The sequence below is a fragment of the Barbus barbus genome (genome assembly GCF_936440315.1).
Source record: "Barbus barbus genome assembly, chromosome: 38".
NCBI classification, from domain to species: domain Eukaryota; kingdom Metazoa; phylum Chordata; class Actinopteri; order Cypriniformes; family Cyprinidae; genus Barbus; species Barbus barbus.
This window is the reverse complement of record NC_136716.1, coordinates 10,978,261-11,218,566: the sequence shown is the minus strand read 5'-3', so window position 1 is coordinate 11,218,566 and position 240,306 is coordinate 10,978,261. Positions and strand designations below refer to the sequence as shown.

Genomic DNA, 240,306 nt, shown 5'->3' with positions numbered 1-240,306 from the left:
ACAAATCAAGGCTGTTCAGTCGTTGAAAGCGATGAGACGCATGGCTGGCAGGTTTCGAGAAAGTGTGGCATCGCACCTCCTTCCGTCGACAAATGTGATCTTTGGAGAAAGTTTCAGCGTTTCTTGCTGAACATCCAGCTCATGTGAAGGTGATGCTTGCCCGTTGACAGGCGCTTGAGGAAATACCTCTGTCGGATGTTCAGGGTGGGTGTGTTAAATATCATGATGCTGAAGCCCCTCGCACATAGAGGATTGGCTGAGCTTGAAAACAGCAGGACAGACAGCCCAGGCTCGCTTCTTCATGTAGCGTCAAATTGTGCAAGAAGAGGGCGTCTGAACACACACTGCTAACCATTATTGTCTGAAATTACTTTTTAAGATGTACTTAACACGCACGCCTTAGCGCTCTCCACCACCTATTTTGGTGGAAAATTTCTGGACTCTTTCTCCATGTCACATGTCATGGAGAAGTTAAGGTGAGGTAAAAATGTTATAGCCTATTAAAGTGTCAACGAGGTCATCTTTGTGTATGTTATACTAACATAGGTTAAGAAAAAGATCTAGGCCTAAGGCTAAAAAAAAGATCACTCATTGATGGGATAGTTCACCTAAAAATAAAAATTGTCTTATCATTATTTACACTTCTGTCAATCCAAACTCTATGACTGCTGTGAAACACAAAAGAGAAGGATGACTAATTTGTGAGCAAATCATTCAGACGGGGGCTTTGTGAAATGAATCACCTAATTTTTATTTTTTTTTAATCCAAAGCGATTGCATAACTTTAGAAGACTTGGAATATATTGCATTTATGATACTTTTACAGTTTTTTGTGTCCTATTTTTTTTTTTTTTTTTGGTGGGTGACATGGGTCTATCACTTTAAGACATCCCTGTGAGTTATAAAAAGATGACCTGACATTAACTAATTTGATCTACATATAAATCAGTGGTTCTCAACATTTTTGACTCCAAGGTCAACCCACTGTCAAAAATGATATTCAGTGGCTCTGAAAGATATATCTGGTACTTGTGCTGTAATAACAAAGCATTTAACACAAATTTCATTTACAGTATATTAAACGAACTAACTAAAATAATTATAAAAAATATATATATTTTAAATTAATAATGGCTTCTCTAGTCTTTTAGTCTATAAGTCTTTTGTGATTTTATATATACATATACATGTATGTGTGTGTGTGTGTTTTCTCATGATTTCCCAGGTATAAAAATTATACTTTTGCAATTCAAATTCCCTCATATAATGAGGCCCCCTTTGAGGATTGGGGGCACCTTGTGGGCCCTAAAACCCTGGTTGTGAACCACTGTTCATCTTTAGTCCAAATGACAAAAAAAACAGAGTGAATTCCAAATTTCCAAGTTGTGTAAGGCAGACACACACCTAGGCATAATAATGGAACAATACAGAACAGAACAATCAAGGTAATGAAATAAAATATGCTGTTAAATTTCACTTTGATCTGATCATGAAATGAAGATGTGTATCCTAATACAAAGGGCAGGTTCAGTATGTCACATGAAATGTAGACAGCACTAATTACATAATTATAATTTATTAGGTCAAATGTCACATTTCAGACAAGAGAACTGTCAAAGACAGCAATGAAAGGCTGATTGTCTGTGGAAGGAGTTTTCCTTACATTCCTGGCGGTATTTGGTGACAATACTCCAAAAGCAGAGCATTGTCTGTTGGTTGGATGCTTGCCTGAAGGAACAGCTAATTAATGATCACTGATTTCAAACAAGGTTCGATTTCGCTGCAAGAGAGCCTCTTTCTTCTAGTCACATCACTGCATTTTCTATGATTCGAACCTGAGCTCTAACTTCTGTCTTTCTGGGAAAAATAACAGTTAACCGCCTGCGGGATCTGGCTATAACTCTCCCTATAACAATAACTCTGTGTCATTCGCCTGTCTCGTATCTAAAGCAAGGGTGTCAAAAATGACCACAATACAAGCCATTTAAACCAGAATGCACAACTATAGTGTCAACATTGTGTCCAACTCCGTCACATCTCTCACTATCGAGGAGGCCAGCAGAATGGCACTGGCTAGAGAGCTCTACAGATGGCAAAGGCAACTCTGAGGATTTGTTCCTTTCAAAGCGCTGACTACAGCAGAGGCTGTAAATAAGCCTGAATAGATTTATGACCACTCCTGGATGTCTCTGCAAGGTATCAGGGTGGACCATTAGATACAGTTCTGTGGACAGAGATAGGGGATTACGCTGAAGATAGAGATACAGATACAGATAGGGCTTAGGCGTGAAAGCATTGGCTGCCATGCATGTCTATTCATTATTTAGTCAGAGATTTATGCTACAATTTGCTCGGATGGCGATAGAGAGTGAGAGCGTGGGTTTGATGGAAGTTGAAATTAATTTAGAGTAGTCAATATGCTTTAAGTGACACCTATGTGATCAGAAGAGAACAGTGTGGAGGTGTAATGGGATTGATTTCATTTTTACATTAGCATTAAATAAGACACATTTCAGTGCTCATTTTTCCACGTGACCTCACATAATTGTTTCTACAGCATTCGTTTATTATTCATATTACGAGGCTTACTGTATTACATCCAAAAGGCATACTTAAATGTATAAAAGCGCAACTTGTACTTTTTAAGTAATGCTACCACTTTTACTTTTTGTTGAAGACACACATAGAATTGTCTCTGTATAATTTATGGATATAACTTAAGCACATTGCCACATTTTGTCTGTTTTTATAGGACTGGATCCATGAAACTGAGGTAAGAACTGAACTGATGCAGAAAATACATCAGGTAAAAACACATTGAAAGTCAGTTTTAATAAAAAATTCTGATACCATATTCAGGGCCGTCCTGTGGATGCACCGGGCCCCTCACTTGACCGGAACAACCCTGTCCATATTAATGGTAGAAAAATTATTTTGATTAAAGTCAACTTGTTTCAAAGAGGCTGCACTGGTTAAGAAAAAAGTAAATAAAATAATATATAAAAAAATGTATAACAACAAATTAAAACAATAAATCAAGTAAAATAAAATAGAATGTTCTGGGATTCCTTCCAGAAGGGGAAACAAGCAGTTCCTATATGTTAATGACCAAGGTTGTGACTAAGACAGATTTGAGGTGTGAATTAAAACTTGTCTTTAAAGAAATAAACACAATACATGTGTAAATTAAACACCTTGGAATGTGCAGACTATGAATTCCTGTGCAAATTTAGACTGTGTTTTTTATTAATTTAAATAAATTACAAGAACTATATTGCTAAACATTGTTAAGTATATTATTTTAGATTTCAGATTGATTTACTGAAATAAAATTCCAGTTAAACAAAAAAAAAAAATCATTTTTGTTTACCTTCATATGCACAGTCATCTACAGTAAACAAACAGTGTCTTATGATAGCTAGAAATACGGTGATTTTTATAATAGCAGAAGATGTAAATAGTGTCCTCATGAAGAGATTGTACTCCGGTGCCAGCAGATATGTGGTAAAGACTAAAATATTCCAGAGCAGTAACATTATGAAAGATCTGCCTGTCCCTGCACTCTCAGATCACCCCCCACTCTGTTTCTCTTCCATCTTCACCTTTTTTATTTATAGCAACATTTTGCAACTACACCTCTTTGGTCTATATGTTTGTTTAAGCGAGCATCGAGAAAAGAGAGGTCACACAACCGAGGCATGCAGAGAAATAAGTTACGCACTACAGGCCCCATATAACACTATAATTAGCTCTGCGTGGATGGTTTTAATGAGTGTGAGGTTTGACAGTGAAGCTTTCTAACTCAAATGATTTCGTTAGGCTTGTGTTTATTCCTGTGTGTGGGTTTTAATGTGTGTCCCTAAGGATGGCTGGTCAGCACTGATTATAGTAACAACCCCCTTGCCCTGTCCAAATAACAGTCATCTGCGCCACACTGTTTGTTATTTTGCTCAAGTACTATATATATATTCAAGCTGCAAATGACAGCCAAAGATTCTTGGTCTGTTGTCATAGACCAGCATCGCTAAACGAAGGAACTCAGCTGGATGATTTGAATAAATGTAAGACTTATTCACTCATGAATCCAACTGTACAGACGCGATTAAGAATATTACCGATGCATCTGAGAATTAATTTGCATATCTCATGGTAATTTGAAGGAGGGTTGTTGTCATTAGCACATAAATTAGCAAATCCTACTTGTGTGAACATGATCACACACGTCTGCTTAAGTTGAACTGGTAAGATCTACCTTACCTTCAGCTAATCATTCTGTTGAAGATTCATATGTATTATTCAATGGAATTATTTGATGTGCTGGTGCAGATGATTAGAGTGCAGAGCTTCCTGTCTGAATGCGGCTGCAGCGTGTGGGCCATTCACCTTTTTATCCGCCACCACCTGCTATTTTAACCTTGTGATGAGTCAGTAATCTACAACCAGCACTTTCTGAGAATAGGGTACAAAACAGGGCCTGAAACTGAAGAAATTACAGTAACGTAATTACAGTAACATGGTTACAAACTTATAGCCTTAATTAGACTGTCACTCAATAGATATTGCTAGTTTGGGACCAAATGTTGGTTTGTAGTTATGAATAAACTTAGAATATTTGTATGATCATTTGGTCTATTTTCGCATTTATTTTTTTTAGATCACAAAATGTGAGACACAGATAAAAATATTTTTTAAATTATATTTTATTTTGAAACTGAATGAACATTAATTTAATTAAAACATAAAAAATATTGGTCACACTTTATTTTAAGGTCCAATTCTCGCTATTAACAAACCATTAACTACAACGTTTTCCTCAATAAACTCCTAATATGCTGCTTATTAATAGTTAGTAAAGTAGTTGTTAAATTTAGGTATTGGGTAGGATTAGGGATGTAGAATATGGCCGTGCAGAATATGTGCTTTATAATTACTAATAAACAGCCAATATGCTAATAATAAGCATGCTAATAAGCAACTAGTTTTGAGAATTGGCTTCTACTAAAGTGTTACCAAAATATTTTTTATTATAGTTATCTGAATGTCAAATTAAGACTTTGTCAGAATTTTGATGGATAATTGTTGGAAATAGTTGAGAATGTCAAGACCTATGAAAAAGGATCAAGCCAAAAGTCATAATTGTTAAGGCAGGGATACAGAGATTTGTTATTGTTAACTAAAACTTTAACTAATTATTAGTTATTAGTAACTATTAGTTTTCATTAATTGAAAAAAAAAACTTGCAAAAAATACATTAGATGAAAAACAAAGCCCAAAGAACTCACATTAAAAATCTGGCATTTTGTCTTGGTAACTAACTGAAATAAAAAATGTTTAACTTTAACTGAATTTTAAATGAAGTGAAAATAAAGTTAAATACAAATATTTGGAAAAACAAAAACTAATAAAAATGACAAAAGCACATAGCAATATTATTAAACCTTAAACTAAAATTAATTTATATCAAATAAATTTGAAACATTAATAAATACTGTACTCATACATAAATAATACTAAAATAACACAAACCATATAATATGAATTCTTCTGTCATCTCCTCACTTCTAGAAGTCAAAGCTATTGAGAAATAATTCATTTAAAATGTGTGGTGTATAATATTCTTCACAACAATTTCAAACCCTCAACTTGCATGTCTGACTCCCCTCATTATTATTTGGGTAGGCTTTGAATGTACAGCTGTATTGATGTTTAGCCATTATAATTAGCTGTATGAACTCAAAGTTTTTCCCAAACTTTCCAAAAGGCGAACTTTCTCTCTGCTGTCTTGACTGTTTCCTTTTCTCCACAATCGTACCACTCACAGCTCCCCTACATGGCAATTATGTGAGTGCTGACTCGGCAGGTTATCTTCTAGCAGTTATAAGTTAGTAGACACTTGGCTGTGGCAGGTAGCAGTGCTTGCTAAGACCTTTATTACCAGGGCTGTCTCCCTGCAAAATGTCACCATAGTGTATTGTTAGGAGGCAAGATTCAAACACCTGCATAAACATGAGGTTAAGAGCATTGGCAGAGCTGTTCTGCCTGAGCTAGGCCAAGGAAGCTGTCAGGTCATGGCGACTTAACTCATAGTTCAGTTATTTAGTACATCACTACATGAATTACATCACTGTGTGGCAGACACAGCAACAGAAAACCAGTGAAATACTCACACCCTCGACGTGCAGCTGCTGTATGCTAAAACAGCTGTGCTCGGCAGATCTTGATTACCTTTTTCCTTGCTTTAGCATTATTTTTTAACATATTTCACAGCACATACTTCATCTTTTCAGAAAAAAAGATTCTGCTAAATGAGAGCCGTGTATTTATTTAGCTCTCTATATACAGCGAGTCTGTTATTAGCATTGTTTAAATGGGTGTGAAATGTCTTGCTTGAGAGAAGCTAGGCGTTTTGAGGTTCTAAAGGGGATCCTAATAGTCTCACACGTATTTAAGTGGTTTTATGCGTTTGCCAATTACCAGCTTAAAAATAGTTTCTTGTAGAAGTCTGAAGACAAAATGCTAATTCTGGCACTGTGAAAGCTGGAAGTCTAACGTGAGTGCCGTGTCTTTTATCAGTCTCACAAAGAGACAGTGTGTGTCAAGGGCCTAAAAATCTAAGCATGTTGAAAGCACAATGAAAGTATGTAAATGCGTGCTAGTTATATGTATGCTTTACTGTAATGGGCAGGTCCAGTCTGTCATGACATAGAGGACAGAGCTAGATTTTGTGAAGGTTGAGCTTTCCTTCAGTGTAACGTAGACTGACCTCTCTGGTGGAGTGTGAGGGACTTTCCCTGAGGGTAAACACGAGCATTGAGAACAAAAGCTTTATTGAAGAGCGATTGTGTTTCTGTGTCCTCACGTTGCCTTATCAAGTGTCTCGAGAAACCCAATGTCATGTTTTGTCCTTTTGCTTTGCCGCTGCTGATATAAGGATTTAAAAGGCATTTGTATTAGAAGAAAGTTCTGTATTTTAAATATGATTATAATATAAATATATTACATAAATATGAAATCTTACATTATGTAAATATAAAATATAAATAAAAATGACTAGCACCATCCTACAAATGTGTCCTTTTGTGTTCCACAGAAAAAGGAAAGTCATATATGTAAACTATTCCTTTAAAATTGGCAGGATTCTCATGAACAAAGCATGATAACTTTGCTGTTTGGAAGATACTATCCAGATTGACTAAACATTCAGGATTTGTTAGAATATTATGCACAGCTGGCATAATCAATTCCTTTAAGCATTGATTTTTCTAAACACTCATTAACACAGAGGGTGATTCGTCTAGTATTTAGCGGAGCAGGAAGAATTCATATTTTATTTATCATCTGAAATACCTGGACCTTCAATTCTGAATACTTTGAATACTCTTAATAATTTTCTTTAAATACAACAAAAGACTCAAATTGATGCATATGTACTTTGTGTAACACTTAAAGGGATAGTTCACCCAAAAATTTAAATTCTGTCATTAATTACTCATCCTCATGTCTTTCCGATGACCTTCGTTCATCTTCGGAACACAAATGTTGCTGGGCAACCAGGTGAGACACTGGGCCAACAACTGATCTAAAGTATCCAGATAGAATTTTTTACAAAATTTTTACAAGATAGGAAAGTTCCCAAGCAACACTGCTCAAAAAAGTTGCCCCTTGTATCATCACCTTAAGCAGCAGTGATTCGCTCCTGAATGATTCAGTGTTCTGATCAAATCGACTGAGTGAATAATTCAATGACTCAAAAGATATAACCTGCAGAAAAGTCACTGAAAAATCCCCACAAGTAATACTACATTAACAGTTTGTCTGCGTTTTTGAACCAAAAAAATTTGAGGTTTGGAATTAAGTGTATAATTACAATTATTATTCATATCGGATATTAGTATTATTTTACTAAGAAAACTGTTATTTAGTTCATGAAATGAAGTATTGCCTTTTTGTGACAACGCACTCTTTTTGTACAAGAGCAGTAGTCTGCCTAAGCAGCAAACACGAAAAAAACAAAACACAATGCCCTCCATTCTTTATTTCAACTCATACATCTAATGAAACCTAATATTCTCCAGCTTCCGTAGAGCACATGGAACAAAGGAAAGGAGCAATTTACCTAATGCTTGTGTATGTGAATTAAGCCCCTTCCCTTGTCAATGAAAGGACAATGCTAATTGTTTAGAGCAAAAAGGTCACACTGTCCGGGGCAGCAATCTGAGAACGGAATTTTCCAGGAGAAATCCAATTAGAACATTACCTCATGTGGCAGCTGGAAAAAAACTGTCCAACATCTCCACCTTTGTTCAACAAGACCTTTAACTTTAGTCTAGCATGTTGCTGCAGCACCTCCTGTGCTCTTCACCTGCAGAGGTGTGCTTTGTCAGGGGGTCAGGGTATATCAAACATCCAATTAGAGCGTTGTAACAGAGACCCATACGCACATTGGTCTCTTCTCATTACACGTGGGAGCTGAATCTCTGTCTGTTAGTGCTGGCCCTGCAGGCTCACTTTCCCCTTACAATATTAGATCAGCCATCAGAGAATGCAGCATGGGCCCTTCAACACGTTCACAGGCAAATGCCATGGAGCTCATTTCAGAGAAATATGTGTAAGATGAAAACACAGAATAATGGCTTTCAGCAAACATTTTCGTTTTCCACACCTCCATAAAATGCATTTTTTGTGAATGTACTTGTAAAAGCTAATAAACATATTCAAGGTTGCATTTTAGGGTTAGTTTTGAGTAATGACATCATTAAATGTTTCCACTTACTAATAAACTACTAAAATTAAAATTAGACGCAAGATATTCATTAAAATCGTGTCCAAAGCATTTCTTTTTAATCTAACAGAATAATGTTTTATTTTTGTTCTATGAAAATCACATTAAAATTGACTTATTTTACTGATCAAATGCTTTTTATGCATCTAATTTTTAAATCTTAAAATATGAAGCTCTATCAATTTTGTTTAAAATATATTGTTTAAATGGTTTTGTCCCGGTTCATGGGCTCACGGTCTCATCCTCGCTCTGTTTGTGTGTGTGTGTGTGTGTGTGTGTGTGTGTGTGTTTGTGTGTGTGCGTGTGGCTGATTGAGGCTGATTCGCTCCAGCTGCGGATCATTTACAGCGCTATATTAGACCCTATCACGCTGTCCTTTGTTGTCAGATCCTTGGATTGTCTGCCGTGTCCTGGTCAGTGGGTTCCGTCCGTTCCTGCTTCTTCGTCTCCTGATCGCCGTCACCGGAGACTTGGCTGCCCATTGCATCCCTAGTGCACGACCTACTTCCCTGGCTTTTGTTATCTAGACGTGTTTTCAATAAACCGCTCTTGTTTCCGCACCTTGAATCCTCCAGTCTGTATTTATGACAGGTTTAAATTAAAATGTTTCAATTATAAATCGTAGGATCTATAAAACCTAAATCGGTATAGGAGTGAAATAAACATATCATTTCAATATTTTTTGTGTCAAAATGCTTTATTTTAATTTATTTGAAATATGATTTTCCCTCAGTTATGGCATTTTCACCACAAAATGTTGCTTCATAAAGCCTTTTTCATATGATTTACCAACAACACAGCAGTGTCAGTGAAGAGCTTAAAATGAATCATAAAATATTGTGAAATATGAAAATTAAAAAAATATCACTTTTGAACAGAACATTTTACTCTGTCGTTTCCATTTGCATTTGTCAAAAAATGCAAATAAATAAATAATAAAAAAGAAACATTTAATTATACATTTAATATCAATAAAATGCAAGCTGAATTTAGCCTTTGCAAGGAAAAAGAACATTGGCCTTTTTTTTCTTTTTTTTCTTTAATTTCTTTTTTATTTTTTGGTAAAAAAGTAATTTCTACTGATTCATACAATGTAATCTTAATCACTTATGACATGGTAACATTACTTTGGAGGGGATTTGTATTACTTAAAATAATAAATAAGCTAGTGAGAGTAAGAAAATAGTGTTTTAAGAGAGTTTACACACAAGTGCGCAGAGCCAAAAATGTCCATAACTGAAAAAACGCCCAAGCATTGTTTAAACACACACTGCCATTCCTGTTAAAAACATGGCTGTGTACTGTTACACATAATTGTAAAGGATGTGTATAGGCCTTGGAGATATCTCTGTTGAGCATCCATCAGATATTACATACATTTATCTTTCCCCTCCTGGTCCCAGGTTGCTTTGAGTCACAAAGACGCTCCCCAGCCCTTCTTCACCTGAGTAGCTCCCAAACAGTAATTGTCTACATCAATAAAGCTTTCATATTGCATCCAATTCTCCCCTTTACACTGTATCACTGGGTGGAGGACATCATAATTTCATTGAAAGGAAAATGGGGCAGAGGCTGAAATAATATCTATATTACTCTCAGAGACGAGGGGGGAAGGCACAGAGCTGTCCGGTTTGCGAGAGCCAATGATTTTTCTTTCTTTCTTTCTTTATGATCTGGCCTCCCAATTACCTGGCAGTGATCTTGTGTAGAGAGAGGAAATGGATCTATAACTCATTTACACTACTGTCAATGAGGCCACAGCGGGCCTTGGTTTCTTAGTAGCCAAGGAAAAGGGGATAGATTAAGATGTCATCTGTCAAAGATGATGCCCTCGTAATAGGAAATGTCCTTCGTTTGTTTTGATATCATCTTTTGGGTCCCTAGATATAACTAATGAAGTCATTTCTATGCTTAGTTTGGTCATAAAGGACCCATGATTGAGATGAGATATACAATATGAACGTGAAAACAATAAATGTATAAACAAGTAATCCAAAAGTTCTTGATCAAGAAAGGAGAGACAAATCACAAAACAACCAATTATTGCAACCAAAATATCCATCACTTATCCTGAGAGGTTATTAAAAATCACTGTCAGTAATGGCAACATTCATTCTCATCTTAATATTAAACAACAGGTTGCTTTTATGAGATTTGAAAGCCTGGGGTATGTTATTTTGACTGACCTTTGAGGGGATCAGAAGAGACTTGAACATTAACTGCCGGCCACTGATTCCAGCTTTCTCAAACCACTGATGTGCCTTATAAAGCACAGCTTTGATTAAGACTGCAAGATTTAGACATGAAATTCAAATTGAGATGAGCTTCAAAAGAAGCCACATCAGCAACTGAATTTCAATCTAACAGACTGAGCAGAGGACAGAAAGTTGAGTGGGAAGCTCATCATGATAAGAAGTCTCATTTGAAGGATGTCCAACACGGCTAAATATTCTTATCTGACATATTTCACAACGACTCCTTTCAAACTCCAAGATCTGTGACATGCCTGTAATGTTGTACTGGGAGTTTCATAATGTTTCAGCCAACATTAATCACCGTTGATAGGCTTCAGTTTGTAATAAAGGTAACACTTTATTTTGATAGTTTAGTCATTCTACTAAATTTACGTAACTTTGCAAGAACATGTCAAATTGTTCTTCTAACCATAACTTAACAGTCTTGTCTCTAATGAGAGTTAGTTGACATGTTATTAACAAAGTTATTTACAATATAGTTTGTGGAATGTCTAAAGTGGAAATAAAATAAAGAAATAAAGTGTTACCTCAGTGAACATTTCCTTTAAGTCTAAATCAGATAAATCAGCTGGCAGCATTATCTAAATCCCAAAGTGATTTTAATTTTATTTCCAGAACAATATGACCTTTTGACTAAATTGTATTGTATAAACATACAATAAATGTATAAAAAGTAAACTTAAAATCAGACCTACCATGCGACCTGAAAAGATGTTTAGATGATCTTACATTCTGTAATCACACATGAAGTTAAGTCGTTTTGACGTGCAACATTGTGCACAATTCCTGGTGAAATATTACCAAGGAGGTCTATAATATCTGGAGAAAACGTAATCATATCTGTAAGCATTGTCATTCATCTCAATGGAAGTAAGTTGGGACAGGGTTCTCTTGAACTGTCGAGGCTGCCATGTTTCCTTATGGGCACTGCATTACAGGAATATTTCCTGTATGATCACATGACAAATGGCATTAGACAGGGAAATATGTAAGCCCATTTTACGCTTCTACAAGCCCTCCAAAAATGTAAAACTTATAGCCAAAATGATATACTTGCAATTTGTATGTTAGTTGGAATTGTAATTGTTTACATATTTATTTACGTGTAAAAATGCACAGTGTTTTGCTGTTTTAATAGTGTAGTTACAGGATCTACGAGCAGGGGCTATCGGGGCTCACCAGCCCACCAGTCTTCATGTGGCACAAACATAGAGCAGGGCTCAACAACTCATCCACTTTCCTGCAAAGTTTAGCTCCAACCCTGATTAATCTCATCTGAACAAGCAAATCAAGGTCTACTAGAAAGCTATAGGCCAATGAGCTGGAGGACTAAACTCAACAGGACAGTGGATTTTAGGGACAGAGCTGTCCCTATCTCTCAATGACCAGATTTGCCCAGTCTAGCACTGCAGCATAGTTTTACATACTGTAGTATGTAAACTGATACATGCATAAGATTTGAGTTGCTTTGGATAAATTGGCATTCTAATGCATTAATTCAATTAATTCCTTAGCAAAATAAGTTGGCCTGTTTCGATGTCGAACACAATAAAAAAAATTATTTGAAGCATAAATGAAGAATGCAAAAAGATACTTAATGAGAAAATTAACTATACTGAAGACAAGAAAACATCACGAAAAAAATAGAGAGTAAAAACAGAACCATTTCTTATTCATTCATCCTATACATAATGTCTATTAACAATACTTTAAATTTTTCAAGAAACTCAAGGCCTGCCTGCAAAACATGCTCAAGCAATAGCAATAACATTAACTATTAAAGTCGTGGCCTAATGGTTAGAGAGTCGGACTCGTAATCCAAAGGTTGCGGGTTCGAGTCTCGGGCCGGCAGGGATTGTAGGTGGGTGAGTGAATGTCCAGCGCTCTCTCCACCCTCAATACCACGACTGAGGTGCCCTTGAGGAAGGCACCGAACCCCCAACTGCTCCCCGGGCACCGCAGCATAAATGGCTGCCCACTGCTCCGGGTGTATGTTCACTGCTGTGTGTGTGTGTGTGTGTGTTCACTACTGTGTGTGTACACGTTCAATGGGTTAAATGCAGAGCACGAATTCCGAGTATGGGTCACCATACTTGGCCATATGTCACTTCACTTATTACAATTTGGGCAATGCTCATATAATAATAAAATCAAGTTTTTTTTTCTTTTCTTATACGTATTGTATTTGTATACTGTTGACAATAGTTTTTATTGTATTGTCATAGCTGATTATCACATTACATCACCTTCGCTTTCGACTGGCCCAAGTGATGCACGGGCCACTGGGAATTGTCTTGACTTTCCCGATTAGCCACTTTGGTGTTGCACTGTGAAAAGTCTGTGGTAATGGTATAGAGCTGCAAAGCCAAATAGAATGAGCTAAGAAACAGTATAGATATTTGTGTTTCAAAAGCAACATCTCATTTGATATACTACAGACATATGGTTGAAGCAGATGGTGGAGAGCTTCCTCAAGACCTTTGAGAGTTTTGTGTTATTGTTCCCCCGCATTACTCTTCACATCCCAGAGTAATCATATCTGCTCTCAGAGAACCGCACATTGGATTCAGGCAAACGCTTTTTGTTTGAAACATACTGCGGGGATAAAGAGATCTCCTAAAAATGGAAATGCATTTAAGAGAGCAAGAGAGAGGTGTTTTTTTATGTTTTTTTTTTTTAATAGCTTGTTTATGTGTTTATTGAGATAAAAAAAAAAAAAAAAAATATATATATATATATATATATATATATATATATATATATATACACACACTACTGTTAAAAATGTTTGGGGTTGTTAAGATTTTGTAGTGTTTCTTCAAGTCTTTTATGTTCACCAAGGCTGCATTTATTTGATAAAAAAAACAGTAAAACCAAAAGATTGTAAAATATTAGTACAATTGTTTTTATTTTTATATATTTAAAAAATGTAATTTATTCCTGTGAATGCAAAGGTTATTGCTGCGGTCTTCAGTGTCACATGATCCTTCAGAAATCAAACTAATATGCTGATTTGGTGCTCAATAAACATTTCTTATTATTATTATTAATGCTGAAAACAGTTCGACACATCTTTCTGACCACAAACCTTTGAACGGAAGCATATAATCTGCAACTCAACTCTTTTCCTTTTGAAAACAGATGCTGATGACGTTTAAGAACACTCCAAACAGAATGTTGTGCCATGTGGGAAAAAAAGAAAAAGAAAATCACATCATGAGCATCTTCCTGCAGCAGGGTTCCCAGGTCCGACTCCTCAACTTCCACACAGCGTGTGCATTTCATGAACAGAGGGGAGTCTTGTGTCTAACTTACAGTCAATGGCTCGATTATTATATTAATTAGCCTGAAATCTGCCATGTAAAGAAACCCTGTGGGATACATGAAAGACAGAATCCTGTTCTCTCTGGCCAACACATGTTCTCTGCAGTCAGCTCCAACCGCAGTCAGTCAGGCCTTATCTTGCGCTCATAGAGAGGAGCTAATGGTCAAGGCTGGAGGATGAGGTTTTTTTAAAATGGACGGCGCAATTAACGCCTGCCAGTACTCATTATCCTCCATGTCAGTGGGTAGAGGCTGGAGGCCAGGAGGTGGATTAGAGAGAAAATGAAAGGAGAATTAAAGACACTTAATGGATGCTGCTTTAGATTTCTCTGCAAGTTCTATTAACCCTAATTTAAATCAATTTTCTCCTTTCTGCAATTTTGTACTAATAAAGCTATCTGTCTGACAGTGACTTTGTGTGTCCCAGACGGGTACGTTTGAGATACATTAGCCTGGGCTCATTTTTCTAAGGGTCCCCAAAGCACACAATGCTGTTAGCAAGCGTAGACCTGGTTGCTCGTACCACTGTCCTCTTTGCCCTTTGCTTTGATACAGGTGCAACAATATTTGGTGCTTTGGCACGTCAGTCGCACGTCAAATATATCCGTAAATTGTTGCCTTTTTACAGTACAGGAAATCCCTGTCAACACCAAGCTGCTTAAAAAGTACATTAGCATCAGTCAACAGCTTTATCTCTCCAGCAGACAGATGATTATGCGCTGAGTTATGTCATCCGGGTTGATTATGTAGAGTCTGAAGTACAATATTATATATTATTGGGTCTGATAGGGACCTAATTAGGAGCATAATGATATGGTAACCTATCAGTCAAGGCTAATTACTGTGGCTTTCATGCAAGAGTAATTGGGTTTTTAGTTCAGGGGCTGAGGTTTGGGACACTGGTATGAAGCAACAATTACTGACGACAGAGATCAGAAGATTTATGGGTTGAAATTCAAGACGGAAAATGATGACATGTGATTCATCAAATCTCTTTAGCAGCCCCCACCTCCACCACATACTCACATCAGAGCGTTCAGAGATTTGGCTTGTCTGAGAACCCACCGAGCACTGATGCTGTTCAACCGTGCTATTCCTATGTTCATAGCTGATTAACTTGCCTGAGTGGAAATTCTTATGATGGAGTATAATTTTTTTTTTATAAAAATACATTGTGAAACAGATAGCTCCAGCTATATATGGTGGAATACAGCAATGCGGAATTTTTTGGTAACATGAGAGTAGTTCAGCTAGTAGTTTAGTTCAACTTTTCCAGTAACAAGCTACTTTATTCAATGATTAGCGGTAGAACGACCCAACTCTAAATTATGTTTTTATTGAACTCTAAATGGTCCTCCCTCTGTCTCTTATAGGATTAGAAGGTCCGATTTCATTGGAAAGTCTAATCATAATGAATTGGTTCTTTCCAACAGACTCTCATGGCAATTTGTAACTATTTTATATATATAACGAATTGGTGGCAAATTCATATAATCTCCCTTGTATGTTTTTTTGTATAATATACTTATGCCCCACTGAGGGTTAGATTTAGGGGTGGACCCTTATGCTTTTCTTTTTTTTTTTCTCAAACAATTGCATGTTTTCATTCAAATCATACAAATTTATTTGAATTTGCCACAAATTTGCCAAAAAAATGGGTCCCACTTTATATTAGGTACCCTTAACTATTATTTATTATAGTACTAAATAAGTACAATGTACTTCTTGTGTTCATATTGTATCACAAAACACTTTTGCTGCTATTGAGGTGAGATACAGATCTTACCTCAATAGTACGAGCAACCAGATACAGATAAGATTAGAGACAGGTTTGGTAGTATGGGTAGGTTTAAGGGTGGGTTAAGGTATAAGAATAGGTCAACAATGTAATTATAAATGTAATTACAGAAATTAATTATAGATGTAATTACATGTAGCCATTTTGCCATATTGTGTACATGTATGTACACAATAGTGCATTTTATCAAATTCTTAATTTAAATGTAAGTACATAAGGCCACATAATATAAAGTGGGACCATTCTGTTTTCTCATGAGATGTATGGTTTGTTTAGACGGTTCATGGAAATAAACAGATTCATAAAAATGCTTCACTGATTCAACTTGGTTATGTATTTTTTTTAAATGTAGTATAAATTACATTTAAATTTCATACCTGTTCAAATGTGATAATTTGATATTGTCAGAGTTGATCAGAGTGACTGCATATTGCAAAAATATATTCACAGTGTAACCTCTTTACTGTAAATGCCACCTCAACAACACCCTAGGAAAGGGTGATCAAAATATTGTTCTGTTTTTTACATTCACAATTGAAAGCAGTTCTAAATAGCAAGACAATAAAATATAATAATATTTTCAGCTTCAGTTGTTTACGGTATGCTATCTCTTCATCATTCTCTCTATTTCTTTTTGAACTTGATGGATGGAATGAGAATTCAGACCTCCGGGTCATGAATGGATGGCTGAACCTGACGTGTCATTTTTTCTACTTGTTAGACAATAGCGTGCATGTGTCCTCGGGATGTCTTTTTTAAATGATTATTTTATTATCCAAATCTTATTTTAGATGTTGTAAGAATGCATTCTATGCCAGAATGGCTTCTGATAATTAGCCCAGCTGAGAAAACCTCTTCTGCTGGATTTCATAAGCGTGGTGAAGGACAGTCTACTACCTCTGTGGAGTTGCAGAATTTCTTTTCTTTGTTTTATACCGCAGGGATTCGGTACATCAAACAATGTCTATATTAAACTCAAACCACACTCTATTTCTTTCTATCTCTTCATGTTTCTGATTGATACACCCATTCCTCACAAAGATTTCACGCCCCAAAGAGTCTAAATGGGTCTGCTCCCATGGCAAACAAATCAATTGTTATAGACTTTAAAGTTGCTGGTCTTGAAAATAGTTTGAATACCTTTGAAGAACCAGAGAAAGATTCTCTAATCCAGCCCTTTTTGGCACGTTGGATTGGTATCGATGAGCAGACCCCACAATACTTCAAAAGATGTGACACATTTATCTTACAGCTCCATAAACTGAAAATCTCTATATACTGGACTGAACCGTATGTTTCTAATGATACATGAAACATGGTCCTTCCTTTAAATTTTGCTTTGCTTCAACAAAATTGATACACTTGGTTTAGGTATTATCAGGCTTTTCTGTTTTCATGTGTTTTGCTTGATTCATATGAGGAATATATCACTCAGTGGAATTTCTCATGCGGTTGTAATGAAGCTTCATGATTAATTAGTCACCTGCTGTGGTTTTGTTTTAATGGTGCATCCTCCAGCATTTTAAACAAAGGAAATGAATCTGAGCTTTAAAACACCTTACGTTTGCACATTATAATTCCTTAATTAAATCATTAGATTGTGGAGTGTAACAAGCTTCTTCAACAGACTAAATTCGGTTGTATTATTTCCCCAGACATACAACCATGAGAGATTCATCATCAAGCTGAAATTTCATCACCAGACCCCTCTTTGATATATTACTGGATCTATCCAATTGCGTGTTTGTGTGTTCAAGCAGAGAGATAATTATTTGAAGGTAAATATGTTTATTATAACTGTCTGTCATGAGGATTCAGTGCAATTCAATATGAGTGTTGCATGACATTAGTATGCTGGATATTTGTAATTTGCCGTCTAATGCTCTCATAGCACCAGAAAAAAAAGTCACTTTTCTCTAACAGCCACTCGAGTGTATCACGACTTCATGAGTAACAAGTCACTCTTCTTTCAGGCTAATCGTGACGCATGTGTCTTCATCTGCATGTGTCACACAAATGCGTGTCAACTGAGCAGTCCAAAACATTGGAAAGGTGATCATGCAAGAAAACATGTTTTTCCACTCTACAATTATTAAATGCAATATGCAATCAGACGGAAAATATGATAAGTCATTATTTTCATCCAAGATAATAATATAGTTTAGTCCAGTCATACCAGCCATACCATCTGATCTTTAATAAGATTTTAAATTATTAGATTATTGCCAAATTAGGTAATTATTTAGATTTTGTTTGATTAAAATGTCAATACACTCGATAACTGTAATGGTGTTTTGCTTTTGTATAAAACTACAGAGACGGCTCATTTAGGATGCTGGACATTTCGCCTGAAAATAGACAAGAGAGTAGACAGCTGTAGTCAGTGGAGGAATGAAAAAAGAACAGTCACTCAAGACGGACAGTTCATTTCTCATAAAGGAACAGCTACTGTACCTATGAGATCCAAAGCAGATATCGCATGATTCACCCTTGTGTGCTTTTATTGCTAATACATTTTACATAATTTAAATTAGGTGGCTTTTATATGAAAATAAATATGATGAACAAGGCACCTGGTTATTTCATTTAATTTCCCCCCATAGATGTGTTTTCCATAAATTTTTTTGTTTAATAAAGACATGTGATTTAGATTTTTTTTTTTTTTTACGGTACAAAAGCTGCCAATGGGGCTGTCACATTTATACCTAAAAAGTGCATATTAGTACCTTAAAGTTATTTTGTACCTTTTTTTTCTAAGAAAACATCAGTGTTCACATATAATCACAAATAATTTACACACATAATTGCATGATATCAGAGTTAAAAATCAAACATTGGAGAAGAGAACAAAACATCATGGTTGTTTAAACCGGGCAATTCCAACATTTTCTGTCAGGTTTTTAATCTCAATTATTTACTCAAAAGTAGGCGACCTATTTCTATTATCTGATGTTGGTTAATGGTCACATGACATGTAGGTAAACATACAAAAAAAAAATTGTTTTTATTTTACATTTATTATTATTTATATTTTGTTTTATGATTTCATTAATTATTAGCTTTTCATCAACTCAAAAACCCAGGGGTTCATGAACCCATTTGGTAAAACCTGGTTTAAACTAATCACCATCTGGCTCAGCCATCGTAAGAGTTTCTTGGCATGACATCAGAGCAAGTCAGAGCACAAATATCTAACCAGCGTGCATCTTGCGTATATCATCCGTGATCAGTTCTGTGCAAATTGTACTTATCTCAAACAAGCCTGATGTCATGCTCTAGGGCTTGTGTTTTTAATAAGGAATACAACATGAATAACATTCAAAATACGAAGTAAGCCATCTAGGCTACTCCACTTCCCTGCAACACCACACACCTGCAGGTTTAAAGTTGGTGTTATTTGTACTGCAAGAGGTCAGTCTTGTCTATTAGTCATACGTCTTCACATCATGCAAATTTGCAGGTCAGAGTTCAGGTAACTTGAACTATCGAGCGCAGAAAAATGCAAATTTCAGTGCATGCACAGACTTCTGTGTTTGTATACATATGAATGGTAGTCAATGACTGTTTCATACAGAATTGCTATGGATGAAGGTAAATATTAGGACATATCAGACTGCTGACAGCCACGACTGACCAGTTAGAAGCAATTATCCTGGGTAATATATAATATGTAATTGTTACGGAAGTATACCCAGGACAAAGGGAGGACGGTTAAATGGTTTATTGAACAACACAGCAGAATGAGCAGGGGATCAGGTGAGTATTCAGAGCAATACAACTTCGGAAATCTTGATGAGGTAGGTGATGGTAGGCTTGTCTTACAGGACCAGGAGATCGTGGCTGGATGGGATTAAGAGAGACCACACCAGTATCTTGACCAGAGGCACGGAGGACAAGAACATGATGGAGGACGAAGACGAGGAGAACACGCTGGAGAGAACACAGGAGGCAAGTACAGGAATTCACACTTGAAGGAATCTACTTGGAACTCCGTCTTGCGTAGAGAAGGCGTCCAATGCGTGTAAACGAGAACGGACGTTGGAGTGAGGTGATGAGTTTGCTTATAAAGCCAGCTTGATGAGTGTGCTGATGGGTGACAGGTGCATGTGATTAGAATTCAGTTGAGGGAGTACGCTGGGATTGGCTGGTGTGGATCTCTGGCTGTTCTGTGTCAGTAATATAATAATATATTATAAATTATATAATGTAGTTTAGATATAGCCTTGCAACCCCTCTGAAAGCTGAATCGTCACTGGTGGAGTATCTTTAATAAGTTACTTATTAGATTTTTGTTTGATTAAAGTGTGAGGATCACTTTAAGACTTTAATAATAATAGTTTACTAATTTGATAAGCATTTGTATTTCAGTCTAGTCAATGTTAAAATCACTTCACTATTACAGTTGAACACAGAAGGCACTACTTATGCTGTTTTATTTTAACTCATGAAACATAGATATGACTCAAGGGTAATTAAAAATATTGATATTATGTAAATGATATGGGAATTTTTTTTTAATTACTTCTGGGAATTATTTCCCTATTTACAAGACAATTGCTCACCAGACAAACGCGTGCCTCCATTATTGCTGGTCCAAAGAAGAGGGCCAGCAGCCTTTAATAACAAGAGCTTATTATGGTCCCTTATGAGCTTGACACTCGAGAGCGTAACATCTCTATAAAATGAGGGAATCTCTACAGTCAATATATCCTACAGAGCAAGGACAGTAGCTCATAAAAGCTGAGATCACACATGAAAGAACACCTCAGTCCTTTGTTGAAGACTGAAAGAATAATGCAGTCAGTGGATTTGTTTCATATGTAAAGAAGCTGATCAGTCAGCCACTTTTTTTCCCCCTAGGTGTTTGATGTTTCCAACGAGGCTGATGGGAGTTCAAGGGCGAAATGTGGCAGGGAAGCGCAGGCCTTTGTGTCCGGTCTTCAGACGTTTACCTGTATCTGCTAGAGCTCTGCAGAGAAATGACTGTTTGATTCTATTACACTTTCATTACAGCTGTAGTTAATGGTTGTGTCACAGTCTATTAGCCGCATTCATCTTTCCTGTGATACACAGCGAGACACAAGCGCACAGAACAAAGACAAATGACTCTGACTCACGGGAACAGCATTACAATTCAAACATTATTTTCTATGCAGCTAGCTACAGCCGACCTAGCCATGGCATGCACTAGCCTTCCAGGCAGTCATGTCAGTAATGGCGTGGAGAAATGCTTTTTCTAATCTAAACAACTCAATTATCTGTAGCCCCACCATCCTTGATCAAAAACATTACCATAACCATATTCAATTTAAAAACACAATATTGCAACCGAAGGGGACAGGAAATAAATCCTGACTGCTCCAGCGTTGCTCTGCCTGTAGTCTCTCAGTGTGACTCTGGGGTTTGCAGTAAGCCCTCACTCATTTTAAAGTTCTCCCCCGCTTTAGCACCTTCCCACTTGCCAACAGTAATCGATTTAAAAATGCTTTTAACAACTTCATCATTGCGATATTCTTTCACAATTTATGAACGCCTAATCAATAAACAATGGAGCATCCTCACAGCCAATGGTAATCAGAAAACCGCTGGGAACTGACATCAAAAGAAGAATGCTGAGCCGTTCCTATGAAACGGATACCGCTTGTGAAACAGATGAAATAGATAGCACTCATGTGACTGCTGGAGCTCATTTCGAAATATAAAATTCATAAGAGCTATGAAAGCTGATATTTGGCGCTATACTGCTGGGCCATTAGTCTGTAGTAACACCATTTTGAGTACACAAACAGATTAGCCGACGACATGCGGCCCCTTTCTGATCCTCAAAATACCCTAAAATGCGTAGTTGCCAAAAGTTTAATGAAGGCAAGAGCTAGAGCGCTTTATGCGCTTTTTGTGATTTAATTAACATTTATTTCCTGTCAGCCCTCATTACAAACTTTATTAAATTGTATCCTTTAATGAAGTGCTGCACATGGGACAGCTGTAAACATATGGCAAACTACACGTGTTCAACAGCAGTACTAACTAGTACAGTATATTTTGATTTAATACACAAGATTATAATTTTGTCTGCTAATTATGCTTCAGAAGTATCATGTGTACACATGACCATATGTCTCATCACTCTTTAACTGTGTTTTAATTTTCTCTTTGAGATGATGTCTTATTAGATTCACATTGTAGCCCCTCTCTCCAACACAAGTATAGCTAAATATAAAGATTTTGAAGTAGGAAATGAGCTGTGAACATGGCCGCATAAAACAAATTAAAAACACAAAATGAATAACACTCCCAACAAAAGGCATCAGTGTTTGTTATTTCGGACAATTAGACTGTCTCGGTTTCTTAGTTGATAGTGAAAGTCACTTTCATGTCATTGTTTCTATACAGCCTAAAGCCAAACTGCAACTGAATCACTTTGTAAATATAAACCATATATCACGCCCAGTAGCCTGTTTAGTATTTTTGACAGCTCACTTCAACATAATTGAACATTTCTTAAGCTAACGTTTTATTAAACCTCTCTGCATAAGCTTTCATCTCTTTGTCTTGCTTTTTGAATTATTGCTAATAGCTCAATGTTTTAATTAGCGCCCCAGGCTTTGGGACCGGTGCAGTGAAGTGTTGTTATAAAATCAAGCTCATTACAATATTAGGCACTTTTACAGGGCACTGAGGCAAAGCTAATTCATTTGAAAATATCTCAAAAATCTATCAACATGCATATTGAAGTATTAAATAACCATGGTCAGCGTGTCAAAGCACTGTACTTTTTACACGGCTAAAACTTTTCAATGCCCTCACCATGCCTCCATTTCTATGACATTTTTTACAAAAACAACTAGAAAGGAACTAAAAAATCATTGATTATTAATTGCGTTATCATCGATTATCAAATTATTAATTTAAAATAAAGCATTATTGTTAATACTATAAGAAACCACAATTGATAAGTTGTTTTTTAGAACACCATTAGCATTAGCGCTAGCACAATAGAATCACCTTCAAGTAACCAAACTATTTTTATGTTTGATCTTGTTTTATCACCTTCTCTTTAATTAGCATCTTCTACATCTTTAGACTTTTAGAAGTTTGTTATTGTGGTGTTATGCATTCTTGGCTCTGCTTAAATCTTCAGAGAATAGCATTGATTGGCTGGCTTCGATTTGAAAGAACATTGTTAAAGACAATATAAATCTAATAGTAGCTTAAATAATATAATATAATATAATATATATATATATATATATATATATATATATATATATATATATATATGCATAATGACTTCCTGTAAGAAAAAGTTAAAGACAGTAGTAAATCCTGGTTTCTATAATTATATAATTTACAGTGCTGTGAAAAGGTTTTTGCCCCCTTCCTGTTTTTTGTTTGTTTGTTTTTTTGCATATTTGTCACACTTAAAAGATTCAGATCATCAACCTAATTTTAATATTACACAAAGATAGCTAATGCAAGTAAATACAAAATGCAGTTTTTAAATGAGGATTTCATTTATTAAGTGAAAAAAGCTGTCCAAACCTACCTGGCCCTATGTGTATTGCCCCCTCCTGTTAAATCATGAAAGAACTGTGATTAACCTTTTTAATTAAATTTTTGAAAGCTGAGTTAAATTACATTACATAATAATTTTATCAGCTTTTATTGAATTTGGTCCTCCAATGTCACTGTTTTAAAACATTAAGCCACATTAAGCGTAGAATGTCCTAAAACCGTGCCTTGAACTAAGCACTGACGTTGCCTATTTCTTTATTTGAGTCCAAGTTCAAAATAAAACTCTATGAACTGCTCCATTGTGAACATAAGGAGCTGTATGAACCACTGCAAGCTATAAAGTAAACAGGAAGAATTTGACCGAACTCAACTGGTTTTGCGAGACAACGCAAAGATATTTGCGAGGGAATACAAAAGTTTTGCGAGGGAATGCAAAGATATTTGCGAGAGAACGCAAAACTTTTGCGAGGGAATGCAAAGTTTCTTGAGGGAACGCAAAACATTTGAAAAAAATTTTTTTCTCCCACCCCAAATTTTTTCCACTCACCCAAAATTTTTCCCACCACCATGTCCCATATAGGGCTCCATAGATTACTGCCAGACCAGTTCAATCAAGAAATTACAATAGAATCTTTCTGACAAAGTGAAGCATGCTTAAAGAGCAACACATCATGTCGCGATCTAAAGAAATTCAAGAACAGATAAGAAACAAAATAGTTAACATGTATCAGTCTGGAAAGGGTTCTAAAGCCATTTCTAAGGCTTTGGGACTCCAGCGAACCACGGTCAGAGCCATTATTCACAAATGGAGAAAACTTGGAACAGAGGTGAACCTTCCCAGGAGTGGCCGGCCTACCAAAATTACTCCAAGAGCGCAATGACGACTCATCCAGGAGGTCATAAAAGAACCCAGAACAACATCTAAAGAACTGCAGGCCTCACTTGCCTCAATTAAGGTCAGTGTTCATGATTCAACAATAAGAAAGAGACTGGGCATAAAAAGCATCCATGGGAGAGTTCCAAGGCAAAAGCCACTGCTGACCAAAAAGAACACAAAGGCTTGTCTCATATTTGCCAAAAAAAATATCTTGATTATCCACAAGAATTTTGGGCAAATATTCTGTGGACTGATGAGACAAAAGTTTAACTTTTTGGAAGGTGTGTGCCCCATTACATCTGGCATAAAACCAACACAGGATTTCATAAAAAGAACATCATACCAACAGTCAAACATGGAGGTGGTAGTGTGATGGTCTGAGAACTGGATGACTTGCCATAATTGATGGAACCATGAATTCTGCACTCCATCAGAAAATACTGAAGGAGAATGTCCAGCCATAAGTTTGTGATCTCAAGCGCTCTTGGGTTATGCAGCAGGACAATGATCCGAAACTCACCAGCAAGTCCACCTCTGAATGGCTCAAGAAAAACTAAATTAATGTTTTAAAGTGGCCATGTCCAAAAAAGTCAATGTCCAGGCTTTAATCCAATTGAGATGCTGATCTTTAACAGTCCATTAATGCTCAAAAACCCTCTAATGTGGCTGAATTAAAACAATTCTGCAAAGTAGAGTGGGCCAAAATTCCTCCACAGAGATGTGAAAGACTCATTGCCAGTTATTTCAATCACTTGATTTCAGTTGTTGCTGCAAAGGATGGCACAATCAGTTATAAGATTTAGGGGGCAATTACTTTTTCATGTAGGGCCAGGAAGGTTTGGACAGCTTTTTTCCATTAATAAATGAAATCATTATTTCAAAACTATATTTTGTATTTACTCGGGTTATCTTTGTGTAATTTTAAAATTAGTTTGATTGAAACTTTATTTGGAGTACTACTTGTGCCCAATGCACACCTTATTATGTAATATTAGACCTAAAATGTGTTTGTATGTCACTATTAAAGGGTTAGTTCACCCAAAAATGAAAATTAGCCTGTGTTTAACTCACCCGCAAAGCATCCTATGTGTATATGACTTTCTTCTTTCGGATAAATCGGAGCTATATTAAAAATTGTCCTGCCCCCTTCAAGCCTTACAATGGGGATAAGCAGGTGCTTTTTGTCAACAGTCCTGAAGACTTGAAATAATCAAAGTAAGTAATCAAATGTGCCTCACAAGGCTCCGGGAGGTGAATAAAGGCCTCCTGTAGTGAATCCATGCGTTTTTGTAAGATAAATATCCATATTTCAAATGTAATAAAAACTTTTTTCTTACTTCCGCTGACTGTCGTACGAGGAAGCCGTTCTGGCTATCTAGTTTGAGTGACGAATGGAGCTCAAGCGTAGTTCAGGCAGACCACGCCGGCATGCCTGCAGCATCAGCTGATGCTCAGCTGATCGTAACTCCTCCCACTACAATTAATAATATATATAAGTTAATCCGTACTCACACTTGCCATAGTCTGTCGCACAGACATGCGCTTACCCTCCTCCATCCCCAACTCCTCCTTATGCAGATACATGATCACTTAACTGCTTGCCACAGAGATATATCATCTGTCCAGCTCATTGCTAAATTGTCCAAATTTATTCACTGCACTGCATTACTCTACTTGGAATATACAACTGTTGCATATAAAATATCTGGCAATTGCTTAGACTTTGGGGGGTTGGGGGGTTCAAACCTCAGCAAGGTTTGCCTGTGGATAGCTCAGAACCGAACCTTTCAGAGTGAAGCCGGCCACCAAATATAGAGTTCAGGGCCTCTACAATATTCTTACTCAAACAGAGTGGTCCTGACTGAACTATATATATAGATGGTATGCGGTCAGGCTTAGGCCCGACTCAGGGAGAAGGACGCCCCTGCCATGCAGAACCCATTAGGGATATAGAGGGTATGGCATGGAGGGGGGTGTACCTGGGACGCTGGGTACACCGTTGAGCCTTCTGGAGACGTTGTGGGCTTCAATCAATGAAACGTCAATGAAGCAGGGTGCCCACCTGATGACCCCAATGACATACCTTACCCTTTAACCACTCTACACCGACTGCTACTATCAAGAGATTCCTACTAAAGGGATTGAAACATCTAGTTCTATTAGCTTTACTACTACAGTATAATTTTAGTTGGACTTCAGCACTACTTCCGCAAAATTAAAGTGCATTAAGTACAAAATTATTGGTTCCAATTTAGCAGTACCAGTTTAGTATACTAAAAATACAATTGCAGGGTATTTTTATTAAGTACATAAATATTTAAATGTATTTGTAGTATACCTGTACTTATCATGAAATACATTTATTTCAAATATATTTTTGAAATAAATTTGAAATAAAAAAAAATAAAAAATAACAATTTTCAAGATGGCGCCGCTGTTTTCGGACGCCGTCCAGGTCGCTCCGCTAAGATTGTGTTTTTATTTACTTTTTTACTTACTTTTACTTTGTCTTTTTACACATCTCATGCCGGCACTGATCACCTATAACAAAGAAACACTTTTGGACATTGGGAACCACTACACTAACCTGTTCCAGAACCCTTTAGCCACGAATCCAGCATGGCCTCTGGAGATTCTTCGGAACGCGGAGATGAACAATAACCCCCTGAGGCGAAGGATCAAGAAACACTGCGGGAAACGCGCTGGGATTCGAGATAGACTCAGGAAAAGGGCTCACAGTCCTCCTCTTCCGAGCATTCTGCTCGCAAATGTCCAATCCTTGGATAATAAGATGGACGATCTTAGAGCCAGGATTAGTTTCCAACGGGACATTAGGGACTGTAACATCCTTTGTTTGCCTTTATCATCGCGGGAGACTTTAACAAAGCCAACCTCAGGCAGGTCATGCCGAACTTTCACCAACATGTATCCTGTCCAACTAGAGGACCAAACACACTGGATCATTGCTACACTCAATTCAAGAATGCCTACAAAGCCCGCTCACTACCGGCTTTTGGCAAATCGGACCATGCCGCCATTTTCCTCACACCGGAATATAAGCAAAGGCTCGTTCAGGATCCTCTGGTGCAGAGAGTAGTGACGCACTGGTCCTCCCACTCAGAAGCTATGCTACAGGCAGCTCTTGATGACGTCGACTGGGACATGTTCCGGGCGAGTTCTTCTGACGTCAGCGAGTTCACGGATGTAGCATTAAGCTTTGTAAATATGCTAGCCGAGCAAGCTACAGAAACAATAACGATAAGGACATTCTCCAATCAGAAACCGTGGGTGGACAGAACAATCCGTGCTGCGGTTAACACACGCACTGCCGCTTACAATGAGGCTCTTCTGACCGGGAATATGAGCGAGTGCAAAGCATCGTGCTATGCTCTCCGACGCGTAGTAAGAGCCTCCAAACACAGATACAGAGAGAGAATTGAGTCTCATTTCCAACTCAATGACTCTCGACGGATGTGGCAGGGACTGAGGACCATCTGTGCCTTCGGAAACAAATCCTCCGCGGAGGTGAGAGCAGATCCATTGCTGGCCGACGAGTTAAACACCTTCTACGGCCGTTTTGATTGCAATGGCGGCGGCGCGACTCTGCCATCCAGCACGTCAGGAAGCAGCAGGCAGAGCAGCGATAATCCTGTAATCACCGTGTCAGAGGATGAGGTTCGAAGGGCACTAAAGAAAGTGAACGTCAGGAAAGCAGCCGGACCTGATGGGATAACCGGCCGTGTTCTGAGGTCCTGCGCTGATCAGCTCGCTGGTTTGTTCACTTCTATCTTTAATGAGTCCCTTGCTACCTCCGTGGTTCCCACCTCATTCAAAAAATCCGTCATTATCCCTGTGCCTAAGAACAATAAACCCTCTTGCCTGAATGACTATCGCCCAATTGCTCACTTCTATAGTCATGAAGGTTTTTGAGAGACTTGTAAAGAGTCACATTTGCTCCTCCATACCTGATACTTTGGACCCTCTTCAGTTTGCCTATCGCCCAAACAGATCTACGGACAATGCCATCTCTCACGTCCTCCACTCTTCCCTCACACACTTGGACAGCAACAATGGGAATTATGTAAGGCTGCTATTCATTGACTTTAGCTCAGCTTTCAACACTATAGTCCCCATCAAGCTGGCATCTAAACTCACAGACCTCGGCCTAAACTCCTCACTCTGTGACTGGATTCAAGACTTCCTCATCGGCAGACCAAAAGTGGTGAAAGTTGGCCAGTTCACCTCAAACTCCATCACTCTGAACGTAGGAGCCCCACAGGGCTGTGTCCTGAGTCCCCTGCTCTACTCTCTCTACACGCATGACTGCGTGTCCTCTCACAGCTCCACATCTATTATCAAATTTGCTGATGATACTGTGGTTCTGGGCCTCATCTCCAACAATGATGAGTCCGCATACTTGGATGAGGTAGAGAGACTCACATCATGGTGCCAGGACAACTGTCTCTCTCTGAACGTGAGCAAAACTAAAGAGCTGATCATGGACTTTAGGAAGAGACAGCAGCAGCCCTACAATCCTCTTATGATCAGTGGGACCCCTGTGGAGAGGGTTAATAGCTTCAACCTCGGTGTGAACATCTCCGAGATCCTGACTTGGACTACACACATCCAAACACAGGTTAAGAAAGCCAGGCAAAGACTGTACCATCTGCGACAGCTGAGGAAATTCAGGGTCTCACCAGCAATCCTGAAAACTTTCTATTCAGGGACCATAGAAAGTGTATTGACTCAGTGCATCTCAGTGTGGTATGGAAACAGCTCCAATCAGGACTGCAAAGCACTACAGAGAGTTGTGCGCTTAGCTGAGCGCATCTCAGGGTTTGCTCTCTCCTCTCTGCAGGACATCTACCTCAAACGCTGCAAAAATAGAGCTGTCAAAATCATCAAGGACTCAAATCACCCTGGTAACCGACTATTCACTCTGCATCCATCTGGTAAGCGCTTCTGTAGCCTGATGGCAAAAACTGAGAGACTTAGGAGGAGCTTCTTCCCCCAGGCCATCAGGCTCCTAAACTCTAACTCTGTGTCATAACATCACTTGACCCCATGTAAATATCAATATATCTATAAGATATTCATAATTTTTTCTACCTCATATTGCTGCTATTTAAATACCCTGTACAACTTTTTTGCACATTCTTTGCACATTCCTGTTATATTACTATTTATGTCACAACATACTGACCTGCACATTTATATATATTTTTTTTTTATCTTTTATTTTATTTTATTCTTTTTTTTTCTACTTTTCTTTTCTTAATATTTGTATTCTATACTATTGCACTGTACTTAGAGCGGACCTGACTTACATTTCACTGCTGGTTATACTCTGTATAATTGTGTATGTGACAAATAAAAAAAATCTTGAATCTTGAATTTTACTATATTTATTTTTCACTAGGGAACAGATGAATGAATATATGAATGAATGAACAATAAACAAACAAATAAATAAAATCAAAAAGGTTTGCATTGTTTCCTATTAATTTGACTGGAGTAGCTGTAATTTATGCAAATTTATGCTAAATAAATAAAACCTCTTCTTGAGTTTCTTCCCCTCCATAATGTATCCACACTGAATACCATTAACACATTAAAATGATTTCTTAAATGAAAAAACAGTTTCCTTAACATCAATTAATGCAGTACAGACTCATTAATGTGAGCTAGGTGTAGTCAGGGCTCATCCGTCAGGCATCCCGTTTCCCTGACGGTGTGCTCCTTTTCTTGCTGACACTGATGTAGACTGAGAGCCCATGACACTTGCTTGGCGTGATAGAGATGCTGTCTCTCAGCAAAACCTCATCACTCTTCCTGTTTAACACTAACCTGATAGCCTGCAACTTTATGTCTGGGGCCAAGACAGCATGAGCAAACAGAGCGCCTCTGCTCAGCACCTTTCCAGCTGAGGTTTCTGACTGTAATGAAGCTGTGTGATAAAATAGGATAAAGATAATGAGCAAGCCATATAATAAAGATATAATAAGCAGACAATATAAAACACTGTAAAGAAGTCATTTCCACACACAGCAGACAATCGCGTATATTTTTTCTTGCCAATGATGTTATGAAAGCCGCTCTCATTTTTAATCTATGAAACATGACTCATGTGAACAATTGAAGTGGGAGTCGAGTGTCCCAATCCCAATGATTGATTCTGCCGTTTAATGGCGCACCACACCTCCAAAGCTCTAATTCCAATTACCTGGCATGCTTCCAGCTCCGATGAGACAAGGCGTATTCGCAAATAGCTGATTGAAAACAATCTGGGATTTAATCTACAGGGCTATCACTGCCATGATCAGTAATTACTACTGGCTGTCAATTTACCACCCACTTGCGGAAGACCTGGGCAGAACAGTACTGAAACTCTCTCCATCTGTACTCGTGCATTTCACAAACACACTTGCATACTTTCGACGTTCGCCCTGTTCATTTGTCTCAATTGCCCGGGTGTGTCAAGAATGCTCATTTAAATGAGACACTGCAACAGCAGAAGCAGATGGAAAATTTATGGCTTACCTCGACAATTTCAAGCATCCAAAAATGATGCTAACATAATTTTTTTGCCAAATTTGCAGGGAGGAGAGTTTCAGATATTATCTCTGTTTTTGCTCTAAATGAGATTATACAGCAAACAGACCAGCCTCTATGAATGCTAAACTTTTGCGGTATAGTAAATTGAGCACAAAAAGCAACAGTACGAGAGTTTTTAGCCACAAACATCAAGGCTAAACTAAGGTCAGCCAAAACATGTGCTGGCATGACCGAAAACAGGATATTTAGTAATTACAAAAGTTTTTCCAGCTATTTTAGCTCAGGTTATGTTAAGGGCAGATCTACTATGAGGACTGCATGAAAAGATATGTTTACTACCAAAAGTCAGGGACAAGGCCATTCCTCTTGTTTCCCGCAGAGAGGGAGAATTGATTTACTGACATTGACAACTGTATTACTGCTTTTAATTATAGCTACAGTAGAGAGTCCAGGTACGATCTACCAATCACAGACACGGCGAATGAGGTTATTTGTTCTACCATAACCTGACACCTTGATTAATTTGACAATTGTTCCCAATGTCTAGTGTAACTACAGTTCGAGGTAGATAAGAATGTTATTCCGGGTGATTATATGGCTCTGACCCTTTGAGGCAAGAGCATACTGTACATATTAAGAGCTTCAATCTCTCTTCTTCTCTTAATCTTCACTCCTTGTCACAATAAGACATACGGAGCTCCTGACCTTTGTGAAGTACGTGAAGAGCACATCCTGTAGGATATATGAGCAGGTAGGATCACAGTGTGATGTAAAACATCTAGAACATTAGAGAAATATGCTTCGTTATCTTTCTTGATGAATGTGTTTTGCCAAATATTTTGTATCTTGCCTCTTGCCTAATAGATTTACACAGCCATTAAGGCCCGTTCAAATCAAGAAAAATTTATATGACAATAAATGTAACGATAAATATGTAAGCATCCACACAAGTTCACAATAATATTCTGTTTATTATGAGCGTACGCTGTGATTACGTCATCTGCAGCTTTATATCATCAAGCTCTTTGAAGTCAGAGCTTGACGGTCCTTTAAAGATGATAATTATTCAATTTTTCTCTGTTGGCCATTTAGAAAGTGGTGTCAGTTTCACAAATAAATAACTTTGAATCGATTGATTTCCACCAGTCTGAATCAGTGAAGTCGTACCCTGCATTTGTATATATAGTAGGTAACAAACAGTATGTGAAAAGATTATTCGGTAACACTTTATTTTAAGGTCTCTTAACTAGTTGCTTATTAGCATGCATATTATTAGAATATTATCCATTTATTAGTACTAATTAAGCACATATTAAGGCCTTCTACATACCCTTATTCTACATTCATAATCTTATCCAATACCTAAACTTAACAACTAGCTTATTAACTATTGTTACGGGGTTGACAAGACGTGAGACGTGCGGATCCATTTGCAAGGCTTTATTGCAAAATGTGGTCAAGACAGGCAGGGTCAATAAACAGCAGACAGGTATGGCAGAGGCAAGACACAAGAGCAATCCTAGAGCAAGCGTGGGTCGACGATCGGCAAACAGTATCCAAAACAGGGCAAGGCAGAGAGAATAATCCGGGAACACGGGCAGGAATCAAAACACAGGAAATCTAACTCGGGATACAAGGAACGCTTGGTAAGGTAGCAAGGCTAACAGTACTCGGCAGTGAGCAAGAGCAAGTCCCAGGCTTAAATAGTGTGTGTGTGGGTGATGGTGATTGCGAGATGGTTCTCAGGTGTGGGCGTGATCATTGCGAACAGCTGTCAGTGCAGTGGGTGATGGGAAATGTAGTTCAATGGGTGTATGAGTTCCTGTGGTGAGCGAGTGACCTCTGGTGGTGAGTGAGTGGAAGTGTATGGCCAGGATTCGTGACATAGCCCCCCCCCCCCAAGGAGCGGCTTCCAGACGCTCCTAAACAATCAAGGAGGGCGGTGGAGCAGAGGCGGAACAGGGGGAGGGATGGAGGGCCAGGACCCCGCGGAAGTGGAGTGGCCGGGGATCGAGGCAGAGCTGGCAGGGCAGGAAACCAGGGCGGAGCGAGAGGCCAGGTCCGGGCCGACAGAGCAGAGACCCACCAGGGCAGAGCGGGCGAGACCAGAGCCCACCAGGGCGGAGCGGGCGAGACCAGAGCCCACCAGGGCGGAGCGGGCGAGACCGGAGCCGAAGGCCACCACGGCGGAGCAGGCGAGACCGGAGCCGAAGGCCACCACGACGGAGCAGGCGAGACCGGAGCCCACCAGGGCGGAGCCCTCCGGACTTGAGCAGTAGACCGCCACAGGGAAGCAGCAGACCACCAGACCAAAGCGGAAGGCCACCGCAGGGAGGCAGACAGGGCAGGAAACCATGACAGAGTCTGGGATCTGGGGAGAACAAAGGACAGACAACACAGGGAGAGCAGAGACAGACACCACAGGGAGAGCATCCATGGTCTCAAGAGCCTTGGCAGGGCAGGACGGGACCAGAGCCCACCTGGGTGGAGCAGGAGACCCCCAGAGCCAGACAGCTGACCAGCACGGCGGAGCAAGATACCAGCTGTACGTGCAGACACCATCGGTGCATCCTCAGGCTGGAGATCAGACAGGGAACTCGAAGGACTGACCTTAAATCTCTGGGTGTGACAGACTCTGTCTGGAGAGCTGTGACATGGTATGACTCTGGCTGGAGCGCTGACACATGGCGTGGCTCTGGCTGGAGCGCTGACACTGGCTGGAGCGCTGACACTGGCTGGAGCGCTGAGACGTGGCGTGGCTCTGGCTGGGGCGCTGAGACGTGGCGTGGCTCTGGCTGGGGCGCTGAGACGTGGCGTGGCTCTGGCTGGGGCGCTGAGACGTGGCGTGGCTCTGGCTGGAGCACTGAGACGTGGCGTGACTCGTGACGATCAACTGTGACTGGGCTTGCCTGGTGACGATCAACTGTGGCTTGGCTTGACTCGTGACGATCAACTGTGGCTTGGCTTGGCTCGTGACGATCAACTGTGGCTTGGCTTGGCTCGTGACGATCAACTGTGGCTTGGCTTGACTCGTGACGATCAACTGTGGCTTGGCTTGACTCGTGACGATCAACTGTGGCTTGGCTTGACTCGTGACGATCAACTGTGGCTTGGCTTGACTCGTGACGATCAACTGTGGCTTGGCTTGGCTCTTTAGCATTGGCTGTGACTGGACATGGCTCTTTAACATTGGCTGTGACTGGACATGGCTCTTTAGCATTGGCTGTGACTGGACATGGCTCTTTAACATTGGCTGTGACTGGACATGGCTCTTTAACATTGGCTGTGACTGGACATGGCTCTTTAACAACGGCTGGGACTTGACTTGGCTCTTGTCTGGCGGCAATGACGCTACAGGGTGGTGTTGTGGCCACTATTTTGTGAGCGTGCTCTAGCGCGGTTGATAGAACACTATTGGGTGTGATATCTCGTTCCTCCGCGACCCCCACAGTGAACGTTGAGCCAACAATCAATAAAGCATATTCCATGAACTGACTAAGAGATGAACGGGGACCCTCGCGGATTAACTGTGACTTGAGCGGCTGATTAATGCCCTCACAAAAGAAGTCTATGAGTGCGTAGTCCAGCAGATCAGAAAAATAGGCGAGGTCTAAGTACTCTTGTACATAAACTTCGAGCGGTCGCGAACCCTGCTCGAGGGTTAAAAGCATCCATGCAATGTCCATACCTGGCCAATATCCACAAGAAAAGCCGCTGGATCTTTTGTGGGCCGAGTATTCTGTTACGGGGTTGACAAGACGTGAGACGTGCGGATCAATTTGCAAGGCTTTATTGCAAAACGTGGTCAAGACAGGCAGGGTCACTAAACAGCAGACAGGTATGGCAGAGGCAAGACACAAGAGCAATCCTAGAGCAAGCGTGGGTCGACGATCGGCAAACAGTATCCAAAACAGGGCAAGGCAGAGAGAATAATCCGGGAACACGGGCAGGAATCAAAACACAGGAAATCTAACTCGGGATACAAGGAACGCTTGGTAAGGTAGCAAGGCTAACAGTACTCGGCAGCGAGCAAGAGCAAGTCCCAGGCTTAAATAGTGTGTGTGTGGGTGATGGTGATTGCGAGATGGTTCTCAGGTGTGGGCGTGATCATTGCGAACAGCTGTCAGTGCAGTGGGTGATGGGAAATGTAGTTCAATGTGATGTGCCAGTGGTGGTGTGGTGTATGAGTCCCTGTGGTGAGCGAGTGACCTCTGGTGGTGAGTGAGTGGAAGTGTATGGCCAGGATTCGTGACAACTATTAATAAGTGGCAAATTAGAAATTTATTGAGGGAAAAGTCGTAGTTAATAGTGAATAAGTGTTCCCTATTCTAAAGTGTTACCGATTATTTATAGTATTATATAGTATTTATAAAACAGTAGGGACACTTTACTGTCCCATTTTGTTTATATATTTCTGAGATTTTTTTATTTATTTTGCTTACTATATTACTATATATTTATGTATACTACTAAAAGCTTATTTATTTTAATATATCACAGTTGAAAAAAAATGAAGTGTAAATGTACTAAGATACTGTACCTTTTCCATGTAGGCTGTAGTGTAACTAGGTTAGCTTTTATTTCATGTTTAACAATTTTTTTTTTCTATAGAAGAGTTTATGGTTTCTATATATTGCAGCTCTTATTTCATTATATGCTCAAATTGTGGTGCCTGAGAAGGAGCATATCTGGATCATAATGAATATAATGGCTTATGCTCAAATAAGCATCAGATCCTTCACGCACTTTTGTTTAAATTTACAATTGGGATCCAGCATTATTCATCACTTTGCCTCTGATTTTCCTGTGCTGTATGGTCCGGCCCCGTGTGCTTTCCAATCAATGTGTAAATTATAGGATGTTGTCACAGGACTTGTGAGGGTGCAGTAGCCACAGTGAAGGATACAGTAAAGGCATTTAGTCCGTTAATCATGACGCTGCAGACATTTACATTCTGTTGGCCGTCTATGAAAAAAAATCCACACTTAAGGAAGCATTGACAAGTGTCCTTAGACGAGAATTACTTTCTGTGCCTGGTAACAATTGGCGAGTTTTTCCTTTCATTCCTATGACAAAACAATACAGAACACCATTACTTGCTTGTTGATGAAAACGGAATGGCAAATTTCAGGCATAATCTTTTGTTTGCTCAGACTAAGACAAATCAGTCAGAACACAACTGAGGTTGGGGTAATCACAGCTGAAGAACTGAAAAGCAATTATACCAGCTAATTAGCATTAGAACAGCACACTTAAAGGAATGAAGTTTCAGAACAACCCATGTGAAAGAACACTTGATGGGGCTTCTTTATCTCTCTTAAGCATTTAGCTCTACCATTCTTCAAAGTGTCTGCCTCAGCATCGAAGAGCAGTGTGGGACTGAGCTTGGTTTTATTGCTGATGTTAAAGGGATAGTTCAACCAAAAATCTAATTTCTGTCATAATTTATTCACAGACAAAGTTGTTCCAAACCTGTATGATTTCATTTCTTCCATGGAAATGATGGGATAAGAAGGGGAGAATTATATCAAATAAAAGGATATTTTCCACCATTGTATTCATTAATTCGCCTCCATACTACTACTAATACTACTAATAATATATATATATATATATATATATATATATATATATATATATATATTGTAAGATATCAGAGACTGAATCAGACAAAGTTAAGATTCCATCAGAACATCGAAACATGAGAAGCTGAGATTCCACAAAGAGAGGCTCCAAGAAACAGGATGTCATAAATCTTTCCAGATCCTAGCACCAGCTAGTTTGAAGAAAGCCTAACCAGCAAGGCTCTTTCCCAAAACAGCTTGCAACATTGAGACAAAAGAACACTTATTGATAATTCCAATTCAGGAAAAGACTGTCAAATTTGTTGCAAGTAATCAAGACTGATGGTCACACATGTAAACCTGTGATAGAAAATCACGAGCTACAGACTCTCTTGGGTGGGTCTCCACACACAGAAGACAAAGAACCAGACTGAAAGTCCTTCGTTCATAGAGACAATCTGTTCACATGTACTAAAAATCATCTTAAAAGGACATACAAGTTATTTCTCTGCATAGAAATAACCTATATTATGTTTGTAAACTACACATTAGATTATCATGCTTTAATCAAATATTTTGTATGGTTTTTTAATCACTATTGAATAGCTGAAGGATTCAGATGCGTGTTTGGTATGTATGAGTGTGAAAAATCATGCTTTAAATGTTTCTTCCAATCAATTCTTTGTCAAATGCATCATAGTCTTGTTATAGAAATCATGTTCAAAAGTATACTTTGCAAGAGCCTGTAAAGTTCGGACCTCTGACTGAACAGATAACGTTGATTTATTGACCTGGTGGAGGAACAAAGCAATACCCCAAGATGGGACGGTCTGAATGCTTGTGCTCATATGTTAGATTATGAATGAATGAATGATGCATTTATATAGCGCTTTATTGTGTATTGCTGTACACCCAAAGCGCTTTACAATCATGTGGGGGGGGGTCTCTCCTCAACCACCACCAATGTGCAGCATCCACTTGGATGATGCGACGGCAGCCACAGTACAACGGCGCCAGTGCGCTCACCACACACCAGCTACAGGTGGAGGAGAGAGAGTGATAGAGCCAATCAAGTGTATAGGGATTATTAGGAGGCCATGATAGACAAGGGCCAGTAGAGGGAATTTGGCCAGGACACCGGGGTTACACCCCTACTCTTTACGAGAAGTGCCATGGGATTTTTAATGACCACAGAGAGTCAGGACCTCGGTTTAACGTCTCATCCGAAAGACGGTGCTTTTTGACAGTATAGTGTCCCCGTCACTATACCGGGGCGTTAGGACCCACACAGACCGCAGGGTGAGCACCCCCTGCTGGCCTCACTAACACCTCTTCCAACAGCAACCTAGTTTTCACCGGAGGTCTCCCATATTAGTTTATGTCTTAGGTTTATATAAATAAAATCTGATGTATATTGAAAAGAGAAGTATCTTGTGTTTTGTGCTCACAAGTTAATGTCTTAATCTGCCGATTTTGTTACTGTGCTGTTTAATAGTGCTTTCACTATATTTTGGATTTTAATATCCAGTACAGAGTTTGTTATACGGCTCGTTCAGTGAATCGCCGTAACACTGATTCTGTTCAAATCCCTATAAAATCATAAATGATTCCCTTTGAGCTAAATTAAACTATTGCTTTAAATTACATATTAATATTACTTTTATTACGTTACAATATATATATAAAACACTTACGTTTAGGGACCAATTCTCACTCTTAACTAGTTGCATATTATTAACTAGTAACTAACTAGTAACTACTAACTAGCAGCATATTGGCTCATAAAGTACTCATAAAGCCCATATTAATGGCTTATTCTGCATGACCATACAGTATTTTATCCTACCCCATACCTAACCTTAACAACTATCTTCCTAACAGAAAATTATGAGTTTATTGAGGCAAAAGTTTTTGTTAATAGTTCTCAAACTAAAGTCTTTTCTTTTTGCCTTTTTCTTCTCGTTGTTATTATTTTGGCTGAAAATAATAATAATAATAAAAAAAGAAGAATGAATTAAAAACAAATGAAAAACAGCGTAAATGTGTATGTCTGTAATTAAATGTTTCCAAAGCTCTGCCAATGAAAAGCTTTTTTTAAGCAATAAAGACACTAAAAGGGTCATTGTAAGTCTCTAAAATTTCATTGTTGCATGAACTGTATGGCTCAAGGTGTTGGAACATGTGCAGTAATCACTTGGCCAAAGAGATAATTCAGGATTATGATCAGTCAGAATCCTATTACATTTGGAATTTGTCATTGGGATGCATCCGCCTTCTTGTTAATACATGTCATGCTGTTGTAATGAACAACAAAGTTAAATGGTGTTGTTTGACTTTTCTCCAGGCGATTGGGTGGACAGACAGAATAGAGAAATAGTGTGAATGAAAGGCCTCCTTTTCTCATAGCAGTGCGACGGCTGAGCCCTGTTTGAAATGAGGGCCGCAGTTTGATGGCTATCAGTGAGATGGAAAAGCACCGCTGAGCTAGCTTCCCTCTGAGAGTATTAAGAAATAAATTGTGTCTGTCATGTCAATGGGGATAATATTAGTCATGACATTACATTAGCCTGCTGATGAAAATAGAAGCAGACGTACTTTCCAATTCAAACGGAGCACAGGAACGAGATTCACCTAATTTTTTATGCATTCATGAATACTCCATTGTCCCCTCTGCGCTATTGAACAAAATAATCATATGCGCTAATCAATTACAAGGCAAATGGTTATAAAAATAATACAGAATCTGATATTACATTGTGTTCTGTAACAACAGAGGACTTTTTATTATCAATTTCACAGTTTAAGAATGTATAAACGTTATTTTAAAATGCCTACATTATTAGCCCTTTAAAGCCTTACATATGAAATAATAATCAGAAATTTTTTTTTTTTTGTCTTTTTTTTTTTTTAAATGGAACAGTTTCAGTGAACACTTATGCAAAATATATTACAAGAAACTAAATCTGTTTTATGGCATTTATCATATTTGGCATATAATATGATAAAGTGAAAATCTGGAGCTCAAATCGAAATATGCAGTTTGGTGCAAATGTTGTAATTTGTATTGACTAAGATTATATTCTGGTAGATTGTAATGTAAATCAATGAGATTTTTATTACAGTACAGCAGACTACTTACAAAAAATGTTTGTAAATATCAGTTGTCACTCTACTGTATGTCTCCCTAAAATGTGTCTTAATAAGAAGATATGTAAATTAGTTTTATGATCAAAGCTCCGTAGATGTTATTGTGGGCAGTGCTAGGTAGATTACCAACAAATTGTGTTCCGTTAAATTACATTACACATTTAAGGTAAGATAATCAGACTACTTTTTTATTATTTTTATATAACATTTCACCTACAGTAACTTGATTATCACATTGACTTAAAAAGGATAATCTTGTACCATAATTAAATAAAAATTCAAAAACAAAGAAAATGTATTCCATTCATTGTTATTAACAACATAGAGTGCATTAAACAAGTGCATCTCAAACTGGGGTTTCATGAAGGAACAAGTAACACTTACTAAAAAAGATTAAATATTTTGTTTCCCTGCACATCATGTGACCATTAATTAACATCAGAGAAACGTTAACATGCAAATGTGTTACTTAATATTAATTTATTACCTCAAAATCACAGGGAGTAAAAAAAAAACCTCAAGTAAAAACACTAGGTGAAAAAGGAAAACTTAAAAGATGAAAAAGAAGAATTAGGGAGAATCAATAAATTATTAATTATTGCTATTGTGTGAATACTATGTAATCAGGTAATCAGTCAAATAAAAATAACTGTAATCTGATTACAACTATTTTAAAATGTAATATAATCTAATAAGTATGTAATTTAAGGAATCTGATTATGTAATCCAGACTACATGTAATCAGTTACTACCCAGCACTGATTGTGCACAGTACACAGTATAATACAAAACATTCACAGTAAAATACAACGATGATTGAGTTGTGATCATGTAGGTAATTTAGAGGCCTTAGAAATTCATGCATCAAATATCAAACAGTAAGCTTTAGGTTGAAGTTAAACTATATAACACTATTAAATAGTATTTTTAAATGTAAGACCCTCTAAGACACATCGGAGACAGCTGAACTCATGGTCCCATTACATACAAATGTTGGTAGTCTAGAACCGTGTCTGCTAGTTTGTAAAACGCAGCCGGTCTATGTGAAGAGGAGGATTTGCTTTGTAAACTAGATTTAGTTGATTTTCCCGTTGTTTGTATTTCTCTCTGGGGAGAGATGCTTTGCTCATTAGCTTGAACACATTGCTTGTAATGGAAGCTAATGGTTTATGCATATGGAGAAATCAACAAGTGCTGCTATGATGTAGTGTGATGTTTGTTTTATGGAAATCAAATAATAGGATAAATCGAAGTCTTCATGCATAGACACCAACATTCAACCAGAGCACACAATACAGCTGTGCATTGTTCTATCATTTGAATCATTTCTCTGCTAAACAAAATTGTTTATCCAGATAAAACTAGCAAGACCTTTAAAATATTTTACTTAATTAAATACATAGAAAAATAAATACCCAATCTAAGCACTGAAGGTAACCATCCACACTGACCCCATACATCTCTGGAATACTATAAATAACCTCACCAGAGCATTTGTACAAACACCCAAAGAAAAACAAATCAACATGAATAGTCCTCAGTGCACTGAAGTATGAAATCTGTAATTAAATATTTAATCAGGGATTCCCAATGTGGAAATATCAGGTATTTTGATGAAGCTTGGCTAAAGCATTGGCTACATCATTAGCTTTTATTGTGCTTTCCTGATAGCGCCACGGCCCTGTTTAATAATCATTATAGGCCATAAAGAGAAATGGTGCAGGGAATGTTTCATTAAGACTATAATCCCAGGATACAGAAGCGTCAGTCGGTCGGGTGACGACACGCTGCTGTGCTGCTGATACAGCAGGATGTCAGAAAAGAGCCATTTGGCCCCATCCAGAGCTGCTCCAGTGTTTAGCATAAAACATTAAGAGAGAATAGACCAGGATTTCATCTTAGCTTAATCAAATTAAATTACTTGTTTGGAAACAACATACAACAGATCAGCCATTCTGAACAATATAAGAATTGAAGATGAACATCAAACTAAATTCATATAGCAAAAATTTAAAGCAGGCCAAGATGGCTTTTTTCACCACAGGTTTGGGGGGTTTGCATGAATAATAATAATAAAAAAAAAAAAAGTAAAATGTGTTAAATGAAGCTGAGAATACTACACTTGGTAGCTAAAAACAAATTTGACAGAAAAAATCCCATTAATGTTTACTCTACAATATAAATTGACAGTAATAAAGGGATGTGGACATGAATAATGTCTTTAATAATGTGCATTCCGATTATAGAAATGAATAAAGACTGGTCACAAAATAGCTAGTTATGATTTTATCTTGAATAAAATAATTATAAATATAATGTAAAAGACTGAATAAATGTAATAAAGACAGCCAAATATTGAACAACCATTAGCTATATTCTCTGAAAACCATTAAAAAAATAAAGCAAGTCTCCAAACTGAGTCCCCAAAAGGATCATGTCTATCTGCAGAGCGCTGTGATTGGCTGAGATCAGCTATCTTCCCTGAGGGCTACACCTCATACACACACCTTAAGGAGCCGTCTCCCTTCACTGGAGGTGGAAATGAGCCGGACTTAAGATGCTCCTGGTGTCGGTCTCTCAGGACAACTAGGCAGAGCGTCTGGGAATAATGTCTGCAGTACTGCTGCACAAAAGAACATGGTAGTGCACGGTTTAATGTACTTAAACTAATTAAGCCACCATCTGGATATTATCATTTTATTCAGTCATTTCACAGTTTCACTTCCATTGCATACTGTAAATACGGCAATAGTATAACACAAACAAATTGTGAACTAATTCTTGTTACCATACCAGTGCTCTGTGTTGCTTTGTCCTTGTGTTATATATGCTTTATGTGCTAGTGTACTCCTAAACATTGTCTTTATCCTCCTTGAAAACGAGCCAAGAATATTGATGACTCATCCTGCACTACACAGATTTTCATCCAATCAAATGCTCTCTAGAATGAGAATATCACTTCCCTAATACCATGACTAGCAAGTAGAAAATCATGATTCATAGCTGTGATTTAACTGAAGCCTATTAGCTATTTAAAAAATAAAAAGACAAGCCCCTCAATATATCCTGCCCAAACTTCCTTTTTGAATATATATAAACACAAAAAAGAAAGCTGCACTCATCAAGCCATTTAACGAGGTGTTTTAAAGGTGAAGTGCATCATTTGTGCTTCTTGTGACACCTTACAAAATTTAAAAGACAATGAATATTTTCAATAACAAGTTGCTGAATACTCCCATTTGCTATTGGTCAATCTAACTGATAGCCCCGTCCCACAATCACAGCATTGGTTGTGTCAGTGTTGCTCGGCTGGTCAGGAGGCTCAAACAAACAGCTATGTTTTGAAAGCGCCACTGTTTACACTTTCTGGGCAAATAAAACTTCCAACGAATCATTTATTATTATTATTATTATTAAATTTTAAGTTGGGACAGGAGAAAGTATTTAAATAAAAAAAATACACACATTAACTTTAAATACTCATCATTCTGAAAATTCCCACAAGAATCCATTAACGTCAGTCAAAGTTACATGATGTAACTTTGCCTGACTTCCCAAACTTCCCAAAGTTACATGGGAAGTCGTGGCCTAATGGTTAGAGAGTCGGACTCGTAATCGAAAGGTTGCGAGTTCGAGCCCCCGGCCGGCAGGGATTGTAGGTGGTATCCACCCTCAATACCACGACTGAGGTGCCCTTGAGCAAGGCACCGAACCCCCAATTGCTCCCCGGGCGCTGCAGCATGGCTGCCCACTGCTCCGGGTGTGTGTTCACGGTGTGTGTGTGTGTGTGCATTTGTTCACTACTCACTGCTGTGTGTGTGCACTTGGATGGTTTAAACGCAGAGCACCAATTTCGAGTATGGGTCACCATACTTGACAACACGTCACGACTTTACTTTACTTATGATCTATGATGAAGCTTAAAGGACCTGACGGGCTGGAATCAACTCAAGTAATGTTCACTGACATTTGGACAGAGTAAGTTGATTATCTTCTTGAACTGTAGTGTCAGCATTCCTCCATCTAAACATATTTATGGAGGAGAAAGTGAGATAAGTAAAACACAGAAGATTACTTCACCAATGGACAGATGGACAAGAAGAAGGGTATAGTAACTATACAATGGACAATTTGGGAGAAGTTCACTGCTCAACCACCAAAATGATCTAGAGATTTACAAAGTGTCTTTATTTTCCTTCCTACATAAGTTTACTGCTTCATGATGTTAACTCATGAATCCTTACAATGGAGGCTGAATGATTGGTGTGTGGTCCTTTCAGATACCTCTGCAGGCAATCCCCAGTCCACTCAGCCAGCTGTCAAGGTGAGACAATTTTACATGTTGAAGCTCCAATGCCCTTGTCCAATTTCACTTTGCAGTGAATCTGGGCTGAACACGCCAATCCTCATATTACCAAACAAATTAAATCAGCGAACTGGGAGGAGAAGCGGGGCGAGATCCTGTCAGACGCACAACAGCCTCTCCAGCCTGCCAGGAGATCAGGGCACCCGGAGAAGAGCTTGGTTAATTGGTTTAGGACGTGAAGTGTTTCTGACAAGCACACGAAGACAGAGGAACTGCAGAGAATGATCTCAAGAGGAGCGCTGGGAAAGTTCAGGTAATGAAGCTAATACTTCAGCAGAGGTTCATTTCAGAGCTTTGCAGTGCATCGTTTAGCCTCACCAAAACAAAATGATGCCTTATGTACCTCTCCAACCAGTTGGTCAGTGAAACCAAATTGTGGTTCTTGGTTCAATAAGAATGAATGTTACTGCAATGGACTTGAATCTCAAATACTAACAACTTAACTCTACATAACCTCTAAAGACAAATTACAGACGAATACTAATGGGGCATAATGCCCAGGGACTCTGATATCTAGAAACAAGCTATTTGAGAGGTAAAATTGAATATATAAGAAATTGCCTGAGTTCTTGTCCACTGTATATCAAGGTTCTCCAATCCTGCTCCTGGAAGGCTGCCTTGCTGAAGAGTTTAGTTCGAACGCCAATTAAACACATCTAAAACCAACTAATCTAGGTCTTAATGGTTAAGGATTAAAGCTGAACTCTGCAAGAAAGTGGCTCTCAAGGAGCAGGATTGGACACCCCTACTACAGACAGAGCTGAGTTTCTCATGAATCTCCTTGTATTTACAACTTTTTTTTCTTGGATATCTTTCAAGAGGGGTCCTCCAAATGGGTTGGTGCCCAAGGGCATCACAGGACTGTATCCCATTCTCGATCAGCTCAACTGTGCCTGGTACTAGCACGTGGCGCTCCTTCAAATGACTTTTACCTGGCAATGCGTCACAGAGCATCACCTTGAAAACTTTTGCCATTAATTTGCAACAGCAGAATATAGCGGTTGCTCAACTGTATGAGAATTCTGCTATTCAGCAAAAACAATCCCAATTCAAATCCCGTGTAGAGGCGTTAAATGACATTTTCTTCGGTTCAAGGCACACTCGTTTAGATCGAGGATAAGACTCACACAGGATGCTGTAATTTGTCTAGGGTGTGAAAAACAGAGGTGATGTTTGTGGTTTATAGGTGACACATCCTCCGGACACATTTTCTCATGTCAGCTTAGTGTTTAGTATCCATATATTTTATCATAAACCTGCAGCTGTCAGCTCATAATAGGAAGCAAGGTCACAATCTCTAAGACCCTTCAAAATTCATTTATTTGGATATTGTGATTTCACACCAATGACTGAAAGGGATCTGTAACTGTCTGGTTGAATTTAAAAATAATTGGACTTGCCAAGTAACCTTGAGTAAAACCAACTCCAACTGGTTTTTCCTGGAATTATATATGACACCCTATGGCATGAATGATTAAATAGTCATAAAAATCACGGACATACTTCCACATTCTAAAGTTTGGCCAAATCAGTCCCCCAATATATTATCAAATTAGTTTAATACATCACAGAATTTTTTATTTTATTTTTTAAATAATTTATTCATTAATCATTATTTTTTTAAAATAATTTAAATAATATAAATAACAAGCAAAGTCTGAAAACGCCACAGTTTACGTTAAAATCATCTTCTGAGTGAGTTACTTATAGTAACTGCAAATTAAACTTAAAAACAACTACATCTAAACACTTCAGCTGTAAGGTTAATAATTGAAAAATTAAATCAAATAATATTACTCTATTAATTTTTGACTCATGAACATCACCCAAAATTTCAGCAGATAGATGAGGTCATCAAGGAAGATTTTCTTCTCTCCATCGATGTGAAGGCAGAAGAAATGGTGGTTTGTTTGTCCTCCATGCGTCTGCCAATCACAGCTCTCCCCGAGGGTTTCCATCAATCAGTTTGTCCACATTCTCCTGCTATCAGTCTAGACATCACCGGGAAATGCGGCAGGGGGCGGGGGCTTCCGAGCCACAGCAAGAACCTGACACATCTCTCACATTCAGAGTTAAATATCACAGCTCTTTCATGTCCAGACAGTGCAGTTGTACATCAACCCCCAGGACTGTTTGGTGGCAAAGGACCTCAAAAGGAGGACAAAGATGGGAGCATACGGTCCCTGACTGATTTTAGAAAGGGGCTGGAGAGAGATCAGAGAAAGGAGGATAAGCACCTGCGCTGAAGCAATGGTTTATGGGATTGAAGCCAGCGCTGACAGCATGTGTAACTCAGAGAAGACGGCGCTCGGTGAGATATACTGACAGGGTGTAATAAAGAAGGAAAAGGAGACTGAGATCTGACCCGCCCAAACAGCTCCACAGCATGCTCTCACTCAGGTCCTCTCTTGTACTTCAGACAATCAGCAAGAGACAAGGTTAGAGTTCTTCAATCAACCACCCACAAAGAGGCACGTCACATTTTACCATGCAGGGCTACCATTCTTATGAAAACACAACACCACTTTTTTCTTGAAAAAGAGCATTTTATTCAAACAAAATGCATATTTACATTGAAGAGGTAACAATCCATAGGTTGGCACAATATTCTGTACCTTTACAAAAGAGGGGAATGTATACAAAAATGCTTTTAGTTGTATCAGTGAGATACAAATGCTTTGGGACACTCCTATAAAGGCAAAGTTGAAAAACTGAGCTGTAACAACTGTATGTGCTATGATTAACTAAAAATGAGCTAAATATATAACTACCCCTGTTTTAAGGCTCACAGGTCTTTGCCTTTCCAGAGTATTTTGCAAAAAACAAATCTATGGTTGACAGTAACACATGACTGCTTTAAATTGCACAAACCTGTAGAAAAGTACACATCAATTGAGGGATGCAATGCCATTTTTACATGATGTACAAGGGTAAAAAAAAAATTAAAATGCCCACATATAACTTTAAATTATGACATACTGACATGTAACAACATGCTGAACATTGGTGAGTGTTGATTCATGTAAATTAGATTACTAAATTTAAAAGGCTGCCGTCAGTCAGAGAGAATGGCGGAGGCGTAAAAGGAGAGATTGATGGCAGTTGCATAAAATCTGCTGGGATAGCTGCTGCGCCCTCTTCCAGTGTGGAGCCAGAAAAGGCTGTGGAAACAGTATTTTCTTAAAGGCTGTCTTGTACAGTCACACTTTAGCAAACACAACAGTCTCAACAAAAGCACCTTACTAAGCTCATCAGTTTAACAATAGTCCCTATCCAACCAAACAAAGCTGCATGTATCTCTTACCTGTGAATAACAGTGAATACTAAAGATCTTACATATTATCCGGTTCTTTTTTAAATTACAGTTTGTGCATTATTATGTATCCCCTTCCAATTGTTAACTCAACACATGATGTTTTTTAAACTCATGGGACAAATTCATCAACTCTGACATTCACTTTCACAGTTTGGCATTTCTCAGTGATCTGCCAAAGTTTGTTTCTTTACATGCCTGTCTACAACCAAGGGTGCCAGGCAGGGTCCATGCGGCACAGGTTGTCCAAGCTGTTGGCAGCTGCCACTAGCGTGTTTACTTTACTCTCACCACCCTCGAACTGAGCCAAGTTGTGGAGGCGGGTCATGATGGCGGTCACAGCTTTCTGGACCAGAGACACCAGCTGTTGGCTGTCCATGTTCTCAGGTTGTCCAGCTGGGGACAGAGGCATGGACGTGTCCTCTTGCGTCTTCTTATGCCAAGCGATGATCTCATCCCTAAGAACTGCTTTCAAGATGCCATCGACCTGATTAAGAGGAGACACAGATTTAGAGTGGATCAAGAGCCCTGGAGACTGAAAGTGCAGTCTCATTTGTCATTATTCTTGTTCCTCATAAAGCGTACCTTGAAGTTAGGCTGAGCAAAGCAGCGTGCTACCGCTATCATGGAAGCCGTGAGGGGTCCGGATACGCCGATTGTGGTCAGGAACTCTGAGATGTTGGGCGTCAGCCTGAATGGGACGGGCCGGTTGGCATCCAAATCACCAGTGGCATCATTAATATCAAAGCGGAAGTACGATACATTGAGTTTTCCAGTGTCCTGTTGGGGGAAAAGCACATCAGGATGGTGTTAACTAATTCAACTTTGAAAATCTGACCTTGTCATCCAGAAACTACAGTATGCAGACATATCAAACTTAGAGAGAGGGAGTATCATGTGGCGCCAAGTTGTTAGTTTCCATTCAGAGAAACAAAGCAAAATCAAATTTGGGAAAGGAGCCTGTTTGCTCATGTGGGACTCAAGTGGGACCAACATCAGACAACAGCTAATCTATAGCACTCTGGGAAAAACTGGATAGCGTTGTAGACATCCGACCACAAAAATGTGAGAATGTATTGATCCTACACCCACTGTGGTCCTGTGTCAGCATTTCAGCATATGAACAAATATAATCCTCCATTTGCCTTCTGATACCCTTGATGTAGAGTCGTCTTTTTACCAATGAAATATTTTCAATAACAATAATACATTCAAGATTACCATTTTCAGTAGGGGTGTAACGGTACACAAACATGATGATTCTGTAAGTACCTTGGTTTTGACTTCACGGTTCAGTATGGTTTCGGTACAGCATGAGGAAAAACTTTTTTCATTTTTTTATTAAATAGTCATTTTCTGAACAAATTACTCTCTTGAAATAAATTTTATAATAATTCAAATTTTCTTAGGAATTAAAAAAAAAAATCTACCTCAGTTTATGCTCTAAACTATATTTCCCTTTTACATTGGTATAGGATACTATTAACAACAGAGCCTGAACTTAAATTTAATTACTATTTACTTTTAAACATAATAATCAACACTGAACTTTAAAATAAATTAATTTGTATGCAAACATGTAAATTTCACATAATGCAGTTTTTAAATTAATTTCCAAATTATAAAATTTATATTTGTTGTTGAAATGTGTGACACTGGACCACAAACCAGTCATAACGGTCAATTTATCGAAATTCAGATTTCTACATCATCTGAAAGCTGAATTAATACGCTTTCCATTGATGTATGGTTTGTTAGGACAATATTTGGCTGAGATACAACTATTTGAAAATCTGGAATCTGAGGGTGCAAAAAAATCTAAATACTGGAGAAAATTGCCTTTAAAGCTGTCCAAATGAAGTTCTTAGCAATGCATATTACTGATCAGAAATGAAGTTTTGATATATTTACGGTAAGAAATTTACAAAATATCTTCATGGAACATGATCTTTAATTAATATCCTTGTGATTTTTGGCATAAAAGAAAAATCTATTATTTTGACCCACACAATGTATTTTTTGCTATTGCTACAAATATACCCCAGCGACTTGAGACTGGTTTTGTGGTCCAGGGTCACATATATTAATTTACACAGTGGCTGTCATAACAGTTTTTTTTAAACACACATTAAATAACTAAGACATCACTAACAGGTTAAGTAAAATATAATAAGTACATAGTCTAATATTTCTAAATAATACTTCATTTCTCTAGTGAACACTGATGGCCTGAGGTAAATGAAATGCTACATGACATTTTTTGACGTCTCTCCACGGTTGAAACACAGATTGAGGAATTACATTAGGCATGAGATGTTCATGTATGTTTATTTCGCATTAAAACTAGTAGTAAAGAAGAAGAATTGATTGCTCTGAGGTGTCATTTGAGGCGTTTAAACAGTGATCTGTCACACCACATCAAAGAGCGTCAAAACTGCATTTTTAGTTTGAATTTCCTGAAAAAATGTAGTTTTAAAGATGAGACTTTGTTTCTTACCAAAAGGAACAATATATAAAACTGGAAGTTTCCAAAGTTTCAGTTGTGCAGTGGTTAAAACAATGCTGTATTTGTTCTTACATACGTACCAACCCGAAAGACCCGTACTGAAAATGTTTGGTACAAATACGTGTACATTTACACCCCTAATTTGTAGTGTTATGGGTGAGAGCAGGGATTCTGTAGTTGTCTACAAGATTTTTATTAGTTTAATAACGATGAAATGTCACTCAAATATTGTTAAGCTCCACCAAGCACAATAACAGTGTTAAAACATGATTCAAGCTCAATATTTAGAGCCTGCACAGGACCAAACTCAATATCTGAAGTCAAACGGACTGGAAGTGATACACCAGGGAAATGCATGATGGTTTGTGAGTGCGTTATTGAGAGAGAGAGACAAAGACAGCACATATCTGCTTGTCTGCTCTGCTTGCTGTGGTAATCTCCTAGTGCCTAATGAGATCTGTATAGTGGAACCGGCAGCAAGGGGGCTTACTATACCCACTTAGTCGCCCATTCCTCTGCCTGTCAGAAAACTGCAGATTAGAATCACAGGACAGGAGTTACTTGTTTGACAATCAATTCTAATAAAAGACTCTATGGACCTGCACTCACCCGATACTGTACCAGAGGACAAAGAATCATAAAGACAGCTGGAGAGTGGCCATCAAAAACTGAAACGGGTAATAACTTGGATACATGTATATTTGATGAAAGAGGGCTAGCATCAGGTATGACATCAGTTCCATGATGTCAAGTCATTCAGGTACCTGTGCGATCTGCAGCATCTCTGGGTTGAGACGGTTCAGGTGCAGCATAAACTCAGCGAGGCCGATTAGAGCAAGCTGGATGGTGAACATTTTGCAGAAGGTCCAGTAGTCTGTGGCGTTGGGGAAGGTGTGCAGCGCCCACTCCTTCAACATGCTACGAGGGACCATGTTGCCCTGGACCTCCTTCAGAATGTCTCGCAGGACCTTAAAACATGGACAAAAATATATATTATAGTTGAAATGAAAAAGAAAAAACATTTTTGGCCATTTCATGAGATTCAATAAAATTTACATTTTCATTGATATGCTTTCTCATATTATTTCCAGCATACCTGATGGCTGGCTTGGGTTCCTCTAGCCTGAACAGTCGCCAGTCGGTCATAATAGCGGGAAATAGGGTTGTCATGCTCAATGCCCTTCTTAGCACAACGCTGCTTGTAGATTTCCACCAGAGACAGAGACGATGGATTGTCCTCCACTAACCGCATTTGAGGAGACACCGCCACCACCCTTGGGACTGAGAAGAGAACAGATTGAAAAGAGGAGGTACTCTACTGGTATATAAAGCAATTCAAATCCCACTGGCTATTTCAGCTGATATTCTGATAATTCTCTTTGAAAAACATCTTATATATTCTATTTGGCTTTGATAAAGGGCTGTTAACCTGAAATATGACCTCATCTCCTAAAATACTTTAAACATTTTTATCCTTTTTTATACAATCATTTTATTTACAGAGTTGTTTTTAAACAAGACACATTAACAGCTGAGAGAGGCCCCAAAAACACTTGTGAGGGAGTAAAAAGAAAAGCATGTCACATGACCACCGGGAGCCTCTCATACACATCTAATAAATAACTTCAGTGAAAGGCATTAATGAATGATAAATATAGAATACGCACACAAACATCCCTAATGTTACTTAATGATTATTAATTGCACTGCAGCATAAAATCAACCTCTTTTCTTTGTAATAAAAAAAACAAAAACAGGCAAAATGTTTCAGCGAAAGCTAAAACGTAGCACCCATGACCTCTGAACTGAGAGGGTTTCATCTTTAATGCGTCTATCACAAGAAAGACAATTTAGATCTTCCAGCCTCAGTCTCCATAGGGAGAAGAGCAACCTCATTTTTATTAATTCTGCTCCAGTCCCCTCTCTTTCTTCTTCTGTTACCACTACACAGCTTTTCTGGGACTTTTCACCTCAATCTTGCCTCTTTTTCTTCTCCTCTATTCTCTTCATCTCTCCCAATCTGTCTGAGAGCAACTAAGCCATTGAATCCAGCACTCAGAGCAAATGGACAGCATTCAAATGGGGCAGCTCGGAACACATGCATGCCACAATTCAAAATAGACTTAACTAGAGAAGGGAAAGACTTTATTTTAAATTTCATTTTTTTATATATAATGTATTTATATTTTATTGTTTATAATGTTTTACAAATAATTTAATATGATTTTACTTTTTTAGGTCTTGTCCAAAAGACTGACAAAAATAGATGTAGTCAGTGCTATTTCAGGGGGACGTGAATGTTTCTGTGTGATCTGGGGTTGCTGCAGTACCTGTGAAAAAGAGATGTCTCTTGGTGGTCTCTTTCCTCTTCTCCAGGCAGGGGTTGAGTAGCCGCAAGAGTTGCAACACGCGCTCCTCTCTGCGGGACTCTGTCAGACATGCGTCATTCATCACCAAGTACGGATAGATCTTGCCGTTGTGCCCGCGGATGTAGAGGCGTCGAGCAGCTGTGTTGTGCTTTTGAACAATCTCCACCCTGGGCATGAACCTTAGGAGGTAGAATAAGAAGGGGTGAGAGAGAGAATGATGGGTAAGTGATGAAGTAATCACTGAAAATTATGGTCTCAGCTGGAGTCTAGCTTAGAACTCCAAGGGGAGAATAAAAAAAAAAACTAAAGTCAAAAACGACCTGTGTGTTCAAGTGTATGTGTTAGGGACATGAAGCTACATATTTTAAGATTGAGCTGTGGGTTGTCTGAATGAGTAATCAAGTAATTTGTTTTAAGGAAATCCTCAATAATAAAATTTGTTTTGGTTTTGCCTGATAAAATGAATGAATGAATTAATAAAAATACACATATATATATATATAAAATATAATCCAGTAATTTGTCACACAACTAGATGATTAGTGGGGCTGACTATAATTTTTTTAAATGTTTGCTATATTGTGGCAAAATGTGTCAGGTAAAACTGATAAAATTAAACTAATTATTCATGACTTCCTTAAGACTGAGCAACTAGTCAGTTGTCGAATGACTAGATGATTACTAAGGATGACTAATTTTACTGACTTCATTTTTTACTTTAAGTTTCAGTTTTGATATTTTAGCAGCAAAATGTGTAAAGTATAACCGAAACTTAATTATTCATGACTTCCGTAAGACAGATCGACTAGTCAGTTAACTAGATGATCAGTTCGACCAGAGCAACTCCTTCCCTAGTGTGTATTGATTGTTACCTGGCAATCTTGATGTAATAGTGTGTGGGCTTAGGCATGAGGAATTCTCCCGGGATCTCAACTTCAGCAGTCTGGGCCGAGAAGTTGCTAAGGAAACGGCATTTCTCCTCAATCAGGAAGAACTTCGGCAGTTGCTTCGTCTTGGCTTCCAGAATCTTGATCCACTTCTTCAGCTTTGAAATGAGATTGTGCAGCTTCATGGAGCCGGGAACGCTGAAGTCAAAATCTGCGAACAGAAAGAGTGACAGGGCAAGGTAAACCAGAGGAACAAATAAGTAGCTGAGAAAAAAAAATAAACTGCAAAAAAACAGGTGGAAAAGACTCCAGATGTGTGAAAGAGGTCGACGTGGCGTAAAACTGGCAGAGACAGTGTGAAAAAGACTGAGAGAGGAGACGTTATCTTTGGATCAGGGAAACAGAAGTGGTGCATTTCCTCCCAGGTCTCCCTTGCGACGTGAAGGTGCTGATAACATCAAGGTTCGTAAGAAGGGAAAAAAGGATTAACTGCTCAATACAACTTCTAAATGACATTGCGCATTAAGTTAGAGAGCAGACACCAAAGGTATGGTCGGAATGCAAGCCACGTTCCCAATTTTAGAGACAACCTCCGGGCCAGAAAGTCTTTATCAAATAGGCTAAAAGCTGCTCCACTTTCATTCTTCTGTTGTGCTACATTAATAATACCACATGCCGCAGATACAGAAACGGCTTGGCATTTAATTTTATACATTTAAGAGGAAAACCACCCCCGAGAAAAAAATCTCTTCGTATAATTAAGGCTTTAATTCAAAAGCATCTTGCAATGAGCTGCCACTCATGTCAAAGTCAGTGAGATGTGGCCGCCACACATAAGGAAAGGCCATTTAAGGAACTCTCGCTGCTTGCATGACACTCTCAATATCGTCAATGTCCCATATGACATTTTGATTAGCAGTGAACTGCCATGAGCAACGCAGCTCCCACCCATTTCCACGCCCCGAACTAGACGATGTCTTCTGAAATCAGACACGCTCTGTAATCTCAGCCAATCCGACTCTTTCTGAAAGACTTAAGTCTGTTTAGGTGTTTAATGACCAGTGAGCATTAAAAAAAGAGATTTGACTTGAAAAGCACAGCTACGCACAGCGGTCGACTTGGTGTAATCAATTTAGAAAAAAATTAACAGACAATCCCCTGTAGCGGCAGTGCCCCGAAGCGAGGGGTTTATCAGATAACGGTGCCTCCCGGGCAACACGGTTCTTCTCTGATAAATGTAACACCTTTGTCGGTTCGAATACGGATGGGTAGTACAGTGCGCTCAGTTTCAGCTGTCTCACTGACCCAGGATCAGCTCAACTCTAGAGGGATTTGAGCTCCCCGCTGCTGTGGAAAACAAAGTCTCTGCTCTCTGACCTGTGAATGAGATACACCGAAGGCGGAAGTTTTCTGCACCTAATAATGCTTGGGCGGTGGAGGTGGCCAAGCACTAAAAATACACCCCTCATCGGCTGTCTGCCCGCGCCGCTCGCTGTGCAGCAGTCTCCGGTGAATTCTCTACTTTAAATTCCATCACTGAAATGCCTGAGTGAACACAGTGTACAGCACAACAGGAGCCCTGAAACAGCCTCGGCCCCGCAGACACGCTCCCCGCTTTAGATCAATGCAGACAGCAATGCTTGAGAACAGCATAACCCTGCAACGCTAAAACACACGTTTCAGAAATATCAACACCACTAGTACTATCTCGCAGTACTATTACTAGTATAATTTCCCAGTACTATATTCCAAACAAACAAATGTAGACAATTTAAGCAAATTAGAAATGGCATTATTACTTCAGTGATTTGAATCAAAAATGGCAAAGACTCTCATATGAAGAGTTTTACTTATATTATGTTTTACTTATATTATAAAGTCTCAGCTTTCACAGTCGCATCACGTTGCGCCGCAACAGCTGAATGCGTACATCCATTTGTACTGTTGTTGGAAGTAGCGCAAACATGTGGAGTACATCGGAAATAGAATAAGGTATCAGGTCAATGTTGGTGTCCCATATCGGCACCAATAGCCCTGTGGGCAGTACGCTGGCATGTAGCACTGCGGGCATCCCGAGTTCGAATCCCATCTCTTGTTGAGCTTATGAATGCAATGGCCAATCCGAGGCGTTCAAATGAGTTTTTTGTTCACTGCACGCACTTGCTGACTGAATTCAGCTCTCACGGATTCTCTCATTATAAATAAAGTGCAGATGTACATATGATGTAAGAGATTCATTCATTAAACCGTGCATAGACAGCTTTACTGATTATAAGGGGAGCTTTTTGAGAGAGCTTAAAACTCGCGTTAGACTGAAGTCAGTTATAACATTCTTTGACGATGTAAATGTTCTTTGCTTGCTTTCTCTGTATAATTTATTCACTGTTTGAATAACTGTGAAAGGTACAGGTAATAAAAAATGTATTCATTTCCTCATCTGTGAACATCCTCCTTTGTTACCATTTTGAAAAACCTCTAGCGGTGAAAACTTACGTATTGTGCTTTTAAATGAATCTTAATGTGGTCAAATAATCTTTAGAGAGCATTAAAAAATGTATTTGGGCAGGTCACATTTGATAAACAAGAACATTTGCTCGTGGCTTGATTGTGATTGGATTAAAGGATTCTTGACAAATGGTGCTGGAGTATGTGTTTGTTTGGACATGTGCGTTGGAACGGAGAGCTTGGGAGGAGCAACCACTAAGGAAGGGAAAAGAAGGGTACAGGGAACGAAGCAGGCTTTGCTGGTTCCCTTCCAAAACTCATTCCCAGTAGCACAGTATGTCAGACGGGCAGAGAAGGCTCAGGGCGCGATGACCACGCCTCACTGCACAGAGACAGCTGGCACCACAACATCTGTTTTACACCCTTACAACCTTAACAGTCCTCTAAGGCATGAACACACACACAAGCCTCTGGATAGAGGTTCATATGAAGCAAACGAGAGCACTAGCTCCAGGATTCAAAGTTTACTGAGGTGTAGAGACTGTAGGTGGACAGGGAAGGGAAGTATAAACATATTCTGCTCTCCTGAGCAGAGGACATGTTGAGGGGGAGTTTGTTTTAACATACGCCTCGACTCACACATGCTCTGCGTTCTTAGAGCCAGGTCTACAACGGGGGTACTGGAAGGTTATTGTAGGGCAATGTGTACAAAACTGGCCTCAGGAAAGAGCCGTGCCAAGTTCTCCCCGACTCCCCGAGATTTAAACAAACATCTAGGGGGGTGAAGGACATTTGGGATTTAAAGGTAAAGTCACAGGAAAAAAAAAAAATGCAGCATGCAGTTCCCTTCTTTAAAAACAAAAAACAGATGACTATGATTTAAAGGTACATACATAAAAACGTGCCAAACAACTCAGAAACACTGGAAAAATAGTTTGGAATGCAGGAAGATAGGTGGAGCATTTGGGCACAAATATGTTTGCAATTTCGCCTGGTACCAGAAGTAACGGAAATTATACACTTCCCCCTTTACCTGATTAAACTAATAATAATAAGAATAAGAATAATAAAAAGAAAAAATTAAATACAAAACATTTGGAAAAATTACCAAAACATTTTGCCTAATTTTTCTTTAAAACCAATCTATACATAATAGGAATGTGCAGTATTTTTTGGTAAACATGTTTACCTAAAGCTGTGTAATTTCTTTAGTCAACAGCACCTTGATATACGCACACATGGTTCTGCCCATAGTCATCTTCCCATTAAATCTAATCACATGGTTCACAGAGCCAATTATTCTCCAAGTCGGTCTGGTGGAGAGGCCTGTGGTTAACTCTGAGCAGAAGTGGTTATGCAGAACATAGACGAGAGCGAGAGCATGTGTAATTGTGCACAGGGGATGTGATCCTTTAAGTGCGCTGCCTGCACGTTAGACTTCTGTCAACACTTCTGAGAGAAGTCCACATGTGACAGCCCATTCTCAGTTCACTTAAATTATTTTATCAGTGCTTTTGTTTTAAATAAAATTAAACTACATTTGAATAGAAAAAAAACAGGAAAGAGCATTCGCAATTAACTAAACTTTTATAATGTGACATTTTAGAGTAAAACAAGAAATGTAGGGTTTGATTTTGAGATTTGATTGGATCATGAAAATCCAGCTTTGATGAGGATTCCCATAATTTAACCACTTTCAATTATTTTTCATAGGATGATTTAAAAAAAATAATTTCATAAAGATCAGAATCACAAGACAAATTCATATTGACTAATGTTATTAAACTAAAACTAATATAAAAAACATTCTGCTATATTCTGCTAAAAAAGAAATTATGAAAAACGTGTTGCCATGACAAAGAACTGAAATAAGTTAATTTGCTAAAAACAAAAATGAAATATTTAAATTAAAATTACAAGCACAAACCTAAGCTAAAATAAAATGGAAACAAAGCATAAACACTACTTCAAAAAAGAATTCTATAGTAATATTTTAATAAATGATTTATATTTTCCACTTTTTTAATTCTATAAAATATATTCTATTTTTCTGTTCCGTTCCATGACATTTCCAGGCTTGAAAATCACAATTTCCCTGATATTTCTAGGTTTTGTGTAACTGTAGGAACACGTTAGCTTATTATGTTAGCTTCAGATGTGGAAAAAGCTGCATTTCAATAAACAACAGGTGTAAAAATATCACTTAACTGAAAGACATTTTTCCATGTAGAACAATGTACACAGGAATTGTGAATGTTCTGACCTGTGGTGAACTGGCCCTTCATCTTCTGGAACACAGGATCTTGAGCGGTGGCTTGAGCTCGCCGGGCCAGGGACTCTGAGGCAGCGCTTGAGAACATAGTGGACACATTAGAGACATTCTCCAGCCCCACACCGAATGTGCTGACCAGCTTTTTTACAAAGTTGAGCGTATGCGGAGTGATTTTAGCATCGGACACAGCTCCGCTCTTTTCAAATGCCACCGAGTAGCATTTAGCCAGCCCTTGCTGGAGCTGCCGCAGAACCTGTGGAAGGAAAAGAGGGAAAAATGAGAAACCAAGAGACGAGGATGAATGGTTAACGAGTCTTTATCAATTTACCATGAAGGATAACACCATTCCCACATATTCAATCCAATTTGCCATTTTGATAATACTAAAAATCCTTCAGAGGCGAAGATATTCACCAGAGAGATCTGTAAAAGCCCGCCTCTACCGGTCTCTGCTGCAGAGATTAAGCTTAGACTTCAAGAGAAGAAGATCGCCATTAACAGACTAATTTAGACTGGGACTACACTTCATCAATGTCTTGAAAATGAAACCCACGTTTTACTTCACTGAGCTTTCTCAATGCCAATTTCTTTCATCCTCCAGTTCTCCTTGCTAAACTTTCTTTCCTCGCCCTTTCCCGTCCTCCTCTTCTGCTGTTTCTCGCCGAGTGTCCCACAGGAACGGGGCTCTTGCGTCCCTGTCCAGTCTCGACGCATCACCGTATCAGCCCTGTCACAGCAATCCAATCTCTCCACGTTCGTTCTACACTCCCCTCACCCATCAATCACAGCGAGCCCCTCGCCAAAGCCCGATTAGCGCTGGAGCGCCAATGTCCACCTGCGCTGCAAAACCACTTTTCAGCCTCACTGAGCCCCAATCGTTCCCCTCTGTCAGCTTTCATCTGCTCAGCCGGCCCTCTGAAACCAGCTACGTGTACGAGAGCATGCGGCGTTAGACTAAAGAACGCAAGCAAACCGGACAGAAAACGCATTCATGTCATGTTTAACTTGCGCTAAGGGCTGATGTGCTTTAAGAGGTAGCCACTCGCTTCTGGAACACAAAAACACTAGTTTTAACACATAAAACCGCTCACCTCCTCGTGCCAGTTTTCTCTGAACCAGACCATCTGGTCCACGATGCCCTCCAGAGAGGAGAGCAGGGTGGGGTGGAGCTCACGCTGCATGTGCATGATCCGACTGCAGCGCCACATGGGAGCAGTCGCACGGATGGGACCCGGGTCGGACGCTGAGTGGGTCTGGGTAGCCGCCGAACTGGGCTGCTGCTGGCCAGAATCTGGGGAAAACAGAAATGATAGCACATGAAGGAAAAAGTTGACTGTTGTAGGACTTTGAGTGAATGTTCTGAAAAAACTCATACCGCTCTTGTAGCGCTCCCTCTGCTCGATTTTCAGCGTCAGGTACAGGGTTCGGATCGGAAAGTACACTGCTTGAGGGTAGACACGTCCCACCTAAGAGAAACAGTCGCAGATTACATTTCAGATCGTCCCTGTGGGTTCGGGTCAGAGCGAGAGAGAGAAACGTAGAGCTGACATGTTTTGAAACTTCTCTATGATAGTGCAGGCTTTTGAAAATGAAACCGTAGGGCAATGAGACGGACAAACATCACGGGCAGATTAAAACCATGGCTCAATATGACACTTGCTAAAAGCTTGTCAAGCCCGAGTGTACACTTTCTCCCTTTCAGAGATCTGCTGTGTCCTTGAACAGCATCACAAAGAGATGGTTCAGGCTGTTTAATGATTTAGCCCATAAACTCGTGTATTTATCAAAACGGCACAGATACGTTGGCAGTAGGGTAAGGTTGTATGATTACAAGTAACCGCACAATAACAGTATATCAATATATGACACATTTTTGCCAGAATACAAAACCCAAAATGTTTTGCGTTACATAAGCATGAAGAAAATGTCTATTTTTGATAATGCAGTAACTTAATTTCTTAAAATTCATTTAATTTGTATGCCAATTGGATGCAATTGAGGGAACCTAATAAATAGCAAATTCTGTAAATTTGAACTGTTAATGTATAACATTTTTTAGTAATATTTATTAATTATTATTATTAATAATATTTCATATTCATATATTAAAATTTAGGGATGTAGTGGTATTATCAATATTGTGGTATCGCGATAGCAAACCTGTCTCAATATCATCATGGCCACATGACGGTATGAAATGATAGGTCTTCCGGGCAAAAAGTGTAGTTTTTAAAGGTCTTAAAATTTCAAAGCAGCACACGCTTCGTTCAGACAATCAGCTCGTGATCCGGTGTTTTCCGCGCCTCAGAATGGCTCAGTTCACAGTGAATACAGTGAACTCATTTATTGCATGTGCTGCGAGTTTAGCGCACGTTTGAAAACGCAAAGGCCACCAGTTATGCTTTATGTTCGTGGCAGATGGTTACAGCATTTCACTAGATTTGTAGTAAGATGCGTTTTTATAAGCCTGTTTTCATTGAAGCTGGAGTTTTCATCAAAATAATAGCTCTAGTGCCTTATCCTTCAAAATAAAATCTTAAAAGTGCAGTATGAATTGCTGACAGCTAGCGGTTTAAATGGGTAACGTTCCTGCAGTCCAAACTCAAAATATCTCTTTCAAGTGTAGAAATTAGGAAACAAGTATCGTCATTTCCCTATGTAGTGTAAAGCAAATATAATATACCTATGAAATATTTGTATTTATTTTACAGTGCAACTGTTTTGCAAAATATGCCTATTACTGTAATAATTATAAAAATTTTATATTATTGTTATTCCTATATTATATTATAATTTGTTTGGCTTCCTAAAACAACCAGTGTGAATGTAATTTATGAGACAGCATACCAACTAAAAAGAGGGTTTTTTCCTCTTTTCAACTCAAGTTTTCTTAGTTAAGAACATGGGTTGGAGCTCTTAATTTTGAACTCTCAAAGTGCATTAGGTAGAAGAATTTAACTTTAAAATGTGCAAAATAAAAAAAATTCCAAGTCTTCATTTGTCTTCTTTTTTTTCAATATCGCAATAAGTATCGTACCGTGGATTCATTTTGAGGTGTTATCGTACCGTGAGACTTTGATATTGTTACATCAATAAAAAATTTATATATAAGGGCTGCACGATAATCAATAATTTTGCTCAAAAAATATAATTACGATTATTACTCACACATTACATATCACCCGCAGATATTTCCACGCCCATCGGTGCTGTTTTGGAATTGCGCTTTCGCAAACATCGCAAACGACTAAGCGAAAGAAAACAGACGGAAGAAAACTGGATTTAAATTCTGGAAATTCGGTTGCAACCATGAAAGCTTCTAGGGGCTTCTTACCAATCCAATATAACGTAAATGCCAAATGAAAATAAAAATAAAAATTTCAGGATAAATAACCAGCGGGAAAATATTGCAAACAATTATGCTTAATAAATCATGAGAATCAGAAATCGTGATCACAATTCAAATATGATTAAGCATGCAGCTCTATAATATATACATTTGATTTAAAACTATTATTTATTTAATAAATCCTCATCCTCCATAGACAGTCTATAGTCTGACAGTCAACTACCACTTTGATGCATCAAAAAGTTCATAAAGAGATCAAAACTAATCCATAGCCGTTTACTCCAAATTTTCTGAAGACATTTGATCACTTTATATGAACAGGTGAGTGTGTGACATGAGAGTGAGTAAATGATGACAGAAGTTTCATTTTTGGGAGAACTATTCCTTTAACCAATGGCATGAATTTTGGGTAGTACTATGTGTGTTTGAACTAGCTGATAACCTGTTTAAAAACAGCACTTATTTTTGCTATTAAATTTAATTTGCTACAGTTTTGCACACCACTGATTTAAGCTGCAGTCAAAGAACCAAGTTGTGAGGCCTATTTCACATCTTTTGAAGAAAAATGCTCCTAGTCTTTATAGTTTAAATCTAACCGACAGCGAAGTCTGACTCATAACCAAATCTTTGGATCCTCTTATTGTTATGTAATAGTCCCAAAAACATGCTTATCAACTTGTTCCTCTCCTCTTTCTCCCCTGGCACTGCAATATCCATGAGGGGTGTGAATGCTGTCCACAACAGTGCGTGTGGGGGGGGTGAAGACAAATATGGAGGCGGCAGACAGCTCCTTCTCAAACCGCCCGCAGCCCCTCTCAGGTCTCACAGCACCCAGCTCAAGCAGCCCATTAGAGTGGAAACACGATCTTCGTCAAATAGACGGCAGAAAGCAGGCTGGCCTTTAGGTGTAAAGAGACACCTCGGAGTCCAGATGGGCTTTTACATGAAAAGCAGCCATGGCCAAGACCTTCTGTTAAGAGCTTGTTAAGTATCGCATTAAAAATGAACGAGGCAACGGGGGACAGATCATCCCTAAAATTGGAGAGAAGTCTCATCATATTTTAGGGTGTGTGCGAGTGTGCATGTGATGGGTGTCTGTGTGCATAAAGGTGTTTTTCTCGCCTCGGTTTCATCTCAAGGCACCCCACAGCTCACCTTCATCAATATTTCACCAAACGTTTTTTAAAACATCCCGCCAACTGGAGCACAGCTAAATAATTCAGAGCCTGAGATAAAGGTGCTTCATCCGCTGGAGATTTCACTTGAAAATCAAGAGTTTTACAAAACGTCTACCTTTCACTCATCATCGCTGCCTTATATCAGACCCAAAAGATCCTTCAACAAGGAGACTAGTCATCCCTAAAACAGCCTTCACAACTCCATTAATTGAGATTATGTGTGCAAACATATCTATTTCATTGGGTGCTTATCAGGAACTCAAGTGTACTTAATTTCAAAGTGAAGTATGTCCACTGTACGGGTGCATCAGTGCTGAAATGGAGAGATTAGAAGTCGCTTGTCTGGCATGTATACGTGAGAAAAGAGGTGGTCGAGCTGCATGCAAAAGCTGTTTGGAACAAGTCAGTGAATAAGAGGGTCTTTTGAATTTGCTGTCTTTTTACGTGGGTTAAGTACACAGAACTCTCTCTCCGTCTCCTTTATTCTGCCTCTCTCTTTGGGCCCCTGGAGCAGCTGTTTCCTCTTTGAAGTTCAGGAGCTTTTTAAATGGCTTGGAAATAGTACTCCATGAAGGAGGGCAAATTAGTCTCTTGTTTAATTGGCGGTTCTGTTCCCACAGTTGGAGATTTTTTTATATTAACCCAATAAAAATGCTTTGCATAAATAAATAAAAGGGAAAAATCGGTAAAGCAATGAATTTGACAAAGAGGGTCTTGACTGCAGACTGTCTCTCGCAAATGAAATTAAATCTGGATTAGATGGGATATATGAAGCATGAATGTGCTACTATAAAAAGGTAATGTAGTGAGCAATCATACCTGGCTGATGAGGTTGAGGAGCGGTTTCCCCTCTGAGCCAACTAGACACGTGAGAAGCTGAGGGATCCAGGCCAGCCATTGGATGGGCGGCACTCCAATGCAGTATTTGTCCACAGCCTCGGCCAATGTGTTCTTATCATCAAAACTCAAAAGCCACAGCACCTGAAGAAGAGCAGAGACGGCCTTTTTTTTGGCAACAGTTCTGATTTTATAAACCCTGCTGCAGGACAAAATTTAATCTACAAATTTTCTGTAAAATAGCCAGAACTTGTGTAAAATAAAGAAATATGACATTGACATTTTATTTAAAGCAAAAATTATTTTATATTTAATGCAATGGACATTTAAAATGTAAAATAAATAAAATTGTTGAGACTTTAAAATAGTTATTATACACATCAGCCAAGTCTGCAAAGGGATCCTTTATATATTTAATAAACGGCTTACTTCCTGCAAATGCTGAATTTATCTTCCTTTTTCCTTGCGTTATTATGCATAATATCTCTTCATGCACATGTACAGTTGTTCACAAATCTCTTAATTTGTAATGTCAAGTTTTCATCAAGTCAACATTCATAAATAGTCAGTTTGGATAAAATGTTCCTCAACCTATGTGAATGACCAGGTAATGGTTTCATTTTAAACTAAATCTATGTGTCAGCGACTGAAGATGAGGCCATCAGCTCCATGAAATAGCTACTCCAGGGCTTAGTGGCTTGTAAAATCATCTTGCCCACCTTACTCCCACCAGTCAGCAGCGGTCTTCTTTTGCTATTGTTGGTGGGGCTATGGTGGCTGGTGGGATGGTAAAAGATGAACCTTCATCTCTGCTGAGGCCTGATGGAGACATTAAGCACTGGACAGCCTGGGCTACACGGCTTACGGATAATTACTGATAATCAGCAAGCAGCTACTCTCATTAATCACGTGTAAACTACGCCACCGTCTCTAAAGCTTCAGTGGCCAGCAGCAGTCCAGACACAATCTAAAGTGCTCCTCACAGTCAAACCCACGCTGGAAAAAAGAAAAAAAGCCAAATGGAGCTGTTTGATCTAGCGTACAGTACTCGACAGAGCAGACTGCCTTGTATATAGTATCCATACAAAACCCATCATCAGGTCTAATAATATAATTACATCCATCATTGGCGGTTCATCAGTCTGAATGCAGTGCATCCCCCCTGCCGCAGCTGCATTAATTCAGAAATGGCACACGGTGACAGATATGCCCCCATTTAACAAAGCCATCAGCGCAGAATGGGTTTCCTGGACCACAAATGAGCACGGAGTTTGCATGTGTGTTATGGTAAATGGGTTTAATGGTAAAACTAATTACCGGCCTGTCAAAAAAGATGCTATCCCATTATGACATGCTCTGTGCATCCCTGCCAACCATTTTTTGCCTGTTATTGACAAGAAAAACTCTACATGTTGCCCTCTAGATTACACAGTACAACTGATCAGTAGTTCTTGCTTCCCTACTTTCACTAATCACAACCAATGGAAAAGATCACTGAACGTTTTAGCAGCCTTTAAGCAATGTTACAAAGGTCAGGCTATAAGTGTTATCATTAACAAACAAAACAAAAAAACTTTTTTAAATTATCTGAAATATACTATTAACCTAATAGTATAAAATAAGTAAATAACAGAAAATAAGTGTAGAAAATGAATAATATTGTACGTGTTATATTCATTTGAAGGCTTTTTTTTTTTTTACATCATAAATGCATAAAGTATTCAATAAAAAAAAATGCCACTAGATTTACGCACATTTTTAAACTACACCATTTGGCTCATTCACTCAGAAGAGGTCATACCTTGGCAAGGTATTTACGTGACTTGCTCTCGTTCTGATGGCGGCAGGCATGTAAGTAACAGGTAATGGCGGATACACCAAGGTGGGGCTGGCGGTCTTTGACAAAAATGTTCTCCAAGTAGTCGCCCCACATTGCCCAGGCTTTCACCAGAACATCATGCATCTGCACTGCAGCAGAGAATGCCTTATTTGCCTCCTCTGACCTGGAAGAGACAATTCAAATGAGAAGGGAATTTGTCACTTCGGACCATTACAATCTAGAAATCTCAAAAATGCAAAGAATATGAGCAATTTGGAGCATTAAGCTTGAGTCAGTAAAATTTCTGGCAGTGGTGCACTGGTAAACAGGAGGCATTTAAACTTTATCATAATTAAAAATCCGCTTCTTATTGGCATTTCACTATAAATATCAGGAGCATCTGACAGAAAAAACTTGATGGGAAACACTATTACTTCTAAAAGCTATCCAGTATTTCAGCACCTAACAGAAATTAGCTGACCGGGTCCAATATTTTGTTTCATCAGCCGTTTTAGAGCTTTGAGAATTTGTCCCCTGAGAGTATCTTTTCTAGGGCCCTTTATAGAAGAAGCAGTTTAAGAATAGATGTTGAGAAAGGCTCATAAAGGGCTTTATAAGGGACTGAAAGCACTGGATGGGACTCATAATCTGTGCTTGAAGCCTCTGCCCTTACCATTACCATCTCTAAATGCTACTCCATGACGCACCTACTAAACCAATCACATATAATGGAAACTTGTAATGAGTATGTGGCAAGCAACAAAATTACACTTGATTGCAATGAGACTCTGGGGAGCCCAAATCCACTGAAGCGTCAAGTCAGTCGTGGACATGTATAATATGTTTCTGCTTGTGGCCTTTGCCGAGAGTCGGGTAAAGTCCCCACGCCCAGTCAAGTGTCAAACATCTTCCTCCGACAGCTCTACTGCTTCATCAAATCCCTACGTTAATATTCATAGAGAGTGAAAATGTAATGATTACATTAGGCCCTGCTGAGGCTGGGGGAAACTTCTGCTGATCAGAGAGATTTCACAAATTGCTATTGAGTTAATTATTCAGCATGTGTATTTAATAAGCTATTCCAATCCAGCGCCGGGCTCTGGGCTCGCCATCAATTCACCCATGATGAGGAAAAGAGGAAGGCCTATATAGAGCTATGGGGTTGCAAAAGGGGGTAGTTATCTGTTTATTTTTGAATGACATGGTGCTCTGTTTTGGTGTGGATGTATTAATATATTAATAAAATGCAATTCATACTGACAATCACTTGAATTAACCTCTATCCTTTCAATTTGTGAATTAAACTTCACTTTGATATCCAATTCTTTCTATCCAATTTCAAAACAAGCAGTTTTGTCATAATAATTTTGCAATAATAGCTTGGCAGCTCCTTATAGTCAGTGACCCTTATCTGTTTGTTAAATATCTCGTAGGCGGTTAAAACACCTGGCCCGATTGCACTACAAATTAATCTACAGTATTCTGAGATGTTTACCAATTACATGACAGATTCTCACCAGGAAATGCTGATTGACTTGTGAAAATGCCAGTCAATAGAAGTATGACAGAAGATAATCACTCATCATGAGTTCAGTGTCATTATCTTCTACTGCAGTCATGCTATATAAGGTTAATTACTCATCATACTCTCATATTGACTGTTAACGTCTGTTCTGACCTCATTATTGGCCTAAAGTTTTAGAAGTGATGATTAGTGGCACAAACAGACACACACAGATGTTTATCTTTCCAATCCATAATGACCCTTTGTTGAAATTGTTCATTTTAAAAAGTGAGCTCTTAATGATCTCGGTTTCTGATTCTTTATTGTCAGCGTGAAGACTCGTGCACAAAATAAAAGATAACGAGAGCGGCGTCAATTACAGACAAAGAGAGAGCGAACGAGGACGATAAGGAGAAGACTCAAAGTGACAGGTAGAAAAGGAGAGAAGATGAACAAAGCCAGAGATCAACTCTTACTTATTGATCTGGGCTAAGAACATGCCCTTGAGAGCGTAGAACTCAGCGGTCATCTCCTTGGTGAAGTACTTCAGGTTAGTGGACTCAATCACCTCCAGACCCTGACAACACAATAACAATGATTGCATTTGAAATTCTAAGTATTAAGTATATTTCATGAGTTTTTCATTTTCTCATGAAGAATGATTCTACATCCCTCAAAATGGATGAGCCAGACTCAGCCAATGTGTAGTTTTCTGACCTAGAATTCCTATACATCAAAAGTCAACACCACTGACAACAGAGTATATCTGCTGTAGACATCTCTGTAGCTCAATCTAAGACTCCCAGGTGAGAGCCAGTGGCTTAGAGTGTGCCTGAGAAATGATAAAGGGAACAGAACACGTCCAAGTGATAGCTGAGAGAGAGAGAGAGACTTATTAAATCCAATGGTACTTTAATGACTTGAGCTCAGTTGAGGCAGCTCCATTAATCAGGCTTAAGCGAATGCTGCAGCTAGCAGCCCATTCCTTACACGGTTTGGAATGCATTCTTTACTGTGACAGCACCGCAGTCATTCTCACCGTAATGAGAGCAGCGTTATTTGGATTAAGAGAGTCCGGCTAACAGCAAAATCAGCAGGTGTGTCGGCAAAGCAAACTAGATTTGGTATAGATGAAGTTAGTTTGACAGAAGCAATGATAAATAATTATATTCAGTTAGATGTAAAAACATAAATAAAAAGGATAAGAGAAAAATAAAGGTAATAAACAAATGTACAAATGTATTCTGGTGTTAAAAAAATTATAACAATAATAATAATTCAATAACCACACAGGTGTATTAAAAAAGGACGACTAGTCATCCACCTTTAGTTTTTTTTTCTTTCAAGTTGCATCTTTGGATGGACATCTTTGGCTTTTGAGTACTGACTTGTTCATGTTCATACTGTTAAAGCCACCATAAAATCACATCGACAATATTTATTTTTTATAGAATGTTGCAATATTTACTATATTTATTCATGCAGTTTTTTTAAATTCATGTGCAGATTGTGCACTTGATAATTATTAAAATTAACTTCCCTCCCCCTCACAGCATCATCTCTTATCCGATGACATGCACAAACTGCACACGTGTAGCAATTAACAAGCAAAAATTAGTCCTGTCCTACATTTTTTTCCTCATATGACAATGAATTTCACCCATGCAAACCCTCTATACAGCTGCATTAGAATACAGAATGCTCTAAGAGATGCATCAGATCTGGGTCAGGTGACCCCAAAACCACGATGAGATGACTAGACATTCAAGAAGCCTAATGACTAATTGATTTTGAAATGATGCAGTCATGCTATAGTTCACTCACCTGCATGCATTCATTCTTGCCCATTACTCCAGCCAACTGCAGGTAGCATTTAACCTGCTGACGGATCTTCTGGAAGCAGTCTACAATAGGCACGGTGGGGATGGTGTGGATGCGACTCAGGATGTCCAAAGCTACGTTGACCAGACCTTGCTTCCGGGCGATCTTCCCATACTGAATAATGGCTGATGCGGAGGCGTGCACTCCAAGCATGGCATTGTTAGTGTTTGGATCATGTTGCGTGTTGGTTTCATAAGCGGTCACAATGGCTGCAAGAATTGTATTTTTTTTAATTGGATCAAAATGCTGAAATAATCATTATTTTGTCACTGGAATTTATCTCCATATACTGGCATACCCTGATAGTGGTGCTGCCGCCACATAAAGATGCTGCTCCAATGGGAGAGGTCATCAGAGACGATCGGCAGCCTGTTTCTCCAGGTCTTCACCACGGTCTTCATGTCGTGGAGGCTGGTGTTGCGGCCCAGGTTGGCGGGCTGGAGGCCTGCATTAATCTGAGCAGCTTCTTGTAGCTCAATAATCTGTTGTGCTGCCTGAATAAGAATAATCCATGAATAAACAGATGAGAATCTCAATGTAGTTAGTAAACATCCAACAGGAAGATGCAACATCCACAAGCTCTCTTTAAAGCGCCTGCTCAGTTTAATTCTGAAGGCTACAGTCATCCAAGAATCCACATATCACACACACAGAGCACTCCGAAATCCATTACTGAGGCTGTATTACAGGCTTATGATTCCTATTGAGAAAGAAAAAGAAATAGAGAAACGAAGTCTCGAGGTGGCTGAACGAATGGATGGATCAAAGTATCTTAAAAGCCATTTACTCAGAGAACGGGCAGAGAGAGGGAAGCGCACATTGGAAGCGTCTATTCCCTTAATGCCTAATCACGCTCTCAGGCGACACTTAGACCACACCAGCAGAGGACACTGGCCACGGTGACCCAAAAAATGCTACCCATTCCTCACAAACTACCGATGCATGACCTTAACATATCAGCCAGTAAACACACACCACACTCTTACCGAAATTCCACATGGATCTTTAATCTCCTGTGGGAATTGGAAAAGAAAGACGTGAGGGAGGGAGTCTGGCACTTACAAGGTGATTTACAACATGAGGGTTTACCATGAGTAGCTTGAGCGTGATAATGAATTATGCCCACGAACACACATATACACGCATCCAAAAACAATCCATTCAATAGTAATGCCTGCTTTACAAGATAAATGCCTCAAATCAATCTATGGACTTGCCAAATCAAATCCCCCCAAAACAAAATAAATTAAGCAATACAATATTTTTCACAATTATCTGTTAATATCAGCTGATGGCACATTATAACCTTCATTCTGAGTGCCCATTCATCATGTAAATTAAATTTTCTTGCAGGTATTTAATCAAACACTATCTGATGGGGAAAAGTAATTACGAGCCATTTTAAACTTGGTGGCGTTCTCACTCTCTCTGTCTCACGGCTCCTGTCTGCCTCTCACTTCCCTTCCAATCACTCTTATTGGACTTGGTTTTTCTGTATGGTTGCATTAAGGAGTGCAAGTGTACACAGACTCAATTATCAGCAAATTCAATTATGAAGTCAATGGCTTTGGGGCAAGGACTGTATTTCTGGAGGCACGGCTAAAACAGCCAAAAAGAGGAGGTGGTTCTTTACCTACACTATTTATTATACTTAAACTCTGACTGCTTAAACATACAGACTTAATTCACTTTTTTGTTATTTATAACTTAGTAAACTCTGCAATTTTGAATGACCAAAACATAACTGTCAGTGATGACATTACATTTGGATACTGAATTGTGATTGGTATTCTATCGTACTTTGTCCATTTTGAATCATATTTACCATATCACAAGCGGAGAAAAAAAGAGAAAAAAAAAAACGTGAAGCATATACTCATTTCTTTTTTTTTAACATCTTTTGTATATTTTTGCATTGAAATGTAGATTAACTAATTTACAAGTAAAAAATGTAAATTGTAACATAATATTGCTGGATATACAGCAAGATTATCTCTTAGCACATAGCTAACAATCAAGTTTGATTTCTGGCTAATTGTAGTAAACAGTTTGCACACTTCTCATTTGGAGCTTTTTTTTTTGTTCGTTTCATACACTGATATTTCCTTCAGAAATTATAATTATTATAGAATTATTTTCCAGTGTATGATTGTGTCAGTATGTTCTGTTTGTTTCTTCATTTTAGAAAGCAGTCCACAGAGAAAAAGAAAAATTAGTGAACCAATAAACAAACTAGACGTCGACCGATATTGGATTTTACCGATACCGATAGTTAGGTTGGACCATACTGGCTGATACCGATTAATCAACCGATAGATTTTAAAATGGATACTGAACGAAAACTAAAATAGAGCTTTACTATTTTTTAAAAAAAAGTAGTAACAGTACTGAACTATACTTTGTAATGAATACAAATTTAGTGTTAAGATTAATTATTATATTGATCAATAAAGTTACATAGTTTACTAATGTTAAAAGAAACTTTAAAATTTTAAAATGAAGCCTATTAGTATTAGTAAATGTTCACATTAACCTTTATTACAAATGTACAAATGGACATTTATTGTTATGTATTACCATTTAATTTCAACAGTCATGCTTAAAGATGGCTGTCTTGAAATACCTACACAAGGCCATATTAAAATTACATGCACATGTTATTGACATTGTATGTATACTCTGACATTTTTTGCTGCTATTTTAGAACACTGCATGATTATCTATTCAAAATATATAAAACAAAATATGCAAGAGACACTGTGCAAAAGCGCAGCATCTTGGAGAAGTCACAGGTATCACATACAACAGACGTGTCACGTTCAATTCAAGCAGCAGTCTAAAACTGTTTAATCACCAAACGGACATAAGTTTGCTTCAAGAGTGAACTATGTGGCATAAATGAGTTTGAAGTTCGGTATTTTAAAAAAAACAGCAAACGGAAAGAGAAAGCGCGATCTGAATTGCAGCTCTCAATATGAAGCATACAGACTGTATTAGAGCCACAGAAAGACAAACGTCTTGCTGAAAAATGCACAATACATAATTTATAGCCTAGGGTGAAGTCATTACGTACATTAACAATTATTTGGGACATATATGATGTTATTTAAAGTCGGCATGAAATCAAAATTGACTATTCTTATTTTTTGATGGAATACTGTAGTGTTTATTATAAATACATTTTCCGTGCACTTAATTTTTTTTTTTAAATCATGTGCCCTCGTAATCTTTAATCAAAAACGTTAACCTCCCCTCCCCATCAAAACAACTCCTCTACTCTTCCGGTCACGAGTAATGGCGCAAGGGCAGAGCTAGTGATGTGAGGGGTAAATGACAGGGGGAAAGCTGAAGCTGATGCATCACTTTATAGCACTGACACCAGTCATGAGGGAGTATGTTATTCCTAAACACTGAAAAGATATTAGGATATTACGACAACATTACTCTTAGGACATCGCAAATGAATTTGTTTCATGAATATGACTTAACCTGATGGAGGACGTGCTTCTGTTTAAGCATGTTTTGGGCTGTTGATCGTGATCGCCATACCTAATAAATAAAACATTTATTCATGCTTGGGTGTCAGCAGTGAATCCAGTGGCAAGAAATCCCCCACCACTATCTGCAAACTGGCATTTCAGATCTGCCTACATTTTGTTAGTAACGCCCCAACTTCCAACGATCCAATCAATTCCCGAAGGACGAAATCGTCCGAAATCAAGTCCTGCCCTCTCATTTCAGATGCCGTTTCACTTGGATATACGTCACAGTAGAGAAGAAAAAAACAGTCGCAACTTCCGTTTCATGCCGACTTTAATGGAAAACTATGTGAATGGCGCTCTGTTCTGTGGCAGGATTTTCTGTCGGCTGCATTTAAATACGTGTTTGAAGTTTCCCGCTCTGTGCAACGCGCAGTGTCACATGCCAAAACAAACAACACGTGCTGTCAGTGACTTCCGCCTCTAGAGGCCGCTCTTGTACTGTATAATGACAGCAGACCATTCTCAGCGACTCCAGCAACAGACGCAACATGGAAAACTATCGGCATGGATTTTTGCCGATAACCGATAGTTTTGCAAATCAATTATCGGTGCTGATTAATCAGCAACACAAAAAATAAAACAAACAAAAAATTGCATTAACAATATTAATAATTCAAGTTTAAAGATTTTTTATAATAAAATGCTAAGAATAAGAGAAATTATGACATTTTCTATATACTAATAGTATAAAGCATAGGTCACTAACAGGCGGACCGCGGTCCTGATCCGGACCCAAAAGCCGTCCCATACGGACCCGTCTACAGCCAAAACAGAAGGTTAAGATTTAAACCTGACGAGGCGCTTCTATTTCATCCGGCGCAGCTTTTGAAGTCTTTACGGTAGTTCGCCAACTGGCAGACTCCGGTCCGAATTCGTGAAGGCTTTTGACATAATGAAATGAATAAATAAATACCAAACGCGAATTTAATAAATAAAATTTATATTAAGCACATCAAGGTCAGCTCTAGAGCCATTTGGGTGCAGTCGTGCGTGCAGTGATGAGAGCAAAGAGTGCGCAGACAGATGAAACTCTCAGTGAGTGAAAAATTATGGCATTTTCAAAAATTAGGAAAGTTGACGGGTACTTAAAAAGTCTTAAATGGTACAAGAAAGCCTTAATTATGATTTCAGAAGGTCTTAAATGTGGGGACTGAGAGACAAGTTAAGTTTAAACTTAAAACTTAAAAAGGCTATTCATTCAATAAATATGAGCGCTGCACGTTTCAGATTCAGCTGCTGCGCTGCTTTGTGTAGTCTGTCTCTTGGGCTTGTGTACTGCCGTTCCGCTGGAAGAGGATGATTTTCCATTTTCAATCAGCCTGTACGTCTGCTGTTGTCAAAGACCAATGTGAAAACAGCGCATGATTTTAAGCAGCAAACATGTAGAGTTGTAAATGTGAACTGGTGGATCAACAAGAAGATAATGTGTTGTAAAATGTAAACAATTAAGGCAGTAAAATATATTTATATATGTTATTTAATTAATATAATACTTGATGTTTTTTGTGAAAGCCTGCATCTGAACTGTAAATCATGCTTTTTACAGTAATTTTATTTAATTTATTTATTTATTTAATTTTTGTGCAGGTCTTAAAAAAGGTCTTTAAATGTCTTGAAATTAAGCTTAAATATCTTGCATATACCCTGGCCTGGCAAAAACCATCAATTGTTTTTTAAAATTGTCCGGACCTCGGCTGGTGAGGAGGGTTCATTACTGGACCTCAAGCCATTTTAGTTGAAGACCCCTGGTATAAAGCATTAAAAATCCCTTGTATTCAAGATTCAATCATGCAGGCATCAGAACCAAAAGCCATTCCCCATAACACACTGTGTGGTGTAATCACAATCTCCAACAACAACGCCTCATTTCCTCAATTTGGCTGTCATATTTGCCATCACACCACAGCCGAGCTCAAGAGAGTCTCTAACAGTCCCCAGAGGACGTGGTGCGTGGACAGCTCACACACATTAGCCTAATCTACAGGCACACATCACCTCCGCTCCGTCCCATTGTGTGCTCTGTCTGATTATGCGTGTGGCAGTCAGGAGGCTGTTCTTTCCGCTGAATATTAATACAAGCTGCCTATTGAGCACCACAATGGTGCAGTCAACACTATCTCTGCCATTTTACAAAGGGCCAAAAAAGAGGGGGGTCTGATAAAGAAAGAAGTGATATTGAGCAAAAATGCAGAGCGAAAAAGGCAATTATAAGCAAAGTGTCAGCTTTAACCACTGTCTCTGCTAGAAGGGTTTGTATAAAGGTCACACACTCGCAAATTAAATGAGATTGCCCGAGTCTCATACTTGTCAGCCTAGGTATCTGACCAGATGTTCTGCTTTTGGGATATCATTTTTAAAATTGAAAATCAATTTAGATTAGATCACTAGTGGTGCTCTGATTGAGTTGTCCTGCTTGAAAAAGTGAAAAACACCATCAAGAACATTAAATTACAGCTGGAGAACGTCTGGTTATAGGGTGTTTGTCAGCTCACATGCTGACGGTCCTTACCTGCAGCAGAGGTGTGTGCACGTGAGAGACGATGTGTGGCAGTCTCCTCCATTCTCTGATGGCCAGACTGCTGGCCATCTCCACTAGCCGCTCAATGAAGTTGAGCTGCTGCTCCTCAGGGTGACAGATGGCCAGGTAACCGCGATGCATATTCACCTTCCAGGCCATCTCCTTTGGACAGCTCAGCTCCACCTGATGCACACAGAAACGCAGATGTATCAGCAGCATACACTACACTCACTGGATTTGATCATAAACAGAAATACTGAGAAATAATTTTATAATTTAAAACAACTGTTTGCTATTTTAATATATTTTAAAATCTCATTTATTTTTGTGATGGCAAAGCAGAACTTTCAACAGACACAATCATTCCGAAATTCATTCTAATATGCTGATATAGCACTCAAGAAACATTTCTTCTTATCAACACAGACAACATTTGTGCTGCTTGATATTTTTGTGGAAACTAGGGGTGGGTGATATACCAGTAAAAATTTGTCATCCGGTAGAGATTTTGAGCAATCGTCTCTATAACGGTTATTGTTTCTAAGCGCTGTCAGAGAGGAACGTAAACGTGAAGGCGGTACTCATAGAGCACGGGAGTACTGATCTGAGTTTTTGCCACTTTATAGGCCTTGAAGGGTTACACACATACACATCTTTTCAAGTATTTTTGTAAACACAGTAATTTAGGTCTTAAATGCAAGCAAACAGCTGAGAAGGAAAACACACATGTAACAGTATATTGGGTCTGGGCAGTTCTTAAAGTGATAGCAGTCTGTCATTCATGTTAAAAAAACAACAGGAGAGAAAATCTCTCACTGCTCTTGACTAAATCCCTTTTGTAACTTTAACAAGCAGAAATATATATTTAATTTACTATATAATTTACTAGTGAAGAATATACAGTGTTATATAACATTTGATTACTTTATACAATGCATATAGCACATTTTATATAGCATATAGCATGTGCTGCAAATGCTCACAACACAAACAAATAATTTTATTTGCAACGCGTTTCTTTGTTTGGTTGTGTTGTGAGTATTTGCAACCCGTTTCTTTATTTGGTTGTGTTGTGAGCATTTGCAGCACCTGCTGTCAAATTGATGAAGATGGTTTCTTGATTTGCTGGTGCTTTTTCTATTTACATGTGTTTTGTGAAGTTGCAGCGCGTTGAGCTCTCTCGGCCACAATAGTACAGGTTGCTGGCATTGTGCAGTATGATGATGTGAAGGGATTTACTCTCTTTGGTCAGTGCACGCTTATCATGACCGACATTTGATAAATAACCCTGCGTCAGGGTTGGCCTTATCCACCCACCTTTAATCGAAAGAGGGGACATTTAAACTTCCTGAGAGCAACTGCTGCTGCCAAGCAGCCTCCCCTGGAACGGAGAAAACAAATCACTTCCCAGCAGATGTTTGAGCAATTATTCAAGCAAGTATCCGTAAATATTAGATGCAAAGCGAATGGAGAGGGAAGAGGGGGAAGAGGAGGAGGAGTGGGAGGGCCGCTGGGCTGGACAATTTAATTAGGTGTCACCTTAGGACAGAAACCTGAATGGATTCGTTCCAAGTCTCCTTGAACAAGAGCCAAGAGTATTTATAATGTGTCCAACCCCTATCACACACTTTTTCTGCTTTGTTTTAGAAGTGAAGCCCATAAATAATAATGAAGAGTCATAAACAATTCGGCAAGCACAGTTAGGCTGTGACTTTCTGCATAATAAAAGTGGTGTGCTTTCACATTCTGCAAAATGGTGAAACTCCAATAATAATTTGAGGTGTTACAGTGAAGTCATAACTATAGTTTTAGGTTAACTGACTGGGCTGGAAATATGTGTGCAAATTTTACTCAAATAAAAAGTTTTTTATTATTATTATTATGAATATGTTTATGAATAAATTAGAATGTTACAAAAATCTGTTTTAATTAAATGCTGTTCTTTTGAACTTTCCATTTAAAGAATTCTGAGAAAGAAAATATGAGTTTCCACAAAACTATTTTTGAACGTTTTCACATTTTTCTTTAAAATTGATAAGGAAAGCTTCTTGAGCAAATCAACATATTAGAATGATTTTTGAATGATTATGTGATACTGAAGAGTAATGGCTGCTGAAAATTCAGCTTTGCATCACAGAAATAAAATTGCATTTTAAAATATATACAAATAGAAAACAGTTTTATAAATTGTAATAATGCTTCACATTATTAATGTTTCAACGTACTTTCACTCTATTTTCAATCTATTAATTGCCTTAGTGCACACTGGAGACTTCTTTAAACAATCTTATTGCCTCCAAACTTTTTAATGGTAGTGCATAAGTCTATAGACTGATTGAGAACTTCACAAGTATTCAGATCAAGTACACATTTCCTATAATAAAATAAAACGTGTATAATTAATCATGAGCTTTAAATCCCTTTCTGTGTTGACAGGAGTGTGGTACTGAGTTTACCTGCACTAGAGCCTCTTTCATTGCAGCCCAGTTGGACACTCTCCAGGCACACTCCAGCACCAGGTATGGGTTGTTATGGCCTTTAGATTGCCCATACTCTGTCAGAGGCTCCCACTGGTTCAGCTCTTTAGAACAACTGGAAATCAACAGAACATTTCATTAAATATGTGTGGGGTGGGGGTAGGGACAGCTGACCTCTTCCATGTGTGACAATTAATTAACTTGCACTACATTTTTTGCCCCAAGCAAACCTTTGAGTGAGTAATTTTGGTCAACCTCTATTAGTCATTTGGTTCTATTTGCACAATAAAGTCTTGGTTAATCCACACAGCTGTATCCTAAAAATAATGGCAGTGATTTTGTTGCCCTGGTGTAGTACTGCTTGGCAAACTTACTTATAAGTGTACGTCTGAAGTGTTGAATCAGAGCTGTGGTCATTCAACTTACCGTATCCAGTGATCCTCCCACAGCTGGTACTCTGGAAACATGGCGGGTGAGACATTGTGCTCTTTGCGAGCTTTCTCCATTGCCTTCTCGTAGGTTTCTTGAGCCTAATGATGATGGACTCAGCATTATTATTATACACAGGGCCCTGAGAAATGTTTGATTTCTTCCCAAATTCTGTGCTTTCCAAATGAATTCTGCATTTTCTATATTATTTTTGCATTCTGTTTTAATGGCTTGATTACATTTACTAATGTATAATGTCTAAAGAAGAATTTAATAATGTAATCAGAATGTCTAGTCAAGTGAATTTATAACACTAAATATAATAATGTATTAAAATCTTAACAAGAGTGTCTTATGAACTGTTTTGTTTGTTCACAAATCCTGTTGTGTGTTTTAATTTTCCTAGATTCAGTTTCATTTCTTTAAATTCTATTAAATCAAAAAGAATGTCTAATCAATTTAATAATTTAATGTTTTTGAAATTTTTTGTTTTCTGAATCTGTTTTAGGATTTAATACATATTTATTATCAAAAAAGGTTAAAAAAAAAATGAATGCATAAAACTTTAACAATTAATTTTTATAAAGTGTAATCACATGAAATTTGAACAGCCTTTTTGCAGTTTGATATTTACAGATACTAGTCCATATCATGATTTGATTGAGTGTGCAGGCCTTCTTTTTGATTTATCCATTCAAATTTTGCCAATCACATGCATTGCGATACAATCTTTTCAGTCTCTCACCTGTTCAAAGAAGCCATGCTGCTCGTATGCAATGGCTGTGCTCGTCTCGGGGAACTTGCATCTCTTCTGCCAAAGCCCCGCCCACATGTCCTCTTCCTGCAGTAGGGAATAAAGCTCCGCCAGCGAGTCGAGGATCTCCTGAGGGAATACAAGAACACATCTTCAAAGAATATAGGGGACAAACACATCCATATTCAGAGGTGTCCCAATGAGATGACTGCTTAGCATAAGCAGCTTGAATGCTGGGATACTTCAAACTGAACTCACTGACAGGTCAAAACAAAGCCAATTGGAAATTCAGCACACAAGTTCATTTTGAGTGACACCGGGGAACCTTCAGAACACAAAACTTCCTCTGCCAGGAATATCAATGGCAACAAAGACAATAGAAGGGCTCATGCATCACTGTACCTGCTGTGGAGGAGTGATGCTTTCCTGCTCATAGAACTCTGTGCTCTGTTTGGGTTTGATGTGCAAGTTAAGGCCTTTCTCAAAAGCTTGCTGCTCCAGCATCAGAGTGGAGCGTAACCACAGATTGTGGGTCTTTCCTAAGTACTTCAGCACGCAGGGCCTGATGGGTATGGGCGGCATGCACTGAGACATGGCCTCCACAAAGCAATTTAGAGCACTGGGCTGGCAATCTCTCTGAGCTTGATGACTACCACTACACAGGAACGGACCCATCTCGCCTGAGAGTGCCTGCAAAAAGGGATACATAAGACCAAAATTAGAGATGCATGATATATTGGTACAATATTAGTCATCGGCTGATATTAGAAAACTTTTTAATGATTGTCAGTATCGGACTGTTAATAATTCATGTTGATTTCCATTATTTTTATATTTTAGTATACATTTGCCATCACCTAGTCACATATAAAAAGCAATAATGCCATTACATGTAATCTTCATCAAACCTCAAAACGAATATTCATACCATAAATTTGTTAAAATAAAAATAATCTGAAAATCTAGTTTAAGATTTAAAAAAGATTAAGAAATTATTTAATTTTTTTAAATGATTTATTAATTAATTGATTGATTGACTGACAGACAAAACAGTTTAATGGCATCAGCCTGAATATTGGTCAACTTCAATTAAAAATAAATGATTAATAATAATAATAAAAACAGGGTGACTTTGATGAGAACTTCACAATAATGTTTAAAATAAAATGTACAAAAGTAGCTTCTCACCAAATATCAATAGAAATTTGCTATAAATATTCAACAGGAATGTCAATGCTAAAGAAAACAGCCCATTTTGCACAAAGACCTTTGCATTATTACAGAAAAAGACCGATGCAGTAAATACGTCCTAGTATTTAAAAAAAAAAGGATTTCTATTTTGAAAGCGTGTTGTAGTCTATAACCTCAGTCACTCCAAATTAAAGCCCTTTAATGAGAATTCTAATACTTAAGACATCTGGTCCATTAAACCCAGATATTTGCATAAAAGGTTTAATTTCTGCTCATTAGCAAGTGCTGCCTCTTTAAGTTCATCGGCAGGGGCAGAAAGGTCAGAAAGGCCCCCACCCATGTAAAGGTCTCCAAGATGAGCGTATAGGCACAACCTCCAACACCATTAACACACATTTTGCATGCTGATTCTGCAGTGATATGCATTATTAGTAGTAAAACAGGCAGCCTACACTTAAACCACAACAAAGGTCAAGTTAAAACGAGCAGCGGTCATACGCAGTCGTTCTACATGGAAACTGTTTCGAGGAAAATGACCAACTGTTAGCTCAGCTCTTTGGAGAACTGAGGTACTCACATGTTGCTGGCGGTCCGACAGAATCTTCCACAGGCGGGGGAAGAGCTGGACCCAGGTCTTCTCAGCCAATGGGGTGGAGATGTGGCACAACTGAACCAGTGCATTCAGCAGTGCTCCCGTCTGATTACACACACAAGAGACTCATTTAGAGATAGGCAATATATCGTCCATTAATCAACCGACATTTAGCCACTTGAGATTATCGCATTGGCTGATAATGTCAGCTCAGCCGATTAGCAGAAGTGCGCCTTGTCTCAGTTCCAAAGTCTGCCAGGAAACACTTGTTAATAAAGGTCTATTCGATTTTGTTCTTAAATATGTATATATACTTTGTTTTAGTTTGTTATTTTAGTACATAAAGCTAACCTAAATGGAAATTAGATATAAAATATAATATGCTTTGTATATATAATCTATACAATTTAACATTTATTTCAAGTAACAAAATGCTATGGTTTTGGTTTCAGTTATTTATAAAACCCTGCTTAATACACACTATTCTTTATACTTGCTTCCTACATGTATCATGTCACGTTTGCAGCAAAAAAAGATATAATCTTCACTCATGTCACCAGACACTCAAGGACAAAAGAGACTATTCCATTTTATGACTTTCATAAAGGATCACTGTACGTTAATATGCATGACTGGTCATCACCTCCTGCCACTGAATAACTCTTAGGGCATAACTCCACGTAAAGGTTTGGACCTCTGACCACAAGAGGAATGAAAATGTTAGCATAAGCCAGAACTCAAATGTGTGCTGTGGTTCCTGACAGCAGCTCCGGTGGGCAACGCAGGCAGGTCAGGGCTTTGAACTCCTCACTTCATCATTTATCTAAAGCCAGCTTGAGAGGTGCATATAAAGAAGCACCGTGTCTAGGATTAAATAGAAATCAATGATGCTGTGACCTCAAAGTGCTCGGAGACAGAATCCCATGTTGCCCTGATCAAACTCTCTTTAACAGAGACACTTATGAGGGAGCAGCCAAATGAGGAAGAGCAGGTTAGAGATGAAAGAAGCCAGAACCAAAAGCGCATATTAAACTACACAGTTCAGAAGACTGTATGACTTCTGCATGTGACTCGTTCCTAACATATGTCCTTTATGTAACCAGTGTCTTTTTTAAGATTTGCTTTATTTTTTCTAATGCTTGAGGTTGCACTCGTGAGGGCGGCATATGTTGAGGTGGTGGCTCACCTTGACCTCTCTCAGGGAGTCCAGGAACTTGTCATGGCGGTTGGTGAGCATGTGCAGCTGGTTGCCTGCGTCTCGCTCTGCTTGCTCCTTGGTCTTAGGGAGGCTGGTCTGGTCTCCAGGTGCCAGTTCAATGTCTATCTCCACATCCTACAGATGAAAAAGGTCACAAAAACACGAAATATGGGGAAAAAAATTGTTATCTTGCTACACTTGCAGCAGGCCTCTATGAACATATTTGAAAGCACCTTTGAATTCCTGAATTTGAATTGAGGGCAGATGAAAAAGATTTAAAATGTAAATATGAATTTAAGGAGGTAGAGTTTAAATAGAAATTCAACTACTATGTGTTAATGTTTTTAATAATACATTTCAAGTAAGACTTGCTGAAATGTTGACATGAGATTATAAACATGTTAACAAACTTGGAGCATTTTTAGAAATATTAAATTACATGAATATACATTTCTATGTGTTTGACATTTCATATGATTATTAGAGTTTATATTTTATATGTACTATATATTTAATTTTCATGTTACTATTTTACTTTTACATTTTTAGAAAACATTTTAAATCAAATATGCAATATATAAAAGGTCTTCGTTAAACACATTCATACACACACATAAATATATACATATACACATATATACATACACACATATACATACATATATATATATACATATATATATACATATATATATATACACACACACACACACATATACATACATATATATACACATATATATATATATATATATACACATACACACATATATACATATACACATATATATATATACACATACACACATATATACATATATATATATATATATATACACACACACACATATACATACATATATATACACATATATATATATATATACACATACACACATATATACATGTATATATATATATATATATATATATATATATATATATACACATATATACACTAGAGTCAGCTAAATTAGGCAATAAAGGCACAAACAAGCTTTTTGTACAGATGTTTGTATACACTGTATGGCACAGCTGACCTCCTCCTTAGTCTCGCTGTTTTCTCTCTCACGAGGTTCCTGTTTGATATGCGTTGCCATGGCGAAGGCTGCGCGGTCATGGCTGTCAGCCAGGTTGATGACGTTGGTGATGGAGGGGAGCATGGAGCCCTGGCAGCTGGTGCCAATGGTGGTGTTCCTCTCACAGACCGCCAGCAGCAGCTGTGAGGCAGAGACGACAGAATCAAACTCTGAACTGCCACGATTCCGAAAACACGCAAGCAAACAGCTGCTCCTTCTGTGAAAATCACAACACTTGGAAGAAAGTAGCTAACATTCACGCATAAATGACACCTGCATGAGCCAGCATTATTTAACAGCTGCCATTTTTAACCACTTGCGAATATATGTCTAACTGCTTGACACTGGCTGCAGAGCTCCAACAGTGAATATTCTTCTAGTCTATCATGGCAGGCTGATTTGCGCACACAGCCACCCCATGTGTAGGACAGCATTAATAATTCAAGAGCCAGAGTAGCATTGATTGTGGCTGAGATGGATGGATTGTGACCTGACTTGAGCAGCCAAATACCAGAGCTGTTACATCATGGTGAATGCATCAATACAAAAGAATAATTACCTAAAATGCAGCTGAAGTTTTGATAAAATCATGAAGAGGAAAACTGTGACGTTAAAATGATACAGTATGCATACAACTGCTTTGCAAGGTGCAATTAGCTTCTATGTAATTTAAGCATGTGCATAATTATGAAGTATTATCCACTCTGCACAGAGCTTACAACACGACTGATGATGTACAATACATCGGGATTTATTTTTTGTAATTATAAAAAAAATTCTGTAGACATATCCTGTGGTGTGACATGCAATGTTATATCATAGAAATGATAAATGAAACCATTGCTTTAAATATTAACACAGGGCCTAGCGACCAATGGGAGTAAAAATCGGCAAGTTTATGTAACTGTGTCAGTCGCCAATTGGCGGGTAAAACTTTTACGAAATATAACAATGCAATGTAGTGAGAACAACAGACAGTTTTTAAAGAGATTCGCTGTTTCTGACGTAAGCAAATAAAATAATATTTTCTGAAGAGAAGATCATCATGATGCCGTTCTGTCATAAGCGACAAGAGTGAATCGAATAATAGGATACAAATGAGCTGATAAGGACAGAGCAGTGTGATGGCCAGCTTATCCCTAGACATGGTTCGACTAACTTTTACCTGAGAAGATATTGCTGCTTCATTTCGGAAGATTAACTTTTCCCTTCTTTATTCTTCATAACCCGAGAATGTGGCGACACATACCTGGGGTTACGCTGCCTAAACGGTGCAGGCTACGTTCGGCTGTAAGCTGAGCTGAGCCGCTTCAGACAGCGCACCAGCAGTGCTTCAACGGACGAAAACACATGGGTTTGGCAAGTTACCTCGTAAACTTAGTCTTAAATGAGTTATAATGTCTTAAAAGAGTTTGGAGAAAATAGGATGCGTGTCAGATTCGTGTCATGTGCATCAGGTTTTAAAGAGGCAGCGCTGCTTTTAAAGTGAAACCTGTTGAAGTCTGGCATTGATGTAAATCAAAGAATCAAAGAAAAAGAGAAATCACTCGACTGCTCTAGTCGATGATTAACTTTTGTAGTTTAAACAAAGATTAATCTGTCTAGTTTATGGATATACATTTAATAGCTTATGTGAAGATTGTTTTAAAATCACTTAATATTTCAGAGCCTATTAAATGTAAAAAATAATGGCTTAATTATGCTGTAATGTTGAATGGCTATAATTAATAGGTAAAACTGAGGGAAAATGCCTTTAATAGAGAAACCAGCAGCAGTATTGGTATCAATACTTCATTAATAATAGGCTACTTAGCAAAAAGAATCCATTAAAAAATTTTTTTTAAAACTATCTTTGTTGTTTCTACATTAAGTTGGAGGTTCAATGTGAAATTATGACAATATAAATATGCGATTATGATTAATTACAGAAAAATGTGTCATTAATAAAAAAAATGTAATCGATTGACAGAAAGCACTAATGTTAACCTTTTATAGATTTTAGATTTCAATTTATTTTCTAATTTTATAGGTCCCCCCAGAAAGAGATCGGGACGGCCCCCACCCCCTTGGCCCCCTTAAAATTTTCAGTTCGATAATCCAGCCCTCAAATGAAGCTAATTGAACAGCCCTCCTCTAATCTGTTAACATGAGTGCAGAAAAAACAATACCACCACATACACACTGCAAAAAAAAAAAAAAAGAAGAAAAATTAAAAATCGGTTTGTTGTTTTTTTCTTGTAAAATGAAAAATGTAAATATGTTAAGTCTTTGTAGTAGTAATGACTGCCTGTTTTTGCAAAAAGAGTTTCATGGCCGGTAAAAAAAAAATTTTGGCCATTAAATTTTATCACGTCACCGGCCATTGGCAGGTGTGGCAAAAAGTTAGTTTTAGGCCCTGTGTGTATGTATACATGTATATGTGTTTATACAGTGCCCTCCATAAGTATTGGAACAGTAAAGACAAAATTGCTCTGTTGGCTGTGGAGTCAAGACATTTGCAAATATGATTAAAAGATGAATATGAGACAAAACTACAGAATGTCACATTTTATTATTAGCCATTTCAACACATACATGTTCTACCAAATAAAAAGAACACCACTTTTAGAGTTCACCCCACTCATTGATGTGAGCATAAGTATTGGGACAGTTGAACATAAGGCAGATATAAAAGATTAAAAGCTATTATTTAGTTGCAGATTCCTTGCGCACAATCACAGCAGTGAGTCTGTGACCCATAGACATCACCAGACTCTTGGTCTCATCCTTTGAAATGCTTTTCCCAGCCTTTAATGCAGCCAATTCCAATTGTTGCTTGTTTTGGGGAGTTTCTGCCTTTACTCTCCTCTCCAGCTGGTGAAATTCATGTTCAGTCGGATTTAAACCTGGAGATTGACTTGGGCAATCTAAGACTTTCCATTTCTTTGCCCTTATAAATTCCTTGACTGAACTGGCAGGGTGTTTTGGGTCATTGTCCTGATGCAATATGAAGCACTTCCCAATGAATCTGGTGGCATTTTCTTGAATATTGGTAGGCAAGATGGTTTTGTACCCTTCCAAATTCATTCTGCTACTGTCATCATACATTAAGTAATCAGTAAAGTTGAGAGGGCCTGTTCCTGAGGCAGCCATACATGCCCATGCCACGACTCCACCTCCACCATGCTTTACAGATGAGACTGTATGCTTGGGATCATTGCAGTTCCCTTTTTTTCTCCACATTTTTGCTTTCCCATCACTTAGATAAAGGTTCATCTTTGTCTCATCGGTCCATAAACAGTTCCAAAACACTTCTGGCTCACATTTGTGCTTTTTTGCAAACTCTAATATTGCCTTTCTATTTTTGGTGCTGGTCAGAGGTTTGCATCTTGCTGTGTAGCATCTGTAATTCTGTGTCAAAGTCTCCTGAGGACAGTAGATTGTCAGAGCATCACCCAGCTTTCTGGAAGTTGTTGGTGATTTTACAGACACGTCTTTTAGGATTAATTTTCACAGCTTTTATGATTTGTCTGTCATCAGCTACTGTTGTTTTCTCAGCCGATCAGATCGTTGTTGGTGTCGCTGGTGGTTTCCAAACTCTTGATTTCTCCATGCCCTTTGTTTTTGCAAGAGCTCTAACTGACTTCCTCTTTTCTTTTAGCATCCAAATTGCTTGCTTTTCTCTCAAAGTCAGCTCCCTCATCTTTATCCTGGTTTGTGTGTGTCATCATCGAATGCAAGATTCAGAATACAGAAGTAATGGCTATAACTGATACGACACATTCCCTGCTTTTAATATCTGAAGAATGAATGCAACAGGACACAGCTGATCACTTAGAAAGACCTGTGAGGCAACTGTTCCAATACTTATGCTCACATCAGATAGAGGGATGAAACTCTAAAAGTGCTGAACTTCTTAGCTGGTAAAACATCTGTGTTGAATCACCCAATAATAAAATGTGACATTCTGTAGTTTTGTCTCATATTCATCTTTTAATCATGTTTGTAAATGTCTTGACTCCACAGCCAACAGAGCAATTTTGTCTTTACTGTTCCAATACTTTTGGAGGGCACTGTATATATATATATATATATATTTAATATTATTCATATATTATTTATTGTACAATACATTCAAATTTAAATATTATACATTTATTTGCTTACTATTTCTTTATTTTACTATTTATTTTATTTAAAATTATATTTTCTTTTTATTTTCTTTTTAAGTCTATTAACATACATTGCATTTCTCCAAAAATGTCTCTATTAGTGCATCCCTAGCCATGACATCACATTCATTTTTCATGCGTTTTTCCTCATATTTTTTTCAATAAAATATGTATCTGTACCTCAGTGCACTGTTTGATCCAGAAGTGGCTGCCCATGGCTTCCCAGTTCTGCGAGCAGCAAATATAAAGAAGCCTCTCATAGACTCGTCGCTTCATTGATGCATCAAACACCTCGAAAAACTTTGCTCTGATCAGCGGCTGGGTGCAGCGTAGCCCTGACAAGAATGCTGGCTCCAGCTTGGATGTGATGTCACTTCCTGAGAGGTTCTCATCTCTAAAAAAAAAAAAAAAACAAGTACCAAAGTGCTTTAGACAAACGCTGCGAGACCGCTGTTGCGTTTACCTTCTGATTCAGCGTGAAATGCAGCGTGACAATAAACAACATGGTGGGTCTTTAGCAAACAACAGCGATTAAGGACTGCATGTGTTCCAGCGTAGATACAATTAGAGCTGTTGATTTAAGCCTATGGGTTCTCACCAGGATGAATTGCTCCTGATACTGGAGAAATGCTCTCTTGCCCAGGGTGACGGTAACCCACAATACCTCCTGCCCCTCAGCCGCCAAACACCACCAGCCCCAACTTTAGCAATCAAAATGGGGCCTACCCCCCACCAGCCACAGTCTTGTTGCTAATGGCAATAGATGGAAGGCCAGCATGGACAGCGGACCCTGTGATTAATCGGCGTAATTACCTGTAGACGTAATTAACGAGGTCCAGGAACTGGGCATTCAATTCAAGGTCGTCAGGAAAGCGCTTCTCAATGTAGGTCATCATTTTCACCAGCAGAATGGACTTCTCTCTTGGATTAGGCACCTAGGAAAGAGAAACGAAGACAAAGAGAGCATAAGACAGTAGAAAAGAAGGAGAAGGAGAGCTGAGGAGGAGAAGGGGGTAACGGATTGATACAGTCCATTTATCTTTCATCTACCAGGAGAGCAGCACCTTTGCTCAGCTCCTTTTTCTCCCTGTCTGCTCTCTCGCCTTGGGCTAACAGAACAGACACCTGGGTTCAGCTGTCCGGGCCACAGTGCACTGAATACACAATGCCTCATTTACAGCAGGATAAGCTTTGAGCGCAAATGTTTAACATTGTGGTATTCAGAGTCAACAAAAGGTTGGTTTGCTATTGTGTTTAGCAAGTACACAGAAATGGAAAGCAATTACGTCATGTTCAAACAAGAATGCATGAAATATGAATCAGGTCAAGCCATTTATAGTCGATTTACCTAAGAACTCTAAGCACTACAGTGCTATTAAATCATAGTCATGCTTGTTTTAGAAATCCCAACCAACAACACTGGCTCGCAGTGGCACAAGTTTGGGGTGGGATCATTGATCAGACAAAAGAAAACCTGTTAAAAACAACTCAGAACTCTGTTTGGAGGTACAGAATTAACACACTTAAACATTTATGTTTTTTTTCCGTCTTAAATTTTATTTCTGTCTTAAATTGACTAAATGAAATGTAAATAAAAATAATTAAAACGACTAAACGAAAAAAAATGAATAAATGCTCTTTTTAAGATGTCTTGTCATACATTTTTTATTATTGAATGCAGTTCGCTGAGGTCCAGTTATAATGGTCACTTTCCTCTCTCTCTCTGACCATGCTGTCGACTTATTTTTAACTGCCCTATCATTCAATAGTCTCTTTGCAAAGTTTGCATTACTTTGTGAATGGATCACAAAATAATCTATGCCAAAATGTACGACAAGGACTATGAAGATCAGAGTAAAATGATTAGACATCTTGTTAAAAATAAACTTGCTGCCAGGAACAGCACACGGTTTGAACCATTTCAACCAGAGGGTCAGGCACAAGGAGAAGCAAAATTTTGGTGGATCCCAATAAGTCTTTATTTAAATTTAGTTGTTATCTTAATAATCTTAATTCAAATTCTAAAAACACTAAAGATAAAGATGTAAAACATTAAACTGAACTTGTACTCTTGATTTAGTTTGTTTTTTATTTTACAATTTATTGTTTTCTAATCACCCACAAGTCATTGACATGTAAATGTCATCTTTGCTTACTTAATGTTCCAAAAAGTATGTTAAAACCAAAGAATATTCCTCATAATATGACACCAGGTGATGATAATTTTTATTTTGAGGCAGCAGCCTGTGAGATTCTACCTGGTTGGTAGCCATGGTGTTGCCAGAGTTCTTGACCCATTCCTCCACAATCTTCACCACGGCTCGAAGAATCTTTGGGTCAGGAGATTTCTCGATGAGGGAGGTGAGGATAACCTGGATGAAGTTCTTCCTCATTTCCATGTTCATGACTGACAGCCTCTCCTTTACCAGATCCAAACTAAGCATGACCAACTCGCTCGTAACTACAGTCAACATAGAAGAACATGATTACATGACAGCAATACTATTTTCCCTTTTGATGAGGTTCACAGGCCTACTATGATTTTCCAAACCTAACAAAGAGGAAAAACTACACAGGCTCACACACACAGCAAAATATTGCATATATCTCAAAGCCTACTATCAAACATACATCACAAATTGTAAAAGACAGCTGAGGATATGAACCATAAAATACGAAATTCTGCCTGCTGAAAACGGAGGAAAGGTGATTGAGTTTTAGCATGGAGAGCTGTAGCAGAAAGGAGACGGGTTATGAGTTTAGTCTGGCCTCTGAATGTATTTTCTGCTTGATTTGCTCAAGGTAAAATGTGATTGTTCTGATGAGTCGAACCCTTGGGGGAGAATATGTTAGAGGCTGATTTCCAGTTCGCCACTGACTCACGCTGTGAGGGGGTCTTGGGCAACGCTGTCAGGGTGACATTGCAGCATGAGGCCTTCAGACAGCACAGGACAGGCAGGGCCGAAAGTGTGCGAATGTGTGTGCGTGTGTCTGTTCAATCCCATCTCCATTTACCATTTAAAAACCATAATAACATCTAGAAGGCACTGAGCAGATGGGATTGTCTGGATTTTATATTCCTGTGGACACAGTGGGAGCTTTTTGACTTCAATCACAGAAGATGTTTCTCAGTATGGATGGATTTGTGGGCCAGTCTCCGAACATTTGATTGGCCCTCCTGCAGCACCCAGTGGTCAAATATGGACAGCACACTCTGAAGTCTAACAGTTCTCTCTCACACTCTGCTCCAAGGTGACAACGTGTCTTTTTGTCTTTCTGCCCACTTTTTAAACTCCTCCAGATGACTGCAGACAAGAGGATTAAAGCTGTCCCAGTAAGAGCGTATATTTTTCCATCATACTGTCAAGAGCCTAAATTTAAGACAGACTGTCAGTTCTGGGCCAAGAGGAAGAGGACCCGTTCTATAAGACAAAGCAATAGATCTTAACCTACCTCAGCTGGCTTCCATATACCATCCTAAATAAAGACAAGCTTGAAATCTTTAAAGGCTTGAATACGACCTCCTCGAAGGAAGGAAGTGATGCTAACCAAGTGCAGATGGGATAATGACAGAAAGAGGCCAATGCTAAAGCACAAGATTGTTTAAATTGAGTATTGCATACTGTATTGCATTAACTTAACATGGTTGCTCCTAGACAGCAACCCATTAGGATCGATTCAGATGATTTAGTGATCCATCGAGTGCCATCAACAGAAGAACTGATCTGACCAGTGTGCTGCCTGTTCTGTTTAAATTTACTTGGGTGTCAATGCCATAAGAGCGTGCATGATAAAAGAAAAATGCCATAAGAGCGTGCACGATAAAAGAAAAATCTTCTCTTTTTTTAATCGAATTTAAAATGCATGCAAAGTTTCTAGAAATGTGTTCTTTGTCTTCATTTTGGTTTTGTATAGTAATGAAAAACCTTTTGTACCATTTGCAAGAAAACTTTAAATTTCAAAGGCTGTGGTGCAACCATCAAGTAATATTATTTGCCTTAAGTTGAATATACAAAATAACTTTTAAATATATTTTTCAAGATAAAAAGTATTTTCTTTTACAAATATCATAAGTTTTTAGGAAGTCACACTACATGACATTTTCCAATCTGACTAATGACTACAAATCTGACTACAAACCTTGACTGATAAATCAAAGTCAAATTATCTAATATTTTAGGACTTATTGACCTTAACCCACAGGGTCTGCAGGGGTCATCTCTGATACAATGATACAATATCTTGTTTTTCTTTTCTGCATGTTGGTAGTATAATTACTTTGTTTCAAACATTAATTATAATTTTAATTAAAAATATTAATAAAAAATAAATTATACTAATAATAAATTTAGCTTCAAGCAATCAAGGGGCCAAGTACATTGGAACAAAATAAGGAGCTAAAAGCAAGACAAAAATTAGTAAAGACATTTGAAGACAATTTTAAGCAAAATGTTTGAAAACCCATGAATACAATCACTTGTAATGTGACAATTGCGTATTACTTTTGATCAATAGTTTTTGTTTGGTGTCAGCACAAATCTTGTATGGTCAATGTTGGGTGACAACGCGACGCAACGCAAAGTTCGGAATCAATATTTTAAAGCTTTGCAGAGATACAGCCTCAGATGCAGTCTGGCATCATGCCATTAAATCCATTGATGTGGAAAATGAAAATGGTTTTGTCTATCGACAAGAAATCCATAACTTCTAACAGTCATGGTTGCTGCAAAACACCAAGTTCTCAATGTGTTAAGGTGTTGTGGAGATATAGCCTCACATCCATTTTGGCATGATCATCAAATTTGTTTGCACGTAATTCGAAAAGTGTAATCAGCTTGAATTCCTTAATTTTTTGTCGGCATAGTCTAAAGATGATCAATACAATTTTCATGAAAATTTGAGCAAAGTTGAGCAAAATCTTCATGACGGAAAATTATGTCAGGGTTTCAATCGAATCATACAGTTTGAGAATCCAAATTTGTTATGTATTACTGTTCAGACTATCCTATATCTGTGTGCCAAATTTCACAACTTTCCTGCAAGCAGTTCTATGGGCTGCCGTAGACACAAGAGCAAAACAAGAATAAGATTAATGATGCTTCCCCCCTAATAATAATAGACCATTCAAATGACTTAAGGTGAAATAATTTTAAATGTATCTTTGGTGGGAAAACGTCCTTGACCCAAGAGTCTAAAGAATGGTCACCTGTGCTGGTTTCAGCAGCTCCGGGGTTGAGTTGCGGGCTCAGGTGCTCTCTCACCATCTTCTGCAGGGAGCGCATAAAGACGGAAATGAGGCGGTCGATGTAGCTGGAGTTGTTGCTGCAGGCCGACTTTAGGATCATCAGCGTTCCTGGAAGCAAAGAGGAGAGAGAAGCTGGTAACATGACGCCCCGCTGCCCTAGCGACACTGTCAGGGACAGCAAGTGACATGCGCCTGCTAATGACTTTGGGTGCAGCTCCTTTGTCCCTGTAGTTGTATTACAAGGACGTTTCTGGAGAAATCTAACCGAGTTACCGGGTAAGGAAGATGGAGACAAAAAAAAAAAAAAAGCATGCGTAATGCATTTCTTAGATCACAGCTCTGGGGAGGAAAGATAAATGTAAAAAGTCACACTCGATGGAGACACATACAGTACATCAGTGGTAAATGTAACTCTAGAGCACTGCCAGAGCGGAATCAGGAGGCATTTATTGACCAATGGTGCCACTTTGGGCTGAAATGAAACACTGGTAACTTTAGAATGTTATCCAATAGAGTTTCATCACTTTTTGTTTCCAATTATGAAATATAATTAAAGATGAACACTAAATTGTAAAATAACTAAGCGTTCCATTATAAAAAAAAATTCTTACCTGAAACGGATCCACACTACCATTCAAAAGTTTTGGGTTGGTAAGATTTTTTTTTTTTTTTACATATGTTTTAGAAATATGCTCACCAAGACTGCATTTATTTGATCAAAAATACAGTAAAAACAGTAATCTTGTGAAATACAATGCATGCTTGCTGCACAAGAGTGGTAAGTATATAAATACACGATTTACATTTTGTAAGTATATATCTGAAAAAAAGACCTTTTTGAAAAACTTTACATCTGTGTTGTGTGGCGGAAGATTTTTCAGAATAACTCCCTTTGGTTATGTAGTAGAGCTATTACATTTTCTCACCGAACAATTGAGTTGGGTTAGCACTGGTGGCTTTCTCGTAGTTTGTGAGGCCTTCATAAATGACCTTCCCTACTGCAGCGTACAAACTCTCCAACTCCTCATATTTGGAAGCCACCGAGGATGTGCCTAAGGAAAAACCAAAATATTAGAAAAAAATGTTTTAACGTACCACAGTTTGAATGAAAAACTAGCACAACCTGGACAATCTTATTAAGAGATTACCGATTACAGAAATAGGGCTGTAATACTGTTGTCGATAATCACTAGTGTGTCTAAAGTTATTATTTCGCAATCTCTGTGGAGATTCAAAGAATTTGTGTGTTTGTTAACAGCTGCTGACCATAATACCATGGCCTTTAGACTGCATCTTACACTGGAGCAAATTAAATGATGCAATTATTGTTCACCGTACATATAAGCAGCTTTGCCCAAATGAGGTCTCTAGGTGAAGATATCAATAACAGCATGATCTACTCACTAGGTTCTGTGGGGAAGGTGCTCATGAGTCTGGATAGGAGGGAGTGGACTGCCCTCAACACTTTGGTGTTTCCACAGGTCATGCAAGCTGCAATGCCACGCTGCAGAGACTTGAAGTGCGCGAGGATGGCTGGAGGCTGCAGCACTGACAGAAGGAAGCTGAGAATCTCCAGCCCTGTGCAGATGTTGGAGAAGTTTGCCTGGTTTGGCTGCTCCTGAAAAACAGAGAAGGATATGCTGAATCATGAGGTACAGAGGAACCAACACTAGTTCAAAGATTTGAGGTTGGTAAGATGTATTACTGTTTTGGAGAAAAGTCTCTCCAAGAATACATTTGATCAAAAGTATAGTAAAATAGCAATATAATGTTGTGACAACATTTGTACAATTTAGAATGACTGTTTTCCAATCTAATATATTTTTAAGTACAATTCATTCCTGTAATGGCAAAACTGAATTTCCAGCAGCCATTACTCCAGTCTTAAATGTCACATGGTCCATCAGAATCTAAAATAATGTTGATTTGATGCTAAAGAATCATTTCTATTATTACTGTTAAAAACAGTTATGTTGCTTAATATTTTTTTGAAAACCATGATTCTTTGGTTCTTTGAAATAGAATGTTCTTAAGAACTGCATTGACTGAAATAGAAATCATTACTGTCGTCGGTGCCAATAGCCTTGTGGGCAGCGCACTGACATACAGCGCCGTTGCGCTACAGGCGTCCTAAGTTCAAATCCCAACTCGAAGACCTTTCCCGATCCCGCCCCTGATCTCTCTCCTACTTCGCTTCCTGTCAGTTCCGATCTGTCCTTTCCTAATAAAGGCAAAAATGCCAAAAAAATTTATCTTTAAAGGGGACCTATTATACAGAAATCACTTTTAAAAGGTGTTTCAACACAGTTGTGTAGCCACAGTGTGTGAAAACAACTAGCCTAAAATGGTAAAAATACAACCACTCATTTTTTTTTTATAATCCCAATAAATCATAAACGGTCTCTCAGAACAAGCGATTCCAGAATCACCCTACGTACACGTCATTCACCCTAGTCCCGCCCATTTGTGACGCTCTCTGCCCTATTAGCGTAAACACAGCCCTGAGTGAGAAGCAGCAGTGCACCATTACTGTTTTCTTGCTGTAGCTGCTTGTCAGTTCCAAAGCAGCATTAGAAGTGTTGGGTTTTGGAATGCACAAATGAACATATGAGTCTCCATAGACTCCCTCCATCTGAGCTGCTGAAAAACAATGTCCCAGGAAAAAAAAAAAAATCAGTAAAGTCCAATATGATTGTGCCAATCATTTTAAGCCGGACTGCCTCACAAACGATGGTCATTTCAATGCTGGATTTTCACAAAAGTTGATTCTAAAAGACTAATGTTTCTAAAGCTACCATTGTCTCTGCCTGTTTTCACTGATGCTTCCTTCACATGATACCAGAATGATCGTAAATAGGAACGTGGTAGTTAAAAATTGCATATTAAAAGCACTGTCTAGTCAACCGCTTGAGTGTTTCTGACATTTTCAGTGCATGAGATTTGTTTGTTGTGTGTGTTATTGAAAGTGTTATTAATCACTCTTCTGAAAAGGGGGCCGGGAGCACCAGCTCATTTGCATTTAAAGGGACAAAAGAAAAAACGGCGCATTTTGGCTCATACCCTAAAAGTGGCAACTTTAACAAGCTATAAAAGAAATTCTGTGGGGTATATTGAGCTAAAACTTCACATTTAGACTTATCTTACATCTTGTAAAAAGGGGCACAATTGGTCACCTTTAAAAAAAAAAAATCGTTACTGTCACTTTTGATCAATTTGATGCATTCATCCTAAATAAAAGCATTAATTAAAAACATCCTGACCCCAAACTTTTGATGGTAGTGTTTTTTTTTTTGCCATTTAACTTGAGTACCTCAAATCACTGTATACTTCATTTGTATGTTTAACTTATTGTTTTTGATTAACCAACTGTTTACTTGATTCATTACCTGAAGCAATGCTTACATAATTTTACTAAACACTTTTAAATGAAGCAGAATGTCAGATGGCATACTGGCACGTTTATGCTGTGGTATCGAGAATCTTGACATTTTACTGAACTACTGAAACTTCTTGTGCTACACAAAGTGCTAAAATTAAGTGAAAAAAAATCCCTTCATTCTCTCATTTAAGTCAAGTAACGCACAGGCTTGGCACAATGAGTAAAAACCAGTGCTTATTAGGTTTCAGGTGCCACTGAATATTGACAACTAAGGTCTGGCCCCTGAGGACTCAGACACTGGCAGACAGATTTGCACAATGTTAAGCTTGTCCCTGCAGCCTGTCCTTTAATCACTGACAAGCCGACACAATGAGATGATAAAACCCCATTGGATTTGCAACACTGGCCATTAGTTTGTATAAGAGAGCTGAAAAGAGCACCTCACTTCCTCAACAGGGCTTTTGGGCTAGGACGATGAGTGACCTGTTTGTCAAACCCACTCTGAAAATAAAGACGGAAGATATGGTAGAGTGGTAATTGTCAGCTTTTCTGGCTATTTGAAAAGAGGGCACAAGAGAGACTGCATGTGTCATGTGTGTAAGACCTGGTCGAAACCAGAATACACACACACACCTAATTTCAACACATTCCTGAAGCAGGAATCAAAGCTCCCACTCCAGCCCATCGCTCGCCCCGAACCTCCTTATCTCCTGGGACCATAAAAACCAGGATATATTGGAGAAGAACATCTGGATGTCTTTAGAGAAGAGCAACTTTAAGTGCTTGGCTGGATTTATCATAAATAAAGTCGAACAAGGGAAAAGACCTTGTCATTTGGAGAAACTCCACACAAACCCTCCCTAATCTCTTTCCATTAACGCAGTAAATTCAAGGATGGTATCGTTGAAGATGACGTTTTTACGATCAACGTCCAACTAAGAAAATCTCCAGATCTTCCCCCCAAAAAAATGACATTATGACCTCGCGTTATCAGCACATCCCAGGAACGCGCCTTGTTGCTCCCTAACAGACAAAGAGACGCCGCACTTTGCTCAAGTATCTAAAAAAGGACAAAATTATACTAGTTTCTGCTATTGAAGCAATATACTAAGAAAAACACTATATACAATATATTTACAACATATATTAAGGTTGTTTTCGTGTCATTTAAAAGGCTTGTGGAACGTATGATATTGTTGTAATCTTGTGATGCATAACTTTACCTGATGACTAGTGTTCAGTTCACATGCTCGATGTGTTCATTTAGAATCGTTTAATCGATGCATTAACTGCGTAATGAATACAAAGGATATATGTATTTTTGTGCATGTCAAATACATGGTGTTTGGTTTCAGATGAAAGCTGATTTCATTAATAGTAAAGCTGGTGTGGACGAAATTTGTTTGTTCTCATCAATGCATGATTACAATACGAATAGAAATCTGCCGTCAATAAGTTTTTCATGTGATAAATAACTGAACAGATAAGGTATGCGCACGGAAAGAAGCTGTGCAGGGCGGGGCTCCGCCCCACAGGAAGAATCCGATTGGGTCAGTCGCCCGGGGGGCAGATCCCAAATCGGCCCGTTAAAAACAGATACCCAACTGTCTCTGGGGGTTGTTATTGTAAAAAATTAAAAAGAAAAGCTTAAGCTCAGCTCGCTCCTTGCTGGACGCTCTCAGTCATTTAACATCATGATTGAACAGTACACTGAGATCAAGACTCAAGATTCCAAAGAACTTTAACATCTAAAAGCCTCAGAAACTGAAGCCAACTTCCTGGGAGCGTCATCAAGTCAGAACGAGGCCAACCAACCACTGAAGTGTATTCTCGTGACAACAACCTACCAAGCCGCCCATCAGCGCACGATCTTTTCTGAGCCGGGAAGGAAGAAACTCAACTGAAAGCAACGAAAGTTGAAGTAGAGCCTCCTTGAACCGGGAAAAGACTGAACTCGACCGAAAGCAAAGACAGTAAGACAAAATCTCCTGAATCTGCTGACCTGGTTGTATTTATCTTTTAAGAGTAAAGATAGAAGAGTTCCATGCATGTGTGATTTCCCTCAGGTTGAAAACGAGCATTAGAACCTAAAACTCTCTTCAGATCAAAACAATTCATTGCAACGAATGTGTGTGTTTGTTTACGTCTTTTGTTTCGTGTTGTTTAGTTTAATAAACTTTGATTCTATTAAGAAATCTCATGTCTGTTGCTATGTGATTTTCCAAGTCTGAAATTACTTGCCAAAAGATCGCGTTACCTGCGCTCATGAGCTTGATAACTAACTATTTGGTTTGTTTTATCGTTGGCCGCGAATAAGATAAACAAAATTGTTAAGAGATAACGTGCTGATTTTAATGCTTGCTGCTGGACAAGTTGTTAATAAGGTATCGTTAACCAGGTATAAGTTGGACATTCTGATTAATCTCAATTAATCATATAAATATCGAATCTTAAGAGTGATTCCCTAAAAGCTAAAATTAGAACAATGATTCTAAAGATTACTTACATGTGGGAGTCATCATATGTGCAGAACATTAATTTTCCCAAAGCATTAATTGTTCTGAATACTTCCTAAGATGACAAGAGAGCATGATCTAATCTTTGGATGGGCAAAGGACAAATTAAAAGCCTGTACAAGGTAGAGACAGCCTCCTCTCTGCCATATCAGAGCATTTCAATCACAGGGATACATGAGTAGAGGGAGCTGCATAACTGTCAGGCCCTGAAAAGAATCGATAGAGTGGTGTGTCCGAACGACAGGAAGCCCATTGCCTGATAACAGGTGGAATGAGAGAGGAAGTGAGAGAGGGATGGGAGGTTGCAGTATAATAGTGCAGGTGGTGGACGCTCACTAACTGAGAGCTGTTCTCTCAGATGACAGCTGAGTTAGTCACACCAGTGAACTCCAAAGAAAGAAAAATCATTCATAAGAGTCAGGATATCGATTTGGCTGGCATAAAAACTGGTTGGAAAGGCTCTGGAAATAATGACGAGGGAAGTGAGATGAACAGGATATGGCGATCTTCTCAAAGATCTTCAAGGTCTGTACACAAAGACAAATATTCAGTACAAAAAAATACATTTTAATCTGAATGAACGGCTGTTAATGTGTCTGTTGAGACTGTTCGTCAAATGGCCAGAGCCACTGCTGTTACATAAAATAACGACTTGGTAGCGCTCACAAAGTAGTTTATTTAGATTGAGTGAATAGCAGAGGAAGAATCCCAGAACTGGCTCTCTTGTTTCTGCACACTTTTATTTGATGTTATTAGATTAACACCAAACGAACACAAAAATCTAAACAGCTGTTTGAAAACATGCAAACACTGTTTGACTTCCTTTCTTCTCTGTGACAAATGGGTGTCAAAAACAGAAATTTATTTAACACTTTGTGTCACATAGTAACCAGGGTATTTCTGCTTTTCTAAAAGCGCCACCTACTGTCAGAGAGTGAATTTGTATTGTCATGCATCCCATCTGCTGTTTTTTTTTACACATTAGTATTTTAGGAGAATAAAAGAAAACAGGCCAAAACTCAAAACCATTCAGACTTACCACAGTCATAAGGAGCTTGTCAAACCACTGCAATTTAAGTTCGGCACGGGGCCACATGTCCGGTCTGAGGGCAGTCTTCACAAGGGTCACACAGCGACGGGACAGCAGTTCACCGGGGGAGCCTGCCACATTAGTGCTATCATTTACCTGCAGACACAGAGCAGGATTTAGATTGTGTAAGTATTAGTGGACACTCCAGTAAGATTCACAAAACGGGTATGAGACTGTTTGTTTGCTTGTTTGTGCTTAACGCCATGCCAGCTTCTGTGGCTATTTTTATGGATAACTACCTGGCAGGCAATGCGGATGAGGAAGTTGACCACAGTATCCGTGTGCTGTTTCTCCACAGGTTTGGTAAGTAGAGCCTCTGTGCCGGGCATCGACTGACTGCGGCCAAAGACCTGCGCATACAAACAGAAAACAGCCAATGTACTCAAACATGGCACAGTACATCAGGGTACAGAGCATGAGAGACTGATTACAGTGGTCACACTCAGGCTGCGGAGAGTGGTTTAAGGTTTCCTCACCGTGCCGACAGCACCAGCTGCAGTGCGAAATCTCTTTACATCTTGTACGGAGTCAGCGGACATTCCTCTCTTCATAGCACCAGAGACTCCACTCGTACCCTCGCCCACACTTCCTGGATCAGCTTCCGAATCAGGCTGAGAAAAGAAAAAAAATCATACACAATTAATTGCCGGGAATGTACAATAAATTTTAATTGCATGAAATTAATCACAGAAGATCGAAAACTGATTTTGCCATCTTATTTCCTGCCAACAAACCTGTTGGTCTTTGATTCTCTGGAGCTCCCATTTAATGACCACCTCAGCTAAGTCCACTGCCAACTTCCTCTGCTCGATAGTCACACTTGGGGTGAAGCCCAATCTCTGCATTGCACTGATCATGTGCTGAACCAGATGATGTCTTACTGGATAATATACCTGTAGGCAGAGAAACATACACTGAAGCAAACTCTAAAATGTTATATGACCTTCCAAACAAACTAATACCTAAGGCTGTACAATAAAAAATAGAATTATGTGAATACTGGATAATTATCCAGTAAAATTATCTTCAGTATAACTAGTGAGAGTTAGGCGACTTTACATACTCTGAAGTGCTGAACAATGAGGTGAAGTATGTGGACGAGCTGAGGAACTGTGTGGCCCTCCTCCACAATAATCTTGCGGGTCCAGTGAGTGAGCATCTGATGACCATCCTCCATCCGAGCAGGTACTGCAGGTGTGAGAATTGCCATGGCTTGCCGAACAATGGCACGTGCTTCCATGGTATGAGCCTTTAGCAAACTGTGGAAAACCTGCAGAGAACCGATAGAGACTTTTAACAGCATTTCACAGAAGGAAGAAGTTGACTACTGAAGTGAGTTCCCCAAAGACTAAACTTTGAGTAGCAAAAGCTCAGTGGTACTATTCTATTCTTTAAAATGTTGAGGTTAGTGAAGTATTTGAGTTTGAGAAATTGTATCTGCCAAAGGCCTGAAATCATATTTATTATATACATGTCATGTTATTTCCTTAATTAAAAAGAAATAGCCCTAAAGATTTGGTCTGTTGAACACATTTTAATTCCATCATGGCCCAAGCCAAAAAATTCTAGATAAACTGGCAGAAAATGAATCCCCTAATTTTAGTCTTTTTTTAATCTCAGCAATATATAGGCTCTAACGATTTTTAAATGGCTTACATAAAATTAGAAAACAGAAAAAAATTGCATTACCTTACCAGTGTAAAACTGACTTGCACTACAATTGAAAAGTTTTTTTAAAGAAATTAATACTTTTATTTAGAAAGGATGTATTCAATTTCTCAAACTGATATATGTAAAGACATTTAATTTCTAGATATATGAATTTAATGTATGAAGATTTCTATAAAAAAATAAATGCTGTTCTTTTGAATTGAATGAACTTGCTGTTCAAAGAATTCTGAAAAAAAGTATAAAGGTTTCCACAAAAATATTATGCAGCTAAACCTTTTTCAACATTAGTAATAATAAGAACCATTATTAATTGAGCATCAATTATAATTAACAATAGCTGAGAACTAAATCAGCACATTACAATGATTCCTTTGTAATAATGGGACACTGAAGACGAAAGAAATGGCTGCTGAAAATGCTGCCATTACAGGAATAAATATTTAAATTGTTGTTCAAACAAAATCTGAAAAAAAAAAGTCATAGTACTTTTGGCATCTGAAATTTTGGTGCATGCTTACCTGTAACACAATCTTTTTGTGAATGGCGAACTTGGCGATAATGTGAGCCAGCAAAAGGTGGCCGCTGTACTTGCAGGCTGGATCCACGCAGGTTTTGGGGAGCAGGCAAGGCCAAGCGAAGGTCATGAGACGCCTCAGCTTGCTGTTCCTGCTCTTGTTGTTGTCATGGATGTGATGAGGAGCATGCTCTACCAGCAGGGTTGAGAACTGAAGCAAGTAAATCCTCAATGAGTCGGCCAGATCTGCCTGCTTCTCAGGGTCAAGAACCTACAATAATGAGAAAAATGCGTTACAGGACACTAAACAATAGGGCTGTGAGGTACAGTGTCCTCCATAAGTATTGGAACAGTAAAGACAAAATTGCTCTGTTGGCTGTGAAGTCAAGACATTTGCAAATATGATTAAAAGATGAATATGAGACAAAACTACAGAATGTCACATTTTATTATTAGACGTTTCAACACATGTTTTACCAAATAAAAAGAACAGCACTTTTAGAGTTCATCCCACTCATTGATGTGAGCATAAGTATTGGGACAGTTGAACATAAGGCAGATATAAAAGATTAAAAGCTATTATTTAGTTGCAGATTCCTTGCGCACAATCACAGCAGTGAGTCTGTGACCCATCGACATCACCAGACTCTTGGTCTCATCCTTTGAAATGCTTTTCCCAGCCTTTAATGCAGCCAATTCCAATTGTTGCTTGTTTTGGGGAGTTTCTGCCTTTACTCTCCTCTCCAGCTGGTGAAATTCATGTTCAATCGCATTAAAATCTGGAGATTGACTTGGGGAATATAAGACTTTCCATTTCTTTGCCCTTATAAATTCCTTGACTGAACTGGCAGGGTGTTTTGGGTCATTATCCTGATGCAATATGAAGCACTTCCCAATGAATCTGGTGGCATTTTCTTGAATATTGGTAGGCAAGATGGTTTTGTACCCTTCCAAATTCATTCTGCTACTGTCATCATACATTAAGTCATCAGTAAAGTTGAGAGGGCCTGTTCCTGAGACAGCCATACATGCCCATGCCACGACACCACCTCCACCATGCTTTACAGATGAGGCTGTATGCTTGGGATTATTGCAGTTCCCTTTTTTTCTCAACATTTTTGCTTTCCCATCACTTAGATAAAGGTTCATCTTTGTCTCATCGGACCATAAACACAGTTCCAAAACTCTTCTGGCTCACATTTGTGCTTTTTTGCAAACTCTAATCTTGCCTTTCTATTTTTGGTGCTGGTCAGAGGTTTGCATCTTGCTGTGTAGCATCTGTAATTCTGTGTCAAAGTCTCCTGGGGACAGTAGATTGTCAGAGCATCACCCAGCTTTCTGGAAGTTGTTGGTGATTTTACAGACACGTCTTTTAGGGTTTATTTTCACAGCTTTTATGATTTGTCTGTCATCAACTACTGTTGTTTTCTCAGCCGATCAGGTCGTTGTTGGTGTCGCTGGTGGTTTCCAAACTCTTGATTTCTCCATGCCCTTTGTTTTTGCAAGAGCTCTAACGGACTTCCTCTTTTCTTTTAGCATCCAAATTGCTTGCTTTTCTCTCAAAGTCAGCTCCCTCATCTTCATCCTGGTTTGTGTGTGTCATCATCGAATGCAAGATTCAGAATGCAGAAGTAATGGATATATCATTACAATGAGCAGATAAAAGGTCCAGAGTTAATTTCAAGTGTGCTATTTGCATTTGGAATCTGTTGCTGTCAACGGTCAAGATGAGATCCAAAGAGCTGTCACTATCAGTGAAGCCAGCCATCATTAGGCTGAAAAAACAAAACAAACCCATCAGAGAGATAGCAAAAACATTAGGCGTGGCCAAAACAACTGTTTGGAACATTCTTAAAAAGAAGGTACGCACCGGTGAGCTCAGCAACACCAAAAGACCCGGAAGACCACGGAAAACAACTATGGTGGATGACCGAAGAATTCTTTCCCTGGTGAAGAAAACACCCTTCACAACAGTTGGCCAGATCAAGAACACTCTCCAGGAGGTAGGTGTATGTGTGTCAAAGTCAACAATCAAGAGAAGACTTCACCAGAGTGAATACAGAGGGTTCACCACAAGATGTAAAGATGTAAAGCCTCAAAAACAGGAAGGCCAGATTAGAGTTTGCCAAACGACATCTAAAAAAGCCTTCACAGTTCTGGAACAACATCCTATGGACAGATGAGACCAAGATCAACTTGTACCAGAGTGATGGGAAGAGAAGAGTATGGAGAAGGAAAGGAACTGCTCATGATCCTAAGCATACCACCTCATCAGTGAAGCATGGTGGTGGTAGTGTCATGGCGTGGGCATGTATGGCTGCCAGTGGAACTGGTTCTCTTGTATTTATTGATGAGGTGACTGCTGACAAAAGCAGCAGGATGAATTCTGAAGTGTTTCAGGCAATATTATCTGCTCATATTCAGCCAAATGCTTCAGAACTCACTGGACGGCGCTTCACAGTCCAGATGGACAATGACCCAAAGCATACTGCAAAAGCAACCAAAGAGTTTTTGAAGGGAAAGAAGTGGACTGTTATGCAATGGCCAAGTCAATCACCTGACCTGAATCCGATTGAGCATGCATTTCACTTGCTGAAGACAAAACTGAAGGGAAAATGCCCCAAGAACAAGCAGGAACTGCAGACTGTTGCAGTAGAGGCCTGACAGAGCATCACCAGGGATGAAACCCAGCGTCTGGTGATGTCTATGCGTTCCAGACTTCAGGCTGTAATTGACTGCAAAGGATTTGCAACCAAGTATTAAAAAGTGAAAGTTTGATTTATGATTATTATTCTGTCCCATTACTTTTGGTGCCTTATCAAGTGGGAGGCACATATGCAAACTGTTGTAATTCCTACACCGTTCACCTGATTTGGATGTAAATACCCTCAACTTAAATCTGACAGTATGCAGTTAAAGCACATCTTGTTCGTTTCATTTGAAATCCATTGTGGTGGTGTATAGAGCCAAACATTTTAGAATTGTGTCGATGTCCCAATATTTATGGACCTGACTGTAACTGATATGACATATTCCCTGCTTTTAATATCTGAAGAATTAATGCAACAGGACACAGCTGATTCCAATACTTATGCTCACAGCAGATAGAGGGATGAAACTCTAAAAGTGCTGAACTTCTTAGCTGGTAAAACATCTGTGTTGAATCACCCAATAATAAAATGTGACATTCTGTAGTTTTGTCTCATATTCATCTTTTAATTATATTTGTAAATATCTTGATTCCACAGCCAACAGAGAAATTTTGTCTTTACTGTTCCAATACTTTTGCAGGGCACTGTATATAAAAGACTTAAACTTGAACAGCCTCCTTTCCTGCTGGAGGTGTTGAAAACAAACCCGGGGAAAAAACGGGCTGTTTGGTTTGCTCTTTGCTATGATTAGCAGCAGGGGAGAGACAATCAATTTAAGTGTGAAATAAATGAAGGCTATTAACCTTCATTGCTCGGAAAACAAACACTATGACCTTTATTGTGGCCTTGACATTTCTGCCGGTGAAATAACAGCCAGAAGTCATCCTAGATGAACTGGTGACTCGATAAAAGACTGCTTATGGTGCTACTGGAGAGGGTTACCTTGGTGATGAAGACACTAGTGATGCTCTCAGGGTTGTCACCCTCTGGATTGGGCGGCCCCAACAGCTGCTCGCCTTCTCCTTTCTCAAAGCTGTATAGGAAGGCTGGGTTCAGGATGTGCTGCAACACCTGAAAAGTGGACACAAATATCATGCAAGTTACATTTATGTATTTACATTGAGAATATCAAAGAACTGGGAAGGTGTCTGTTTATCAAATTAACAGCATTGCGATTGTATGAGAAAAAATTATTTTGTTGCCTGTTATTCATCCCATAGGCCTTGGACTCCAAACTGACACCATTGCATAGATATATGATGTCGTTATAGCCAATATAAATAAATTGTATAAATATAAATGACACAAATATTATTATTATCATCATCATCATCATCACCACTAATAATTCTTATAATAGAAAGACATCTCAGAATAGCTTCCCCCTATGATGGGTAACCTGCTTCATGTATAACAAGAACTAAGGGCCACTGGAGTCTTCATTTGTGTGTATATTTAATCATATGCCAACATTTCTACTTATTGCTTTGTGTTAACTTTAATGAAAAAGGTTTACGGTGAGTGAATCTTTATAGTTTTTAAGCATGTTGTAATTTACTGAATTGACTGAATTTGCTTAAATGATCAAAACCATGGCTGCTTTGGCATAGATAAAGCCATTAAAAAGTGTGATGACAGAAGAGAGAGAAAAAAGGCACAACGTAGCACCTCAGATTTGGTTCATTTGTAAGTTAACTGATGTTAATCACCCTGATGATCATTATATTACTGTCACCGGCGAGTTGTGACCATGTTGTTAGATGCTCAAAATTCCTTCATACGTTAACTCTTATGTGTTGCATAATTAGCATCTTTGAACACTAATGGCTTTGTTTCTGCTCTACATTATTAATTTGAAAGAAAAATCAGAGATTAATAAGCATGTCAACTATGTACCACTTGGTAATTTAAGCTATTGAATAATACTAGCTTTGTATAAGACAATAGTTTGCCTAGTCAGACACAATGGTTGTGTTGTTTGCTAGCTGAAGTGTGCATCAGCATGTGGATTTATTCAAACATGGGGGCCGTGGAGCTGCAGGTGTTCCTTCATTATCCCTCGTCCTAATGAGCCCCTCTACCGTTCGCATAAGTGATGGATCACAACAAATCCTTTTCTACACGATCCATCATAGCTCAAACCGCTGCGGCTCCAGCTGCCTGAAAACATCACCTTAAACGTGTATTCTGTTAAGAGTGTGCAGCTGCTGAGCTCTCCTGGGGAATGTTTGGGATGCAACGTCTGTTTGGCTGTGAGGGGTGATTTTGCAGAGCAAGAGCAGCCTCAGCCATCAAAGCTGTGAAGACTATCTGCTGATACTCGGCTACCGTTTCTCAATGTCATCGTAGAGGGTGGCAATTTGAGGAGAACCTCCAGTTCATTTTAATAAACTGGCATTTGATCTCTTACTCAAACTTGATGGAATTCTTTCACATGAATAAGAATGAAGCGGGAATAAGAAACACAGCCTTGAATATCCAGATTGACCCGTTTACCGGTGGGTCCGTGCACTCCAGGTAGTGCTTGCCCACTAAAAACACCCCTCCACAGGTGTATGATCTATGTGATATGCTGCCATTTAAAACAACTGCACAATTTTTTTTTTCGTTTTGCCTCAGTGACAGTCAAAATGTCATCCAAAAAAGTTATCTAAACTACTGACGCACCTGAGCTAGCAGAAAAAGTTATTTGTGTTGAGTCCTGCTCCATCCTCTACTACGTTACCCATCTTCTCAAGGGCTGATTAAAGGCAAGCCCTCAGAATATGAGCAATGGCTATTAGAGTAATCTGCAGATAAATATTCATTAGTGTTCTTCAAAGACTTCGGTTGACTGTGAAGACATGCCTTTGAGAACCGAATGCGTCATGCACGACCAGTCCCTGTCGTCCTCCCCTCCTGGGCATACATATTCAGCAGGGGCTGGTTGTTAGCCGCATTAGATGGTCAACGTTAAGAGAGCGTGATGCTGTGCCACTCTTATAATGCTGACCATGGAGGTCTGTGTCATTGCATCAGTCACACTCTTGGTAGCTCTTAATCAAAAATGAGAGGTCACCACAAAGGCAAAATCCATGGGAGTTTCTTCTTAACATGTTAATATTCATAAACAGATGTACAAATGGTATAACCTCACCTTTGCCTTGAGCTCATCATTGAAGTGTGGGTCATTGAACTCCACGAAGCGGAAGAAGAGTGCTCGTTTGTGTGTGATGCTGTAGTTCTTTGGGATCTCCTCCTCCATGTATTCCTTCAGGAAGGTCATGTTGCACAGGAAGCGACCAGTGAAGGCTCTCAGAAGCTGAAAGAGTAGCTCAATCTCAGAGTAGTTGCGTCTGAAAGAAAAATTACAACTTCAGTATAAAAACTTAGAGTAGAGCCCTGTTCACACCAAGAACGATAACTATAAAGATAACGTCTGTTTGTTCTAAGCACACGCTCATTTGCCACTTTAAATTATCGAGATCATTATAGCAGGATTGATTCAATGGGTGTCAATGTGATTGGGTGTCAATGTTTATAGTTCATCAGCTGGAAAAAATCCTTCTGAAAGCGATTCCAACGATATCATTCCTCTGTACCTTTATCGTTATAGTTGTGGTGTGGAGTCTGCTATTCTTTAATATTGAGAGCGATTTTTATAACTATATCTTTATATAGCTTGGTTTGGTTTATAGCTTGGTTTGAACAGGGCTTAAAAATTCATTTTCCAAGCTATTAACAACATTTAAATTAGTGAAGTGTGTAATTTCTGCACCACCAAACAGAAAACACTTACTTGCAGTAGCTAAGCAGACAATATGCTAGTAGTTTGGGCTCTTTCCAGTTGGTAGCAGCCATGTTGTCTTTGCGATGGCGTTCCTGGAAGGCCTCGCTGACCCACACGCGCCTGAGCTGACTCACTAAAGAATGCTGACCCGCCAACCAGCCTTCATCATTTTTCACAATGATGCTTATGATCTGAGGGAGTTTATTATTGCTCATTAATATTCAACTCCACAAACAAGCACATTACATCAAATCTAACAGTAAACGGTTCAGTTAAGAGAGTGTTTGGCCCACCTTGATGGCCTGGAATTGCAGGTCAAGGCGGGCAGTGCTGGTGGAAGGAGACCCAGGTCTCACAGTTGTTGCAGGCCCAGCTGGAACCAGCAGAGGGACAAATCGATTTGGGTTAGAAGCCAAGACATCTCGAAGTGGCTTGGCATCTTTGTGCTTCAGGAAACTCTGCAAATGAGAAAAATTGAAAAAGGTTGAAGAAAAAGCAACATTCATGTATGATAACATAACATTCAAGATATAATGGCAAGGAATTTTTAAACAAAGACACATATAGTATGAGGTATGGAAAAAAACAAAAAACAAACCATGAACATGCGGCTCCACTGTGGGTCATTGAGAGTGGCCTCCATCATGAAAAGCTCCACTGTTTGAGATGGATGACGCGTTAGGAACTTGATCAATGGCTCTCTAAAGGGACTGCCGGCCTGTGGAGTAACAACATGCAAATTGTATAAAACCACAATATTCGTATTGTATAAAATATCCTTCAAATTAGTTGAAAATACTTTTAATACTTTTTTAAAATGTAACTGATTCTTGTGCAAAGTCAAATTTTTAGCAGCCATTACTCACGTCTTCATTGTCACATAATCCTTCAAAAATCATTCTTATTTGCTGATTTAGTTCTCAAGAAACAATTTGTATTATTGTCAAAGTTGAAAACACTTGCTCAGCTTAATATTTTTGTGGAAATGGTGATTTTTTTTTTTTTTGGGATGAACATTTTTTCAAACAAACGTATTTTTGATCATTTAATGCATCCTTGCTGAAAAGTATGAATTTCTTTAAATAAAAAAATATATATTGATCCCAAACTTTTTAACAGTAGTTTATGTGTCTATATAATGTGTATATGTTTGTGTTTATATAAAGTATAATAAACAATGTTTGACGCTTTAAAATTGATCATTCATATATATATATATATATATATATATATATATATATATATGTGTGTGTGTGTGTGTGTGTGTGTGTAACGTCTACTCAGTGATTTACAAATCTGCCACATTAGTCTAATTTCAATGCAGGCTGAGAAAAATACTAATAGGTATTTATATTAAATTTCATTTGACACCACTTGTCAATCTTGTACCTCTATGAGCATCGCCCTTTCCGTTTTCATGACCACTTCCAGCAGAGGTTTCACCAATGTCTGTGGAGCAGCTGGTATCAGGTGGAAGAGGTTTATAATGGCCGAACAGATCCTCATTTCCTGCAGAAGTGCATGAAGGAATGTATAACAGTGACTGTTAGTGATAACCAGCAATGGAAAACCAATTGTACTTCCTGTAATATATAATCAACAGTGACAAGTTGAGGAACATCTGTGGGAAAGTCAGAGTGGCAGGCTGGTTCCTGAAAACATCATAGATCCACGAGATATCATACGGTAGCAGGATTGAGAGGGACCACTTCAGAAATGTGAAACGTAAAGGTCAAACACAACACCACAGACACAGAGATACGGTTACAAAGACTCCATTAGCACAGAGTAACCACGAGCACAATGAGAGCGGAGCCAGTGAAGACCCCACAGCAGGCCGCCATCTCACCTCTACACCCTCCATGGCAGGCTGCGCCAGAACAGGAGACAACAAACAATCAGCAAAGCAGTGTGGGTAATGAGTGCTGTATGGATTGAGGAGATGGGTTCATGTGAATGGCGGTGTGTGTGATTCTGTGCAAAGCAATCCTTCTTCTAGGTTGCACACTTGTTGCAAAGGCCAAAAAAAAGAAGCCTTTTCTGAATTGAAACGGGCAGCATTTCAGCTGGACTCCATCCACAGATCCAATGATTTTCAGCATATAAACTGAAGGTGAGAGAAATCGTGTGTGGGAATACACAGTACTGATTAATTAGCATGGAGGGCATACACAAATATGAGTGTTAGGACCATAAGTGATGCATAACTGCAAAATCGATGATTGTTACTAAACATTTAAATGCAATATTTTAATAATGATCTTGACAAACAAGTAATGCACACAATGCTTTGTATTGTATAAAAAATATTTTGCATAAAAAAAACCTAATCACTATTAGGATCAAATTTTTTGCATTGAGATTTTCAGGATAATTCAGCAGATTTTACTTGTGTTTTAGGTATCAGAGCATTTTAATGAGAATGAGTACAGTATTGGGCCCAATAATGATGCCAGTATTAATAACGGTGCATCCCTAACAATATCAAAACTTGCATTTATTTTAAGTTAAATGAACATTATGTCATACATATCACAAATCCAATATTTTAGTCATCCTAAAAGCATATTTTTTAATGATTTTTTTTCCAGGGGTAAAACATGACTCATTTTTGTGATAAAAAATTCTGTTTGTACAGAATGGCACAGAGAACAAGGCACAGTCTGCATTATCCCTGACTGCATCTTCGCACTATATTTGGAACACTGTTAAGATATTTTTACACTGAGAAAATATTGAAATACAAGCACCGAAGAACAAACCTAATACAGAAGCAGCATCCCACCATGGGTTTATCTGAGTATATGCTCTCATGAAGGATAAATCTGTACGCTCTCCCTGAACTGACCTTCTTTTTCTCTGTATGACTAAACTAATCTTCTGGAACTAGCATTCTGAATGCCCCCCACCCTTCCAACCCTGAACCCGACTGACCCCGCCTCATTGTCATGTATGGCTGGTCATTCTGTCATTGTTGTAAGAATATTAAGAACCGCAGGAACAGAGGGCCAATTTGCATGTAATTATAATACATTTTAGAGAAAAGCAGGGCATGAACAAGACAGAAAGAATGGCAGCTCGTTTTGAAGCATGGAAACAGAAAGGCTTTCTCCCCTTCTCACCTTTTCTTACTCTACAAGGTTATCTGTCCAACAAGATAACGAGGATCCAGAACTCTGTGGCTCGTTACTTAGGCCTGGGGGTGGATGGCGCCTAATTAATCATTGATTGTAATATGGCCACTCACAGAGTCTGAGTGGGGCGATCTGGGCTGGAGGAGGGAGTCCAGTCCAGAGCGCTCATCTCAGCTCTATGTATCTACAGACCCCTTCTGCTCATTGACACATAACGAGGCTGCCGCCCTTGTGAAGTACAACAAATAATTCAACAGATATTAAAACAAGCTTATACTCACACTGCCATCACTACGCTGGCCTCCTTTATGCGTGATCACCACCACTTCCATCCATTTACGCAGATGTTGCTACAAGAGCAGAAGAAACACTTGTGTCTGTGCTCTTGGTCACAGAATTTATATACTGTCTAATATATATAAATATTCGGTTCGGCTCGATACGATACGACACACTGGTGTCACGGTCCGGTACCTTTTCTATATGAGGGGGGCGGGGTAATAGGTTCCGTCGCAATGTTGGAAATATTTCAGTTTTAAACCATGAAGGCAAGCCAATGGATATCACACAAGCAACGTGCAAACTTTGCGCAAGAGTTATGCCGGTGAACATCTTGATCTCAGTCAATTCACTACGCAGAAAGTGAAAGTAAAAACGGAATGAAGTAAAGACGGAGCTTCGGCATCTGACGCCACATATTCTCTCAGAGACAACAAGAGACTAATCTACTTCAACATATGCTGAAATATATAGCAAACTGTTTTAATTTATTGCCTTAAATATTTCTCTTGTGGCCCGTAGGCTACATAGTGAAAAATTGTATGTTATTTTGTGTTTTATTCGTATTTTGTGTTCAAACATGTTTTTGAAAGTCAGTGCTTGAAACAGGCTTTTTATTTCATTGATTTTTATTGATGACTGCAGTGTTAATAGCCCATTTTAATTATAGGCCTATAATTCATTATATAATCGACTTGTTTAAAAAACAATAATAATAATTTGAGGAGTCTAAATAGCCTAATCTTTTGTTACTCTTGCAGCGCTTCAGTTATGTGGTAATTATTGCAGGGCAAATTAATTGTAATTTAAATGTAATAATAAAAGTAACTTCATATTAATAATAATAATAATAATAATAATATGCCTAATAAAAATAAGAATGTAACAGGCCTACGTTAAATGAAAATGCCAAATCCTCTTAATATTGCCAATAATCAATGTTTTTGACAGTATCTCTGGTTATGGTCGATAAAAGATTATCGACTTTCGACGCAAGGGGAGGACATCACGAGGCAGACAGCACGTTGCCTGTTACGTCATTTGGGCTGCCTTGTTGAGCGCAGTGGCACTGAGAAAATTATATTTCACACACTTCACACAGCTCTTTTATTTTCCAAATGTAATCTGATTAGTCCAATGAATCGTTCAGTTTGTAATGCGTACCGAATGAATGAGACCGAACCGAAAGCCTCGTACCTAAAATAAATAAATATATAAATAAATATATATATATATATATATATATATATATATATATATATATATATATATATATATATATATATATATATATATAAGCAAGGATGCTTTAAATTGATCAAAAGTGATTATAAAGATATTTACGTTACAAAAGATTTCTATTTCAGATATATGCTGTTCTTCTGAACTTTCTATTCATAAAAAAAAAACTGAAAATTCTACTGAGCTGTTTTTATCATAATAAAAATAAAAGTTTTTGAGCAGAATAGCAAATCATAATATTAGAATGATTTCTGAAAGATCATATGACTGGAGTAATGATGCTAAAAATTAAGCTTTGAAATTACAGGAATAAATTACATTTTAAAATATATTCATATACAAAACAGTTATTTTAAATAGTACAAATATTTCACTTTTTTTTTTGCTGTACTTTGGATCGAATAAATGCAGACTTGGTGAGCAGAAGAGCCTTCTTTAAAAAAAAAAAAACATTAAAAATCGTAATGTTCAAAAACATTTGACTGGTAGAATATACATAAAATAAAATAATTATTTTAGAATAATTTTTTTGATATTTCTTGTTATATTTAAATATATTAAAACATAAAAACATAATCTTCAGTGTTTACGTCATCCTTCAGAAATCATTCTAATAATCTGAGTTGGTGTTTAAGAAAAAGATTCTTAACATCATCAATGGTGATTTGTCCTTACCATCATTTGGTCACAGAATTTGTCATTGAAGGAGTTGGGGAAGAGACGAGTGACAGATGTCAGTCTGTTGACCACATTGAGCGTCAGACTGCGATAGTCTCCGAGCATCATCAGTAGGGGCCGCATGTGTGTATGGATCTGATCCACCTCGATAGTAGCCCCCTCTAAGAACTGAGAAACACATTTGAACATGAATACATTCTCAGACTTCAAAGCATATATATAGCCATTAAACAGCCCATGAGAGCTTAATAGAGACAGCTGCTTTTACATGCCCTACAAGGAAGACTACAAGATAATAGCATCTTAAAACCCTGTTTTTCACTACTGTCCTGTCAATTCACAGGAGCAGAAAAACTCTAAACCTAGCGCAAAAAGAAAGGCCACGCCAGCCTTTCGCAATGAGACGATGCATCACGGCCAAATTCATTTTCCTCTCAGCCGGTTTCACTCCATCCTGTATTGATCTTTTCAGGCAGGACTCATTAGAGGCAGCAGGACAGAGGAAGAGTGTGCGGAAGAGACTGTGAGATAGGAGAAAGGAAATGAGGCTTGTGGAGGAAGAGGGCTGACCTTTCTCATGCAGGCCTCTCCGGCCTCCTGGAGCTCACTGTTAGTGGAGTTGAGAGCCTTGAAGAGGGCAGCAATGATCTTCTCTCGGGATTGGGGAAGGTAGTTACAGGCCGCCAAGGCATCTGAACAGACACAAACGGAAGGGTTAAACAGAAAAATTATAAAGACGTAAACTCAGGCACTAATATTCAGTACACATTTTTTTATTTTCTTCCAGTCATGCGGCAGACACCAAAAACATTTACATTTATCAGTTTGTGACAGTGTCAAACAACAGGTCGCTGTTCTAAAACCTAGTGAGCAGCCTATGTAGGCAGCATGATAAGGAATCCCAAACACTTCAAACAGAAAAATCAGCCAGGCAGCTCACTAGGTTTTAGAAGAGAGCCTATATGTGACCCTGGACCACAAAACCGGTTCTTAAGTCGCTGGGGTATATTTGTAGAAATAGCCAAAAATACACTGCAAAATACACTGGGTCAAAATTATCGATTTTTCTTTTATGCCAAAAATCATTAGGACATAAAGTAAAGATCATGTTCCATGAAGATATTTAGTAAATTTATTACCGTAAATATATCAAAACTTAATTTTTGATAAGTAATATGCATTGCTAATAACTTCATTTGGACAACTTTAAAGGCGATTTTCTCAATATTTAGATTTTTTTGCACCCTCAGATTCTAGATATTCAAATAGTTGTATCTCGGCCAAATATTGTCTAATCCTAACAAACCATACATCAATGGAAAGCTTATTTATTCAACTTGCATATGGTGTATAAATCACAATTTAGAAAAATTTACACTTAAGACTGGTTTTGTGGTCCATGGTCACATATATAGTTTCTTGTATATGTATGAATAAAAAGTAGCACATACTGAGAGCAGCAATGCGCAGCGGCACCAGTGAAGGAAGGCTTTTATAACAGGGCAGCTTCATCAAAGCAGCATCCTCAGCTTCACACAGGTTCAGCAACTGTGTCAAATCAGAGATACTGGAGCTCAGAGAAGAAGCACACAGTGTATCAACACATTGGTGATTTCATATTACCCACTTAAAAGCAGAAAGTTTCAGACTGACCTCTGTGTAAAAGACTTTGTGCTCCACGACATTGAGGTCCATGGTGAAGAGGCGGGGCTGTAGTGTGGTGCAGAAGGTGTTGCCCTCCATAAGGCCGATCTGAGCGTTGGCGGGCTGATGTCGCAGAAGGTGTTTCTTTGGAGGAACCATGTCCTGCAGCACCTGGAGAAAATAAGGAGAGTTTTAAACTTTCCCTGAACAGAGGAAGGAAGCTGACTGACCTAATGTTCCTTCCTTGCAAGAGTTAACAAAAATAATTGTTTGATAGCCCTGGGCTTGTGTTGATAGAGTTGATGGAATGGTCACTTGGCCAGTGTAGCATTATCTAAATAAAATATAAGTGTGTTTTAAAGTAAACAATTGTTTTTCTGTGAAATATTGTGGCCATGAATTGTTCTGATTTAAGTCAAAATAATATTGAGCAGGCTAACAGATTATGTTAAACAAAAAAATGCTTGTCAAATTGAAGTTAAATTGGAATGGTATATTTATTCTTGCAAAACCTAGTTATTTAAATATAAAAATGTAAAACAATTGTAAAATGTAAATAAATGTAAAACAAATTAAAACACTGATATTTAATTTGAATTCAATAGAAAAAAAAAAAGTTGTGAATAGTTTTATTTTAGCAAAGAAAATTTTTAAATAAATATAAATGTAATATTAATTTTAAATAATTTTTATTAGAAAAGAAAACAAATGAAATATACATGAATGAAAACTTCATAAATAAATAAAAAATAAAAACAATTCTAGCAATATGTTTTTAAAAATATAAATGTATCATTTTAAATAGTGAGGCCAGGTAAAATGTTGGCAGGGCAAGTAAAAATCTGACCGGGTCAGCAAAGAAAGCTGCCACATTTCTTATCGCATCAAAAAAAATACCACACTCACTTCTTTATGAGGCTCCATGATGATGGTTACGCTCTTGCCTGTGACTTGAGCCAGCACCTGCAGGGAGTGCATGGCCTGCTTGCGGACAGTGGAATTGGGGGAGGTGACTTCCCGTACCAGGTCATGAGTCACCAAATGAAAAGATTTATCCTGGGCAGACAGCAGCTCCTCAGTCTTCTCCTCATCCTTTAGAGGAGTGGCACAGCGTATCAACAACTGTTCCAGCGTGGTCTTTGCCATTGCAACTGCGCCATTAGACACCTGTGAGAGCCATCATGGGATACAGAAGTTCATGTAGTTAACCCCAACATCAATGATTTCTAATAACATTAGAAAGTGTTTGTACCTCTCCTGTGAGGTCCATCATGACAAAGAGCAGAGCTTTGAGGAAGGTCAGCTGGTTCTGCAACACCCAGATCAGAGGAAGCCTCTCCATCAGGAACTTAATGGACACCACTCCACCCAGCTTAGCATACCAGGCCTGCTCATAGCAGCACGCACACAGCCGCTCCACAATGTAGGAGAACAACGGCAGCTGACACGCCTGAAGAAAGAACAAGATTGAGTTTCAAAAAACCTTTCACGTGGAATCTATCTATTAAAGAAAAAAAGTTTATGGGAAGACAAATTTCAAGAGAAGTCCTCACCCTTTCCTTGGAGCCCAGGATAATGCTGGCAACATCAAAGATGACAGCAAGTGCCACTTCCCCAATCTTGCAAAGCTCCTTCTCCTCATAGGCCATGCAGATGGCGATTGCATCGATCAGCACGAGAGGGTCCATTCCTTTGGAGCCGTTCTCTTCACTGTGAAACATAGCCGTGCTGGGCTGGCTGCCAGACTGGTAGCATGGCAGCAAGAAGGGACCTAGGGCAGAAAATTGAGTTATGTGATGATCTGAGTGCATTACATCGTTGCTGCTAAGCAAAAACTCATGAAATATTTTAAATAGGATGTGCTAAGAGCCAAGAAATGGCTCTTCTTTTCTATGTCTCTGCTGCCAATAGAAAGTTACTCTTTGAGGGTGTTGGGACACTTAAGTATATTTCACTAGCTAAAATAATAATATTTTTTATGGTACAATAGTAATATTACTAGAGTAAAAAATTTTACTTTTTTATTTTATTTAATTTTTTTCAAAGAATTTTGCATCCTTATGCAGACTCAAATGTAGAGGAAAGATTTCCTGAGTCATAGGTCAAGGAACAGACAACTATAGTCAATCCTCACATCCATTATTTTCCGTACAGTTGAGGTCATAAATTCTATTCATTATATTCAATCAAGAAAATGAGTGGAAAAATAACAGTAGTGCATTGGCTCTAGATAACTTACTAATATTAAATAACTACCAATCTCAGCACAGTTAAAGGGTTAGTTCACTCACATTGTGGTACTCTCATGAATGTGCAAAGACAGACACGGAGTGTGTTTTCGTAGCTTCATAAAACTGCGGTTGAACCACTGATTTCACATGGACTATTTTATTGATGTCCTTACTACCTGTCTGGGCCTTGAACGTGGTAGTTCCATTTCGGATTATACAGGGTCAAAAAGCGCTCGGATTTCATCAAAAATATCTTAATTTGTGTTCCGAAGATGGATGAAGGTCTTGCGGGTTTGGAACGAAATGAGGCTGAGCAATTAGTAACAGAATTTTAATTTTTGGGTGAACTATCCCTTTAACCTAAATCTCTGTTTACAGTAAACATTGCGTGGGTGAACACTTCAAGTCAAGAACTTCAATATAGATGACATTAGCAAAGAGGCAGAAAGATTCCTCACCGCACTGCTGAGCCACTGCCACCATAGTGTAATGGCGGATCAAACTGGCGACGAAAGGCAGAGCGCTGGGCCTGAGATCCTTGATGACCGCAGACATGAACGCCCCCGTCAGGGCCTGCTCGAACGTCCTGCGTGCCGGGGTGTCCTGGGCTTTGTACCGGTGGGAGATGATCACGTTAGGGATCCACTTCTCTCTGAAGCTGTTGAAAACCAGCAAAGGGATTTAGCTCATAATTCGGATCGCATCCATGAACTCGCTCCATTACATGCGCCTCAGGTTGAATAACCCAATCAGGTGATTTTATTTGATTACAGAGTATAAAAGGCTTTTTGTGTTTGGACAGCTGAGCCCCATGAGAGTCTGGCTTTGTGTCTGGCTGACATTTTGTCTCATGTTTGGTTATTTATCCCAGCTGATAGCAGCACAGTGATGGAGTGAGAGTTTTATCCTTCCTCAAGCCTGTGTTCTATAATGCCAAAGCCGGTCGCAGTGGTGATGGATCGCTCCATTTCATTATCGCTATTTAAAAGGCTTGGCTTAGGGAAAGGACTGAGCCAAAGAGAGCGGTCAGATTAATTCAAATTCATAACGCTGCCACTTGAATGGAACTCAATTATCCGGCCTGGCATTTGCGATATTAAGAGGGCATTCCGCCTTCTGAAAAAGACCCCTTTCATGATGACCAGCGCAGTGTGCCACACTGAAAGAGGGAGAGAGGATGTCATGAATTTGTCTTGACATCTGACAGCGGCAGCAGCTCTGCTCCCATATAACTGACACTCGGTTATTTCGGAAGGGGCCCGTATGACTGGCTTTTGGGGTAAACCGATAAAGTACAGTCAATTAGCCTCGGTGTGGAGATCAATTACTCTGTTATGTGGCCCTCCTGCCCAGCCAGTAGAAACGGATCTGAGTAATTAGCCCTTTGAACACTGTAGACAGTGGCGGCCAGGCTGGATGAGGCCCAGAGGAGCTGCAAACATAGCAAAAACAGTGAAAAATTCAGAGGCAGGTTTCAGCCTCACAACCCACAGGAAAAGGGCTGCAACTAATAGTTATTTGAAAAACTAATGACCTGTCAATTATTCCCCCGATTAATAAGGTTCTTAAAAAGCCAAATGTATTTTCTGTATTTTTAACATATATAAATGAAGGTCTTTTAAAATACCCTGTGGATGCATCTATGTAGGCTATGCTGCACTATATATTAAGTGCAAAAAAGTAAATCTAAACTGCCTTAAAATTTAAAAATAAAATCACTAAATAGGAAAACTAAGCAGTTTTCAACTCCACATTAATTTTATAAATAAAACATTTTCCCGTTTTAGATAACTTTCAAGCACTTTTCCAACAGCAGCTCAGGCTATGTCCTGTATTTCAGACTGGCGGATGTTTTCTGTGTACAATGCGCATATAATGCGACTGATTGATAATCAGATTTGTTTTAGATTTCAGGTCATTTATAGATTTTACGAATATGTAAGTAGTTGTCACATCCCTACTCAAGAACTTGAGCTGTCAGTGTCATGCCTTTCACACCAAATGTAAAAAATAGTTTTTTTAATATGAAAAATATGGTTTCATATTGAGCTATTTACACAAGTGCCAGTGCATGACACCTTAAGTGGATGTCTTACTTAGGATGGGCGAGGAGCTGATAAAGGGCGTGCTTGTTGTCCTCCAGGCTGGTCATGGCAACCAGGAAGCATTTGATCACCTCCCAGGCCTGCCGTCTGTAATAGGGCTCAGTATTGGCACTCTTCAGGCAATCCAGTGCAGTCTCTATGGCCTAGATGCATAACGAGAACAATGTTAAAAGTTACTTAAAAAATAAAATTAAACCGCTTAATGCCTCACATTAACAACCCAAAAATGAGTTAAAGTGATAAAAACCTCATCAAAAAATTGGATATGATTGCATGCCTCACACATCATTTTTATTCAAGTTATGTTGCACACTTATACGACACTAATCTTCCCCTCTTGAGTGAAATTTTCTGTGATGACACTTAAAGACCCATCATACATTAAAACATTCTGCAGTGATTAGATGCCTCTTAAACTCTTAAATTATAAAGAGACAAGCTAAAGTGGCAAGACACGTCGAGGGAGAAGATGAGCTAATTAGTAAGATTCAAGGATAGAGAAGGCAGCTCACCACAGAAAGGGCTGTCTGAATGAATTATCGCCGAAGACAGCGTGACCACTGACAGCCACACAGGTCATTTCAAGACAGAAAACCCCAAACTGGCTCTTAATACTTATGTGCTCTTGGAAAAGGTGAAATAAATGGCACACGGGCTGAGAAAAAGAGGGTCGTACCTGGCAGTACAGCACTGTTTTACAATTCCTCAGGGTCCTGAGCTGTTCCTGCCTTGTTGAAACATTATTATAAATGGCACATAACCTTATACACATGTTCTATTCCCAAGAGGTCCCTCCACACGTCATTTTTCAAAAGCTCAAGGCCTCTACAGCGGAGGCCTGGCCCCTAAAAATGTGTGTGTGTTCCATATACAGTGAGGTCAATAAGTATTTGATCACCCTGTGATTTTGCAAGTTCTCTTACTTAGAAATCATGGAGGGGTCTACAATTTTCAGCATAGGTGCATTTCCACTGTGAGAGACAGAATCTAAAAATAAAAATCCGGAAATCACATTGTATGATTTTTTAACAATTTATTTGTGAATTACTGTGTCAAATAAGTATTTGATCACTTGCTTATCCGCCAGATTTCTGACCCTCAAAGACCTGTTATTTTGCTTTTAAATAGTCCAGCTACACTCTGCTCATGATTCTAAATTAGTAGCAACTGTTTGAGGTCGTTAGCGGTCATAAAGACACCTGTGCACCCCACAATCAGCCAAAGTCTAAGGCTGTGTCCAAATTCAGGGTCTGCATCCTTCGGAGTACTCATTTGAAGGATGTTACGTCACAGCGCCGCGACGAAGGCTGTCCAAATTCGTAGGATCCTTCAAATGCGGCCCACAAATACGTCCTCATTTTCCCCGAATTGGAAGGATGGGTGTGGTGGATCCTTTCCCGTCCTACCTATCCCATAATTCTTTTCGGCAGAGCGTAATGGCGGACGAAGCGAGCGGTAGCGGAGTGGGAGAGGAGTTTCTCTGACAAAACAAGCTAAAGTTTATGCTTCGGCTCAATGAATTTGTAGGAGAAATTAGTAGAATACTTAAAAACAAATAAAAATAGGCTATAATGGCTTACCTGGATGTGACTGTCTTGTAGTCTGATATAAAAAAACTCTCCGACAACGAGCAAAGAAAGTATTTAATTTATTTAATTGCTTTATTTCTTCCAAAAGAATTAAAATGAGGAGAATAACTCTTTGTTTGTCCATTTTCCCGCTTCTTGCTTGGCGCTGTCACGGTTGCTAGGCGACAGGATATGAGCAACGGGTAAGGGAGGGAACTGAAAGAAGGGTAGGCTGTCCAAATTCACAAACACCGACTTCCGGGTTTTGCGGACGTCGGAGGATCCCTCCTCCTTCAACCGGGTAGGAAGGATCCTAAGGAGGATGCAGACCCTGAATTTGGACACAGCCTATGTAGCAACATGGGCAAAACCAAAGAGCTGTCAAAAGACACAAGAGACAAAATTGTAGACCTTCACAAAGCTGGAAAGGGCTACGGGGCAATTGCCAAGCAGCTTGGTGAAAAAAGAACAACTGTTGGAGCAATTGTCAGAAAATGGAAGAGGCTAATGATGACTGTCAATGTCCCTCGGACTGGGGCCCCACGGAAGATCTCTCCTCGTGGGGTATCAATGATGCTAAGAATGGTGAAGAATCAGCCCAGAACTACACGGGAGGAGCTGGTCAATGCCGTGAAGAGAGCTGGGACCATCATTTCCAAGGCTACTATCTGTAATACACTAAGACGTCATGGTTTAAAATCTTGCATCGCACGGAAGGTTCCCCTGCTTAAGTCAGCCCATGTCCAGGCCCGTCTGAAGTTTGCCAGGGACCATCTGGATGATCCAGAGGAGTTATGGGAGAAAGTCCTGTGGTCAGATGAGACCAAAGTAGAACTTTTTGGTCTTAACTCCATTCGCCGTGTTTGGAGGAAGAAGAATGATGAGTATCATCCCAATAATACCATACCTACAGTGAAGCATGGGGCTGGAAGCATCATGCTCTGGGGGTGTTTTTCTGCACAGGGGACAGGACGACTGCACTGTATTAAGGAGAGGATGAACGGGGCCATGTATTGTGACATATTGGGCAAAAACCTCCTTCCCTCAGTCAGAGCATTAAAGATGGGTCATGGCTGGGTCTTCCAACATGACAATGACCCAAAGCACACAGCCAGGAAAACCAAGGAGTGGCTCCATAAGAAGCATATCAAGGTTCTAGAGTGGCCTAGCCAGTCTCCAGACCTAAATCCAATAGAAAATCTTTGGAGGGAGCTGAAACTCCCTGTTGCTCATCAACAGCCCCGAAACCTGACAGATCTAGAGAAGATCCGTATGGAGGAGTGGGCCAAAATCCCTCCTGCAGTGTGTGCAAACCTGGTGAAGAACTACAGGAACCGTTTGACCTCTGTAATTGTTAACAAAGGCTTCTGTACCAAATATTAAAAAATTTTGACTCAAGTGATCAAATACTTATTTGACACAGTAATTCACAAATAAATTGTTAAAAAAAATAATACAATGTGATTTCCGGATTTTTATTTTTAGATTCTGTCTCTCACAGTGGAAATGCACCTATGCTGAAAATTGTAGACCCCTCCATGATTTCTAAGTAAGAGAACTTGCAAAATCACAGGGTGATCAAATACTTATTGACCTCACTGTATATGAGTTTTTCTTTAAAACTCTTTGGGAATTTTTCCCTTATGTTAAATTGTTGCTCCTCCTCAGCAGGGTTGAGAAAATGAATCTAGGAACCCCTGGTGATGAACTCTGACACCATGTCTGAATGTTTCAACTTCGTTTAAAACCATGATGCTTGTAAATCAGACAAATATGGGCAAAATTAATCAAGCAAGAGAGACCATCAACTCTGACAGCAGCGCAATCGGTCTCTGACTGGAGAAGATTCACAGAGAACTTTCTTGAACTACGCTGCATTAGCTCTCATTTACAACCATCTGGGTTCCTGTAGAGAAGGAACGAAGAACTGCTTCATATTAAACAAGACGACAGTTCAGTTTGGCTGGTGTCCAAATCAAACTTTGCTTGGAAATTTCTACACATATTGAAACAAGTGTGCATGCTTTGAGAGTGAAGGCCGCTCCTATGGGGGACAGAATGAGTTGTTGTCTGTCTCGATCCAAACACATTACTGGGCTCCGGGCGGCTGCAAACAGCAGCTGCCGCCTGCGGCAACCACAGGGCTCATGCAAATGAAATTAAGCAGCAACGGCACAATGGAGGTAGCATCCATCTTTGTGGAGTGAACACAATTACAGAAATGACAGTTTGCGTTTTCCCAAGAGCAGCGACGAGCAGCAGGAAGGGCCATTAGCTGGAGTAAATAATCCCGTCTGCAGAGCAGGGAGAGATTGATTGGGGGGGGGAAGAGATGAGCACATCTTACAGCCTGATGATCTATTTAATTACCTGGGGAAGACGATATCTTTCTGCACACACTACGCTTTGACAGGGATTCATTACATGACAAGAATCCCTCTTCTAACCCCTCAACCTCCCCACCGCCTTTCACACACACATATTGAGGGCAAATTGACATATGAAAGGAAGTGGATTCATTACGGTTTATTGAGATTGTTCTCAAGCAAGCCAGAAAGTGGTTTCCATATGCCACGGTGGTAGTGTTTTTAAAAACATGACATAACCTCTTATGGCTCTCTGAGAGTCTTTAAAGACAACCAACATTCATCTTAAACTCAACCTTAATCTTTTAACAGCACTCAAAAGACACTATTAAATATAAATAGAGTTAGCAATTTCCTATTAAAGAAATAATTGAAACAAATGAAAATTTGAAGCCCAAAGGACAAAATGTTGAAGAATGTACCAACCACGGTTTTCCTTAAAATGAAGTAAAACTGGTGACAAGTCTTCTGAAGCCAAATGTTTTGGAATACTACTCATATGGAACTTTTTCCGGTGCTTTTTTCGACACATCAAAACTTGACAATGCTTTAACTTTCATTATTTTGGAGGAAAAAAAGACCAGCACATTCGTTTTTGTGTTTCACAGAAGAAAAAAATTCTTATGGGTTTGGAACAACATGAAGATGAGTATATGACAACTACTACTAAAGCTGACAAGGTATATAGCAATATGAAATATATACAGGAATTTGTTTTGTTGAGGTGATTTTGCATCTGCAGAGAACATTGAAATTATTTTTAAATAGACTGAAAAATTACCTTTAATTCTAAAGACTTAACTTTTTTTTTTTTTTTTTTTTTATATAACAAACATCTTTGACCCATTCAATGAAATGGCAATGCTAAAATAAGAATGTCATAAAGCTATTATAAACTATACTGTCAAATAATTTTACTTCATAGTACAACTTTAAAAGTACAAAACTAATATTTACATTTTAATTTCTTCATTTTCAAATGTTAAACTACCAAGCTTTTTATTTCCGCATTTTTTATCAAATAAATGCTGGTCTCAAGAGTGAAATATGGCACTTGTGTTCACTTCTGTGTTCATACATACAGCCAAACCAAAATGTATTCAGACCCTTTCAACATTTCTCACATTATCACAGTTTATTCTCTACAGTTTTGAAAATGGTAATAAAATGACCATATTCTAAACTGTGTTAAACTGTGTCAGAACAAATTAATCTTGATAATGTCAGATAACTTTGATAGAAAGTTATGTAATGAATTAGGCTGAATAGCTAATTAAATTAAATACACAATTAGATAATACCAATTTAGGTCAACCAATTACCAACCAATGCTTAATTTTGTTCAGTCTGTGGTGTAAAAAGGTCGCAATTAAAGAAAAAACTATTAAGCAAAACATGGTAAGGTCAAAGTGTCTGAATAATTTTTGGTCCCAAATTTTTATCAGTTTTACTGGTAGTCCACTGTATGAAGAATTTTTCGGGTATAATATGTCACAGTTTACTTAATGTTTTTGCTATGCTCACTTACATAAGTGACCTATAGTGTATAGCAGGGGTCGGCAAATAAGTTTGGCATCGGCCAAAAAAAATTTCGGGCCAGAACATAGTCAAAGGATAATTTAAAATATTAATTAAAGTCAGAATTGCGAGTTAAAGTCCAGTTTTGAGGGTGAAAAAGACTGATATGTTCTCAGAATTCTGAGTTTATATATTACAATTCTGAGAAAAAAGTCACAATTGCGAGTTTATATTTCAGTTCTGACTTTATTTCTCAGAATTGCCTTTTTAACTCGCCATTGCGAGTTTATATCACGCAAGAAAAAAAAAGTCAGCTGTCAGCTGAAAATATTCATAAGGAACAAATAAATTCCTTGAGAACTATAACTTCCCGCTCAGGTCCACTGCAGTCATCATAGCCTTCACATTCTTTCTGATTTGAGTGATCCTTTTCTATCTAGCTAGCTAAATATGTTTAACGTAACGTGAATTCTTGCTAAATATGCAGATACATTACGGGCTGTTGGCATGAATTGTACTCGATGGAGTGGTGGTGCAGTGCTCTTGGAGCGAGTGAAAACCACGACGCTCCGACTTTTAAAAAATCCGCTCCTTGCTCCATTCAAAATCACACCGCTCCACTCCGCTCACATACTCTGATTGTGAGTAACTGTTGCTGTCATGTCAGATCTATTTCAGAACCAGCCGCTATAAAAAATAATCTGGCTGTGGGCAAAGGCCAGATATTATTGCTGGTGGGCCAGTTTTGGCCGGCAGGCCGCCTGTTGCCGACCACTGGTGTATAGTATACTGCACCCACTAGTAAAAAAATATATATCAAAAATTAGACCTGGTGTCTGAATAATTTTTGGTTTGACTGTACAAATGTAATGAATGCAGTGCCACCATTCATTCTGAAACCTGCAGAGAATATATTTAATTATACTGCAGTATTGGTTGTATTCCAATATATTGTGCAGTCCTAGAAGGTGCTGCGTATATCATGCATTGACAACATTGCTGCTTTTATGAGGACGATCTAAGCATCACCTTTTCCATGGGAAGCTGAATGGAGGCTTTGCAGTCTGTGAACTCTGCCTTGATGCAGGGGCCTTGAACCTCGGTCACCACATACTGCAGCTTCTGCGACTCCTTCAACATTTTCCGGTTACTTCCTCCAAACTTGCCCAGTACCCGGTAAGCAACATGGGAGATGGTCTCCGCAGGGTTACGAAGCGTTCGCCACAACGCCTGTTTATAAATGCATTAAGAAAACATTTGAATCATCCATCAGACCTCGGTCAGATCTAAGGTGAAAGGTCAGAGGTTTTACCTGCATCAGTTCAGCTCGGACTGGCTGGATGTGGTCATATAGGAAGTCAGGCTGTAGGTTGTCCACACAGAGCTCCAGTGTGCGCAGGCCCTGGCTGACCAAAGTCTGGGAACCGTTGAGTGCAGACACCAGTGGGTCCATGAGCATGGGCAGGTAGGGCAAAAGAGAGCTCAGCCGCACCGGGACAGTGAGACACAGCTCCACAAACAGATCCTTCATATGCTGCTTATGGAGGCCGCTCTGCAGCATATTCAAACCTAAGAGATGACACAAAGGATCAATACTCAGAGGTGTTTTCATGGTGATAAACATCTCAGTTCTTTATTTTTAAATTGCTTTTGGTTTGGTATTAACAACAGAAAATATGAGAAGAGTTCATACTCATTTATTGTGGTTACCCCCACAATGTAAGATTAGCTGTACCTACTTTGTTCTTACACTTAGCTACGCAGTGACCCTTTCGGAAATTACCTAAAAGCCACTTTGGGTTGTGACTCACCAGTTAAGAACCACTGTTCTACGGTTAGTGATCTCACTCACCTTGCAGCAAATTAGGCAGCAAAGGCAGAAACTCCTGGTACAAGAGGTCATGGCTGCCTCCCCCTATTGAGCGGAACAGGGCTCTCAGCAGCAGGAAGTAGTTATAGGGCTCCTTAGCAGACTGAGCTAGCTCCATGGAACTGTTCACTATTTTATGAAGGTGAGGCTAAAAGAAAAAGAGAGATTCAATAGATCCTTGAGAATAAAAATATAAACTTTTTTTCCACTGTAAAGTAAGAAAAACTGAATAAGTGAGCTAAAGCCACATTCTGATATATTAGCCAGGCTGCTTGATGGCATATATTCAGACATTGAGAATTTTATAAGAAATATATTTATTAGTTTACATAGATATAAAGACACTTACACTACCATGCGAAAGTTTGGAGCTATTTTTAAAAATGTTTTTGAAAGAAGTCTCTTATGCTAACCAAGGCTACATTTATTTGATCGAAAACACAGTAAAAACACATCAGAAACCAGTGTGATGGGATCCTTTAGAAAGCATTCTAATTAGTGATCGACCGATATTGATTTTTTATAACCGATACCGATACCAATTATTTGCATGTCTATGTGCCCGATAACCGATATGCAGAACCGATATTTATTTACTGTTATAAAGTAAATAAATGACTGCGTGAAGTAAGTCCATACTTCACTTTGGTTTTTCCTCCTTTCAGTCATCTTAACAAAAAATGTTTTGAGAATTAGCAGTCTTTCACGCAGGGCTCTAGACTCATTCTTCCCACTGATCTCACTTTTGCGCACGAGCACATAATTTGGTTGCAATTTGTTTTTTGTTTTTGCTACAACATTTGATTAATCAATGCATGCTGATGAACTTTTATCATAGTTTATAGTTATATGGTAACGAAAGTTTTCAACATTCAACTCGTTCTTTTTCATCTGTATTATTTGTGATTTAAATTTTGTGAACAGGAATTCCTTTTTTCGTGCGCTTTTTACTTTCAAATTTGCGATCTTGGTGTCACATTTTACAAGAAAAGATCATTGTCTGTTTTGCTTATATCTATACACCTTTAACTTAAGACTAAAACAAAAGATGGATTCATTGTTATTCTTAATTAAAAAGCGCAACAACAATAAAACAGTACGTTGACAATGACAAACTCTTACATAACATTTATCAACAAAAACGAATAAGACGAGGCATGGCATAGGACACACCACATGCTGTACTATATACCTAGTATATTACAGAATGTTTAGCAAACTCTGAGGAAGCAAATAAATATTAATATATTTTTTTTTTTAATTAAGGAAAGCCTCCATAGCATAACCTGAGGTAAACAGCAAAGATAACAAGCTTCTCAAAACGAAAACAAAAAGAAAAGTAAAACTAAACTGGCTGTAGCTGACAGGAGTTTTTTCTACAAGAATACCACCACGTTCACCTTCTCTGGTTTAAGAAGCGGTCTTTTACTTTAGTTTGAAAACAAATCCATCCGTTGCGCTCCATCCGCGACGCGCACCTTCACGCTCGTGCTGACGCGGCGAGTATAAACCAGGCTCTACCCACTAAGCGCTCGGCTGAAAGCACCTCTCTTCACGTGATCAGTGAAATCTGACTCCTGCTATAATGTGCTGCGGCTGGCAGCGCGCGCTGTATGAAGCAGACGCTTTGGAGCAGCGCAGACCTGGCACTCGTACAAATGCGACCACGTCAAATTTTAACTCGCAAACAATTACCATTTTGGTCGCAGTCTAGAGCCCTGTCATGTTCAATTTAATCTTCGTATTACAACAATAAAAAACATTTTATTTATAAAAAGCTTTAGCAGCAACACTAATATTAGCAGTAAGCAAAATGAACATAGAAAGTCTAATGTTTTCAAATGGAGAAAATAAAGGAAAGGAGTCATATCAACTTAATTTTTAACTACAGTTTTAGTAGGTTTATAAGCTGTTTAATAGGATAAAGAGTGAAGAATAATTCACTGGATAATGTTAATTCACGGAATAATATTCTCTGGAATATTGGAATATAACGTATTTTATTGCATTTCTCAACTGGCATGCTCTAAATTATGCTGCTGACAGAGCGGTTTATCTATGCCTTTACACAGAACTATAGGCTACTCAAACTGCGATCGATCGCGGAGATAATAATTAATTTCCATAGAGTTGTATTAATTTAGATGTTTTTAAACAAAATAATGGTTATATAGTGAGTGTTAATACAATTTAGGGTGCTTCAAAAAAGTGAATCTTGTTAAAAGTTACATGCGGTGGCCGTGCTGAGCATTTCTTGAGCATCAACCCGCTGAGTGAACTGCAATATGAAAGCGGCTTCACGAGACTAATGATGAGCATATAGACAACAGAGAGAGAATTACATTCAATGCTTTTCTTTCCAACATGCAATCATTCATGGCTGTATTATTTAATTCATGCAAAGTTACGTCTTTATTGGGAGAGGACTCGACGGATTATCTATGTGACTCCGACTTCACGAGACTAATAGACCACAGAGAGAATTAAATTCAGCGCTTTTATTTCCACCATGTGCTAATTCATGGCTGTGTTATTTCAGGCAAAGTTATAGCCTATCTTTATAGGGACAGGGCTTGACAGAGTATCTTATTTATCATATTTCATTAGCCAAGTTGCATTTAAACTATATATCAGGCATTTATGTAATACATCTAATTTGTGCATTAATGCCTGTAATATTAAATAGTTTACTAACTACAGCAAAACAAAGTACCTGCACGCCATTGCTGTCTCGTCTCCCCTCAGATGCGCTGCAATTGCGATCCTGCGCGCAATTCTGAAAACGTCCACAAGATGGCGGTGTTTATCGGGGAATCCGATATTACAAAACCGATATTCGATTATGGAAAAATGCTTAAATATCGGGAAAAATATCGGTAAATCGATATATCGGTCGATCTCTAATTCTAATGTGCTGATTTGGTGTTCAAGAAATATTTTTTGTGCAGCTTAATTTTTTGTGGATACCATGATAAAAATGTCTTTCAGGATTCTTTGATGAATACACTATTCAAAAGAACAGCATTTACTCAAAATAGAAATCCTTTATATAAAATGTAAAAGTATTTAACTGTCACTTTTGATAAATTGAATGCATCCTTTTAATTTAATGCAAAATGAATACTGAAAAGTATTCATTTTAAACTTCTGAATAGTATTGTATGTGTGTGTGAAACTATACAGTGAAAAAAAAAAAAGACTTTCAAAACAGAAACACAAACACAATATAAGATGATAATTTCAGCGGGCAACAGGATCGATGGGAAGTGAGATACAGAAACCTCTTCCTCCCCACCATCTCAATAGTGACCTTCACTTTGGTCTTTCCTGTCAATCTGAGGCACAAGTGTCATTTATCATCAGAGGAGCTGACAGAACGCATTAAAATTAATGCAGCATGGTTACTGGAGCTGAGGCGTTAGACAGCACAATGTCATCAGAGCTCGGAGGGAGTGAGCGATCCCACTGCTCAATCGCTCTAAAAAAATTGTGAATTACCTACTCAATACTCTAAATAAGCACCTTAGCCAACTAAAAGACAAAAAAGGCCACAATTTGCTTCATAAACCTGCATGTGCATAAGCTACAACACTCACCTTTAGCATCTGCTCATTTTCAGCAGCAAAGAGAGACACTGAGCCAAAGACCAGTTTGAAGAGTTTGAGATACAGGTTTGACAACTCTACATTGGAGCCCATTTCAGGTAGACGCTCCAAAAGATACTCCACCAAAATGGTGGCGAACAGTGCAGAGGTGGTCAGGTTGGCCAGGAAGGAATTTGCCACAATCTGTTGAAGGATTGAACAGTCATGTCATATCAACAGTCAATAATTTTGTAGAAAAAAAATTCAATGTCGTCAAGTCAATCCTGCAGTGAACAAAACCTGCCAGTACCTGTAGGGCATAGTTTTTGGATATGCGTTCCACCATGTATGGAACAGTGGTCTGGAAGATCTCTTTAAAAGTGAGAGGGTTCATCATGGTGAAGACTCCCGCGAAGTGCTCTAAAACCTCCTTCTCCTCCTTCATCCGCACCGTCTGACAGTTAGCCACACGAATGTACGTCTGCCCATTGCCGGCAATCTGTACCTAGCCAAAAGGGGGTTGGCTCTGTGATAAGCTGTAAACTTCAGCTCTCGGTAACTAGTGCGCTCGAATAAACCAACTTTATTATGTTCTCAACATAATGTGACTTTCAGATTTAAACACCTCAGATATTCTACCAGAAAGTTTAAGTTAGTTTGTGTAAGAATTTTGGTGTGGCAATCTGCACTAATCAGTGGACGGTCGTACCTGGTAGATGTCCAAGGCCTGCATGGCATATTTGACCAGCTTAATGTAGATCTGTGTTTCTTTGGGCTGGAGTTGCTTGTTGGGAATGAACTGTGCCTCTGTAATAGAACAATACCAATGTGAGAATATTCAAATGGGAATGCTGAGCAGAACTAGCCCTTCAATGATTTTGAGATGCTCCACAAACTTCAACAGTCCAGACAAAAAGAAAATGTTAAACAGAACTAATATTTAATGACATGGCACAATCTAAAGCCAAGTAAAAGTCATCTTAAAATAAAGTTTATAAAGCCATCTCACCTCCAGGAGCTTTACAAGAAGTGATGCCCCATGTGATAGTTTTCACTCCACATACAAGGGTCTTCACCAGACTACGACAGTCGGACACCTGGAAGGTCTGTTTGTCCTCCTTGTCCCCAGGTCGATCAAAAGGTGTGGCCGGAGGTGGTGCGGGTGTGACGGGTGTTGGGGGTGCAGGTGGAGGTAGGGCGGGTGTAGTTACAGTAGGGGTGGCTGGGACTCCTGGTAACGCCCCTGGGTCCACCACACCCATCTCTGATTGGGGCTTGCACTTCTTAAAGATAGATACCAGCTGGTACCGTGCAATGGTGTGGAACTTCAACACAAAAACCTGAGAACAGAGAAGTCATAATGTCAGATCCATATTTTTGTGCTTTACAAATGCACTTACATGTGGCCAGTCTTGTATCCTATTGTAATTACAATCACAGCGTAGTTTTCCACAGGCTAATGTGCCAGTCTATCTCACCTCCAGCATTCTCATGAGAATGTCTCTGCCATTTCCATTCTCCTGTTCGCTCTTTGATCGAATGCAGTCTACGAGGTTTAGCAACAGCTTACAGGACATGGTTTGGATACTGCTGGGTAGGGACTCGTCGTCAATGTTCTTAGCAAACAGTTGCACAGCCAGAGAGAGGTCCGTCAATGGGAGGTTCTGTCTAACATGGTGCACCAGGTCTGCTAGCGTGCTGTATGCCAAAGGCCTGAAACATCAAGAGACTCAGTGTTAGACAGAAGAATCTAAGCTTTCTAGAGGATTTCTGTTAGGGTTGTGGCAAAACTAAAACTTTTCAGTAGCAATTTCGATACCATGGTAATGTTCACTACAGGCCTGTTTGTGTACATGAGACACAAGTGACTGTTTATTCCTTTACCATGTTTAACTGCATTTGCTCATGCACAAATGTACACCGCCATTCAAAAGATTTAAGGAAGATTTAAGATAATTTCATATCACAGATGAAAATTCTTTCAGGATTATTTATGAACAAAGTGGTAACACTATTTTAAGGTGTCCTTGTTACACATTACATATACTTACTATTATAATAACAATTAATTATGCATAATTACATGCAAGTAACCCTAAGCCAAAATCCTAACCCTATAGTAAGTACATGTAGTTAATTAATATTACACAGTACTTAAATGTATAACTACACTGTAACAAAGACACCTTAAAATAAAGCTTAACCAACAAAGTTCAAAAGAACATTTATTTGAAACAGAAATCTTCTATAACAATATAAATGTCTTTACTGACACTTTTGACCAATTTAATGCATCCTAGCTGAATAAAAGTTTTTTTTTTTTTAAACTTACTGACCCCAAACTTTTAAACAGTAGTGTAGCTACATTTTATTTTAATTTTATAGTGCTATTGACTTGTTACAGATATCCATACTCTTGTGGTACGGAACCTCCAGCCTGAAATTGATCAAAACCAACCCTTAAAGAACAAATAGCTCTCAACCCTAGCTAATAATAATATTTTGGGTCGATACTTGAGGGATTTCAGGCAAAGATTCAGAATAAACGACACTAATGGCTTTGACAGATTTTGAGTCCTGCCAAATTTGCCTGCTGAAGGCTGATGGAAGCCGTGGATGAAAGAGGGGTGGTGTTGGCAGGCATATGACATCTGGGGCAGGGAGACAGAAAGTGGGCAATGCCAGGACAGCCTGGCACATGAAGATGGGCACCTGGATCTCTTCTGCCCAGTGGGGCAACTCAGCTCAGTCATGCACCATTAACAATCTATTCTGATATGTTGCACTTGATGAAATCTAACTTTTCTCTTTTCCCCAAAGAAACTTGCGAGGAAAAGGATTGTGGCCTCTAGCCACACTGAAGAAATGACAATAAAATGAGCATTTATTATTATTATGGCTCCAATTCAAAATCTAGTCAGCTACCTTGCTGTCTACATAGTCAACTGCCTTCTAAGAAAGCAATCAAACACAAACACAACCTTATAAGTGACTGACCTAATATTACAATTCATACATTTCATCAATAAATAAATGTTTATTTATAATCATATCGCCTTGCCATTCTTCAATGGAACCTCTTCAAAATGTCTGGACTCTATATCTTGATAATCTAATTGTAATACTTTGAGGGATGGTATATCATAATGCTCCAGTCTTATAAGTTTGGTTTTATAAATTTATTATTTCTTCTTTCTTTTCTCAATGCATGTAAGTGGTTTAAATGTAAATTAAAAAGAGAAAAAAAAAAAATTGGCCAACATCCTTTTTTTTTTTTACTTAATTTAGTCAAAATGCATTCTGAGAACTGCCTTCTCTGCAAAGCACAGCATGTATCCCACTTTAGAATTTAGCCAAAACGAGTCATGACTGAGCTGCGTACTTTTTAAAAAGACGCTTCAAGTGGCTCTGTAAGGCTTTGCAGCGCTGCCTAACTAGGCTTTGGAGGTTAAATGTGTGCCCTGTGAATTGCAGACTGCTTATACATGAAAAATATAATACAGGTTTCGAGGGGGTTAATCTGTATTCTTACCTTAGCGTCTCTCTCGCAGTGTATCCTGAGCCAATGAGTATTGACTCATCGAAAAGCTTGTCCATGCATGGAATGAATTCTGCAACACAAACAGACTTTATCAGATGCCATTGCAAGCTCTGAAGCCCACAGAAACAGCTCAGGGGCCCATGAACCATGAGATACATCAATGCCAGACCTCAACAGTCAGAGTTTCTCATCGATTCATTTAACCTTCTCTACAGGATTAATGATTTAGAAGAGTGTATCAGATTCCTCTTTCAAATGCTATTGATTGAGAGGTGAAGCTCAGAGAACGCAGCCGTTACATATCAAAGCGGTAGCCCATGAAGCTCAGCAGTGTAATTAACACCAGATGCGAGCACTCCTACAATAGCGAACGCTTTGCATATCTTATTTGGGAATATCTGCCAACAATCTGCAAAGTGTTTAGCGGTGGATGACTCACGGCTGCGTAGATCTGTGGTGAGGATGTGCTTGGCAGCGATCAGCAGCTCTTTCCGCAGGTGAGCCGTCTCAGGGGGGCAGTTAGACAGCAGCTGCAACATCCCCTTCACCATCTGCTGGGAGTACTTCCCAACCAAGTCCTGACACACACACACACGTTTCACATCGCCACATTAGTCAATGCTTGAGTATTAAAACAAGTTTAGAAAAGTTTAATAAACAGGTGGTTGGGCTACATTTCTACCTGGTAGATCCGGATAATGTAAGCCAGGAATGACAGGGTCTTGATCTGTGCGGCAATAAAATCTGCATAAAGCTCCTTGTTGAACAGCTTGTGTTGCCTGTCACAGACAGAAACCAGGAAAAGCTTGAAATGTCATGTGTTAAACTGCACCTATGAAATCCATATCTGAGCATTAGCGGTGATGTAACACCACACGCTCAACAAGATGCGAGAGGTCACTGACCGAGCCTGCGGGGACACCTGAAGCATGATGGTGTTCATGATAAGAGGAACAAACTCTGACACCACGTTGTGAATGTTCAGTTTGTACAGCTAGGAAAAGCACAGAAAAGCAATTAGTGCACCAAATAACAGCAGGGCGATAGACCGAAAGTAGACTAGACCTGAGCTTGCAACATTGTTGTGTAAAATTTTACACCATTTATAAGATTCATGCATTCAAAACTAAAATTTAGAGTCTGACTCAAGGTATATTCCACCAAATTCCATTAAAGCATTTTAAAAACAAATCCTAAAACCTGAAGATTGAAGACACTGAAAACTTCCATGGCATATTTCTAAAAGCAGTATCTGTGATATTTGTCGGTGCTGCATTTTAAGCAGAAAATAGAAGTACACCTGCTGGTCAAATGTATAATGATAACATGCAGAGAAGGTGAAATAAAAGCTGTGTTTTGATTGATCGCAGCTTCCTAACAGCTGTGGACTGTCATTTTCTGTCTTAAAACATCAAAACTGATTTCCTTTACAATTAAAGCTCACAACAACAAAAGGCAAAAACATCTAATCACAGCAATCATTTTGGTAAGGGTGGCAGGTTTGAGAAAACAATGGCATTAGCTTTAAAGTATGGGTTTCAGATGATTGACGGCACCTTTTATAAAAGAGCCAAATGTCTAAATGAGGGACGTGTTCTTTTAAAAAGAGGATGGCATAAAGTCAATACTGAATGAGTGTTTTTATGGGCTCTCACCTGATACATGAGGACGACGATGATGGGCAGTTCTGCCAACACTTTGAGTGACAGCGATCCCCGAGGGATTATGGTATGCTGGAGGACAAAGAGGAGATGGATGAGGCCACTGAGAGACTGAACCAATTGTCACCATAAAACATATTTTTTTAGCACTCATGGATTTGCTTTTTGTGTTTTTACAAAAACCAACTGCATTTCAGCACCTCTTAAGTAGAAAAAGAATAAGCAGGAATTTGGTGCCCTCTAGTGTCTACATATAGTAAATATTATTTGCATTGGAATACTCTGGGAAAGTAAACAGTCCACAAAGACCCTGTTTACACATTTGTGTCAGCTGATCTGATCAGAAGCGGTCAGCACGATATACATGTGTAACCAGGTTTCAAAACATTTTGTGACTGAATGCATATATTGTGGAGGTCACAAATGCATGAGATAGAATTTTTTGTTGTTGTGTTAACTCTAACCATCTCAATGCATCCTAGACAGCAGTGAAAAACCATTTACTTGCCTGTCAATCATTGCACAAAAATAGTGTTTTGCCAATTATGGGCATGTTTAAAAAGAAAATAACCATCCAATTGAATAAATTGGGAAATAAATGTAATTTTCTGCTTCATGGCAATATACATTTACACACTGATGTGTTACCACAAGGTGTAAATCAGCTGATCAACTGTGATCAGATCACGCAATACAGGTGTTACTACATAGATGTGTTAACAAGATCAAAAAATTATACTATAATAACATTAGGTTACTACTACTTGAATACTGTCAGATTTTGTTCATTAAGACAAGCACAGATCAGCATTTGAACACTCAGATCTTATCAGTTTTACTTTCAGCGTCCAGGCTTATTGGTACTTTACATTTCACACACACAAACACACATGCAGACACACAATCTTACACACAGTACCATTCTCTGGACTAAAGCACATCGCTCTCATCATTGTGTTTCTGCTGATCGTGTTTGTAAAAACTATTCAGCTAATGACGATTTTGTACAGGTCTGCTGAATTTGTACTGACCGTCCGGGTCTCGCTGTCCTCGCGCTCCGGTGCGGTCTTCACCAATACTGAGGTGATCATGCCCACCATTTCTGGAGAAGGCACTGTGTTTTCTGCAATAACCTGAGGATTCTCAAAGTACCTCGTCTGACAGACAGAGACACAAGTTAAGAAAACACATACTTAACACAAACATATACTTAAAACCATTTTTGTTATTAAAAGACCTTACCACTACTTTTGGCAGTTCTTTGTAAATTTGCTTCACAAAGTCCAAGAAATGATGAATCTGTAAGAGTTGGCAGGAAGATGTTATTAATATCATTTACTGAAACACAAGAAATGCAAATGCTAGTCAACATCACAGAGTGCCAGAAAGCTGCATCTTACCTCTTGGGAGATCAGCGGGCGAAACTGTTTGTGCAATTCAATGATGATGCGTAAACAAATGAGCACATTCTCCTCACTCTCAATCTAAATGATGAAACACAGAGACAAGAACCAATCAGAGCAATTTTTTATATAAAACACACACATGCACGCATAGACAAGATGATGCATTATGTAAAATAAATTATATTTAATATTCCTTTGTAAGAGATTTAAAAAAAAAACTGTTTGATATTACTGTTTTTGTTTGTTTGTTTGTTTAAAACAATCAAGTCAGAATTCACGCAGATCAGCATTTGGACACTCAGATCTTATCAGTCTTGCTTTCAGCGCCCAGGCTCATTGGTACTTCACAGTTCTCACACACACACACACACAATCATTTACACAGTACCATTCTCTGGACTTAAGTACATCGCTCTCATCATTGCGTCTCTGCTGTCCCTCTTGCATGTAGTTACATATACAAATATTTGTCCAAAAATATTCTATTAAAATGAGAATTCTACAGCTATTTTATAGGCTCTTTAAATCAGAATAAGCTTGGCATTCAGGTAAAGAAAGCTGACCTCAAGGAAGCGGAACATGACAGAAAGGATGTTCTTGGCATGAGGCCGCAAATGTTCATTAGTTGGGATTCGGTGGATGATCTCCAAGACAAGTTTCCTTAATTGCTATAACAAGAGTCAAACAAACCTCATGTTTACTTAAATATCAGGAGTGAGGCCTCAATAAAGACAATATGCAATATGATTTTCACTAAAAAGCACACCTGCGTTGGTTTCTCTTGAAGGAACTGCACTTCTCCATCCTGCAGAAACGTTAGGAAACGAGGGATGATGTGCTCCAAGAAAGTAGAATACTGTGGCGAGGATGTGACATTCTGTGGACGAGGATTAACATGAATTAATATGGGGAAGCGTCTTTTATTTCTAGCTTTTTATGAGCAAAATATAAGGGCTCACCTCAAAATTCTCACTGACTTCCTGCATCATTTTCAGTTTGGTCTCATCCGCTGATGTTTAAATGAAAGAGAAACACAACAGTAAGCAAAGACAATGCTTTCAACTTACATTGGAACTTTTTAGGTGAATAGAATACACTCACGTGTGTTGTTGTCAGTGAGCGCTGCCACAAACTGCAGGTATTTCTTCATAAGGGTGGTCTGATCCACCACAGTGGGGCTCGGGGTGGGCACAAAAGACATGGTGGCGGCCGGGACAGACAGGATTACGCTGAATAAGGGCAGACTAATGTCTGCGCTCGTCTCAGTAGAAATTCATGTCATCTGTAGGAGAACAACCATTAGGAGAACGTCAATATTAGTGTCAGCCTTGCACAAATAGGTACAGTATCATGTCAGATGGTACTATCAAGGTATTTCTTAATAATCATTACTATATTCACATAACATGGTATTTACGTGATATTAAAGGTCCAAATGCATGGTAGTACCATCTAAACACACACACACAAAGATACATTACTGCCATTTGACTTTGCAAGTAAACAACTTGTCTACATAACAAATGACTGACTGAAAACTATAAACATATATATAGAAATTAGAGGGGGATAATAATGACAATATATTGTCTGCTTTATAACTGAACTTGGAAATAGAACTGAATATGTTTATAATTCATGAATTGTGAATATGTTTATATGATTCAATGTTCATTACTGTAAGGCTGATTTTAAAGCGATCTGTTTTGCATTTATATAACAATTGCCCACAACAAAAATAATGACAAATGAATCCAAATCTCATCCAGCACAATTACTTACAACGTGTTTTATGCAGACTAGTTTCTAAGTTGACCTCTAGTTTAGGGAAGCGGTGGGCGCGCCAAACGGCAACAACACGCCTACTGCAGTCACGCTCACATGATATGATGCGCTCGAGCTAAAGTGCTATTATTACAACCTAAATAAGCCACAAAACTGCCATTAACACAGAGACTTTCGCTTCTCGGAAAGAATTTACATGTGTTTATAATAGTATTGAGTAAGCTAGCAGCACACCAGGCCAATCACAGAAGAAAGAGAATACTGTCGCTAACTGACTAGCCGGCTGCTAACCCACAGCATGCCATTATTCACATGTAGAACTCAGGCTTTGCACTTTTTACCTCAATTAGTGCAAATATCTTAGGCGTTTGTCTTTCACACAAAAGCTAACAAGGAACTTCTGCACTCATTATGCATATAAATAACAAAATCACTCCCAAAAAACAGCAATAACTTACCAGCAAGGAGACCGGAAGGAGTTATAAATGAACTTCCGCTACACCGTATGAAATTTAGTGGAAGGGCTGAAATCAATCCGCCGTTGTTTTGTTTGTGAATTGTTATACAGTGTAAACTGTAACATGCGGATTTTATGCGTTCATACTAGTCTTTCTCAAGTGTAATTGTGTGCCCCAGCTGTGTCCTAAGCAGTGATTTTAAAATGTAGACACCAATATAGTTCCGCGCGGAAGGATACCAAGAGAACGCAGGCGTGCGAAGACCATCGAAAACGATGGTCTTCCAAGTTTTCATTTAAATTGCTATATAAAGCGTTTAATGTAACTTTATCACACCCCAGTATACAACATATTATTTTAATAATCGATTCAGCGCGATTTATAAGTACTAAATTTGTTTATAAAAATGTGTTATCGACACATTTGTGTTGAATCAGGTTATGGAACACTACTCTATAAAACGACATTAAAAAGCTTCATCAGCTGCACTAATGTGCGCTTTTTTATTGGATCCAATAATGATTGTGATAATAATAATAATAAGGATGCTGAGTAAATATATCTAAATGACAAATAACATGCAAGTACATATATGACCACTTGGGGGAGTTTTAGTAGAAGTATAGGTAATAAAAGCCTGGATTCTCATCGAAACAAGGTGTATTGATCCTAAAAGGACAACACATGAAAACATCAGAATTTCGAGGAGGAGATAACGAAATATCAAACAAATGTGGCATCTGCAAACACATGATGGATGCTACATTTCAGAGCTGTCTTCATTTCACTTCACTTCATCTTAATTTGCTATGTTTGTGATTGTTTGGATTTGAACATCTGTTCTTAAGAAAATTTTAGTGGATGTATGAAATCAGTTTTCGCCAAGTTCACACAAATGCCCTATGCAGGTGTAATATATCACATTAACTATGGACATGTTCCTGTAACGTTTTGTTTTTATAAACAATATTTTGTATGAAAAGTGTGCTGTCATGCTTTCATTTTGATAAATGCCACTTGGTTTAATATTTTCTCATGTAATGACAGTCATATATTTGAGTGTTTACTTTATAGGCTAAAACAAGACAATCTACAGACATGATTTGAGATGATTAATTGTTTTTTTAAGCTTTGTGTCATCTTGTAAGCTATTTCCATTCATACAAATTAAGTACAATCACAGCAGTGGTTCCAGATGTAATCCTGGTGGAGCTTCAACAGCCCAGATGGTGAAAGGTTACATTATCATTTCAATAGGCCCTCTGCTGGGCTGGGAGCATAAAGGGAGGAACAGATTCCTGTCTCCCACTGAACATGCCAACTGACTAACGTGATAGTTTTACATGAATTGAAAAAAAAAAGTTGTAATGTAATGCAATAAAGTAATGCAAATGAACTCTTTTTACATTTCAGGGGTTCTCGGGGTTGGTCATAAAAAAGAAATGTCAAATTTGTTGTCACTCCCTCAGCTGTTGTATAAGAAACACTCAGCGTTAACCAGTTTTCTGTAATTTAATGCCAAGTTAGTAAAACACAAAGTAAAGTGTAATAAAGTGACATTTAATTAAAAAAAAAATTAAAATGTAAAAAAATGTATAAAAATGTCATCATATTTTGTGAATAGGGTCCATTTCCATTCTTACACACTGATTAGAAAAAATGGAACCTACACTGAAAAAAATGATTTATTGAATTTACTAAAAAAAAAAATTAAGGTAAGTGGTTGCAATCGATTTATTTTACCTACATTTAAATAAACAAATTTAGATTCTAACTTTCAACATTTTTTTATTTAAATGTAGCTAAAATAAATTGTTTGCAACCACTTACCTTAAAAAATTCAGTGTATTTTTTTCAGCGTAGGACTGATTGTTTTGTACACCAGCCTAAATATTAAAGTCATGATAAAACAGAAGTAGTGATAGATCTTTTTTGACATACATCTGAGTGAAACAGCTTTTTGATTAAAACATTGAGTCATTTTGATGAGGTCAAGACAAATATTTTAAAAATGAAACATGCATTAATTAATCACTCACTCTTAACTTGCATTTAGAAAAAAGATTTTTATTTTACTTTAAAAATTAATATGCATCATTATGGTAAGTTCCTGATGTAAAGAAATATATTCAAACTAGAAAAAAATTGAAATCTAAAGAATATTCTCTGAGGCTGTGAGGGCACAGAGATGTTCACTGAACACCTGGTGACTCACATTCTGTTGTAAAGAGGGTCACAGGTTCACAGCACAAATGTGTTTCTGCTGTAAACAGAGCTCTCATCTTTTCAGTTTAATGAGCGTAGTAGGGTATCAGGCTCATAGTGTAATATCTGGATAACATTTTCTCTGCAGTGTGCATCAGCTCATTTAGATATGTTTTATGAAGGCCTTGTTTATTCACTGGCTTTTACATCTGTCATAAACACGCTTGTATGAGATGTTATTAGTCATGTAAGTGCTCTATTCATGGGCAAGGACTAATGTGTCACTTCTTTGAAATTGTATTGATTATACTTCAGTTGTATTTTTGTACAGTGTATCCATGTGATATCAGGCTACTTTTTAATAAATCATCTAGAGCCCTCAGCACTGCATATTTTGGATGTGTACCTTATTTGAAAAGTCTGGTTTAGTTCATGCGTACTCTGCTAATGACCTGATGAATTCAAATGTAGAAGACATCCCAAAGATGTCATTGATGAATCACCTAGAGAGGTAAAAACAATCTTGGGACCCACCAAAAACTTTTAAGAGTAAAATATAAAAAAAAAAAGAAAAGAAAATGCATTTGTTCTTTTTTAGTTATGAAATAACCTTAAACAAAGACATGACTGTGAATAGACCTCTAGGCCAATTGTTATTTACAAATAAAGACTAAATATATTCTTGGTGGCACATTATGCAGCCTATTGGATATATTAAAGAAATTATGCTAATGTAACTTGCAGTAAACCATTGATTGATTTAGTATCCGCTCTGATGCATTCTGCGAGTTCATTCAGTGAATAAAACAGGTTCAATTCTTCTTCAGGGAACCGGAATGGTTGTGACGCAAAGTGCTGCAGTAAACACTGCTGTGATCTGCACCACACTTTGTCGAGCATCATGTCAGAAAAGACACGCCCTATGAACATGCAAACCACATATTTTCTTCTTTTTTTTTTTTTATCAGTTGCCCAAAGCTCAGAAGCCCAAAGAAGGCTATAGTTTATATTCTGTGTGTAATGGTATGTTCACAGTATGTTTGACATCAATTTGGTCATCAGCATTTTTTCTTAGGCATCCCACAGTATTGTAGAGGATCCAGGACCAGGATTGTTGTCCAGGTAACTTTAAGTCATTTTGTGTTGTAAATCGAACAAAATTAAGTTCAAGAGATAAAATAATAAGGATATTTTACATGTATTCTACATTGTATCAGCTCATGAATTCCCAGGAATAGAAATATAGTGTTATGCTCGAAAGGCTTGACCATGCCTAATGGCCCATTATCACCATAAGAATATGCACAATGATCTCAACATTAATAACTAAATTCTCTTTTTGTACTGGCTTTTATTTTATTTCCATAATATGCCACTTAAGACGGTCTCTACAATTTTAACTGTAAAAGACTAAAATGCTACAGTGAAAAAACGTTAACTGTTAGCTATAAATAAAGTACTTTTAGTACACTTTTTGGATTTGAAAAAGAACAAGTGATTTACAGTTAATAAAATAAATAACATTTTGCATTTGATGGTTTTTCATTGAAACAGCTTTGTTTCTTAGGCTTTTGTTATCAGTTAAATACAGTACATTCAGGCTTTATGCTATTTAACTAATATTGACCTAACTATGAGCAATACATTTGACATTTTTTGTTAACGTTACTTAATAAAAATACAAATATTCACTGTTAGTTCATGTCAGCTCAGTTCCATTACTATCAGCAGACACAACTTTTTAATAGATTTTAATAATGCATTACTTTGTTTGCATTACTTAGTTTTTGGTGGTTGTCAGGTTAAAAACAGATTTTAGTATTTTAGTCTTTTGTATATATAGTCATTAATGCTTTTTTTTGTTCACTGAATCTATCATTTCAATCCTTAAAAGCAAACTTATTTTTATTTTTACTGTAAATTTCTGGCATCCATAACTGCTAAATGTCACCTTTTTTAACAGTGTGATTGTCAAGTAATGAACATTTGTATCCATTTAAACTGGACACATTCTAGTTTTAATTGTGCATTGTCCCTTTGACAGTATGTTCTTACCAACAGCAGGGAGGTGTTAAAGTTCTGCCAGGCTCAGCAATACGCTTATGCTGCTCCCAGCATCAGTTTTCTCTGCAGTGGCTCTGGTGAATAGCCACATTCTGTTCATGAACCTCTGCTCTGCAATCCAAAGGCACACCACATTGAGTTACGTCAATCAGCATTGATATTTTTCCTCCTATTCAGGAAATTAATATTCATTCCATCCATTTTATTCATTGGGACTATTTGTTTTTAAAAATTTGAAACTATAAGACATTTTAAATCATTTCAATTTGACATGACCGTTGATAAACCTGGCTAAAATGATCTATATTGTCATATTGAATATCGTCGACTAAGCTTACTAAGCCTAAACTGCAGCACTGGCTGTTTTGATTTCCATTTTACTGCAGAGGACACATGACCTCTCGCAGTGACCAGTAAAACTAATCTAAATCTCATACCCTCATCTTGACCACATACGTAGTAACAGAACAGACGTAAGCTATAGAGTACACCAATCATTTTAACCATTTAGAAGTGGGCAGGGGTGCATTCATGACCTACACCACCGTCCTGACCAGACAGTAGAAGCTGCATCTGTAAAAAAAAAAAATTAAAATTAAGATTAATAATAATTATAAATAATTTAGTTAAAAAAAATTTTGAGGTAAGAAAGTAACATTTTATTTGCATCACAGAACCAGTACCATCAGAAATACGTTTTCTTTGTAATTTGCTAAATAATTTTTATTTAGCCTAATATCCACAAAAGTTTTTCATCTAAATGTTTAAGGAAACTAGATATATCATGTTTAAGCATATGTGGATCAGTGGTGTAGTGGGTATACTCCCAGCCTCATGCTCATCGTCCCAAAGCGACACCCCATAAGCACCACCACACTCACTATAATTCATACAATATGCATAACTGAGAGCATTCTGAAAGACTGCTTATTTGATATCAACATGTCAATTTATTATAAGCAACAGAAGACTTTAACAGCCAATGACATTTACAGCTGGGGAGACTGAACTGATTTTCTGCTGTTTAGTGTTAATCATTTAACTCGGTTACATTTAGCCTATCTTAAGAATATGGTGCCTGGAGAACAGGTTTTATCAGCTGTCAATTTTCTATGCACATTTAAGAGTGCCTGTTTTTAAATTCCCTAGCCTGACTTTCAGTCCACAAGGCTGGTCAGGAGTTCTCATCTCTCTCTGAAACAAGGAGATAACCATTGTATTTGGTTTAACTGCTGTACACAGACACAGTATCTGTGTTATCTCTCCCCTTCTCCCGCATTCACTGATTCACCACCACAATAACAGAACTCAAGTTATTAGCTATATGTTGGCTTGAGAAAGCCAACATACTGTTATACAATTTAAACTTCTTATTCTTCTGGGACCAAGAACTTCCAACTGTACACATTTGTTGAATATAACTTCTGATCAAATTTGACTTTTTTGGTAAATTTTATATATTGTATAAAAATATACAAAAACACTATTATACAATAATTGGACAATTAGTTAACAGTTAAGTTCTTTAAAAACTATTCTGGCATGGCAGTTCACAAATAAACCACAACATTAACACTGATATTATAACATTCAACAGATGCATGTGTGTGAAAGAATGTGAGCATGTGTATGAACGACAGCGTGTAAACTCCACTTCTACTAAACAACACATTTAACATTTTGTTTTTACTAATTTTACGCTTACAGTTTGTTTCATATGCCATGAATACTGATCATGTATCACTTTCAATTTTCATGATCTCTTTAGCATAATTGATGTAGCCATCAGCACAGCATGTGACATCTTTTACAACATCCAGGGCAGCGTCCTCCTTTAAAACCACTGTTGCATCAGTTTGGGGGAAATGTCATTCTCCTCTCTGACCAGCATTCATCCCAGTCACCGCCTGTTCTTCATCAGTGGCTTAAAAAGAGAAAAACATTTGAAAAAAGAAAACATTTAATTATTAAACTATCCATTTTCAGATAGAGGTGCATCCACATCAGTAAGGATAGGTAAATAGTCTGTTTTATAATTTCATCCACTTTGTGTGGTTGTTTAATGTCTGTCTACCACAGCGCTCTAGAATGCTATAATGGCAGCACTAGTGTGAGGAGGACATGTAATATTGTTTAAATAAATATATTGTTTTCAGAAAGCTACTTCTTTACTGAAACATTAAAACAGACAAGACATTCTCATACCTCACAAATTTCCATGTACGAGGAGGGCTGCTCTTTAAAGGGTTAGTTCACCAAAAAATGAAAATGGTCATAATTTACTCTCACCCATGTTGTTCCAGACCCATACAAACTCTGCTAATTTTTGGAACACAAATAAATATATTTAATTTTCTCTTAATTTTTGTCCTCCATTGCAAGTCTGGGAGACCAATATTTTCTTCTGAACAGACATGTTCGCTATCATATAATTTAAGATTTATTCATATATAAATACCGATTATCTAGACTCTCAATGGATTAACAAAAATTATGAGAGAAAATTAAAAATATATTCATTTGTGTTTTAAAGACAGGCAAAAGTCTTACAGGTTTGGAATGACATGAGGGCAAGTAAATTATTTTTTGCGTGAACTATTCCTTTAAGAAAGGAAGACCAAGAATGATGACTCCAAATCAGACGAAAGTTGGTTTGAGTTCAGCAATGAAAAACACAGACATCAATGTTTTACATAAATTATGAACACGTAATCACACTGTTGTTGCATCAAAATGTGAAGTAAACAGGCAGGAGACAACAGAAACATTTATTTTCTAAAAATAACTACCAATCTCAAAAGAATTAAGTTCTCTTATGTCTCTGGCTTTTTACATATACAAAAACAAACATTCTTTTAGTCTTAGTGAAAGAAAAAAAACGATAACATGATGGAATTATGAAGTTTACTTGCCTTAAACCATCTTTCCCTCTCTTCTGAAGAAGCTGAGAAAATCGCGTCCTCACACAAGCAGGCTTCTGGAGTAGCCCCAGAGTGCACCCTGGACGACACGTGTCGTTCCGCCCACCCCCAATTTCATTGGTTTATAAAACAGCAGAGCTTATTGGTGTAAACGTTTGCACATGAGCTTTCTTTTATATACGTTTTTATGAATAAAATAAATATTAAGTGCTAACAACAGCAATTTCAGTTAGAATTAATTAGCAAATGTGTGTTTTTTTGTTTTTTTTATGACGAATTAAGATTAAGTTCCTATCAAACACTTGGTGGCGGCATCTTCGAGTACTTCTGATAAAATGAGCTGATAAAATGTAAAAACTGTAACTTGAATGCATTGTAAGTCGCTTTGGATAAAAGCGTCTGCTAAATGCATAAATGTAAATGTACTTCGGGCAGAACAGAGCTGTGTAATATGAGCGGCTCACGAATTAAGTCTGCGGAACAAATTCTTAATTCGTGGGCATTATATAGTCCTACCTATGCTATAGCACGTTAAATGAAGTCAGATATTATTGCACTTTTCACAGTAGGCTACACGAAGTAGTCATTGAGCAGTTTTAGCTGGGAGATGTTGATAAAAATGATCCACTATTTGAGATTTAGCTGTTTTGTAATCAGAATCAGAATCAGAATGAGATTAATTGCCAGGTATGTTTATACATACGAGGAATTTGTTTTAGTGACAGAATATTGTCTATATTATATATTGTGTTTTTTTTTGCTATTTTGTACATTGTCTATTTTGTATAGGCCTATTTGTATATTATTCTTTGTCCATATTCATTATTTTAGGATCGATGGATAAGCACAAACTTAGGAAATTATGATAATTCACTGTAGTTCAGTAAAAGGACAATCCCGCAAATGGTTTTATTTTAAACAACAACTGCGGTAACAAATAAGACAATACCAAATAGCCCATCAGCGTGAACTGGAGTTTTATGTGCGGATAATAGGAATAAAAACCTTCATATTTAAACCTTAAAATTAACAATATTTTATTATTATTTTGCATATAGGCCTATTTTTTGTTTACTAAAACAGCTGCTATTAAATCTGACCAATCAAATCGAATCAAATATTATTAATGTGTTTTAATGCGTGTTTAAGCAATAAACGTTCATATATTTTCTCTGTAACATTTTTATTTATACTTATAGCTATATATAGGCTATGCACAAATTAAATTACTGGTTTTGTGGCTCAATCCTTTAAAAATAACAAGGAATTACTGTAGGCTATACTATATAGGCCTACTGATTTTAGATTTTTAGTAGGCAAGTTATTATAGTTGTTATATCTTTAATAAATAAAAAAATATTAATCACAGAGACGGTCTCTTTTACTCATTAAAAGTGCTCACGTAGGCTATATTGCACAGATTTACAGCTCTGAGTGATTTAATATTCGATAGTTATGCAGGTCTATATGGCTACAATGATCTAAATTCATCCCGTACACAGATTAGAACAGGCACACAATGAGGGTGTGGATACAGAAATAATTGAACACAAACAATGAATTATGACTTTACATTTTTAATCTTTACTTACCATAACGTCTTTCACTCGGCTTCTCGCGCTGGTGTCGTCCGATGTTGACGTGACGTGCGTCACGTTTCGGGTACGGCGTATACCTGCGTATCACATTATAGACACCACTGCAATGTAAGTAGCTACATCTAAAAAAATGAGAATATCGTGAAAAAGTTCATTTTTTCTTGTAATTTATTTCAAAAAGTTAAACTTTCATATATTTTAGATTCATTAGATGTAAAGTAAAACATTTCAAAAGTGTTTTGTTTTGTTTTAATTTTGATGATTAGAGCTTACAGCTCATGAAAGTAAAAAATCTGTATCTCAAAATATTAGAATATTTACATTTGAGTTTCAATTAATGACAATCCCTGCAGTATAAATACCAGGTATCTCTTGTTCTTTGAAACCACAATAATGGGGTAGACTGCTGACTTGGCAATTATCCAGAAGACAATCATTGACCTCCTCCACAAAGAGGGTAAGTCACAGAAGGTCATTACTGAAAGGTGTGGCTGTTTACAGAGTGCTGTTTCAAAGCATATTCAATGCAAAGTTGACTGGAAGGAAAAAATAGGGTAGAAAAAGGTGCACAAGCAACAGGGATGACCGCAAGCTTGAGAATACTGTCAAGCAAAGCTGATTCAAACACTTGGGAGAGCTTCACACGGAGTGGACTGAAGCTGGAGTCAGTGCATCAAGAGTCACCACACTCAGACGTCTTCAGGAAAAGGGCTACCAAGCCACTTCTGAAACAGAGACAACGTCAGAAGCGGCTTACCTGGGCTGTGGAGAAAAAGAACTGGACTGTTGCTCAGTGGTCCAAAGTCCTCTTTTCAGATGAAAGTAAATTTTGCATTTCATTTGGAAATCAAGGTCCCAGAGTCTGGAGGAAGACTGGAGAGGCACAGAATCCATGTTGCTTGAAGTCCAGTGTGAAGTTTCCACAGTCAGTGATGATTTGGGCTGCCATGTCATCAGCTGGTGTTGGTCCACTGTGTTTCCTGAAGTCCACAGTCAATGCAGCCATCTACCAGGAAATTTTAGAGCACTTCATGCTTCCTTCTGCTGACAAGCTCTATGGAGATGCTGATTTCATTTTCCAGCAGGACTTGGCACCTGCCCACACTGCCAAAGGTACCAAAAGCTGGTTCAATGACCATGGTGTTACTGTGCTTGATTGGCCAGCAAACTCGCCTGACCTGAACCCCATAGAGAATGAGGTATTGTCAAGAGGAAGATGAGAGACACCAGACTCAACAATGCAGATGACCTGAAGGCCGCTATCAAAGCAACCTGGGCTTCCATTACACCTGAGCAGTGCCACAGGCTGACTGTCTCCATGCCACGCCGCATTGATGCAGTAATTCATGCAAAAGGAGGCCCAACCAAGTATTGAGTGCATAGAAATGAACATATTTTCAGACGCCTGACATTTCTGTTTAAAATATCCTTTTTTTATTGATCTTATGTAATATTCTAATTTTCTGAGACACTGAATTTTGGGTTTTCATTATCTGTAAGCCATAATCATCAAAATTTCGAGATATAAAGGCTTGAAATATTTCATTCTATGTGTAATGAATCTATATAATATATGGGTTTCATTTTCTGAAATGAGTGATGAAAAATATTGACCTTTTTAGATGTACCTGTACTTCTACTGTGGCAGTCTGTGACTATGTAATGTACTTCAAATGTGAAAATGACTAACACACACACCACTTACACTCTCTGTTATTTAGTTTAAAGCCTACGTTTTATGTATTGCTTTTAGTTTCCAGTGGGAGTGGTGATGGAGGATAGTAATCATTAACAATTTTATTAGCCTACTAAAGATAATTCACACACAAAATTTTGGAAAGTCCATTTTTACTAGTGTTTGTATTTAATTTAAAAATATATACAGTTTAAGAATAAGTTTTAAAATGCAACTATAACAAATTAATAGGCTATGAACATGTTATATCAATGTACAGCCATTGAAACAAAATGTGTCACCTGCTATAAATAAAATCCCAGAATAACAGACCCAAAGCACTAGGTGTTAAAAAACTCTCTCGCTAACGTGTTGGATTAAAGCGGCTTGGTTTTTTTTAGGAACTTTATTTTATAGCTACTCTGGGCCAGTGACGTTAATAGCTACCACATCCAATCAGATCCATCCAATCACTGAAGTTCATTTGTTGACTGTGTCGCTCTTCTTGTAAGCAGCACTAGCGCGAGGAGCGCAGCGTCAGGTGTTAAAGGGCAGGGCATCATAAGTAGCCTAATATCCACGGATGAAAATGTTTTACTCGGTATGTGTAGTTTAAGATCACTTTTGCGATTCAACTCAGTATTACTTTGGCATACATATTATTGAACCTCTCCGCGCGCCTTTATTACATCGCTCCAAAATGCTTCATCTGCTCGCCGGACTCATATGCATCTATGCACTGACGTGTGTAAGAGTTGTCTATGGACAAAATGAAAAAGGTGAGCGCTTTCTATGTACTGCAGTCCCCATTGACAAGGATACCAGTTGCCCCATGCAGTCTCTGCCTGTTCAAAGCGCGTCGGTCGAGGAGGAGGAACTGAGAAACACCGTCATGCAACTTCGCGAGACCATCTTACAACAGAAGGAGACAATTGTCAATCAGTTGGGAACGATTAAAGAGCTGACGTCTAAACTGTCACGGTGTGAGTCTGACTCCGAAACATTTCGGAAAATGAATAAGGACACAATGGATGATGTGCCTAAAGATCCAAATGACTCCATTGACGTTCTTGGAAAAACCATGCAGAGTCTAAAAGATCGACTGGAAAATCTAGAGGTAAGAGGTTTTATTTTACCTATATAAATTTGACGCTTTGTCATGTTCTACATAAATAAATAAGCAGAATAAATGACTAAAATCACATTTGTGCCGGAAGTTTCTCTGCCACCACCACTATTTTGGTAATTATGTGGAGGCGTTGAAGATTTACAGGGATTATCTCATTAGTTAGTAGCGTCTCTATCCCTTAACCACAAATGCCAAAGTTACTTACGATGCCCCAAGCGACAAAATGGCTGGAATGTGTCAGTGCCACTTAAATGTCAGGTGTTAATCTGAATGTGTGAAATGATGGAGTGAACGGTAACCCTAATAGCCTTCAATATTTTTTTTTTCACAGAAGTGGTCTTGCCATATGGTAGGCAAATTTTTTGGAAACAAAAAATTGCTGCTTTTTTTAACCGTATTTATTTGTTTGTTTGTTTGTGTATTCCATTTACATTAATTATCAACAATTGAATTTCTTAAAAATATTTGTATTTGCTTACCTGTGTCATTAAAAAAAATTTAACATATGGAGACCTAGCAATTTATTTTGCCCCTAGCAGAACTGTATTTACTTTTTTATTATTATTATTTTTTTATTATTTATACTCCATGGTGTAGTATAAATTGTAGTTTTAAATAAAATAATTAGAAACATGCATGCAAAATAAACTAACTGGATTATATGTACAAAGGAACTTCATTGTATAGTGTTCTTAGAACGGAATAGGTCCTGTAAGGCAAAGAAAATCATTTATACAGTCCTGTCAGCTAAATATAGGAATCTTTGAAAAGTAACCTTTTCATTTTTTTTCTTTTTTGTTTAACTTTTCAAAGCAACAGCAAATGCGAGCCAATATCTCTGGTGCCTCCTTTCCTAATGAGCTGAGAAATCTACTGCAGCGTAGACTGGAGGACTTGGAAAATCAACTGCTCAAGAAGGTCAATGAGCTTGAGGAAGAGAAGTCCCAACTATATAATGAGACAGTCGCTCATCGCCAGCGCACTGACAGTACTCTTAACTCTCTCATGAACAGGATCTCTGAACTGGAGAAAGGTCTGCACAAAACACTCTTTTGTTCTCTAGTCATTCTTCTTTCCCAAGTACAGGAGACAAGGCAGTGTTGTAACACATTTGATTTCAATGTTTGTAACTATTTAGCAGCACTGTGCTTCAAAATTTGATAAAAATATTCCCATATTTTTCTGTTCACGTCTTGGTTTCCTCTACTCTTGATCATGGCTGTTCACATTATTTTTCTTAATGTTTGATTTAAAAGAGTTAGGGACTTCATTACTCTCCAATGCTAAGGGGGTACTCAGGTTGTTTTGTGGTCCTTCAGTTTATTTCTACATCCTTCCAGAGATGACGCAATAATAAATCTTTAAAACCACTTTTTGACTTTAGGAGGAGCTGGATTTAAATCACCAGAGAATTTCAAGATCTCTCTTCCTCTTCGCACAAATTACCTTTTTGGACAAGTAAAGAAAAGCCTGCCAGAAATGTACGCCTTCACTATCTGCATGTGGCTCAAGTCAGGTTCGAGCCCCGGCATTGGAACCCCGTTTTCCTATGGAGTGCCTGGACAGGCAAATGAGATTGTACTGATCGAATGGGGCCATAACCCTATAGAACTACTCATTAATGACAAGGTAAAGAACCAGCGTAGTAAGAAATTAAAATTTGGCATTGAATGTTGAGGACACTGATGATTATTATTACTATTATTACACTGCAGATTAATAATCATCATTTATAGCTTATACCTTCTGCATTGACATAGATAATACTAAAATGAATGTATAAGAGAACTAATGTTTTCTTATGTTTATTAACAATAGAAGTTACTTGCATACTTTTTTTTTTTTTTTCAATAAATAGTTGTAAAAATAGTAAAAAAAAAAAAAATGTAATGGATGGTGATTTATCCTGATAAACTCCAAAAAAGGAAAAGCAGCATAGAAGTATCAGAGTTGTTTATACCGTCTAGAAACATTGCGTGAGGATTGACGTCATTGACGCCTAACACCACTGGGTTCACGTGACCTGGAAATGGAACATGGAAAGTTTAAAAAACACGACTGCAAATGAGATTTGAGGGCGTAAATGAAGATTATCAGTGTACAATGAGTTAAAAGGGTAGTTCAACTAAAAAATACAGTTGTCATCATTTACTCACCCTCATGACTTTCTTAATTGTTTTTTTTTCTGCACAATAGAAGCCAATGGTAACCAAAACAGATTGGTTACCATCATTCTTCAGAATTTCTTCTTTTGTGTTTCTGCAGAGGAAAAAAAGTTTTACATGTTTGGTATGACATGAGGATGAATAAATGGATGAATAAACATTTTTTGGGTGAAGTATAGCTTTAATTCCACAACAACTCCATATGGATACTTGCATGGTGCTTTTTTGTTATTTAACATTTGGTAGTACAATTCTGTGTATAAAAAGGAAACCTAAGATCTCACTTTGTGCTTCACGAAATACTAAAAAAATGTAATATTGTAATGCCTACTGTTGTCAAATAGGCGGCACAACTACCTCTATCACTGAGCGATGGGAGGTGGCACCATATCTGCATCACTTGGACTACCAGGGATGGGCTTTGGGAAGCCTACCAGGATGGCCAAAGATTGGGATCAGGAGAAAATCTGGCCCCCTGGCACCCTATCAAACAGGGAGGAGTCCTCATCCTGGGCCAAGAGCAGGTGAGAACATAAGCAGAGCTGATACAGACGTTTTTGCTGCATTCCCATTCCAGTCACACTGTATCTGTAATTTTATGCCATCCCTGCACAACATTGTACTGACTCATGAAATTTACACTGTAAATAAAACTTGACCTCAGGCAGTAAACAATGTCATAGAGTCAGCTTGCACATCCTCTTAAGAGAGAATAAAAGGGGTTATTGTTGTTGTTTTAACGAGGCCTGTCGTTTATGGCCTCAACAGGATGCAGTAGGGGGACGCTTTGATGCCACCCAGGCCTTTGTGGGGGAACTGAGCCACTTTAACATCTGGGATCGGATCCTGCGCTCCACGGATATCATTGCCATGTCAAACTGCTCATCCTACATACCTGGGAATGTGGTGGCCTGGACTGATAGTAACATCGAGGTGTTTGGTGGAGCATCAAAGTGGCCGCTGGAGCTATGCGAAGATCGGCTATTTGACAATTAAAGGTGTTTGCAGATATTAGTGAACAATATTAAAGGGATAGTTCACCCGAAAATTAAAATTACCCAATGATTAACTCACCCTCAATCCATAGGTGGATATGAAGTTCTTTCAGAATACAATATGTACACCTAGGATGGCTTGAGGATGAGTAAATCATGGGGTAAATTTCATTTTTGGGTGAACTATCCTTTTAAATCCTTTTTATCCTCAAAAAAGATTCATCACTTAAACAAAAAGTAGCAAATTAGTTTAGAAAAATCTACTTAAATCAACTATATCAATTATATATTTCAATATTCTTGGATAGATTACAAAAAGCAGGTAAATGTAACATTTCAGTTGATATATTCAGTCGACATATTTGTGGCTAAAGGACATTGCCATTACAAAACGTATTGTATCAGATGGTACTACCATGGTACTCTGATAAATACCATATCACAGTGTGTACAGTGTATTTACATTATACTCCATGGTACATTGCCATGTCACCTTTTTGGTGCACAAAAAAATCACACATGCGTATGCTTATCCTGTTAGAATAACCGCTTTCGTGGTTTCGTGGCATGTTGGAATTACCAGAATTATGAGATTTGTAAAAAACGTTCATGTCCTCGTAGAGCTCATAACTGCAACTTGTAAACGGATTTTTTTTAACTCGTCATATGGAAACACTAAAAATGGCAGCAGCTTCAGCAGTAAAATGTAGTTAAACAGTTATTTCATCATATTTCATCTTAATAATGTATCCGACAACTGTTCCGAATAATCGGTAAATAAAAATAAACAAAAGCATACTATACATTTTAATGTAGCTAGCACAGAGTTAGCGCAGAATAACTTTCAAATGTCCCACTGAATAAACTATAAGATTATTAATAAGGCATTCGTTACCTTTTTTATTGTGGTTTCATCTATTGATTACTCAAATTACGCGATTAATTTTGGTGTTAAGTGTTGCTAGAGAAACTCATAATTCCAATTCTGAGGACATGAACAGCTCTAAGTAGGACATCCTGGCTTGTCATCTAGAAATCATCGCGTGAACGCAGCAAAAGGTTTTAGATTTTAAAAAAAAGGAGTACTCATGGCTTTCTGTGTCCTCTTTGAGTGTGTATTGTTGCCCTGAGGTCTTAGAGATCCTAATGTAACATGATTTCATTACAAAGCTGTTTTTATTTAAGAACAAGGTCATATAGTATATTAGAGGAACACTTTTGTATCTTGTGTTGTAAAACAGTCTAAAATTTAGACTTTGGTATAGGAAATCACATTAATAAGCTCATAATGTGGTTAAAGCACCATAAATCTTTCTTTTTAAAATCTGTCATAGATTCTTATAAATAGATATTTAACAATATTGAGAATCAACTCTTTTTAGCGTCTAAAGCCCGTGTTTACACTGACTGAATTACCCATTGAAGATTATGAATGCTTTAACACTGTCAGATATTTTGAAGACAATTAATGAACTGTGAATTATGTTGCAAGGTCTGTTTCTTGAAATATATTATCATATTTTTATACCCAGTTTTAAAAATGAAGCATTTTTCAGATATGTAATCTGGAGTTGTTTTGTTTGTTATGGAATGTCAGGATACCCATATGTTGTTTAAAAGCCTTTTTTTGTTTACCGTGCCAATTATTCAGGGATTGCTTGACACTGCTAACCTGTGTTTGCCAATAAAAAAAATAAGTTTGCGTAGAAGTCTTTTTTATTACTCTGTCTCCATTTTTTCCACTGCTATTTTTTCCTTTGTGGTTTAGTGTGGTTTTTTAGCACCAATAAATAAATTAACAAAAAAAATTGAATAGCAATTTTCTTTACAGCAGACATTGTTCGTTGACCTTGTTTGCGGCAGTGGGGATTTTCTGTCTAAATCTACCAAAATATACTGCACTGTTTAAAGTACTGTAATTAAGTATGTTTTCTGAATGTTACCTCAGCAGGTATAAATGTGGTTGAGGTCAAAAAATGGAGGGAGAGCATGTAATCACACTGCTCTGACGGACAGGTGGCTCTGAGGGCATTAGCCTGTCTTAAGAGGATGAGATCAGTCCCAAGCCAAAGCTCGTGTCACAGAGGAACATTTCCCAAGACTGGACAAACAAACGATTTAAAAAAAGAAAATGACCTTTAGAGAGGTGGAAATGATGATAAAAAGCTGATCACTGCTTGTAGTGGCACATGCAGTATTTTAGTTTGGAAAGTTGAGAAGGTCTTTAGGGTTCTAGAAAGAAAACAGCTGCATTTCTGTGACCTTCACCTACAGGGGGAGAAAATCTCCAGCTTCCTCACAGCTCACATCCTTGAGATGATTAACACTTGAAAGAATTTTGTTTACTCATGCTCTGCCAAATGCATTTCAGTCACACATTAACATTATGAGCTTTAAAGTGAAGTAGATATCGGATTGAATTACTGAATGATGTGTGAAGTCCAGAAAGCAGAGTTAATCTGAATAAGGAAGATTATGATTATTAATAATGCTTATTAAATTTAGTAAGGTATACTTGGGTATGGGGTAGTATTAAGGGGTCTTAGGGATTAATATGGGATTTATTAGTACTAATAAACAGCTAATATCCTATTAATATGCATACTAATAAGCAACTAGCGAGAATTGATCCCATAAAGTGTCACCAAAAGTTTGTAGTTGGTCTCAAAGGAGTGTAAAACAATAATAAAGTAACAATGCAAACATTTAAAGTACAGTTCAAATGTTTGGGGTCAGCGAGTTGTTGTTTTTTAAAGAATTGAATAGTTTTATTGAGATGAATGCATAAGAAAGGTTAAATGTATTACATTTAATTTATACAAAAAAGCAACATTAAAGACATTTATAATATTACAAAAGGTTTATACAGTATTTCAAATAATTGCTGTTCTTTTTCATATTTCTAATCATCAAATAATCCTTGTGTGTGTGTGTGTGTGTGTGTGTGTACACTACCAGTCAAAAGGTTTTCAACAGTTAGATTTTTAATATTCTTTAAATAATTTTCTTCTGCTCATCAAATTTGCATTTATTTGATCCAAAATACAGCAAAAGCAGTAATATTGTGAAATATTTTTACTATTTAAATGAACTGCTTTCTATTTGAATATATTTTCAAATGTAATTTATTCCTGTTTCAAAGCTGAATTTTTCAAATCATTACTCCAGTCACATGATCCTTCAGAGATCGTTCTAATTGTCTGATTTGCTGCTCAAAAAAACATGTATTATATTATTATTATGTTGAAAACAGTAGACTTTTTTCAGGTTTCTTTGATGAATAGAAAGTTCAGAAGAACAACATTTATCTGAAATAGAAATTATAAATGTCTTTATCATCCTATAATCATCACTTTTGATCAATTTAGTGCATCCTTGCTAAAAGTGTTAATTTCCATAATTTCTCCTAAAACACAGTGTATAAAGTTACAAAAGCTTTTTCAGATAAATGCTGATCTTTGGATCTTTCTATTAATCAAAGAATCCTAAAAAAAGAAGAATTTTACTCACCTGTTTTAAATATTGATAATGATAATAAAAAATGTTTCTTAAACACCAAATCAGCATATTAGAATGATTTCTGAAGGATCATGTGACACTGAACAATGGAGTAATGATGCTAAATTTAGCTTTGATCACAGGAATAAATTACATTTTAAAATAACAAACCGAAAACAGTTACTTTAAATTGTAATATTTTTTTACACAATACTACTGTAATGTATTTTGACCAAATAAATACAGCTTTAATGAACACAAGAGAACATTTTTTTTTTAAAAATCTTTCCGACCACAAACGTTTGAACGGTATTTTAAGCTATTACACGTTTTATTAATTGGACGACTGTTTCCTTGTGGGGAAAAAAAAACATGGAAACAAATCTTTGCTAAACTTTTGTAAAAAAACAAGACCTTTCACATATATATATGACTCCTGCTACACTTCCAAGGGCAAGAATAATGCCTCAGCCACTTTTGAGCTGAAGGGCACAGTTTTTACTAGACGTATGATGCATTGCTCATCTGTAGCCTTTAACCTAGAGAGGTATTTTGCAGTCCCTTGTGAAGATGTAATTCTTGTCTTCCTGGTACCTCACAGTGCAGATGGCAAATGTCATTGATCATCACAGCAGGAAAATACAGGTCGACTCATTCATTCCAGGAGAAAGAGCGCTGGGTTTTAGACAAGGAAGCTCTCGCTCATAATCACTAGCAAAGAAATATGATCGTTCTGTATAGCGGTGCGTTTTGTACATTTGGGTCAGGTATAAAACTGTAACAATATTCCAAGGCACGCTTGTTGAACTGCATGCAATCGCTCTAACCTCATGTACTTTAATACATTTAAAGATTCATCACCAGTGTCAACATCCATTAGGTTCTCAAGGAGTTTTGCATTAACAAATGGAACCTTCATGAAGTAAACCTTGAAACCCAAAATGCAGAGAAAGCATTAGTGCATTCACATTGAAAGAGAAGAGTGAATCAGATGAGCAAAAAGCTTTCAGTACTCTTGTACTGTGTTGATTCAAAGGGTGTTGAGTAAAGACCTGCCTTTTTCTTAGTTTTAATTGTAAATAAATAGACAACGTGACAAAAGAATTCAATGAAAGACTGATTTTAATGAATACTTCAAGTGTAATGTAGACTGGGCAATCAGGGTTGGGTGCTGTAGGAAGTCTCTGGCTGATGAAGAAGTGGCTGGGCTTCATTGGTTTTATCTTGTAAGGTGACAGATGCATCTTTGGCATGCAGCTCGATTTCTGTGAAGGAGAGATCTGCCATCTGTAGACACAGAAAAAGAGAAAACGGACATTTATTATAATTGGCAATGACACCTAAATACATATTCTCTTATATTAGATTATATATAATCTTACACTTCAAACTGTCACTCCACTGTTTTAAAGGAGATGTGCTGACCTGTCATTTCTCATTTCCTTCATAAACAGAAACCTTTATTGGAAAACTAGTACATAATGTGATTCTTATGAAAATTAGTTTTTATGAAAAGTGCAAATTTGATTTTTCCAGGAGGATGGCTAGTTGCATAAACACAGCCACCATGTTGAAGTTCACCCAAAAAGGAAAATTGTGACTCACCCTCAGGACATTCACGATGTTCATGAGTTTTTTTCTTTATCATAACAGATTTGGAGAAATTTAGCAACACATTACAGTGAATGGTGCCGTCATGGTGCGTGCAAACAACTGATAAAGGCATCAGTAGAAATCCACATGACTCCAGTCCATAAATAAATGTCTTGTGAAGTGAAAAGCTGCATGTGTCTATACCTTTAGGATGTTTAAAAAGTCCTCTATTCATAATAATGCTCTCATCTGAATCAGAAGAGATCAACACCATCTTAAAGATCATGATTTGCAGATCAAGCACTGTTTATACGCAAAAACAGTTCTATACAAATATGTTGATGGATTTTGATGTGAGAGGACAACAGAGATTAAAAGATTCTTTCACTGCGGGAAACATTATCAAGAACATTATCATCATATTCTTTGTCCAAAAACAATGGTTTAAATTTAAAACATCTTAATCATTTGTTTCGTATAGCTTTTCACATCAAGACATCATATGGATTCATGCTGTGGATTATTGTGTTTTTTGTGTCAATTCTCATTCTGATGGCACCCTTTCACTATAGTGGACCCATTGTTGAGCAAGTCATATGATGCTAAATTGCTCTAAATCTGCTCCGATCTTTTCCCGATCTTTGATGGCCTGAGGGTGAACCATTCCTTTAAGGCTGACTAGTCTGACCAACTAACAATTGATCAAGGAGTAATATCGTTATTTTCTGTTAAATTTAACATTTCATCACTTATTTCAACAAATTAGGATAAGGTCATTTAAAAAAGACACTTTAAAAAAATATTTGTCTATGTTTTAAGACTACACTGATTTAAAGAAATCGACTTTAAAATCATCCTACCAGACAGAAATGGTTTCATAATTGCATAACCTTTAAAAATATTACAATAAAGTCTTTAATTCATACTTTAATTTCAAGAGAATAGTTATACAACTTCACAACCACAAAAGAAAGAAACAAACATCGACTCATTAATTGAATGACCATTTTTGAGAATACAGATGAACAAAAATAACTCCCTAACAAAGGGAAATACTTTCTGATCTATGTCAGCCTCTAGTGGACAAACCTGAATGTTACACTTAATTAAAAGCATTTCTACAAGCACATTCACATTATTGTATGTTATTGTTCTCTTTTCTGATCTGAATCACTCACCAGAGCCTTAGACATGAGGGATTGCTGCCGTGGACGACACACTGACACAGAGATGAATATGAGAGTAGCAACTATCACTGCAGCACAGGGCAAAATGAAGATGAAACTCACAGCTAGGGGGGAAAGCATATATACATGTGAGAGTGAATGTATAACACACAAAAAAAGCAAACAAAGATTAGTGGGAAATGGCACTGCATAACCAAGTTACAGCCTAATATTTGATGTGATATTTCTTTTGCTGTACATAAGCAGGAACACTTGTGCATTTACGGGGCACACATTTATCTCAAACAATTTTCTGAATTATTGGAAGTAATTTTGCAAGGTGATGTATCACTATGCAATCACATAGGTCTAAGTTAAAAAGTTTAAGTTAATTTGACAAGTAGGCTTATCTTTATGGCAACACACATTTGGAATAATTTATTTTGCTCAGAGTTTAAAGGGTATTGCACAATAAATAACTCTTTTCATCACTACCACCACAAGACAAACCACACATTACATTCCCAAGCAACAGGCCGTGGCATTGTTTATTTTCTGTATAAATCAGTATTTTGAACAAATCTGTTGAATAATGATTCAATCAGTTGCTCATTAAGACAGTCACTTGTCGCCACCTACGGGCTTAACGATGTAGTATAAAAGACACTAAGGAAAAACACATAAAACTAATACAGTCAGTCTAAACCGTGCAAACACTTTAAAGCCGAGTGCAAACAGTGAAAGGCACAGCGCTGTTGGACTGTCTTCACACTTCTGGAATGCTGCTTGACCAATCAAATTGGAGGACTGGAACCAGCGTGTTGAATGAAGGAGTTTATGTTTTTATAATTTTTTTTTAGAATGACCTAATTAATACTTTACACCTCTTTTGCAACCTGTGAGAAGCCATAATGTTTCTTGACAATCTGGAAGTCAAAATGGCATACTGTTGGGTAATTCAGACTTCTTCATGGTGAGGCGGAATGAATCATGAATGAACAATCAGTGGCCTTCAATGCAGACAAGTGATGCTGTTTAGATCCAAATGTGGTCAGGCACAATATCCTGACGCAAACGGTGATTTTTAATGGTCATGTTCATTCACATGGATAATCTTTCAATGCATCACTACATATGTCCCCATAAATATGTCCACATTCACTTTTATCACTTTCATTGAATGCAAAGCAACAGCTTTTGAAATTATGCTAAAAGTCATACATGATGACATAATTTTCATTATAGGTTCCAATTAAACATGAGAAATATGATACTTTATAGGCTAAACAAGGATTTCCACTTAATACAGGAAACTCTTCCAGTGGACTGAAGAAAGGTAAATTGTTTGAGATAAAGTATTATACTTACGGCTACTCTGCACATAGATGTTGTATGACATCTGGAGGTTGCTGATATTGTTTCTCACACTCAGGTCTATGCAATGCGTTCCTACTGATCTGAAGGTGTAGTTCAGATTGAATATGTTCCCGTAGAGCCTGACTAAATTGCAGGAAGTTGGACTGGGTGTTCGGCATTCAGACAAAACTCTCCAGCACAGCCAAACCGGTGGACTACACAAATCACATGCAATAGAAAAAATAATAAAAAGTCAAGTCTGTTGACTTTTTTCAGGATGATGGAGAATAAAAGATATGATAAAAAAAATAAAAGACCTCACAAGTCCCAAATATTTTTTTTTACTTTCTTCAAATGCATTTACCTTCCTCCAACGTGAAAAGATAGACTACTGCTCTGATCAACGTTATAAATTAAAGGTCCTCTCAATTCAACGCTCTTTATGGCATCTACAAAACAAAATAATTTTTGACATGTTAACACCACTGGTACTATAAAGAGTCGGTTAAGAGAGATAATGATTCTGCACCCACCTAACACAGTCAGATCTACAGAGTACAGCCCAGTCATTCTGGAATGTTGGGGTGTATTGGCTTCAATGCTCAGCTGAAATGTGTAGTTCCCTGATGAAGTGTAGTGACATTTCACAAAAGGCACTGGGCCTTTACGCACGTCCCTAAAAAACAATGTCAGCTGTAAAGAAAACCAGTTCAAAGATAAACATTTAGTTTATTGAAATTGATGTATTTATTCACATAACAATCACCCATTGCCTAAGTCCCATGTATATGTGAAAGTGACAGAGCGAAGGGTATGTCTCGAGTCAAAGTGCTCAAATGAAACCAAGGTGGGTATGTAAGATGCCAACTTCCCACTATCCCGCAAGTATGTTGAATCCCCTTCCATTTGACGGAAAATAATCCTTCCTTTGACATTTCCTATAGTGAAATAGACACAATGTAACCACCAAGTAACCAACCAAGTCGAAAGACAAAAGAGGACTAGACATTTTACCAGATATCTGATGGGATAACTCGTCAGGTATCCCAAAAGCAAGAGAGGAAATCAGTGAGAGAACAAGAACACTCCAGATCCTGATGGAAATCAATTTGCAGCTTGCAATGTAAACATTCAACATGAATGTAAAAAATGAAGACCAAACAATTAGTCATAATAGAAAAACACATGTTTATATATGTTAATATACATACCCGTTCATGTGGACTCGTCAGAAGTGATTTCTAAATGTGTACAGACGACAGCTTGTGAAAGTATGACCGAGTCAAGCCTTTTATGTCTTTCACGCTGTTTTGTAAAGGCTTGAAATCATATCCACGTGTTGAATCCTTATGCTCATCTGAATAATGATGTGTGCTGTGATGCCGAAGAAAACATAATTCATGCAGAAACATGGCTAATTCACAAGCTCATTCCTCGACAGACTGCTGGATAGATTTTAAAGGATGCAAAGGTCTCTATATATTATTCCAAAGCTTTTAAAATACGTGGACTAGGAGTGGGCTGCAGCAAGCCCTACGTGGGGACTAGCGCTACTAGTCACACTTTTTGCTTCAGTAGGCTAGCCTATGAATTTACTTTAACTACAACACAACAAAACAAATGGTCACAAAGTGGCGCTCTAAGGTAAAGCTTGAAATGTTTATCAGCTGAATAATCTGATACCTCATGATTTTGATATCAATCTTCGATGTACACATATCACTCTCACTGTCGTGCTTGTTAGGGTACCAGATTCAGTGAGATTGAGGTCTCTGCAGAGTAAAAGAGGGCGTTTCTGAATTTGTGGGTGTTTTCAAACTGCTGGGAGTTTCTTAATCATACAAACAAAATGATCCCCCTTACCTAACCCCACCCCTAAACCTACCATCACTATGACGTCAGCCAATCAGGACAGATGGTCTAAAAACGCCCTGATCTGGTAACTCCCATTACTTTGCTGCAGAGACCTATACTTGGATTCAGTCCACAAAATTGTTTAAATTTTTTCGATTTTTGACAATGAATTAGCTAACAAAATATAAATAAATTAAATTCTAGACCATTGTTTTATTTATTGTCATAAGTTAAAATAATATTTTTATTGTAAGGGCATTATTAACATATATTCACAGTGAAAAAAATAAATCAAAGTTCAGCCCAAATGTCTTTAACAATAACAAAATATAGTTTTTAATAATCATTACAGAATAATCGGAACATAACATTTAGCGAACCCCCCCCAAAAACAAAAACATAAAACATGGCCGTAGAAAGCTGTGACGTCACGGATCCCACCTTTCCACGTGTGGCATGAGGTCGCGCGGAAAGGTTTCATCCTCCTTCAGAGCATCAGTGCAGAGAGTCGTGTTCTTCTCGAGAGCGCTCGGACGCTTCACTCACGTTAACAGGTGGGAAGAAAACACAGCTTTACGATTTGAACGGGGAAAGTTGAATCAAACACATTGTCACCAAGGACGTTTGGAAAATACCTGCAAAAATGTCTCGAATCCCGGAGGACGTGAACAAACTCACCGAGAGCACATATAAGGTAACGTAAATTTAAACTGCATTTATCTTCTTGGTCATCGACGGCGTGTGTATGTAGGTTATATAGTTTGTCATTGACCGCCTATTATTAAACCCAGTACATGCAGCCTCGTGGAAGTTGTGTTGGTTTGTCTGTCTGTTTAATAATGAAGTGTTATTTTATGGCACTCTTACATTTTGTCATTAAGGTATAGAGGCATGAGTGCATTTTAAAGTGCTTCAGTTGGGTTTCTGGGTTGAGTAAAGAAACCAGTTTGTGCTGAACTGTTTCTGTTATGGCATACCTGCTGTTCATTGTTTTGACAAGGGTGTGTTCTTGGGAAATAGCTGAGGAACTGCCCAGAATTACATTGCAGAAGGGCATTTCAATAGAGACTATACTTAAGCAGGACTTTGTTCTCATAGGCAATATAATTAGAATTATAAGTCAATGATTAAACGAGGGTATTTTTAGATAAAGTAGAGGTTTTTTTAGAAAGCGTGTTGTAATTTTTTTTGCATGGACAATACAATGTGATTTACCTAGAACAGGGGAAATGGGAACTTTTAAAATGTAGAAACATGGACAGTTTACCCCAAAATTAAAATTATGTAATTATTTACTCATATTTCATTATATTTCCAAACCTTGAAGAATGTTTTAAGTGTTGTCCATACAATGAAAATCAATGGGGTCCAAAACAACTTTGGATACCACTTACTTGATTGTATAGACAAAAAACTAAAGCATTATACAAAATATCTTCCCTGGGGTAGGTGTATTAATCTGAGTCAGTTTTGAAGTTTCCTCTGTTTCATTCAGCAGCAGTTGGCTGCTTTCCCTGTAATTTTGAAATATGAGTTTTGTTTCCTGCTCTTCCAGAATGTGATGGAACAGTTTAACCCAGGACTGCGGAATCTGGTTAACCTGGGGAAGAGCTACGAGAAAGCAGTGACAGGTAATCACATCAGTTCATTTACAAAATAATAAATATACATAACCCTACATTTTTGCATAAAATATCCCTTAAAAGCTCAATAAGCCTAAAGCTCTGAGAAAAAAAAAAAAATCTGGAATACAGGCAGTCTGGCTACCAGTTCCTGTTAATCAATATGAGTTATTCACTCTCTCATAGCAATGACCTTTGCTGGAAAGGCATATTTCGATGCAGTCTCAAAGATTGGGGAAAATGCGGCCGTATCGCCCGTTTCTAGGGAGCTGGGTGAGTATTACTCTCTAAACCATTACCCAGAGGTCCTAATCTGGCCTTCGCTAATATGTGCTCTGTGCAAAACGAGGCTTAACATTTCTTAGCAGATGATTCATTGTACTCAACATGTCTTGGAATATGCTGTGCCAGTTATTTCCTCATTTTCTCAGTAGAGTTCCACATTTGCGTCTGCTTAAAGCCCCAGACAGGGTTGGCTCTTGTTGACTTTTTGTGACTCAGCATCAGTTTGATTCATATCTTCTGGAAATAATGACAGAGCTTACTGCGATTTATAAACAGCCATCTGTTTAATGGCAACTTTTCATACTCGCCACCGCAGATCCGGTGAAAGAAAATGATACCTTTTATGTGCTTTTTTACAAAGATTAATGGCTTTGTCTTCACATTAATCTGTTAGTTTACCCAAAAAATGGTACACATCGTTCTTAGTACAAATACTTTTTACTTACTGTAATTGAGCTTTTGCTTTCCAGTGAAGTGTTCTTTTGTGATTTACTGAGCTTCACTGGCTTTATCGTTCCTAGTTTTTCCTGGAATCCCTTTCAGACCGCTCAAATGACTACCAGACAGTGTGGATTCTCTCACATGTTTTGCACAGACCGCCAGCAAACACACAAAGTAAACAGTGACTCTGTGAGACTTTGTCTACAAACCTTTCCACCTCTGATCCCATTGAGGAAAGCATCACAGCTCGAATGTTCCAGTGGAACATGCAAATTCTGTGTTTGCCATAAATATTCACATTTATTTTAGTCATAAGACCATGTGGCATATCACCATCTTATGCTGTACCATTCTAATGCTGTAGTGATTACTGGTGCAAACCTTATCTGCAATTTTTCATAATGATCTCTAAGAGTATTAAGACAATGTCTTCCGTATATAAGGAATGCATAGCTTATGACTGCTCGTGACACTTGATCAAGTGAGCATTGTGTCAACATCAACATGCCTGAAAGAAAGTTCTGGATTAGTAATTAATATGAACGGCAGACTGCATGTCTGGGCCAAATGTCTCATCAAATGATACTACATAATGAATTACCATTGTAACTCTCCATTTAGTTCTTAAAGTGATTTCTCTAGGGACTTTAAACATTCAGTCGGAGATGTATGACTGGAATGTAAGAAGTGCTGTTTAGTCACCACCCTTTTTCTTCTCCTTTGCTGACACGCTCTTCTAAAATGAAGACCACGAACATTCACATGTACGTGTACTTTTGTTATTTTAACGAAACAAGTTCCTTAACGTCAAGGTGTTTGACATCTTAAGGTGGAATTGCTTTTGACAGACATATCTTACAGCACTAACGGCAACCAGAATGTGGTTGGTAGGAACATGGCGAATTTCCCAGAGACTGTTTGGTTTAGGTGCTTTGTGATGTGAAGTGAAAAATGTCCTTTGGTGGGAATGTACAATGCTTTGGCAATATGTATCTAAGTATGTCATGCCAATAAAGCAATATGAATTGAATTGAATTGAATGTGGCTATTTATCAACCCCTTAGAGCATTTTACAGGTGAATTTTTTATTTATTTTTTTTGAGATATTTACTGTGGTTGGCAGTAGAACACCACTGACACACATTAATGCTTTTAAACGCCTTTAGCCTTCTCAATAAGCATTAAGGCGAATAAATCAATGTCTAGATTTTTTTTCTCAAAGAATTTTCTTACTCTCCTTGTTATTTATGGTTTAAATTAATATAACATTTTCACTGAATGACTCTTAAGTAATTTTCATCTAAACCCTAGGAAAGCACTTTGACATTAGAAGACAACAAACACAACCAGTTGCCCACAAAGTAGATGTTAATTAAAGTTGCGATGTAAAAAAAAAAAAAAAAAAGTAGCGGTGAATCTTTTCTTTCATACTATTGGTCTTGGCCCAGTCTACCAGTTGTTAATTGAACTGATTGCAAGTTTAAAAAAACCTAAGCATGGATGAATCAATCGCAATAAGATCTATAACGTAAATATAGAAAAAGATAGGGTAAGCTTCCATCTCTTGTTAAACGCACAAGACCCAAGTATTACCAGGTAATGTATTTGAAATGGTAACATTTGTTAAATTTTATTCGTAAAATGTGTGAATGTGTGGAATTTAAAGCCAACATAAAATCTGAATTGACCTTATTTATTTTATTAATGCATAAAACTGCTCTTATTGTGGTCAAATCATCAGTGCACATTATTTCATAGGAAAAAAATCCTTGAACTTGTAGTCTTCAAGCAAAATGATATTATTTGCTATTCCAGTTTGAAACAACTTTTCTTTTCTGCTGATGTCACTTTGGTTGTGTAGGTTTTTGAGTAATGTTAACTAATTAGCCATTTGGGCAATTTTTTAGCAAATTTGTATTGTGTCCATTCTTAAATGTTACGTTTTTTTTTTTTTAAATCGCTGAATATCTGTTTTTACTTTGAAAGTGTCAGATTATGAAAGTAAAATGGATTCCAAACAGCAGCTCATGTTGGTACTAGCTAGCATTTCCTCCATTTGAGGTTGTACATATTTCTCATCAAAATGTTTTCAGTCTGCAAATTTTTCTTTAAATTTTTCCCCCCCTTGGATGTGTCTGTGTTAGGACAGAAGATTTCTCATGCATGTGGCGTTCACAGATCACAGTGACATGCAAATCCCCAAGCCTGTTCTTTTATACCCGAGGCGTTCTAATTTTACTTTACTTTATTTAAAAAAAATAATAATTTAACTGAGTGCACTACTTTTATATTATCCAAACAAATGTAGGTGTACTTGAATGACATATCATGGGAATAGTGTGATTCACACAGTAATTTCAGTTTCTTGTTGTTGTAGCATGGCTTTATTGTCAGAAATCAGGTCTCAGGTCTCTTGTGTAATATTATCTTGTCATTGAAAGCATCGCCTGTCACGTCCAGGCAACCCTCTTCCTTGTCATAGGAATTCATGGCATCAAACTGCTTAAGTGTGATGTTTACACTAAAAATGAGTTGCATAAGAACACCTGGTGTTTTGAATGTATCAATTCTTAAGCCTAATCAATATTATTAATCTGATACACTTGTAATGTTTTGGTGTGCTGTTTTAGGTTGCAAAAATTTTACCTTCCAAAAGGAAAACCATCTCAGCTGTTGGTTTTACCAAATTATTAATCAGAGTCTCTCTGATGTCACTCTCTCATATTTTATATCAAAGATAATATAACAAAACATAATATGGCACACAAACAAGTATTAATTCTGTTTCTGGCAGGTATATTTGCACATTGATATTTCCTTCATTAAATGCTTTTTTTCAAAAATTAAATGCATTTCAAACTGGCATATGCATAATCATAAAGAACACAACACATGCAACTAAACTATGACTTTTCAGCTACTCTTTGATTTTAAATTATCCATTGTAACTAACTGACTACTGTAAAACATCTGAAATAAACATCAAACATCATTCGCATCCCATTTTTTTCTGTAATCTGACATATTTGTGAAATGGGATATTCAAGGTGAAAAATTGTGGGATGGGAATCTGCCACCCTCGTTTTTTTTCCTGATCCAATCAAAGACATTCATTAAGCAGAGTAAAAAGGAATAATGTGCACTGATGGATTATGTGCAAGTTTGAACATGAATATGCATTATGCTAAGTGACTAAATAAATGTAAATTTTAATTTGCATTACACTTTTTAATTTGGCTTTTATACAATCAAAAGTTGATTTTACTGATACCGATTCATCTGCATTTGTAGGCACTACTGATAATCCATTTAGGCTTTCCATAATCCATTGACAGGGATGCCCTGTAACCTTTGTAAGGTTGTGCACTTTTATGCAACATCTCTAGGGGTTGTGAAAAAAAAAAAAAAGGAGCAGGTGCTGACACTCTCAGTACAAAGATGGCATTTACTGACTCTGCTGACCTTGCCATGCTAATGATGCTATAACTGCTGGATGAGTGATAATGCTACAGCTCACCTCTGCTTGTTTGCTGTAAAGTTTGTTTTTATGAGCAGCACTAATGGAGCCCCAGCTAGATGAAATGACACTGATCATACAGAGTAGGAGAATGCATGAAAAATTGTCATAGGGGAGTCATGTACGGAGAAGTTCAAGTCCAAAGTACAAATTCATGCCTCTCCAAAGGCAACTTTGAAAGTTTTCCAGTCGAGATAGAAACAAACCCTATAAATATCAGTAGTAGCAATAATGTTTAATTTTTCTTCTCAGGAGTGGTGTTAATGGAGATTTCAGAAGTGCATAAGAAGGTCCAACTGGAGCTGGAGGAGACTGTAAGTATGCAATATGGTTTAAGATCTTGATGCATCACGTTTTTTTCTTGTATTTCTCTCCAGCTCCAGAAGAAACGGTAGATATTAATAGGTATTCAGTATGTTCCTCGTTAATGTGTAGTTTTAATGCCCTGGTTTCTTCATATAATGCATTGTCTTCGAGTATTAGTAAAATCTTGGTGATTTTTGAACATGACTTTGAGGGTAATTTCCTAAAATTCTGAATTATTAATGTCATTACGACTTATGGAATACACTACCATTCAGGTTTGGGGTCAATAAGGTTTTTTTAAAAATAAATGAATACTTTTATTAATGGATTTATAATGTTATAAAAAAAAAAAAAAAAAAGTTGTAATTTAGAAATAAATTCTACTCTAATTTTAGCCCTCTTATGTAAAGCTCAATTTAAAAAGGGACATGTTTCCTTGAAGACTTAATGTAAAACTCCCACTGTCATACCCAGGTAACATCTTTGCACATGAAATTACATGTGGAACTTTTTTTTATTAAACAATTACAACTGCTGATATTAAGTTAGTGTTGATTATAGCATTATGGTAGCTTTCCTACCTTTAGGATCTGTTGGAATGTAATGGTTACATTCCCAATTAGATTTTTAGGGGCAAAAGGGAAGTAACATTTTTAAAGTAAAGGTTTGAACTTTTCTCAGTCCCAGCACTCAGTACACAAGGCAAGATGCCAGTAAATTAATTTTACAGTAAACAAATGACATGCAGTGCAAAAAGATATCCAAGCAAAACAACTTCAACATGAGAGAAGCATCTCTTCAGGAGTGGTGAAAGTGACATACGGCCAAGTATGGTGACCCATACTCGGAATTCGTGCTCTGCATTTAACCCATCCAAAGTGCACATACACAGCAGTGAACACACACACACACACACACACCCGGAGCAGTGGGCGCCGCAGCATTGGCTGCCCAGTCAAAGCCAAAATAACAAAAAAAGATTACTACCTATAAAAGGAAATCTAGTTAACCTCGAAGGATAAAAATAAATTCAAATAATTCTTACCGGACTTCCTAACTAGCAAAAACAGGAGAAGACAAGGACAAAAGAAAATGGCACCCGACTTCCTACTGCTCCAGCACTAAAAGAAACAGGGCAAACGACTCAAAGCTGTGCACTACATCCACATCACATTTGAGTTTGGTTTGAAATTTAAGCTTAACACATAAAACTGCACACTACAGCCAATATTAAGCTTAACACACACCAACAAGAGCAACACTCTGGGACTGGCAACATCTCAACACACTCATGCTCTTGAGAGAAGGAACCTCTCACTGGCTCCCTCTCTTGATCTTCTTAAATACTGGTTCCTCTTGACATTAACGAGGAGCAGCTGGTAGGTCCAATCACCTAGATTAGGACAGGGAGGAGCACAGAAAATAGGACAAAACATACAACAAAAACTACAACTCCCAGAAGGCCATTGGGTCCACTGGCCGCATATCATGAATGATATACCATGATAATAAAACCCAAATGAATATGTCCTGGATGGAATGTAACAGTAATGTTATTTTTAGTGCATTGGTCCTGTAGCTCTGTTCTCTACTTCTCATCTCACTAATGTGCCAGTGGGCGGGGCCAAAGACGCAATGATGTGGAAGTAGGCATTGCTCTGATTCTGTAGGGCTGAGCTTTTGTCACAGTATTATGTCATACTGAGACAACATCCGAAACACTTCATTTTGGATGCTTGGTTTCAGTCAAAGCTGTTGATGTTTTTATAGTACAATAACCTCTTACATGCCAAAAACTCAGGGAAAATTTGATTTCTCAGTTCATGAACCCTTTAAAATAGAAAACTGTTAATTTAAATAGAGTAAATATGCATTTCACAATAGTACTATTTTTACTGAATTTCTGATAAAAAAATTAGTGAGTATGAGAATATTTCCAAAAACATAAAAAAAATAACTGACCCCAAACGTCTGTAAGGTAGTGTATAAATATGTAAAGTAGCATCATTAGAGCAGTACTAAACATACAAAATGCAATTTTTATGAAATAAACATCTTCAATGAATATTTAAACCTATAAGCAAAACTGTAGCAGGCAGTGCTATTGGAGAAACATTTTAGGACATTGGATTTGCATTTACATTATATTGATTGTATTATATGTATTTGTAACTTCAAACATTCTTGTAGTCACTTGATATTGAAGCTTCAACATAAATGCTGACATTATAAATCATAAAATAATATTTTGCCTTTGGGATAGTGTGTGTTCTGAACCTATCTGAGGTATGTGACTGTATTAAGGGCTGACCCTTACACTTTCAGAGCATTTCTTCCTCCCAAACCATTTTTTAATCAGATGATCTTAGGTATTCAGACTCTCAGTGTTGTGAATATTTAGCTACCTAAGCTGATAAGAGAGCCCTTCTGTTCGACTTCTCTAAATAATGTTATCATTGTTGTGGAATTATAGGGTGAATAATGCAATTTCACTTATTGATTATTATCGCTCTTTGGTGATTTATCTCCATTAACCTTGTTGCTACAGTTCAAGAGGTTCCACAGAGAGCTCATCACTGAACTGGAAAGGAAAACAGATATGGATATCAAGTACATGAATGTAAGTAACGTTCAATCAAGCAATACTTCCCATTCCCATACCAGTGCAAGCAGGGACAGCTCATGAACATGGTGGTATTACAATCCCTCTAGGCCACTTTCAAAAGATACCAGTCAGAACACAAATTGAAGCAAGACTTTTTAGACAAATCACAGGCTGACCTGAAGAAACTGCGCAGAAAAAGTCAAGGGAAGCATTCATCCAAGTATGAGATCAAAGAAAATGAGGTGAGGTTTCTTGTATTTTTATTTTATTTATTTTATTTTTTATGAAATTGCAGTCTTTTCTGTCTGATCATTTAATCGTATACATAGCTGTTCAGTTTGTAGTCCTACATTTTGGAAGAAAATGAGCAATTAGCTGAAAATTTGTATTTTTGAGCCATTTTTTCCTTCTGTAATTTCCCCGGGGTTTTAGATGAATATTACTTGAACTGACTTACAGATTTTCTCAACATAAATGCTGTGTGCACTAAGTTGCTTGAAGTTGCAAGAAACGAAAGTAGCAACAGATCTTTTTTCATATTTTGATGTATGAGTGTAACTGATTATCGAAAAAGAAAAAATGTGGATAGGACTTGTAGGACTTAAATAGGCAGGGACGTGGTTCTGTGCATCGGTTGTTGATTGGATTTTGAGATGTGGGTGTTGCTCTCAAAAATGAATGGCAGATGAATCACCAGAGAGAAGTCTGTCATGAAATATCCTTGAGTGAATAGAGATGAGATAGCCTCGTGGGCAGCGTGTCGACATGTTGCGCTTCGGGCGTCCTGTGTTGGAGTCCCGGCTTGCGGACCTTTCCCAACCCCCCCCCCCCCCCCCCTCTCTCTCTCCAACTTCGTTTAAAAAAAAAATGATAATAATGAAGACTGCAATTATAACAAGGATGTGTTTACATGCTTGATGAGTCAACCATTATAGTCCTTATATAGAAACATTTTTAAAACAACAACAGTGACTTCAAAATTCATTGGACAGTTTGTAATTTATTTTGTAGGACATAAGGTGGAATTTTTTCCAAGTAATATTCAGGACAGACATTATATTACTCGCCAATCCAAACCTACTATTCTTTTTTTTGTTAACAACTGTTTAAGTTTTATTTTCTGGAACGGTAGTACAAAAAATTAATTTAACACCCATACCAACCCATCCCACCCTTTGGTAGACTCAAAAAATAAATAGATAAATAAAATAAAATAAATAATAAAGACATTAATATTAATAGATAAATAACAATACAATTATTTTTACAAAGATTTTAGAAAAGAAGACACAACATTAAAAGCTGAATGCCATGAATTTACAGTTTTCACGTTAGATCCATTATCTCGATGGAACTCTCTACTTCTCGTATAATGTTCAACAAATACACAGTCCAGGTTCATCTGTGAGGAGGATTCCAGCGAATGACAAGCAATTTTTTTGCTGCTGTGAGAGCAGCTAACAGTAAAGATCTTTGTTGGACGGACAAGGTGAAGTCCCAAAAGTCATTCATGAAAAAATGGCACAGAGTCAAACATATCTCAGTACCCAACAAATATGATAGGTCCAGTGAGAGCTGAGTCCAAAAAGGTGAGAGAGAGAGGGGCACTCCCCAAAAAAAATGCAAAAACGTGCCTAAAACTCCTTGGGAACAGAGATTACACTTAGGAGAAGACCACAGATTCATATAAAAACATTTCAATGGAGTCAAGTAAACCCTATGCAGAAATTTCCAATTAATCATTTGGTGATTAGGGTTTTTAGAAGACAATTTAAACATACCCCATACCTGATCGGAAAATAAAACATGCACATCCTCATTAAGATCCTTAGCCCAAACAGTAGTAATAGATAAAGGTTTGTATGAATGCTCAAGAAGAAAGAGATAGATGACTGAAGCAGAGGAGGGAGATTCCTCAGAAGGAAGGATTAGTTTGAGCAAAGGGTGAACAGACAGTTGAGAGTTAAGGCACCCCATACGCCCGTAGGGCCGATCTAATACGCAAATACATAAAAAAGGAGGTGCCTGGCAGATTATATTGAGTTTTAAGATTCTGGAAGGATTTGAAACCACTATCATCATAGATATCTCCCAGAGTGTTTACTTTACTATGAGTCCATTGCAGACAATGAAATGGAGTACTGCCTGACAAAAGGTTATTATTGTGGAAAATAGGCGAATGCCTATACCATTTTGTAACTAGTTGTGAACGTCTTTCAACCAAACCTACTATTCTAAAAGCAAATAGAAAGTTCTCGAGGAAAGCCATCACAAAGGGCTGTACATGAAAAATGGGAACAGCTCTATTCAATTAAGTTTCTGGCTCAATATCAGAAACATGATTTGATATTTGCGCTGAATCTGTTGCAGTAGATTTTAATAGTCAGTTTTAATAGCTTAACAGTCACCATTGTGTTCCTCCTTTCAAAGGCACATTGTTTCTTTGAATAGTTTGCAATGGAAACCTTTTTATGTAATGTGTTTGCTTCAAAGTTTATTTCAGTCTTGTTTTGAGACAGATGTCTGAAAGAAAATTGAACTGAGTTTAACAAAGCATCACTCACAATCATGTAAATTGTTTTCACTGAAGAAATAAAATATTAGGAATGAAGAAATCAGATTAAAATGATTTTCAGTCATTGTGTGATTTGTGTTTTCTTTGCAAATCACAATGAGTCTGAAATTAGTTTAAAATTGCCATTGTGTAAACAGTATCAAACTTAAAATAATAATTTTGGATTGAAGCCATATGATAGCCATATGGGAAAGTGCTCTGACATATGATGAGGTTGCTTTTTTGGGCAACTTGAGTTTTAGTCCTGGCTTGAGGTGCTTTCTTGATCAAATTGCCCTCTCTCCTCTTACATGATTTTCTGTCTGTCCCTCTACTGTCCTATCCAAAATTAAGGCAAAAAAGCCCGAAAACATTTTGGGTGGGGTCAAATGAAGTACATATTTGAAAACCTGTTTCCCATCATGTAAATATCTATATTTTGAGCTGATGAGATGTAATTTATCTTAACTGGGACTGAAATCTCATCCAAAAAGATGTCAAGTCTAGCCATGAAGTCATATCATTCGTATTTGTAATGCGCTGCTGTTGTTAAAGCCACTGAGAGACAATACTCTGAAAGTGAAGGACTTTCTTGTCCAGACATCATCTGCAAATAAAAAAATTATTCTGAAAACAACTCCAAGGAAACAAGCAACGTTCACGGTCACTATGACAACTTGCACAGAACTATAATAGCGAGGGGAATCCTGGGAAGAAGATCAGAACTCTGTTTCTGGTGTCATTTTCACAGGTCTACTGGGCAGCAGCTCTGTTCTATAAAAGTAATGAATCCTCAGTCTGGAAAGAGAGTTACTCATGAGAAGATTTCTGCATTAGCATGAGGTGTTGACTATGTGGACTTCATAATGAGATGATTGATGTCTCATTTTATTGAACGTGATGTTTTGTTTGTTTCTCAATGCAGTATGTCCCAAAAAAGGTTTATTTCAAGCAAGAATTCAAGAATATATCTGTTCCTTGCTAGCTGACAACTGTGAGAATGATGTGATGCCATATTTTATCATCATTATTATCTTTAGTGTGTGGAGACCATCTCATCCCGGCAGACAGACATGCAGAGGTTTATTGCAGAAGGATGTAAGGAAGCTCTGCTGGAAGAGAAAAGGAGGTTCTGCTTCTTAGTGGAAAAACACTGTGCCTTCACCTATCAGCTAACAGCCTTCCACGACAAGGTGACCCCCTGTAAATATTCAGCTTTCTAAATTAATAAATATCAAACTCACTGATGCTCCAGTTAATGTTGTTAGACGTGGCAGCAACAAGAAATCAGAAGTAATGTGACAATACTGTTGAAAAATCTGGAGTTGATAAGATTTTTGATTGCATTTGAAAGAAGTCTCTTATGCTCACCGTGGCTGCATTTATTTGATCAGAAATACATGATGGCAATGCTGAATTCTCAGAAGCCATGACCCAGGTTTTTAGTGTCACATCATCCTTCAGAAATTCTATTATGTTGATTTGGTGCGCCAGAAATATTTCTGATAATTATCAATGATGAAATCATTTGTGCTGTTTAATATTTTTGTGAAACTATGATACATTTTTTTTAATAGGAAGTTCAAAGGAAATATTTTGTAATATTACTTTTACTATTACTTTTGATCAATTTAATGCATCCTTACTAAATAAAAGTATTAATTTGCTTCCAAAAAATAATACTGACCTTTTGAATGGTAGTTTACCTTGTTTTGCCTTTCTTCCTTTGAACAGTTTTTGCACTTTTCCCCCACAGGCCAAGGAGATGCTGACCGTCACACTGCCCAGCTGGCAAGATAAGTGTACCGATGCCACCAGGGTGCCCGACACAGTGATATCCATGATTGAGGGTCTGCAGATTCCAATGACAGTCCTACCAGAGTCCTCGCCTACGTTGGAGCACAGTGACAGGGTTAGTCTCACACAGAAGAGAATGTACCACCATTAATATATGAGTATGTGTAAATGCTACTTTTTTTGTTTGAGAGCTACATAAAACTTAGTTGTTTAAGTAGAACACCAACAGATTGAGTTTTGTTCAAAACGGCACACTGACTTGAAGGTCTCTGTGTTGTTGCATTTTTTCTCCTCAGACCAATTCCTATTCAATTGTTCCGCCCCCGGCCCCATCACTCAAAGCCCACACAAGCCCACTGGCCAGCATGTTCTCCCAGGACTTTCCTAAAAGCCCCATCTCATCAGAGCAGTACTCAGGCAAGCTGACAGCTTCTTACACTTTGATCTAATCAGACTTAATTTCTTCCGCTCTCAACAATCAAGCGTACTAGTCTTTGTGTTGATGAGGCATTCCTTGAAATGTTGCTGTGATTACTGATCTAGCTGATTACTGCCACGAAATATCTTTCGTTAATATCACGTAAATTGCACTTTGCAATCTACAGATCAAGACAGCCTAGATGGAAACGGCTTGTCTAGGTCTGAGTCTGTGTCTAGCGGTATGGATATGGCGAAGAAGACCAGGGTGCAAACTATCTTCCCCCACACAGCAGGGAATAACGAGACCCTGCTGAGCTTTGATGATGGAGACATCATTACACTGCTTATTCAAGAGGAGAGGGATGGATGGCTGTATGGAGAACTAGAACACACTGGACAGTAAGTGAACCATTATATAGGACTGCTTGTTTTTCATCCTTAGATAAAGAGATAGTTTGCTCAAAAATGAAAGTTATTGCTACATTACTCACCCTCATGACGTTCCAAACCTGTATGACTGACTTACTTTCTTCTGCGGAACGGTAAAAAAAGAAAAGAAAAAAATATTATGTATAATGGATATATATATATATATATATATACATACATACATACATACATACATACATACATACATACATACATACATACATACATACATACATACATACATACATACATACAGTGGTGGTCAGAATTATTGGCACCCTTGGTAAATATGATCAAAGAAGGCTGTGAAAAATAATATGCATTGTTAATCCTTTTGATCTTTTATTAAACAAATTCACAACAATCTAACCTTTCATTGGAGAATAAGAATTTAAAATGGGAGGAAATACCATTATGAAATAAATGTTTTTCTCTAATACAAACTGGCCACAATTAACGGCACCCTTTTATTCAATACTTTTTGAAACCTCTATTTGCCAGTTTAACAGCTCTAAATTTTCTCCTATAATGCCTGATGAGGTTAGAGAACACCTGACAAGAGATCAGAGACCATTCCTTCATCCAGAATCTCTTCAGATTCATAGCTCCATGATGGTGTTTCTTCTCTTCAGTTCACCTCACTCATTTTCTACAGGGTTCAGGTCAGAGGACTGGAATGGCCATAGCAGAAGCTTAGTTTTGTGCCAAGTGACCCATTTGTGTTGTTTTTGAGGTTTGTATTTGGATTATTGAATGGTTGAAGGATCCAAACATGGCCCATTATAAGATTTCTAACAGAGTCAGTCACTTGTTGAGTTTTTTATCTGTTGGTATTTGATAGAATCCATGATGCCATGTGTCTAAACAAGATGTTCAGGACCTCCAGCAGAAATATAGACCCACAACATTAAAAATATATATATATATAAAAATATAAAAAATATATCAGTATAATTTCATTGTACACATGGGGTACTTTTTTATCCCTGTGTGCACCAAACCCATCGTGAGTGTTAGCTGCTAAAAAGCTATTTTTTTTTGTTTCATCTGACCATAGAAGCCGGTCCCATTTGATGTTCCAGTCGTGTCTGACAACTGAATATGCTGGAGATTGTTTTTGGATGAGCTAGGAGAATTTTTCTTGAAACCTTCCCGAACAACGTGTGGTGATGTAGGGGCTGTTTGACAATTTTTTTTAAAGGTTTTCTGACCCCGATACTCATCTATTTTCTACAATTCTCTCTTTTCAAATTCTCCACCTCACCATGCATTAGGACGATATAGACACACGTCCTCTTCCAGGCAGATTTGTAACATTTTCTGTTTATTGGAACCTCTTAATTATTACCCTGATGTTGGAAATGGGAGTTTTCACTGCTCTAGCTTTTTTTCTTAAAGCCACTTCACTAATTTGTGAAGCTCAATTTTCTTTTGCTGCACATCAGAAATATATTCTTTGGTTTTTCTCATTGTGATGGATGATTAAGGGAATTTGGACTTTGCTTTTTCGCCTATTTATATTCCTGTGAAACAGGAAGCCGTGTCTGGATAATTTCATGTTCATAATCCCTCTGGAGTGCTCAAAATTGTAAATATTAATGGGAATATACTTCAGAGATATTTAACTGATAATAATTTCTAGGGGTGTCAATAATTGTGTCCAACGTGTATTTGAGAAAAACATTTCTTTCATAATGAGATTTCCTCCCATTTTCAAGTTTTAGTTCAATGAAAGGTTACGTTTCTTTATTTTTTATTTTTTTTATTTTTATGAAAGATCAAAAGGATTAATGATGCAGATTAATTTTTACAGGCTTTTTTGTTCACATTTGTCATATTTATACACAGTAGTCAACATCTGAAGTGGATCAAAACCTCTCATCAAAGTTGTCCTAAAACCAAAACAATACCCATTCTTGTCTTAGGACAACTTTGATTTTTTTGATCCACTTCTAATGTTGAGTACTGTGTATATATATATATATATATATATGTATATATGTATGTAAGTGTGTGTGTGTGTATATGTATGTACACACACAGTATAGTTGACTTGAATGTTAGCAACATCAGCTTTCCTTAGCTGGAAAGACTGGTTACATGTTTCTGTTCATTAGATTTACTCTGTTAATTTGCAGAATTTGGTGAGACATGTTCAACATGTCAGACATGTTAGAGGTGCTTGTGTATGTCATTGAGAGGAAACAAACATGCTGCTGCCATAAGCCTGTGCATGGGCCTAAATTTAATGCACTTAAACAAAACTGTTGCCTTCAGTTAGACACAGAATGCCGACATGGGTACACCTCAGACAGGAGTTTGTTAGCATGAAACTTCATAGGAATTTAATTTTATTCTTGCATTTAGTAGTTTTTAAATTATGTGTGAAATCAACATTTATGCTATTTAGTTAAGAATTAATTGGTTCAAGTTCATCCACAGAAAAAAAATTATTGTAATATTTAGTCAAAATCTGCAAAACTGCTTCCCCTCTGCAATGGTGTTTCTTCTCGGACTATCCCCTCCAATCGTCAGTCTGCTGCGAGCTGTAGATGTCAAAAAATGACCTGCCCTCTATTTTTTTTCTAATTCAATTTTTTGAAATATATCTGAAGTATGTACTGAAGTTAAGCAGGTCTGAGTTTCTGGTTCACACAGACTTTAACAACAAACACGAGGAAAACTTTTGTACTGTGCAGCTCTGCTTTATATTCAAAATTCTCAGAGACAGCAAAAAAATGAGCTCAGATACACATAATAATAATAATAATAATATAATTTATGTGCAACTAAATTTATGTTAACCTGTTCATCATTACTGTAAAGCTGAATTTCAGTTGATTTGGTTAGATTCAATTAAACGTTGTTCTTTTTTGAGAATGACAATTTTTGCAATTCCTTTTGCTGACACTAAAAACAATGTTTTAAAGCTAACAGGTGCATCTGTTCTTTGTATTAACGTGCATTTAATCATTCACCCATAGCAACATACAAACGAGAGGTCAAATGATCTTACTGCAGTGGAGGCATCAGTGGCTGTGCTTTGTGTGGTCTTATACTTGTTTGTGTTGCATATTTTAATGAGCAGCTCTGCCATTTCAGAGGTCTAAGGTCCACAGATTTTCCCCTTACTACCCATTATGCTGTCACCACTATTTTGAGAAGTGAAAATGTTTTAATGCACTAACGCACTCTTGAAGGCTCAGTTCAAAGTTATGCACAGCTGGCGGTGTGACAGTTCCTAAGCAACCAAAACCTAATGTAATCTTCGTGGTACATGGTGTTTCACTTTACATTTGTGCCAATACAGTGGTTTTTGATTGGTCATACAGTAGTTGAAATCAAAAAGCCTTAATGCATATAGAAATTGAGCCGGTACCCATTTTTGTTAGAAAATCATGATGCATATGATGGATATTTTTTGTTTTTAATTGCAGACGGGGCTGGTTTCCCTCATCTTATTGTCAGGCTTACAATGAGCCAGTGATTGCCAACAGGTGAGTCTGCGTTTCCTTTGAATTTGAGTGAAAATCATGTGATTTCAGCTGAAACTAACAATGTTTATTTATCCATTAACAGAACAGTAATACATCAATTTATGTATTTTATTCAGCAGAGTTGAAAGCCCATTGCGTAGCCAGAATGTGACTGATCCAGAGCAGCCGGAGGAAGACGAGGAGGAGGAACCCGTGTTGCTGCCCCCGCCTGACTACAGTGACTCATCCAGGGACAGGCCCATCAAGCCCTCCACTCCCTCTCCACAGAACATGGTAAACACACTGTGCTGGCGAATAGGAAAGCTAAGTCCAAAGGTAGTTGGAAAAGCAGCCGTTTTCTGTAAAAAGAGACGAAGAGGAGTATCTGGGCCTCTTATCCTTTTGTGTTTGACATAAAGTAGACAAAGTCATTGGTGTATTCTGAGAGGAAGTCCCCTGATCGGATCAGGTTTCCTTCTACGGTAAACGTGAAACCTCTATTACTTGCACAGAGGGTGCACGTAGAAAATGCAAACAGTGCAGTTTGAAGATGCATACCACACTGTTGCTTTATAAAATATTTAACTTGGCTGAAAAAAAAAAAAAAAGTAAAGACATTACAAAATATCTCTTCAAATAAATATTATTTTAAAAATTTGTCAAAAAATGTTCAACATCGATAAGAAATGTTTCTTGAGCACCAAATCGGCATATTACAAATAACAAATAAATGCCGCCTTGGTGAGCTTCAGAGACTTTCAAAAAAAAAAAATACATTAAATATTTGTAATATGAAAAATAAATATATAAGACTGCACTATTTTTAAGTCACTAATCATTAAAAAATAAATTTGAGACACTCATCATGTAAACTCTTTGTATAGACGGTGTAGATGTTCTTCCATTGAAGCTCAAGATGCTCTTTAGATGATCTCAAATCATGCTGGAGAAAATGATCATCAGGTTTTACACAAACTTGAGAGCTGCTGTCATTCTGAAATTCTTGTTAAATTTCAAATTCAACTTTTATCTCAAATTATTGCTTCTAATATGATTTGTAACCAATTTCTTTCAATTAGAAAATAATGCAAATAAGTGTTATGTAATATAAAATTATGTAAAGTATTTTCACTAGTCTCTTTTGGACCCAGCTATATTTCTTCAGCTAACATTAGACTTTGAATTTTACAAATTAGATCAACATAAGTGGAAATAACCACAAAATGATACATTCTAAGACCTGCAATAATGTAAACTTTGTTCTTTGCCAGGGGGCCTAGGGAGGGGTAGATGAATGCTCTGCATTACTATCATTGTGAAAAATAAAAAGACATCTGAAAAATGCTCCCTACCTGGTTTTCACATTGTGAGGGAGAGTTGAGATATTTAAAGCTATATTATATCAGCTGATATCAAACTGAATCTGAATATCTGGCTCCCTCTTCTGAATGACCTCAAGCCACGTGTACTGCCTCAGGACACTGAGATCAAATTGAAAGTGTTTGGTCACAAATAATTCACCTTGAATGTGATCATGTGATGATGATTCTAGTTCTTAAACTACGCTATAAAAGGAGTCATGTGGAGTATTTTTATTTTTTTTTTAGAGCTGGGGGGTGGTAAGCATGGTGTACTTTTGTACTTTGTGTTATGTTTGTATGTTTTTGGGAGTTTTTTAGCTTTATTTTTGCAGGGTTTTTTTTCATTATTTTGATAGGACAGTAGAGTAATGACAGGAGGGGAAGTGGGAGAGAGAGGGGGGTAGGGGTCGGGAAAGGTCCCCGCATAGTTTTTTTTTTTTTTTTGGATTCTTTTTTAGAGCTTGAGAGCCTGTGGTCATAATTCATTGTTCATAATAAAAAGAGTCATATTGGGTACTTTTATGGTGTTTTTGTTTGTTAGTTTGATAATATTGGGTGTTTGACAGCCTGTGGTCAGTATGAATTGTAGTTTGGAAAATTTGGAATGACATTAGTGAGTAATTCACGAGTTCACACTTACATATATTTAGCACGAGTTACGTAATGCGTATTTGGCGAGTATGGTAATACGTAGTTGGCGTGCTGTCCTGGGGAAGGGATCTGAGCTCGGGAATGGCCCGAACCCAGAGTATCCCCCCGTGGTATGGTGAGAACTTAGTGATATTGGTGGAGAAGGGGTGGTGGAGGGATGCTGATAGACCGTCAAATGAGTGGAGGTATGTCAGCTGTATTTATGTCCGTGAGTTGATTGACTTGATTGCGTACCACTTGTGTTTAATTAGGCTAAGTATCTGACGTGCTCCTCCCGAACTTTGTTAATAAAACATCATATAATGTGTTAAATTCTGAGTGACCTACACCTGTAATATGAAATAAGGCCTGCCTTGGACCGATTTTACCTCTAGAATACTCCCAGTACACCCTTCTCTTATTCATAAAGAAACATGCATGTTCCCTGACTGTTTGCAGTTCATAATCACTTTAAGTGGTTATGATTAGATTTTCAACACTCAGACAGCGAAAGCAAGCGTTTCAAGATTATCAAGATTCGTGACGCATATGATGAGGTCATAGGACACTGCGATTGTTCCAGGTACTTAGTCGGCTGGTGAAGTGACCGAATTATGTACTGACATCCTAACCGAACCAGCTTGACAGGGAAAATACACTCTGCACTTTAAGTTCTAAAGAATAGAATCACGGTTTATGCTGATCACTTTTTATTCTTATTTTTGTGTTTGCAGCAGGCATCTTTGCCAAATGGTCATGCTGTGCCACCATTCCTTGGGTGAGTATCTTTTAACAGAATTAATTATCAGTATTACTACAGTGCACTAGCATTTAACCCATTCTCTGCAATCACAATGTCTGTTTTCCTCATTAGGGGTGGGAATCCATTTGCCACGGTCAAACTACGACCCACCATCACAAATGACAGATCTGCACCAGTCATATGATGAGACTGCATGCAGCCCCTGCCCTGATGTGAAGTTGTGTCTCAGAGGTTTTGCCTATATTGATGCATTGCAGATATGGCAATGGAACCAAAAGAAAGGGTTCTGTTTCAACATCAATTTTAATCCTTAAAGTTTCTAAAAATGCAAACCAGCAGATTAAAATTTCCAGGAGGCATTATTTATAAGAATTTTAGACTTTGATTAAATTATTTTAAATTGTAACTGGATTCATACACTTGAGTTTCCAAGAGAATGCACAGCACCAAACAGGCTCTTGAATAGCTATTTTCTGACCATATTGGTCCTCTATGTCTGGGGCCTTGTAAAGGTAAGCCGAAAACCCAAATGTATATTTTAAGGTTGGAGTATTGCAGCCCCTAATTAGAAATACATCGCATAACCAGATCATATTTCATTTCAAAATCCAGTGAAGTAGTGTGAGGTTTGCCAAAGTTGCCAAAGTGTTTTGTTTGGTATGGATTAATTTTAGCCTGTTTTTCTTATACATTGTCATGGTTTCGTTGTTTTAAAATGTTTATGGATTCCTTATCCTTTTACACATTTAAAGGAGGACAAAGTAAAGACACTTTATTCCTAATGTTAAAGATGAGTGCAATGTGTGGTGATAACTTTCTTACTAGCTGCACAGTTGAATGTTGGCTTTAGCTGGACATCAGCTTCAAACTCATGAGCGTTCTTCACTATGGAAGAGAAATCCTTGGGTCCTAAGTAAATACATATAGATTTTTTTTAACGAAGTCTTGTAAATTTGTGTACATGTTATGGCTTAGCAAGCATGTCATCATGTAGGGGATACATTCTTTTCTTTCATACCCTTTTCTTTTTGTGCTGTGATATTGATTCATTGCCCCATTTCTTCTCAAACCACATTACTCCGAAATAAAGATATGTCTATTTGAAATGTGTTAGATATTATTTTACCATTGTTCTGTTAGATTTTCTCAGAAAATATGCTATTCTCAGTAATAGCTGGCCTTCCTTACAGGATAAAGATGAATACTTATTCTCTCTAGATTATAAAGTTTTCATTTTCTAACACACTTTACTAATCCCATACCCTATAAAAATGCTGTATTGCTTAAACTGGTGCTGGTGAGTAAGACATTTGCTGTGTTCATTGTAAAAATCTGAATCTGACATATGAGGTGAGAGTATCCTGCATGTTGTAAAACTGGATCATGTCAAATAGCAGATAAAGGATTTGCTTCAGCACTTTTCTTAAATTTTGTAGTCAAGGCGGCGACTTCCAAAAAATAGCAGCTATATTTGCGTTGGGTGTTTCTAATCAGATTTTATCACAGAAACTGCACTACAGAAAATTGTAGACAATTTGATGTATTTGTATTTTTCTCTATTATCACCAAACATTAGCAATAATGTACAAGAATCCCGTTACTATATTTATACAGTATAACAGTCTGACACATTTGAAGATAAGGCACACGACATAACAGAATGGTGCTAGGCAACAAAAGTAATCATCCTATGGGTGGTGCTCAGTGCAAATAAGTTTCCGTCATCTGTTACTATTTCGTCGATTTTATCACTGCAGGAACTGACCAATCAGAAGTCACTGGAAATATCATAAAAACCTCCACGTTTTTGAAAAAAAGGAATGTTGCCAAGGCTTCGATTTTGGAATGTTTTTTCCCCCTCTCTTTAATAAACGTTTATAATTTAGTGTTATTTGAGGGTCTATAGATTGATAGAGAGAGATGTTAATAGCAATAATAGAAAATTAATCATATATGTGTATTAACTTATTAAAATGCGTCTTTTAACGAGTTATTGGCGCCTCTTGCCGGGCAAATACTGCTAATGCAACAATCCTGCCATTTCCTGTTTGGGATCTCTGAGGTTTCAACACCGTGCAAATCATAGGCAGATTTCACAAAGCCGAATGATCTCAAAATGACAACATAAGCTAAGTGCTTACACCCTGACAGAGATAAGGTATGTAACGTTGGATGCAGCTGCTATATAACGTACTGTCAGCTACTGAGGATGCATAAACTGCCATGATATTTACCTTCTGTTTTAATGTACATGCACCTGTCACTGCGGAAGACAGGCAGCAGCAGTCATTCATTTCAAAATGTTTCTCTTCTGACTGTATCCTAATCGTATTTCACTTTTTTGCAGATAATATGCTATTGTCAAGTACTCTACAGGTTTATTTCTAATGTGTTGTCATTGCTAGCTAGCATGCTATCCGGCATTAACTGCATCAACAAACAAGCGTTCAACAACACGCAGTATCAAAATATATGTGACTGTTCCTTACTAAATCAGTTGCTTTAGAAACGTTTTTAACATTTTGAATTTCACTAAAAACAAAAGTACAAAAATACCATGGTATTGCCTTTTTTCACATGGATAGCACCATGTTAATCCCATATTTTTGTTTATACCATAGGATCTGCCATAGTGATACTTTCTTGCTCAGTTATAGTACTAATATGATGGCTTTTTGTAAAGTACCTGGCAATGCTATGTTGATAAAGTAATTAAATATAATAATCATTCAGGTTCCATGGAATTACAATCTCATACTGTATTATGCTTAACGTGGTACCACCACAGTTGGGTGGTCTGTGATTTAGTTCAAGCTTTATAGAGTTTATTGTGTATTGCTGGCATCATAGGTTTCATTTATAGTTTAGAGGGCAACAAAATAACAGTTGTCAAGCATATCTCTTTCAGCATATCAGCTTATCAGTGTATCTTTCAGTTTTGGCAGCATGAGGAACAGTAACAAGAATCAGCTGACTGCAGATCTGCTGTCAAAACAGAGAAAAGAGTAGGCAGGACATTTTGCTTTATTTGAGAGCAATTAACTTTGTGTCCTTGTTTGCTTCTGAACACTCTTTGTAGCCATAAACTGATGGTGAGGTGTTTGTTTATCTGCAGATATCTGTGTCTTGTCTCTTGTAGCAGGGTGCATCATGCCGAGCTCCCTCCTGTGGGCTGTTGATGTGTATGGGAGGGTTTATAGCCTTTCGACAGCGGGACAGCAGTGGGAGCATTGTCGCGATGCCCACTTGGAGTTCAAGCGTCTTACAGCTGTACAGCAGTGCTGCTGGAGCATTGCCTGTGACCACAACATCTATATGTATGTCCATGCCAGTGACGTGCCCATCCGCTACCAAGAGGAGACATATGAAAACCAGGTATGCTCTATAGTCATGTTATTAGTACAAATCTGTCAAATCATTATAGGGTTTGACCAACAAGCAGAAAAAATATATACAGGAAATTATATCCAAGTAAACTTCGAGAGCAGTGAATGGGAGAGTACCACAAATATGTTTTTTGCATTCCCCTTTGCTCAAATAGCAAAAGAAAAACTCCACTATAGTGCTTTCACAATGTTCAAAAACAATGTTCACAGTCTTGTGAAAAGGGTCCATGATGATCAGTTTCAGTTAGTCCCACCCACATTTATGTTTACAATGTAAGGACATAATAGTAAAATGCACGTGTTGAATTTGAAAGTTGAATAAGTTGAATTTGAAAATATTGAAACAAACCTCAATCAGTATTTAAAAAGTATTTGATATCCCAAATAAAACTTAAGTCTCGGGAGTCGGCACAGTTTCCGGACCGCCTACAAATGAAACCAGACCACCGGGTGATGGATTTATAGATTTATGAGCATGTTTGAAGCATATTAGAAGTACAGTGTTTGATCCACTAAATAGATACATCCTTTGTGGAAAGAATCACATAAACGTTGTGCTAGATACTATTCTCCAGTAGCTGCGCAGTAAGTACATTCAATACAAACATAGATGGTCCTGACATCAGCATTTAGCTCTTGTTTTTAAATTAGGTTGAAATTACATAAAATTGGCCATAAATGAAAACATTAACTGTAACCATGTGAAATTAAAGGAAACAACTGCATAGTTACCATCCAAACAACACAATCAACACTCATTCAACAGTCCAACAAAGATGTTACTTAAAAAGAATTCAGCATTTGTTTTCTTTTTTAAATTTGGTGTAAAGAAAAAAGGTCTTTAGCAGTGAAACTAAATAAAACCAAAGTAGGCTATATGAATAAATTATTCCAAAATGTTCAATCAAATAATGTTTAGTGCAACGAGTAAAACAAAGATGCTACAGCAGGTGCTTTTTAAATCAAATTAAGTCAATGTAATTTTAAGGTAAAATAAAAATAATCATCCTGTACAGAACTGACGTTTACTTCTGGTGTTTCAAAAGTGCATGCAAGTTCTTCTTTACAAAAAGAAACATTTCCGCTTTGTCACAAGTTAGTCTGTTTCGTTTCTCATCCAACACGTGAGAAGCTGCGCTGAACAACTGTTATAGCTGTCTACGCTTGTGCAGGGCGCGGACAGATACGCTCGCGCAACTTCAGCGAGCGCAGGAAAGCGGCTCTTATTTGTCTCCATCGGCTGTCTTTCCAGTGTCTGTTGTGCTTGTGCCGAATGTCTTCTACACGAATGATTACAATGTAGTGTGCACGCGGGCGCACTTCTGGAAAAATCGGCCGAAAAAGGACAAAAAATTGTCTGTTTATGGCCGGTGTTGTGCCTATTTTCGACTCCCTGCCAAATTATTACCCCCCTCGTTGAAATCGCTACCTGATTGCCTAATCCTAACCCCACCCCTAATCCTAACCCCTCCCCCACACCTAACCCTAAACCTAGCTATACTAGGAGGGTAATAATCTGGCGGGGGTCAGAATTCGGCACTACACCGGTCAACCGGTGCATCCATAATAGTTACCTTATTATTGTTATTTTGTTTATTTTGAAATATTAGGATTTATTCAAGATGTATAAAATAAGTTTGGTTTCACCACATTGCATTTTAAGAGTCATTAAATAGTTACTCTTCACAAAACATTATAAGATTTTTCAAAACCATATGAAACCAGCATGAATACAAAGAGTACATGCTTAAAAACTTTGCACGTATTTTTTTTGTTTTTTTAACTATTATTTTTCATTAACTCTAGAGCATTCATGATCAAATTAGACTCATTTATGTTTCCTGTTCCCTGGCAGAGGTGGAACCCTGTCGATGGCTTCTCGGACCGGCTGTTGCCCAGTGACCGCTGGCAGTTGAGTGATGTCACAGGGCTGAAGCACCAGCCTCTGGATGACTTCCAGGTGCCCTCTGAGAACTGGGAGTGGGAGGCGGACTGGTACGTGGATGAAAACTTTGGAGGAGAGCCCACAGAGAAAGGGGTCAGTATTGAGGTCTTTAAAACCACAGAAAGAGCTTTCACTTGCGTTAAGCCGTATCTGATATTCTGTGTGTTTTCAGGGATGGACATATGCTATTGATTTTCCAGCCACTTACACGAAAGACAAAAAATGGAACTCTTGCGTGCGTCGTCGCAGATGGATACGATACAGAAGGTACAAGGCACAGGACACTTGGGTCAAGGTGTGTACCAGCACAAATGTCTTGAAAGCAATTATACAGTATATCTTATCTTAATTGTTTAATGTTGATGGAAAAACTTATCTGTGTGTCCTTGAATTTTATATGTGAGAGCAGATCCCCTCAGAGCAGACCGGGTCTCTTCCTGACCCGTTTAATGACATCACTTGTGGTGGTTGGGAGATCACCGAGGAGCCCAGAGGGTGTTTGGCACTGTGGGCGGTCTCTCTGCAGGGAAAGGTCAGAACTCAGTTAGTTCCAGGCTTGCATACAGTGTCCAACAACACCTCGTGCTTTTATAATCGATTTAATTTTTCAGTTCTTACAAAGCTGTACAGTGTATGAATTCTTGGAACTCAGATGAATTTCCATTTATCCACATAAAGATCTTCTTTTTTTTTTTTTTTACATTCGAGCAGGTGTGGTTTCGGTGTGGCATCAACCATCATAATCCTGAGGGCTCCAGTTGGGAGGAGGTGCCCGTACCAGGGGAGGTTGTGCAGATCAGCTGCGGCCCGGGTGACCTGGTGTGGGCTGTCCTGTGGGAGGGGCAGCTGCTGGTCAGAGAGGGCATTGGCAGAGACTGCCTGAAGGGTGAGTGTAGTGGTGCAGTACACACACACACACAAAATTAGGTAGATGATAGGGTAACACTTTATTTCGATTGTCCATTATAGACATTCTACTAACAGTAAGTAACTTTGCAACTACATGTCAACTAGCTGTCATTAGAGTATTAGTTGATTATCTGCTTAATAACTTCTAACACTTTATTTTGATGGGTCCACAACATACAACATACTGACTATGAGAAACTTTGCAAGTATATGTCAACTTATTCTACTAAAGCTACCCTAACAGTCTACTCTGAGAGTTAGTAGACATGTAGTTGCAAATTAATGAGAATTAGTTGACATGTAGTTACAAAGTTACTTATAGTTAGTAGAATGTCTAAAGTGGACTATCGAAATGTAATCGATGATAGACATATGATAATATTGATATAATCACAGGGTCGTCATGGGTCACGGTGGAGTCGCCAAGCCCTGGTGTGGGTGCCGTACACGTAGCTGTTGGTGTGAATGTAGTGTGGGCTGTCACTAAAGATCATAAAGTAAGGCATATTTTAATTTAATATACACTTGCACATACAGTGGGGTTCCAAAATCTGAGACCACTAATGAAAATGGTTCTATTATTTTCCAATGTATTATGATTTTTTTAATTACAAATTATATTATCATTCATACTATATTGCCTATACTACAAATAGTGCAGAATTTTAAATATTTTTAATTTTAAATATTTTTAAGGGGCAGGACAGTTCAAAAGTTTGGAGCCAATTAAAAAAAAACTGAAAGAAATGAATACTTTTATTTAGAATGATTTCTAAAGGATCATGTGACTCTGAAGACTGAAGTATTGGATGCTTTAAAATGATATTTTAAAATATCTTAAAATAGAAAATTGTTATTAATTATTTTAAACATTCATGTAATATTTTATAATATTGTTGTTTTTATTTTTGATAAGATAAATCCAGCCTTGTTGAGCATAAGGAACATAAACATACTTGAACATACTTGAAAAACATAAAAAAATCTTACCAACCCCAAACTTTTGAACAGATATGTAAATTTTTCTGTTCTTATTTAGCTTGTTGTTCCACATCTCCTTATTTTTATTAGGTCTGGTTTAGACGGGGTGTGAATTCTCATAATCCTTGTGGCTCAGGTTGGATAGGTATGGTTGGAGAGATGGTCATGATCAACGTGGGTCTCAATGATCAGGTCAGAGATCAGTAGTGTTTCCTCTTTGGTTTATCTCATTCATTTCCGTCTCTGATGTACTTTTTACATGCGGTACATATTTCAACATAAAAAGCAGAAATGAAAATGTGACATAAACTATTTTTTTCCTGTGTGAAACATTACACACAAATGTACAAATAATGGTGTGTTAAAATATCAGATATTATGCCATATAAATGTATTCATCTGAATATATGTTTCGAACGACAATGGTTCTGAAATCATTTCAGCAGTTATTACACTGAGATCTGTGAAGGTCATGTGATGTCTCTGTGCTCAGGTGTGGGCTATTGGTTTTGAAGACCGGGCAGTATATTTCCGCCAGGGTGTGACTGCCAGCGAGCTGAGTGGAAAGGCCTGGAAAGTTGTGTCTGTACCCAGAGATAGTGAACGTTCCCACTCTAGTGCCAGCGCAAGCAGCCTTCAGAGGTTAGTGGACTTTAAAATGTGCACATTGCGATGCATGTCCTAGTTGCGACATTCCTAGTTTCTGTTGTGGTAGACTTTTCTGGACATTTCTTCAGATGTTTTATTGCAAATTACTTACAGTGCCCTCCAAAAGTATTGGAACAGTAAGGCCAGTTCCTTTATTTTTGCTGTAGACTGAAAACATTTGGGTTTGACATCAAAAGATGAATATGAGATGAGAGATTAACATTTCAGCTTTTATTTACAGGTGTTTTCATCTGGATCTGATACACAACTCAGAAGATAGCACCTTTTGTTTGAACTCACCCATTTTTCATGTTACCAAAAGTATTGGAACAGATAGAATTAACAGATTAAAGTGAAAAAGACTTCATATTTAGTTGCAAATCCTTTGCTTTCAATAACTGCATCAAGCCTGTGACCCATTGACATCACCAAACTTTTGCATTCTTCTTTTGTGATGCTTTTCCAGGCTTTCTGCCTCTTTCAGTTTTGGGGGGTTACTCCCTTCAGTCTCTTCTTTAGCAGGTAAAATGCATATTCTACAGGGTTTAAGTGTGGAGATGGACTTGGCCAGTCTAAAACCTTCCACTTCTTGCCCCTGATGAACTCCTTTGTTGTTTTGGCACTATGTTTTGGGTCATTAACTTGCTGCATGATGAAGGATCTCCCAATCAGTTTGGTTGCATTTTTCTGTAAATTGTCAGACAAAATATTTCTGTAGACTTCTGAGTTAATTTTGCTGCTGCCATCATGTGTTACATCATTAATGAAGATTAATGAGCCTGTCCCAGAAGAAGCAATGAAAGCCCAAGCCATTACATTACTTGTGTAATGTGTACTATAATGTACACCTGTGTACACTGTGTTTCAGATGAGCTTGTATGTTTAGGATCATGAGCAGATCCTTTCTTTCTCCAAACTTTAGCCTTTCTATCACTTTGGTCCATAAAATCAGTCCATAAAACCTTGTCCCAGAATTTTTGAGGCTTGTCTCCTATTCTTCTTGCTAATGAGTGGTTTGCATCTTCTGGTGTAGCCTCTGTACTTTAGTTCATGAAGTCTTCTGCGAACAGTAGATTGTGATACCTTCACTCCTGCCCTCTGGAGGTTGTTGCTGATGTCACTAACAGTTGTTTTAGGGTCTTCAACTGCAGATGTTTTCCTTGATCTACCCGTTTGATGTGTGTTACTTAGTACACCAGTGGTTTCTTTCTTCCTCAGGAGATTCCAAATGGTTGTACTTGCTATTGCCAGTGTTTGTGCAATGGTTTGATTGATTTTTCATCTTCTCTCAGCATCACAATTGCTCATTTTTCACCCATAGACACCTCTCTGGTTTTCATGTTGGTTACACGTCTAACTAACTATAAATGCAGTCTGCACGGATCTGAAACTGAGCGCAGTTTCAGTGCTATTTATTGTTTGAATAACCTATTAATAGGACACACCAGGGCAACAAAACACACCTGTCAGTCACATGTTCCAATACTTTTGGTAACATGAAAAATGGGTGGGTTCAAACAAAAGGTGCTATCTTCTGAGTTGTGTATCAGATCCAGATGAAAATACCTGTAAATAAAAGATGAAATGTTAATCTATCATCTCATATTCATCTTTGATGTCAAACCCAAATGTTTACAGTCTACAGCAAAAATAAAGGAATTGGCCTTACTGTTCCAATACTTTTGGAGGGCACTGTATATTGCCACTAAAACTAAGATTTTAAAAGAATTAAAAATAATATTCTGATATTAGTGAGTACAGCAAAAAATTCTCAACATTTTCATTTTGCTGGACATGCCTACATCCTGTTACCAACAGCCACTGTTGCTCATCTGTCCAGAAGTCACTAAATGAACGGCAGAAGTCAAATGAATGGGATCAAGTTGCTTTGTCACAGCATGATCAATTTCTAGAGAAAGGAGTTTCTTTAAAACCAAAAGTAGACTTCAGCATTGCAAGTGTAGTCAATAATTCAGAAACTGAAAAAGACAATGTGGCACAAGAATTTTAAAAATGTGTTGTCTTATCTGATAGGATTAATATTTATATTTTTTCATGAAATGCTAGGTATTCTTTAAAAAATAGTTTGCAATGTGTTGTCATATGTGACAAATAATGGTAGTGTTTTAAATAGTTATTTAATTTGCAATAATAGTTGAACATTTTTGCACAATTCAATGAATTCAAATGAGATAATTAGATAAACAAATAGATAATAGATAAATGGATCATTTCATTAGGTGTTCTCTTAGTAGACTGGATTGATGGATACTGGAAGCACTTTACCATCACAGGTTAAAAGTTTATAACAGTTATTTGAAACATGAATAATGTTTTCTTTCAAAAATATAAATGTCGTAGTGATTCCAAACTTCTGGTGCTTTGTGTCTCTACACCTCACAGTGCTGGTTGTTTCTTTGGTGGTGAGGTGCGTCTGCAGTCCCAGGCATCAGTGTTGAGTGATGCAGACCCTGAGACTGAGAGAGCTGGGGGTGAAGTTGTCCCAACACCTGAGATAGGAGACGCCCCTAAGCCACGCATCCCCAAAGTGACCAGTGACAGCTTCATCTCAGAGCTTGTGTCTGACCGTGAAGGCCAAATCAGTCGCCGTGACGTCCCCTCAGCTGGCCCATCAATTCCTGAGGAGGATCACCCAGAAAAAGAGGTGGAGGACAGGGCTTCCCCAGCCCAGGTTTTGTCTCCTAGCCAATCAGGTGGGGTGGATCCTCAATGGAGCAATGTGGACCTAGAGGAAGCCCAAACGCACCTCACATCTGGACCTGGAGGAGACGCGGCTGAAACCAGCAGCCTGTCTTCTGTAGCCACATATAACTTGGCCCTAGAGGAGCCTTACGGGCCAGATGAACATCCAAAATGGGCCTGGGTTAGCGGTGGGGGATGTTTGGTTGAGTGTCACACACAGCTCAACTGGTTCAACTCATCTACATCCACAGGTCAGCCGGGTATCATGTTGGGCTGCATGACGTTTTGAAATAAAATCGATATTGCGATTTGGCGTAGTGCAATTGTCAAGATTTAATTCATTTAATATAAGCTTTGCCGGTTTCAAGTGAAGTGCTGCATTTACAGTGTTTCAGTTTCTAAAAACAGCTTGTTTCGTTTGAATCAAGCCATTCTGAGACGTTGAAATCATGGGCTACATGCGTGTAAATGAACACACAGTGCACAGCTGCAGCTCATATTTTTATTTGCTGGCAAACTATCAAAATAAAAGCTCAATGGTTTGCCATTTGAAAATAAGAATTGTAATTTTGCAGTAAGTTTTCTGTATTTATTGTACAATATTGTTACAATATATATATTTTTTTGTTTAATATTTTTATTTAATAATAATCACAGTAAAAATAATTATATATTTTATAGTAATATTGAATGTGCCTCAATATATGGCCTCAAGTGGAAAGATGTTTCTGAAATCGTTGCAGAAAGAGAAGTATAAAAAGCCATATTTTCACATTTTCCCTAAATCATTCAGCCCTAAAAGGATTTTACACAAAAAAAAATCTTCAGAGTAAAAATTAATTTTTAGCCTTTTTTTTTTTTTTGCAATTTTGCTGGAAATGTATTATTCATATATGGTATATTTCCAATATCGTGCAGCCTTATTGCCATCTGTGTAATTGAATTTGATGATTCACTTTGTCCTTGACCTTATCAAATGTGATTGTCTCCTCAGCCCTGAACTCCTCCATGCAGGCCATGTCTCTCTCCATTACACCTGCTCAAACGGCAGCATGGCGTAAACAGATATTTGAGCAGCTCAGCGAGCGCTCCAAGAGAGAAATGGAGAATTTCATGCATTACGAGCAGGCCATTGAACAGGTAGTGCTCACACACATAACTGTTTATCTCATCTGATGTTTTTGGTTATACTAACCAGTTTTGTCATTTATCTTTTTTAAATTATATCCAGACTGTCATTGATATACCAACAGTAAGTGTCCATACAAGTGCTCCAACAGTTAGATCAAAAGAGCAACAGTTACAATGACAGTGGCCTTCAGCTTGGTAGAACCGAGGAGTTACCCCTAGAAAATGAATCTTTTGTCTTAAACCTTAAAAAATGCTTTGATAAATGATTCACCCTGAATCCTGTCCTTTTCTCAGTCTGTGTGGGTGAAGAAGGGCACCATGCAGTGGTGGCGAGACTGGAAACCTCATAAATGGATGGATGTTCAGTTTGCACTGGAGCAGTTTTCAGGAGCGGAGGGTAACAAGGATGGGATTCTGTTTATCTACTACACATTTAATGATGAAAAGAAGGTAATCTCACATCCCTTATGGAATCAGAATTGTAGTTTTGTGGCTTTTAATCCATGTTTATTAGCTTTGATGCCATCTAGTAAGGTTAGTTTACTGCTAAAAGTTGATAACTTTTTTTCACATTCGTCTTTTCTAAAGATTTATGCCACATTATTTGTACTGTAGCTAAAAACTAATCTAAAGCTTTTTGGCTATTTAAAAAAAAAAAAAAAAAAGGAAAAACGTACAAGACCTTGATAACTTTCTGTTGGAAATACACCACTGATCAAAAGTTTGGAGTCAGTAAGATTTTATTTTAAGAATTTAATACTTTTATTCAGCAAGGAGGCATTAAATTGATCAAAAGTGACAGTAAAGATGTGTAATTTTTAGTGCTGTCAAATGGTTAATCGCGATTAATTGCACCCAAAATAAAATAAAATTTTTTATGTAATATACGGTATATGTGTACTGTGTATATTTATTATGTATATATAAATACACATACATACAGTATATATTTAGAATATATTTACATGTGTATATTTATAATTATATATATTATATAATTTATATTGTATATAAATGTTTAATATACAAATATAAAATTTTTCTTAAATATATACATGCGTGTGTATTTATATATACATAATAAATATACACAGTACACACACATATAATGTAAACAAAAACTTTTATTTTGAATGCGATTAATCGTTTGACCGCACTAGTAATTTTACTAAAGATTTACATTTCAAATAAATACTATACTTATGAACTTTCTTCTCATCAATTAATCTTTACATAATGAGTTTCGGTTTCCTCAAAAGTATTAAGCACAGCCATTTTTCAAAATAATAATAAGAAGAAGAAAATATTTCATGAGTACCAAATTAGCATATTGGAAAAACAGCATAATAAAACAGAAAACAGATAAGGAAAGAAATCTGTGCTTATAAAGTTTCATGTGGTCTAAATTCAACCCCTGTTTTTCTGCTCTTTTCTCTGTCCAGTATCTCCACATGTTCATTAACGAAGTGACAATCCTGGTGCCAGTACTGAATGACTCCAGACACACATTTGCCATCTATACAGTAGAGCGAACCAAACAAAGGTGGCCCATCCGCCTGGCTGCGGCCACAGAGCTGGAGATGCACGACTGGGTGAGGAGGAAACATTAATCATGGGAAACTGACTCAACAACTTGCACTGCACCTTGATGTTTGACTGACAGTTTGTTTATCGTTTCAGCTTGCTCTGCTCAGTGTGTCCTGCTGTGACTCTAGAGGTATTCAGGGCCCTCCCTCCAAACAAGCCATCTGGTCGGTCACCTGTAAAGGTGACATCTTTGTGAGCGAACCCACAAAAGAGCTAGAGGCATCTCCCTACCCTACACCGTGTGATCAGATGTAAGAATCAGATGATTGATTGATTTTATGGGAACAAGTTGGATGTAAATAGGGGATTCTTCCTTAATCTGTGCCTTAAGTGTTTTTTTTCCGACAAGCTTCCTACTTAAAGGATGTATTATAGTACATTCTTTAAACTTTATTTTTAAGAGCCTAAAAATGTTTAATTTTTAAGCCTGTCCCCCATCCAGACATTTAGATTTTTAACTAACCTTTATAGTAAATTTATTGAGTGTGAAATTCAAGCAAAAAATGCACTAAGAACATTTTCCCACCAGAACCATTGAGTTTTTCCAAAAACTTGAAAAAAACAGCATGTGTCATTACAGTCACAAATAACATCAAATAATTCACACCATCACACATTAAACCAAAATTCACTTGAAAGTTGACAAAGGCCAAAAACCATGTGATAAATGTTTAACTTAAATGAAACATAGTCTGAAGAGGTCAAAAGAGCCCCTCATTAAAGAACTAGCTTTTAAAGGTTTGGAGCCAGTCAGTGAGACTTTTTTAATGTTTTTGGAAGAAGTCACTTATATCACTTATATATACAGTATATATCCTGTGATGTTAAAGCAATGTTCTGCAGCAATCTTCTACAGGTTTTGAAAACGGCTGTTTTAATATTTTGGGAAACTACAATTCTTTTTCAGGATTCTTTGATTAATAGAAAGCATTTTTATGGAAAAGAAATCCTTCGTAACAATGTCTTTGTTTTTCTGACATCCTTAATTTGCATCCTTATGGAATAAGAGTATTGATTTCTTCATGGAAAAAAAAAAACTTACCCCAAACTTTTAAACAAACGTATATTCATAAATGTTATATTTGTCTGTTGTCTTGCTGTTATGCCTTATAGCAATTCATGAATAGTAATTATGGAAATATGACTTCTCTGAAAAAAAAAATGACAATCATTGTCATCATGGCAGGTTCTGGCGTCAAGTCGGAGGGCATTTGCGTATTATTGAGTCCAACAGTCTTGGTGTGGTGTGGGGGATTGGCTATGACCACACTGCCTGGGTCCACACAGGAGGCTATGGAGGAGGCTTTTTCCAGGGTAAATGCATCACCTCTTTCTAAACCAATCAGTGTTTTTCATGCATTTTAGTCAAATAATGTATTTATCTCACACACACAGGTTTGGCAAGCAGCACAGATAACATCTACACACAGACTGACGTGAAGAGTGTTTATATCTATGAGAACCAGCGCTGGAATCCTGTCTCTGGTTACACTAACAGGTTAATACTGAGCATGATGTTTGTAATCCAGAAGTGTTCTGTATGCTCACTGCTGTGCCTCAATGTTTCTCCTCCAGGGGTCTCCCTACTGACCGTTACATGTGGAGCGATGCTTCAGGTCTTAAGGAGTGCACTAAAAACAACACAAAACCACCCTCCCCCAACTGGACTTGGGTTTGTGCTGTTATGCATTTGCTCCAAATACATAAAGAACATGTCACTGCAATTGACTGTGAATGACATATGGTTGCAGATCTGTATGTGTGATCTGATCTGTATGTGTGAATGCTCCCTAATATTTTGCAGGTGTCAGACTGGACTATTGACTATGCACAGACAGGTGGCACAGACAGAGAGGGCTGGCAGTATGCAGCTGACTTTCCTGCGTATGTTAAATTGGTATTAGTATATCCTATAAAATAAAAAGTGCAATCTTCAAGTGTGAGAGTGACCTAACTCTTTTGATTTTTCTGAATGTATTCACCATTCTAGGTCATACCATGGAAATAAAACATTGAAGGACTTTGTCCGCCGCAGACGGTGGGCCAGGTATCTAGCACTTACTTTAGGAAAATTTTTCATTAACTAATGTAACTAATGTTAACAAATTGAAACTAATTGTAAGGTGTTAAAATAAATAAATTAAAAAGTACTGTAACTGAATTATTTTTATAACAATTTGGCAGAGGTTTTTGATCATTTGCATTTTGCCTGTGCAGTACCACTGTACTGAAATTCACATTTGGAGGTATTAATTTAGTAAATGGTTAGGGCTGTTAAATTAATCGCCTCCAAAATAAATGTTTGTTTGCATAACATATACAGTATGTGTGTGTACTGTATATATTTATATGTATACACATACATACATGTATGTATTTAAGAAATATTCACATGTACAATATATGTGACCCTGGAGCACAAAACCAGTCTTAAGTCGCTGGGGTATATTTGTAGCAATAGCCAAAAATACATTGTATGGGTCAGAATTATAAATTTTTCTTTTATGCCAAAAATCATTAGGATATTAAGTAAAGATCATGTTCCATGAAGATATTTTGTAAAATCTCCTACTGCAAATATATCAGAAGTAAATTTTTGATTAGTAATATGCATCGCTAAGAACTTCCTTTGGACAGCTTTAAAGGCCATTTTCTCATTATTAAGCTTCCCATTGATGTATGGTTTGTTAGGATTAGACATTATTTGGCTGAGATACAACTATTTGAAAATCTGGAATCTGAGGGTGCAAAAAAAATCTAAATATTGAGAAAATCACCTTTAAAGCTGTCCAAAAGAAGTTATTAGCAATGCATATTCCTAATCAAAAATGAAGTTGATATATTTACGGTAAGAAATTTACAGAATATCTTCACAGAACATGATCTTTACTTAATATCCTAATGATTTTTGGCATAAAAGAAAAAATTTTCATTTTGACCTATACAATGTATTTTTGGCTATTGCTACAAATATACCCCAGCGACTTAAGACTGGTTTTGTTGTCCAGGGTCACACATATTATGTAAACAAACTTGTTGGTTGTGACTATTCGCAATTAATCGATTTGACAGCCCTAGTTAGTAGTAAATAGTAAAAAAGAAAAGGACAGTAAAAATATTAAAAAGATGTAACCAAACATAGTGTTGTTTTAGTATTTTTGTTTAGTAGCCTATATAGAAATATTGTTCAGCTTTCAATTACTTAAAATTACTAAAATACTTTTTGGTAATCATAATGAAACCATTTTTGTAATTGTTAAATTTGACACCCACCACCAATATTCTTCCACATTAGAAAGTGTAAACTCACAACAACTGGCCCCTGGCAGGAAGTCCCACCCATACCTTTGAGTGACGTCACAATCCTGCCTTGTGAACCGAAGAGCACAGTGGAACAGGTGCCATTATGGGCCATCAGCAACAAAGGAGATGTCTTGTGCCGTCTGGGTGTCACTTCACTTACCCCTGGAGTAAGAGCCAAGTTCCTTATTTTATGGCTAATTTGTTTACCATTCAGTAGTTCCCATGCAAATAGTGTACAGATACTTCACAAACTCCAGCGCTATCACTGTGAGAGTCTTCCCAGAATAATGTAACCCTGACTGATGACATGGCTTGCTCACAGGGGTCATCATGGTTACATGTTGGAACTGACCAGCCTTTCAAGTCGATTTCCATAGGTGCCGTCCACCAGGTTTGGGCCATCGCTAAAGATGGCTCTGCATTCTACAGGGGCTCTGTGTCTGCCCAGAACCCAGCAGGTGAGGGAATAACCTTCTATCACAAAGCCTGTATGTGTATCACCGCATGATTATACAACAATACATACTAGTCTCTTGCGTTACATTTTAATGCAAGTCATGCCTGTCATTCTGCTATTGCAGCAATGCCTCTTATTTCTGCAGCAGCATTAGAAAGGTTTGATCTGTTCACAGGAGATTGCTGGTATCACATCCCCTCTCCAACCGGACAGAAGCTCAAACAGGTGTCAGTGGGCAGGACGTCTGTATACACAGTGGATGAAAATGGTACACCTATACATGTCACACTGATAAAAAGGTGTTAATACATCAGTGGCCACTGGTACTTTTCAAAAGTGGGGAAATACAGATGTTACTATTCAATGGAAAAATGTGTAATCTGATCTGTTTGTATAATAATGCAGTATTGCTCCTAAAAGCAGTTTACTTAATGACTGAAATTACTTAACATCAATAATTGATCACACATAAGTCTAACTGTATTTTACAGCAAGATGCAAGATCATGAATGCTATACTAAATGTATTATAACTGCATCTCTAAATTTGGGGTCACTAAGATTTTTTTTAAAAGAAATTAATACATTTATTCAGCAAGGGCACTTATATAATTATAATGTTATACACACACATATGTATTGTGGCGGGAGGAGCCAACGACAGACACAGTGGGTGTGGCGTCAAGCCTCGGAGAGGTTTTTATTAAACAATAAAATGTACAAGTGTCCAAAGGGGGAAAAGTGTCCAAATAAACGGGGAATCTGGTGTCCTCGTTGTGCCGCGGGGCTAGTGAAGGAGGGTAGTGTTCGTCAGGGAAGGGTCCAGGGAAGGGGCGGAGTCTGGTGGCCGCACGCGCTCCCCTCTCGGGGCCGGGAGCGAGTGGCGGCGGCGTCTCTTGCGCGGCTTCGTCCATCTCCTGGGTTCCCGGCGCTTCTGGGGGATTCGGCGGCCCGGCATCCTGGCCCGTCAGCCGCCTAACGAGTGCGGCAGTCCTCCTCGATGCTCCCTTCCTGGACCCACGAGGACACCAGCGTGCATGCACGGGGAAGAGACCGGTCTCCCGAGGAGAGGCGCGCTCGGCATTTAACGGCGGCGGTGATGAGGCTCTATTCACATCAGGTGCGCCTCATCACACGCCGCCAGCCCTGGCTGTTTCAGCGCCCCTCCTCTCTCATACACCCACTCCCGTCGGGAGCCTGGTGAAGGGCGGCGAATACGGGACGGGGTGGTGATGATAGAAAGGGGGGAGGCAGCCGACTCGTCACAATATATATATGTGTGTGTGTATATATATATATATATATATATATATATATATATATATATATATATATATATATATATATATAAAAAAAAATTTTATGCTGTTCTGTTTAACTTTCTTTTTATCAAATAAATCTGAAAAAAATATCACAGTTCACAATGCAACTGTTTTCACAACTCAAATAAAAAAATTAAGCATATTAAGCACTAAATAAGCATATTAGAATGATGTCTGAAACTTGACACTTGAAAACTGTTAAAATTCCATTTTGCCATTAATGCCATAAACTAAATTTTAAAATATAGTAAAATATATAAAGTTTTTAAAATAATAAATAAATATATTTATGTCATATAAATTGACCATTTGTTATAGCAATGATTCTATGAATGGTTTTGTATGAGCAGGTAACCTGTGGTACAGACATGGTGTGACCCCCAGTTACCCTCAGGGCTCATCATGGGAGCACATCTCCAATAATGTGCGCAAGGTGTCTGTGGGACCTCTGGACCAGGTCTAGACCATTTCCTTGTAACCTACTTATTGCAGTCTAACTACTGCAGGTTTGCCGCTCTGCTTAATGCCAGATTTGTTTTTTGTGTTTTTTTCCTAAGGTATGGATCATTGCAGATAAGGTGCAGGGCAGCCACAGTTTGAGCTGTGGCACTGTGTGTCATCGACTGGGGGTGCTGCCAATGGAACCCAAAGGACAATCGTGGGACTATGGCATTGGGGTGAGCACTGTCTTTATGCTCACTAGTTACTAATAGTACTGTGCAGAATGGATAGAAAATAAGAAATCATCTTTTTCTTTCAGGGCGGATGGGATGATATAACAGTCAGAGGAAATGCCATGGAGGCACCTCGCATCCTGATGCCATCCCTGACTGACAACCAGACGGCAACACGTCCTCTGCTAACCAGTAACCAGCCAGAGATGAACGGAAACCCAGTGGGCTGTTAGTCAAACAGCTGAGCTCTTTATGCTAACCGTCTCTACTGTAGCCATGAACTGTTTTCTTCCCTTCTGTAGCGCTTCTCTTGTTTAGAGCAGAATTACTCAATCCCACTTAACATACTGTGTGACCCAAGCTCCTGCACATGCAGACGACTCTGTGGTTTTGTTTGTACCTCATTTCAATTCTAATTTTCTAGTTAGTTTGTCTTCTCCTTTTGAGGGCTCTCATGGATATTGAGGCCACTTTCAGTAATGCCCTCCTTTTTAACACTCCCACCATTCGTCATTGTTTTTTACATAGTACTTTTGTTTAGATGATCTTAATTTTAATGTTTATTTATTCGTCTGTGGTAAAAATCAAGATTGCCCATTTGCTTTTTTTTTTATTAGAATTCAGGGGCATTAAATACAAAAGGTCACAGTGTAAGCTACTGTAGGTACACTACAAGCATTTTATATTGAACATCACACACGAACAACATTTTTAAACAAACACCTGCTTCTGGGAATTTTACAGCTCTGCTGCAGTGCCGCTAAACATTGGTTTAAGCATAAAAGAGTGTAATACTTTCATCATCTGCTTGTATTGGGTTATTGGTTATGTTCTTATTCAAAGCTGAGACAGCACAGTGGTACTGTACAAATACACTACAGTTCCAAAATCCGGGGTCAGTAAGCTTTTTTAAAAGAAATTAATACTTTCATTCAGCAAGGATTTATAAAATTGGCTAAAATGACAGTAAAGGATTTTATATTGTGAAGCATTTCTATTTCAAAAATAAATGCTGTACTTTTAAACTTTCTTTTTAGAATCCTCCAAAACAAAAAATATTTATCTTATCTGTTTTCAACATTGATAATAAGAAAAAGTTACTCGAGCAACAAATAAGCATATTTGAATGAGTTCTGAATGAGTATGACAGAATTTTCACAATATATTATAGTTTTTATTTTTGATCAAATAAAAGCAGTGGTGAGCATAAGATACTACAAAAAAAAATCTTACTGCCCTTTCAGTTTTGAATGGTAGTATATGTTCAGACACTTATTTAGCTGTTGTCATTGATGAAAGAGTGCAATATTTACTTTTGCACTTGAAAATGTGAAGACAATGTGGTGAAACACTTCTCAGGATGTCAGCATATTTTATTTATATATAGATATATGTGGTTTAATTCCATTTAAAGGCAGCACAAATTTAAAAAAGTAACAGTGTTTATAACAAATCTTTCCAAATAGTTTTATTAGGATGAATAGTTAGTTGTATTCCTCTTCTGCTATTGTACATGTGGATGTATACATTTGGAATATTTATGGGTAATTTACGGTCCTAATGTGAAACTGCATCAATTGTGTGACATCCTATAGGGCATATTTATGGTTGCTTCTGTACATAGAACTTTATGCAGGCATGAGAGAAACCACTAGAAAAAGAAAAGGATAATATAGTTTGAAATTATTAAATGTAGACAAATAACAGAGTAAAGAGTCATTATTTGTGTACAGTAAACTCCTCTCAGTGTCATATGTGCATGGTATGTGTCCTCTCAATAAATATGAAATCTGCTCCAAAACTTTGCATTTTTAATATGAAATACTTACCCTGTTAAAGGGATAGTTCACCAAAAAATATTTATTTTATTGTTTACTCCTGTATGACTGTATTTCATGGAACACAAACGAAGATGATTTTATTTTGTCCATGCAATGAAAATCAGGGGTCCATTGTTATTTTGGACCCCACTGAATTTAACTATATGAGCAAAGCATCTTCTTTTGTGACGTTTTTGGGTGAACTACATTAATGACCAGCAAATTGTGTCCCTTCACAATCCAAAGAGTTATTGGCTAGTAACTTAGCAATGACGGCAAATAACTACCACATTGTTTGTGGGCAACATATTCTGTGCATATTCTAAACATAAATGAGCCTGTTTATGGACCAGCTTTAGCTTGTAAACCCAGGGTTATTCAGATGGATCCTTTTGTTAGTCTTCAGAGCTGGTTTTCATCATCATGCATGTATTTACACAGCGCTCTCTGAGTCTGTGGCAGCATGTGTTAGCTGTCCTGGTTGAAGCTGTGAATGTGGCTCAGAAAGTTGGACAAATCCTCCTCTCCCTCATCCTGTAGATGCTGCTGATAGCACTGCAGGAGCCGGGAGGCATGATTCTCCATGTCGCTTTCAGCGTGAGGCAGGCAGGCATTCGACATGCCCAGGATGATTGTGGTTAAGGCCTTGATGTAGTTCTTTGCCAGCGTGAGAGTCTCGATCTTGGAAAGTTTCTTGTCTGTTTTGACGTGAGGAATGGCCTCCCGTAGGGCCTGAAAGGCGTTGTTAAGTTTGTGCATCCTCTGCCTCTCTCTCTCGTTACTCTCCAGCCTGCGGACGTTGCGTTCCTTAGTGTTGCCGTGCTTCCGCTTGCGACGTGTGCCCACGCGGGAACCGCCATGCCTCTTGCCCCTCAGTGTTCTCCATGTGCCTCCTAGCCTCACGGACGCCTCTGAACCTTCCTGCTCACTGGAACCTGGCTCTGTTTCCAGTGTAAAGTCTGGGTCGTCCTGCTCTGACCAAGACTGTCTGCCCCGCTTTGACCCCTTTCCTTTAGACTTCATACTTGATTCACCCACACCCTGGTGTAGGCCCTAGGATATTATCATTCACATTTGATTGGAGCAAGTTAACATGCAAAATAACGTTATATGTGACCCTGGACCATAAAAGTCATAAGTAGCACGGGTGTATTTGTAGCAATAGCTAACAATACATTGTATGGGTCAAAATTGTCGATGTTCCATGAAGATATTTAGTACATTTTCTACCATAAATATATCAAAACTAAATTTTTGATTAGTAATATGCATTGCTAAGGACTTTATTTGGGCAGCTTTAAAGGTGATTTTCTCTCTCTATATATATATATATATATATATATATATTTTCCAGATTTTCAAATAGTTGCATCTCAGCCAAATATTGTCCTATCCTAATAAAACAGATAGACAGCTTTCAGATAGACTGAATATATATCTGGATATAAATCTCAATTTCGACAAATTGACACTAATGACTGGTTATTTTTGTGGTCCAGGGTCACATAGATCTATACAAATGGCTTTAATACAGTGGATACTGAAAATAATGTTATATGAGGATTAAATACATCTCAAGTGCTTGTTTAAACATCCTGTACTAACTGGTTAGATTACAAGACGTTCTTCAATATAATGTGTAATATTTCACTATAACAGCATCTCATTCATCCCTCGTTAACTGTTATCTATTCAAAATGGTAAAACTTTGACTTTGCCAGAAAATACTGATAAAATCCACTATTGATAATGAAATAAACTGTTGATAATGAATCAGATGCTGACACAATCAAGTGAACAACGAAAATGCACATAGTCTCTACACGTTGTCGCTTCTGTTTTATAAGCTGGCAATCATCTCTGCTGTCGGGAAACAAAGTTTTGCTTACCTCGAAATAAATGTCCACCAAACTCGTGGTGATGTGAGCGCGATAAGAGGTTTGAGGAGAGCGATGAGTTGACGCGAAGCTCTGTAGTCTTCCTGACAGCCGCAGACAGAATGAAATGATAACGTTCACGCGCTCTACCTGTTGCTGCTAGATGTCCACGTAGCGCTTTTGTGGCCAATCAAAGGAGGGATCCGTTTCGTCTCGAGTCACCCATGAGCTGGCGCAAGCATCGGAAATAGCGATCTGAAACTTTGTTCAGGCTTTCAGATGATGATGATAATGGCGGGTCAGTGATACAGCAGCTGCTGCAGGTGATAAATGCAGTGCGCACTCTAAATGCTTTTGTTTTAAAGCTGTGGACGGAGTTGACCATTCAAATCACACACTGTTGCATTACATTAGTGGGGACTTTCCACTGATAAGCATGCATACGTTTATTTAGATTCATTATTTATTTTTTTGCAAGATAGAAAGAAAAATACAGACGTGGTAGTGGTGGGTTCATGCAGATGATTAAGTTGTACTATTTCCATGGTACTTTATCAAGTGAAATATTTGCTTAGACCTTTGCATTTCAAATGGGCCTTGCATGCATATCATTTAAGCACTTTTCAGAGCTTTACTTTATGGTGATGCATTCTTGAGCTTATATGGTTCTTTGGAGATTATCAGGCCTATTACTGTATTTTTGTATTTATTTATTATTTATTCGCCCTTGTAAATAACATATCTGTACATTCATTTAAACAATTACAAAAAAAAATTCTACACTTCCACGTGTACATTATTTAATTTTCAGTGTTCTTATATTAGTGTTATATTCCATCTCTACTGTGTTATTCCTATGTATGTTTGCATGTATGTTGCACTATTTCCATACTTTCTTCTGCACTAGAAGCTCCTGTCATCAAGTCAAATTCCTTGTAAACACAGGCCTACTTGGTAATAAAGCTCTTTCTGACTTGTTTTCATTTACTTTTTGATATTAGGCTCTTCAGATCACTGTATTGGTTTCTGCACTCTTCATTAAAGCTAAACCAGGGGAAAACAGAAAATAGTTTATTCTGCTTTTAGCTTGTTACATTTGCATTTACATGTATGTATTTGGCAGAGAGATTAAAATAAATGATTGTGATTCATCTCATTTCCCATTTGAGGAAAGAAAATGTGTCTAATATACATTTTGAAGTGACTTGAAGTTTATATATATATACATATATATATATATATATATATATATATATATATAACGTTTTACTAATGGGGCTGTGAGGTTTAAAAGTGAGATTTAAAAAATAAAAGAAAATTTTTTTAAATGAAATGACTGTTTTAAAGCAACAGAGTCATGGTTTTCTAAAGAACAAAAATCTTAAGAAAATAAAAAGTCCTTTGTGGAACCTTTTGAACCTCTCCAATAGGATCAGGCTTCTACTGGATCCTTTATTTGTTGAAGTGTAGATGTGTGCAAAGAACCACCCTTTTCATAAACTGTGGTATCAGACAGATCAAACACAGACATGTTTATTTTGTACCTGAGTACAGCAAACCTGTTCTAAGTGTGCCTGCGTTAAGATAAGTCTCTTTTTCTATCTTAAAAGAGTTTTTAATCTTAAAATTGTGTTTTGAGCTTTCTTTGCAGCGTTGCATAAAGCACAACTGCAAACATCATTTTGAGTAAGGGATGGATGCACACTTTTAACATTTGACATAATATTAAGGCACAAGTAACGTGGTGTTGGACAAACATTTTCACATAGTTTCTGGGAACAAGTACATTTCACACCTGTTTAACTCACAGCAGCTATCAGCTCAAATGTTCCCTCCCCCACATCACTGATGGCCTTGGTCAAGCAGCGTTTGGACACAAGACTCCCTGCTCCGGTCTCAATGCTGAGACTATGGAAACAGTTTCTATCCCAACCCTCAGTTTATTCAGTGTGGAACCTCCGGTATACACCACTTACACTGATAACAATCTGCCTGGAAGCAAAGCGTTATAGACAAAGCTCAGAAAACAGCCTCATACAAAATCATGCTCACAAGCAGGCATAAAAACTGTACAAACAACTAACATTCATTCATGCCAATCCATCCAGGTATTCACTGTAGTAGTAGTCTAGTTTATCAGCACTAGGTAGTACTGATAAATTGCACCTCGTGCATAACAGACCTTTTATCGTTTACAACTGTTCAACATCGTGTTAAATTTCCAGATAACTTTTTGATTTGCATACTCCACACGGAGGTATCTTTAAAGTCCTGCTCAAATTTCCCTTGAGTAAATAAGTCACTCATTAGCAACCCCATGCTAAGCACTACATTCCAGCGAGGGGAGCTTGTGAGATGTAAATGACAAGTGAAAACATTGTCAGAAGCTTAATGGGCTGATTGATGAGAACTTAAGGTGATAAGGGACCATGTACACAAACTATTTTGATTAGTAAACAAATATAATGTTTCATGGCTTAATCAAGGCCTAAAGCTCACAGCTGGCTGCATTCAAGGCTAAATGCAAAAATAGCTGTTTAAACATGGAGCCTTTCTCCGCTGCTCTGCACACCTGATGTTTCTTCACACAGAACAGTGTTTGAATGAAGTCAAAGGTACTTTGTTTCACAGAACGAATGCTTATTTGAAAGGTTAGATGATATGAAAACTACTAATTAAAGAGACAGTTCTTCCCAAAATCATACACTGTAAAAAAAAAAAAAAAAAAGTTGAGCCAACTTAAAATTTTAAGGCAACCAGATTTTTGAGTTCTCTCAACTTATTTTTGTAGGAGATTCTCAACTTTTTGTTGTATAAACTTAAAACAACAAGTTGAGAAAACTCAAAAATCTGCTGAAGCTGGTTGCCTTAAAATTTTAAGTTGGCTCAACTTTTCTTTTCTTTTTTACAGTGTAATTCTGTCTTTTACTCCCGCTCATTTTGTTTCCAAAACCATATGATGTTTTTTTTCTATGTGGATATTTAGCAGAATGTTCAAGTTGCTCTTTTTCATATGACAATTATTAGTAACCTGGGGCTGTAAATCTAAAAAATGGCAAAAAGCAACATAATAGCATTGATGTGACTTGTGTGGTAAATATTACAAGTCTTTTGGAGTGATGACATAATTATGTGAAGAAAAAAAGGCCGAAAGACTTTGGTCAAAAGAGCAGCGTGAACATTCATCCTGCATCTCCTGTCTCATGTGATTTTGGAATGACATGAGGGTAAGCAAATGATGACAGAATTTTGGTGTGAACTATGCCAAAATGATCTGGCATGCTTCATCTAATAACATTATGCTAATAATGCTCGTTTTGCTTCCTCAAAATTATATACAGATTTAAAAAAAAAAAAACAGACTCTAGTTTTAGTGCTTATACACACTTTTGATTCGTTAACTCGAGAAATTAGATGTTATTTTTCATGCATCATTCATTGATGTCATACTGCCACTTTATGTCATCACCTGTGATCTGACTGGACAAAACAGCAGCCAGCAGCTAGTGCATTAAAGCCTGACTCACGCAGCATCATAAAAGGGGAAAGAGGGGGACAAGTCAGTTTTTCCATGACCCAAAAGCTGGTCAGACGAGAGGGGTAAAAGTACAACCTGTTATATCAGTATGGCTTGAACAGATGCTAAGGAAATGCATCTTTATAATACACACACAGAAAACATCTGCCATTAATATATGAGTAAATTATCATTCTGAGTAATTTAATCATTTGAAAAAGTATAAAATAATAAAATAGATTTTTGATATAATACAAAATAATCACAAGTAAAAACTATTTTTATTTTTATTATTTGTATTTATTTATTTATTTAAAAGCATGCCCATCTCATATTTCTGGTGAAGATCATACACTTGCAAAAATGGCTTGTAATAAAAACCATTTAGCTCATAACAACATTTTGCAAACCATACATAATCACTGATAATTAAAAATAATTATAATGCCATGGCTTTCTATTGACCATTTGAAAATTGAAAACTATAATTTAAAAGTAACATGGATTTTTCTGCTTTTGAGGGAAAAGCAGGTCAACACTATCTAATCCTGCTGCTGTAAGGGGATGCCTCTGAGCTTCAGAAGCCATGAATATGTGCAGTAGGTGTCTCCACCTGCTTATTAGAGTTGGTTGTTTTCTTGTTAACGTGGAAGGTGTCAAAACAGGAAATATTGTCTTGCAGCACACACACTACCCTCTGTGCATTACTTAGTAGCGGTAAATATTTGTCTAGCAACACTAGATCTTCTGTTATGACGTTTCTTTTCACAGGAAACCTGTAAAACCACTTCATGAGCTATCATTCAACACACTGTTGGAACCAAAAAGGCTTTACATAATTTCCTAAAGTTCTGTTGGCTTTCCTGTATATGTGTGCTGGTTTCAAACATCAGCATTCAAATGCATATCTGAGGTGTATGAGGTTATATTAACGATTCATTTTCACTGATGATAACATCTTTCATGAGAGGAGTGTGCCAGCCTGTAGGAGGAGCATCCTGTCCTCCAGAAAAGACCAATGAGTGCAAATAAAAATGCCTCTAATTTTAGCTGTGAGGCTACTAAATGACGCCTCAATGCGTAGAGTGAAACAACCAACTGAGAGTAAACAATGCTTTCAGCAAATATTCCCAACCATAAAGGAATAGTTTACCCAAAAATTATATTTTGCTTGAAAAATTTGTCTCACCCTCAGGCCATCCAAGATGTAGATGAGTTTCCATCTGAACACGTTTAGAAATTTAGCATTACGTCACTTGCTCGCCAATCAATATTCTTCAGTGAATGGGTGCCGCCAGAATTTGGGAGTTCAAACAGCTAATAAAAGCATCACAGTAATCCACTGTGTGAGGTGAAAAGCTTTTTTGAAACAACATCCATCATTATAATATTTTATCTTTAAACTGTTGGTTCAGTTTGTTTCTTCATCTGAATACTTAGAAATTTAGCATTACCTAACTTGCTCACAAATGGATCCTCTGTAGTGAATGGGTGCCGTCAGAATGAGAGTTCAAATAGCTGATAAAAGCATCACAGTAATCCACAAGTAATCTACACAACTCCAGTCCCTCAATTAACATCTTGTGAGGTGAAAACTACATGTTTGAAACAACGTCCATCATTATAACATTTTATCTTTGAACTGTTGCTTCTGTTAAACACTAATTCAGAGCAACCGAATCCCACCACCATATATCACTTTTATTAGGAAGTTGATTTGGTAAGCATGAAAAACAAGGGAAATTCAGAATCCGCAGGTAAACATTTTTTACGGATGGCCGAACATCCATGCAATCATGTGAAATGCATCAATTATTTTCTCTGGCCCTCTTACTGCAGTGCTTGAATAAATATTGGTACCAAGCATCACAAATGCGCAATAGGAAACATTTCCCCACTGCTGTCACTAGGCAACCTTAAAACGGATGACTCAGAGAGCTGACTCAATAGGTACTGTGACGAAGTCAGTCAAGAAACACACACACACACACACACACACACACACACACACACTCACTCACCATCTGTATGCATAGAGGAAATCTCTTAGTTGAGGGAGAGAACTAATCCCTGCTTCTTTACTTGTTAGCTCAACACCTCTGTGTTCAACAGGTGTGTGTCCATATCTTCTGACAGCCTCCACCCAGCCTTCTCCACACCCTGTAAATAAATACAAACACACACACACACACACACCAGTAACTACAATCTTACTCGCAAACTATGTTGAAACAACTACTTTACAAATAAAGACCCTACATTAATTAGCTAAGCAATTTAATACACTTAATTATGATGTATACCACCTAATTCATCTTGGTTTCACTAGCTAGATGAAATTAACTTCATGTTGTATGCGATTAAGTATATATAAAAATGCATAAATCATTTCAGTGCAAGTTTTGTGTGTAATTGACTGAAATTAAGGAAGTATTTTCCAAGCAGCTGTTAAATAAAAAACACTGAGGGGCCGCCTATATTCAGAATACTGTGCAGTAGCTACACACTGTGTACTGCCTACTATTTTGAAAAAAAAATAGAATAGGAAACAATAATCCTTTTGCAACAATAAATGTTTCGGAACATTGCAAGTAAGTAGCATCCTTTATCATCTTGTAAATAATCTAGTCATTTAGCTTTCTTTATTCAATGTAATGTAATCATATTTGTTAGCATGCGTACTCCAGTTTTACTGTCCCTAAATCAATAGGTTTTTTGGATGATTCTTTGGTTATATGCCTGAAATAAAGTATGTGGTTAACACTCAAGATATTTATGACATAAAATACATCAGTAATACCCCCTTGTGATTTTTAAAGCTTTTACTTTTTTAAAGGTCTTAAAAAAGCTAGTTGCTAACAAATGGGACTGCAGAGCTTACTTTCTACAATAATACAAAAGCTAGTGGAAAAATATATTTGGGGTTTTATGTGGAGGGAACCAGGGTGATGCTTACTTCCGGGATGGCCTACAAAAATGTTTTATCACTGGTATACAAAGTGTGGCTAAACAATTAAATCGTTAAAATGCAAACTTATTCTCAACCTATTAATTGCATCCTTCTCATAGGCATTTCATAACTTTTGACTTTACACCTCCACACTTTTCCCCATTAACAAATACTTAATAGGCCTAGTAATTGTTAAGATTGATGTGGTTTGGAACTGGTAAAATGTCCTTGGAAAATATATGATCAGTATATCGACTTGACTAATAATTCTGTACTCACTGTAGTAGTATTGTGTAAGTTTTTGGCCCTGTAATACTTTGTGCTCTTTTCACACTTGTTACTCAAACAGACAAGGCCCTGCACTGGGGTTGAAACAAGGCAATGTGTGTGTGCCCTCTGCTGCATATGTTCCAGAAACACAACCTCAAATTGAATTTAGGACACACAGTGGACAGTCCTGAAAACAACACCTTATGAAGAATGCTAATGGAGTCTCAAAAAGACTTTTTATTGCACAGCTGCTATTTTTCATATTTAAATAGACAAATATATGTCAGTCATTCTTGAGAAGTGGGACAAAACAGGGTGCAAAATTAAAAAAATAAAACTTTGTACTCAGACAAATTAAACTACATTTATGTATCTTATATGTACTTTGCTTTAATGCAACCTCCCAACTTTTCTCTTTTTTTTAACAAAATGTGCTTTTCACCTCGGACTGTGTAATATTATTTCAACTTTATCTTTAACAGCATTCAAGATGTTTTTAACATTTCAAAACACTTTCTGATGTTAACAGACAGATTACACTTTCACATGTGACCAACAATTCCACAACAAATATAAAATATCATAATGAACAATTATAAAAATATTCCTCTGACGGAGGTGACAGAACTGACGGAGTGGTGACGAAAACCTGAATTTGTAGTCTTTTTAACTATCAAATACATTGAATCAATCAATTACTGTATTAAAACAAACACAACAAACAGTGAGTATGTTATTGTTCATAAAGCTTTTATTCAAGAGTCAAAATCACACAATCTTATGGTGGTGACATCTGATGGTGTTTTTTCTGTTGGTGCTAGGTGCTAATGAAATCTGCTTCAGGAGAATAAATGATCTAAATATTTCAAATAATTTCCTCAGAAATTGGAAGATGGTGTGGACATATCATGGTTGTGACCAGGAAATATTAACATTAGGATTTAAAATATTCTAAAACTATAAAACTTAGCAGAGCCTGTCTGACTGTGATGTACTCTGCAGAGAAGGACTGTGGCAAGGGGGTCCTTTAGAGTGACAGCTGCCCCTGATATTCCCTGATTTTTATTACATTTTAATAAATGTCTGACGGTGTTGACAAAAAGTGTGGACACAACTTTGAAACCTTATGAAACATACATGTGTCACTGAATAACAACCTTGCTTTGATATGAGACATTATTAAGTGTTACTTTTTTAAGGTCTTAAAAAACATTTGTATCTATTTTATAGCATATGAATGTTTGACACTCTGTGGACACATGTTTTAGATGTAGTGAGAAGACAATAAGTGTTATAGATTTCGCATTATAATGATGCAATTAAATTGAAGGGGATAACTGTGTTAAATACATTCTATTATTAATCCCCATAAAATTTCAAATGAAATTATTATTATTTTTTATTTTTTTTACCTAATAACAGTTACAATTGCTGGACATGTTTTATCCCATGGTTCAGGAATGACTGATGTATATATTCTGCAGTTATATCAGTAAATAAACAGTGTAAGGCATTTCTGTCTTTGCAGAACATAACAGGCACTTATTTATTGTTGTATACTAATAAAAGTGCACTGTAAAAAAAAAAATAATAATTTGCCAATTTTAAGGCAACCAGCTTCAGCACATTTTTGCGTTTTCTCAACTTGTTGTTTTAAGTTTATGCAACAAAAAGTTGAGAATCTCCTTCACAAATAAGTTGAGAGAACTCAAAAATCTGCTGAAGCTGGTTGCCTTAAAATCTTTAATTGGCTCAATTATTTTTAATTTTATTTTATTTACAGTGTGGAACATTTACAGGTATAAAACATACATTTAACCTAATACCACCAGTCCTGAGGCATTTTTTGTACTGCTTTCCGACCGTGTGCGGATCAGGACGAGGGAAGCTCCATCTCTGAGGACACACACAAAGGATGTCCAAGGCGCTCCTCTGGCAACAAAATCACTGATGCTGGAGTTTTACACAACACACTCATTCAGCATCAGGATATTGTTCCCAGCTGGCAACAGATGCACGCATATACACATACCCATCAGGCCTGAGCGTGGGGAGGAGCAAACATGCAGCTGGTAGTTCAATCAGACGCCTGACAAGAAAGTACAGGGAGCTTCAGGTTTCTTCATCAGGAATTTCGTACACTTATCGTGGTTTTGCTCCAGGCTTCTGAAACCAAAGACCTAACAGCTACCATTAAAATGAGCAGCTAAGTGCTTTCTGTGAGACAGAGAAACTGGAGCAGAGGTATTAAGGTATTATTCCTAAACAAAATCCTTATGCTATGCCCAGGTGCTGTTAATTTTATATATACATATATATATATATATATATATATATATATATATATATATATATATATATATGTGTGTGTGTGTGTGTTTCTAAAGAGACTATGATATAAAACATTAGAAATACCAATACAGCTCTTTGTGATATAAATGAAATGATCAGACACAAGAAATCACGAGACCAAAGTTCTCAGATAAATCATCTGGGGTCATGTTTCACTTTTAGTATAAAAAGCTTCTCTGTCTTAGCCTTATTTTTTCATAAATCACTGAGGGGAATGTGCTCACCCCGAACTATGTTAACAGACCTTGTAGGGGTCCCAAAGCCTAGCATGCTACCAAAAAGGGAAGAGGTTCACTATTTTAAGTGGGTTTGTGTTGATCTTCCCACCAATTGAGTGGTAACACTTCACAAAAAATGGGGCCCAGAACCTCACGCTATCCTTTTACACATGAAGAGCAGAATCATCATATCCCTCAAACGGATGGTAAGTGACACCGAACAATCCATGAGAGCTGTGTAATTGGATGCCTTTGGGCTTATTCTGAGCATGCAAATCAGAGCCAGTGGCGCGGAGAGTTACATGCCCCACTACAACATCAACTCCATTCGTCTGGTGCCCCACTGCATTCTGGGTAGGGGACAGCCTTGGCTGTCGTAACCTTTTTTGGAAAAGTTGTGAAGTGCCTCGTACAGCAGCTCTGGTGTACAGACGGCCTGAATAGTGCGAGTATTTCAAGACGGATTTGTAAACACAAATATATTACCACCTTCTGCTGAAATTAAAATGGTGCCGTACATTGCATCATTAATTAACCTGTTAACCCGCATCGGCCCGCGGGCGGGCCGGAAGGGCGTGGTCGGGCGTGGTCGGACTTTTTATTACCTTTGTTTTAGAACAATATTCAATCAATTATCATTAACTATATATCATTTGAAAGCTAAAACACTCAAGATTAACGATGTGAGCTTGTTTTTGAAATCAATACACCAGAGAGGAAAGGGTTAACAGAAATGCTGAAAGACCGGCCATTTAAAATGAACAAAGCGAACCGCAGTACTCACGTTTGATCGCCAATAGCGCTGGTCAGCTCAGACTATTCCAAGACACACCAGCATACATTTCAAGAGAAGGGTCCACTCTTCAAAATGCATCCACTTTTTAATCCAAAACAACGAAAAAATAGGGGAAAACACGATAGATCCTCCTTTGTTTACATAAGCGATTCGAGTTATAGTTATCGATAGCGTCCATTTTCCAATAAATATCGATTATAATTCGTATTCCAGCTTTGAAACGCCATCTATTTCCAGCAGAATCGTCTCTTCCGAGTAAGAATAGCCCTCCCTCGTCTCTCTCCTTCAATCGCAGGAGCTGTTATAACCCGGGACAGTAAGCGCGTCCGTGAATGGGTCAGCGAGGTGTCAATCCGGACACATCACAATAGGGGTGTTTGAACCCAGCCAATGCCTCGCCAGCACAGTTTTGATGGATGGAAGTGTTAGCCAACCACAAGGACGTTTAAAGTGATTGACAGTTTGAATAGTTTACGTAAGATTGTTTAGAGAATAGCTCGGCGTATTGTCCGTGTGTTTTCGTGCGCTCTCGGGTTACGCATGAAGCGTACACATAATGGCGTCGCAGCGCTACACAGACTGGCTATCAGCGAACAGATGTTGTCCAAAGCTCACATCTGAATCTCTCCATCGTGGATCTTCGACTTGAGAAGTGTTTCTGTGGCGTTTGGTGGTGTTTTGGAGGACGTGGGGAGAAAAATGGCTAATTTAGTAGCCGAATACGCGCTGAGATCGCTGGGAAGCGTGGATAGCATTAGCACGTAAGTGTCTCCACCCTCCTCTTGAATGTTTATGTGTCTTTATCATGTATTTGCAGCTTTTGTTTCATGTTAGCTGTTTTAGATTCTAAAAATGACAACGGAGAGGGATAATATGAGGGGATTACATGAGTTTTGTTCGTGTGGGTGGGTGGGTGTGTTTGTTTGTGGGTATGTCCCGGTTATTGTGTGTGTGTGCGTGCGCGCGTGTGTGTGTGTGTGTACAAAATGTAAACAGTGTTGCAAGTTTGATTTGTTTTGCTTACACACTTTCTCACTCTTTTTCTCTCACTCTTCCCTGTCTTTTCAGAGGTCTGGTGAATCCAGATGGTCAGAAAAAAAACCATTTTAGTGGCTGCTAGAGCGTCTTCCTCCACTGTAAATACTGTAAATAGTTTTTTTTTTTATTATTTAGTAATATTAGTAATAGTAATCTATTACTATATTAGTAAAATAGTAATATTCATAATATTCACCATATAAAATAAATAAAAAATACAAATGTTGTAAAAACAATGTATTTTGCATGTTTTGTGTTTTCACTAGTTCAAAAATGATCAAATCTGTTTTGGTTCACTGTTTTCATTATTGGAATTGTTCAGAATAAAGACTGTTTAGTTATGTTCAAATTCTGAAATAGTTTTGTGTTTTTTTGTGGTTTCATTGGTAGAGCAGTTCTGAATTGATATACATATGTAGTATGCAGTGTCTTATGGAGTCTCTAAATAGCATTTTTGAAAGGATTCCTAGACTTTTCTTGAAATAAAATATCCAAATGACTTTTCCAAAGCTTTTCTTGAAATGAAATACCATAAAGATGTACTTTCTGTAAGTCTTTACCTATAAAAAATTTATTATTTCATATTTTATTTCAGGAAATATTTAGGCGTTTTTTTTCAAAAATGCCATTTGTAGACTAACCAAATGACTAAATGAGTCAGCACTACAAATGCTGTTCAGAAATAGTTTTTTATTGTGTGTTTTGGTGGGCAGAGCAGTTCTGAATTGATATACATATATGTATTATGTAGTTTTGACTCATTTGGACATTTGTTTACAAAGTGTCTATTTGGGGTCTCCAAATGGCTTTTTTGAAAGGACGCCTAGATTTTTTTTAAATAAAAGCTTACAGAAACTACATTTTTGGGAGTATCATCCTCAAATTTGAATCAAAACATGGTCAGATGTTCAGCTTTATCTTTATGGTGTTTTCAGGCCTTTGGCATGAAAGTCTCATCCATTTTTCCCTTAGTGAGCTTCATTAAAACATATCGCGAGTCAATTTCATGTATATTTTACCTTGTTTTACTCTATTGCTATACTAATTTTGAGTTATTATGACTCTAGAGTAACAAAGGATCAAGTGTCTAGTTTCAAACAACACCAGATTTTTAAATATAGACCTTAGGGTTCAAGAGCTACAGACATTTTTATTTGGTTATATCGTTTTTTACAAAATGCTCAAAAATAGGGGCGCAGGGTAACAGGTTAATGTGTTTATAAATCAGCAATAAAATTTCGAACCACACTAAGCGATTTGAATTTATATCACCATAATAATTGTCTTTTTTCAGTTTCAGTTCAGCATGTAAACTTCGAATCCCCTTTTTTATTGAATAATAAATGCTACAAGTGAAGATATTGTTTTCCATATAAATATAGTTTAAAATAAAACTATTTTATTGTATACATATTTATTATGCTATTTAATGTCAATTATTTTATAGTAAATAACAAACATTCTATTAATGTTTATGCAAACACCATGCATAAAGTTCCAGTAGACCAGATATCTGTTTGCAATCTTTGGCCACAAAGGCTGTTTAATCTGAATTATTTTAGTATAATCAATGTAATGTAATAATTTTTGTTATTTAGATTTTCTGATTTAATTTTAAAGTTTAAGAAATTGTTATTGTTGTTGTTGTTTTATTATTATTATTTAAATATGTTTTTTTTATTTAATTTGTTTAGCTTTTTTATATATATTTGTATAGTTTTAATACTAGTTAACAGTAGTGACCCTGATCTAAGGATGAGTTGATTTGGTACTTGGTGTGAACTACTGAACAGTCTAAATTAGAGTGGTAGGAAGCTGGCTGTAAGCCAGAGATGCAACAGGGAGGCCAGTTAGGGCTAACTCCAGTCTAACTATTTACAGTCTTCTAGCTGTGACATGACTACAAAACAAGCTACAAAATTCACTATATTTGTCCAAATCCTTTCCAAAAACAGTAGTTTGAAGGGGATGTTGGTTGTTTGCCATTTAAATAAAATCTGTATACATTTTGCAGCAAGAGTCCCCCTAGTGGATCCTGAGGTGAAGTGTCTTCACAAGTGGCTCAAAGATTTCCATTAAAACTTGACAGTGGACTGAGAAAACAAACTATTTTAGATTATTACCGTTTAGCTACCAAGGAGATTGCACAGGGATCTGGTGTGATTTTGAGAATTAAATGGACTGAAATATTATTGCCCAAATGCCCAAAGCTCTTCACATGATGCCAGAGTTTTAACAATATGATTTTAATGGTTATGTTTTATTAAAGAGTTAGATTAGCAAACAGATCAAGCACCATATTCATTTTTATAGGGAACATATCAAAGTGTAACTCTGTGCTCTCACTTGTCGGCTTTACATCCTTAATCTAATCTTGTATAGTAACTATATATGGGCAGGGATGTTCAGTAGATTTCTCTATATGCTGTGTCACTATAATTTAAAAATAAAAAAAGCTCTGTCAGTCTCGGCAGTATGCCTGCCTTTGCTCTGCAGTCATGGATCAGGTTTACAGGTCATGTTGGTGAAAGGACATACTGAGAAAAATAATTATTTTATTCGATATTCCACAAATCAGTTTATTTGGAAAGACTTCTACAATATGTACCTATGCTGAGCTGCTTTTCTGCAAAATAAATTATATATGCCCAAGAAATTAAATTACAGAAAACATCTGCTAAAGAAATAGAATGTCAATTATTTAGGAAGACACCCAGAAATCATTAAATTCATCTGGATTACTACTTTATCTCGTTGTGAGTTTCATTAATAACTTTCCTTAAGCATGTTAACCCACATTACTACATGATATAATACTAATCAGATCATTAGTTTTATTTAGTCTGTTGTATAGTGTGATGTAGGAATACATTTTTACAACATTTTATTGTTAAAAACATTAATATTAATAAAAATTAAAATAGTATTTTAATTAAAGTTCAAAATGGATCCTATATAATAACTTTTATTTAACTTTGATATTGAGTCTAAAGTATTGGATCACACATCTGCAACCTTTGCCCTATAATCTCTAATACTAGTGTGTTTTACTTACTGGGACTTTCTATTTTCCTCTCTTCTCTGTGTTTACAGGATAGAGTTTATGCAAAGAAAAATGTCACCTGTTTTAAGTCTGGCAGACATCTCACTTACCGGAGCACTAAACCTGCCAGATGAGATCTGTACCAGGCTGAGAACATGTATTTGATCTCAAAATAGAGAAAGGAAAAAACATTTACGGGATGAAATGCTATAAAAATGCGATGCCAGATTTGTATCCAATGTCATGGCTGTATGCTGCCATTCTGATAAGTGTGAAGTCCATCCAAGAGATACTGTCATACTCATAAAACTAGAGCCAGGCCTGTGGCGGCTCAGGGAAATCCCAAAGGTACTGTACAAGCAGAGGGACAGTCACTGAGTCGTAATGCAACTGGCATGCTCTGCTCCTGTTGCATGGCCGACTGCATTTCAGTCAAAAAGCTACTTGGGACCACTTGAACAGACTGACCATATAAATAAAGCTTAAAGGGATAGTTCACCCAAAAATTAAAATTCTGTCATCATTTTGTTCTAAACCTGTAAGACCTTCATTCATCTTCTGAACACAAATTAAGATTTGACAAGCCTCTCTGAATTCATCAAATAGACAGTCAAGTCAAGTCACCTTTATTTATATAGCGCTTTTAACAATGTAAATTGTGTCAAAGCAACTGCACAATATCAAAAAAGGAAAATAGTGTCAATAATGTAAAATGAAAAGATTAAAAAAGATTTTCAGTTAAAGGCATTTCATTATTGAATTCAGTGATGTCATCATCCAGCTCAGTTCAAGTGAAGTGAAGTGACATTCAGCCAAGTATGGTGACCCATACTCGGAATTCGTGCTCTGCATTTAACCCATCCAACGTGCACACACACAGCAGTGAACACACACACACACACACCGTGAACACACACACAGCAGTGGGCAGCCGTTTTATGCTGCAGCGCCCGGGGAGCAGTTGGGGGTTCGGTGCCTTGCTCAAGGGCACCTCAGTTGTGGTATTGAGGGTGGAGAGAGCGCTGGACATTCACTCCCCCCACCTACAATTCCTGCCGGCCGGGGACTCGAACCCGCAACCTTTTGGATTACAAGTCCAACTCTCTAACCATTAGGCCACGACTTCCCCAGGAAGTTTGACTGCAAAGACACAATTTAAATAGTGTCTTTGCAATCAGGTCAACGATATCGCTGGAAATGAAGTGTCCCCAACTAAGTGCAGTGACCATCTGGGCTGGATACGGACTGGATCTGGTGACTGCAGTGACCATCTGATCTGGATTCAGACTGGATCTGGTGACTGCAATGACCATCTGGGCTGGATACGGACCGGATCGGGTGGCTACGGTAACTGGGGATATTATCCTGGGGCTCATCCAGGTGTCCGGCCTCTGCTGACGATCAGGGCCACATACATCATCTCCCGGCGCCGATCCACCATCTGATCCGGACACGGACTGAGAAACAGTATGGAAACAGACAAATATTAGCGTAGATGCCATTCTTCTTATGATGTAACGAGTACATCATGTGTTATTGGGAGTGTTCCCGGTTCCGGTTGATCTAATTAATGCAGCCTAACAATCCTTTAACGGATTTGAATAATAGAAGTGTATTAGTGTGTTATGTGTAAGCCAGGTTAAAGAAATGTGTCTTTAATCTAGATTTAAACTGACAGAGTGTGTCTGCCTCCCGAACAGTATTAGGTAGATTGTTCCAGAGTTTGGGTGCTAAATAGGAAAAGGATCTGCCGCTCGCAGTCGATTTTGATTTTCTAGGTATTATCAAATGGCCAGAGTTTTGAGAACGCAGCAGATGTGGAGGACTATAATGTGATAAGAGCTCGCTCAAGTACTGAGGAGCTAAGCCATTCAGGGCTTTATAAGTAATTAACAAGATTTTAAAATCTATACGATGTTTGATAGGGTGCCAATGCAGTGTTGACAGAACCGGGCTAATATGGTCGTACTTCCTGGTTCTAGTAAGGACTCTAGCTGCTGCATTTTGGACCAACTGTAATTTGTTGATGAAGCGTGCAGAACAACCACCCAATAAAGCATTACAATCGTTTAACCTTGAGGTTATAAACGCATGAATTAGTATTTCTGCATTTGACGTTGAGAGCATAGGTCACAATTTAGATATGTTTTTGAGATGGAAAAACGCAGTTTTACAGATGCTAGAAACATGACTTTCAAATAAAAAATTGCTATCAAACAGCACACCTAGGTTCCTAACTGATGAAGAAGAATTGACAGAGCAGCCGTCAAGTGTTAGATAGTGTTCTAGCTTATTACATGTGGGGTTTTTACGTCTGATAATTAACACCTCTGTTTTTTCAGAATTTAGCAGTAAGAAGTTAGACAGCAAGGATCCTACCATGATCAAGGTCCAGAAATGTAGTAAAGACATTGTTAAAATAATTCATGTGACATCAGGGGTTCAAGCATAAATTTTCGAAGCTACGAGAATACTTTTTGTGCGCAAAAAATAGCTTTATTCAACAATTCGTCTCCTCCACGTCACCCTATAGCACCATTTTGGTGAGTATCACAATGTATGCGTGTGCTTTGATCTGAACATAAACAACATATGCTGTTCTGTGTCAGCAGAAATTCGCGGATACGTTGTTTACATTCAGATCAACGCGTAAACAATGGAAACAACGTATCTGCATGGTGCTATATACGCTTACATTGTGATACTCTCCAAAATTTTAACAATGTTCTTGCTATACGCTTTTCTGGACCTTGATCATGGTTGGATCCTTGCTGTTTATTTGATGAATTCAGAGAGCTCTCGGAATTCATCAAAAATATCTTAATTTGTGTTTCAAAGATGAACGGAGGTCTTACGGGTTTGGAACGACATGAGGGTGAGTAATTAATGACAGAATTTTCATTTTTGGGTGAACTATCCTTTTAATGTCCATACAATAAAAGTCAGTGGGGACCAAAGTTGTTTTTGAGTTTCATTATACGGATAAAAACATTTATTTTGTCTGTGTTCCTTGTGTGTGACAACTTGAGGGTGAATAAATGATGACAGAATTCTAATATTTGAGTGAAATGTCCCTTTAAGTAAGTCACAAACAGCTTCCAAGGCCTCTTTCTGCATGTCAGCACGGCATTGGGAAAGACCTGGAGTTCCTGAGGGGGGGCTTTTCTAATTTTCAGCGGCACGAAACCAACTGCTCACAGGCTTTGTTGGATGAAGAGTACATGATGAAGTGTCCAACTCTGTGGCATGATAGATGAGTGCCGTTACACAACTGATCCAAGTCTTGGTGATCTCATTGTGCAGGTCCAGGACTCTCGCTGGCCTCTTGCCACTTTTACAGGCCCCCAAGAGGCATATCAATGATCAGCACAAGGGGAATTCGCAGCCTGGCAAGATAGGCTGCTCAATTAGCACCTTGGTGTATTTCACAGACATGGAAGTGGAGCAGCCCATGGCCACATCACTCACGTGCAGGGGGATCGTGGGATAGGAGAGACAGGTGTTGCGTAAGACCTCATTTCATCTGCGTGTAAATCAGACTAATAATAATAATGCCCAAATGTGCTCTAAATGTGTTTGTTTTGTGGGTGCCTTCAGATTTATGGCTAATGATGTGATCTGGGCCGAGGTCACCTCAGGGTGTCCATACATGCACACACAAACATTCCAACCTACACACACACACACACTTGGTGTTGAGTGATTGATGCTAGGGAAGAGGAGGGGCGGGAACTGAAACTGAGGCAGCCGTCTTGGCTAAATCTGAGAGTCCCATCGGCATGCTTCCATCACAGCTGGTCAGCTGGAAATAGATAGAGATGCAACTAAACCCGAGAGACGGGGAACAGCGCAATCTGTCCTCACTTATGAAAAACACAATCAGCTTTAATTAGGGATGGCTTTTGAAAGGTATTCCCATCCGCAGAGTCACTTTTTGTATGTGCCTAATGCTCTGATGACAATGCCGTTGGCAGATCAAGAGCAATTGATGATATATCAAACAAGTTGTAAATCTATCAAGAGAGGCTTAGTCAACTGTCTGTTACTGAGAACCTTGGCGTGGAAAAAAAGCATCTCAAAATAAAACAGGGCGTGTTCCAGACATGTAATGATTTAAATACAGTAATTGCAACACATTGCTCACTTATCAGCTTATTAATCATTTCTTTTAACTACCCCCTGACAAATTTAATAAGTATTAATGAAAATAACCACGGGAATAAAACAAAAACACTGGTAATTGATGCATAAAATGGAAAGGATATACAGTGGTGTGAAAAAGTGTTGGCCCCCTTCCTGATTTTTATTTTTTTGCATGTTTGTCACACTTTAATGTTTCAGATCATCAAACAAATTTAAATATTAATCAAAGATAACACAAGTAAACACAACATGCAGTTTTTGAATGAAGTTTTTTATTATGAAGGGAAAACAAAATCCAAACCCACATGGCCCTGTGTGAAAAAGTGCTTGCCCCCTAAACCTAATAACTGGTTGGGCCACCCTTAGCAGCAACAACTGCAATCAAGCGTTTGCGATAACTTGCAATGAGTCTGTTACAGCGCTGTGGAGGAATTTTGGCCCACTCATCTTGGGAGAATTGTTGTAATTCAGCCACATTGGAGGGTTTTCGAGCATGAACCACCTTTTTAAGGTCATGCCACAGCATCTCAATAGGATTCAGGTCAGGACTTTGACTAGGCCACTCCAAAGTCTTCATTTTGTTTTTCTTCAGCCATTCAGAGGTGGATTTGCTGGTGTATTTTGGATCATTGTCCTGCTGCAGAACCCAAGTTCACTTCAGCTTGAGGTCACGAACAGATGGCCGGATATTGTCCTTCAGGATTTTTTGGTAGACAGCTGAATTCATGGTTCCATTTATCACAGAAAGTCTTCCAGGTCCTGAAGCAGCAAAACAGCCCCAGACCATCACACTACCTCCACCATATTTTACTGTTGGTATAATGTTCTTTTTCTGAAATGCTGTGTTACTTTTACACCAGATGTAATGGGACACACACCTTCCAAAAAGTTCAAATTTTGTCTCGTCAGTCCACAGAGTATTTTCCCAAAAGTCTTGGGGATCATCAAGATGTTTTCTGGCAAAACTGAGACGAGCCTTTATGTTCTTTTTGCTCATCAGCGGTTTTTGTCTCGGAACTCTGCCATGCAGGCCATTTTTGCCCAGTCTCTTTCTTATGGTGGAGTCATGAACACTGACCTTAACTGAGGCAAGTGAGGTCTGCAGTTCTTTAGATGTTGTTGTGGGGTCTTTTGTGACCTCTTGGATGAGTCGTCGCTGCGCTCTTGGGGTAATTTTGGTCGGCCGGCCACTCCTGGGAAGGTTCACCACTGTTCCATGTTTTCGCCATTTGTGGATAATGGATCTCACTGTGGTTCGCTGGAGTCCCAAAGCTTTAGAAATGGCTTTATAACCTTTTCCAGACTGATAGATCTCAATTACTTTCTTTCTCATTTGTTCCTGAATTTCTTTGGATCTCAACATGATGTGTAGCTTTTGAGGATCTTTTGGTCTACTAAGTAGACCAAAAGATCCTCAAAAGCTACACATCATGTTAGCTACACATAGACATGTTAGCTACACATAGGCAGGTCCTATTTAAGGGATTTCTTGATTGCGAACAAGTGTGGCAGTAATCAGGCCTGGGTGTGGCTAGAGAAACTGAACTCAGGTGGGGGGGGCACTTTTTCACACAGGGCCATATGGGTTTGGATTTTGTGTTCCCTTCATAAAAAAAACCCCCTTCATTTAAAAACTGCATGTCGTGTTTACTTGTGTTATCTTTGATTAATATTTAAATTTGTTTGATGATCTGAAACATTAAAGTTTGACAAACATGCAAAAAAAATAAAAAATCAGGAAGGGGGCCAACACTTTTTCACACCACTGTATCAAAACTGGAAAGGATATCTCACAAAAATAAAATCCTGTCATCATTTACCCAATCACCATTTACCACCTTACCATTTCCAAACCAGTAGGACTTCTTAAGCCAAAGAGATTTTGAACGATGTTAAGGTATAAGGGGACCATAAAGGACCTTCATTATTTTTAAATAGTCTTTTGATATGACAAATACATCTGTGTTAAAATGCATACAAAAATAATTATAAAAGAAAATGTTTTAAATCACATTGCAGGACATTTTATTTTTCCAGAAGTATTTCCCAAAAGCATCAACTACCTACCTACACACACAAAAAAGCAAAACCTTTACTTTTAGGTACAACACCTTATTTACACAAAAAAGTTTATAGTAATACTTTAACGGTACAAATTACTAAGGTGCCTAAAATGCACCTTTTAAGGGTATGTAAGGTATACAAAGTGCTGTTGTACCCATAAAGGTACAATTTTGAACATTTTCTCTTAGCTCAACATGTTCAGTTATTTAAAAGAGCTGCCGTACATTCAATAAAAGAGGGAATAAACACTCACCAGCAATAAACAAGCACCATTACATTATGGTTTAAACACACTCTTTTGGTCCAAAAGCAGCAAAAACAATGCCCTTGTCATGAAATACACATTTACATAGTCATTAATGCTGTTCTTAAAACAAGACTCAAAGAAAAGCAAGATAATTAATATTGTCTACTATTTGTTAATATATACCAAATAATGGTATATTCTAAATCACATTAACTCACCAGGTCAAATATCTTCTCTGTCCGTTTACAAAGCATTTCTAATATCATAAGGCTCCAGACACTCTTCAATGCACCTGATGTAACATAAACAAAGTCAAAGCAAACAGTGTTATTGAGAATATGAAAAGTCCAGCCCCGATCCCCACAAATCCCTGTCACTCAGGAAACATGGCCTTCCTGAGGTAGTATGGAGCGGGACAAGGCCACAGGGGCAGGTAGTGGGCTGGAAGGATGTTTTTGTCATTGCTTCGGCCCCTGGTTGGCAGCAACACAGGCAGGCAGACGACCATCCTCAGGAAAAGAGCCTGCGGAGGAAGTGAAGCTGACGTCACAGTCCGCCTGCTCTAGATCAGCACGTGCACAAAGACAAAGCTATCGGTAGAGTCACGTAATCACAAAAGCAGGTGGACTTCATCTCATTGTGCTTCAATACTGTGACCAGGCCTTCTGCCTTTGATCTGTGAGGAAAATAAACATACTTTTCCGAGCATAATTCTCCACAGAAACTATTTCACTGCTATACTGCTTTTAAATCAAATTGTGTAGGCACACGTCCAATGAACAGAGAAGCAATAACAGGATGTTTACAAAGATAGTGAATGAAACATAATGGCTGAACACAAATATAACCTGCTGATATTTAGCAACACATCACATTTATTATAAATCATAAGATTTGTGTTTGTTTAAGCCAGTAGATTGTGAGGTGCTTTACTCAAGTAACAATTACAATGAGATGTACTTCTGTGTCCAGGGCAGGTCAAGTGGTGTAAAGGACACAGCTGCAGCTGACAAATAAACACTGGTGGTTTTTGACATCATGTAGTGATGGTCAGACTGCAGGTTTTGTTGTTATAATCAGCGAAGACACTGCTGCAAGTAGAGGCCTCGGATTTTCCTCAGCTCTGTTGAGAAATGGCTATCACAGATATTTTGGCTGCCTCTGATATTTCAACTGCCATCAGTGCATGTAAAGGTAAAGTGTGAATGATACTCCAATGAACAATACTTCAGATTCAGTTTCAGTTCAGATTCAGTTGTTTGTTTTTTATTCTGAAAAAAAATATTATTTTTTATTTTGTCTGAATTTTTCTTTTTAATTTGACTCTTGCAGCAAAGGATTCTTTCAGCCCAAAGACATTTTTTGCAACAGTAGGCTTGTCAAAGAAGTCTCCTCCTGAGATAGAGAAGGTCTTTAAAATGTTGGACCAGGACAAGAGTGGGTTCATTGAACAGGATGAGCTACAGTTGAGTAATTTGCCTAATAACATTTTTTCATGTATGTTTATGGTTCAGCTAGAGTGACTGAAAAACTGAGTTGCGAAATTCTGTTATATGTTAGGGATTGTGCTTATTACACGGTCAATACATGTTTTACATGGGCATGAAATATTGATTTGAGTTTACTGTTCCCTAGCATTTCACTAAGAAAAAGAAAATGCATTACAATGTACAATAAAGTAATAAGACGGACAATATTACAATAATGTTACTAGTTCTCTGATGGTTTTTTTTTCAATGCAATTGATTCACAAAATGGCAGCAGTTGTGTTTGTAAAAACAAAACAAAAAAAACGAGCGAGTCCGCTGTATAATACAAGAGACATAAAAGTAGTGGTACTTCTCTAAAGGGGCTCGTGCACTAACAGCAGCTGAAACCAAGGCCTTCCTCGTGGCTGGAGACATGGATGGGGATGGGAAGATCGGCTGGGAAGGTTGGTATCTAAAATACTCAGATATTTTATAAATAAGATAAGTCATGTATAAATGTAAGAGATTTATCTCCATCTCCTCATTTCCTGTAGAATTTTCAGCCCTCATTAATGCTTCCTGAGACCAACTGTGACTGTCAAACATGGCAAAGAAAGTACAACAGCACTTTGTATACCTTACATACCCTTAAAAGGTGCATTTTAGGCACTTTAGTAATTTGTACCGTTAAAGTATTACTATAAACTTTTATGACGAGCTTTGCCACTGGGGTCTTGTCACTCGGTAGTTTTCAAAGCTGAATTGTTCAGGATTGTGCTCTGTCTTCTATGTTTTACTGTAATGTTATTGTTTGAACTTAGAAATTCTACAAGAGAAAGGAACACAAAATAAAAAGTTGTCAACAACATCTTTTGCATCTATATTGTGTATATCTTGCCATTTTTAGTTATTTATTAATTAATTTATTTAGTGAGTTTCATAATTCAAACTAAATCTGTTTTGCAGCTGTTGGGTAAACAAGCTAACACATTAAAACTACAATGATGTGTAAAGTAGAACGTTTGTATTGTTTTGCATACTTTTTGACATTTTGTGCACTGGTCATCACAATGTTGAATACACATAGGACTAATAATTAAGGTATTGAGTGAAATAGCCTCCTTTAGAGATAAAAAAGCTTAAGTGTTTTATCATATTTGCCAGTAATCTGAAACTCTGAAACGTTTGCTCCTGCTCAAATCTCCAGCTGTCCCAGAATCTGCTTAGCATCGTCTTACTGCGTGTATAGAATATATATATATATATCGTATAGAGACTGTAAATGGGTTGACACCCCCCTCCCCTTCCACCCCAAGAAAAAAACACATAAAACAATATTCTTACATGTTTACCTAGTGAAAATATCTTGAATGGAATTAAATAATAATTCGCAATGATTAATAAAGAATCCTCATGCGATAACAAGTCATAAAATCCTACTGGATTTACTGTACAAAACTTCATAAATAAAACAATAGACTGTAAAATAGGAATTTCAGTTTATCCAGCAGGATCTCGTGTGACTCTCTCTAAAGGGATTCCTGTAAATGATGGGCAATGGGCAAAATATAAGAATTATGGTACAAAGAATTACTTTACATATAAATGCATTGCACACATTTTCATGCAACAACATGCAGAGTGTGTACTAGGATGTCCCACCTATGTTTCCCATAAGGACTCAGAGCATCCCCTTTTCAAAAAGATAAAAATAGAGCTATATGACTAGTGGACACATTTTTGTTTGAAACTTTACCCAACCTAAGCAAATGGTGTCTGTTACAACCCCAGAGACAAAAGTATAAAAGCCAGGCCCATGGGTGCTTGAGTAGTCGTCACACATCTGTGGAACAGTTGCCAGCGCAGCGCAAAGGTGAGTTTACCAGAGACACCTTGAGGATCTTACAACAGGGGTCGATGAATTTCTCTAATCACCATGGAATATAATTAACGAGAAATGGAGGAATAAAATAAGGATGTGAATGGACTTGCAGCAGGACTGAAAATGAGAAAATACATCTCTTCAATTAACCAAACCAAGGACCATATTTTCTACTTACTACTTTCTACTTTTGGGATGAGCTTGCAATGATTGTCAATTTTTTTAAATGACTTTTTTGGTGTTTTTTATTTGGCAATCTCACATGAGCTCACAGAAATCATATTTTAACTGTAGGAAGAAGTTTAACCCAAATGGGAGAATTGTTTGAGAATTTTTTGAAATGACACTAAATGTTGCAGTTAATGTGATGTTACAATAATGTCAGAAACCTTTATGCATCTTAATGCATCATCATCATGTTTGCGTCTAATTTCCAGATAAATCAAAATGGCATTTGCTGGAATTCTCAAGGACGAGGATGTGGCTGCAGCCCTTAAGGATTGCGCTGGTAAGACACATCTGCTATAACTCGCCACAGAAAAACAATAGACTATTGTTTCATTTGCAGATTTTTTAATATGGATTCTATTTTATGTGATTCTAGCTGCTGACTCCTTCAACTACAAGAGCTTTTTCGCCAAGGTCGGCTTGAGTGCAAAGTCCCCCGATGACATCAAGAAGGCCTTCTTTGTCATTGACCAGGACAAGAGTGGCTTCATTGAGGAGGATGAGCTGAAGTATGAAAGCAACAGACTTAGAATTATTGAACTCATTGTTATGCATTTATTATTTTACATTATAATATACAGGCAGTTTTCTTAATGCTCTTTTCCATTCTCCTCAATTTTCCCAGACTGTTCCTGCAGACCTTCTCCGCTAGTGCCAGGGCACTGACTGATGCTGAGACCAAGGCCTTCCTCGCAGCTGGTGACAGCGATGGTGACGGCAAAATCGGAGTTGATGGTACTTAATCTCATATTCATAATATTTAGGACTTTATAACACAAAGCATAACAAGATAAATCAAAACTCTTTGTTACAGAACATTTTTACTGTTTGCTTAATATTAAGTACTAATATTAATTGATTTATCATCTTTTATAGCTCTTGATTTTGTAGCTACATTTATATTTATATTTAAAACAGGTCAGCAAACCAACTAGCAGAAGCAATAGACCTATAAAAGTGCAGTAAATCTTCATGAAAAACATCAATAATTGTTTAGTTTTGTAATAATGTCATATGTAGTAGCCTATAAATAATTAAATAATGTTGAGATAGAAGGTACCTCTAAACTTTGAGCTGCTTGAACTGAATGAATTGTTAAAATGAACAGTGCCAGACGTTAATTGTTTTTCTTTATCAATGTTTTTCCACAGAGTTTGCTTTGCTTGTAAAGGCCTAAGCATTCATGGACCCTTGTCTTTGGAACCAGAGCTCTGCTTACCTATCAACTTTTTTATATTTATTTATGAATGCCCTGCAAACTCCTCCTTTCAAAGAACGCACGTTCAATGTCTTGAAAAGCTATTTATTATTAATGTTGTTTCATTGCATTGTATTGTTCTGTAAAAAACCTTCTGTGTGCAAACTTACAATCTCTTTTGCACTTTAAGGAAATAAAAATACATTCGAATTAAAACAACATTCTCTGCATCTTCCTCTTATTTTTACTTATGAGAGTACAACAATCTTAACTATGACATTTCTGAATTAAATCCTCATTTTTACATTTCAAGTGTTAAAACTTTTACTTTGAAAATATAGGAATATCTAGACATGGACAGTGTTAAGATTCCACAGTGTATAGAAGCACAATCGATAGGTCTAGTTAAAATCACAGAGATATAAGCAGTTTTTAAACATGTAATGACCCTCGTCCAGCACAGGAACTCACCATGAGGATTTGTACACATGCTCAAATTAATGCCCTCACAATCAACAGGAAGTGAGCTAAAGAGCCTTGTGCAGGCTACAGGCATCACTTACAGCTCTCAGTGATTGAGTGAGCATGTCACTTTATACTCTGATCCCAAAGGCATATCACACACAACTCAACTGAAACAAAGCAGGAGAAGCTGAGTCTCTGAATGCTGGAATGTACTACTAACAACACAGCCCTGCCTAATTGCTACTGAAAAACAGTATTAAATTAAAATGTCTCATAGCCAAAGAAAGTTTATTCTCTGATCTTATATATGAATATGCACAAACTCTGTCTAACTATTAACAATTCTGATTTCAAAAACTAGTAGATGTAGTCATATAGTGTCTTTCTAATCATTTTCATCCATCTAATTGTAAAGGATTAGCTATTTTGAAACAGCTGTCTGTTTATTTACGTTTTCATAATGTAAAGAACGCTGTTCCAAAAGTTTTCCAAAATCATGTTTTACAAAAATCTTGCAACAAATATTTTGTTATAACCTAGATTCACTGTCCCCAATACACCTGTCATTGTTATGGGAGAGGCTATTCATGTTAAGACTTTTAGCCTATATAATGATCTGACAGTTGCTTTATTGGTTATCAGTACCAAACAGGTTCATATTTGAGAATTTTAATTTAGATTTATAGTTTCTTTTTATTTGACATTCAGCCTACAGTTTACATTTGTGCGACTTACAGAAGAGGAAGAAAAGCAGTGCATCAATATGTTTAGCCTACACCAGATTTATAGACACAATATGCCAGATTTATCAGATAATAGGGAGCAAGCTACAAAAGAAATGCAGATAAATTAAGACTGTTTCATGAAAGTCAAGTGCAAGGCTTTTCATTAAACATAATAATCTATAAAAGGTTTCTCTGTAAACAAGGTCCGAATTATAGTAAGAAACATTTTATCATTGGCCTAATGCACACAATAGCTGTCGATTTTATAAATGTATTTAAAATCAAACGTGACGCTGGCAAGCAGTGGTCGAGAGAATCGCAAATCCATACTGCGGACGTTAAAGAAACAAGCACCGACACCTCAAAGCTTTGAATAGCCTATATGTTCATGTCAAATAAACACACGTTACAAGTGCTACGATGCCCTGTGAGTTTGCATTTACCTTATATTTCCACAGAAAACAAGTAACGACTGAAAAAATAAAATAAAAAAAGTATTATGGGTTAATTTGTGATTCACGCGCTCCCTCTTGAAGCTCCAAAGCGTGTGCGATGATTTGCTCCAGTTACACAAGTGCAGAGCGAACTCAGTTTCTCTCAGGGAAAATGACCTTAACTCTTCCCGTTCATCTTCAGATACATAGGCTACTAGCACTTTCATCCATATCAGCATCGTATATTATTAGCCGACGCGATATTAAGGACTTATACATACGTACCTTTTAAGCATCTTCATTTAAGCGCATAAAAATAGAACAGCCTGACTACTGGACAAGTTTTTCAACCAACTGCCCGTCATGCGGTGTCCATTACATTATGCCTTATATTTCGGTTGAGTAGTGGTATATAAGGTGGAAGCCACGGAGTTGGTGCTCACTGCAGTAGCCAGTTTCCTCCCTGCGAATCCAAACCCAAACCCTAAGGACAACCAGAGGTGAGTGTCTTCACAGATGAAACTACAAGAGCTCTTGCAAGGAAGAAAGAAAAACTACGAACAACAACGGCCCTATGACTTCGGGTTGATCCAGAGAGGATGTGTTGATCTATTAAGTCTCGGCCACCTGGAATAATTTGTCTTGGAATTTGGACGTGTTGGGATATCACTATTTATTAAGCGGTTTGATTACGCCAGGACTGGGTGGGATTTATCATAACACACTGTGTTGTTAAAGACATATGCAATTAATGTGTGCTTTTTACCAAGCATGGGAGCACATATTTTCTGATGATCTGTTATATGGATGGAATATGATGAGAGCTTTTTTGTAATTCAATTCAAATGTATATTCAAATGAATATATATATATAAGTCCAAGTAAAATAAAACCTCTATCATTTTTTAGGCTAATCATGGCATTCGCTGGTATTCTGAAGGATGCTGATGTCACTGCAGCCCTGCAGGCCTGTCAAGGTAACCTGCATGTTTCTGGACCGTCCCATTGACCTACAAGCTAAAGCGAGAACATCAATTTCATGTCGTTCCAAACCCGCGTGACTTTCTTCTTTCCGTGGAACACAAAAGGCAGAATGCTATAGGGACCGACAGCCTCAGTCACTATTCACTTTCATGTATGGACTAATATGCAATGAAAGTGAATGGTGACTGAGACTGTCATTCTGCCTAACATCTCCTTCTGTGCTCCACGGAGAAAAGAAAGTCACGTGGATTTAGAACAACATGAGGGTGAGTAAATAATGATAGAATTTTCATTTTAGGGTGTCAACCTCAGTGTAAACATCATTCCTTAGAGTATGGAGCTTGAAACTGTGGATAAGCAACCATGTTTTTCAAGACCCTTAAGTTCTTCTTTGTCATTCATCTCCACTATCATGCTAAAATCTTGATGAAATTACCTTCCAGCTGCTGACTCCTTCAACTACAAGAGCTTCTTCGCCAAGGTTGGTCTGTCTGCCAAGACTCCTGATGACATCAAGAAGGCCTTTGCTGTCATTGACCAGGACAAGAGTGGCTTCATTGAGGAGGATGAGCTTAAGTAAGTCTGGTCCTAAAACACTTTTTCATATTAAATCAATTATTTTTAATACTTTTAAATAAACTTCCGTAATTGCCCGTTGTGCTCCTCAGACTGTTCCTGCAGAACTTCTCTGCTGGCGCCAGGGCACTCACTGATGCAGAGACAAAGGCCTTCCTGAAAGCTGGAGACTCTGATGGTGATGGCAAGATTGGAGTTGATGGTGAGGAATTTGCTCCTTGTTGAATGTACCAACTGTATAGAATGACTGAAATAATATAAATATATTGTATATAATAACCAGCTGCTCCACAATGTCTTCTGATGAATTCTTTCTCCTTCATTTTCCAGAGTTTGCCGTCTTGGTCAAAGCATAAATGGCACCTGACCAACAACTTTTGCTGACAATCAGTATTGTAGCCTGAGGATGTATCTCCACTTTTTTATCGGGGTGGCTGATTTTTATACACAAATCTAACTGTCCACTCCCATGCTGCACCCGGTCCACAATGACTGTCAACGTCACACGGTCTTTTGCGTTGTAGATATGCATGTTGGTTTCTGTAAAATCTTTGATGCTGTTTTGGGGCAAGGACAATGAGAAAATAAATACTATTTTTCATTTTTGAGTCTCTGTCCTCTGTGTAAACATTGCACTGCCATTATAGCTTAGCTATTTTTTTTACTCTGAGAGGGACACATTAGCAATGGCTTTGTAGGGATCAGACGGATTAAAAGACAGTTTATTTAATAATACAGAATAGAAAGTTATAATAGCATAAAATAAATTACGGTAAAGGATCATAAAAATGTCTCTGGCAAAAGACTATAAAAAGGGGACATAAACTATGAGATATAGATCTTATGGGACATTTCATAAAATACTGTTAAATATACAGTTTTTGGAAGTGTAAAAGAACAAGTCATCTTAATTTTCAGTGAAAACAATGAACTGAAGAAAACACAGAGCTACACTGAAACAAACCAATACAGTAAAAGAACATCAAGTGCAAAATTAATAGATTACCATATAGTAATTAATGGACACAGACAAAGGAAAATGATCTATAAACAATTTTAGTCCAAAGCAAACACAAAACACAGATGACCTGTTATAATCAGTTATGTACATAATGGTTTTATGTTACATTGTAACATATTATGTTACATTAATGTTTGCTTGTTTATTTATTAGATAAATTAGAAAGCACAGTGTGAACCAAACTGAGCTGTCATTAGGTATCTTGAAGTACAATGTGGCCACAACTAGGTGGTGTCTGGTGCCAAAATGTCTTTGTCTCTCAACTAAATAAACTTTTTTTTTGCATACTTTACTGATTTAAACGACAACATATTCTTATCTGAAAAGTGCGCTGTTTATTTAGGATTTTTGACAAATTTGTTATTTGTTTTATTTTTAATTTGTCATTAATGTCAATTGCAGACTCAACAAACGAGAGCAGAAGACATGTTGGATGTACCGTACTAACAAATTAGAGAATGTAAATGGATAGATCACTATACAGTAACACTACCAGTCAGTTCAGTGAAATTAGAGTGTATTGGTTTGTTGGCTAGGTGGCTCAAATATCTTGTCTTCCCCATTCCATGACAGGCCAAAGGCATTCGGCAGTGCCATTTCTTCATCAATTTCCAGTAGATTACTATGTCTGCTTAATTATCCAAAAAAAAAAAAAAAAAAAAAAAAAAACTTTAATGCACTTTTTTATTTGATCCACGGCTTTGCAATATGAAAATTATGTGGTGGATTTTGACACAGATGTTTTTATAGGGACACATAAGTAATCATTTTAACCATTTAGTTCTCACATAAATACATTTTTATAAGTCGTCAATTATCTTTGCTATACATATACTGTTTGCTTTGAATTCTGACTGATTTTCGTGAACAGCAAACGATGCAGAAAATTCTCTGTCTGTAAGCTCAATCATTACTCTGTCGGATATCGGTCAGATTTGTGACAAAGTAAGAGAAAAGTTGCATGAGTAGACGATTAGTCTAAGTGGATTGGACTCCTGACTACTAATTTAAAACTAAGACAAAGTGAATCTCATTAAATGTAAAGCTATATTTAATTATATGGCATTATATCAAGCATACGGTAAGAATCTGAGTACGTATAATTGTTAAACAGCAAAACATCAGCATCAAATACTGTATCTCACAGTATTGTTATTAATTACCTGCTATGGGCCACAAAATACGTGATGATTTTAACTAAATCTTGTGAAACAGATCAAAGGTGATTCACACAACAGGGGTCAAACAGTTCATACGAAATACATAAACAAAACGTGTCTACAAAGTGGCAAATTGTTCATTTTTATAACATGATTTTTTTCACATAAATTTTAATATGTTAAATATTCTATCACACACAAAAAAATTTATTTAAGTGTTAATAATTAGCATTGTACTATCTCAAGCTAAATGTGAAAACTGTAAAATATGTTGTGATATATAGCTATTCCTTTAAATAAATTAACATTTTAGTGTAATGCTGTTCATCAATACAAATATATTAAATAATAATAAAATGATACAAGGGTCACAGGGTTGACTATATGAAATCACACCTTTAACCTAATTAGTAGTGCTATCATGATAAAGTGATAAAAGGCTAATACACTTAACTGAGGAAAAAAATAATTAAATAAATATGATACCTAGGAGGCATATAACCTATCCTTAAACACAGACCCACACTTGAAATGACAAAAATGTCTAATGCACAGCAAAAGTTGTAAACATTTAATTGTTAAAATCAGGCTATAAGCCTATTTATTTCTTTATATACATAGGACTACATATTTATATATGTATATATTTATATACCTTTATGGGCTATATCTTATATTCCAATATATATAGGCCTAAAACACTAGCATATCTATCTATCTATCTATCTATCTATCTATCTATCTATCTATCTATCTATCTATCTATCTATCTATCTATCTATCTATCTATCTATCTATCTATCTACACAACAGCACCCTTGTAATAGAGTGACACACACACACACACACGGAGCGTTTCGTTTCAATCAAGTAGGCTATGCATAGGGAGAAGTGCAAGTACCTGTGTGTGTGCATTCGGTCCGAGGCTCATATAAATAGTAACGGATAATTAGTTAGGCAAGAAATTCAAGTCGAGCCTTGCAACACGAATTTGATACATGCACAGGTAACCCAAGCATCTCTCATTGTCCGTCCCATTAGCATGTACATATATATAAGTTGTCAGTGGATGAGAGGCGCTATCACACAGCCTTATCTCTGCTCTGGATCAGCGCGAGGAGAAATCTTCACAGGTCAGATGCTGCTTTCCGCTTACTTTATAACTCTTGATCCCGGCTGTCTCACGTTTGGGATTTGAATTAAATTCGTTTAAAGTTTGAAATGTTCTTTTTCAGCAATAGGAGAGTGACAGAACGTAAACTAGAATAAATAGTGATTTGGATTAAAGAGTGATTTTGTCTGTAAAATTGTCTGTAGCCTATTATTGTATTGTCATTAATATTTCTTTAATTTTGATGTTGCTCTAATTTATGTGCATTCTTTAAATTTAATAAATTTATTTCTATCACAAATATGTTAAAATATATAATTAGGATAATTTAAGTAATACATGAATAAAGAGTGACAAAATAAATATATAACACAATATAAAGGTAAAAAATTATGCTTTTTTCTTCAACAGTTTGAATATGTCACTTACTTCCATCCTCTCGGCTGAGGCCATTGAAAACGCTGTCAAAGACTGCCAAGGTATGTACTAAATTTTTTAATAATGATAAATAATAATGTGGAGACAAGTTTGAATCGTCTCATGTTGAGACAACAATGACAATAATTCTCATGTTGCCTTTTCTCCAACAGCTCCAGACTCCTTTTGTTATAAAAAGTTCTTCCAACTTTGTGGCCTGAGCCAGAAAAGTGCCCAAGAGGTGAAGGATGTCTTCCGCATCATAGATGAAGATAACAGTGGATTTATTGAGGAGGCTGAGCTGAAGTATGTCATTTTGGCTAGAACTAAATTCATGTGTGATACATCACAAACAATGATGTGATGTGATTTCAGTGTTTGCCAATGCTCTACCCCCAGTTACAGAGCCATAGATTATATTGTTGTGATTTCATGTTACTCGAGGCACAGTTCCTAAAGCGTTTATGGCTTCAATATGTTGCTTTGTTGTTCAGTGTGATCAGAGAAAGCACTTTCTAATGCTAAAAATACTATGTTCGTTACGGAAATACAAGAAATCCGATGCATAAAGAGAATTAGTTTTGTTTATGCTTTACATTAAAGGTCCACGTCTTACCTGATAATACCACAGCTCCATTTAAACTAAGTCCTTTTCAAATGTAATCCGTGGAGATGCTGTCATTATGATTTTTCTGTCCCTGCTTTATGCGATTTATTTGCATTATGTAATGACCTCAGCAGAACTAGAACCCAGGGCTGGAGAGATGACATTCACAACAGTCCTTTGAAGGGTTTCAATTTTAGCTCACATTTTAGCCAGGACAGGAGAAAGAGATCATATTTGATTATTTGATTGATGAGCTGTAGCCTATGTGAAAGATCTAAAATGAAAAATGGGTTTAAATGCAGAGCTGCTTGAAGTTGAAGAGTCACAGTTCAGTGCAGCACTTCGTTCTTCTCATCAATGGATTTGTGTGAATCAGGTTCTTTCTCCAGCGATTTTTCCCGGGGGCGCGAACCCTGACAGAAAAGGAGATTAAGAGCCTCCTTACAGCTGCAGATGATGATAGCGATGGCCGGATTGGAGTAGACGGTAATGTTTTCTCATAAGATTGTGCCTGTTTTTTCTTGTCTTATTTATTGTGTTTTATGCATCTACATGTTCTATCATTTTGTATGCACAGTTTTCAGATTTCAGAAGATTTTTTTCCCTTTAAAAAGCTGTATTTATTTAGCATTTTTACTTTGTTAAATCTGTTACTTTATGTCCTTTGCTTGTCTGTTATGTAATTTCTCTCTCTGATCACTATTCAGAGATGTGCTAAGATTTAATAGCTGTTTTAGCTCATGGAAACTCTAGTGGAAAAAAATCTATCACTGCATTACATAAAAGGATCAAAGATCAGGGTCACCTCAAATTATTATTTAAATCCTGAGAAACTGTCATGCACACGCACTGGGACAATACAAAGTCTAAGCAGCATGCAAATTTCTGAGAAAGATAGCTCAGCGTAAAATTGTCTCCTTATTAGTGTTTAATTTGATCAAATCAAATGAATTTAGCACATGCTCAAACACTTAAGTGAGAACTATACAGAAAAGGTTTATTTTGGACTAACCCTGTTAAATCAGTTTATTATAATCATTGTCTGAATGATTTGACTATATTTTAAATTCTGATGTTCCTCCTTCCCTACAGAGTTTCAAACTATGGTTTTATCCTGAAAGACTCCTTGAGCCCTCGGCTATAATCACTGCAGCCTCAGCTTTCATTTGACTTTTTACACCTGATTTATTTTCAAAAAAGAAGAATCAGCACATAAAGTAAATGTACTTGACTTTTGAATACATGTGTCTGTTTTGTTGTCCCACATTCACCCCAACTGACCAATGACAAAACTGTTCAGGGAAAATAAAATAAAGTCACTAAACTGATGCATCTGGGTGACTGCGTTTTAAATCTGCTTTAGGTTCATGCACATAGAATTGCATGTGACTTTGAACTGTTTCTGACACTGTTTCCACGTTCTGATGTTTAGCTTTGAGATTTATTCATTTGTGCACTGCACATAAGCACAAAACAAAGAAAATGCACTTTTACTTTACATCTGAAAAACTTCTGAAAGTGATCTGTTCCTAACAAAACTTATAACTTCCACAAAATGGGTACAAACGGCCAAGTAGACATTCTTGATAACATTTCAGAAAGTTGGTTAAACCTGTGTACACATTTCAACATTGCTTACTCATACAATTATATGTCTGCAGTGGTGTATGTTTTTTTTTAATACGAATGATTGTCGTTAGAAGTAAATACAGTATACTAAGAATCTTCTAATGTAGTTTAAAACTGAACTAGACTTACTTTAGATTGTTATGGTGACCAATATATCAGAGGACACCTGATGTTCTCAGTAAACCTTTAAATGAAATTAAACAGAAAAAAATAATA

The 240,306-nt window shown here is 37.7% G+C and overlaps 10 protein-coding genes across 14 annotated transcripts; 7 read left to right on the top strand and 3 right to left on the bottom strand.

Moving 5' to 3' along the window:
* Positions 1 to 46,717: 46,717 nt before the first annotated feature.
* trrap (transformation/transcription domain-associated protein) lies at positions 46,718 to 137,357 on the bottom strand. Of its 2 annotated transcripts, none has more exons than XM_079397713.1 (70): positions 137,238 to 137,357; positions 137,096 to 137,145; positions 136,903 to 137,013; positions 136,700 to 136,804; positions 136,131 to 136,214; positions 135,973 to 136,029; positions 135,762 to 135,887; positions 134,725 to 134,802; positions 133,975 to 134,063; positions 133,752 to 133,848; positions 133,509 to 133,647; positions 133,061 to 133,139; positions 131,007 to 131,241; positions 130,538 to 130,868; positions 130,238 to 130,335; positions 129,839 to 130,033; positions 129,541 to 129,732; positions 125,927 to 126,092; positions 125,387 to 125,643; positions 125,104 to 125,304; positions 118,614 to 118,765; positions 116,976 to 117,175; positions 115,840 to 116,057; positions 115,539 to 115,736; positions 115,193 to 115,453; positions 114,296 to 114,457; positions 114,094 to 114,190; positions 113,213 to 113,334; positions 112,640 to 112,810; positions 110,725 to 110,793; positions 108,699 to 108,818; positions 107,908 to 108,027; positions 107,603 to 107,767; positions 107,319 to 107,500; positions 106,677 to 106,875; positions 104,483 to 104,611; positions 100,894 to 101,160; positions 99,768 to 99,974; positions 99,439 to 99,597; positions 99,181 to 99,315; positions 98,944 to 99,054; positions 98,654 to 98,800; positions 93,124 to 93,337; positions 92,646 to 92,771; positions 91,681 to 91,827; positions 88,733 to 88,935; positions 87,288 to 87,409; positions 86,655 to 86,868; positions 82,285 to 82,464; positions 81,233 to 81,379; positions 80,032 to 80,151; positions 78,666 to 78,953; positions 78,255 to 78,392; positions 77,507 to 77,610; positions 77,060 to 77,195; positions 74,595 to 74,786; positions 68,842 to 69,037; positions 68,487 to 68,752; positions 67,139 to 67,239; positions 65,141 to 65,342; positions 63,322 to 63,483; positions 59,351 to 59,441; positions 59,067 to 59,266; positions 57,967 to 58,228; positions 53,244 to 53,469; positions 52,333 to 52,550; positions 51,099 to 51,283; positions 50,767 to 50,970; positions 48,082 to 48,276; positions 46,718 to 47,983 (listed from the first exon to the last, which is right to left on the bottom strand). In XM_079397713.1, the coding sequence occupies exons 1-70, from the start codon at positions 137,335 to 137,337 to the stop codon at positions 47,699 to 47,701; spliced, it is 11,505 nt and encodes a 3,834-aa protein (XP_079253839.1). In that variant the 5' UTR covers positions 137,338 to 137,357; the 3' UTR covers positions 46,718 to 47,698. The 2 variants fall into 2 exon arrangements, with proteins under 2 accessions (XP_079253839.1, XP_079253840.1); XM_079397714.1 differs by having other exon boundaries at positions 129,839 to 130,027.
* An 11,983-nt stretch (positions 137,358 to 149,340) lies between these two features.
* Positions 149,341 to 154,838, top strand: nptx2b (neuronal pentraxin IIb). The gene is made up of 5 exons (XM_079397835.1): positions 149,341 to 149,959; positions 150,785 to 151,004; positions 151,356 to 151,600; positions 152,481 to 152,660; positions 152,905 to 154,838. Exons 1-5 carry the CDS (start codon positions 149,543 to 149,545, stop codon positions 153,130 to 153,132), a joined length of 1,290 nt encoding a protein of 429 aa, XP_079253961.1. The 5' UTR covers positions 149,341 to 149,542; the 3' UTR covers positions 153,133 to 154,838.
* Positions 154,839 to 157,735: 2,897 nt separating this feature from the next.
* LOC306857737 (transmembrane protein 130-like) lies at positions 157,736 to 162,500 on the bottom strand. 3 transcript variants are annotated; one of them, XM_079397858.1, is made up of 9 exons: positions 162,428 to 162,474; positions 161,956 to 162,118; positions 161,759 to 161,838; positions 161,511 to 161,682; positions 161,278 to 161,420; positions 161,109 to 161,193; positions 160,757 to 160,959; positions 159,401 to 159,513; positions 157,736 to 157,916 (listed from the first exon to the last, which is right to left on the bottom strand). In XM_079397858.1, the coding sequence occupies exons 2-9, from the start codon at positions 161,961 to 161,963 to the stop codon at positions 157,788 to 157,790; spliced, it is 933 nt and encodes a 310-aa protein (XP_079253984.1). In that variant the 5' UTR covers positions 161,964 to 162,118; positions 162,428 to 162,474; the 3' UTR covers positions 157,736 to 157,787. The 3 variants fall into 3 exon arrangements, with proteins under 3 accessions (XP_079253984.1, XP_079253983.1, XP_079253982.1); XM_079397857.1 differs by having other exon boundaries at positions 161,956 to 162,491; XM_079397856.1 differs by having other exon boundaries at positions 157,737 to 157,916; positions 161,759 to 161,859; positions 161,956 to 162,500.
* A 577-nt stretch (positions 162,501 to 163,077) lies between these two features.
* Positions 163,078 to 184,219, top strand: baiap2l1a (BAR/IMD domain containing adaptor protein 2 like 1a). 2 transcript variants are annotated; one of them, XM_079397813.1, is made up of 14 exons: positions 163,078 to 163,292; positions 164,154 to 164,229; positions 164,407 to 164,493; positions 168,716 to 168,777; positions 171,318 to 171,389; positions 171,482 to 171,616; positions 174,969 to 175,121; positions 175,685 to 175,840; positions 176,022 to 176,142; positions 176,331 to 176,544; positions 180,012 to 180,071; positions 180,191 to 180,344; positions 182,776 to 182,819; positions 182,916 to 184,219. In XM_079397813.1, exons 1-14 carry the CDS (start codon positions 163,242 to 163,244, stop codon positions 182,986 to 182,988), a joined length of 1,458 nt encoding a protein of 485 aa, XP_079253939.1. In that variant the 5' UTR covers positions 163,078 to 163,241; the 3' UTR covers positions 182,989 to 184,219. The 2 variants fall into 2 exon arrangements, with proteins under 2 accessions (XP_079253939.1, XP_079253938.1); XM_079397812.1 differs by having other exon boundaries at positions 180,188 to 180,344.
* A 593-nt stretch (positions 184,220 to 184,812) lies between these two features.
* tecpr1a (tectonin beta-propeller repeat containing 1a) lies at positions 184,813 to 203,646 on the top strand. Its single transcript, XM_079397727.1, has 25 exons — positions 184,813 to 184,962; positions 185,944 to 186,179; positions 188,046 to 188,228; positions 188,308 to 188,430; positions 188,545 to 188,667; positions 188,847 to 189,021; positions 189,441 to 189,541; positions 190,116 to 190,217; positions 190,519 to 190,667; positions 193,077 to 193,627; positions 194,371 to 194,516; positions 194,802 to 194,957; positions 195,950 to 196,099; positions 196,188 to 196,345; positions 197,281 to 197,408; positions 197,490 to 197,592; positions 197,670 to 197,766; positions 197,899 to 197,978; positions 198,085 to 198,141; positions 199,390 to 199,564; positions 199,720 to 199,855; positions 200,030 to 200,122; positions 201,526 to 201,632; positions 201,733 to 201,852; positions 201,936 to 203,646. The coding sequence occupies exons 2-25, from the start codon at positions 185,955 to 185,957 to the stop codon at positions 202,080 to 202,082; spliced, it is 3,585 nt and encodes a 1,194-aa protein (XP_079253853.1). The 5' UTR covers positions 184,813 to 184,962; positions 185,944 to 185,954; the 3' UTR covers positions 202,083 to 203,646.
* On the bottom strand, positions 202,465 to 205,664 carry bhlha15 (basic helix-loop-helix family, member a15). The gene is made up of 2 exons (XM_079397880.1): positions 205,559 to 205,664; positions 202,465 to 204,722 (listed from the first exon to the last, which is right to left on the bottom strand). The coding sequence occupies exon 2, from the start codon at positions 204,690 to 204,692 to the stop codon at positions 204,138 to 204,140; it is 555 nt and encodes a 184-aa protein (XP_079254006.1). The 5' UTR covers positions 204,693 to 204,722; positions 205,559 to 205,664; the 3' UTR covers positions 202,465 to 204,137.
* Positions 205,665 to 227,317: 21,653 nt separating this feature from the next.
* LOC306858126 (parvalbumin, thymic-like) lies at positions 227,318 to 228,236 on the top strand (the record flags this gene model as incomplete). The annotated part of the gene is made up of 5 exons (XM_079398523.1): positions 227,318 to 227,378; positions 227,517 to 227,654; positions 227,699 to 227,763; positions 228,018 to 228,117; positions 228,208 to 228,236. The coding sequence occupies 5 exons, from the start codon at positions 227,318 to 227,320 to the stop codon at positions 228,234 to 228,236; spliced, it is 393 nt and encodes a 130-aa protein (XP_079254649.1).
* Positions 228,237 to 229,982: 1,746 nt separating this feature from the next.
* Positions 229,983 to 230,940, top strand: LOC306857769 (parvalbumin-2; the record flags this gene model as incomplete). Its single annotated transcript, XM_079397901.1, has 4 exons — positions 229,983 to 230,043; positions 230,140 to 230,272; positions 230,389 to 230,498; positions 230,915 to 230,940. The coding sequence occupies 4 exons, from the start codon at positions 229,983 to 229,985 to the stop codon at positions 230,938 to 230,940; spliced, it is 330 nt and encodes a 109-aa protein (XP_079254027.1).
* A 1,779-nt stretch (positions 230,941 to 232,719) lies between these two features.
* On the top strand, positions 232,720 to 234,745 carry pvalb3 (parvalbumin 3). The gene is made up of 5 exons (XM_079397899.1): positions 232,720 to 233,085; positions 233,495 to 233,562; positions 234,013 to 234,145; positions 234,238 to 234,347; positions 234,476 to 234,745. Exons 2-5 carry the CDS (start codon positions 233,502 to 233,504, stop codon positions 234,499 to 234,501), a joined length of 330 nt encoding a protein of 109 aa, XP_079254025.1. The 5' UTR covers positions 232,720 to 233,085; positions 233,495 to 233,501; the 3' UTR covers positions 234,502 to 234,745.
* Positions 234,746 to 237,855: 3,110 nt separating this feature from the next.
* On the top strand, positions 237,856 to 239,579 carry pvalb9 (parvalbumin 9; the record flags this gene model as incomplete). The annotated part of the gene is made up of 4 exons (XM_079397902.1): positions 237,856 to 237,916; positions 238,028 to 238,160; positions 238,838 to 238,947; positions 239,554 to 239,579. The coding sequence occupies 4 exons, from the start codon at positions 237,856 to 237,858 to the stop codon at positions 239,577 to 239,579; spliced, it is 330 nt and encodes a 109-aa protein (XP_079254028.1).
* Between the last annotated feature and the right edge of the window lie 727 nt (positions 239,580 to 240,306).

Coding starts and splice junctions, on each gene's coding strand:
- trrap (XM_079397713.1), bottom strand. CDS start 137,337: ATGTCTTTTGTGCCCACCCCGAGCCCCACTGTGGTGGATCAGACCACC. Junction 136,805..136,902: donor TTCAAGAGAAACCAACGCAG/GTGTGCTTTTTA, acceptor CTCTTGTTATAG/CAATTAAGGAAACTTGTCTT. Junction 51,284..52,332: donor GAGACATCTCTTTTTCACAG/GTACTGCAGCAA, acceptor TTCTCTTCTCAG/TCCCAAGGGTGGTGGCGGTG.
- nptx2b (XM_079397835.1), top strand. CDS start 149,543: ATGCTTCATCTGCTCGCCGGACTCATATGCATCTATGCACTGACGTGT. Junction 149,960..150,784: donor ATCGACTGGAAAATCTAGAG/GTAAGAGGTTTT, acceptor AACTTTTCAAAG/CAACAGCAAATGCGAGCCAA. Junction 151,005..151,355: donor GATCTCTGAACTGGAGAAAG/GTCTGCACAAAA, acceptor TTTTGACTTTAG/GAGGAGCTGGATTTAAATCA.
- LOC306857737 (XM_079397856.1), bottom strand. Junction 161,683..161,758: donor GTTATCCCATCAGATATCTG/GTAAAATGTCTA, acceptor ATTTCACTATAG/GAAATGTCAAAGGAAGGATT. Junction 159,514..160,756: donor CATCTATGTGCAGAGTAGCC/GTAAGTATAATA, acceptor TTTCCCCCCTAG/CTGTGAGTTTCATCTTCATT.
- baiap2l1a (XM_079397812.1), top strand. CDS start 163,242: ATGTCTCGAATCCCGGAGGACGTGAACAAACTCACCGAGAGCACATAT. Junction 180,072..180,187: donor GAGCCAGTGATTGCCAACAG/GTGAGTCTGCGT, acceptor TATTTTATTCAG/CAGAGTTGAAAGCCCATTGC. Junction 182,820..182,915: donor GCTGTGCCACCATTCCTTGG/GTGAGTATCTTT, acceptor TTTCCTCATTAG/GGGTGGGAATCCATTTGCCA.
- tecpr1a (XM_079397727.1), top strand. CDS start 185,955: ATGCCGAGCTCCCTCCTGTGGGCTGTTGATGTGTATGGGAGGGTTTAT. Junction 189,542..190,115: donor CTGTCACTAAAGATCATAAA/GTAAGGCATATT, acceptor TATTTTTATTAG/GTCTGGTTTAGACGGGGTGT. Junction 200,123..201,525: donor ATACACAGTGGATGAAAATG/GTACACCTATAC, acceptor TTGTATGAGCAG/GTAACCTGTGGTACAGACAT.
- bhlha15 (XM_079397880.1), bottom strand. CDS start 204,692: ATGAAGTCTAAAGGAAAGGGGTCAAAGCGGGGCAGACAGTCTTGGTCA.
- pvalb3 (XM_079397899.1), top strand. CDS start 233,502: ATGGCATTCGCTGGTATTCTGAAGGATGCTGATGTCACTGCAGCCCTG. Junction 233,563..234,012: donor AGCCCTGCAGGCCTGTCAAG/GTAACCTGCATG, acceptor ATTACCTTCCAG/CTGCTGACTCCTTCAACTAC. Junction 234,146..234,237: donor ATTGAGGAGGATGAGCTTAA/GTAAGTCTGGTC, acceptor TGTGCTCCTCAG/ACTGTTCCTGCAGAACTTCT.